We start from the raw sequence: 288,358 nt of genomic DNA on the forward strand, positions 1-288,358 counted from the left end.
CCTTTAAACAGCTTGGACAATTCCAGAAAATGATGTCATGGCTTTAGAAGCTTCTGATAGGCTAATTGATATCATTTGAGTCAATTGGAGGTGACCCCAAGCGTACTTCCAAAGTTGTGGCAATTGTCTTAAGGACAACAAAGTCAAGGTATTGGAGTGTCCATCACAAAGCCCTGACCTCAATCCAACAGAACATTTGTGGGCAGAACTGAAAAAGTGTGTGCGAGCAAAGAGGCCTACAAACCTGATTCAGTTACACCAGCTCTGTCAGGAGGAATGGGCCAAAATTCACCCAACTTATTGTGGAAAGCTTCGCAAAACGTTTGACCCAAGTTAAACCATTTTTAAAGGCAATGCCACCAAATACTAATTGAGGGTATGTAAATGTCTGACCCACTGGGAATGTGATGAAAGAAATAACATTTCACATTCTTAAAGTAAAGTGGTGATTCTAAGTGACCTAAGACAGAGAATTTTTACTTGGATTATATGTGCAGGAGGGAGGGTGTGCAGTATTCTGCTGCAGAAAGGACACTCTAGCTTGCAGACCAGCAGTTCCGTGTAACATCTAGAACACATTTAGAAGACATTTGTATATTTTCTCACTGTGATGTGGCTTCTTCCCAGTACTGTAGATCATAATGGTTCAATGCCCCTTTCTTTTCTCTGACCTTTCTTCCACTCCTTACCCCTCATTGTCTTACCCCCCTCCTCACCCTCTTCTTTCCTGATGCCCTGCCTGGCGTCTGTCTCGCCGTCCTGCAGTAATCCTTCAGACCAGCCATGCTCATCTTCCAAGCCCCCATTGGGCTCCTCGACCACAACATCACGGATCCTGCTGCGGCAGCAGTTGATGCGAGAGCAGCTCCAGGAGCAGGAGCGGCGGGAGCAGCAGAGACGCCAGGCCTCCTCCACCTCACAGTACCCAAAGATCACTGCCGCCCACAATCGCACGCACGGCCAGACACCGGCCATCAATGTCAGCGCTCCTCCCAGCCTGCCCCCCGCATCCCAGCTGCCCATGGAGGTGCTGAAGGTAAGCAATTAGTATCATCCTCACACCTAATGACACAGATGACACACCCACTTCCTGACTGGCTTCTCTGTGATCTGACAACCGTGACAACAATGCCACTCCTCACTCTGACTTCCAGAGCTCTCACTGTCGCCTATAGATGCAGGCATACATCATCAGATGTTTTGTTTGTTGAAGGTACTGTGGGTTTGATGACTCTATATTGGCAACTTGATCATAAGTCTTCTGGACAGTCGATCAAACATGGTTTACTATGATAGGGTGTAAAAACGTGGGGATGAGTGAAGTGAGTTAAAACGCACATGGGGATTATCTTTCCTGAAAGAATTCCTCTGTAATGCATGCTGTGCTTCCAGCCATTTGGACATAGCCATCTTTAATCCTATTTGCTGAGCTAAATTCACATATTTTCATAGCTTTGATTCATTGTTAGTCTGCTCTTGGGGACTCGAGACTGTTGTACATTTTCTGAACTAATGGAGACAGTGTGATAACTACCACAACGCACGTACTATACAATACTTGATGAGAGTATACCCAGCAAAATAAAGATAATTTGGTAAGTGTTTTAGATTGCATTACATTTATTTGTCTTTCTTTAGAAATAGTATTACTAATGTCAAAACGTGCATATTCTAAAAAATAAATGAAAACCGTTCCAGATGTAAATGGAAAGTGTTCTATATTGAAGAACTATCCGAAACTTCATATCTCAAGCAGTTTGCATGACTGGATAGATATTTCTCCTTTGTCTTTTCCTTAACATATTACAATTTTCCTGTTGTTTCCAACATTGTCACTACAATCGTCTTGATTGAGTGATTGGTTATCACTGTACAATATATACCATTTTCATTTCTGAAGTGAAATTTATTTGAGAATAAGAATCATAAAGGATATAGATATGAACACAATGATACAGTACATTATAGCGTGAACTGCCTGACATGGTTTTCTAAAGGCCATACTGCCACCCATTAACAAAACAGTGAGGGAATTATTTTACAATTGTTTTACCAATGTGTTCACACTTTTCTGAGGCAGAACCTCATTCTAAGGAGATCAGGCGAGACGGATTCATGGTGACTGATTTGGCTCTGGATTATCTGTGAACGCTCTGAACATGAAGATTTACTGGAAGCGTTGTAATAATTTAGCAGTAGAAAAAGCCCTAGTCCACGTTGTACTGGAATCCGTGTGATTGTTGTGATTGAAGTTTACTCATGTAGGATTTTGCCATCTGGGAAGTCAACCGTTTCTGTTTGTGAAAGTTAGTTGTATCTGTGCAAGTGTTTCATATCACTGTAACATTTTATCATGTCAATAACACTGGCAGATGATATAGATTATTCATAGAGAATTGATTCTTTGAAAGAAAAATGTGTTACCTTCCTAATGTGTCAAAGCCTTAATCCCATTATGTAAAATAACATTTAATACCGTTTTAAAGTAGTGGATTAGTTCCAATAGTACAAAGAGCAGTGGGGATAGAAGTAGTGCCCCCCTCTTGTCCTCATACTGAAAGTGTGGCATGGGTCCACACTTGCAAGATAATACAACCATTGAAGGCATTGCCCTCCACATACAACATAAACATTGCTTAGCCTATACTCTGTATAATATTTAGCTCTTTGAGAGGTTTAGGATATCCCCCATTAAAGTGTTTGACATGACAAGCTGGAAGATGATTCTGTGATTCTGGGGTCTGAGTTGACGGCATTCTTCATTGACTGAAATTCCACAAATGAAAGGCCTGTTCCTGCCTAGCACTGTGCACTGCAGAGCAAGGTTAACCTGCTTGCATGTCTGTGACTAGATTAGCACCGTCTACACAAAGCTACACAAAATTAGCTTAGGGGTACCAGGTGGAGCAGCTGGACCTTAAAAGGGAAAGCATTAACCTCAGATAGGTTTGTCTAAAGACCGATTTGGGCCCTTAATTAACCAAGTGACCCCTGACCTTCGGAGGAATAAGTACGGGATCAGTTTGGGGATCAGGACAAAGGCAAGCACAGTCTTACCAAACACCCCAATGCTAATTCAGCTAAGAATGCTCGTAATTAGCCCCACTGCTTTCATTCCATGGCATATTTAAGGTTAAAAAAAACACTAGCTTTGAAATTTATGTAGGATCATTTCCTAAAAGGGTTCAACATGATTTCCAGATTTATTGAAAATGAATTAGCATATTAAGAGAGAACAAAGTATTGTGCATAGTGTTCATCTCTGAAAATGACAGAATGTGTTCTTTTAGATCAAAGTTATAGATTTAATGAAACATTATGTATTTATCCATGGATGTCACATACTGTAATTCTCGTATTTACTAGTTTACAGCCGGTCACTTTGGTCCATTTTAAAGCAACAGTTCATTCATCCAATGCAATATTATTAAACCTTTTGAGACAAATTTATAATAGATATCATTTTAAAAAGGAAATGTTGTTAAGAATTATAAAGCTCAGGAAATGATTTAATTTAGGTTTGCTCTCATTGATAAGATTTTCATAAGGTCACCTTCTCTATCTCTTACAACAGGGACTTGCACAGACTATCAGCTTCATAGGGAACCATTGTGTGTTGTACAATCTGGTACACTATTGGATGAGGAAAGACACGTTCCTTGTTTTTCCTTGAACAAATACACACTCGAGGTCAGTGGTTCCCAACCAGGGGTACTATGACTGCTGGGGGTACTAGGCCTTTCCACAGTGGGTACGTGAGAAGACTCATGAGACCATAGGCCTACTGGTAAAATGCACATGAAGGGGCACTTCTGGAGTATTGCGGGCAGAGCAGAATTCAGTTGGTGCCAGTGGCGTGTATTCTTGGATGCCAAGGGAAGCCAGGCTTCCCCCCAAAATTGACCAATAAAAATAATTTCTCTTTCGTCTCTGTGTTTCAGAATTTTTCTTCAATTCGCAAGAGGCTGAATGTACTGTATGTCACAGTAGAAAGCATCAGAGTGAGCGAAACAGCGCCCCGCTGTCTCTCTACGTGTAGGCCATCTATCTGATGTCTGGTCCAAACAAGTATGACATTGTTGCCGCCCCTAGCATTGAAGGGAAGCCATTGAGCATTTGGCCTCCCTTGATAAAAATGTAAAACATTTGTCAATCAGCTAAACTGAGCGAGCTCAACTGTGAATGGTCCTGGCGCACCCAAAAAAAATCACTCACTCCTATCAAATCCCATTGAGTGCATACGTCATTGACAGAAAAACTTGAATTGTTGCATCTCGTTGTGTTGTTGTCCTCCTGTGGCTATGTAGCTAAAACTGTCCCTTTCCTAAATTAGCTATGGATGGAAATAGGGATTTGGACTTGTGGTTTTACTTAATTTTCCATACTGGCCAATGATTATAATGGCGATTCTGTTCCAACCATTAATTCATACATTGTTGTGCCCCCGGCCAGAGAGGATGGAAGTTCAATATATAGCTAGATGTAGAAGGCTAATGTTAACTAGCTAACATTGCCCATAAATGGAAGTTAGGCTAGTGAGCAAGCATTTTAGCCAGGTAGCCTAGGACAGCAAAATATAAAAGTGTGTACTGTATGACAGAGTGATAGATGTTTTGTTAACATGGAAGAGAGGAGGATGGCGTTTCTCTACAAGTAGGGTGAATCAACATGTTTTTCTACTTGCATGAAAGCACACACGCTCACAGACATCAGGACCATGGACAGCCACATCATATTTAGCTTACGTTGATTGGACTAAATCGTTTTTAGTATCTTTAAGTTGTCACTTTATTACACTAAGCATAGGGGATTTGATAATGTTGAAGTATACATGGTGCTGGAAGAGTGGAGACAGCTCCTGTTTTCTTTGTGACTTGCGGTAACTCTGTGGTTCTAAATCAATAGTTGTTTAGTGGTCCAAAAATGTCGGAAACATGAACTTGCTTGACCATGCTATCTGGCATATAACTAACTGTCTGTTACTGTACATGCAATATGCTTTGTGGACTTCACTGGACAGCGGTTGCTCGTCCGGTTTTGTGATGAAACAGGTGTGGTTGAATTTATTCTGCCCCTGTATCTTCTTATTGTCTCGGGTTTGGACACACCTACTCATTCCAGGGTTTAGAACTTTTTTGGTTACTACATGATTCCATATATGTTATTTCATCATTTTGATGTCTTCACTATTATTCTACAATGTAGAAAATAGTAAAATAAAGAAAAAAAATATTTTTAAATGGGGGAGGCTTCTCCCCAATTTCGTGGTATCCAATTGTTAGTAGTTACTATCTTGTCTCATCGCTCCAACTCCCGTACGGGCTCGGGAGAGACGAAGGTCAAAAGCCATGCGTCCTCCGAAACACAACCCAACCAAGCCGCACTGCTCCTGGTTGGTGGTACAGTAACCGAAAAAGGTTGGGAACCACTGCTCTAGGTGATGGTTTTATGGTTTCATATAGAGTTACAACTGCATGCATGGATAATGCTGTGTCACTGTACTCATCCGTAGGAAAGAAAGCATCCTGGACCAGAATTGTTTTAGTACGATGTCTGTTTTTAAAAACTAACATTGGCAAAAAGGGTGTTTGTTTCGATGTTTGATTTGACAGTATGCTTTAGCTAGCTTTTCTTTGGACTCATCAGTTTGTCTATGGTCATGAACAAACATTAAGACCTCATCATAGCTCCCTAAAGGCTCCTCAGTGATGCATGCTCCTCATCACACAAATAGTTGTACAAAGTGACCTTTTTTATTGACTTTTACTGGGGAGGAGCTGCTTGTGGCCTGAGGACTGTATTGATGGCTGCAGCACATGGGCTGCAGAACAGAGCCATGTCTTGTTTTGGTGGATAGATTATTTCCTGTGTCTTTTATTCTATTAATGTCCTGTTAATCAAGTTTGATCTAAGACAAAGTTAGTAGTGTTTATTTCGTGGAAGTTATATTATATGACATCAAATAAGAACCGTAAGGCAAAGACCACAAAGTGTGATTTCAAGTTCAGTTACCGGAGGCTTAATGTTCAATCTGTGTCAAGAGTGAAATCCATTTTTATCACGCCTGCATTCTGCCATTCCGGCCAATACTAATACATGTTTTAGGTAATGTAGAAATAGTGCAGATTTTTGTTACCTGCTTCTTGGTTTACTATTTTTGGGATATCCAGTGTTATAATCTACATTATTATTTCAATGGCAATCAATTTATATGTATGTATGTACAGTGGGGCAAAAAAGTATTTAGTCAGCCACCAATTGTGCAAGTTCTCCCACTTAAAAAGATGAGAGAGGCCTGTAATTTTCATCATAGGTACACTTCAACTATGACAGACAATATTAGAAAAAAAATACAGAAAATCACATTGTAGGATTTTTAATGAATTTATTTGCAAAATATGGTGGAAAATAAGTATTTGGTCACCTACAAACAAGCAAGATTTCTGGCTCTCACAGACATGTAACTTCTTCTTTAAGAGGCTCCTCTGTCCTCCACTCATTACCTGTATTAATGGCACCTGTTTGAACTTGTTATCAGTATAAAAGACACCTGTCCACAACCTCAAACAGTCACACTCCAAACTCCACTATGGCCAAGACCAAAGAGCTATCAAAGGACACCAGAAACAAAATTGTAGACCTGCACCAGGCTGGGAAGACTGAATTTGCAATAGGTAAGCAGCTTGGTTTGAAGAAATCAACTGTGGAAGCAATTATTAGGAAATGGAAGACATACAAGACCACTGATAATCTCCCTCGATCTGGGGCTCAACGCAAGATCTCATACCGTGGGGTCAAAATGATCACAAGAACGGTGAGCAAAAATCCCAGAACCACACGGGGGGACCTAGTGAATGACCTGCAGAGAGCTGGGACCAAAGTAACAAAGCCTACCATCAGTAACACACTACGCCGCCAGGGACTCAAATCCTGCAGTGCCAGACGTGTCCCCCTGCTTAAGCCAGTACATTTCCAGGCCCGTCTGAAGTTAGCTAGAGAGCATTTGGATGATCCAGAAGAAGATTGGGAGAATGTCATATGGTCAGATGAAACCAATATAGAACTTTTTGGTAAAAACTCAACTCGTCATGTTTGGAGGACAAAGAACACCATACCCACTGTGAAGCACGGGGGTGGAAACATCATGCTTTGGGGCTGTTTTTCTGCAAAGGGACCAGGACGACTGATCCGTGTAAAGGAAAGAATGAATGGGGCCATGTATCGTGAGATTTTGAGTGAAAACCTCCTTCCATCAGCATTGAAGATGAAACGTGGATGGGTCTTTCAGCATGACAATGATCCCAAACACACCGCCCGGGCAACGAAGGAGTGGCTTCGTAAGAAGCATTTCAAGGTCCTGGAGTGGCCTAGCCAGTCTCCAGATCTCAACCCCATAGAAAATCTTTGGAGGGAGTTGAAAGTCTGTGTTGCCCAGCAACAGCCCCAAAACATCACTGCTCTAGAGGAGATCTGCATGGAGGAATGGGCCAAAATACCAGCAATAGTGTGTGAAAACCTTGTGAAGACTTACAGAAAACGTTTGACCTCTGTCATTGCCAACAAAGGGTATATAACAAAGTATTGAGATAAACTTTTGTTATTGACCAAATACTTATTTTCCACCATAATTTGCAAATAAATTCATAAAAAATCCTACAATGTGATTTTCTGGATTTTTTTTTCTCATTTTGTCTGTCATAGTTGAAGTGTACCTATGATGAAAACTAAAGGCCTCTCTCATCTTTTTAAGTGGGAGAACTTGCACAATTGGTGGCTGACTAAATACTTTTTTTGCCCCACTGTATATGTGTGTGTGTGTGTGTGTGTGTGTGTGTGTGTGTGTGTGTGTGTGTGTGTGTGTGTGTGTGTGTAAGACAATTATTTATATCAATTGCTGGCCTTGTTCCATTGTCTCAATTGCACCCTGGTAAATAGATGTTGCTATATCAACTCAATGCAATTCATCATGACAAAAGCGGTATTTACACCCCCTCCCCTCCACTGTGGAGATATTCAACATTAGCAGAAGGAATTTGACCAGGTCAAGAAAATACTGAGGGAGATTGGCTTGGAGTATGAATTGGTATTCCCTGGTGGGAACAGATGTAGGACTGCAGTGGGAACGATGTCAGAAAGATTGCCGTATTATGAAGAAACTCTGAAATGTAGAAAATGTATTGTATTCATAGTGTAACTTCATGTCAGATTTGCAATAACATTTGCCTGGTCACTCACTACCTTGTAGAATGATATTACCATGAGATGTAGTAAGTACATGCATGTAGTAGTCATACTAGTACAGTAATAGGAGTGTTGAACCGCATGTGATGAAGTAAAGAGACTCTAAATGACCTTGTTATCAGATTGTTCAGCATGTTGTTATGATCCACGATGATATGTGAGTGGCACTTTCAAAGAGAATCTCAATGCTAGTGAATTGCACAAATTCATTAAAACATTAAAACACACAAGTGCACAAACACATATACATACACACTTGGCATGTAGCCTAGCGGTTTGAGCGTTGGCCCAATAACTGAACAGTCGCTAGTTCGAATCTCCGACAAGTTGAACAATTGGTCGCTGTGCCCTTGAGCAAGGCACTTTACCATAATTGTTCCAGGATCGCCGTTGATATTGTCAGACACTGGCCGTGACCCCAGTCTCCGAGGGTGTCTCAGGGAAAGTTGGGATATGCCAAAAACACATTTCCAATTCTCATGTGTATAATACACACTTGTACATACAGTACCAGTCAAACGTTTGGACACGTCTACGGATTCAAGGGTTTTTCTTTATTTTTACTGTTTTCTAAATTATAGAATAATAGTGATGACATAACAACTATGAAATAACACATGGAATCATGTAGTAACCAAAAAAGTGTTAAACAAATCACCAGTCACATTCTGTTAAAGGTCCCCAAAGCACACACATCCCTGGGTCGCTCCTCTTTTCAGTTCGCTGCAGCTAGCGACTGGAGCTGCAACAGACACTCAAACTGAACAGTTTTATCTTAAAGACTCAATCATGGACACTCTTACTGACAGTTGTGGCTGCTTTGTATGGTGTATTGTTGTCTCTACCTTCTTGACCTTTGTGTTGTTGACTTTGCCCAATAATGTTTGTACCATGTTTTTGTGCTGCTACCATGTTGTAACGGCTGTCGTAGGTGGAAGAAGGAGAGGACCAAGGTGCAGCGTGGTATGTGTCCATATTTATTTAATGAACACAGCAATAACAAAGCGAACGACCGAAACAGTTCTGGCTGGTGTAGACACACAACAGAAAACAACTACCCACAAATAATAGTGGGAACACAGGCTACCATAAGTATGGTTCTCAATCAGAGACAACGATTGACAGCTGCCTCTGATTGGGAACCATACCAGGCCAAAAGCAGAAATACAAAACAGAACAAAAACATAGAATGCCCACCCCAACTCACGCCCTTACCAAATTAAAATAGAGACATAAAAAAGGAACTAAGGTCAGGACGTGACACGTTGTGTTGCTACCATGCTGTGTTGTCATGTTTTGCTGTTATGTTGTTGTATTAGGTCTCTCTTTATGTTGTGTTGTGTCTCTCTTGTTGTGATATGTGTTTTGTCCTATATTTATATTGTATTTATTTGTATATTTCTTTAATCCCAGGCCCCCATCCCTGCAGGAGGCCTTTTGGTAGGCCGTCATTTTAAATAAGAATTTGTTCTTAACAGACTTGCCTAGTTAAATAAAGGTTAAAGAAAAAACAATTTCAAAAGTTGCTGGATGTTGGTGGGAACTGGAACATGCTGTCGTTCACGTCGATCCAGAGCATCCCAAACAGCCTCAACCGGTGACGTCTGTTGAATATGCAGGCCAAGGAAGAACTGGGACATTTTCAGCTTCTAGGAATTGTGTACAGATCCTTGCGACATGGGGCAGAGCATTATCATGTTGAAACATTAGGTGATGGCGGTGGATGAATGGCATGACAATGGGCTCTGATTCTCTGTGCATTCAAATTTCCATGATAAAAAGCTGTTGTGTTCGTTGTCGGTAGCTTATGCCTGCTTATACCATAACCCCACTGCCACCATGGGGCACTCTGTTCACAACGTTGAAATCCGTAAACCACTCGCCCACACGACACCATACATGCTGTCTGCCTTCTGCGCGGTATAGTTTAAACCATAATTCATCCACGAAGAGCACAGTTCTCCAGCGTGCCAGTAGCCATTGAAGGTGAGCATTTGCCCACTGAAGTCGGTTACAACGCTGACCTGTAGTCAGGTCAAGACCCTGGTGAGGACGACAAGCACACAGATGAGCTTCCCTGAGACAGTTTCTGACAATTTGTGCAAAAATTCTTCAGTTGTACAAACCCACAGTTTCATCAGCTGTCCAGATGGCTGGTCTCAGACGATCCCGCAGGTGACGATCCCTTGAATGTATTGAGTGAACTGTCGAAGGATATCCTTTGGTAGCAACTTGATGTTAGAAAGATTGTTACAGATCGCTGTAGGCTCATGTTAAGAAACTGTGACATCTTATCATGTTAGTACAGTTAGTAGCACGTCAGGCTCCTGTGCGTAACGGATGAATGAAGTAGACCTTCCTTTTAGTTTTATTTTCTTACAAATATTTTGTATTTGTTTTTCATTCTGTTTTAATTCATTTTGACAAAAAATGAATATACCATGTAGCCTGTAGTTTCCATGAAACATTTTAGCTCCGTGAACGATTATTTGACCATCCAAAGAGATGACAGAAGAACCGACCAGTAGCCATGCATGGTGTTTAAAAAAGAGATGAGTTATCTGGCCCAGGGCAAGTGTCAGTAGACAGGGTGGCCTGGCTGTAGAAAGATCCTCTTTGTAACACTCCCATTCTGACGTCAAACAAGCAACATAAAGGCATGCATTAATAATTTACATAAAACAACACAAACTTAAAAAGGTTCATTGTATCTTACTCAGATGTGTTAACATGTGTAGCTAATGACTTTTTCTCCACCTTTTATAAGCTGAGCTGAACGTGTTCCTCCCCATACTATCAGTATCGAAGGTGGAGCATCACAGGCACAGTCTCTGGTCCTGCTGCATAGTCAAAGGGAATATAAATATAGACGCTTTTAAGCATCTAATTTGGAGTTGGAATATCAGTTGTGCAATATGTTGGAGATGCTTGAATACCATAATTATCAGGTAGGTGCAATAATATCCTTATTGTAATCTGTCTTTTGGGACAGGTTGTATTATAAGTCCCTTCTGTCCATTTGTGTGGCTTTTAAGTTCTAGGGTTTAAAAGGAACGAGTAGTGTGAAATGTTATTCATGTATTTATAACAAGGGATCTTTTATTAAGCAATAGAGAGGATGCAATGACGCAGATCCAAATTGTACAGCAAAAATATGAATAAAAGTACAAATCTGATCACTATTTTGTTGATCAATAAAGGGATCTTCATACTTTATAACATTTCAACCCATAGTTGACTTCCCCTGGTCAAGTCAACTACAGTATCACTAGTTGAGCTGACATTTTATTTTGTTTTCATATTTTATTCAGTAACCCAGGTCCACTGCCTTTGTCAAAGGAGAAGATACTGTCACTCGACTCCTTTTATTTGAACTGATTGCTCTGCTTCTTTATTCTTTTACTATGCAATGTCTTTATGATCGTTATTATCTCTGTATGGGAAAATGTGTTCAAGACTGTTTATTATTCATCAGTGAGATATAACGCTTGAAGGCTCCTTTATTGACTACACAGCACAACTGAAACATAACCCACGATCATCAACCCACGATCATCAACCCACGATCATCAACCCATCGTATCAGAGTTTAAGGATTCTGACTCTCACACTTACATCTTTTCCTCTCCTCTCTTCACTCTCTCTCCCTCTTCCAGGTGCAAACTCACCTGGAGAACCCCACCAAGTACCACATCCAGCAGGCCCAGCAGCAGCAGGTAAAGCGCTACCTGGGCAAGATTGGCTCCCTGCCCTGCCCTAACCAGCCCGCTGACCACGGGGGCATGCCTCCGGGGCTGGGCAACAGTGCCCCCAACAGCCCCATGGCCTTACTCACCCTCAACATCAACTGCGAGAAAGAGGTAAAGCTTCTTTCTCTCACAGACCTGGCTGCAACATGGCCATAGACACCAAGCTACAATGCATTGTGTGTAAATTCTGTGAGCTTTTCACTCCATGATCTCTGCCAATTTTCCATGAATTCTGCTTCATAGCAATGTGTATTCAACTAATGAATGGTTGTAACACCATAAATGTAGTAACACCATGAATATTAATTGAGAAGTAAATGTGATTGTCTGTTGAGTAGCCCTTTACACTCGTACCTATATATATATATGGACACTGATAAGCACCTAAATTGGAATGGTGTGGCTGTACAGTAACATGCTATAAATGGTTTCAGAGCTCAGGCTCTGCGCTTCACAGGGTTTTGACTGACAGCCGTTCTGAACTTGAGCACAGCACATGACAAGAAGTTGCCACCATCAGTCCCGCTAATTTAAAATGATTTTGTTGTCTGAGTGAGGGAAATGCTGTAAATTACGAGGCGCATGAAAATAAAATAAAATGTCAGCTCAACTAGTGATACTGTAGTTGACTTGACCAGGGGAAGTCAACTATGGGTTGAAATGTTATAAAGTATGAAGATCCCTTTATTGATCAACAAAATAGTGATCAGATTTGTACTTTTATTCATATTTTTGCTGTACAATTTGGATCTGCGTCATTGCATATTATGAAAGATGAGACGGAGGAGTGTCAAAGTTTATGATCACTATGGTTTTTATTTATTTACTATCTTGTCTCATCGCTACAACTCCCGTACAGGCTCAGGAGAGACGAAAGTTGAAAGCCATGCGTCCCCGAAACACAACCCAACCAAGCCGCACTGCTTCTTAACACAGCGCGCATCCAACCCAGTTGCACCAATGTGTCGGAGGAAACACCGTGCACCTGGCGACCTGGTTAGCGCGCACTGCGCCCGGCCCGCCACAGGAGTCGCTGGTGCGCGATGAGACAGGGATATCCCTACCGGCCAGACCCTCCCTAACCCGGACGACGCTAGGCCATATGTGTGTTGCCCCACGGACCTCCCGGACGCGGCCGGCTGCGACAGAGCCTGGGCACGAACCCAGAGTCTCTGGTGGCACAGCTAGCGCCGCGATGCAGTGCACTAGACCACCCAGGAGGCCTCATGATCACTATGTTTGATGTACAATTACAAGATGACAAGGCATGAACAGAATGCGCCTGTTGTATTGTGAAGAAGATTTGCCGTGGACCACTCATCTGAATGCACTCATGACTCCATTCTATTCACACCAAAATTACCATCTGCATCTCTTAATTGCCTTGTTAAAGCCTAACACTGTAAGATCGTATTTGATAATTTAGCTAGTCATGTTGACAATAGAATATGTTTTTAAATTATGCCCACCTGACCCAGATTGCGATTTATAATGGACCGTTTTTGGATCGCGTAAACAACAACAGTAATTGTGTAAAAGTGGGAATGCAGGGCTGTGTTCCAACAAAACAAGTACAAGTGTGCTCACTCTAGTTCCTCAACGGCACAGCTAGGAGAGCTCTAAAAAGCACCTTATAGTTGAAGACTCTTCTTTGAGTCATTGAAATGCATTGAAATTACTTTGAAACAGTGCACACTTTGGAGAGGTGTTTGGCCACTTGGAAACACCAGTTAGACCTCTCACTCAAACACTTGTATTTTTTTTGTCTTATGTTGCACCTACCCCAAATTGTCCAAGAATATTCATAAAATGTTACTGATTTCATCTAGAGAATTTTCAGATTTTGTATTCAACAAATGCGGCGAAAAGTACAGTAAATGTAAAATGCACATTAAACCAACAGTGTAATGTTTGGATTCAGTCTTGTGGTGAACTGTTGTGTCCACACCTTTAGTTTCCTATAACCTCCAAACTGTACCCTTTTAATTGATATCATGTTTATGCATATGCTTTCCATATTTCTTATGTAAGAAACATTTCAATTTAACCCTATCCATACAGGCCAATTCCTACAAGTGTAAAGTGTTAACCGCTAATTAAATGACTGTCTCTGTTAGAAAATGTTTCATCTTGAATTTAACTTAGTTTTTTATTCTAGATGGATGATGTCATTGATGACATAATTAGTCTGGAATCTAGTTATAACGATGATATCCTTGGATTAATGGACCCGCGGCTTCAGATGGCCAATACGGTATGATTGTCTTCATTTACTGTCTGCGTACCTGCTCATAGAAAACCCAGATAGCCTTTTCACAGTAGATGGGTCCACAAAGACAGCAGTGTTTGCTTACAGATCATGGTGTAAAAACGTTTTTTTTAAGGGTTACCTACTCATGTTTAAGCACCACCTGTGCCTGGTTTATTTGACATGCTAATGTTAATCATTTCTATGGTTATCTTGTCTAATCAGATCACTGTCAACACTAACCTCTTGGATCTGTATGGTAACCAGGGCATGCCCCCTCCAGGACTGGCCATCAACTCCTGCCCCGCCATCTTGCCCAACATCAAAAGGGAATACTCAGGTGAGCAAAACCCCATGGCATGAAAAACATTCAGATTCATACATGATGTTACAAATGATTCTACAGGCTCGTTGTGATTGAGAAATATGCTAAAAGGGTCCGAAACTTTTCCGTGCATGTGCTTTGCATTACTATTGTTTTTGATTATTGTAAACTTGGGTATATTGTCATTCAAAACAAGGAGAAATGCATTGAACATTTTATGTGCCAAATAGTTTCCCAATCTCCGGCCATTATGCACATGGACAAGTCAGAATCATTTGGCAAGTTTGACAACTATCAGAGGCCTGAAGGGTATCCCGTAGGTACGTATGCGTATTCATATTTATCTTAGCTAACTCATTTGAGTTAGGTTACACTGGTGCACTTTGCTAAGCCTGTAGTGTGCTCAGCACAGTTTAATTTATTTTCTTCCCGACTAACTAAAATATTTCTGGCATAACTGTTTTGTTGTGTGTCAACATCAATGTTTTGCCATTTGTTTTGATGAATTATTAACGCTAACTGCTCTGTTTCAGAAGCAGAGGTCAGGGCAATGGCAAAGGAAAGACAGAAGAAGGATAACCATAATTTGAGTGAGTTTTGCTAAACTATAATTCTCAGCTATCTAGTAATATGACTTGCCTAGTTAAATAAATAAATACAAATGGAATGTTTAAATGCAATGTGGGTTATATAGATATAATCTGTAATATCACATTCCATAACATTTAATGCTGTGACATTAGCTGTTCATTATAAAATGTATCATGATTCATTGTTTCTAATTTGTTCTCTTCTTGCCCCTATGTCCTGTAGTTGAGAGAAGACGGAGGTTTAACATCAATGACCGGATCAAAGAATTGGGAACCATGATTCCAAAATCAAGTGATCCGTAAGTTGCCTAAATGTTGACGTCGATTTGAAGTCTTTCTGTCAGATATATATCATGGCTCAGACAGTTCATTGACCCTAGGCTAGACCGGATGATAATCATAGATCAGTGCCTCAGTCTATTCCCAGTACATCCATACCCTTGAGAATTGTGTGAGTGAGAACGTTGTCAGTTGACTCCAGAATGCTACCAGTTCAGTCTGATAGAATCTTGCTGGCCTGCCACGCCCCTCTCTGGTCCTCAGGGATATGCGTTGGAACAAAGGCACCATTCTCAAGGCGTCGGTGGATTACATCAGGAAGCTACAGCGGGAGCAACAAGGGGCCAAAGAGCTGGAGAACAGGCAGAAGAAGCTGGAGCACATCAATAGACACCTGATGATGCGGATACAGGTACAGCACTGTAGGCCGTGGCGCACTGGGAGAGATGGAAAACTACTAGCTATGCCTTCAAAAGGTCACATATTGTATTAGCCAATCAAAGCAGGATAGCAAGATTTGTGACCTGTTGCCACAAGAAAAGGTCAACGAGTGAAGAACAAACACCATTGTAAATACAACCCATATTTATGCTTATTTATTTTCCCTATTGTACTTTAACCATTTGCACATCGTTACAACACTGTATATATACATAATATGACATTTGTAATGTCTTTATTCTTTTGGAACTTCTGTGAGTGTAATGTTTACTCTTCATTTTTATTGTTTATTTTACTTTTGTATATCATCTACTTCACTTGCTTTGGCAATGTTAACATATGTGTCCCATGCCAATAAAGCCCCTTGAATTGAATTGTATTGAATTGAATCGAGATGGGCTCTTCTATCCTCTGGATGGTTTTAGTTATGCAGCTGACAGACAGTCCATGTTGATAACACTCTCGCTTTCCTTTTGTTTCTATCTTTCTTTCTTTCTTGATGGGGTTCAGGAGTTGGAGATGCAGGCTCGTGCCCATGGTCTGACCACAGACTCGTCTGCCCTCTGCTCAGCGGAGCTCTCAGCCCGAGGCATCAAGCAGGAGCCAGCCCTGGGAGATTTCCACCAGGATCTGTACCCTGTCGACCCCCAGCACCAACACCACCCAGCCTGCACTCCAGACCAGGTTCAGTCCACCACCTTGGAGCTCAATGATGAAGCCTCTCCCTACACCGAGGGCCACGGGGGAATCTCAGGCGAGCTCCGGATGGAGGACACCTTGTCCCCGGTGGGAGGGGGAGACCCCCTGCTCTCCTCTGTCTCGCCCGGAGCCTCTAAGGACAGCAGCTGCTCAGGCAGCATAAGCATGGAAGAGAACGACCATGGCTGTTAGCACTCACTGCTGCCCACCCACCTGCATCTTTATCTCCATCCCTCCACCTTGTCCTACTTCAGCCAGCTGCTGGTTGGTTTGTTTGTTGGTTGGTTGATGGTTTTCAGGTGTTGACACATATATTTAATTTTTCAGCCCAATATTTATTTTATTTTATGGTATCATTGGGTTCTGAAAGCGTTCAAACTGAATTTAGTTCAGCTTCTCTTATGTATTGATTTTAAATACATTTTTTATTGTTTATTTTAATCGATCATGGTCTGATTTTTATATTACTTTGATGACAATGAGTCAGGGAGCAATATCTGACACGTACCTGTGTATAGTTATCATGGTACTGTATATGACAGGCTTATAAGCAGTTATAAAACCCTGATTGATGAGCTTATTGCTTTTAAATCTTAAACAATGTAATTCCCTCGGAATGAAAGCTAAAAATTGCGGTTAAATATATTTTTGGTGTGATACACACTACTTGCTTTTTAGCAAGTCTGTTCAGAGCAATTTGACAGAAGCGATAATACATTATTTGAATTACTTTTGTGCTTTACCGTCATCTTAGATTGAACTTGAATGTGACAATGCCTTAGTCAGAGGATTTGTAAACATTTCACATATAGTACAGAATGTGGTCAGTCTACCAATGTTGTCAGAAATGCAACAGTGATTTCAATACGAGCAGATTTTGCTTTATGAAGATATTTCTGATAATATGATGGAAATGTATTGCAAGAAATACTCACTAAGGGCTGGATTCAATACGTATCGTGGACGTATCAGGGATGTTAAAATGTAAAGGTAATTTCCAATTGAGCAGACATATGCAGCGTTTAACATGAATATAGTCTCTGCGAACGCGGGAACATTGCTTTTAAATTTCAATCAAGCAGTAACACCACAGACCTTCCGCGATACGGATTGACTTGCTATAACAATCAAGCAGTAACACCACAGACCTTCCGCGATACGGATTGACTTGCTATAACAATCAAGCAGTAACACCACAGACCTTCCGCGATACGGATTGACTTGCTTTAACAATCAAGCAGTAACACCACAGACCTTCCGCGATACAGATTGACTTGCTATAACAATCAAGCAGTAACACCACAGACCTTCCACGATACGGATTGACTTGCTATAACAATCAAGCAGTAACACCACAGACCTTCCGCGATACGGATTGACTTGCTATAACAATCAAGCAGTAACACCACAGACCTTCCGCGATACGGATTGACTTGCTATAACAATCAAGCAGTAACACCACAGACCTTCCGCGATACGGATTGACTTGCTATAACAATCAAGCAGTAACACCACAGACCTTCCGCGATACGGATTGACTTGCTATAACAATCAAGCAGTAACACCACAGACCTTCCGCGATACGGATTGACTTGCTATAACAATCAAGCAGTAACACCACAGACCTTCCGCGATACGGATTGACTTGCTATAACAATCAAGCAGTAACACCACAGACCTTCCGCGATACGGATTGACTTGAGCCCTAAGAAGTGTATCTCCTAGGAAGAAAAATACATTTTGTTTTTAAATGGTCCATTTCCTAAATCATTTTTGTTTTGTTGTACCCTTGTTAGGATTTGCCTGTCCAATATCCATTTTGAGATATTCCAGATCTTTTTTTAAGTAATGTGAATGTTTATATTGCCAAGGAATATAAGGACACTGCTGTGGGATAAAAAAAATGTATTACACACTCAAAACACTGGAATGACATCCATAAATTGAAAAATGGTTTGGTTGGTAACCATTTATTTTTATATGTACTAACAATATTATATTTAGGGTTTTTAAATGCATACAATGTATTGTATGATTGATTGTAGTTAAAACTATAAACTGTACTGTTAATGTATATTTCTACTATTTAACAACTTAGCAAAATACTCAAATATGCCTTTGATAATAACTATCTACTGTACATTACACCGCTGTATAGAGAGCATGGTTACAGTGCATCCTCAAGTCTGTGGAACTATGCAATGATCACAGTTGTAGCTCAGTATTGTGCCTGTTTTGCCCAGAAGACATTAGACACATTAGGCTGGTCATCTATTATGTTGTAATGATTAATAACAAGCGACCAGCAGAATGATTTACATTGAAGTGAAGTGCCTTACAGTTGTTTTTTGAATTTCCCACAGACCTATGAGGACTACTATACACTGGGATGTTGTTGTTGTTTCTGGTGTTTGGTGCTTCATGTATGAAGTGTTGAACTGCAAGGTCCCTAAGGGAAGCAGTAGGAAAGGGCATTTTGTCAGACAGTAGAAGACCATGCTATGGGCCCCCCGTGACCACATGGCCTCTAACACTGGACTGTAAGAATGTCTCTCCAGGCCATCCGTTTTGTTTGGGATGTTTTTGATGCTAGATTTATTTATATTTTTTTTATGTCAGAATTCCACTCAGAGGGCAATAATCAAAATGTAGTTTTACTGAATTATCAGCTTCTTTTTTACGACCTATAATTTTTCTGAATGTAATGTACCTCAGTGTTGACTGCCAAAATGTGTTTCCAAATTCAAAGTCTAAAATATGTAAAGAAAGAATTAACATTTGTTTTTTGACAGGTTAGCTGATGTAGCTTTATGTATGGATGTTTCTTCCTTATTTATAGAACGATAACTTAAGAAGAATGGCAATCAGGCAGAAGGTTAAGCAAAGCACAAAGTAGCCCATGCACTTAAAGGGGCATTCTCTGCAGTAACAATCCACTGCAGAATAGCCCTCATGGTCAAACTGACCCCAGGTCTGTCTGCTGATATCTAGACACAGGCCTGTCATTCACTCACTGCCCTTTGACTGAACCCATGTCAGCATGTCACTGAATGCATAGAACTACCATGTCCGATTAAAAGCAATGGTGACAGTTGATTTGAAGCTTATTATTTGTAAATACACATTTTCATTTTGATCGGGCCCACTACCATGGCAGTTTGGGTATGCCACTAACATTTCAAAGAGCCATGTTTGTTCACACATTGAGCAAACTGTCAGCTCTACTCATTCTATTTATATAGTTCAGATAGACGCCTCTGCTGAGATTGCCACTGTAATCTGATGACGGCTCTGTTGCCAGGAGAGATGGAGGTAATGATGGTCATGAACTGGTTAGGGATGGATCAGTGATGTCACGATCAAGCTCATTCATTGGAACTGAGTGTGAAAACTAGAGACGAATATGAAAGTCAATAAAAATATTGTTACCGGTCTTTCTATGTTTTCTTTCTATTTAAGTATTTCCCTAATTGTCTCTAAACACAAATGATGGGGAAATTACACTGTATACAATGAGGTTAATGATAATACAGTATATAATGTTCAAAGACACACCAATATAATTCATATATACAGTGCTTTCAGAAAATATTCACACCCCTTGACTTTTTCCACATTTTATTGTGTTACAAAGTGGGATTAAAATTGATCGAATTGTAATTTTTGGTCAACGATATACACAAAATACTCTAATGTCAAAGTGGATGTTTTTTTTTACATTTGTAAAAAACATTCATGGGAATAAAACACTAATATACACTGAGTGTAAAAAACATTATGGACACCTTCCTAATATTGCGTTGCACCCCCTTTTGCCTTCAGAACAGCCTCAATTTGTTGGGAAATTGACTCTATAAGTGTCACGAGTCCGACCGAGGGTGTTTCCTTTTCCCGGGCAGGTGGCGCTCGGCGGTCGTCGTCACCGGCCTATTAGCTGCCACTGATTGTTTTTCCTTCCCCTCCTTGTATGTTGAGTGGTAGCACCTGTGAATGTGTAATTAGTTTGTCTTTATTAGACAGCCGGCCCGCCTGGTTGTTGTGCGGGATTATTTCATTGTAAACCTTCGGCTCTGTGGTATAGGCACGTTGTGTCCTATTTGTACATTTTGATTCCCTGTGTTTTGGGAACGTAACGTTTTTGTGAGCACCCTGTGGTGCATTGGTGCGATTAAAGGACGCGCAGCATTGAACTCTCTGTCTCCTGCATTTGACTCCACACCCACGACACCCGGAGCATTACAATAAGGTGTCAGAAGTGCTCCACAGGGATGCTGGCCCATGTTGACGTCAATGCTTCCCACAGTTGTGTCAAGTTGGCTGGATGTCCTTTGGGTGGTCGACCATTCTTGATACACAGTCTTTCAGATGGGACCATCTTTCGGATGGGACGGTAAACGGGAGTCCTAACTCTCTGTGGTCACTAAAGATCCCATGGCACTTATCGTAAGAGTAGGGGTGGTTGGATGTCCTTTGGGTGGTGGACCATTATGGATACACACAGGAAACTGTTGAGCATGAAAAACCCAGCAGTGTTGCAGTTCTTTACACACTTAAACCGGTGCACCAAACCCCTTTCAAAGGTACTTAAATCTTTTGTCTTGCCCATTCACTCTCTGAATGGCACACATATACAATCCATGTCTCAATTGTCTCAAGGCCTAAAAATCCTTCTTTAAGAGCTTTCCACACATGGATTGTGCAACATTTGGCCATTATTCTTTAAAGAAATATTCAAACACTATCAAATTGGTCGTTGATCATTGCTAGACAACCATTTTCAGGGCTTGCCATAGATTTTCAAGAATATTTAAGTCAAAACTGTAACTCGGCAACTCAGGAACATTCACTGTCTTCTTGGTAAGCATCTCCACTGTAGATGTGGCTTTGTGTTTTAGGTTATTGTCCTGCTGAAAGGTGAATTTATCTCCCAGTGTCTTGTAGAAAGCAGACTGAACCAGGTTTTCCTCTAGGAATTTACCTGTGCTTAGCACCATTGCATTTCTTTTTTATCCTGAAAAGCGGGCGGCTTAACGATTACAAGCATACCCATAACATGATGCAGCAACCACTATACTTGAAAATATGGAAAGTAGTACTCAGTAATCTGTTTTGCCTCAAACATAACACTTTGTATTCAGGACATGTTTTGGAATATTTTTTATTCTGTACAGGCTTCCTTTATTTCACTCTGTCAATTAGGTTAGTATTGTGGAGTAAGTACAATGTTGTTGATCCATCCTCAGTTTTCTCCTGTCACAGCCATTAAACTCTGTAACTGTTTTAATGTCACCATTGGCCTCATGGTGGAATCCCTGAGCAGTTTCCTTCCTCTCCGGCAACTGAGTTATGAAGGACGCCTGTATCTTTGTAGTGACTGGGTGTATTGATACACCATCCAACGTGTAATTAATAACTTCACCATGCTCAAGAGGATATTCAGTGTCTGCTTTTTTACCAATAGGTGCCCTTCTGTGTGAAGCATTGGAAAACCTCCCTGGTCTTTGTGGTTGAATCTGTGTTTGAAATTCGCTTTTCGACTGAAGGACCTTTAGATAATTGTATCTGTGTGGTAGAGAGATGAGGTAGTCATTCAAAAATCATGTTAAACACTTATTGCACACAGTGAGTCCATGGAACTTATGTGACCTGTTACGCACATTTTTACTCCTGAACTTATTTAGGCTTGCCATAACAAAAAGGTTGAAAGCTTAGTGACTCAAGACATTTCAGCTTTTCATTTTTTATTAATTTGTAAACATTTCGAAAAACATAATTCCATTTTGACATTATGGGGTATTGTGTGTAGGCCAATTACCAAAGAAATCTCAATTGAATCTATTTTTAAATTCGGCCAGTAACACAACAAAATTAGGAAAAAGTCAACGGATGTGAACACTTTCTGAAGGCACTGTATATTATTAATATTTAAACTTCAAGTAAATGTGTGTTGACTGAAACATATTGAATTTGAAACACAGTATTTCATCTTCACCAGCTCGTCATGGCGTCAGTGTATTCAGTGTGGATATTGTTATCTCCAGATGTCAAGAAGAACCAAGTTCATCACACCAGATCTTGAAAGCCTGGCACAGGATTTCATCACTGATTTCATGGAAGATTTCTGTAGAGATGAGACAGAATCTACAGTATAGTTAATGAGCTTGCTTGTTTAGGTTATTATAAAACACATACTGTATGGAATATCTAGGAATGTTTTGAGACTGACATAAAAAGGCAGCCTGATGGTGTTCCTAAAGGAAAGATGTCCAGACCTGCACATCCCAGTCCTGTGGGAAGAGGCATCCTCAGGGACCCTGCAGAGTGCTTCAGTCGTTCGCTCAGAGACTTCTGCACCAGGGCCAGAGTGCAGTCCTGGTGCCACACAGGCAGCTCCAAACCCACCATGCAGTGGCTGATCCGGGCCTTCTCCTCTCCTGTCAGGAGCCCTTTCTGGTGGGCCACGTACACCATGAAGGACATGTCAATGTTCACCGCCTCCCCGTGGAGCAGCGCAGGCAGCACTTTCTGCAAAGGAGCATAAAAAGGTTCATTCCAACGGTAAAGTTAAACTGTCTGCACATTTGTCGAATTATCTTCACTTGTCAAAAATATATCCGATCATTCACACCTTCCCTGACATCTTTCTCCCCATCCTTTCATATCCCCTCCATACACCTTTTTTATCGTTCACTAGTATCAACTCAGTGATCAAATCTTTACCATTTCTAGCTCAGGGCTGACTAGATGGCCAAAGTCCACCAGTCTGTCCAGGTCATCCTCCCACAGATTGGGAGCCAACTCCTCCAGCATGGTTTCTATGGCAATCCGTGTGGACGAAGAGGCAGCATCTTCCAGGTCACAGCAGCCACTGATCTTGTCATGGGATTGGAAACTGGAGTCCAATAGGTACTTGCCTTTAGTCTCCAGGAGCTCAAACAGACCCCTGTGTTTCATCAGAGCCATCTAGAACATAACGAATGATGGCTGATTTATTATCTCCATACAGAGTTTGGAAGTAAGCCACTATCAATGGGGTGATTTAGGCTTGTAAAAAGTGCTTAACTTTCTTCCTTCATTAGTAATAGTGATTAGTATAGTGTATTAGACATGTAATAGACAGCAAAAAAATACAACCACACCTTGCTGTTAAGACAGCAAACAAATACAACCACACCTTGCTGTTAAACACAGCAAACAAATACAACCACACCTTGCTGTTAAACACAGCAAACAAATACAACCACACCTTGCTGTTAAGACAGCAAACAAATACAACCACACCTTGCTGTTAAGACAGCAAACAAATACAACCACACCTTGCTCTTAAGGGATGTTTGTCCAAAATAACTGTTGTCCAGATATGCCTCAAATGCACAGCAACAGTCTCAGTCCTTTTAGAAAGATGACATGCTCAGTTTGTCATGGGTTAGGGTGCTTTCAGGTATTCAACCCACATGCATACTGTACCCATGCTGCAATGATGAGTACCTTTAACATTTCTGCCATTCCATTAGAAACCTGCCTGCGAGGAACAGTTCGGATGAAGGTCCGGTCTAAAAATGTTGCGACCGGAGGTATGTAACTCCCCAGCTTGTTCTTACCATTGGCAAAGTTGACTCCAGTTTTGGCCCCCACACTGGCATCAATGTAGGAAAGCAGGGTGGTCGGGACACGGATATAGGGGGTTCGCCTCCGGTAGAGAGAAGCAGCTAAGCCCACCACATCCAGACACACCCCGCCTCCAATAGCAATGATGGGCTCAGAGCGCCTGTCTATGCCAAACTTGTGGACCTCCTCCAGAATCCTGGTCACAAGCTCCATGGACTTGTTCTCTTCTGTAGTGGGCAGTGGGAGGATCCTATAAAGAACATTTCTGGCCTCAAAATACCTGGTGACCTGGGAGCCATAGAGCTGATTGACTGTCTCATCAATGATAATGAAGCGTTTGATGGGCTTGGTGTTGCTTCTGAAGGCCTTGAGCTCATCCTGGTCCTCTATATGACCACATAGCAGTGTGTCATTCCCAACATCCAGCAGGTTGTGGCATTGGATCACTCTGTAGGTGAACACAATAGGGCTGACCACTGTCCAGGAGAGGCCATGTTCTGAGGTGCTCTGGAAACTGCATGAGGAGCCAGCAGAAATGGTAAGTGATCACAACAACTGTCATTGTGGCAGGTTTGAATGGCCTGACTATAAATACTGTACATACTAACCCCCACCAGGGAGGCCTGGGAGCTATGTGCACACTATCTTAGTTAGCTACCAACTGGTGCACTCCCTAGCACTAAATGTATTGTTGAACTGACTGAGATTGTTCTAAGAACTTTTTCATGTTCATTCAATAGAAGGGAACTGCTATGGGCAGTAAAATTACACCGAATTATGCTAATCTGTATGCGGGGGTTGTTTGAGAATAATGTGATTTTCAGCCCTAACAATCCATTATTTCGCCACATCAAGCTCTGGAAACGCTTAATTTATGCTGTATTCCTTCTATTCCAGGGCACAGCAGAGGAACTTCATCAGTTCCATTCCATCAATACAAGCAGTGAACATGTGCAATTCACCTTCACCTTTGATGCGAATTAAACACGTTTTCGTGACATTTTGATAAAGAGGGAGTGTGGTGGCTTTAGCACAGACCTATACAGAAAGCCAACGGACAGGAATTCACTGTTACGCGGAGATTGCTTGCACCCTACACCCCTGATAAAGAGCCTCCTTACCAGCTAATACAGTCACATATGCAGGACAACGGAGTTACCCAGAGGAATCGCTGCATGATGCAAGGGACCTTTACAAAATTACCACATTTTTCACAAAGGAAAGTGGGTGCTGTCTGTGAGTGGTGGAAATGAACCTGTTAGCTTAGTCAGTGAAATAGGCTACTTTTGCTCCTATAACATTAGTTACTTAATTAATATCTTCACAGAAAATTGTTTACATTTCACTCCTCTTTTAGCCAACATTTAATCAATGCAGGCAAACTTTTAGCAAGCTATTTATACTAAATCAGTTGTCCCTGCCCCTGCCTGGAGCCAGGCCCAACAGATGCAGCTTCAGGCTCAGCAGCCCGGTCTCCCCATCCCCATACCCCTGAACCAGCCCTGTCTCTCCATCCCCATACCCCTAAACCAGCCCTGTCTCCCCATCCCCATACCCCTAAACCAGCCCTGTCTCCCCGTCCCCATACCCCTAAACCAGCACTGTCTCCCCATCCCCATAACCCTAAACCAGCCCTGTCTCCCCATCCCCATACCCCTAAACCAGCCCTGTCTCCCCATCCCCATACCCCTAAACCAGCCCTGTCTCCCCGTCCCCATACCCCTAAACCAGCCCTGTCTCCCCATCCCCACCCCCCTGAACCAGCCCTGTCACCCCATCCCCATAGCCCTGAACCAGCCCTGTCACCCCATCCCCATAGCCCTGAACCAGCCCTGTCTCCCCATCCCCACCCCCCTGAATCAGCCCTGTCACCACATCCCCATAGCCCTGAACCAGCCCTGTCTCCCTATCCCCACCCCCCTGAACCAGCCCTGTCACCCCATCCCCATACCCCTGAACCAGCCCTACTCCCAACTGAAGAAGGAGGTGAGCAGTATTGTGTTGAATGACATGTCGGTTGGGATAATTACATGTACTGCAATGCAGTGAGGACAGGAATGTGATTCTCCAGTCAGGAAAAATCTCACTTGACACAGAGGCAGCCAATATCAGAGCCTTAAAGGAAGAGATGCAGGCTCTGAAAGATGGAAGTCTCTCCTGTCTGAGGCAACACGGATTGCTACGCAAATAGATGTTGCGCCTCCATTTAGCAAGGAACACAGCCGCCAGAGGAAAAGGAAGAGATTCCATGATGAGACCTCTCAAGAGGTCAGGACAGTGCAGCAATGGTGTTTCAGAACACCTGTTTTTTTACTGCTATGGAGAACATCATATGTGACTTGGACATTAGGTTCCACACCACTGCAAAAATGGTAGAATCATTTTCTGCTGTTCTGAAAGTTGGTCAGATTAGTGAGGACAAAGTCCCTTCTGTGTGCCAACCACTGATCATGAAGTATTCCAGAGACCTAATACCTGAGTTTCATAATGAAGTAAGACACCTGAACACTGTATATGCTGCCACTTTCCCCCCTAACTTGTCCCCTCTTGGTCTCCTGAATGCAATTTGTCAGATGCAGCTGCAAAGCATTTTTGGAGAAGTGTGCATTGCTTTACGTAGATTTTGCACGCTGCCTGTGACTGTTGCTGGTGGCGAGAGAGCTTTCAGTAAGCTAAAACTGATTCAAAAAAAATATTTGATGCCCACTATGTCCCAGGACAAGCTTTGCAGTCTTGCCATACTGTCCATTGAAAGTCAGTTAGCTAGAAAGCTGGACTTTAAAGACTTGATCAGTGACTTTGCTGGTAAGAAGGCTCTTGGTGAGTAAGGCTGAGCAAGGGCCAATGATAACTGTTAAACGGCATGGCTATGGATATTGGATCACGACAAACGATGCCCACAGGCTGAGAACAAGACTGAGAACAGACTGAGAACAATATATATCTCAAGTAATGGCTGGATTGCCATAAACTTTGTTGTGCACAATCAAGACCCCAAGTGGAAGAAACCTATTGATTTGGTGACCCCTTGACCTTTCCTCTAGCGCCACCATCAGGCCTTTTCATTTCCATTTTGTTTTCCATTTTCCACTTTAACAGCTGATTATTTTCTATTTGGTATGTATACTTAGTTAAAAAATCTGCTGCTGATTTTATTATTTTGTTTGTTATATCATTCTATAGATGATAATGTTAATTTATTTTAATTGAGAGGAGTTATATTTATTTTAAGTTAATCATTAATGTTAAGACAATTTTCCATTCAAGATTTTTACCATTTAAATGACATTTAGACTGTAAAAGATGGCCTTTAGCACATTTCTTGTAGAGGGTATCCGTCTTGCATCAAATAGTGAATTCCACTGTATGCAGAATGTTGCATGCACGTCTGCACAGTGTTATATATTCACAGCTCACTGTCAGTAAATATCGGACATTAAATATTGGACTACAAGAGAGTTGCAAGCCTGCAAAGGTGGAGTTATTTAAAGCTTTGAATGGGTCAATAGGGTTCTGTTGGTGGGTGGTTACAGCAATTGCGCAGGGTTGATGTGGTGGTGAGGAGTCTTTTCATGTGGCCCAAAATCCCTGGCGGCGCCCCTGCCCCTGACAAACGAGTTCAATGCCTTCTTCAATATTCCCCACTTCGCAAACAGTTCGACCACATCATTAAAAAACACTGGCACATCTTGATCACTGATCCACAACTGGGAAAGACGTTTAAAGAACCCTCACAAGTAGGTCTTCAGACGCACCCCAAACATCAGCCAACTGGTGGTGAGGTCTGATCTTCCACCGGTGCCACGTAGCACCTTCCAAGACAATGTGCTAGACGGTAATTACATATGTGGTAGATGTAGGCCTACCCAGTGTAACTTTACAGAACAAATGCACCACGTTCAATCATCCTGTCACGGGCAAGGGCATTAAGATTAAGGGCATCATTACGTCTTCCACAAAATATGTGGTATACCTGATCAAGTGTATTGGTGGTCTATGCTATGTAGGAAAAATGAAACAAGCTGTCTAAACAAGGAAAGCAGAACACGTGAGTAATATCAGGACTTTTGACCAGAGAAACCCTGTGGCTGCACATTTCATGGAGGCTCGTGACATCATCAGCTCTCTGAGATACATTAGAACCAATCATGTTAAGACTCAAAGGATGGGGGGAGATACCGATAATCTATTACTGAGAAGAGAACTGCATTTGATTCACAGTTTGACCGCCATGTCTCCTAAAGGTCTGAACCAAAACACTGTTCTAAAATGCAAGCGGTATCATTGACAGAAATGGAAATATTAGTAAGAAAGAGCGGGGCTTTAAAGATACAACAACTATCATGGGTTACTAATATAATTAGGATAATGCCTTTGGCTGCTAGACAATGAAATAAAGTTTAAATAAAACCAATAGAACAGGAGAATGCATATGAGGAAGTCTATAAAATAATTGCCTCCACGTTTCTATGGTTGGATTTTAGCTATAGGCTACTTTGAAGCAAGGTAAGCTTGCCTCATATTATGAATTCAAACGTCCAGGTTTCAAACAATTAAGTAACAGGACACATAGTGATGCTAATTACAGGCCTAAGCGTCTCAAATCAAATCAAATTTTATTTGTCACATACACATAGTTAGCAGATGTTAATGCGAGTGTAGCGAAATGCTTGTGCTTCTAGTTCCGACAATGCAGTAATATCCAACAAGTAATCTAACCTAACAATTTCACAACAATTACCTTATACACACAAGTGTAAAGTCTTCCGGTAGATGGAAAGTCTTTCCTAAAACCTCAATTAAATGTTGACTAGCTACAAAGTAGCCTATGCCTACCTATCAGAATGATATCATGATGATTATTTCCATCAATCCAGTGGCCATTTCTTTTGAAAACTCCATCTCATGTGCTACAGAAACACTGCTAATCAAACAATGGTGCTAGGTGCCTGAATGAAATGTCTTAGATTTTCCCCAGACCTCAAAAGTGGTATCCTGATGTGGTTTAAGCATTGTTATGGACTTACAACATACAATGTTGTTGTTTTTCTGAAAATAACAAAAACCTGGAGAAATAGGGGAAAATACGAAACCTGTGAATTTCTGACTCCGTTTATGTTTCAATAGTACTGTAGTAGGCCTACTATTAGCCTACTACACAGCACAGCTTGGTTTGCCCTGAATGAAAGATCAATATGGGATTTATCATTTTAAATCATTCTGAAACTTACAAAAAAAGATTGCAGTCAAAGTGCAAGATTACTGCAGTACACTGTAGTATAACTGTAGTTGGATTGCAGTATATCTGCAGTATGCTGCAAATACTGCATCCAAAATAACAGTGTTTTTTACTGCAGTAATTTTGCAGTGTAGCTGCAGTTATACAGCAATAATTCTGCAATTACTGCGTCCAAAATACCCCAGTCGACTGCAGTTACTGCACTTTTACTGCAGTTACTGCACTTTTACTGCAGTTACTGCACTTTTACTGCAGTTACTGCAATCTTTTTTTGTATGTCACTGTTTCTCATAGAATTTTTCAGATAGGGCGCCTTTCCTTCGTGGGTGGGCCGTATTCCCATTTCTCCAGGCACCTCTAAAACACTGGATTTGTCCTGCCATCCAGGCCTCCACTTGGTCATTTTGTACATATGTACATATTATATTTTCTGTAACTACTACAGTATATGTACCCATCTCATTGATATCAAATTATTAGAGGTACATGCAGCTTACCGATCACTGTACCTGTACACAGCTCATCTGTAAATAGCACATAAATTGTTTTTGAAATAAGTCTCTGTAATTATATCTACAGCCACCGTGCGTCCTGCATGGGAGGATATTCCAACAGTTTGCAACATAATATATATCTTACTTTTTTGTTGTTGTACTGTTGCTTAGGTTTGAACTACCAATCTGTATGTATATAATCATTCATGTCTATATGTACCTCTGTGATTATGATTGACTATGCGCAAAAGTAAATGTAATTGTTTCCACATCCACCATGGTCATGTGAGTTGAAATGTGTATATTTTGGGATGTGAGCACTCAGTATGTTTGACCTGACGAAGATTGACAGATTCAGGCTGGATATTCGATGGATAGTTTTCCTTACGTCCACCAACAGCAGTTAAGGACCGTCAACATAGTGACAAATACATTTTTTCAAATGTCCATAACTCTTTAAACATTACTCCTAAAACTTTAAAAACTGGTTCTAGCTAACCCGATGGCATAGACATAAAGGTGTATGTACAGACAAAATGACAAACTGTTAAACAGCTTTTTTTTACTGGTGGTCTACTAGTCTACTGTACACCGACGAAATGTCAGCTGTGCCCAAAATAGAAAGATATCCCATGTCTTCCAGTCAACCGAGTCATTTATGAAAAGGACCTCTGACTCACATTGAGGCAACAAATATAAAAAAAAATATTGTGAGATTTAAAATATTCCCTCTTCGAAAATAACATATATGGTTTGAATCAACATGAATCAAAAGTATTAACTCATTTGATTCCTAAGATTTGTAACCAGAAGTATATTCCCTTTTTCTTTGCACTGCCATTCAGCAAGATGATCTGTCATGCTCATGAGATGTGTTATATCTTTCCACAAAAAAAGATACAAAATGTAAATACAAAGTAGAACATACTACTCACATTTTAGCAGCTGATAACCGTCCCTCCTTCTGAGTCTGTCCGCCAGTCTGTCTGTTCCATGCCCCGTTCACTTGCAGCAGGCTGTACTCTGTTTGTTGACTCGTGTCACTATCAGAGTTTTCATGTGATTGCATGACCTGAGAATTTACTGAGTGGGATACAGTTGGTTCTGTCATTTTGGAAGGATATGCAGTGCGTCCCAATTCTCTACCTTTCTCCTGTAGTGTGCACTCGGTCACTCCTCCCCTTGTAACTAGGTGGGTGGGAATGAAACCAAATATAGACATCAATATTGTTGGCTGTTTATGTGACAGGTTTAAGGCTGAAAAATCAATCATGAAGAAGCAGGTGTTTTTAGGCACAATCTGTTTATTTCTGTTCATGGTTACAGAACTGAAGCGTTTCCGGAATGGAGCATTTTGGTGGTTAATATTTAATGGGGCTCAATAGGGGGATCATTATTAAGCACTCTATACCTCAGTTAACACTCTCTTTAGCCACAGTGTCCATCTTTGTAAACATATTCATGTTCCCTCTGAAACTAAGAAATGTGACAACTCTAGTTATTGATATTTTGATAGAACAAACATTGACAAGGTGCATGTTTAGTCCTTTTAGGCCAAAAGGAGTAATTTGATTGAGGGGATCTTTTCATCTGTAGCAGACTTCAGAGATCTCCATGGCGAGTTCCAGTAACTCGGCTCCCTCCTGACAGGAGTTGCAGCAGCTGCAGTCCAGTTCTACACTGCAGTTGCACCAGCCACTGGCCCGCTCCTGCTCCCTGGACGCGTTGAGGTATTTGAACGAGGGGAAACAGCGGCTTACAGCTCTCTCACATGTGTCTGGCACCATGACTACGATGTCATAGAACCGGCAGTAGAGGCAGGCCAGCAGAATGGCAGCACAATCATCTGGGGAAGGGAGAGACATATTAAATCAGTGAAATAGTTGCTACCACACGGCAGGTGGTACCGGATCGTTAAGTCTAGGTCCAAAAGGCTCCTTAACAGCTTCTACCCCCAAGCCATGAGACTGCTGAACAATTAATCAAATGGCCACCCGGACTATTGACATTGACCCCCCCCCCAATTTGTTTTTACACTGCATCTACTCGCTGTTTGTTACCTATGCATAGTCACTTTACCCCTACCTACTTTACTGTGACCAACCTGTACTCCTGCACATTGACTCGTTACCGGTACCCCCCTGTATATAGCCTCGTTATTGTTATGTTATTGTGTTACTTTTTATTTTTTACTTTAGTTTATCTAGTAAACATTTTCTAAATACTTTTTCTTGAACTGCATTGTGGGTTAAGTGCTTGTATGTAAGCATTTCACAGTAAGGTCCTGTTGTATTCGGCGCATGTGACAAATACAATCTGATTTGATGTTACATCACACTAGAGGAAGGCTGCAGATGTAAGTACTAGTAGAGCCCAAATGTTTGTATGACTATACAGATGATACTCCATTATCAACAATGGTTGTTATATTTCGGGCTTTTCAACTTGTCAGACTTGAAATCGTTACGATAATGGAATTACACTCTAGACAAAATTCACCATTGAAGCGTAATTTTCAGAAAGGAGGAGCAACAATACCCCCGGCGTCAGGCTGATGGGATTCGAAGGAGGAGAAGTGATCGCTACTGTTGTTGATGTGCTTGTTGGAACACAGTGAGAAACTGGATCCGCCCCACTCCCGGCCTCCCATGGGATCCTGAGAGCTGAGGTCAGTATCTACCTTGTCTGGGTCTTGCTCAGAGATGGTGCTCAGCCTCCGCACTCCACTCACCACAACCTTGTTGCTGCTCATCACCCCAGAATTTGTGGGCCGAGACATGTCTCCTTTAAATACAGTATAGTACATTATTAAGTAATCTTCATGATTCCCTACAAATATAGCTCCAAAAACCTTAGGTCACTCTGAAATTAGGGGACTCAACCAGGTGAGTAAACATGTTAAGTGAATATATTCGGCTACTGTAGGCCAGTATTGTAGATATGGATATGTAGCTGTAACACCCCGGCATGTGTGCTCATCAGTAGAGATACTTGGTAACATTATCAAAACATTTTTGTTTGTTAATTATTCAACATGCCTCTGAGAGGCGAGACTCACAAAGCAGGGCGTGTATACAGGCTGAAAGTCCCAGTTTAATGAGGGGAAACTATTGATTTTTATCTTTTATTGGGATCCACTTTCCTCCCATGAACATGACCATAAAGAAATGTACAGATAGACCTTTAAATAATACAAGTCTGCAGCAGTCAACGAGTTTTCTTAGCTTTAGCACTCTTGCAATTGGGATATACACTGAGCGTACAAAACATTAGGAACACCTTCCTAATATTGAGTTGCACCCCCTTTTGTCCTCAGAACAGCCTCAATTCGTTGGGGCCATGGACTCTACAAGGTGTCGAAAGCGTTCCACAGGGATGCTGGCCCATGTTGACCCCAATGCTTCCCACAGTTGTATCAAGTTGGCTGGATGTCCTTTGGGTGGTCGACCATTCTTGATACACAGTCTTTCAGATGGGACAGTCTTTCGGATGGGACGGTAAACGGGAGTCCTAACTCTCTGTGGTCACTAAAGATCCCATGGCACTTATCGTAAGAGTAGGGGTGTTAACCCCGGTGTCCTGGCTAAATTCTCAATTTGGCCCTCATACCATCATGGCCACCTAATAATCCGCAGTTTACAATTGGTTCATTCATCCCCCATCCTCTTTCCTGTAACTATTCCCCATGTCGTTGGTGTAAATGAGAATGTGTTCTCAGTCAACTTACCTGGTAAAATAAGGGTTAGAATTAAAAAATAATAATCAAATAAAAATATAAAAACACAGGAAACTGTTGACCGTGAAAAACCCAGCAGCGTTGCAGTTCTTGTCACACTCAAACCGGTGCACCTTGCACCTACTACCATACCCCGTTCAAAGGCACTTAAATATTTTGTCTTGCCCATTCACTCTCTAAATGGCACACATACACAATTCATGTCTCAATTGTCTCAAGGTTTAAAAATCCTTCTTTACCCTCTCCTCCCCTTCATCTACACTGACTGAAGTGGATTAAATAGGGATTATAGCTTTCACCTGGATTCACCTGGTCAATCTATGTCATGTAAAGAACAGGTGTTCCTAATGTTTTATACACTCAGTGTATTCCACTCTATGATACCTGGACACTACCATTACCCAGCAAATGCAAAGATGACCCTCACCAGACAAATAGATATTTAAAACCTCTGCTCTTTTTCTATACACAAGCTCTCACAAATAGGTTAGTCAGCCCGTAAACAAGCACAACTGTTGAAACGACTTACCCTCCAGAAAAGGACTCTGGTCCCTCCTCGCCTTGACATGATCTGGTTCATTGTTAGAGGTCCTTGGTTGTGTGGTCATCTGAAGAGTTGAATAAAATTACCACATGCCAATGCAACCTAATAATGTAACTCATACGCCTAAATAATATTTGCTAATCTTATTCCATTCCTTACATGTATGCATAATAGTGGTAAGATAATACTTATTCAAAATGATCAACTTTACCTGAAACAAACTTCTGGAAGGTCGACAAATTGTTTTATTTCCCTTTGTTCACAAATAGAAAGAACCATCCAATACTTGTAAAGCCTCTGGACCCTCCTGTGTGGATGAAGCGCAGCTTGCATTTCAGCGCTCTGTAAACTTGCAGGACAAGACACACCCCATATTGATCCGGGCCATAGCCAATCAGGCAGCGCAAAAACGTTTGATAGGATGATCTTTGGTCAAGTATAATCATATTTTATCACTCCAACGACCTCAGTCTAGTGAGCCAGATAGCATTACACCATGATAGCCTACATAGATGCCATTATAGGATACCCATCTCGGTGCAGTGTTTACACATACAGGCTGGTTGATGATATGGTCTGAACTGAATGAGGCGAGTACATTCACAGTTATTCAATTATAAAAAATATTCCCGATATATAGCAAAGGGCATGTGTATATAGATTTAGTGTAGGCCTGTCTCACACTTGAATCTTCTCTTTGTAACAGACCGTGCTCAAACACCCTTCAGATTCATTTCTCTGGTTGTATCTGTATTTGTACTTCTCTAGGGTTATTATTGCTTGGATAACCCTATTTACTATTATGTATTGATTTGTCTTTATGCAGTGCAGACTTTACAGAACGCTGAAAGAATTATCACTGAATTACAATAATTCACAATGATAAGGTTTGTTTGTGTCAATTAATCCAGTAAGCGATGGGTTTCCAACTGGCAAATTCATTCATTTATACAGTAGACGCTTCTCCTGACAAACAGAGTTGGCTTCTTCTTCACATTGCCTGTCATCCATTAGATATACACATATTGACCACTGAAGTATGGCCATTACCACACTGTTAAAACAAACTCAGGTCATAACTCAAACCTGCACATAAACACAATGATGAATACTACAAATTGTATATTCACCACACACACTTTAGATACAGCATTTATTACAGACAGCTTTTAGTGCACAAATCTGGCAATGTACAATACAATGGTAAATAAGACCAAAAAGTAATGTTTGGGCCAGTGGGAAGAAAATGAGATTAGGAGGCTACACAAATAATTATATCCCAATAGAGGCTATACATACACTACCACTCAAAAGTTTGGGGCCACTTAGAAATGTCCTGCTTTTTTAAAGAAAAATCACATTTTTTGTCCATTAAAATAACATCAAATTGATCATAAATACAGTGTAGACATTGTCAATGTTGTAAATGACTATTATAGCTGGAAATGGCTGATTTGTAATGGAATATCTACAGAGGCCCATTATCAGCAACCATCACTCCTGTGTTCCAATGGCACGTTGTGTTAATTCAAGTGCATCATTTATCAAGAGGACATGTACATTAGAGTGTCTAGTTTGAGAAACAGACACCTCACAAGTTCTCAACTGGCAGCTTCATTAAATGGTACCCGAATAACACCAGTCTCAAAGTCAACAGTGAAGAGGCGACTCTGGGATGCTTTCCTTTTTATTGACCAGTCTGAGGTGTGGCTTTTTCTTTGCAACTCTGCCTAGAAGGCTAACATCCCGGTGTCGCCTCTTCACTGTTGACATTGAGACTGGTGTTTTGAGGGTACCATTTAATGAAGCTGCCAGTTGAGGACTTGTGAGGTGTCTGTTTGTCAAACTAGACACTCTAATGTACTTGTCCTCTTGCTCAGTTGTGCACTGGGGCATCCCACTCCTCTTTCTATTCTGGTTAGAGCCAGTTTGTGCTGTTCTGTGAAGGGAGTAGTACACAGCGTTGTACAAGATCTTTAGTTTCTTGGCAATTTCTCACATGGAATAGCCTTCATATCTCAGAACAAGAATAGACTGATGAGTTTCAGAAGAAAGTTTTGTTTCTAGCCATTTTGGGCCTGTAATAGAACACACAAATGCTGATGCTCCAGATACTCAACTAGTCTAAAGAAGGCCAGTTTTATTGCTTCTTTACCAGAACAACAGTTTTTAGCTGTGCTAACATAATTGTAAAAAGGGTTTTCTAATGATCAATTAGCCTTTTAAAATGATAAACTTGGATTAGCTAATACAACTTGCCATTGGAACACAGGAGTGATGGTTTCTGATAGTGGGCCTCTGTATGCCTACGTAGATTTTCCATAAAGAATCTGCTGTTTCCAGCCACAATAGTCATTTACAACATTAACAAGGTCTACACTGTATTTCTGATCAATTTGATGTTATTTCAAATGGACGAAAAAAAGTGCTTTTCGTTCAAAAACAAGGACATTTCTAAGTCACCCCAAACTTCTGAACGGTGGTGTAAATCATATTTTTGGCAGTGTAAAAGTAACCAATTATCAATGATGTCATGTCACAAACGGAACACAGGATTACTATCTGCAGGTTGTCTGGTACTCACATAGGTAAAAAATAAACACGTTTGTGGGAGAAAACAAACATTCATCTTCATGAAGTACTGTCCATAAATATTGCCAATGCTCTGGTTATTAAATATACACATTCATGAAAGAGTGAAACAAAAGACATTGAAGAAAGAACATAACTCTGCATCACTGAACCAGCTCTCCATAGGACTTCATCATTGGTTGTACTGCCTCACAATAAGCCAATACGAATACATTATTTGAGGACAAGCGGTGTTACAATAATAGGTTCTGTTGTCTTCAGTGTGAGCTTGGGTGGATAATACCCAGTACAAACGATGCCAGTACAACAGAGCATAAAACATCCTCAATAAATAGTCACTTGATATGAAATAGTCATACCAAGTCATTTGGTATATTTCATAGTTTTCCAATGTGGGAGTGCAGTGGAGATTGACAGTTTGGAATGCTTTTTCATTGCGAAGGCACATGAGCCAGCTGCAGGTTGGGTCTTTCTGGGCTACCGCCATCTTCGTCTTGGTCCACATCTGAGCTGTGCTCATCAGAGCTCTCAGTCTCAGAACAGTCATGGGGCACATTCTCATATGCCTCCTCGTCCATTAGCTCTTCTTTTACGCTGAGAAGAAAAGTCATGATGAGGAAAAAAGATACTTATGGTGACTTCTGAAACTGAGAACCGTTTCTCCTTTACCAGATCTAGTTTTAAAATGGTGATGAAACACTCACAGGGGGTGCATAGGGTACTGCTCTTCACTGCTGTCACTGTAGGATCCATTCCCATACCAGAGAGTTGCATTCATCTCTTCCTGCTGGAACATATAGGGCAGAGAGCTCAGAGAGGGAGCGCCTATGAAAGCTGGGTTGAATGGAGGTATACTACTATCTAGCCATTCAGCCTGAAAAGATACACGCCATAGGTTTATAGCATAATGACACAAATAAAGGTTTAGCACTCAATTAAAGCAATCTGAAGAGTATTGCGTGTACTTACCTTAGGAGTAAGGGAAGCTGAGCTGTGACCATGGCCAGTGTTATCTCTTCTGAAAGATCTGCAGTTACACATAAACACACTTTATTTTATTTAACAAAAACACTGACTGGGAAGTAGAGGAAAAACATCATATCCTCACAGGACATTGTTATATTAATTACGTGGTTTCTACAAGTACAACACCAACAGAAATGCAGGTTTGACATGTTAAGAAACAGAGACATACAGGGAGCTATACTGAAGAGACCGAGCATGTTAAATGTACCCTTCACCAGCAGGCTTCTGGGGCCTTCTCCTCTGGAACTCCATCTCATCAACTGTCCACACAGCTCCTTTTACATTCTCCACTCGCACAAAACACTTGTGGAGGCTGAGGTTGTGTCTCACTGCATTCTGCAGAGTCACGAAGAAGAACATACAGTATTAAAAACACACACAGCTTCAAGGTAAGGACAAGAACATTCTTCCATAAGAGTTGTTCTAATACCATTAAACATTTCTAAAGACTCATGAATATGGCATACAGTGGAGGCTGCTGAGGGGAGGACAGCTCATAATAATGGCTGTCATGGAGTCAATGGAGTGGTATCAACCACATGGAAACCACATCTTTGATGCGTTTGATACCATTTCATTGACCGCATTCCAGCCATTCTTATGAGTCATCCTCCCTTCAGCAGCCTCAACTGATGGCATAGCAACTAAACATAGCACAAGGATATTCTTATACATGTAAATAACCCCATAAATTGGCATAGCCAAATACCTTCCATGTTGCTGCATTGCGTCTGAAATATGCAAACGTTTGTGTGAACCAATTGTAGATTTCATTTAGTGTCAGCTGCTTATAGGGTGATTCAAATATTGCCTAAATTATGCAAACACAAAGAAAGACAATTAGCAAATGATAATCATCACTACATACGGTATTTGAGGAACAAAACAACTGGTATAGCTAACATTTAGTCAGAGGGTAAACCAGGGTGAAATAAAATACACGGATTCCTTACCTGTCTTATTAGGGCTGCATATGTAAATGGTGGTCTAACTTCCGTACTGATGTAGAACTCTTTATTCTGAACAATATCTGTTAAAAGGAATTAGAAACGTTTTTGAATAAAATCAATACTTAAAGCCAAACAAATAGATAAACCATTAAAGGTATAACAGTAGTTCAAAGAATATGTAGCCCACCACCCTCATTAGATTCAGCATCCCACTGCTAACTCACCTTGGTTCATGTTCTTGCTGTACTTGTCTGAGTACCGTCTCCTACCAGGGCTCACAGTGAGCAGGGTGTTGGGAGTGATGATAGAGGAGGTCGGGGGAGGTGTCAGGGGTGTGGAAGGAGCAGTGGCACTTTGAGACAAGCTCATGGGAGGAAGCACCTTGGGAAATGTCACCTGGGAGAAGGCAACGTTGGGCATAAGATCCACCTGAAAAATCAAAAGCAATGATTCATTTAAACTCAGTACAGAGAACACAGCTGTAGGGAATGCAAAATTGAAAGTGATTATTCTACCATTGTGGCTAATACTTGTCTGACTGTTGGTAACCTGATTTGAATTAAATATATGGCCACTAATACTCCACAGACTTACTGTTGGTGTTGCTGGTTTTGACATTTGCTCAGAGGATTTGAGGTGAGACATCATGGCTTGCAGACGCTCTCTGTCTTTTTTCAACTGCATTGGGAAGATATAAAAAAAAGATGTAATGTAAAGTCGATCCTGTACAATGAATGGGCTTGATTTGAGCAAACGTCAACTGTACCTGCAGTTCTAGCTGCTGAACAACCTGCATCTGCACTCGACACTGTGCTGTACTCTTGTCATCCAGTGTATGTTCACCGTTCAGATGTCTGGGAGAAAAACACATTCCCATGACAAGTCAAGATAACATTCAGAATGGGAAAGGGGGATACCTAGTCAGTTGTACAGCTGAATACATTCAACTGAAATGTGTCTTCCACATTTATCCCAACCCCTTTGAATCAGAGAGGTGCGGAGAGCTGCCTTAATCAAAACCACTACAACGCAGTGTTGTTATTACATTAGGAGACTGACTTTAAATTTGTCTCTCTGACAAAATTAATAGAGGAGGAGAAACTCACTTGAGAAAAGCCTGAAAGTCTCCAAAGACCGCCTCACAGCCAGACCATTTGCACATGCCATGTCCATAGAGAGGGTGAGTGTTTTGTGAGTGATCATCCACAGGACCACTGCAGAGAGACACATCTTCAATGTTACCCTTCAGGAAGAGGTTGGTCAGATGATAATTAATAAACACTGTTCTAGAATGGCTAATCACCTGTCTTTCTTCTTTAGGGGCTGTGATTTATGATTCCCATTAGTGGTGGACTGCTGGCTGTGGAGCAGGTTCTTCTGAAAAGTGGCTGGATACTCACCACCAGAGGGCAGGCTTGTACTATACTCACACCCTTTCACTAAACCTCAGAGAAATACACAAGTACATATCATATTAATTCATTCAGCCGAATAAATTAAATATCTTAGCCCAACAACAACAACAACAAGTATAGCAGCAAGCAGCCATGGTGGAAGAGAACAACAACAACAAGCTAAGAATAGATTAAAGGTAGGGGCTTGGTGGTAGACACTTACCCTGAGCTGTAGAGGGGCTCATGGAGGGCAGGACAGACAGGAGACCCTGTCTCTGGAGGCTGAGGAGGTGCTGCTGTTGGACTTGCAAGAACTGCTGCTGGATGACCATGTGCTGGGCTGTTAGCTGCTGTGATGGGGGGGGGGGGGGGGGGGGGTCGATACAGTTACATATCGAGATATAATTTGACGATACGTTGTATCGTTGACAATATTGCAATATTATTTTGCGCTAGTTGGCTGTACCTGCATCAACACTACAGTATTTTCCCCATCTTTTTAAATTGGGAGCCAATTTGTTTTCAGCCCTTTTATTTACATGACTGATCAACACTCGTTCTCATGTCTATCTCTTCCCCTTCTGCAGCACAAATATGGTGAGCAATATGTTTGGACCATGGAATGGTAATTTAATCACAGTATTAAATCGCAAATCACAGTATTGAATCGCAATACATATCGTATCGGCACCCAAGTATCGTGACAATAACGTATCATGAGGTCCCTGGCAATTCCCAGTCCCAAAGAATATACTATAATAATAATAATAATAATAGTAATAATAATAATAATAATAATAATAATAATAATATATGGATTTGATATAGTGCCTTGGAACATTTGGTTGAAGGCAAAATACAGACATTTGACAAAAAAGATGTAGGCCGGCCTACCTCTTGCTCTGACTTCTCAGCATGCTTCTGCTGTAGGAGCTGGGCGTTGAACTGGTCCTGCTGTTTCTGGCAGAGATCCTGTATGTGTTGCTGTAGAAGAAATGTCGAGTTAATGGAAGATCATGAGGAAATACAGCTCTCACTTTCAAGCCATCAGTATCTTACGAGGATCCTCATGGGAACAAAATGAATAGGTGACAATACAGAGAAACAAAACTAAAAAGTGCTGCTGATAATATTACAATTAAAGAATGACACAATAAAGCATCTAAATGCAGATTGAGACAGTGTGGTAGAATGATGTGATTACCTGGTGTAACATGAGTGCTTTCTGCTGCTGGAGCAGGGCCTGGATCTGCTGTGGGTTGAGGACCTGCTGCAGTGTCTGCTGAAGAGTCTCCACCGGAGGTGTCATCATAGACACAGAGACTGGAACCTGCCAACAACACAAGTTGAGCACAGATTAGACCTAGTCTAGCCTGAAAATAACAGACAAATAATGCCAACAACACCATTAAAAAGTGTTTTTGGAAGACCCCCAAAAATATAGAAACAGCCTCCACTAGGCATCCAGCAATTACCTCTCCCTCTCCGCCTTACACTCACAGCTCTGGGGATGTTTACAGTAAACATAAACAGAATAATTAAAGCTGAATCGATATATAAATAATGAATACAAAGCCAGGGATGCAGGGCAAGTTTTGCAAAAACAGAACTCTGCATTGCATTTTAATTTAGGTCTGAACCACAAACAAACAGTTCCCACTAAGACTGGCTCTGTTTTGGATCCAGTAAACAAACTGCTGGAGGATGTCACAGAGGCTCTAGGCTAACAATAACAGTGGATGGATTGCAGTGGAGAACGCCCTTTCCCACACTGACTAAACGTGCACTGGCATAGGTGCTCAGTGTTCACTAAGGTCCTTATAGACCTATACTATATATGAGACCTATGGCTTTACATAACTTAAAGCAGAAGGTAAAATAATTGCATCAGCTGGACTTGAACTTAAACATCTGCATTACAGAAAAAAACCTTAAGGGAACCAGATAGTCGCTGTATATATGGCATGGAAATGGGCCATCTTCTTTTGTGTGCACACCATCAACAAAACAAAAGCCTGCGCCTAACCTAATCCTTGTTTCCATGACGGCAGGGCAGACAAGTCCAAACATCTTTTGTTATTGTCGATGACAAACATCTTTTGTTATTGTTATTGTCGAGGACAGAAACCCACATACCCATGAAGGACAGTATAAACACTGGGCTAGTCTTCATATTGAGGTCTGCATTCTAAGACTACTGTTGCCAAACACAAGATACATGCCTTTCTGAAACCCTGAAAATATGATCATACTTTTCATACAACAGACCCTTATACTTAATCTTTCTCTGAGCTGAGATGTAACAAACCGTAAGTAACCAAAGGCAACAACCAACACACCCAAACCCCAACCTACAATGCACAAATGGAATATAAACTACAACACCAGAGTAGGGAAAATGCTTGAAAGAGGCAATAAAGAGCCAAGGAAATGTTTATATGACTTAAGCAAATAACCTCGGATTACATGGCACAATTACATTATAAATATGTTAGGTCACTGAGTAGTAACACATGCACAATCATTCTGACTAACACAGTCACAATTACTAGCTAGGTCATTAGTTAGCAACATATATATAAGTGACGAACAGTGTTGCATTTTAACATTTAATATAGCCGTTTCCACCAAGCATATTCAACCAATGTACATACCAGTAAACAAAGAAATAAGTATTATCTTTCTAAATGTAGAAATAGGCTAGTTGCTGAAATGACAATCAAGCAGACAAACCTGATCAAGTCCATTTACAGTGGTTGTCTTTGGCAGTCAGAGAGACGCAGGATGGAAAGAGACCGAGAGAAGCAAGCCGTGCACAACGTTAGGCTGTCTGGCAATCTGACAGAGTGCTTGTGTGCATAAACAAAACTAGCCAATAACAAAGATCCTTCCTCCTTCACCAATCACAAAGTGCCTCTGCAGTCTATCTGCACTGCCGTTGGCTCAGAGCTCAGTTTAGCTAGCTTACCCACCATACAAACAAAGAAATATGCTAAATGTGCTAATTTGAGAACACACATCCTTTAGTCTGGAAAGTAAGCATGTGCCACACGTTATAAAATAAGTTTGGTAACCTGGTTTTGCTGCTGGCTGTCAGCCCCGGAACCCTCTGGAGTTGGAGTCTGAGTGCTCAGCCAATCGTCCCTTTCAGCACTGTCCCCATTCTCTGTCTGATTGGCTGGACTGGTGCAGGTTGTCTGCTCTGACCCAGACTCATGCATCTGGACTCACTGACCTGAGAAAAGAACAAGAACACCAGAGCTCTAAAATCAGAAGCTGGATATAGGATGAAAAATGGGCTACTTCATGTAAATTCACAATGTCTCTCCACAACACTGATTTTATGCTACATTTATTTTGAACAATTCCATATGCACATGGTACAATTTCTGATCTCATCCAAGAAACATTCACTAAGGTTGCAGATGAGCAGAGAGACAAGGTTACAAGACAACAGTTTCCCTCTTGCCAAGATAAACCATCTACCCTACCAGAAGGAGTAGGAGATATTTGTTAAGTAGCTGATTGCTACCATGGCTACGGTAAATAAAGGGGCCATGGGTTGGTGTTTATGAGCAAACACGTTGTCCTTCTGGAGCAATTTAACATTAACCAGGAGGTGCGATAAACAGATCTGGCAGGTAGCACAATACTGCATTAAAGGGAGGGCCATGTGTATACAGCTGGGGGAGTGTTCGATACAATAGCAACACAGCAAACATAAACACCAACAGACAATCTGAAGACAAACAAGCTCTTAGAACTGGGAAGATTCAAATGTCCACAACTGCTAAAAACTGAGATAAATTTGCTGAATGTATTTAGGCTCGTCTACATACACTACTACATGACCAGAAGTATGTGGATGATTTCTTTTTGGCCCCCGCTTTGTGCACGGAGGCATTGGCATGCTTAAACAGGAAAGGGACTTCCCCAAACTGTTACCACAAAGTTGGAAGCACGGAATTGTCTATAATTTCATTGTATGCTGTAGCATTATGATATCCCTTCACTGGAACTAAGGGGCCTAACCCGAACTATGAAAAACAGCCTCAGACCATTATTCCTCCCCCACCAAACTTTACAGTTGGCACTATGCATTGGGGCAGGTAGCGTTCTCCTGCCATCCACCAAACCCGGACTCGTCTGTCGGACTGCTAGATGGTGAAGTGCGATTTATCACTTCAGGGAATGCGTTTCCGCTGCTCCAGAGTCCAATTGTGGCGAGCTTTACACTACTCCAGGCGACGCTTGGCATTGCGCATGGTGATCTTAGGTTTGTGTGCAGCTGCTCAGCCATGTAAACCCATTTCATGAAGCTTCCAACAAACAGTTATTGTGCTGACGTGGCTTGACGTGATTATTTTTTACACGCTATGCGCTTCAGCACTTGGCGGTTCCGTTCTGTGAGCTTGTATAGCCTACCACTAGTTGGTTGAGCCGTTGTTGCTCTTAGAGGTTTCCACTTCACAACAACAGGACTTACAGTTGACCGGGGCAGCTCTAGCTGGGCAGAAATTTGACAAACTGACTTGTTGGATAGGTGGCATCCTATGACGGTGCCACATTGAAAGTCACTGAGCTCCTCATAAGGCCATTCTATTGCCAATGTTTGTCTATGGGGATTGCATGGCTGTGTGCTTGGTTTTATACACCCGTCAGCAATGGGTGTGACTGAAATAGCCGATTCCACTAATTTGAAGGGGTGTCCACATACTTTTGTATATATAGTGTACTTCTGAATAAAACTGAAACATAGGCTACCCAACTGTAAGATGCATTATAAACTGTAAGATGCATTATAAACTGGGTGGTTCCAGCCTTGAATGCGGATTGGCTGACAGCCGTGGTCTATCAGACCATATACCCAAGTCTAAGAGCTGTGTCCATCGTGCATAAAAACAGCCCTTAGCCGTGGTATATTGGCCATATATACCACACCCCTCCTGCCTTGATGCTTAATTATACCATGGCATTGTTTAATACTCCATTGCACGGTAGAATTCAAATGACTACAGTTCATTTTTAACGTTTTATTTGAGCTGCTATTGAAAGCAGTATTGGTATCGTTGAATTAGATGTTCATAATAGCAAGCTATGATTTATAGTTTGGTTAGCTAAACTAGCAAATCTGTTTGGCTACCACAGAAACGACTGTAGCTATCTAGTAAACTTGCTAGCTACTTCAGTGGATGTTGAACACATTTCTACTGGCAAATGAACACATTTCTATTGGCAAATGTGTTCAATTGTAGCCATGGTATAAAATGGATAATCAACTGGGCTCTATGCGTTCTCTGAAAAATAATGCAACTCCGTGAAAGGTCAGACCCACTCCGCCAGCGCGTCGTACGTGGATTGGAACACACCTACGTCGTTCATTGTTTTCCATAGAACGGATAGCCCCTCATTGACTATCCCCACGTATTGGATTGTGTATTAATTCGGACTTCTGTACCTATTCTTCTTTTCATTCCACAGCAAGGCTGATTTCTGATTATTTTAGGCAACGGCAGCCATGGGTGTATTTGCGCACAAGTGTTTCATCGTGTTGTGCCCGTCAGCATACCCGATCTGTCGGATCCAGTAAGTTACTGCTAGCACAGCAGACAGCAACACAAACTAGTTTTTTTAGGGTAGACGTGAATCCTCTGAATACCTACTTCAACTTTCAGTACAGACAACATATGCCTAGATACACCAATGAAACAATGCATTTCAACCCTGATTCCTAGATGCAGCCCACCATAGTTCTATAATACAGATTAATGAGAGAAATAAAGAACACTAGCTATAGAAATGTCAAATTATAACAAATCACAAACGAGAATGGGTTCTAGCCAAAATATCCAAACAACTAACCTGCACGTCTTTACAATACACTATCCTTACCTTGGCAGAAAAGTCACAGCGCTGTAGGTGTTCAGCTGAGTTCAACGAGTTCAAGGCAGTAGCGAAAAATGTGTGTGTGTGTAGCCTATGTGCACTGTGCACACATGAACAGGTGCTGTGTTTTAACATGCCTGTTTGCATAAACACAAACACTCGGCAAATAGAACAGGGGCAAACCATATACACAAGGAATATCTACATTCTGTTCATTTTATTGAATGCACATTGCACTGTCTAATGTTCAGCTCTTTTTTTACTTTTTGGGGATCAACATTTTCCCTCGATTTCCTTTGGGAGGCTAAACTTTTTTAATGACAACTATCATTCAGAGTTACAAACAAAAGGCGTTGTGTGACTGCACCAAGGCATTGGCCATTGTTCCCAAACTGGCGGCACGCGGGTGGTTTTATTTTGCAATAAAACATTTATATAACATTTTTTTGGTGTGGAATTTTCATGGTTGGACATAAAATACTGCAAAAACACCAGGAAATCAGCTCCAAGTGATATTCATTTAACAAATCCGTTCAAGTATTCCCACGTTCCCAAGTATTCCCAAGACACGTGGTCGAATACAAATGTAAGCAAGCTTTGAAATGGTTTTACTCAAACATATCTTGCGGTCATTTTTCAGTCTATAAGTTATTTTGAATTATGTTTCTAGTTGATGATCTCTGCATTAGGCTATCTTTACAAAGTGAAATGTATTCACCATTCACTTGCATGCTAAGTTTACCACTCTGGGGAACAATTACGGGACAATGCAAATAGAAACAAGCTAATGTGAAATTCAACAGATGGTATTCAGTTAACATTTGCATAGCTGGCCCACAGTAAGTTTTGATTAATTGCCATTTTCATAAACCATGCAGGTGGATGATGCTAGACTATATCATCTTTTGTTTCCGTGGAAGAGACAAGGATAGTGATTCTCTACCAGGATCCCTTTAAAAAAATGATTGACACAAAGCCAACACACTCCATCTAAACTCTATTATAGATTCGCTTGAGCAGCAGTGTAAGATTAAGCATAGGTTGTGTCAGCCAGGTTGACTGGTCCCTAAATTATCATAATATGCTGTAGGCCTACATCATCTATCCTGAAAAAATACATTGCCACCCTTACGGAAACCATGCAACAAACACACATGCAAAACAGCCTGGGGTGAGTTTCAGCACATTACATACACTGCTCAAAAAAATAAAGGGAACACTAAAATAACACATCCTAGATCTGAATGAATGAAATATTCTTATTAAATACTTTTTTCTTTACATAGTTGAATGTGCTGACAACAAAATCACATAAATTTGATTTCCATTGATAATTTCTATCAACCCATGGAGGTCTGGATTTGGAGTCACACTCAAAATGAACGTGGAAAACCACACTACAGGCTGATCCAACTTTGATGTAATGTCCTTAAAACAAGTCAAAATGAGGCTCAGTAGTGTGTGTGGCCTCCACGTGCCTGTATGACCTCCCTACAATGCCTGGGCGTGGCGGATGATCTCCTGAGGGATCTCCTCCCAGACCTGGACTAAAGCATCCGCCAACTCCTGGACAGTCTGTGGTGCAATGTGGCGTTGGTGGATGGAGCGAAACATGATGTCCCAGATGTGCCCAATCGGATTCAGGTCTGGGGAACGGGCGGTCCATAGCATCAATGCCTTCCTCTTGCAGGAACTGCTGACACACTCCAGCCACATGAGGTCTAGCATTGTCTTGCATTAGGAGGAACCCAGGGCCAACCGCACCAGCATATGGTCTCACAAGGGGTCTGAGGATCCCATCTCGGTACCTAATGGCAGTCAGGCTACCTCTGGCGAGCACATGGAGGGCTGTGCGGCCCACCAAAGAAATGCCACCCCACACCATGACTGACCCACCGCCAAACCGGTTATGCTGGAGGATGTTGCAGGCAGCAGAACGTTCTCCACGGCGTCTCCAGACTGTCACGTCTGTCACGTGCTCAGTGTGAACCTGCTTTCATCTGTGAAGAGCACAGGGCGCCAGTGGCGAATTTGCCAATCTTGGTGTTCTCTGGCAAATGCCAAACGTCCTGCACGGTGTTGGGCTGTAAGCACAACCCCCACCTGTGGACGTCGGGCCCTCATACCACCCTCATGGAGCCTGTTTCTGACCGTTTGAGCAGACACATGCACATTTGTGGCCTGCTGGAGGTCATTTTGCAGGGCTCTGGCAGTGCTCCTCCTGCTCCTCCTTGCACAAAGGCGGAGGTAGCGGTCCTACTGCTGGGTTGTTGCCCTCCTACGGCCTCCTCCACGTCTCCTGATGTACTGGCCTGTCTCCTGGTAGCGCCTCCATGCTCTGGACACTACACTGACAGACACAGCAAACCTTCTTGCCACAGCTCGCATTGATGTGCCATCCTGGATGAGCTGCACTACCTGAGCCACTTGTGTGGGTTGTAGACTCTGTCTCATGCTACCACTAGACTGAAAGAACCACCAGCATTCAAAAGTGACCAAAACATCAGCCAGGAAGCATAGGAACTGAGAAGTGGTCTGTGGTCGCCACCTGCAGAACCACTCCTTTATTGGGGGTGTCTTGCTAATTGCCTATAATTTCCACCTGTTGTCTATTCCATTTGCACAACAGCATGTGAAATGTATTGTCAATCAGTGTTGCTTCCTAAGTGGACAGTTTGATTTCACAGAAGTGTGATTGACTTGGAGTTACATTGTGTTGTTTAAGTGTTCCCTTTATTTTTTTGAGCAGTGTATAATGTTAAAGGGATAGTTCACCCAAATCACATAATGGTTCCCTTACCCTGTGAGCAGTCTATAGACAAAGTATGACAGTATTTATTTAGCCAAGATAGTCCACTCAGTAACAATTGCCACTATTTTCCAGGGAGTCCTGGGTTCCATAGAATCAATAAAAACATATACAGCATACCCATTGGCATACATATAAAATCCCAGCATACATCATATGCAGCAGCATACAAAACCTCACTTGAATTACAGCAATACAGTGGGACAAAAAAGTATTTAGTCAGCCACCAATTGTGCAAGTTCTCCCACTTAAAAAGATGAGAGAGGCCTGTAATTTTCATCATAGGTACACTTCAACTATGACAGACAAAATGAGAAAAAAATCCTGAAAAATCACATTGTAGGATTTTTTATGAATTTATTTGCAAATTATGGTGGAAAATAAGTATTTGGTCAATAACAAAAGTTTATCTCAATACTTTGTTATATACCCTTTGTTGGCAATGACAGAGGTCAAACGTTTTCTGTAAGTCTTCACAAGGTTTTCACACACTGTTGCTGGTATTTTGGCCCATTCCTCCATGCAGATCTCCTCTAGAGTAGTGATGTTTTGGGGCTGTTGCTGGGCAACACGGACTTAACTCCCTCCAAAGATTTTCTATGGGGTTGAGATCTGGAGACTGGCTAGGACCTTGGAATGCTTCTTACGAAGCCACTCCTTCATTGCCCGGGCGGTGTGTTTGGGATCCTTGTCATGCTGAAAGACCCAGCCACGTTTCATCTTCAATGCCCTTGCTGATGGAAGGAGGTTTTCACTCAAAATCTCATGATACATGGCCCCATTCATTCTTTCCTTTACACGGATCAGTCGTCCTGGTCCCTTTGCAGAAAAACAGTCCCAAAGCATGATGTTTCCACCCCCATGCTTCACAGTAGGTGTGGTGTTCTTTGGATGCAAACAGCATTATTTGTCCTCCAAACACGACGAGTTGAGTTTTTACCAAAAAGTTATATTTTGGTTTCATCTGACCATATGACATTCTCCCAATCTTCTTCTGGATCATCCAAATGCTCTCTAGCAAACGTCAGACGGGCCTGGACATGTACTGGCTTAAGCAGGGGGACACGTCTGGCATTGTAGGATGAGTCCCTGGAGGCGTAGTGTGTTACTGATGGTAGGCTTTGTTACTTTGGTCCCAGCTCTCTGCAGGTCATTCACTAGGTCCCCCCGTGTGGTTCTGGGATTTTTGCTCACCGTTCTTGTGATCATTTTGACCCCACGGGGTGAGATCTTGCGTGGAGCCCCAAGATCGAGGGAGATTATCAGTGGTCTTCCATTTCCTAATAATTGTATGTCTTCCATTTCCTAATAATTGCTCCCACAGTTGATTTCTTCAAACCAAGCTGCTTACCTATTGCAGATTCAGTCTTCCCAGCCTGGTGCAGGTCTACAATTTTGTTTCTGGTGTCCTTTGACAGCTCTTTGGTCTTGGCCATAGTGGAGTTTGGAGTGTGACTGTTTGAGGTTGTGGACAGGTGCCTTTTATACTGAAAACAAGTTCAAACAGGTGCCATTAATACAGGTAACGAGTGGAGGACAGAGGAGCCTCTTAAAGAAGTTACAGGTCTGTGAGAGCCAGAAATCTTGCTTGTTTGTAGGTGACCAAATACTTATTTTCCACCATAATTTGCAAATAAATTAATAAAAAAAATTCTATAATGTGCTTTTCTGGAGAAAAAAAATCGAATTTTGTCTGTCATAGTTGAAGTGTACCTACGATGAAAATTACAGGCCTCTCTCATCTTTTTAAGTGGGAGAACTTGCACAATTGGTTGCTGACTAAATACTTTTTTGCCCCACTGTATGTACTGCTCTTTTGAAGGCGGACATGGAAGCTAGCTGTCATGTGAATAAGTCCAGCTTGTTCCTGAGCAATGGGCCAAAGACCTGCAGACTGCCTTGAAAGGCCATGTTTTAAACTGATGGTTGTGCCAGTAGTTGCAGGTCCCATTGGTCATATGCTTTGACTGCTGCTCCAGAGGATGGGTGGAGACTCCCACCTGAATAGGTCTGACATTTCAGGCAGTTTGTACTGTCGCCTTGAAAACTGTCACTAGGGTATTGTAACGGATCCTGACCGTCAGTGGCTCGATTCCAGCTTTTTGCAGAAGAAACTCTGTCTTTATTTGTCCCCTCTGTCCGGTCATGTTGATGATACGCTGTAGCTGGTTAAGACATGTCTTATTGCCCTGATGTAAGGTGGGAAGACATACTGTGGCACATTAGTCCAGGTGAGTTGTTATCATGGTGTGGTAAAATGTCAGGATGATGTCCTTGGAGACGAAGTCCCTTGCCCTTTTTAGAGCGCCAAGCCCAGACTGTAGTTTCCCTGTGACCAGGATGACATGTTCAGTCCAGTGTAGCTGTGGACCCAATTTTAACCCCAGGTACTTTATAGTGTTTACTTGTTCATAAATGTTTTGTCCATCTGTTGTTGTGACACACAGGCAAAAGTATCTCAACTTTTGTGGGTTGCCAAACAGCATTGCCTTGATCTTCTGAGGGTGTAGGTAGAGCTTGTTGTAAGCGAACCAACCTGCTGCCCTCTTGATGTCATTTGACACTGACTCCTCACACTCCCTGGTGGTATTAGCGGAGTAATACAGGACTGTGTCATCTGCATATACACTACTGGTCAAAAGTCTTAGAACACCTACTCATTCAAGGGGTTTTCTTTATTTGTACTATTTTCTACATTGTATAATAAGTGAAGACATCAAACCTATGAAATAACACATATGGAATCATGTAGTAACCAAAAATCAAAATATATTTCATATTTGAGATTCTTCAAATAGCCACCCTTTGCCTTGAAGGCAGCTTTGCACACTCTTGGCATTCTCTCAACCAGCTTAATGAGGAATTATTTTCCAACAGTCTTGAAGGAGTTCCCACATATGCTGAGCACTTGTTGGCCGCTTTTCCTTCACTCTGCCGTCCGACTTATCCCAAACCATCTCAATTTGGTTGAGGTCGGGTGATTGTGGAGGCCAGGTCATCTGATGCAGCACTCCATCACTCTCCGTCTTGGTAAATAGCCCTTACACAGCCTGGAGGTGTGTTGTGTCATTGTCCTATTGAAAAACAAATTATAGTTCCACTATGCCAAAACCAGATGGGATGGCGTATTGCTGCAGAATGCTGTGGTAGCCATGCTGGTTAAGTGTGCCTTGAATTCTAAATAAATCACAGACAGTGTCACCAGAAAAGTACCCCCACACCATAACACCTCCTCCTCCATGCTTTAAGGTAGGAAATAGACATGCTGAGATCATCCGTTCACCCACATCGAGTCTCACAATGACACTGCAGTTGGAATCAGGTCCACTGGTCTAATGTCCATTGCTCATGTTTCTTGGCCCAAGCAAGTCTCTTCTTATTATTCATGTCTTTTAGTAGTGGTTTCTTTGCAGCAATTCAACCATGAAGGCCTGATTCACACAGTCTCCGCTGAATAGTTGATGTTGAGATTAGAGGTCGACCGATTAATCGGAATGGCTGATTAATTAGGGCCGATTTCAAGTTTTCATAACAATCGGTATATTTGGGCGCCAATTTTTTTATACCTTTATTTAACTAGGCAAGTCAGTTAAGAACACATTCTTATTTTCAATGACGGCCTAGGAACGGTGGGTTAACTGCCTTGTTCAGGGGCAGAACAACGGATTTTCACCTTGTCAGCCCGGGGGATCCAATCTTGCAAGCTTCCAGTTAACTAGTCCAACGCAATTAACGACCTGCCTCTCTCTCGTTGCACTCCACAAGGGGACTGCCTGTTACGCGAATGAAGTAAGCCAAGGTAAGTTGCTAGCTAGCATTAAACCTATCTTATAAAAAACAATCAATCATAATCACTAGTTAACTACACATGGTTGATGATATTACTAGATATAATCTAGCGTGTCCTGCGTTGCATATAATCTGACTGAGCATACAAGCATACAAGTATCTGACTGAGCGGTGGTAGGCAGAAGCAGGTGCGTAAACATTCATTCAAACAGCACTTTTGTGCGTTTTGCCAGCAGCTCTTCGTTGTGCGTCAAGCATTGCACTGTTTATGACTTCAAACTCCCGAGATGAGGCTGGTGTAACCGAAGTGAAATGGCTAGCTAGTTAGCGCACACTAATAGCGTTTCAAACGTCACCCGCTCTGAGCCTTCTAGTAGTTGTTCCCCTTGCTCTGAATGGGTAACGCTGCTTCGATGGTGGCTGTTGTCATTGTGTTGCTGGTTCGAGCCCAGGGAGGAGCGAGGAGAGGGACGGAAGCTATACTGTTACACTGGCAATACTAAAGTGCCTATAAGAACATCCAATAGTCAAAGGTTAATGAAATACAAATGGTATAGAGGGAAATAGTCCTATAATTCCTATAATAACTACAACCTAAAACTTCTTACCTGGAAATATTGAAGACTCACGTTAAAAGGAACCACCAGCTTTCATATGTTCTCATGTTCTGAGCAAGGAACTGAAACATTAGCTTTCTTACATAGCACATATTGCACTTTTACTTTCTTCTCAAACACTTTGTTTTTGCATTATTTAAACCAAATTGAACATGTTTCATTATTTACTTGAGGCTAAATTGATTTTATTGATGTATTATATTAAATTAAAATAAGTGTTCATTCAGTATTGTTGTAATTGTCATTATTACAAATTAATAAATAAAAATTGGCCGATTAATAAGTATCTGCTTTTTTGGTCCTCCAATAATTGGTATCGGCGTTGAAAAATCATAATCGGTCAACCTCTAGTTGAGATGTGTCTGTTACTTGAACTCTGAAGCATTTCTGTGGGCTGCAATTTCTGAGGCTGGTAACTCTAATGAACTTATCCTCTGCAGTAGAGGTCCCTCTGGGTCTTCCTTTTCTGTGGCGGTCCTCATGAGAGCCATTTTCATCATAGCACTTGATGGTTTTTGCGACGGCACTTGAAGAAACTTTCAAAGTCCTTGAAATGTACTCTATTGACTGACCTTCGTGACTTAAAGTAATGATGGACTGTCATTTCATTTTGCTTATTTGAGCTGTTCTTGCCATAATATGGACTTAGTCTTTTACCAAATAGGGCTTACTTCTGTATACCCCCCTACCTTGTCACAACACAACTGATTGGCTCAAACACATTAAGAAGGAAAGAAAGTCTACATATTTACTTTTAACAAGGCACACCTGTTAATTGAAATGCATTCCAGGTGACTACCTCACGAAGCTGGTTGAGAGAATTCCAAGAATGTGCAAAGCTGTCAAGGCAAATGATGTCTCTTTGAAGAAGCTGAAATATAAAATCTATTTTGATTTGTTTAACACTTTTTTGGTTACTACATGATTCCAAATGTGTTATTTCATAGTTTTGATGTCTTCTCTATAATTCTACAATGTAAAAAATAGTAAAAAGAAAAACCCTTGAATGAGTAGGTGTTCTAAAACTTTTGATCAGCAGTGTATATGTATACACCATTTCTCCAGCACTGATGGAAGGTTATTTATGTAAATACAGAATAGCAGGGTCCAAGCACACTCCTTTGTGGTACTCCATTCACCACAGGTACCTGGCCTGACTGCATGTTTTGCAGTTTAGTGTACTGACACCCCTGTAAGTATGATGTGAACCACTTGATTGCAATGCTGTCAAAGCCTAGTTTCTCAAGCTTCCTCAGGAGTGTGTGGTGGTGAACAGCGTCAATAGCTTTCTCCAGATCCAAGAAGAGTGCTGCTGTGACCTCCTGGCTGTTACACGCAGACTATGTCCTCTACAACCCTTTGCATGGCTGTAGATGTGCTGTGTATCTTCCTAAAACCGCTTTGATAGCTGTAAATAGGCTGTTGAGTGAGAAATAGTTAGCAACCTGGGTGTGAACCAGCCTTTCCCTGGTACCTGGAAACAGTGCCAGGGAAACTAAACCAAAGCATGGCTTGCTGTCATACCTTGTCCGTAGACTGCTTACAGGGTAAGAAAACCTGTGTATAATTTGGCTGAACTATTCCTTTCATGTTTTTCTGAGTGTACACCTGCCAGATATACACCTGCCCTACTGGAAACTCTGTGCAGAAGTTAGCAATGAATTCAAGATGTGGCATATAAAGCAATGGGCATAGTATGTGTGGGAGCCACATCATTCCAATGCACGGGGCCACATATCCATGAATCAGATTGCCAAACAGAACAGGGACAGTCCATTGGTCTAAAGAAGCTGCATACATATTCTTAGTGTTGTTGAAGTGGGCTCTTTCACAGCGAAAGAACAATAAATACATTGTTTTTGCTTTTTTGCTTTGTTAGTTAGATAGCTATCTACAACAACATACGGACCATCATGATTTACCTTGCTAACTAGTTATTAAAGTTATGCTAACTCCAAATGCTGAAGCTAAAGTTAACCAGCTAGTAACGTTAATGTAGCGAACGGCTAGTTGCAGTCGTAGCTAGGTAAGTTATCGATAGGCTGGACAATAGAACGAGTCAAAATTCACCCAAGGCTGAAAAACGGCAATAGAACGTTGCCTAAGCTGGAACACTAGCACGAGCCCATAGCAAATTAATTGAATCAAACGTTACCAGGGCCTATTTTGACTGGAATTAGTCTTAGAATTCCATTTGGCCTAAATGGCACAAAAAAAACATATCCCTTCTCATATTACCACTACAATTTGTTATTAAACTGAAGAAAAAAATAACTCTTGTAGAAAGTAAACATACGCACCTCGATGGTGTCAACTGCGCTTATGTCTACATTATGAGGAAGTAGGAAACAAATTGCAGCTAAGGACTATTTTTGGTCTAGCGATCGATGACAATGAGATACACTGCCCAGCCTTACATAATTAGAAAGAATAGATTATCCTGATTAGAATGGTGTCCTACTTGAAAGAAACAAAATATACACATTGAGAGATATTTGGCGAAATAGACATACATACCCGTATTTCCCCAAAACAATGGCAGTCAAAGTTCTAAGAACAGTCTTTTATTTAACCAGTTTACCATTTATCTACTACCACTTGCCATTTTGTGTTCGTAATCTAGCAGTTAAGAGCTTTGGGCAGTAACCAAAAGGTGGCTAGTTCGAATCCCCAAACGGACTAGGTGAAAAATCTGTCGATGTACTGTTGAGCAAGGCTTTAACCTTAGTCACTCTGGATAAGAGCATCTGCTACATGAATAAAATTTTAACTAGGCCTCTATGTGAAAGCGTGGCAATAATTTATTAACTTTTCATTATTCACAGATCTACTCCTCTGATGACATGGCAGGCAGGTTGGCAGACAGACTCCTGATGGCAGGCAGCACACTCACAAAAACAAACTACTCAGCAAAGCAAAGGCTCTTGAGAGCTTCCAGATTTAAACTCATAAACTGCGTTTATTTTCAGCAAACTTAACATGTGTAAATATTTGTATGAATGTAACAAGATTCAACAACTGAGACATAAACTGAACAAGTTCCCTGAACAACAGATCCAGATATGCTCAATGGGATTGAGATCCGGGCTCTTCGCTGGCCATGGCAGAACACTGACATTCCTGTCTTGCAAGAAATTACACACAGAACGAGCAGTATGGCTGGTGGCATTGTCATGCTGGAGGGTCATGTCAGGATGAGCCTGCAGGAAGGGTACCACATGAGGGAGGAGGAAGTTATTGCCTGCAATGACAACAAGCTCAGTCCGATGATGCTGTGACACACCGCTCCCGACCATGACGGACCCTCCACCTCCAAATCGATCTCGCTTCAGAGTATAGGCCTTGGTGTAACGCTCATTCATTTGACGATAAACGCGAATCTGACCATCACCCCTGGTGAGACAAAACCGCGACTCGTCAGTGAAGAGCACTTTTGCCAGTCCTGTCTGGTCCAGCAACGGTGGGTTTTTGCCCATAGGCGACATTGTTGCCGGTTATGTCTGGTGAGGACCTGCCTTACAACAGGCCTAAAAGCCCTCAGTCCAGCCTCTCTCAACCTATTGCAGACAGTCTGAGCACTGATGGAGGGATTGAGCATTCCTGGTGTAACTCGGGCAGTTGTTGTTGCCATCCTGTACCTGTCCCGCAGGTGTGATGTTCGGATGTACTGATCCTGTGCATGTGTTGTTACACGTGGTCTGCCACTGTGAGGACGATCAGTTGTTCGTCCTGCCTCCCTGTTGTGCGGTCTTAGGTGTCTCACAGTACGGACATTGCAATTTATTGCCCTGGCCACATCTGCAGTCCTCATGCCTCCTTGCAGCATGCTTAAGGCACGTTCACGCAGATGAGCAGAGACCCTGGGATTCTTTCTTTTGGTGTTTTTCTGAGTCAGTAGAAAGGCCTCTTTAGTGTCCTAAGTTTTCATAACTGTGACCTAATTGCCTACCGTCTGTAAGCTGTTAGTGTCTTAATGACCGTTCCACAGGTGCATGAATTGTTTATGGTTCATTGAACAAGCATGGGAAACAGTGTTTAAACCCTTCACAATGAAGATCTGTGAAGTTATTTGGATTTTTTCTAATTATCTTTGAAAGACAGGGTCCTGAAAAAGGGACGTTTCTTTTTTTTTGCTGAGTTTATCATTTAAAAAAAGCTACTTTTTAGTGTCTGTGTCCAGTGTCTGTGTTTATATGTTAAGAGGGTGTTACTTTCGCAGATAATGTCATCCATCCGTCCCTTTCCACACTACTAACTCAAGAGGAAGGGCTGATAAGGCATTTACAGATTACTGTGAAGTAATATAATGATGATTCATGTTTATTATTACGTGTTTTTATGCTCATGTTTTGAAATTATACTTCATTACTGTAACAATTATCAATAAGCCTGAACGTTAATTCAGTCGCCTCTGGTCGAAAAAAAACGTAATTTCCTAGTACATCTCCCAAAAGCAACACAGGACTAATACAAGATAAATAGCTACCTGTAAAGTAATGAGTGACCATTTTAGAAAATCATGGGACATATAGTCTTTGGTTGCATGCTATTTTATGTCAATTTTGCTGCTATTGTAACAGCATAATTTTAGACCGTCCCCTCGCCCATACCCGGGCGCGAACCAAGGACCCTCTGCACACATCAACAACAGTCACCCACGAAGCATCGTTACCCATCGCTCCACAAAAACCGCGGCCCTTGCAAGGGGAACTACTAGTTCAAGGTCTCAGAGCAAGTGACGTCACCGATTAAACCGCTATTTAGCGCGTACCACCGCTAACCTTGCTAGCCGTTTCACATCCGTTACACTCACCCCCCTTTTGACCTCCTCCTTTTCCCGCAGCAACCAGTGATCCGGGTCAACAGCATCAATGTAACAGTATAATTTTAGACCGTCCCCTCGCCCATACCCGGGCTCTGCACACATCAACAACAGTCAACAACAGTCACCCTTGAAGCATCGTTACCCATCGCTCCACAAAAGCCGCGGCCCTTGCAGAGCAAGGGGAACTACTAGTTCAAGGTCTCAGCGCAAGTGACGTCACCGATTGAAACGCTATTTAGCGCGTACCACCGCTAACTAAGCTAGCCGTTTCGCATCCGTTACACTATAGCCTATAATTGAAGCTTTGTGGTCTTATGCTGTCATCTTTAAATATTTTGCAATTAAAATGTATGAATTCACATAAAGTACATTGGTGAAGCAGATGAGAAATACAGTGTATTTTTCTTATTAATTCCTAAGATCAGTCTCAAACCTGCCCCACCTATCCCAGCCAATTGCTGGACTTTCACATTTAGGTTACTAGGTCACATCCAGTTCAAACCACATTTGAAAAATAAAATGTGGCTTGTTTATCAAGTGTTCTGCCTTGCAATAATAAATATCTGAATAAATAACAATCAAAATTATATTTAGTACTATAATGGTATTTACTAACATAATATAATTACAAAAATAGTTTAAGTGTTCTAGGCTACCCTACCCAAGAACTAGGGTTAAAGCTAAAATAGGTAGGGCTAAATAGGTTATACCTAGGGTTAGGGTTAAGGCTAAAATAGGTTATAGGTTAAACATAGGGTTAGGGCTAAAATAGGTTATACCTAGGGTTTTTAAGGCAACAAAAAAAAACAGTAGTTTGTAGCTCTCTTGCTCCTCCCTGTGGCCTTCTGTGGGTACTACATAACTCCTTCGTGACACTTGATAGGCTCAATCTGAGGTAGCAACTGCATCAGATCTATAAATCAATGAGCTATACCTATCCATTTTGTTTGCAATTCCATGAACCTGCGCAGCATTCGATGCCTATTAACAAACAGATTTCGACGCATATCAAATTACCCAGCAGCCATTTAGAAACAACAAATCGTTAAAAAAAAAGTTATTTCTTAATTAAAAATGTATTCTGGCTGTTTAAATCAGCTACATCTTGAAAAAGAGGCCAGTGACATGCGTTTTGTTTAGGTTTACACCTTTTTCTGAAAGTAATTATGGTTAACCATGACCAGAAAATGTTTTAACGGCTCTGCGCCAGCCATCGTTTAGCACTGCAGGTCACACAACAAAGTGTGCCGAGGCGAACATTGAGTTTGCTCACTAAGTAACCGTAACCTTGTTTAACAATAGAGAAGCAGGCCTTGTGACGTAGAAGAATGGGCTGGGAATAGAACGTTTGGAAGACGAGTTGGTGCCACCGTGCTCAATAGAACTAAAATAAGGCCTGTTTTTTCGCGATTATTTATAAACTACGGAAAGCAGTTGGGACATGTGGTCATTTAAGAAACTGGGCTTCACGGCGGATGCAATGAAGTCGTTTTTAAAAAGCGTTGTTAAAAATGTCATGTGTCTAGCCTATTATCGAACAACATTATAATTAGTTAGCTACTCAAGAGTACTGCACTTGAGAAATAGTGGTTTGTTAGCTGTTAAAATAAACCCCATCGTTGTTATTTAGCTAGACAGTCATTAGCCAGCTAGTTACAGTAGGTATCTAAACAACAATGGGGTTGTTGTTGTTTACCGCTAATGTTGGCTAGCTAGGCTAACGAGATAAACAAATGTAATTATCTATCCAAAAGCAAATTCATGTAATTAGGGTAGCAAGCATACATTTAACTTACCAGGGCATCAATTTGTAGCATGTGCTACTATTTGGCACGACTCGTTGAACAAGATAAGAAGCGATTGACAGACTCAGCAACAAGCTAACGTTTACTCAACTCGGATCAACAGTTCCAGCAGGAGTGGACACTGTCACTAGACAGTGCAGTTGGGCGTTTGTTCATGACGAGACCATGATGACATCACAGTCCCCTGATTAAAAAACAAACAAAACAAAAACAGCACAAGAGACCATAAATACATGTTTTGCATTTTTATTTTTTCATATATCAAAATCAGACAAAAATATTTATTTTACATTTGACTGGTTCAATATGTTGAAAATAAACAACATTCAAGAACGAAACCCGAGGGGAACACAAGGCACCATTCAAAAGACTCAAGTTGAGATCTCATCTTACTAAAACAAATACTTTCATTAAAAACAGCAACAATACCCAGCTATACAGTCTGTAAGATTATTCGTTTCTCTCTAGGAGACTAATCAATCTTGGTGTTTGAACATGGATGACCTGAGTCACAGGGAAGGACATTCATCAACTACAGAGATGGCATCTGATAACAATTACTAGGTTACAAAACATAAATGCTTGGCAGGGAATATGCACTCTCACACCACTGAGGGTTAAGAAAGGGTTTTGGTAAAGAGAAGTACTCATTCAACTCAAAGCACGGTTCATACAGCATACATTTTTATTTATTTTAAGAAGGGTTTCTTTTAAAGTTTGTAGGACTTTAATGAGAATAATATTCATGATATAAATGTAATATTTCTTGATCAAATCCCTTTCATGGAGCTTATAATAAACATGTGCACGCACAACTTAGAAATTAGCCTCAGTGAACTGAAGAAACAGTAATAGAGATCCTGTTAATTATAGTAAAAATGAAAAAGGCTTGTGCATTTCGGAAAAAACAATATTGAGTGTGTTTGTCCATGATCCACCGCTATTACAAAAACACTCTGGGTAAACTACTGCATATATTTTTTCTAGTAACATTTTCTGATTTTGTTTTTGTACAAAAGTTGGTGTCACTTTACAAATCCAACAACAAGTAACATTTAACAGCTTTCTTTCCCCTAACCCCAAAAAACAACAAAAACTACCAAACAAAAAAACATTGAGAATGTGCAACATTTTTGCATAAAACCATATGAATATTACTGTCTTGAGGAAAATACTCTTCATTCATTCTAGAATAAGGTAACAATGTAAATCCCTTACATACTGAACATATATTGTGAGATCTGGAACCCGTGATAACAAATAAAAGGCTCTGGTAAAATTGCACTGTTGAGATCAAATGTGGTAAAAACAAATATGTATACATTATCAACTATTGTCCTCTTCAGTTTTAGCTAAATATCTTTGTATAAAAAACAAACACTAAAGTACATGTCTATCAGTCATCCTAAAATGAAGCCCCAGCTATTATATTTTCTGTCTGCCCAAACTGAAGTAATTGTATAACACATTTACAAAAGACAGTAGAGCTCAGATTAGGGGACAATTCAGTCCATTTCGAAGACCAAAAACAACAAAGTGTAAAATGTGCAAAGCGTGCTAATGTCTTGGGCGACCTCCTTCGAAGGCATGATGCTCCTCATGTGCTAAAATAGAAATAAACACATTCATCTCATGAGTTATCAATAGGCTCACTCATCAGACACATGACAACAGTATGTGAAGAGTAAAGTTGTTTTTGATGGAGTGAATTAGCATGTACTCTAGTCTACTTGTTTTTAGCATGACATGTGAATGTCATACAAGGTAGAAAGTACTCACGCTTATAAAATACTGCCTTAAAAGTTATCTGTGGAAGAAGTTCATAGATCCGTCCTAGGACGTTTGCTTCATTAGCAAACGAGGCAATTCCATTCCAGATTTGGACAACATCTTCTCTGTCTCGTATGCTAACACTAACACCAACCACCTCATCCTCTGAAACACAACCAGAGAATAAAATATTTCAGATAAATACATCAATACCCTTCCATTTTGAGGTACAACTTTACAAGGGACAGAACATTGTATGTTTTTCTTTGTGACAGGAGGTTCATGGCATTTCAGACTTCTTCTGTATGGTTGACTCAAATCAAATTGTATTTGTCACATGTATACTAACAGTGAAATGCCTACTTACAGGTCCTTTTCCAAAAATGCAGAGTTAAAGATACCAATTTGGGGGGGAAATAGAGACAAGGAATATATACACAGTGAATAACGACTAAAATAACATGGCTATATACAGGGAGTACCAGTACCAAGTCGATGTGCAGGGGTAAGAGGTAATTGAGGTAGCTATGTACATAAAGGTAGGGGTAAAGTGACTAGGCAACAGGATAGATAAGACAGTAGCAGCAGCGTATGTGCTGAGTGTGAAAGCGTGTGTGTGAGAGTGTATGACGTCAGTGTGCATGTGTGCGCGTGTCATGTGTGTATGGCACAGGAGGTTGGTGGCACCTTAATTGGGGAGGACGGACTCATGGTAATGGCCAGAGCGGAATTAGTGAAATGGAATCAAATGCATCAGCCACATAGTTTCCATGTGTTTAATGCCATTCCAATCGCTCCATTCCAGACATTATTATGAGCCGTCCTCCCCTCAGCAGCCTCCACTGGTGTGTGGGTGTATGTAGTGTGTGTTGGGGTGTCAGTGTAAGTATGTGTGAATGTGTGGGTAGAGTCCAGTGTGTGTGCACAGAGTCAGTGCAAGAGAGTTGGTGCAAAGAAGGGGGAATGAAAGTAGTCTGTCTGGGTAGACGTCTCGGTAGCCATTTGGTTAGCTGTGGTTTAGCAGTCTTATGGCTTGGGGGTAGAAGCTGTTCAGGGTCCTGTTGGTTCCAGACTTGGTGCACTGGTACCACTTGTCATGCGGTAGCAGACAGCACAGTCTATGGCTTAGGTGGCGTGGCCAGGACCTCTCTACCGCCTGGGGTACAGAGGTCCTATGTGGCAGAAACAACAACAAAAATTGCCTGCAGACGGCTATATCGGTCCGCTAAAACAGGACTAGTAAAGTCCCAGTGCACTACTTTTGTGAAGAAAAAAATTAATATATTTTTTTATTTTCCAGGGGGTGCTGAGGGGGTTAGAGGCGCTGTCGTATCCTCTTGGACCATGTTAATTCCTTAGTGATGTGGACACAGAGAAATGTTAAGCTCTCGACCTGCTCCACTACAGCTCTATTGATGTGGATGGGGGCGTACTCGCTTCTCTGTTTCCTGTAGTCCACGATCAGCTCCTTTGTCTTGCTGACGTTGAGGGAGAGGTTGTTGTCCTGGCACCACACTGCTAGGTCTCGGACCTCCTTCCTATAGGCTGCCTCATTGTCGTTGGTGATCACTGACTAATTCTTCAATGCTGTACAAGCTGACAAAAGACCATGTAGACCAAAACCCACAGTTGGAGTCTGAAAGACACTGCACACGATTCACTCTCTCTTCACACTTACCTGAAGCACAGTAATCAGTGAATTGCTCCCCAATAGTGGCTAACAGTAACTCCTTCCATACAGCAGGCTGGGGAAATGAAAACACATTGAGTATGTTACCAGTACACACATTTACTCAACAAACATAAATATGGTATGAATGATTAAAACATAACATATGACCTTTATTGTACTTACAGTGTTTTCTTTGGGTACTTTCATTTTCCAAACTCCCCCCTTTGCATTACTCTCTTCTTCCCTGAATGTAATGGAAAATGCATAGCAAGACAGAGACTAAATGAAAGGTAATACCATTTACATATATAATTATGCAGGGTAGCCTAGTGGTTAGTGCAGCGGACTTGTAACCGGAAGGTTACAAGTTCAAACCCCCGAGCTGACAAGGTACAAATCTGTCGTTCTGCCCCTGAACAGGCAGTTAACCCACTGTTCCTAGGCCGTCATTGAAAATAAGAATTTGTTCTTAACTGACCCTGCCTGGTTAAATAAAGGTAAAAAAAAAAAATTGACCTATGTGTTTGTATTAATTTGATTATTTAGTCTTACCAGAGTGGTCTTCTCTCTCCTCTCATTAAGTGATAGCTACATCTCAGTGGTAAACTGGAAACTCCAGGTATATTGTTGTACACGCTCCAAAAGCTCTATGAAAAAAATGAGGAAAAAATTATATCTTTACCATGATTATCAAAATCCTAGTGTTGCCTTTATTACGCCATTATTATTGAGAAACATGTGCATTTATCATGATTTATGATGTGGCAATTATCTTAATCCTGTCAACTAACACAGAGAGCTTACTAACACAGAGAGCTTACCTGAACTGTTTGCACAGTGTAGATTTTTTTCAGACCTGATTCACATTCTGCTGCGGTTGTTCCTGGTAAAGATCTGGAGGAAAGATCCAAACAAAACATCAATATCTAATTTAATCTATATAGAACTCTGCATCTGGCATGATCTAGCAGTCCTAAAATAACCTGTTTTGTTTTTGTATCTATAGCAAGCCTTGGTACAGCAGTTCCCCCACTCTGTGAACAGGCTTTACTAGATATCTCAGTGAGCAGAGGTTGTGCTCAAAGCAGCCAGGTCGGAGAAGATCTGGTGTCAACCCCCTTTCCACAGAACTCTAGCCCAGCAGTAAACAAGACTGACTGACCCCTTTAAAGTTGACTGCCTTCTCTCTTGGCCAGAGACGTACACTACATGACCAAAAGTATGTGGTCACCTGCTCATCAAACATCTCATTCCAAAAATCACAGACATTAATATGGAGTTTGTCCCCCCTTTGATGCCTCAACAGCCTCCACTCTTCTGGGAAGGCTTTCCTTTACCACCAGATGCTGGAACATTGCTGCGGGGACTTGCATCCATTGTCATGCTGAAACAGGAAAGGGCTTTACCTAAACTGTTGCCACAAGTTTAAAGCACAAAATCGTATAGAATGTCATTGTATGCTGCAGTGTTAAGATTTCCCTTCACTGGAACTATGGGGCCTATCCCAAACCATGAACAGCCCCAGACCATTATTCCTCCTCCACCAAAATGTACAGTTGGCACTATGCATTCGAGCAGGTAGCGTTCTCTTGGCATCCGCCAAACCCCGAGTCGTCCATCAAACTGCCAAATGGTGAAGTGTTTTCCACTGAAATGGAAACCCATTTCATGAAGCTACCGGTGAACAGTTCTTGTACTGACGTTGCTTCCAGGGGCAGTTTGGAACTCGGTAATAAGTGTTGGACAGGAGCACTCGACGCTCACAATCAATCAAATGTATTTATAAAGCCCCTTTTACATCAGCAGATGTCACAAAGTGCTGTACAGAAACCCAGCCTAAAAGCCCAAACAGCAAGCAATGCAGATGTAGGAGCACGGTGGCTGGAAAAATCTCAAAAGGCAGGAACCTAGGAAGAAACCTAGAGAGGAACCAGGTTCTGAGGGGTGGTCAGTCCTCTTCTGGATGTGCCGGGTGGAGATTATAACAGTACAGTGGCAAGAAAAAGTATGTGAACCCTTTAGAAACACCTGGATTTTTGCATTAATTGGTGATCAAATGTGATCTGATCTTCATCTAAGTCACAACAATAGACAAACATAGTGTGCTTAAACTAATAACACACAAATTATTGTATTTTTCTTGTCTTTATTGAATACATAATTTAAACATTCCCAGTGTAGGTTAGAAAAAGCATGTGAACCCCTAGGCTATTAACTTCTCCAAAAGCTAATTGGAGTCAGGAGTCAGCTAACCTGGAGTCCAATCAATGAGACGAGATTGGAGACGTTGGTTAGAGCCGTCTTGCGCTATGAAAAACACTCACAAACATTTTGTTTAAGAAGAATCCTAGAGAGTCAGCTAAAGACTTACAGAAATCTCTGGAACATGCTAACATCTCTGTTGACGAGTCTATGATATGCAAAACACTAAACAGAATGGTGTTCATGGGAGGACACCACGGAAGAAGCCATTGCTGTCCAAATAAACATTGCTGCACATCTGAAGTTTGCAAAAGTGCACCTGGATGCTCCACAGCGCTACTGGCAAAATATTCTGTGGACAGACGAAACTACAGTTGAGTTGTTTGGAAGGAACACAACACTATGTACTATGTGTGGAGAAGAAAAAGGCACAGCACACCAACATCAAAACTTCATCCCAACTGTAAAGTATGATGGACGGAGCATCATGGTTTGGGCTGCTTTGCTGCCTCAGGGCTGGACAGCTTGCTATCGTTGACGGAAAAATGAATTCCCAAGTTTATCAAGACATTTTGCAGGAGAATGTTAGGCTACGTATGTGTCCGCCAATTGAAGCTCAACAGAAGTTGGGGTGATGCAACAGGACAACAACCCAAAACACAGAAGTAAATCAACAACAGAATGGCTTCAACAGAAGAAAATACACCTTCTGGAGTGGCCCAGTCAGAGTCCTGACCTCAACCCGATTGAGATGTGTAGCATGACCTCAAGAGAGAGGTTCACACCAGACATCAATAATATTGCTGAACTCAAACAGTTTTGCAAAGAGGAATGGTCCATAATTCCTCCTGACCCTTCAGGTCTGATCCGTATTTCCAAAGTGTTCACATACTTTTCTTGCCACTGTATATGGTCAAGATGTTCAAACGTTCATAGATGACCAGCAGGGTCAAATAATAATAATCGCAGTGGTGTAATCACAGTGGTTGTAGAGGGTGCAACAAGTCAGCACCTCAGGAGTAAATGTCAGTTGTCTTTTCATAGCCGAGCATTCAGAGTTCGAGATAACAGGTGCGGTAGAGAGAGAGAGAGAGAGAGAGTAGAAAATAGTAGGTCTGGGACAAGGTAGCACATCCGGTGAAGAGGTAAGGGTTCCTCGTTCGACGATACCCCTGTGTAACAGTATAACTTTAGACCGTCCCCTCGCCCATACCCGGGCGCGAACCAGGGACCCTCTGCACACATCAACAACAGTCACCCACGAAGCATCGTTACCCATCGCTCCACAAAAGCCGCAGCCCTTGCAGAGCAAGGGGGACTACTACTTCAAGGTCTCAGAGCAAGTGACGTCACTGATTGAAACGCTATTTAGCGCGCACCGCTAACTAAGCTAGCCGCTTCACATCCGTTACACCTGGACAGGGCCAATCTGGCAGGATATAACCCCACCCACTTTGCCAAAGCACAGCCCCCACACCACTAAAGGGATATCTGCAGACCACCAACCTACTACACTGAGGCAAGTCTGAGTATAGCCCACAAAATTATCCACCACCACAGGAGCCAGAGGTGGTGCTAACCCAGACAGTGAATTTCAACGTTGCTTGTGTGACGTTCTGTGAGCTTGTGTGGCCTACCACTTCGCAGCTGAGCCGTTGTTGCTCCTAGATGTTTCCACTTTACAATAACAGCACTTACAGTTGACCCAGGCAGCTCTAGCAGAGCAGAAATTTGACAAACTGACCTGTTGGAAAGGTGGCATCGCCACGTTGAAAGTCACTGAGCTCTTCAGTAAGGCCATTCTACTTCCAATGTTTGTCTATGGAGATTGCATGCTAGCGTGCTCGATTTTATACACCTGTCAGCAACAGGTGTGGCTGAAATAGCCAAATCTTCTCATTTGAAGGGGTGTCCACATACTATGCTGTAAAAACATATTTGCCCCCTTTCTAATAATCTCTACTTTTGCATATTTTTTATACTGAATGTTATCAGATCTTCAACCAAAACCTAACATTAGATAAAGGGAACCTGAGTGAACAAATGACACAACAATTACTTACTTATTTAATAAACAAAGTAACACCCAATGCCAATGTAATTACCCCCTTACATTCAATAACTGGTTTTGCCACCTTTAGCTACAATGACTGCAACCAAAAGCTTCCTGTAGTTGTTAATCAGTCTCTCACGTCGCTGTGGAGGAAGTTTGGTCCACTCTTCCATGCAGAACTGCTTTAACTCAGCAACATTTGTGGGTTTTCATGCATGAACTACTCGTTTCAAGTCCTGCCACATCATCTCAATTAGGATTAGGTCTGGACTTTTACTAGGTCATTCTAAAAATGTGTTGCTTTCTAGCCACTTTCATGTGGACTTGATTGTGTGTTTTGGATCATTGACCCAGTTGCGTTTCAGCTTCAGCTCACAGACGGATGGCCTGACATTCTCCTGTAGAAACCTCTGAAACAGGGCAGAATTCATGGTTCCGTCTAAGGCAAGTCAACCAGGTTCTGAGTTACAAAGCATCCCCAAACCATCACACTACCACCAACATGCTTGGCCGTTGGTATGAGGTTCTTACTGTGGAATGCAGAGTTTGTTTTTTGGTTTTCACCAGACATAGTATTGGTAAACACAGGTTCCCTTTATCTAGAATCAGGATTTGGTTGAAGATCTGATAACTTTCAGTATGAAAAATATGGAAAAAAATAGAGAAAATCAGAAAAGGGGCAAATAATTTTTCACAGCACAGTACCAGTCAAAAGTTTGGACACACATACTCATTCTAGGGTTTTTCTTGATTTTTTACTATTGTCTACAGTGTAGAATAATAGTTAAGACATCAAGACTATGAAATAACACATATGGAATCATGTAGTAACCAAAAAAAGTGTTAAATAAACCTAAATATATTTTAGATTCTTCAAAGTAGCCACCCTTTGCCGTGAGGACAGCTTTGCACACTCTTGGCATTCTCTCGACCAGCTTCACGAGGTAGTCACCTGGAATGCATTTCAATTACCGGTGTGCCTTTTTAAAAGTGTATTTCCTTCTTAATACATTTGAGCCAATCGGTTGTGTTGTTACAAGGTAGGGGTGGTATACAGACGATAGCACTATTTGGAAAAAGACCAAGTCCATATTATGGCAAGAACAGCTCAAATAAGCTAAGATAAATGACAGTCCATCATTACTTTAAGACAGGGGTGGGCAACTCCAGTCCTCAAGGGCCTGATTGGTTTCACACTTTTTCTCCATCCCTAGCAAACGCAGCTGATTAATCAAACTGAAGATCATGATTAGGTGATTATTGGAGTCATGCGTGTTAGCTGGAGCAAAACTGTGACACCAATCAGGCCCGCGAGGACTGGAATTAGCCACCGCTGCTTTAAGACATGAAGGTCAGTCAATCACTTCAAAGTTTCTTCAAGTGCAGTCACAAAAAACATCAAGCGCTATGAAACTGGCTCTCATGAGGACCGCCACAGGAAAGGAAGACCCAGAGTTACCTCTGCTGCAGAGGATACGTTCATTAGAGTTACCAGCCTCAGAAATTGCAGCCCAAATAAATACGTCACAGAGTTCAAGTAACAGACACATCTCAACATCAACTGTTTAGAGGAGACTGCGTGAATCAGGCCTTCATGGTCGAATTGCTGCAAAGAAACCACTACTTAGGAACACCAATAATAAGAAGAGACTTGCTTGGGGAAAGAAACACAAGCAATGGACATTAGACCGGTGGAAATCTGTCCCTTGGTCTGAGGAGCCCAAATTTGAGATTTTGGTTCCAACTGCTGTGTCTTTGTGAGATGCAGAGTAGGTGAATGATTGATCTCCCCATGTGTGGTTCCCACCGTGAAGCATGGAGGAGGAGGTGTGATTGTGCTTTGCTGGTGACACTGTCTGTGATTCATTTAGAATTCAAGGCACACTTAACCAGCATGGCTACCACAGCATTCTGCAGTGATACTCCATCCCATCTGGTTTGCCCTTAGTGGGACTATCATTTGTTTTTCAACAGGACAACGATCCAAAACACCTCTAGGCTGTGTAAAGGCTATTTGACCAAGAAGGAGAGTGATGGAGTGCTGCATCAGATGACCTGGCCTCCACAATTGCCCGACCTCAAACCAATTGAGATGGTTTGGGATGTGTTGGACCGCAGAGTGAAGGAAAAGCAGCCAACAAGTGCTCAGCATACAGCATACAGCATACAGCATACATGGGAACTACTTCAAGACTGTTCTCAATCTCATATTGTTTCAAACTTTTTTTGGTTACTACATGATTCCATATGTGTTATTTCATAGTTTTGATGTCTTCACTATTATTCTACAATGTAGAAAATAGTAAAAATATAGAAAAATCCTTGAATGAGTAGGTGTGTCCAAACTTTTGACTGGTACTGTATAGTGTACATTGATATACATCATTTCAATAAGAACACAATGAAAAGAAAGATCTGTATCGGCAAAACCATCGCCACATCCATTATAGTTTTTTATTAAACTGTAAAAAAATAAAATAATTAAAAGCTAGGTCTAAATGAAAACCAAGACAGAGAAAAGGTATCCACATTACAGAGTCAATGGATGGTGGAAGCCTAAACAAAAACAGACTAGCCTATGATTTAACTTCTAGTCTTGAGATTGAAAATAAATAATTTCACCCCTAGGCCTATATTCAGGAAAAACTTTTTTTGTTGTTGAACAAATCAGTGTTGAGGGCCTCAGGCTTTCCCCAACCCAAGGTCTTAACACCAGTTACATAGCAGAGGTAAACAAACTTTGCCCCATATACAAGTACTCACAGTGTTGATAAAAATAGACAAAGTCCAGTTCCAGCAGGTCATGTGTACACTTCCCATAATAGAATAATATTAGCTAAATGTCAGTGAAGCAGTGAGCAGAAGTTTTACAATGAATACAATTGCTGATAGCCTGCCTAAGACTGAGATGTTGAGAACATTTTCTAACCAATGGTACATTGCATAGCACCATATCACGCGAGGAATAAGAAACAGTGATTGCGAAAACACAGGTTATAGTGTAATAATAATATACGTTACTATTGTGGCGTTATACCCATGCACTGTCTGCAACTTGAAAGACTCCTTTGTTTTGGCAAGGCTTCCTAGCTAGCTATTCCAAATGCAGTTGAATTCATACAAACTCATCCCATGAAAACAAAGCATAGAATTAATCACCACCAAGTCCATGAAATGATAAAATGGTGAGCTTACCTATCAAGCCAAAAAGTCCACGGAGAATGTAATGGGAGGGTGCCGTTTCCATCGTTGTTCGTGATGTTCTCCAATTCTCTTTCGTCAATATGGATGTTACGTTCAGCGGAGTTTTGACTAACTGTGTTGTTCAGCTGCAGGGTTGGGACAGCAGGAACGGCCATTTCCTGGGTTGTAAAAATAATCGATTTGATTGTTTTTAAAATATCTCGTTTCACCTTTTGATTAAATAGGTGTAAAGTGCCTACTTTGCTGACTCATTCGTAGCTTCACCGGTCTGGCGCCACAACATCAGTAAAACGACGACGTCTAGCTGTCTGCAGGCCAAACGTTCTTGTCATAAACGGCAGGCGAAATCCACACTAGGAAACAGGACTGCCTTAAATTAGTATTACATGTACCTCAAATTTCCCCTAAAAAATACCAAGACCCCATAAATGAAACAAAGGGCCTCTTAAGTCTCCCTTAATTTTTAAATGCAAAAGGGGACCCATTATACATACCTTAATTTCAATTGTTGGTCAGTACCCTTTATTTTTCAATTTCAGCGCATATGAAGGATATCAATAAACGTATCCTTAATAATACCTTACTACGGAATGTTTGATTAGCTCCCTTGTTTTTGGGGTTTAAGGATAGGTCAAGGGACATACGGAGCATGCCCTTCATTATTCATTGCTTTAGATTGTTTTTGTTGATCCTTACGTGTTCAGATTAGGTGCCGCGCGCGTAGTGGATATTTTTTTCTACAGTCTTCCACCCGTACTGTAGATGGCGGCATGCACCTTAACGATTGTTTGCGGACCGCCGAAGAAGAAGAAGAAGAAGAAGAAGAAGAAGAAGAAGAAGAAGCCCACCACCCCCACGGACATGTGCACTTGAGTGGGTAGCTAGCAAGTGTGTTACCTGGATGTGTTGTTGCTAGCTAAGGAAGCTAGTGGTATTTTTTTTTATTTCACCTCTTCTTCTGTTTCCTGTCGCTGTTGTAAGGGATATCAGTTGCCCTAGGCTAGTTTACGTTACAACCATGGAAATTGACACACTTTTGGAGGCTTTCACGAGTAAGTCAACTTACTTTAGCTGTTTTTCAGGATCTGTAACGTTATTGGAATTGACAAGTTTACTGTAGCCGCATATATTCTAGTTAGCTTGCTATCTCGTTGGATGGATGGAGAACTTGGCTAGTTGTAACTAGCAGTCGAAATTGTTAGCTGACTAACTTAGCTCGCTTAGGCCTATTTTATTTTGATAGCGTAACTACATGTATAATTCAATATTGATGTGTGTGTTGACTTGAAGCTATTTCACCCACTTAGTTACATTTTGTTCCTAGTCTAGTTAACGTTAGCAGGTAGCTTATGTTGACCACAGTTTGCTACCTAGCGTTGTGTTCTAGTTTAGTTAGCTCGTTTATTTGCTACTAGCGTTAACTACTGTAGTTAGTTAGTTAGCGTTACTTAGTGGTGAATGTGATAGTTGCAGCCATGGTGATTCTATGAAATTAGTAGCTATCCTAATTCTATGGTTGCAGCTTGCTAGCTATTTAAAGCCTGTGGTTGCCGTGCAGCTAATTCTTCCTGACGGTGTGCCCTGGACTACAACGCTGTACATACTTTAATAAGTGTTTTCTATTTTCTTATTTCTACGTTCAGACTTTGAGAAGAAAGGGAAGAAGGATACCTGTCCTGCCCTGGATCAACTTTTGTCTCATGTCGCCAAAACGGGAGAAACGATGTGAGTGTCTGAGAAATAAGCCTCAAGTGCCAGTCGATTTTCTATTGAATGGACAATGTGTCAATTCAGTATATAAATGCATAGGCTGGTAAATTACAACTCATGGATAGTCCTATTGCTGTCATGAATTTCTGGATATGCTACCATGTTGGAGGAGACTGAAGTTAACCCAATATTGGACTAAATTAGCCTTATGCTATTCCTTAGTCCAAGGACCTTCCTTACACGTTCTGTTTAAAGGGTGAATTGGCTCTCGAAACCAAAACAGCCAAATACACCATCAAAAAGTGAATAGATTCTCAATTGCGGTACGGTTCTAGAAATATAAATGCCTCTACTTTCATTCCACATCAAAATATATTCATAAATGTGAAATGCAGACATACTGTACACTGTTTTAACACAGTTACAGTCAACACTATATTTAAGTGACAACACGTTTGTGGCATCTCTTCCATTCATACACAGGTGTTCGGAGACTCAGATGGCTAATTAGCACAGATCTTCTGTCCGTTTTCCGTAAACAAGCGATGTAACGTGGAAATATGGCCGTGTGGCAACCCTAACCCTATAAAGGTGTGCAGTAATTTTTACATTTTGTTTAAAAATAAAATTCTCGCTAATATGAAAGATTTGTTCCTTATGTTTCCAAAACCATACCGCAAGCAATACATGTTAACATTTTAGAGCAAACGTCGGGGTTCTTAAAACGTCCCCTTGGAAGAAGATAGGCGCTAAAGGCGTCTATGAATGGGCTAGGCGACCAGCGAGGTATCCCACGAAGCAAGCTAGATCTACTCTGGGTTTTCTAAAGCTAACCAGCTTCAGTTAGCTTCACATTCCAGCCAGGTTTCAAGTTTTATTAGTCGTATGTATGGGATACGCATGGTATGCATCGCCCTACGAAATGTTTCCTTGCAGGTTCTTGCAAGTAAATAAAAAACAAAGTAAATGGCAGTAGAATATAATCATTTTTTTTTTTGCGTAAGTATTATACAGGAATGCACAATTTATGATACAATATTTACATGTGTATTGGGGATGTATAAATTGAGCAGTATAGTAAGTCTGGTAGCAGCAGTTGTGATGTGCACAGAATCAGAGCAGGTGGTCAGTTCAAGTGTTCAGCACTCTGATGGCTTGTAGATACCAACAGGCTCAGAGACAGTATCAGAGCATGAGGTCTGATAGAAACGGTCTGCATGACAGTTAAGGAGAGAACAGCTTGTGTGGGGGGGGGGGTCCTTGATGATGCTGCGTGTCTTCCTCAGGCACCATTTCGAGTGATGTCCTGGATGGATGGCAGCACGGTCCCGGTGATATACTGGAGGGCGTTGCGGTTGTGTACGGAGCAATTCCCTTACCAGGCTGTGATGCAACCGGGCTTCATGCAGAATTTCTTCAGCCGTCTTAGGAAGTAGATACTGTAGCACCCTCTTGACAAGAGTAGTAGTGGTGCTGGTCTATGACAAGTCCTCGGCTTCATCCATACTATGATGGTGGATATTGCTTGTCCGCCTGCTGCTAACTCTAGCAGTCTTGTAACTGCACGTATGTCGTACATGGCTAGTCGAACACCAAACTCTTCATTTTGACAATGATGAAACCTCAATCCATGGGCGAGTCAGGTCCTACATTTTCATGTGTGCCAAAATAAAAATGAACTACCGTAGGTTATCTTGCAAATTCAGCAGGCTGTGGTGTGAAATAGGCTTTTAGAAATGCCATCTTTATTTTGACTCATAGTTAATGCTGTCTTTGGTGTTACATTGCGTGAAGTTTAAAATGCATTCTGTCATTACTGTGATATTTTTTATATACAAACATTTTATTAAAATATTTAGTTAAATCAGTCGTCTTCTTCAAATTAATGGGATGATGATGCAATTTTTGCAAGAGGGAGGGAGTCTGATTTCATTGGCCCTCAACTCGCGGCTCAGTCATTTCATTCAGAGTAAGTGGAATTAGCCTACCCCAGAGAAGGATTTGTTGTGCCATTTGAATGTGCCTGGCTAAAAGGTGAGCCACTTTCATATGACCGGTTAACCCGAGTTGAACTCTGTTGACCAAAGTTACCTCGCTATCTCCTCAAACCTACTTTGTAGGAAACCGCTCCGGTGTCGGACCAAGAGAGGATAACTTTTTGGTCTCTCCTCTTCCAGGATTTCATGGTCGCAGTTCAAAAGTTATTTCCTGTTTAAACTTGAGAAAGTAATGGATGACTTCAGAACCTTGTCGCCAGACCAGCGAGATCCATCCAATCCTAATGTGGAGTACATTCCTTTTGAGGAGATGAAGGAAAGGATTCTCAAAATTGTAGATGGGTACAACGGGTGAGTGTCCTCCAGTGTCCAGTCCTGAAACATTTAATAAAAGTCTCCCTTTAATGCCTGTTTTACCAGTATGCCTTTGTGTAGCCTTGTGTACAGCCTCATGAGGAAAGTATACCTTTTCACTATCTTTTCCAGTATTCCGTTCACCATCCAGCGTCTGTGTGAGTTACTTACTGACCCTAAGAGGAACTACACTGGAACAGACAAGTTCCTCAGGGGAGTGGAGAAGGTAAGTATTATCACTGTTTCTGAGATTGTTTATCATAATGGGTTTTTGAAATATGAGGTGTGATCTTTAGCCAAAATGGGAGTTTCTATTTGACAAATTCAGGTACATCCTTCCCAGTTTTTGTTCAGTTTGCTTCTGTTTTAATAAACTTTTTGCAACTGAATCGGCGCAATAAATACGCCCCCAGGGTACCTACCCTATTAAGGATACCTACAGTACCAGTCAAAAGTTTGGACAACTATTCATTCAAAGGTTTTTCTTTATTTTAACTTTTCTACATTGTAGAATAATCGTGAAGACATCAAAACTATGAAATAACACATATGTAATCATGTAGTAACCAAAAAAGTGTTAAACAATATTTTAGATTCTTCAAAGTAGCCACCCTTTGCCTTGACAGCTTTGCACACTCTTGGCATTCTCTCAACCAGCTTCTTTTATGAATGCTTTTCAAACAGTCTTGGATTTCCCACATATGCTGAGCACTTTGCTGCTTTTCCTTTGCTCTGCGGTCCAACTCATCCCAAACCATCTCATTTGGGTTGAAGTTGGGTGATTGTGGAGGTCAGGTCATCTGATGCAACCCTCCATCACTCTCCTTCTTGGTCAAATAGCCCTTACACAGCCTGGAGGTGTGTTGGATTGTTGTCCTATTCAAAAACAAATGATAGTCTCAGTAAGAGCAAACCAGATGGGATGGCTTATCACTGCAGAATGCTGTGGTAGCCATGCTGGTTAAGTGTCTTGAATTCTAAATAAATCAGTGTCACCAGCAAAGCACCATCATGCCACCTCCATGCTTCACAGTGGGAACCACACATGCAGAGATCATCCGTTCACCTATTCTGCGTCTCACAAAGACACAGAGGTTGGAACCAAAAATTTCACATTTGGACGCATCAGACCAAAGGACATATTTCGACCAGTCTAATGTCCATTGCTCATTTTAGTAGTGGTTTCTTTGCAGTAATTTGACCAATAAGGCCTGATTCATGCAGTCTCCTCTGAACAGTTGATGTTGATGTGTCTTACTTGAACTCTGAAGTATTTATCTGGGCTGCAATTTCTGAGGCTGGTAACTCTAATGAACTTATCCTCTGCAGAAGAGGTACCTCTGGGTCTTCCTTTCCTGTGACGGTCCTCATGAGAGCCAGTTTCATCATAGCACTTGATGGTTTTTGCGACTGCGAAGTTCTTGTAATTTTCCATATTGACTAACCTTCATGTCTTAACGTAATGGACTGTCGTTTTCTCTTTGCTTATTTGAGCTGTTCTTGCCATAATATGGACTTAGCCCTATTTGATAAAATACCATCTTTTGTATACCACCCCTACCTTGTCACAACACAACGGATTGGCTCAAAAGCATTAAGAAGGAAAGAAATTCCATACATTTCCTTTTTAAGAAGGCACACCTGTTAATTGAAATGCATTCCTGGTGACTACCTCATGAAGCTGGTTGAGAATGCCAAGAGTGTGCAAAGGGTGGCTACTTTGATGAATCTCAAATATAAAACATTTTGATTTGTTGAACTATTTTTTTTTTGTTGTTGGAGTTACTCCATGATTCCATATGTGTTTGTAGTTTTGATGTCTTCACTATTATTCTATAAAAATAAAGAAACTCTTGAATGAGTAGGCCTGTCAACTTTTGACTGGTATTGTATGTCACAGAGACATGTCCTTGTGTCAATTTGAATGAATAATGCATTCTCGCATGGCTTATTTTTAACAAGTTTATAATTGCTTGTGTTTGTATACAATATACATGCTTGGAGTTTGATGGTATTGTTTATATTTTGCAGAATGTGATGGTGGTCAGCTCTGTATATCCTACCTCAGAGTAAGTATTATATCATGTTTCTCAACCTACCACTTTTTATAGCAAAACATACTTTAAAGTTGGGATCAACTTCAAAGCTGTGTATCAAATCATTTTGGGTAGGCTTAACAGTCATCTGGATTTGCTGACTCACTCTGCCTCTTTCAAAGGAAAAATGGGGCAACCAGTGTAAACAAAATGAATGGAGTGATGTTCCCTGGCAATAATACCTCTATTTATTCAGAAAGGTGAGCGCTACCTACTTGTCAATGGTTGATGTTCAGTTACGCAATTTATCTACATTTATAACATAAAATGGGTGGGGAACCCCAATAAAACCTAGCAGTCTTTCGTTCTAAGCATCCCTGAACATAAGGGGAGAAGTTTTAGTAATTTACTCATACCAAATATTCTGGGTGGCAGTGTAGTTAACAAGGAGATTTATTACACTGAACAAAAATATAAACGCAACGTGCACCGATTTGACAAATATTTGATTGAAATGCATTCATTAGACCCTAATCTATGGACTTCATATGACTGGGAATACAGATATACATCTGTTCGTCACAGATACCTTTAAAAAAAAGGTAGGGGCGTGGATCAGAAAACCAGTCAGTATCTGGTGTGATCACCATTTGCCTCATGCAGCGCGACACATCTCCTTCGCATAGAGTTGATCAGGCTGTTCATTGTGGCCTGTGGAATGTTGTCTTTCTCCTCTTCAGTAGCTGTGCGAAGTTGCTGGATATTGGCGGGAACTGGAACACGCTGTCGATCCAGAGCATCCCAAACATGCTCAATGGGTGACATGTCTGGTGAGTATGCAGGCCATGGAAGAACTGGGACATTTTCAGCTTCCAGGAATTGTGTACAAATCCTAGTGACATGGGGCTGTGCGTTATCATGCTGAAACATGAGGTGATCGTGGCAGTGGGCCTCAGGATCTCTTCACGGTATCTCAGTGCATTCAAATTGCCATCGGTAAAATGCAATTGTGTTCATTGTCCGTAGCTTATGCCTGCCCATACCATAACCCCACCACCACGGGGCACTCTGTTCACAAAGTTAACATCAGCAAACCGCTCGCCCACACGACGCCATCTGCCCGGTACAGTTGAAACCGGGATTCATCCGTGAAGAGCACACTTCTCCAGCCTGCCATTGGCCATCGAAGGTGAGCATTTTTCCACTGAAGTCGGTTACGACACTGAACTGCAGTCAGGCATCAGACCCTGATGAGGATGACAAGCACGCAGATGAGCTTCCCTGACTCTGTTCCTGACAGTTTATGCAGAAATTCTTTGGTTGTCCAAACCCACAGTTTCAACTGCTGTCTGGGTGGCTGGTCTCACACGATCCTGCAGGTTAAGAAGCTTGATGTGGAGGTCCTGGGCTGGTGTTGTTACACGTGGTCTGCCTCCAAATTCTCTAAAATTACATTGGAAGCGGCTTATGGTAGACAAATGAACATTCAATTCTCTGGCAACAGCTCTGGCGGACATTCATACAGTCAGCATGCCAATTGCACTCTACCTCAACTTGAAACATATGTGGCGTTGTGTTGCACATTTGGCCTTTTGTTGTCCCCAGCACAAGGTGCACCTGTGTAATTATCATACTGTTTAATCAGCTTAATATGCCACACCTATCATGTGGATGGATTATCTTGGCAAAGGAGAAATGCTCACTAACAGGGATGTAAACACATTTGTGCACAACACTTTTCAGAAAAGCTTTCTGTGCGTATGGAAAATTACTGGCTACTTTTTTTATTTCAGCACATAGGACCAACACTTTTTACATGTTACGTTTATATTTTTGTTCAGTATAATTTGATTCAATTGCAACAATATGATTGAATGAAAGCGTATTGGATTTTGCATATAGAGATGATTTCTTCTCTCCTTATGGTAGGAATATAAATGGACCAGGCACCCCAAGGCCACTGAACAGACAAAAGCTATTGCTATCCACCTCTCTTGCTACAAACGGTCTTCCTGACAGCACAGACGATAAGGAGCCACTCACAGAACAAGAGGAGAATGTTGTCAGGTAACTAGCATTGTGTGAAGACAGGTGACTGTCAGCCAAAATATAACGCTATAAATGTTAAGACTTAGCAACTAGTTCTGATGTTTTGACACTTTCTTTAGTGATTCCTCTGTATCGGAAAGTAATACCACAAAAAGCAGTCTGATGAAGACCAAGCATCCAGAAGAGGATGCGACGGAGGCAGAGAGCCATGAAGTGAAAAGGCTGAAGTTTGACAAAGACATGGATGAAGATGAGGAGGTAGACACGGAGATGTCCTGTCCTGAACCTGCCCAAAGCTCATCAGACAAGCCAGAATCGTCAACAGACATTGTTGAGGAAGAAAAAGACAAGTCTGCTGATATGCTCACCACAAACGATCATGGTACCTTTTTTTTTTAACAATGGGGCATTTTCAAACAACACTATATGTCTGTATTAACACAGGCAGCCCAATTCTGATCTTCTTTCCACTAATTAGTATATTGACCAATCACATATTTTCACATCAGATTTTTCAGCGCTGGTCTGATTTGGTCAAAAGACAAAATTATTGGGGAAAAAATATCAGAATTGGGCTGCCAGTCTAAACACAGCCTAAGCTTGTGAAAGGGAAAATTTGACATGGGTCCAAGAATAACATTGTTAAACTGGATGAATTGATTTATGGAAGGATGTAATGGCGTTCTTGCCTTCTGTCCCCCAGAACCTTCTAGCACTCAGACAGAAGAGCCCTTTGAGGAAGAGACAGCGGAGACATCAGAGAAAGAGGCTGAGTCTGGCCCTACCAACAGTCTAAAAAGTGACAGCACCATGGACCAGTCAGAGGGGCAGCTTGCTCAGTCAGGGAAGGATCTACGTTTAGAGGAACAGGGGGAAGGGGATTGCAGTGAGTCAGTCAGTAGCAGCAATGGGGAGGGAGCACCCAGTGAAGAGCCTGTCCCATCTTCCTCTCCCAGAAGTAAAGTTGAGTCGTCGGCAGAAGGCGCTGATGCAGAAAACAGTTTAGAAAGCCCAGAGACCGCAGATGAGCCCATGGAACAGGACTAACCTGAGGGCCACCCAACATTATTTTACACTGTATGATACTGTAACACACCCAGGAGATCTCTGTACCAATGTGGATCTGTAGTCTCCCAGAACAGGGGGGCTTTTTGTGAGGCCTCGAGTCTCCTCACGCCTTATGACCCACCCACCTCCTGACGGCCAGTCTGATTTTAAAAACGTAATTTAAGTTTCCCTCCAGCTAGGTTTTTTTCAAGCCTGTGGCATTCATTTACACATGAAATGCCTTTATCACTGTTATCTGCTATTTTAGACACCAATTCCAAAGCTGCTTGGTTAACATTGTGATGTAGAAGGATCTGTCATTATTCAGTGTTTGTGATCTTCATCTGTGGTGAATGTTCCATGTTTGCCGGCCCAGTTAGGTTCTCTGGATCTGTGGGGTGCCTTGGATTTTCCCTGGGTAAAGTGACCGTTTACAGCTGTTTTGTTTTTAGTGTGGTAGTTTTTTGCACTTTGAAATGTAAAGTATAGAAAACTGGCCATGACATCTGTAGCATAAAAGCACTGGGAGCCCTGCTAGTTTGCTAGTCTTGCAAAGTAAACATACAGAAACCATGGATTGCAACCAATCCTCCTCATGTACTATGATTGAACAATAGAGATATAGCTGTGAACCAAATGCTTTAAACTGTCCAGTGAAAATTTCACTTTGAAAAGCTAATATGTTAACTTGTCCTGTTCTTGTATTTGTGGCAAAAGCAGAAATTAAGAGAAACACTTCAAAAACTCAACCTCAAACAGACTGTTACAGAAATGCTTGCCATTTCCGTTTTGGCTGAGATGGAATTTTTCTGTCAGATTTGAAGTGAAGGTCCAGAACTTTTGTATCATTTGTTTTGAAAGTAGTGTTAATGAGCTGAACTTGATCCCTGCTTTTTGTGTACTCTCATCCATTTCGTATGATATGCTACATCCTGCTTTTAATTTTTGTATTCATATGATATGTTACTAATCCAAATCGTACAATATGTTACTCATTTGTTGTGCTTAAGATTCTGGACTGCATCTTTAATCAAAAGATGTAGAAACATGGCATTTTAATTATCACAATCTTTTATTTGAATGGCATCTCTTAAACTTCAGACATCCATATCAACTAAATTCAACTTTAAATCTCAGCACAAAATGATCGCTACTGCTGTCACATGGAATAACAAGAAGCTTGTTTTGATTTGATTTGGAGTGTTTACTGGCTGCTATATCTTGTTTCTGCAACTGTCCTTTTTATATATTAGGATTTTAACATTTCTGTAAAGAAGATTTTGTAGATTGTAATACATGTTCACTGCCTTTGTAGATTGGTCTTTCAACACCGTATTCATATGAAGCAATAAATGCTAACATTAAGTGTGAGGTATGCTTAATTTGTATCAAGGAAGTTATACCTTTTGCCAACTATGGATACATATTTTGAATACATCGCATCCTTATTTGTACATTTTCAGAAAAATCATTTAATCTTATGACGGTATCTCCAAATGGCCTTGACACTCATGCATAGTAGGCTAATGACACTTATCCCTGTCCCTATGAAACAGTCAGCACATTACATGAGCCAAGAAGAGCTCGGCTGGGGTAGGTGTTCTGTCAACACATTGTTCTATTATAGGAAACAAGGACAGTCAGTCCTACAGGGGGTTTTCTACCTCACCTTCCTACATCTATAATTTTGATAGTTTCTTATCCCATTACTCATCTATACAAAAATGCAACAAAGGGTATTTGGAGACAGTCAACTGGTGAATTATGTTAGGCCTAGTACTGGGCCATGGAATGCGATGTACTTGTGAGCTAATTTTGGCTCGAGCAGAGCTGATGTGTACACAGGTTATCAAGGAAGGTCCTATAAATAGCATCGCCTAATTAGAGGGATTACCAAATGCCTGCCCTCTGACTAATCGGATTTGCAAACAAAAAGGAGGATCGCATGTAGGGGACATTGTAACTAACCTTTGGGTAGACCTAGGGCTCGTTTGAGTGGTAAAGCTGAAGCAACCGACTAGAAAAAAGTGAGTGAAGTCAGAGGTGCATATGTGACAGCCGAAAGTCTGGCACTGTGGTTTTATAAAAGCAAGGCTCAGATCAACACGGCAGTGTTGTCATTGTTTATAAAAGTTTCTTTGTCGAAATAAACATGTCTCCAACCTCACACACAAACTGAAATTAAATGAGAACAATCAATTAGTGAGAGCGTCTCAAACATCACATTAATTTGTCCTCTCTAGCCTATACATGAATGGAAGCAAAGTTGGTTGCTGTTTGAGTCACTTTGTTGGTCACATTCATGTAGGACGGAACTAACAAAGATTCAATAACAACCCAAATGAAACAGGTGCTGTTCTAGTAAGCCGTTATGAAAGACACTCATGGTGTTGTCCACTGAAAGTTGACTAGCAACAACTGGGCCCTAAAAGACACCCACTAAATTTGCCCAAGAGGCAAACAAAATAAACTTTAAAATTTTTTTTTTTTTTAACCATAACATTTTTAAATTTCTTTGTATACAATCTACATTAACAATCTAAATGGACCAAAAAGAGACAATAGAAAAAACTGTCAATGGCAATGTGAGAAAATTATGGTAACTAGTCTGGCCCTAATTCAAGTTAATTGATTTTTTCCCCAGACCCCCCTCCACACACACACACAGGCTGTGCTGGCTCACAGAAAGAGTGGGTCATCGTCATTTTGGTCAAGGCTCTTTATGGCAGGTTCAGCAACTGAGGCAGCTGACTTAAATGAGTAAGCAGCTGATGTACCAAAAAGCTGCAAAACATCAGGCAGCTGGTGCTAATAGCAAGCCTCACCAGACAGCTTCAGTCCATATCGAATGTAAAGGTTGGAGTTAAGGGTCTGCAAGGACATCTGATTTCTAAGTTAGCTTTTTACCACACTCATCTGGCTGAATACTCTCTCGACTTCAGCCTTCGAGTGTGGCAAGGACAACACAGACACAGCAGCCATGGCAAGTTCTTGAAACGGGTTGATATCAGCTGCATCCCTGAACCCAAATCTCACTCCAGAAGCCCAGTGTGCTTTTTGTCTCATTCCATTTACTAAGATGGATGGCACGCCATTGCTGGACAATCTTGTCTATCTCTGCAGGGGAGTAGCCAAGGAGCTTGGCTATTTTTTAGATTTATCCAGGGTACTTATTGTGCTTTAGTTTCCTTCACATTGAAAACTGACAAGTGGGGCCTCCTGGGTGGCGCAGTGGTTAAGGGCGCTGTACTGCAGCGCCAGCTGTGCTACCAGAGACTCTGGGTTCGCGCCCAGGCCTGTGGCGGGCCGGGCGCAGTGCGCGCTAACCAAGGTTGCCAGGTGCACGATGTTTCCTCCGACACATTGGTGCGGCTGGCTTCCGGGTTGGATATGCGCTGGCCCCATGAAATTGGGGAGAAAAAGGGGTATAATAAAAATAAATGTAAAAAGAAAAAAAGAACAATGCTTCGATGTTGTCCGGCAGTCTCACCCTCAACTCATTAGTGAGGGAGATGGTGAAGGCTACACACCGCTTTCGGACATTATTTTCATCCTCAGGCACCCCACGGACCTCTCGGTGGACTCAAAGGGACAGCTGACCTCAACCAAGCTGAAGTAGCTTGCCTCACCCAGCACTGACTTCAAAAAAGTCAGATACAATATGTTTTGAGGATCACTGTACCAGGAGTATAAAACCTCAGCCATGTAGCAGTTTTCACTGGACTTGGAGACTGCAAAATGCAGTCTCCCACTGGTCCAAAATGCGTGAAACTGCGTTTTCAATGTGGAGCCAACATGTGGCACACACCTTGGTGTAAAGGTTTCTCCCCACAGTCTCACATATGGCCTTGTAGGCCTCCCTGCGCTTTGGAGACACTGAAAACCAGTTATAAGTCTCTCGTACCGAGTACTCCACACCACGGGGGATGGTGTCATTGGAAGCATGACTTACAGCAAGCTGCAGAGTGGCACACACAGCGAATAAGAACCAGATATTTGAGGCCATACTCCTCCTCTAGCACTTTATGGACCCCATTGTTAATCCCAGTCATAACAGAGGCATTGTCAGTCCCTATCCCCAGGAGTTTCTCTGTTTTAATACAACACTTCTCAAGGAAAGCCACAACAGCACGGGCTATAGATTTGGCATATCCTCCCTCCAACTCAACAAGCCCCAGAAATGTTGATACAATTGTCTGCCTGGTGTCACTAAAGTACCTTATCACAACCCCCAGGTACTTAGAAACACATCTGTGGACTCATCGAGGAGGAGGCTGAAACGCTGGTCACCCACATCTGTGGACTCATCGAGGAGGAGGCTGAAACGCTGGTCACCCACATCTGTGGACTCATCGAGGAGGAGGCTGAAACGCTGGTCACCCACATCTGCGACCAACTTTTTCAGAAAGTATGGTGCTAGAACACCATTAATTATTTCTGTGCATTTTGAAGTGGGTAGTAGCAGTGGAGTGAGAAAGCAGCTCAACATGCTTCTCCAATGTGATCACATGCCAGCTTGGAACAGTGTTCAGCGATAGCTAATGCCATGGTGGCCTCAGCCTTTTTTGCAGAGTAATTTTTTTAACCATAAATGGCAGCTTGTTTTGGGTGGAACTGTTATAAGGCTTTGCCTTTTGAGTATGTTTTTGAGTTGTCGTGTTTTTTTTACATCACTAAGTTTGGCGGAGAAATCAGCCTTACAATACAGGCAGTATGCCCATGTATCATCAATAATGGCTTCAACCAGCCTTTGAATTCAGGGTTTGATTCCCACTCCTTTCTGTATTTTTGAGTGTACAGTTTAGACTGAGACATGATGAGCTAGCTAGCTAGATGTTTAGCTTATGTCACAGAGAGGCACACACACAGTGGACATGGTGTAAGTAAGTGACTAAGGCTGTGTGAGTCAAATGAAGTGATTTATTTTTGTGCAGTGATTTATTTTAGACAAAGAACATTTTACATTTACATCCCGCCCTGAATGTAAGCCAGGGCGGGATCAGCCAGCGGCGGCTTCCCGCATGTGTGATTAATTTGCAGTCTGGTCGCAGACGGGTGAACATCTCCTGCTCTGACTGCAGCTGGGAGGAACTGCTGCGCAAGGACTGGGCCGCCTGTGAGCGCTTTGGGACAGGGTGGGGCCCACGGCAACACCCGCTGCTCGTTAAGAATTTCACGTCAGAGTCTCCAAAAGTCTCCAATAACACCAGAAAAAGTTGCTAGATTTTTTGAAAATGTGTCGCTAGAGGGGTCTGAATACTCACTAAATATAGTGACAAAGTCACTAATTTGGCAACATTCATACAGTCCACATGTAGGCGCAAATCGATACATTTTTGTCCCCTTAATGTGCTCTAGCACTACACAGCTGATTCAAATAACAAACTCATCAAGTTTTTATTATTTTAGTCAGCTTTGTAGTCAGGGTTGGAGAGTAACGGATTACACAAAAACGGTAACTGTAATACGTTACAAGGAAAAACAATGTAATCAGATTACAGATACTTTTGCAAAACTACATGATTACTTCGAGGATTACTTTTAAATTCAGAAAGGAGGATTGCACATTTTGTTTTGGGACACTTCTCTGTTTTCTAAATTCATTCAAATAAGCATTGACAAAAAGGCGCAAATTTGAATTTGTTCGAACTGAGAGAGTCTGACCAGAAGTCAGAGACCACTATGATGACACACCAAATGGGTTTGATGGATCCCGAGAAAAAAAGCAGGAATAGGCTTTTGTAGGCTAACCGTCTTTCAATGGTATGGCTGCTGTCGGCATCCCAAAATTATCCAATTTGAATAAACACTTGACTGCAGTGGTGTAGTCTACGGAGATACAGATATTACTTATTGTTATCTACATAGCACATTGATGTGATTCACACTGCTGTTCTCTCATTTAGCTATTTACGCCTTACGGATTGTGGTTGTTGTGGATGGCTGTTCACAAATCTAAATGTGTATTTGAACCCAATAATGTTTGAATGAAACTAGTTTGAGCTGCCTATCAATCATTGGTATTGAAACCAGTGGACAGCCAAGTGAACAATGTGCTCTTGTAACAGCTGCACAGTGCAGATCCCAGCCTATGGAATAAAAGAGGGGCTTTTATTGCTCAATTTAATTCATGCTGATACATTTTTTGAATCCATAGGCTTAATGGACACATGTTCAAAGTCGCACACTTTTGATAGACTTAAAGGGGCAATCTGTAGTTGCTACATCAATTTTTGGATATATACTGTATATCCATCCATTGATACTTGAAGAATATAATTTATAAATGCCTCATGAGCTTAGTTCAACTGTCACACTCCATGAGAACCCAAAATATAAGCAGGTTTTCCTCCAATGTTTGTAAACATTGTAAATGTAAACAACCACTGTATAGCCTCATAACATGGTTAAAACAATAATGTTGATATCATGGATGGTCAGTCCTTGCATCCATAGCTCTGTCTATTAATCTGAGAGTGGTTACATTTCTCCAGGCCCATCCCTCAGGCAGGGCAACCGTTTTACTATTGTTTCATCTGTGGATTTGCCCTTTAAACAGCTGCACATTATCAATATATTAAAATGTCACCAACAAAAAGTTGAATAATCGGCCTATAGCAAATGCAGCATGTGGCATTCATTTTTCACGTGTAAATAGTACTTTTCAGTAATGCTCAAAGCATGCCATTCCATGAGCGGAGCGTTTATTTGTCAACTCTAATCAATGAGCCCAATCAGTCCTGCATGACAACAAAATCATAAACAACAGTGTAGGGCTGGCTAATACTGTAAGTCCTTTTGGGGTTATGCTCAGGTAAAACAATTTTGCTGGTCTATACTTCCATATTTCCAAGTCCTATTCTTGAAGATCAAGGGGTATAACATGACTGAGATTCTGATAGACTTTGTTTTGTAATGTAAAGATATAATTTAATTGTATTATTATATGTCGTAGGAAGCGAAGAGTTAGAAGAAGCCTACATAACCAAACCATAAAGTAAAATGTAACATCCATATATGGCCAGCTATGTAAACTTTAACATTGATTTATCCTGCAATAGATCTGGTTCAATTGGTAACATACATGCTTGTCTTATTTTAATGCTTCGTAAGGGGAAAGTAATCAAAGTAACTGCATGTTATCAGATTGCGTTACTGAGTTTGGTTTATCCAAAAGTTATGTTACGGATTACAATTTTGGACAGGTAACTGTAACAGATTACATTTAGAAAGTAACCTACCAACCCTGTGTTTAGTGCTAGGGCAAAAAAACTAAACGTGCATCCAGGGGGGGCCCCAGGACCGACTTTGGGAAACCTTGACCTACTTGACAAAAGTGATCTGCTTAATGATGCTCATGGACTTCACATTTCACCAGGGAATTTACTGGGTCTTGCCTGTATATAACTCAATGTACAGGTAACTGCCAAAACAAAGAAACACTTGAGTAAATTATAGATACAAAGTATAATGAAAGCAGGTGCTTCCACACGTGTGGTTCCTGAGTTAATTAAGTAATTAACATCTCATCATGCTTAGGGGCATGTGTAAAATTTCCCAGTTGTCCATTATTTTGGCTACCCTGGCTAGAATAGGGAAGGGAAAGAGGATATGTAATCAGTTGCACAACTGAAAGCATTCAACTGAAATGTGTCGACTGCATTTAACCCAATCCCTCTGAATTATGGGCCAGTTTCCTGGACCCAGATTTAACCTTGCCATGGAGGGAGAAAAATCTCAATTGATAGTTTCCATTGAAAGTGCCTCTTAGTCCAGGACTATACTTAATCTGGGTCTGGGAAACTGGTCCTTTTCCTTTTCTTTAGGTTGATCAATTTCCTCATGTCACACTGTTACTCTGATGTCAAGTCAACGGCTCTTCCTTTTAGGTTAATAGTAGTCTACATTACCAGTTCAGTTAGCAGTTTGAAATATCTTTATTCCTATTATTTTGTTCAGCACCTGTCTGTTGCAGTAGTTCTAGCTGCTCACTTGCCTTGGACTGGCAGGATTTCCCATACTGACCCTTGAGCAATATTTAGGAGATGGACAAAGGCAAATCTTCTCATGATCTCACTATGAACTAATTGATCCAGACAGTGGGTATGTATTCCTAATCCCTTGTGTCATGTGATCCACAACAGTCCTTGCCCAGTCTCTACCCTCAGTGCAGCATTGGCAGACCAGGGGTAATACTAACTCACTGTTTCTGTTGCACTATTTTTGTTTATGTATGGAAACATAGCCTTTTTCTTTAGTAATAGTACAGACACAGTGGATGGATTCAAACGGTGCAGTTGTGATGGTAATGGAGACATAGTTGGAAGAATTTTTGTTGTTGTTGTGGAGCGTCCAAAGAGTAGAGCTACACCACTGACTGACAGACAACTTTAAATCATGAGTGACAACCACTTCAACTAAGGAGTCCAATAAAAAATGAGACGACACCTTCAACTAAAGAGGCTCTTCAAAGTATTTGACTACTATTTCCGTGATGGGTCAGCGACTGAGTGAGGAGAGTGACTCAGACCAGGAAATTGATGTTGCAGAGCTGCAGGAGTGGTATAAGAAGTTTGTGGTGGAGTGCCCAAGTGGAACACTCTATATGCACGAGTTCAAGAGCTTCTTCGGCGTTACTAATAACAAGGAGGCAGCGGATTATATTGAGAATATGTTCCGCGCCTTCGACAAGAACGGAGTGAGTAGCATACAGATTACAGTAATCTGATGGGGGGGCCTTTGAGGGCCACAGTGTCCACATGTTGTCTTTCAAGTGATAACTGTTGAACACCTTTTCTCTTCATTTCAGTATTTATTGATGAGTATCATTTCAATCTGTTATGATCCCCCCCCCCCCTTTGCAGGACAACACAATTGATTTTCTAGAGTATGTTGCAGCCCTTAACCTGGTCTTGAGGGGCAAGTTGGAACATAAACTGAAGTGGACTTTTAAAATGTACGACAAAGATGGAAGTGGCTGCATTGACAAGACAGAGCTGCTGGAGATTGTAGAGGTAACAACCAACATTTTCCAGTCGTCGAAAGATTAGTGTATGATTAAATAAAATAGAGTATTTCTATAGACATGTACAGTATACATATGGGATATAATTCCAAAATGTTATCTTCTCTCAGTCCATCTACCGACTAAAGAAAGCCTGTCATGGAGAACTGGATTCAGAGTGTAACCTCCTGTCCCCAGATCAAGTGGTTGACAGAATATTCGAACTGGTGGATGAAAACGGAGATGGTGAGGATGTTTTCTTTACCCCCTTACTGTTCTCTGACAGTTTGATCTGTGCTTTTAATAATTTAATGATTTAGCAGGTTCTCACTGTGATTTCCATACTGTTATGACTGTGTGTAACACACAGACATATACAGTAAATGCCATTTAGCAGGATCGTCTATCCAAAGTGACTTAGTCATTAATGGGTGTAACACATTCCAGAGTATTTAGAAAATTGGACCATGGGTGAGTAATGTTTTTCCTTCGGTGTGTGTGTTTTGGTTTCACTAGTTAATGGGTAATGCTAACTATCTCTCCTCCGTCAGGGGAGCTGTCTCTGGATGAGTTCATTGACGGGGCCAGGAGAGACAAGTGGGTGATGAAGATGCTGCAAATGGACGTCAACCCTGGGGACTGGATCAATGAACGGAGACGTAAGAGCTCTGGAGTGAGCTCTGAAGCTGGACCTCTGCAATAAGTTTCTGGACTACTTTCAATCAAAAGTTGAATCCATCTACCAGCAGCTTCAGCTGTCCTGTGCCGGCAGACACTACCACCATGCCCACGTAGACTGTGGACTCTTGTCCAGAGGAGGAAATCACTGCTCTAATAACTCTCCTTCTCTCCCCATAAATAGCAAACACACCATTCTCTTTTTAAATCCCTAATGTGTACATATCAATGTGTTTCTGTTTGCCCTGATGGTTGTGTGTGTTCCACTATTCATGATTGCATTTTGTACGTGCAGGCTACAGTGAAAGGGACCAGTTTTCTCCATCTCATTATGATTGAAAGACATCATGCAGAGGCAGATCGTAGAGTTTATTTTGCAATTATGTTTTGCTGGTAAACAAAAAAGCATCCATCCGATTTGGGGGCTTATACTTGATGAGGTTTTAATAGAGCTGACAATATAGTACACCGGTAGCAGTCTTATTACATTTCTGGCACCATTTTTGCATTTTTAGAACTTTAGGGCACCACCTCTCTTTTTGTGTGTGTTGAACTTGAAATCCATATTCATTGAACAGTAAATGTGTATGAAGTTGCATAATAAACACCTAGCTCAATATTGAACTAAAAGAAGTGTAACGTTACTCCTTAGTCCAAGGACCTTCCTTACATGTTCTGTTTAAAGGGCGAATTGGCTCTGGAAGCCAAAACAGCCAAATGCACCATCTAAAAGTTAATCGATTCTCAATTGCGGTACGGTTCTAGAAACCCTCTACTTTCATATCACATTAAAATAATTAAACAAATGCAAAATACACATGCACTTACTGTAAAGTGTTTTAACACAGTTACAGCCAACAATATTTCAGTGACAACACGTTTGTGGGCTCCCCACATAGGTGTTTGGAGATGCAGACAGCTAATTGGCACAGGTAGTCCACACCGTCTTCTATCGGTTTTCCATAAACAAGCACTGTAACATGGAAATATGGCTGTATGGGAACCCTAACCCTATAATTAAAGGTGTGTATCAATTTAACTTTTAAATGATTTTTTCTCGCTAATATGAAAGATATGGTCCTTATGCTTCCAAAACCATACCACAAGTGATGCGTGTTAATGTTCAGACCGAGTCTTGCGGCTATTAACAAAACTTCCCCATACTGAAGACGCCTTCATCCAACGACTTATGTGTAGGCCTAATGTAATGTAACGGAGTGATGATCAAGGGCTAATTATAAACTGGGTGATTCGAGCTTTGAATGCTGATTGGCTGACAGCTGTGGTATATCATACCATAAACCATTGTTATGACAAAACATTTATTTTACTTCTCTAATTACATTTGTAACCAGTTTATAATAGCAATAAGGTAACCTTCGGGGGTTTGCAGTGTTTGGAAAATATACCACAGCTAAGGGCTGTATCCAGGCACTCTGCATTGCGCATAAGAACAGCCCTTAGCCATGGTACATTGGCCATATACCACAATCCTCGGGCATTACTGATTAAATAAACACCTATGTTGACCTATTGTATGGTATGTAAGCCTATTATATAGCCCAGGCCCCTGACTAAATGCACTATTCATTTAATGCCTCTTTCAAAAAATAAGAATTTGTTCTTAACTGACTTGCCTAGTTAAAATAAAATAAATATTGATGGTGGAGGTACTGGAGCACGAGCATAATGGACCTCTAGCTCCTCCTACCTTTGATATGAAATGATTGGATTGGTTTAAGCAGTTTCGCCTTGGATATGCTGGGACGAATTCCCATCTGTGACACAAAGAGGAAGTCGATTGCTAGCTGATAATGTCCACATCTTGGTTCAATTGAAAGAGAAACTGAACGACTTTGACGCTAGCTCAGTAAGTTGCTAAATTAAGAAAAATACATCAAAGCTAGCCTTATGCAACAGTCAGCCAAATGTGCTTGTTGTAGTGCTAGCTAATACTGCAGGTTCAAATTGTCAAATGTACTTTAATTTAAACAACAATTGCCTATCCCTCCCTCTACCTGGTTGATTACAGTTTACCTGTCGTATAATGTCAACTGTATCTGAAGAGCCAGTGAGCTCTATTGACAAATATAAGGTAAGTGGCCATCATAAAAAAAAACAAATTAGCCAGAATAGATTTCGAGCCTACGCTTTCTTACAGCGGAACTGGGTCTGACCGGCTTCTTGTTTAGATTGAAACCACAGAGCCAGCGCGAGAAATGGCTCGGAAAATGTACCTCAATCCAGGAATGAGAAATGCATTGTACTCTGAATTGGCCTATTATCCCAACTGTTACACCAAGAAGATTGAACGACTTCTAGTGTTTTAGAAGTCGTTCAATCTTATTTGTATAGCAGTTGGGACAATTCGGAGTCAACACATTTGTCATCCCTGGAGTGAGGTATGTTTTCCTATCGTGCTGGCTCCGCGTTGTCGTCTAAACAGGAAGCCTGTCAGTGCAGCTGTAAGCAAGCGTATGGTCGGAATCTGGCTAGAAACCCCCATATTTAGCTGGTTCCGCCATATTGAATGGCATTTAAACAATGCCCATATTACTACTTACCTGGAGCAAATGTAAAGGACCGAGGTTAGAAAACTCTTTGGTATAGCTATCTATGTACTTGATGTCTGGTCCTGTGGTGTAATGCTACCCTCTCTTGGCCAGAATGCAGAAGGCGGCTGGAGGCTGCGTCATGTGAAGGGGGACCTGTTCTCCTGTCGTGAAGATGAGGTCCTGGCCCATTGTATCAGCGAGGACTGTCGCATGGGGGCTGGCATCGCTGTCAAATTCAAGAAACAATTTAGTGGAGTAGATGAGCTGAAGAAACAGAGTGAGTCCTGTGTATTCATGTTTGTTATTATGCACTCTACATGCTATGGAAGTCTTTTGTGATGTGCCATTTTCACTTCAAAGTTCGCACTACAGATAGAAGGCATAGTATATATCATAAGCCAATGTCATTGATCAAGATCACTGTCTACTGTTTTTTTCTTCAGAGAAGGTGCCAGGGCAATGTGCTGTACTGAAAAGAAACAAGCGTTTTGTGTACTACCTGGTAAGATGCTTAGCGCTATATACCAACCAACTGAAACATATAAAGCCTTTTTATTTTGTCATCTTTTGTGGTGTCTCTCTCTTACAGATTACAAAAGAAAAATACAGCCACAAACCTACCTATGACAACCTACGGCAGAGCCTCGAGGACATGAAGTCTCATTGCTTACAAAATGGAGTAACTGGAATATCAATGCCTCGGTTTGTATAAATACATTCTACACAAAAAAATCACCATTATGTTGACATTTAATTAATTTGCATATTGTTGGTATGCTGACTCAACTTCCATTTTTCCTATCCTTCTATTCTCCAGCATCGGCTGTGGCCTTGATCGACTGAGTTGGGATAAAGTGGAGGAGATGCTTAAGCAGGTATTCCAGCCCACAGATATAAGTATCACTGTGTATACTCTCCCTGTAAAACCCACAGGGAAACCAAGTTTCCATTGATGTTTTCTGTAAACCAAAGTAAATCATGTTTCAGGGATATTTGTTATGGTTATATTCTCTATCATCTTTTGTCATAGGCTCCAAGCCTGTGTTTTTCAACGGGTTTTGTGTGAAATAAAACTCGGACCATATTGTGTTGATTGACACAGCGTGTATTTTTAATTGCCAAGTTTACTCAGCATACGGATATGCACCTGCGCAAAGTTTGCTGAAATGTTTACTTTCAAAAGTTAATAAATTAAATCACAAAATGTAGCACTTTACTTTAAGAATCATATCCTTTACCGCCTAATCTTTATTTTACCCCTGTGTGTGATGGTTCTCTGATATTGCAAGTGCCTATTTTCATGTTAATTATGATCCTTTAGTAGAGCTATTCTCCACCAGATGGGGGCACCAATTATAGTTTTCTCCACATGGCTTCTGTGGTGTGATCTATACAGATTTTTCATATGATGTAAATACCCTGTAATGTACAAGTATCTTACATGAGCATGACTTCTGAAAACTATATTGTTATTTTACAGTAATAAAATCAATGTGTTGCATACATTTAGCTGAACCTGTGGTTCTTATCATTTGTATATATGTTTAGATTGACTGTCCAGTGTAAATGGTGTTACGTCATCTATCGATCACGTTCACCTTATGACTAAATGTATCAATATCACCCGTCATACCATACAGGAGGACAGATGATCTGAACAAATACATGTAGTCATTCCTAATACCCATCTCTTCATCTACTGACCAGGGCTGTGCATCAGGCTTTGCTCATGAGTCACAAGCTTGAAGCTGCGGACTCTGAACGCTACCTTATAATGTGATTCTAATGCTATGACCATCACAAAAGACATAGCGGGTTGCAGCTGCAGCAGATATGGCCACGGTATTGTATGATGTAATGTTGATCTTGAGTGTACTGTACTGTAAAAGCAGCTGAAAGACGATGCCGGCGCCAGATGTAAGGGAGGGTGGGGGAAGGGTATAGGGAATCTGACACCACAAAGTCAAACTCACAGAACCATTTTATGTTTAAGCCCTCTAGTACATCAAGCCCTCCTCTACAACATGAAACTTGAGTCGAATGCACACACAACCAGCCATCCTTTCGCTGGATTGCCTGTAGTTACATTACTTGAAAGGAATAGCATATTTTGCCATTTACAATGACTATAAACCAAAATATGTTTATAACGCGAGCGTACAATATTTAGCTAGACCGTGTACAGTCTGACAGGTCTTCTAGTGAAAAGACAGAGCAGTAGTCTGCTGCCTGGCTTTGCCCCCACCTACTCCCCATGCCTTCTGGGGCACCTTCAATAATTCATGAGGGAAATGCATTTGTCACTGGGTACACTGCGGCTACCTTGATTCCTCTATTCCTGGCTGGATGTCTTTCGGGCATCACTGCATTTGACCCCCTCCTCCTCCCATCCCCCTAACACAGTGATTAGACTGTACTCTGCATCGAGCCCTGGGAAGTCTCCCTTTTATCTGGCCTGAACATCACTGTACTGCATAGGTCCATCACACACTGCAGAAATGCAGTGGTCGTCTTTGCTTGTGTCTCAAAAATCCTAACCATGGAAATACACTGAATCCTAGCTCGGCTTGCCTGTGTTTGTCCTATAGCAGCTCACTGATTTGCTACTTTCCTTAGTTCTCCCTCCTAACACTCACTCTGTTTCTCTCATGTCCATCTTCCCTTCCCTTCTTTTTTACGCTCTGTGTATGAATCTGTAGAGCTCGGCACTCTTGTCCACTTTAGAGAAAAGAAGAGCTTGGGGGAGGGGTCCTGATGCACCGTGAAACTGCCCCCTCCCAATTAAAGCACATCGCTTATGTTATTGAAGAGCAGCTCAGCCAATGAGGTGGCGATACAGGCTGATACAGCATTAAAAAAAAACAGCAGAATGAGTGAAGAAAAAACTGCTGTGTGTGTGTAGTTTTTATCCCTCCCCGGAGCTGATTTGTATTAATTTACTGTAGTAATCCATTAGGGTGTGTGTGGATGAAAGGCAAGAGTCCACGGTATTCTAGAACTATGCACTAGTCCATTATTCTAACACTGGAAATAAGAGAAAGTCATTCTTGAAGGAATATTCATTCTCTTTTTTTCTATCTATCTCAGTGCCCTGAAGCTGCTAGAGACATTTGCCCTGAGGAGGAAGAGACCCAGCACACAAGGTAAACTGCTTTTCACATCTGCTGGTGGGATGCTTTTGAAGTTCTTTTTTTTCCTGATATAATTATAATGCCATATTGGAGCTAATTAATTGATCATTCATTTAGAGATTTTTTTATTTTTAAATGTTTACATAATTGAGACTTGACAGGGAAGGAGAGAGAAGGCTTGAGCGGGACTCTGATGCTCCAAGCCAAGTTACTCTCCGTGCACACGGTTGTCAAGTGCAGCAGTATCCCATTTCAGTCCATAGATAGTGGAGCTTCCCCAGACCCCAGCATCTTGCTGACATGGGGCAGGGGGACTTAACATAACCATGCAGTTTTTGTGAATTCAGAGCAAACTTGAAGTTTCCTGGGACGAGGCATTAAAAAAAAGTTTAAAAAAAACAAACATTTTTGAAGTTTGACGTTGATGGTTCAAATGAGAGGTCAGGTGGACAGGTGCATCATTTCACGGTGAAACAAATGTACTGCATAATGATAATCCCAAAAGGGGACGATGTGCGCACTCGTATGTGTGGACTCTCATTTTGTGTGCAGCTGTATGTGAATAAGGATATAATGTAATATGATGCATGCATTTGGGTTGCTTAGATAACACATGCATTAGGAATGGTGTGTAGAGATTGATCTGTCTTAATTAGAAATGGTGTGTAGAGAACTTGATAGTTCACTAGGGCTCAGTCTGTGCCTGCAGCCCCAGTGAACTATCTCACAGAGAGGGTATGCAGGGCTGGAGGAATCTCCTTCCATGGAAAGAGGAGAGTTTTTCTCTCACCCCTCAGTGGTCACACAGTAGGAACCGCAGAGGAAAGTGAAGGCTAAGGGCATTTTAAAGATTTTATGAAGGGCTACTGGACAGATAACGCAATCTAACAGACAGATGGGGTATTTTCAATATAAAAATATATTTTCTTGCGACTTATATGAGGTGTATTTACACTTTTCTATTTTGCTCATCGTGATGTCATTTGATGTGATTATGACCTTGACATTTTTCTGTTTGACTAATCTACAGCGGCCAGCAGTAGGCGCTGTTTCTTTCATCTGTAGCCTATCTAAAAGATTTGCGACGTGAATAAGATAGTACTGTAAAAGATGATCTTTTAATGATTTTCTGTTTATTTTTAGGGGCAGTTCTGCTCTCCACAGTTGTAGGCTATTTACTCAATCTGGAAACCAGGTTCAGTATTCGTTTGGGAGAGTAGTGTGAAGAATCTGTGTTTGTAAAGGATTTACAGACCATGTCCTCTTTCTGTCATTGCAAAGGATACTCCCACTCAGTAGGCAGAACAGGAGGAAAGCTAGGGAGGGTTGGGGACCCATCCTCTCCTGACCAGAGCTGCTGACCCCTAGAGCCTTGCTCTGTCGTAGTCTGACCCAATCTCCCAGAGACACGATAGCAGCTTTGTGAGCATATCCACTATACCGTGGCAGTTGTGGACCAGAAAGGGAGAAGCACACTTTATTGTTCATGTCTCTCTGCCTTTTGTCTCTGAGAGACTGCGAAGCTATTTTAGTGTGTCCCATCCTCAATATTTCAAACCAAACTTTTGTTTTACACTACACCACACACACCGTAGCACTGCCATCTAGTACCATAGTGATAGACCATGTGTAGTACTTCCCCAATTCTGTGAGCGACTTCAGCAACTATCACATCCGTTCCTGTGCTTGCAAGTGGCCACAAGGAATCACACATTAAAACACAGTCAGAACAATCATATTCAAATGGAAACCATGCTGATCCTGGAGTAGGCCTACCACTGCGTAGCCTAGACTCAGTGAGTTTAACATACATTTTTCAAAAATGACCAAACTATTCATAATAGGCTTAGATTTTGCATTCTGGAAAATGAGTAATTTATGAACTAATGTATATTTTTCAGATGAGGTAAATGATTATGCCAACAACACTTTAATGACCATTGACATTTATGGAATTATGGAAGACTGTTCCTCTTCACATTATCCTGGGGATGAGGTTGAGAGACTCCCAGCAGGGTAGAGACGTCACGCCGAGGAAGACACTGAGATAGCACTGCTGAGAAAACCCAGCTGCTAATAGCAACGCTGCAGTGACACCCCTCACTGTGTCCAAGTATTAGCTGCTGTCCTCTATAAGACTGAAATTGTGAGAAGTTGAGAACCACTGAAGTCTGAAGGAGCCCAAAAAGTACTTATCTTGAATTAGCATAGCGGGATTTGAAACGGTGGATATCTCGCTGTTGGCTAAAATCATTTGAGTATTGTAATCAGGATAGAACAGCTAGTGGAAGGACTGGAATCAGTGTGGTCTTCAGTCAGAGGACGAATCACAGCAGCTGAAGGATGGAACCTGACTGTTGAATGAAATAGTATGGCACTTTACTATCCAATCACTCCTATGAAAGAGACATATCATGAATAAGGTCATGAAATATCAGACATGTCCTGTGATATACAATGCATTCGATTCGGAAAGTATTCAGACCCCTTGACTTTTTCCACATTTTGTTACGTTACAGCCTTTTTCTGAAATTGATGGGGGAAAAAACAATTTCATCCATCTTCACACAATACCCCATAATGACAAAGCAAAAACAGATTTTTAGAAATGTTTGCTCATCTATGAAAAAATTAAAACAGAAATATCACATTTACATAAGTATTCAGACCCTTTACTCAGTACTTTGTTGAAGCACCTTTTGGCAGTGATTACAGCCTTGAGTCTTCTTATGTATGACGCTACAAGCTTGGCACACCTGTATTTGGGGAGTGTCTCCCATTCTTCTCTGCAGATCCTCTCAAGCTCTGTCAGGTTGGATGGGGAATGGCACCTGCACAGCTTTTTTCAGGTCTCTCTAGAAATGTTCGTTCGGGTTCAAGTCCGTGCTCTGGCTGGGTCACTCAAGGACATTCAGAGACTTGTCCCGAAGCCACCCCTGCGTTGTCTTCCCCAGAGCTGTGCCTCGACACAATCCTGTCTCGGAGCTCTACGGACAATTCTTTCGACCTCATGGCTTAGTTTTTGCTCTGACATGCACTGTCTACTGTGGGACCTTATATAGACATATCATGTCCAATCAATTGAATTTACCATAGATGGACTCTAATCACGTTGTAGAAACATCTCAAAGATGATCAATGGAAACAGGATGCATCTGAGCTGAATTTCGAGTCTCATTGCAAAGGGTCTGAATACTAATGTAATGTTGTGTTTCTGTTTTTTATTTTTAATGCATTTCCAAAAATGTCTAAAGCTGTTTTCGCTTCCGTCATTATGAGGTATTGTGTGTTGATTGATGACAGATTTTTTTTTTTGAATCCATTTTAGAATAAGGCTGTAGCGTAACAAAATGTGGAAAAAGGGAAGGGGTCTGAATACTTTCCGAATGCACTGTAACAAATGAGATTTTAATGTTTTTGTTACCATCAGGTCATTGAAGGGAATGAGAAATAAGTCTCATTTAAAACATTTGAATTCCATTGTTTTGAATTGAGACATTATGTGTTCATTCTTTTAGAAGCTTTGGACTTTTGGGTTAATAGATCATTAGGTTCACCTCTGCAGGTATACAATCCATTGTACCCATTGAGTGAATAGCACCTCAGGAAGAGGCAGATCAGCAGAAGTGTCAGGAGTCATGTCATTGCTCATCCTCTCTGTGTGACACTCCCTGTCCCAGATTATGTGACACGTGGTGTTTAGTGCGCCCCTGTTACTGATGGCGAAGGCGATATAGCGGAGCCAACACTGCTGTCACCCTGACACCACAGTTAGCATAGTGCTTAGCTCCGCATGTCAGCCAATTCTGCACTGTGAGCATTCCACCAAACCAAACTACATTACATTAAAACAACTACAGAAAGGAACTGAATGGACTGAAATGGAGCCAGAGCTTTATAATGAGAAAATATAAGGCTTTGAATGGATAAAATGATATGCAGAAGGGCACAATGAATATTCACAGAAGTTATCCAGCCCTTATGTATTGCTACCACTGAGAAAGAATACAGGAGACAGTAGAGGAAAATTGAGGACATATCAAATGATTAAGGTGAACATTCTCTCCTTGATGAAGTGTCACCCTGAAAAATACAGTTGCGTGCGGGAGGAGAGGAGAGAACAGTACAGTTGTGCATTGCTAGCAACCAAGACCAGGGCACCTCATCACACACCCCGGGGAAATGTGTGCTCAAAGTGAGCACGAGAATAGGATAGAAAGTGAGTGATGGAGGAAAGACAGAAATAGAGGGGATTATTAGGATGAAAAGAAAAAAGATGGGAGAGGAAGGGGACGTGAAAGGAAAGTGAAAAGAGATGGAGAATAAGGGAGACAGATGATGAGAGGAAAGAGCGGAGCGGAAGTATGAGGGAGAGAGAGAGCGAGTGGGTGTGCGGTACAAAGCTTGGAGCACTGCAGCACATTGCAGTGCCCAGCCCCCGCTGTGTTCTTGCCATCCGGTTCCATGCACTGAAAAGACCCCTGCAGCAGAGCGACATAGAGGGCTGCCTGCCTGCCTGCTGACGAACAGCACAACAACCAAAAAAGCAGGAACACAATTGTTCTTTCCACTTGACCTGATATGTCTTTCTGTTATGCTGATTCTGGGGTACTTGAAGTGTGCTATAGAATGTTCAGAGCAAAGAGTTGAATGGACAATACAGGGCAATTAATCTCATGTTAAGGCTTTCCTGGATTATATAAACCTATAAATACTGCATATTCAATTCTGCCCAATTTGACCTGGTATATTCAGTCATGGGATTGTAATTTATTTCACTGTACAAGCATACTGTAACCATATCAGACCACGCCAAATGTGGCCAATAACCCCAGTACCGCTGTATGGCACATAATCTTTCTCCCACCTCTATGTTTCTCCCATTAGGAGCATTTGCACACATCACATGCTTTTGTCCCTGGGTAGGCTAGCCTAATGCCCTGGCAAATAAAGCCAGCTCCCTTATGGGACATGTTGAAATTACAACAATGGAAAGGCAAACACATGACCAGAAATCATTTGTGTTAGTCTCATATCAGTCTGATGCGTTGTTGATGTGCTTTGTTCAGTTGGCTTTTTAGTTCTGTTTACACCGAGCCCAGTGGTCAACTTTCCAGTCTAGACACTAATGCATTTTGAATCAAACAAGTTAAGCCTAACTATGGGATGGCTTGTCCAGAAAACTACTAGACACACGGTTGAGATACAGGACAGTGCTAATCTAGGAAATTGAAGATCCAAGTTATTTCTGCTTCCTCAAACAGTTATGTTTCCATCCCACTGTCTGCCTTTGGGGCTGAGGCATGAGAGGCTTATCTGCTGTATTTGATCTTAGTTACTATCATGTTGATCTAATGCTGAAGTAGCTGACTGACTGTGGATTTGGTGTTGTTTAGAGTTATTAGTTCCCCTGAGGGGTTTGATGTTCAATCAGTGTTCCTCTATTTGAAGCGGGCTTGAGTCTGCTATGCCCAGCTGGGTGAGTGTTTGGACTCTGAAGTTTGTTTCTCCACAGCACACCATGCTAAACTTCTCATTTCAGCCGATTGTTTACCTGTTACCTCAGATTCACACTGAGTGTACAAATCATTAGGAACACCTTCCTAATATTGAGTTGCACCCCCTTTTGGCCTCAGAACAGACTCAATTCGTCATGGCATGGACACTGCAAGGTGTCAAAAGTGTTCCACAGGGATACTGGCCCATGTTGGCTCCAATGCTTCCCACAGTTGTGTCAAGTTGGCTGGTGTCCTTTGGGTGGTGGACCATACTTGATACACACGGGAAACTGTTGAGCATGAAAATCCAGCCGTGTTGCAGTTCTTGACACACTCAAACCGGTGCGCCTGGCACCTACTACCATACCCCGTTCAAAGGCACTTAAATCTTTTGTCTTGCCCGTTCACCGTCTGAATGGCACACATTCACAATCCACGTCTCAATTGTCTCAAGGCTTAAAAATCCTTCTTTAACCTGTCTCCTCCCCTTCATCTACACTGTTTGAAGTGTATTTAACAAGTAACATCAATAAGGGATCATAGCTTTCACCTGGTCAGTCTATGTCATGGAAAGAGAAGGTGTTCCTAATATTTTGTACACTCAGTGTTCATTGCGAAGAGCAAACAAGCAGGGCTGAACACATCCTAGGTTGGACATTTGTTTCTGGAAAAGTCTACCCTGTGCTGGAAATGAATGATTTAACTTGGTGAAGTAGTGTAGTTTGTATAACACTGGTTTCATCCCCTGTATATCAAAGGCCTTTCTTTTAATAGAGTGAACTCTCCCCAGTCAGTCCACAAATACATTGGACAGCAAAGAATTAGAATAGAGGCTTCTCTTGGTCCAATTATGTTTGGGCTAACCATGTGTGTAATTGCTGCTTTTCTAATCTTTGTGTATTTAGAGCAGGGATGCACAAATTTGATGGGGGTGGCTCTGAACTCATCATGGGGGGGGGCGCAGTGGCTCGCGGGTCTGCGTACCCACATCCATACATATAGTCAGAGCCCTTTTGGGGCCCTAACCAACATTTTGTAAATGTTTAGACGTTGTAAATTGATCCGCCATCCTACAAAAGGGCTGCATGCCGCTAGTTGCCAATCCATGGTTTTTAGAGCATCCGCTACAATAAATTCACATGTCTATGACAACACATAACATTAATATGATAAATGCCATGATGCCAGTATCAGAAATGTTCTTATAGCCTGACAAATGAGTGATCGAGATAGCATCAATCTTAGCACGAGTCTTACATGGCATGTCTTGCTACCCGCACAATGGCGCTTAGAGCAAGCACTGTGATGTGTGTGTTGTGTGTCATCAGTGAGTGTGTGTTGGCATTCTTGCACCGAAGAATGTCCCAGCCTTGGTCACGACGCAAGGAAAAATTCAAGAAAGAAAAAAGAGATAGCGAGATAGAGACAGAGAGAATGAGAGTGTGTGTGATAAAGCAAGAGAGTGACAGAGTGTGAGATAGAAAGGGAGAGAGGAGAGGATGTAGTATAATGTAGTTGCGGTGTGTAGGGGAGAATGGGGGTGGGGGTGAGCCAGCAAGCTGCAGCCGGGACTCAGAGTGCTGCATTGAGCTGCATAATTAATCCAGAGGGGGAGGAGAAAGGGGAGGAGCAAAAGGCGGATCTCCGGTATGAAGAATATAATGAGGGGTAGAGAGAGTAATGCTGCTGGAACGGAGCCAGCCTATTCTTGTGTGAAATCTCTGTTCAGAAGGCATGCTGAGCTCTGGACATATTTTCATGCAAAAGCAAACAGGGCACAGGACCCAATGTGTTTCTATTTCTATCAGACATATTCAGTCAGAGAGACGCAAAACTGCTTGGAGTAGGGAGCAGGGCCAGTGAGTAAAGGTAAGAGGGGGTGCATATTCAGAGGAAGCACCCTCAGCTGTTTGGTCCAGCTCTGCTCTGCTCTGTTATTCTCTGTGTTCCTGTCCCATCTGTTCTCTTGGCCCCTATTATCCAATCACCTTCCACTATACTGCGTATCAGAACAGACTACTTTTCTTTGCAGGGCCCTCTTTCTCTGACTCAGTCTGTTCATAATCAGCCGATTTGCTGTAAAATGCTTTCTTATTATTTGACCCATTTGGTGATAACATACAGATCCAACGGGGGCATGATACTATGGGTGTTTCACTGATGTGTTGGGACCTTCGTCGAGGCTAATCCTCCCCTTTTAAAGTGTTGTTCTTGAGATGGTGACAGGGACCTTGAGTGTTATGTAAGTATACGCGAGACCCTTTTTATGAAGCCTCCTTCCCTTCCTCTCTCTGTGAGGAGTGTGCAATAAAAGCTTCCAAAGCCTCCTCTCCTCAGTTTTATTTATAACCACTGTTTCCCTGCAGAGGAGACTTTCTGCCAGATCAGTCATGCATTCCACACTGCAGTTTCACACAAGCAATGTGAGCGGCGCGTGTGTATGCGTGTGGGTGCGTTTATGTGTGAGAGTAAGAGTGTGCGTGCCTGTGGGGGCATGTGTGTCTGTGCGTGTGTGTGGCAGGTCTTGGCCAAGAAGATGGTGGTGTGTTTTTGGAGTTTACAGTAGGTCACTACCCCTGTCAGAGCTGGCTCCCCACTGTGACTCTGCTGTCACTGGTGATTGTATAATCTGGCCCGTTTCTTCACCCATGTCATACCACCTGGGAGCACCTCTGTCACCTCACCTACCCATCACTGTGGTTCCCCCCCATCTCATCCATTCTAATGCACTGTAACTTGCTAAATCCTCAGTGAGTCTTCACCGCTCTGAGATACTGTATGTGGCTGCGCAGGTGTAGTGTCTCTATAAAACTATAGTTTAATACACTCTGAAATCCAATTGATGTATTTGTTGACTGTTTCCTGTGATTTTGTTGCTCCTTCAAAAAACACAATCAAAGAGCACTTTCATGTCTGTCCAGTTTTCTAATCACAGGTAACATTGTGATAGAAAATGCTAAGTAAGAACTGTCATAGTTTCCTTTAAGATCTGGCTGACAATGTCTGTTTGTAGGTTGAGGTAAAAAAAAAAATCATGGGAGCTGAGGAAGAACACAAAGGCATTTGAAATGCACCCTGTGTCGGCCCTGAATCTCCCAAAGCACAGCTGGGGAGCTTGTAATGTTTGCAATCTCATTCCCGTCTCCTGAGAGCCACCAGATCAGACTTAAATTACAACACAAATTACCCTGTATACCCACTGCAGCAGTGCAAAGCTGATATCAAGCACAGAGGTGTGGTCCCTCCGGAAAGGTAAGTGTATATCTCAAATCCATGCTCATGACTTTCCTTCATACCTAATGACCAAAATCCTCTCTCCTGCACCTTATGGGTGATTTGTAGGCTGCTACAGTATGGGAGCTTTAAGGCATCCATCCGCATGCTTCTCATCCATGCTCAGTTTGTGCATATATTATGACATTTTGTGAAGTTTTGGTCTTCCGAAAGGCTATTCGTGTACGCAAATTTTTTGCTCGAGACATGCCGAAGTCTACACCCCTTCATTGGTCCACAGTATTGATTCTTCAATTAAGTGTTTGTTGTCATTCAAAGATAGACAACTCATTTTCATGCACATTTTTTCACTTGGGAAATACCACACCAAACATCTTAGTTAATATCAAATTGTGCGACTAAGATCTCCTCTTATGACAGATTTCTTGAGTAATCTTAGATTAATTCAGACTATTTTGAGGGTGTATGCTGGCTACAGCGTCTCAAGATGGAGAAACAGTACTATTGCTGCATTTTCTCGTCTTTCAAGTGAATGTCTTTTAAGGGACTATGCGAGCACACTAGGCCCCCAGCCGAACCAAAGCACGCGGAAGGCTTTAGGGTGATGGGATCATAAAGTTGTCATGCTTCTGGTTTCCCATTCATGTTCTGCATGGATGTTTCTTCAAAAGGGCATTTAACATACATTCTGATTTTAAGCTCTCTCCATATACACGCTCCAAGCAAGTGTTACACCATTAAACATAAACAGTGTTTATTTACATCTTCTGTCCACCAAAATCAAAAAAACGAAGAGACATATTCTGGCTCAGTTTTAATTCCACTCCCAGGGGCCTTTCTTTACAGTGCTAAAACTGACCATCTGACATTAAGAATGCGGGAGTGATGTTTTTGCCAGTTCAGAGAAGCTACTAGACCTAACTAATTCAATATCTTCTCAGAAATATTGTTACTACACTGTATTGACCAAATGATGTTATCACCTCACATTAAAAACCATCCCCTTTATATTATATATTTCTATTTAGCTAGCTCTAGTACTGTGGTTTACCTATTTGATTGGCCAAACAGATGCTAAAGAAACACAGATTCCAGTGCTGGGAGAAAGATGCCAGAGAGAGTGGAATTGGTCCTTTAATGGCTCTGAGTGGTTGCTCAACGACAAGGTTGTTTCAATTCATTGAGTTTTGGAGGCCAGTGAGCAGAGGAAGGACACGGCATACAGAGCAGATCCTGTAGGCGCCATCAGTGCTGCTTCCTGCCTGTCACATTCCCCTTGGTTTTTAGAACTCACAGAGAGAGACACATAATAATAACAGGATGGAAAACTCCATCAGAACACAATGATAAATTATATTTTTGTCGTGCATACAGAAAAGAATGGAAATGTATTTTAATGGAATGGCTTTTCTTGTATTGTGGCATATTCATTTTCAAGAATTGTATGATATTTTGCTGAGGTAAAACAACCAACACATTTTCCATTGACGTCACCAAACAAACATTTCCATTTAATAACATTAATTTGTGTTTGAACAGATTTGATGAGTATGAACCTGGATGGACATAGTTAATTAGAGGATACTACTGATGCTGTAATGTGTACGAGCTGCCTTACATACAATATACAGTGCCTTCAGAAAGTATTCATATCCCTTGAATTTTTCCAAATGTTGTTGTGTTATAGACTGAATTTAAAACGGATCAAATTGATGTTGTGTTACTGGCCAGCACACAAAACCCCACAAGAAATGTATAAAAAATGAAAAGCTTAAATATCTTATGTCAAGATGTCACTCGTAGCACGCGCTCCAGCAGGTATATCTCACTGGTCACCCCCAAAGCCAATTCCTCCTTTGGTCGTCTTTCCTTCCAGTTCTCTGCTGCCCATGACTGGAACGAATTGCAAAAATCTCTGAAGCTGGAGACTCACATCTCCCTCACTAGCTTTAAGCACCAGCTGTCAGAGCAGCTTACAGATCACTGCACCTGTACATAGCCCATCTGTAAACAGCCCATCTGTCTACCTACCTCATCCCCATACTGGTATTTATTTATTTATTTTGCTCCTTTGCACCCCAGTATCTCTACCTGCACATTCATCTTCTGCCGATCTACAATTCCAGTGTTTAATTGCTATATTTTAATTACTTCGCCACCATGGCCTATTTATTTCCTTAACTAACCTCATTTGCACTCACTGTATATAGACTTTTTGTTTTCTTTTGTTCTACTGTATTATTGACTGTATGTTTTGTTTATTCCATGTGTAACTCTGTGTTGTTGTATGTGTCGAATTGCTACACTTTATCTTGGCCAGGTCGCAGTTGCAAATGAGAACTTGTTCTCAACTAGCCTCCCTGGTAAATAAAGGTGAAATAAAAAATATATATATAAAAAGAAAAGGATTCAACCCCTTTGTTATGGCAAGCCTTAATAAGTTAATGTGTAAAGATATGCTTAACATTAGTTGCATGGACTCACTCTGTGTGCAGATCTAGTGTTTAACATGATTTTTGAATGACTGCCTCATCTCTGTACTCTACACATACAATTATCTGTAAGGTCCCTCAGTCGAGGAGTGGATTTCAAACACAGATTCAACCACAAAGACCAAGGAGATTTTCAAATGTCTCGTAAAGAAGGGTACGTATTGGTAAATGGGTAAAAAAAAAAAGCACACATTGAATATCCCTTTGAGCATGGTGAAGTTATAAATGACACTTTGGATGGTGTATCAATACACCCAGTCACAACAAGGATACAGGCCTCCTTCCTAACTCCGTTGCCGGCAAGGAAGGAAGCCGCTCAGGGATTTTACCATAAGGCCAATGGTAACTTTAAAACAGTTACGAAGTTTAATGGCTGTGATAGGAGAAAACTGAAGATGGATCAACAACATTGTAGTTACTCCACAATACTAACCTAATTGATAGAGTGAAAAGAAGGCAGCCTGTATATAATACAAATATTCCAAAGCATGCATCCTGTAAGCAAAAAGGCACTAAAGTAATATAGGAAAACATTTGTCCTGAATACAGTGTTATGTTTGGGGCAAATCCAATACAACACTTATTGTACTTATTGTACAACACATATTTTCAAGCATGGTGGTGGCTACATCAAATCAAATGTTATTGGTCACTAACACATATTTAGCAGATGTTATTGGTCACTAACACATATTTAGCAGATGTTATTGGTCACATACACATATTTAGCAGATGTTATTGGTCACTAACACATATTTAGCAGATGTTATTGGTCACTAACACATATTTAGCAGATGTTATTGGTCACTAACACATATTTAGCAGATGTTATTGCGGCTGTAGCGAAATGCTTGTGTTCCTAGCTCCAACTGCAGTAATATTTAACAATTCACAACAATACACACAAATCTAAAAGTAAAATAATGGAATTAAGAAATATATAAATATTAGGACAGGCAATGTCGAAGTGGCATTGACTAAAATACAGTAAAATAGAATACAGTATATACATATGTATGACATGAGTAAAGCATCATGTTATGTGTATGCTTGTAATCGTTAAAGACTGGGGAGTTTTTCAGAATAAGGCAAAATCCTAGAGGGAAACCTGGTTCAGTCTGCTTTCCACCAAACACTGGGAGATTAATTCACCTTTAAGCAAGAAAATAACTTAAAACACAACCCCAAATCTACAATGGAGTTGCTTACCAAGAGTACCGTGAATGTTTGTGAGTGGCCGAGTTAAAGTTTTGACTTAAATCTGCTTGAAAATCTATGGAACTTGAAGAATTTATAAAATTATAATGGGCAAATACAGTACAATCCAGATGTGGAAAGCTCTTAAACCGTGTTCATATTGGCAGTTTGAAGTGACTCAAATCCTATTTATTTGCATATCTGTTATTCTTCCCGCAGTCTGAACAGCCAAAAATCACATGGAATCGGATATTTCAAGCCACCTTACCCTAAGGATTTTGAACATTCAAAGCAACTGAGAAACATCCCTGGCAGGCATTGTTGTCACCTTAGCTTGCTACACAACTTCTGAGTGATATGAAGCAGCATCATCACCAAAAAAAAACGTAGGAACAAAGTTTTGCCCACGCTGCAGGCTGCTATATCGGTCCGCTAATACAGACTATTAAAGACCCAATGCACTACCTTAGTGTGAAAAAAATATATAATCCAGGGTTTTTCTTTAATTTGACTATTTTCTACATTGTAGAATAATAGTGAAGACATCAAAACTATGAAATAACATATGGATCATGTAGTAACCAAAAAAAAGTGTTAGACAAATCAAAATATATTTTATATTTGAGATTCCTCAAAGTAGCCTTTACCTTGATGGCAGCTTTTTTGAAAAACCCTGGAATGAGTAGGTGTGTCAACTTTTGACTGGTACTGTATATATTTGTATTCTGTTTTGTCAGGGGGTGCTGCAGCACCCTCAGCACCCCTACGTCCCGCAGCTGTGGAGTGTTGAGAGAAACAATAAGAATACTGTGACACAACAAAATGTGCAATAAGTCCAGGGGTATGAATTCTTTCTGAAGGTCACATTCAACCTTGATGTAGAGTTCCCCATTAAAAGTGTTTGAGTGGCAGGTCACGTAAGATTGTTTAGATTAGAAGAGAGAGGTGTTGTGTGACCTTCCCCTCTCTGGCCATTGTGCAGATGCCACCCCTAAAGAAATACGACTATTGAATGAGATACGGGGGTGAAGTTCATTTATACTCCTAGGACAACTTGAATTGTGTGTCCCACCATATTGTTAAGAAGGCAGGCCTATTACTCTGCAAGCAAGGCAATCAATTGGGTGATTCTGTCATATTGTGGGACTCTCAAGTCCCAAATGGAATAAATCAGTTTTTGTTCAGTTAGCTAACCTTGGACTGCTCAATAAAAGTACAGTATAAAAGAGAATATAATAGAATATAGTTATTTATGACATGGTTTTGTGACATGGTTTTTGTGTGTCCTGCTCCATGGGCTTTTCAATTAAATTCCAAGCAGCTTGCAGAGGCGTTTAGATTTCTCCAATCCTGACAACAAATTGGTCAGGCTCTAAGGCTCCCAGCCCATCTCTTCCAATACATCAAATCCTATCATATTTAACATACAATATTGGCTTAAATTAATCACACTCTCCTCATTCTTATAATCTTTAAACAAATTTGTGAAGAGCTTTCTGAACACATAAACCAGTTGTAAGTTTGTGCTGACCAATTGTCCTTCTTATGGTCACTGTAATCATAGTTGTCAATGCCTGGTACATATATTGAATACGATGATGGATAATGCTTTGGTATAATTTACTTTACTTTGTGTCAAGTTGTTTATTGAGCCCGAGTGTTGTGTTTATTGCAGCATGTCTCTGAGTCCTTCGCAGTTTAGAGTAGTTGTGTAGTGTAATTTCTGACTTCTGCTCAGAATGTAAAAATAGATGTGTTAAATAGAGTGAGGGAACAAAAGAGGAGACCGCTCTGTCGTGTTGTACTATCCAATTTGTACCAAGCATCATTTTAAGACCTGCAGCGATTCATACAAGGTATATAACAATCTCTGACCGTGTTCCATCGCCTTGTTCTTATCATGAACAAACACATTCACTCATAGCCGCGGGAAGTAGGGGTGCTGAGGGTGCTGCGGCACCACAAACATCTTCCCACGGACATGCATTCACCTGCCCGCTGAGGAGAAAATAGAGCACATTGCATCGCAGGCTTAAGTTATTATATCATTGATAGCTAGCTCTCAAAGCAACCATATCCCATTGCCAACAAAAGTATATTAGCATTTATACTGAAAATGTGGTCCGAGTACAATTATCCATTTACACTACTAAAAAGCATAACACACCAGGTAGACTCAAGAACCACAGTCTGTTGATCCACCTGTACATTGTCCAAACGATGTTGCTGCATGAGAATGAGGGAAGAGAGGAAGGCCTATAGTGTCAAAAGGTGGATCGCTCAAAGAAAAGTTGAAGAGCTTGGCCCGACAATCTTTGCCACTGTTCTTGAAGTTCCCGAACAGCAACCCTGACTGACTGTCATAAACGGTCCATCAACAGGCTGCAAGGCTGTCATTTGCTGAGGAAAAGGGTATTAGTAGCTCCTTGCTCCATTCTTACATATCCCTAACAAGGTCTTTCAAGTCAGGTTTGATCTTTCCTTCTCATCCATCTGGTTTGTGACGGAAACCCTTATAGACATGATGGTGGACAGTTAAGAGAGCAAGGTAAATTATTCATTTGGGCTGTCTCACTCCTTTACGAAATGATGACAATTCAAGCTGTGGGCTGTTTTGTACTCCATATCCGTATGATATTGCTGTGCATGACACTGTGCTGTAGACTGTGTGTGTGATAGAACTGATGTAACTGTTGGGGTAGGAAGGCACCCTTGTGATTCTTACGAGGCTGAATTGCTTTTAAGGTAGCGGGCAACAACTCTTCTCCCACGTAAGTGATGTCCCGCTTTCTTCACATCACACTTTTGATTTGTCATCTGCTTAGATCGCTGAGCAGTGAGCGTTACATTGCTTTATATGGTTCTATAAAGCAGGAATAGCCAGTGAGATGAATATTCTGCACCAAGGCAACAACAGGGTGTCAAATTGTGGAGAGAGTCCTGAATTGACATGGTTAACATTAAGAACAACTCATTGGTGTGTATCATATTAATATTCCTGTTATAACGAGAAGGAGCTAGGACTCATTTGATTGGTGTCTACTTTGATTGCATTTCCCTATGAAATCGTATAGCCATGAATAGTTCAATTCCTCTCTGCCACTTTCTGCCATTTAAAAATGCAGCGCTGCTTTAATTTCTTATCAAGGCGGCTGGAAATAGTATGACACAAAGCAAGCAGGAGGACAGAGGACAGGAGATAGAGACTCATTTGATTAGGCAATGAAGCCTCTCTCACCTCCCCATTGGCCTTTTGGAAAAGCTGGTTGTTTCTATCCCACAGTGTTCAGTCTAGTTAACTCAGATTTATACAGTGGCTGTTTGGTGCTTCAAGCCCAGAATCCACCTTTTCATTACTGGCCAGCTGCCACTAATCCACTGGGGTCTGAGACAATATTTTTGTGATTTAGCTGTATGCATGTGTTTGTTATTGCCTGTGTATCTGTTTCTCTCTCTCTGTGTGTGTGTGTGTGTGTGATGCCAATTTTTTTCTTCTGCCACGCTTAAAACAAGCATCCATTCGGCGGCTCATACACCTACATTAATATTTTGTACACATTTCACTGTATGCAATATGCATTTCTGTTCTAGATATTGACTTTCAGTTTCACCTCATGGATGTCAAGTCCCTGAAGAATAGGACAGTAAAGCTGCATAGCAGCACAATTGCACAGGGCCGACAGAATGTATTCACACCCCTTCACATTTTGATGTTACGGCCTGAATTTATAATGGCTTCAATTGAGATTAATTCATCCCTGACCTACACATAATATCCCATTATGTCAAAGTGAATTATGTTTTTAGACATTTTTACAAATTCATAGAAAATGAAAAGCTAATGGATCAACAACATTGTAATTACTCCACAATACTAACCTAAATGACAGAGTGAAAAGAAGGCAGCCTGTACCAAGTAAACATTTTCAAAAAATGCATCCTGTTTGCAACAAGGCACAAAAGTAGTAATGGCAAAAATAATTTGGCAAAGCAATTCACTTTTTGTCCTGAATACAAAATGTTATATTTGGGGCAAATCCAATACAACGCATTACTGAGTACCACTCTCTATATTTTCAAGCTGCATGTCTCAGTCATGTTATGGGCAGGGGCACAACCTTTGTTTTAGAAGTAGGGGGGTCAGTCGGATATCCAGTCGGATAAACACTCCAAACAGCCTACCCGACCGCTCGGAGGCATCCGCATGGTCCTAAAGCACACCGGAGCATTGTTTTGTATCACATTCCAATAATAAAACGGGGGAAGAAAAAAAAGCTATTCCAGAATGTGGGTGGGGACATGTGAAAGTTGCACCCCTGGTTATGGGTATGCTTGTAATCTTTAAGGACTGGGGAGATAAAAAGAAAAAAAGTTGCTAAGCACATGCAAAATCCTAGAGGAAAAAATGGTTCAGTCTGCTTTCCACCAGACACTGGGAGATAAATGCACCTTTCAGCGGGACAATAAGCTAATACACAAGGCCAAATATACACTGTAGTGGCCGAGTTACACTTTTGACTCAAATCTGCTTGAAAATGTATGGCGAGACCTGAAAATGGTTGTCAACCAATTTGACAGAGCTTCAAGAATTGCAAATATGAGTCTAACATGTATTGACTCAGGGTGTTGAATATTTATCTAAACAAGATATATTGGGTGTTTTATTTTTTCATTAATACTTTACAAATGTTAGAGTTTTTCTTCTACTTTGACACTACAGCGTATTTTGTGTAGATCTTCAACAAACAAAAAAGACAATTAAATCCACAAAATGTGGAAAAAAATCAAGGGGTGTGAAGTCATTGTATGTCCAGGGGAATTGACATTTTCTCCTTATCTATTCTGTGTGCTGCTGCCCTAGTATTACTGTAGGTCTACATGTATTCTAATGCAGCAGCAGAAAGGTCATGAAATGCCATCAACAGAGTGTTGTATACCAATGATTAGATCAGTTGTTAGATCAGTCATTCTCCTGCCCAAGTGAATGACAATAGACAGCATTGAGTATGACAGTCTCAATTGCACATCATCAACAACACAATGAAAGCTGTCCCTGACTGTGTTCTTTTGACATATTTGGCATTTCAGGACATATTAATGCTCACTAACTGAGCCTTCTTCAAGCCCTACCAGTTAACAATGGTTAAAAGTTGATGCCTACTAAGCCTGTGAACATTAACTTCATTCACAAGGCAGAGGTCAATTGATATTTTGAATTATGAATTCTGACTATGTTCTTCTTAATGTTTGAAATAACTATTGAATCCAGCCAACCTTCCAGTGGCAAATCATGAATAAAATTGGTTGCGCTTTGAAAACAGTAAATTCATCATAGTTATCAATAATTTAAAACCCTCGAGGGCGCATAGTTTCAGTCAGTATTCAGTCGGAGTCTGAGCAGTCGCTCTTATCTAAATACATTAGAATGATTTCAACTCATGGGAATTAGGTAATTGCAGACCTTTGACTAAGGATGTTTTAACCAAAGCAAAGGGCTGAAACCCCCATCCTTGTATGCGTGAACATTCAGTTCTACTTAGGATCTCACCAAATCATTTTGATTTTAACCTGGGTAGACAGGGGTGGTCGGCAATGTGTTGCTTTCCTTTTTTTTACCCTTTGCAGACAATGAAGTATGACCTGATATTATTCTTACATTTTTTCATAAATAACATCCTGAACTTAATCCTGTGTTTGTCTGCCCTTAGGCAGAGCTTAACAGGATCCCAGCATTACGGGCCTTGAGGTAAACTAATATTTAAGTCTTAACGCAGGACATTTTGTTCCTTCAGTCACTAAAATGGAGGCTGGAAGCTAAGCTCTGGATAAGAACTCAGTAACCCTACAGGAAAGATACAGGATTTGTGGACCAAGGAAACTCACCTTTGCCTGTTTATTAAGCCTGAATATGTTATGAGTTTTGAGGCAGGTGGGTCTTGAATAACTGCCAAGATGAATGTTTCCTCTGGGTGGCTCGTTGACCATATTTCTACATGAGTTGAAATTAGATTTTTTTTACAAACTTCATATACTGTGCACCAATGAAGTATGTACCACGCTGCTCGGGAACACTACCCAGTGCCTTAAAGTCTCAGGAGGGCAATATCACGGCATGATGCTAAATAACCTTCTCTGTGATCTTAAGATTTGTGATAGCTCCCTATACTAATACATAGGCGTTTAGCTCAGTGGGCTAGTGGCCCTTAGGTGTGCAAACACCCAGAATTGGTCACCCATGCCCATATGGATACACATTCACACCTCCAACCAACAGGTCTGAAAGAACTGAATGGCACATTACTCATTTTGACATCCTGTCAGGATAGACCCTTGCTTTTCCGACACAAGTAGTTTTTGAGGTACAGTGCTCCTCTCTGCTTTCTGATTCACAATGGGTATAAACAGTGTATCTGTGATCAATGTTTCTTCAGTGCTGCTGTGCCCACAGCGACCGTTAGCTTTGACAGGTAGCAGATGGTATGCTGTACACAGATTTACCACAGCATAGCCTTGGGTGCTGTATTTTTGCAAGAATCTCACAATAGGTTTTCCTCCTGAATAATTAATAACATACTGCCAGTTGTATTTTCTGTGTGGGCTTGGCCTGCTCGTCAAAGCAGAGGAGAGGTTTTTTGCACATATTCTGAGATGTTTCCAGACCCCCCCCCCCATCCTTATGATTTGATCATTGTGGTTCATGGTTAGCTCTGTTAACGTGTTGACATGGTGTTTTTGACAGTAAAAGGGAGCAGAGAAACATTGGATGAATGGTGCACTCCTCTCTCCTGAGATGCATGTATGTTGATTGAGTCAACGCTCTATCCTTTGCACTTAACCCTAATTGTTCCAGGTTCGCCGTTGATATTGTCTGACCCTGACCGTGACCCCAGTCTTTGATGGTGTCTCAGGAAGAGTTGGGATATGCAAAAAAACACATTTCCAATTCACACATGCGTATTAATACACACCTGTACATATAATAGGACTAATTATTACAAAATTATTAAGTAATACAGAGAGTTTTTTTAATGTTGTAATTACATGATAGAAACTGCCCAATAACAACAAAATGTGTCACACAGAAGGCAACCATTTTGGACAATGAGAGAGAACAAGGACTTGATCTATCCATCTAGGAGTTAACCATTTTGGACAATGAGAGAGGACAAGGACTTGATCTCTCCATCTAGGAGTTAACCATTTTCAAGGGTGTTTCTGAAAGGGTCATCCAATCTGTGTACCGTAAAGTTAACAGCAGTTCGCTGCTGGAAACTGATAACTCCGCAATTACCACAAGGCTCCTAACTGGGCATCGATTGGTCTTGTTTTCTCCCCCCCTGCCCTCAGCCCATCGATTGTTGATGCAGCACCAAGATTACAAGACTGGGTGAGGCCCAGCGGTAATACCCCTATGTCTGGCTGCAGGAACATCTTTGACCTGTGTGTGTACTGTGTGTGTGTGTGTGTGTGTGTGAGAGAGAGAGAGAGAGAGAAAAAGAAAAGGAAGAATGCCCGAAGTGTACCTACCAGTGTGTGACAGAAGAATGACTGCAAATGTATAGCTGTTTTCAAGTAGAATAAAATAGACTTCTCATTTCTACAGTAACCAGCTGTGCCATATGAAGTGTTGTCAATTACGATTACATTTTCAGTTATGTGTTTGAGTAATTGAACCGAGACAATACACACACCTTATTCTCCTCCAACCATCACCAAGGGAGTTTTGTCACATAACCTATTATTGAACCTAGACAGCGTGGAGCCTGGTGTCTGACGAGATCTCAGAGGGGTATTCATCCATGCCAGACCACTGAGTTCTACGAGCTCTACTGAGGTAATGGTAGAATGTGGAACTTATGACCAGCCCCTGATCACCAGCCACTGCTACTATATAGGTGTCATAAATATACTATGTTATGTCCTTTATGGAAGCATTCAGTTGATCTCAATGTCATTGATACTGTTTAAACTGTTCATGGACATTGCAATACAGTGAAAATAAAAATAACCAGATGCTGATGCCGTTTTGATTCTAATCACTCCTAAGATTCTGATTTAAAATGACAATCAGGAAACAATTTTATAATGTCAGGAAAGGCCCTTGAAAGATAACAATGACAGTTGTAATGTTAATTATAAGTGAGTGTGTTAAAGTACTTGTCTTTGCCTTTCCTCTAGTCTTCCCTGTGCTGGTATGCTTGGAAGGTCAGTGCTTAATTTGGTTTGTAATGAGATTAATTGAAAATGACTCCCTTCTACTTTACAATTGATCTCACAGTTAATTATCACTATGCTCTCAGGTCAAAGCATTCACATCACAGAAGGAGACACTGAGCCCTAGAAGACACCATCGAAAACACGTATAAGTCCTGCTAATGGTAACAGCTACTTGGAACAAATACCTTGAAAAAAACAATACCTTCTCTATGTACTGGCACTTCAGGATAAGTGCTTATTGTAATCTCTCAAGTGCTTAGAAAAGTCATTTGTCCAAGAGTCAAACGTTTTTCTAACGCTAGAAGGAGTCATACGTTTTTTAGTACTTTGTGCCCACATCAGGTGTCAGCATAATAGGCTCCAAATGAGACGCCATTACTGTGGGCTGATATAAACACAAGTGACCTTGGGAGAACCCTGCTGAGTCACTGGCTGCAGTCCTCCTCCAAGCTGCATATTCATTGGTTGTGTCCGAATACCAAAACTAGCTTATGTACTTAAACATTTAGCAGGTACTGTCTAGTAAAAAGTATGCAGTATGCCACAGCCGCAACGCAGTAGTGGCTCCTGATTGGCTGATTAGGTGGGGCTCAGCTGAGTGCTGATGGATTTTTCCAAATTCAACAGATATGCATCCATTAACCAGCCTGATAATAGCTCATTTTCAATTTGATTAATTTCTCTAAACTCTGAATAGAATATGAACGGAGGTATACAGTGCATTCGGAAAGTATTCATACCCCTTCCCTTTGTCCACATTTTGGTACATTACAGCCTTATTCTAAAATGGATTAAATAAAATGTTTTTCCTCATCAATCTACACACAATAGCCCATAATGACAAAGCGAAAACAGGTTTTTAGAAATGTTTGCAATTAAAAAAAAACTGAAATACCTTATTTACATTCTGTAAGAATTCAGACCCGTTGCTATGAGACTCGAAATTGAGTTCAATTCAGACCCTTTGCTATGAGACTCGAAATTGAGTTCAATTCAGACCCTTTGCTATGAGACTCGAAATTACTCAGGTGCATCCTGTTTCCATTGATCATCCTTAAGATGTTTCTACAACTTGGAGTCCATCTGGGATAAATTCAATTGATTGGACATGATTTGAAAAGACCTGTCTATATAAGGTCCCACAGTTGACCGTGCATGTCTGCGCAAAAACCAAGCCATGAGGTTGAAGGAATTACCTGTAGAGCTCCGAGACAGAATTGTGTCACGGTACAGATCTGGGGAAGGGTACCCAAACATTTCTGCAGCATTGAAGGTCGTCCCCAAGAACACAGTGTCCTCTACCATTCAGTTTGGAACCACCAAGACTCTTCTTAGAGCTGGCTGCCCAGCCAAACTGAGCAATCAGAGTGAAGGACCTTGGTCAAGGAGGTGACTAAGATCCCGATGGCCACTCTGACAGAACTCCAGAGTACCTCTATGGAGATGGGAGAACCTTCCATAAGGATAACCATTTGCAAAAAAATTATACAAACCTGTTTTAGATTTGGCATTATGGGGTATTGTGTGTAGATTGATGAGTAAAACATTTTATTTAATCCATTTTAGAATAAGGCTGTAACCTAACAAAATGTGAAAAGGGTATTTTTTCTTGCCTAATGCGCTGTATATAAATGTAATCAAATTGCTTAGTACACACACCGAAACTTTTCAAATGTTCAAATCAAAAGACTTGCACAGAAAAACGTGGACAGTCGGGTCCATCGCAAATTCAGAACCGCTGGGCAGCAACACAGCTTAGTAAACTATAGCACTGATCAGAACGAGATCAGCATGAGTGCTAAGGCTTGATCCAAAATGTAATAATTGATTAGGTAGCCTAGCCTACAAAAATAAAACAATCTGTTCAAATCAAAAGGCCTGATTAACATGACATCAATAACGCAGCCACATCCCGAGTCCCTGGTAACAACACATTCATTAATCAAAAGATGGTTTAGTATTTAGTTTAAAAGCTCTGATGATGACAAAAAAAAACACTTTTCAGTGAGAAAACAAAAATCCACGAAAAAATACTTGTTTTCAAAGATGTAGCCTACGATGCAATACTCGTGATAATTTAAAGGAGAACAAAAACTACTCCGCCTACATTTGAGGGGCGGCAGGGTAGCCTAGTGGTTAGAGCGTTGGACTAGTAACCGGAAGGTTGCGAGTTCAAACCCCCGAGCTGACAAGGTACAAATCTGTCGTTCTGCCCCTGAACAGGCAGTTAACCCACTGTTCCTAGGCCGTCATTGAAAATAAGAATTTGTTCTTAACTGACTTGCCTAGTAAAATAAAGGTTAAAAAAAAAAAAAAAAAAAAACACCGCAGAAGTTCCGGGCATCTTCCCAATTAAGTAGTCTTGATTTGTTTTTGGCTATTTGAAAAGAACTAGGGCTACCACTCCCAGCCCACCTATTCAACTGCATTGTGATGAAGAGCCAAAATGTGTATACATCCTGGCATTTAAACCATACTCGATTATTTAAATGTTGCATACTATTAAACATATTTTCGTGTACTGAGAATGTGTCATACGTGATTGCGTTGTTTCCCGCTATTCGTTGATTTCGGTAGCGCACCCACATATCTTGTAATTGATCAACTGTTGTCAAAGCCGAAGTGAGTATGATATCCGGGGATTAAAAGTATACTAGATTTTCGAAATGTCGCATACTCAAACGGCCTACTATTTAGGACGCAAGTATGGGTATTCGGACATAACCACTGTCTCAACCCTTACTTTGCTATTCAAGGATTCTAAGTAAATTGCCTGGTTTGTTTTGTCTGAGGACTGTAGTCCGTTTTACATGCCAGACATGTCTTAATTGCAAAATCTTTATGTCACCCTCCCCCTTTAGGTTGCGTGACTAGACGGTTTTCTGAGGTCGATCTGGTTTTCAGACAAAGGGAAGCAGAGTTTTATTTTTGACCGCTGGCACCGGTTTCCTAGATTTGGTTCACAGAGAGTGTGAATGTGAATGATACCCGTGAGCAGACACAGACAGCTTGTCTATCTCATGACCTACACTAACTCACTGACCACTCAATAACAGGGTCAGGCAGAAACTGAACCCCCTAGTGTCCAGAGTGGTAATGCCAGGATACAGACCAGCAGGCTCTTGAAGGTGGGTTTCATTCCACATCATGCTCTGGATATAGAAGGACTTGGTACTTGTAATGGGGTTTATATTGCTGGCAAAGTAGGTGAGCTGTTCATAGAGTACAAAATGACTCAAACTTACTTGACAGTTCTGGAACTTTTTAAGTCCCCTTGTCAGTTGCTTTCGGTGCTTTTAGGTTGCCTCTATGACTTCATAGCATTTGAGTCTGGATGGCTTCAGTCCCTCTTGTTATAGACATACTGTAGCTTTAAAAAAAAAACAAGCAGATTGATCTATTAATCATCATGAAGAACAAGACATTCTCTATATTTGCATGATTTTTTTCATCATCATCATCATCATTTGTTTTTATATTGACTACAGATTTGGAGTGTTCTGGTACATTAGTTGGCAGCCACCACAGAGGGGAGTAATTAATCTTAAACAGTGTGCTCATTTATCCCAGTCTGCAGCTGACTGTTTGTTTCTCTGGCACTGGGTGATGGATGGCCTTATTTCTGTACATAAGCACAGCCTTCCTTTTCTCCCACTGAAGAAGCCAGGTAGCTAGACTAGAGGGAGGCCTGCAGGCTGCCACCGCTGCCCTCCATCCACCAAAGATTTATGGCCTGCTGCTTGGTGAAAAATTGCATTTTGTTCAAAGAAGTGAAATGTGATAATCGGTTTTATACAAGTGTTGAACTTGAACAAAAAGTTATGTATAAATAAAACAAAACAAAGGGGTTTCAGATGATGCAGGCGTCATATGTTTTAGGGTTTGAAGTAGAAGCCATTTTAAATCACTGAACCTCTGTTTTAGAGCACACGGTTCTTGATTCCCTGTCATGGAGCTGTGGTCTCTGCGTTCTTACTGATAAACTGGGAGGGTTGACAGTTTAGAAGGACGGGAGAGAATAAACTTAGCTCAAGGTCAAGAGATTCTCCTAGTTTCTGATGATTCATCACACACAGAGATGAACACTGTGTGAGAAAAAGAGAATAGTTTATTAATTGCTCTTTATAAAACACATTAAATATCCAATCTTTAATCATTACACTTCATGAATATTTTCACATGCATCGTTAACTTCGTAATAGGCTAGCTCTGAATCATTTCACAGTTGAAATAAACTCAGTTGAGGAGTTTGTAAGCCCATGATAGGAGTCAAGCTATACGGTCGGTATGCTCACTGAATTGGGCTGCAGTAAGCAGTCAGTGTATCTGATTTGATTGACTGTGCGGTATTCCCCCTCCTCGCTGTACTGTTCTGTACTGCCTATATCAGCAGTGTAAAGGTTGGAGCCAGAGTGTCATTATGTAGGGTTGTTTCTGCTGACGGTGAAAGACACCCACTGTCAGCAATCTGTCATGTATTGTAGCCTAGCCTACACAACAACCATCATCCCCTCACCTCCCTCCCACTCTGGGTAACTCTATGGATCAAAACAGCAGCTCGCAGAAACCTCTGTCTAGTACAGTAAGTGTCCATTTAAATCCTGATTAGATAAGAAGGAAAATACACTATATATGCAAAAGTATGTGGACACCCTTCAAATTAGTGGATTTGGCTATTTCAGTCATGCCTGTTGCTGACAGGTGTATAACATCGAGCACACAGCCATGCAATCTCCATAGACAAACATTGTCAGTAGAATGGCCTTAATGAAGAGCTCAGTGACTTTCAACGTGACCCCGTCATAGGATGCCAGCTTTCCAACAAGTCAGTTCATCAAATTTCTGCCCTGCTAGAGCTGCCCCAGTCAACTGTAAGTGCTGTTATTGTGAAGTGGAAATGTCTAGGAGCAACAACGGCTCAGCCACATAGTGGTAGGCCACACAAGCTCACAGAATGGGACCGACCAAGTGCTGAAGCGTGTAATGTGTAAAAATCGTCAGTCCTCGGTTGCAACACTCACTACCTAGTTCCAAACACTCTAGAGTGATGAATCATCGCTTCTTCATCTGGCAGTCCGACAGATGACTGTGGGTTTGGTGGATGCCAGGAGAACGCTACCTGCCCCAAAGCATAGTGCCAACTGTAAAGTTTGCGGGAGGAGGAATGATATGTGGCTGTTTATCATGGTTCAGGCTAGGCCCCTTAGTTCCAGTGAAGGGAAGTCTTAATGCTACATTATACAAAGACATTCTCGATAATTCTGTGCTTCTAACTTTGTGGCAACAGTTTGGCGAAGTCCCTTTCCTGTTTCAGCATGACAATGCCCCTGTGCACATGCACAAAGCGAGGTCCATACAGAAATGTTTTGTCAAGATTGGTGTGGAAGAACTTGACAGGACTGCACAGAGCCCTGGCCTCAACCCCATTGAACACTTTTGGGATGAATTGTAACGTCGACTGCGAGCCAGGCCTAATCCCCCAACACCGGTGCCCGATCTCACTAATGCTCTTGTGACTAAATGGAAGCAAGTCCCCGCAGCAATGTTCCAACATCTAGTGGAAAGCCTTCCCGATAAGTGGAGGCTGTTGTAGCAGCAAAGGGAGGACCAACTCCGTATTAATGCCAATGATTTTGGAATGAGATGTTCGATGGGCAATTTGTTCATGTAGTGTATGTACGCCTAGGTGCGGATTTGCAAAGGTCATTTTGAATATTAGGATAAACCAATGAAAAAACTCTGGTGGAACAAATACACACTGTTGACTACTGCAGCCACAAAATTATGAAAATGCACTGTTGGAGTTGATTGACAAGTATACATAATCCTTTATATCCTATTTTTATTCAGACCACATATTTTTCTACTCTACCACACTTTATTTATACTGTACCATAATGCCAACTGGGAAGACTGATATGGAATAATGTAAAAGGAGAGAAAGCTTAACCAGCCACACACAGTCAACATCATTTTTTATTTATCCCTCTCTCGTCCCTCCTTATTTGCTCTCTCAACCCCTTCTTTCTTTGTTTACAACTCTTTTGTCAGCTGTTATCTAAGCGGCTGACTCTCTCTTCGCAACACTGAAAGCTTCAATTCCCTGGCCTATCTGCTGTCTTACTAATAATTTTCCTGGAGAAGACTGCTCTATAAAATGGGCCTGCATCTGCACGTTGGGGTGTCATGCTGCGGTCTTCTACAGGATTTAAACCTGGGAAAACACTTAACCTCTGTGAATGAACCTAGCCTGGCCTAAATGGCTTTTATTTTATATGCAGGGGGGACCCTAAGATAGTATTGAATAATTATCTGAAGCATTCAAATTATAGGAATTGCCTGTGTGCAAAACTGAAGCACAGTGCTGAGTCTGTGCAAGGCTTCCAGTTCTACACTCAGTGGTCAGTTTATTAAGTACACCACCCTGTTCACATGAATGGATTGCTCCTACAGACAGTGAGTCACATGGCTGTGGCTTGCTGTATAAAGCAGGCAGACAGGCATCGAGTCATCCAGTTACTGTTTGATTGAATGTTAGAACATGCAATGCGTGTGACCTAAGCAACTTTGAGCATGGTATGATTGTCGGTGCCAGGCGAGATGGATCTAGTATCTCAGAAACAACCGCCCTCCTGGGCTTTTCAGACATGACCGTTTCTAGAGTTTACCGATAATGGTGCGACAAACAAAAAACATCCAGTCAGAGGCAGTCCTGTGGGCAAAAACAGCTAGTTGATGAGAGAGGTCGAAGGACAATGGCAAGAATCGTGCAAGCTAACAGGCAGGCGACAAACAGACAAATAATGATGCAGTACAACAGTGGTGTGCAGTACGGCAACTCGGACCACACAACTCGTCAATCCTTGTCATGGATGGGCTATTGCAGTAGACGACCACACTGGGTTCCCCTCCTATCAGCTAAAAACAAGAAGAAGTGGCTCTACTGGGCACGCGATCACCAACACTGAACAATTGAGAAGTGGAAAAACATTGCCTGGTCCGACGAATCCCGGTACCTGTTGTGTCATGCTGATGGCAGAGTCACGATTTGATGTAAGCAGTATGAGTCCATGGACCCGTCCTGCCTGGTGTCAACGTTACAGGCTGGTAGAGGTGGTGTACTGGTGTGGGGAATGTTTTCCTGGTACACGTTAGGTCTCTTGATACCAATTGAGCAACAAATGTTTCCGGCACCTTGTAGAATTCATTTCCCGGAGAATTCAGGCTGGTCTGGAGGCAAAGGGGATTCCGACCCGGTACTAGATGGGAGTACCTAATAAACTAGCTACTGAGTGTATATGTGTAGGCATGTTACTGAAATGTGTTCACATCTCCATGTTAAACCCCTGCATTGCAGCAGGCAGCCACAGCCCTTTCTTCAACTACAACCATCCACATCACAATAGAGGGATTACATTTGGGCCAGATCTCTCCAGTGTACAACGCTCCACTACACACAAACTCTCTCTCACATATACACATATGCACACACACACACATCTCCCCATGTTCAAAGCTCCAGAGAGCTTGGGGGCAGCTGAGAGCCTTAAAAATCTCTTCTAAGCCACCACTGCCCCGTGTGAATTCACCCTCCTGGTTTGTGTGGAAACAGTGTAGTTGTGGAGAGTCACGTGTCTGTGAGGGGGAGAGAGAGGGAGAGAGGGTTAGTTAGGAGGAACAGGGGGGATGTTGAGGGGCTCAGCGATGCAAGGGGCTGTCTCTGCTGCTGCACAATAATCTTGTTAAAGAATAGAAAGGCTCTGTATACTTTGATGGTGAGCGACATTTTCAGCTGTTTTGCTTGTATGTTCCCCCTCTCTGACACAGTGTTCAGTCAGGGAGAAACGGTATTGGAGTGATAAGTGATTACACAGTAGGCTGCTGATTCAGAACACAGATGTGGTGATGTTATGTATGACTTATTACAGCTCCATGTAATAATCACAGTGCAGCCGTCACCGTTGCCACACAGCAAATAAATTAGAATGGAAGTCTATTTCCCTTGCCTCGACTAACCTTTAAGTAAAAGGAAACGGCAATCGTGTTCGACGATGGAATTCTATATGGTGAGATATGATTCATACAGTTCCCTGGCATAACTGGATTAGTATTGAACATACAGTGCCTTGCGAAAGTATTCGGCCCCCTTGAACTTTGCAACCTTTTGCCACATTTCAGGCTTCAAACATAAAGATATAAAACTGTATTTTTTTGTGAAGAATCAACAACAAGTGGGACATAATCATGAAGTGGAACGACATTTATTGGATATTGGATATTGGATATTTCAAACTTTTTTAACAAATCAAAAACTGAAAAATTGGGCGTGCAAAATTATTCAGCCCCTTTACTTTCAGTGCAGAAAACTCTCTCCAGAAGTTCAGTGAGGATCTCTGAATGATCCAATGTTGACCTAAATGACTAATGATGATAAATACAATCCACCTGTGTGTAATCAAGTCTCTGTATAAATGCACCTGCACTGTGATAGTCTCAGAGGTCCGTTAAAAGCGCAGAGAGCATCATGAAGAACAAGGAACACACCAGGCAGGTCCGAGATACTGTTGTGAAGAAGTTTAAAGGCGGATTTGGATACAAAAAGATTTCCCAAGCTTTAAACATCCCAAGGAGCACTGTGCAAGCGATAATATTGAAATGGAAGGAGTATCAGACCACTGCAAATCTACCAAGACCTGGCCGTCCCTCTAAACTTTCAGCTCATACAAGGAGAAGACTGATCAGAGATGCAGCCAAGAGGCCCATGATCACTCTGGATGAACTGCAGAGATCTACAGCTGAGGGTGGGAGACTCTGTCCATAGGACAACAATCATTCGTATATTGCACAAATCTGGCCTTTATGGAAGAGTGGCAAGAAGAAAGCCATTTCTTAAAGATATCCATAAAAAGTGTTGTTTAAAGTTTGCCACAAGCCACCTGGGAGACACACCAAACATGTGGAAGAAGGTGCTCTGGTCAGATGAAACCAAAATTGAACTTTTTGGCAACAATGCAAAACGTTATGTTTGGCGTAAAAGCAACACAGCTGAACACACCATCCCCACTGTCAAACATGGTGGTGGCAGCATCATGGTTTGGGCCTGCTTTTCTTCAGCAGGGACAGGGAAGATGGTTAAAATTGATGGGAAGATGGATGGAGCCAAATACAGGACCATTCTGGAAGAAAACCTGATGGAGTCTGCAAAAGACCTGAGACTGGGACGGAGATTTGTCTTCCAACAAGACAATGATCCAAAACATAAAGCAAAATCTACAATGGAATGGTTCAAAAATAAACATATCCAGGTGTTAGAATGGCCAAGTCAAAGTCCAGACCTGAATCCAATCGAGAATCTGTGGAAAGAACTGAAAACTGCTGTTCACAAATGCTCTCCATCCAACCTCACTGAGCTCGAGCTGTTTTGCAAGGAGGAATGGGAAAAAATTTCAGTCTCTCGATGTGCAAAACTGATAGAGACATACCCCAAGCGACTTACAGCTGTAATCGCAGCAAAAGGTGGCGCTACAAAGTATTAACTTAAGGGGGGCTGAATAATTTTGCACGCCCAATTTTTCAGTTTTTGATTTGTTAAAAAAGTTTGAAATATCCAATAAATGTCGTTCCACTTCATGATTGTGTCCCACTTGTTGTTGATTCTTCACAAAAAAAATACAGTTTTATATCTTTATGTTTGAAGCCTGAAATGTGGCAAAAGGTCGCAAAGTTCAAGGGGGCCGAATACTTTCGCAAGGCACTGTAACTCCATTTGACATTAAGACAACTATGTTGGCCAACTCTAAAGATCAAAGAGAAGTATTACTCCTATTTTGACAGTTCATCAAAAGTAAATCTTTCTTCATTTCTGGCTTGGGCCCTGGGAGTCCACCTCTAAATGGTGGTTAAACCCTCCGGAGGCATCCAGCAACCAAAGCAAAGTGAAATTGTCCCGTTTACCAATAGCCAATTAAAGACAATCTCAGGCTCAGGCCCATCGTTGCTTGTTTTTCTCTGGTTTACTGTCTTCCCCAGAGGCTACAAATAGGAGGGACCGATCCAATTATCCTCAGTGGGAAAGAATGAGAAAGCAATCCCCTTTGAAGTGATTGTCTCACAGATCTGCCACATTAGGATTGATTTTGCCAAGATCTGTTGTGGACCAACAACTACCGTAATGTCATCAAGGTGATAGTAGCTGCAAGCAGTCGTGGTAACATTGACCAATGGGTAATATTGTAATGTTTTTATGAGAGAGAGAGAGAGAGAGAGAGAGAGAGAGAGAGAGAGAGAATAAATCAGCTCCACACATCTTCTCTCGATACTTTGCTCTGCTGCAGCCCATCTTTTCTGTGAAATAATGATTGTTGCCTTTTAGCTAGAGGTCTGAGTATGGTCTGGCCTGAGCAGTGAGCTAATGGTAGGAAATGTTCTTCACCTCTCTGTCACTCAGCACCTGCAGCTAGCCATAAACACCTCAGAGCTCAGACAGTTTCACAAGCGGCTGCGGCACCACCATGGGCCTGGTGTAGAAGGAGGACTGTGTGGCTCAGTCATAACTCACTGTACTGGAACCTGGAGTCCTGAGCAGTCGTCTACGACCCATAAACTCTCTCTGTCAGCAGCAGCACACTGTAGACTGGGGCTGGGCTAGTTGCTTCACTCATACATTTGTGACATCATATTCTGAAAGGTTTTTGTATGTGACTACTGGCCATCTTGTTCTTGATACTTGATACTCTCGCTGCAGTGTCCATGTATGCGGGTGACTCAACACTATACACGTCAGCTACTACAGCGACTGAAATGACTGCAACACTCAACAAAGAGCTGCAGTTAGTTTCAGAGTGGGTGGCAAGGAATAAGTTAGCCCTACATATTTCTAAAACTAAAAGCATTGTATTTGGAACAAACACTCACTAAACCTCAACTAATAAATAATGTGTTGAGATGACTAAATTGCTTGGAGTAACCCTGGATTGTAAACTGTCATGGTCAAAACATATTGATGCAGTAGTAGCTAAGATGGGGAGAAGTCTGTCTATAATAAAGCGATGCTCTGCCTTCTTAACACTATTAACAAGGCAGGTCCAACAGGCCCTAGTTTTGTCGCACCTTGACTACTGTTCAGTCGTCTGGTCAGGTGCCACAAAAAAGGCCTTAGGAAATTGCAATTGGCTCAGAACAGGGCAGCACGGCTGGCCTTTGGATGTACACAGAGAGCTAATATTAATAATATGAATGTCAATCTCTCCTGGCTGAAAGTGGAGGAGAGATTGACTTCATCACTACTGTTATTTATGAAAGGTATTGACATGTTGAATGCACCGAGCTGCCTGTCTAAACTACTGGCACACAGCTCGGACACCCATGCATACCCCACAAGACATGCCACAAGAAGTCTCTTCACAGTCCCCAAGTCCAGAGCAGACTATGGGAGGCACACAGTACTACATAGAGCCATGACTACATGGAACTCTATTCCACATTAAGTAACTGATGCAAGCAGTAAAATTAGATTTTTAAAAATACTCCTTTTTGGACAGTGGGGACTGTGAAGCAACACAAACATAGGCACAGACACATGCATACACACACACACAACACAACACAACACAACACAACACAACACACAATAAAATCCGCACTATACATACATATGGATTTAGTACTGTAGATATTTGTTAGTGGTGGAGGAGGGGACTGAGGGCACATAGTGTGTTGTGAAATGTGTGAATGTATTGTAATGTTTTTAAAATTGGATGAACTGCCTTAATTTTGCTGGACCCCAGGAAGAGTAGCTGCTGCTTTGACAGCAGCTAATGGGGATCCAGAATAAATACAAATACAGGAAGAGAGACAATGGAGTGATGACTAAGCAAATATTTAACATAATTCTTTTCTCAAGACTGCACAGAATTAGACTGAATAAGATGTCCCTTTGGATGGCTTTATGATGCACCTAGGGCAATTAAATCCTACGAATCATGAAATGAATTGTTAAGCGAAATAGTGGAGGAAAATAGACCTTGAATGAAAGACTCTCCAAGGTCTTTAAAATGCTGATGTGGCTGATTGACTATTCATTCAGACAGATCTTCTGATGGCTGAAAATGTACACAAAGGGACAATGTTATGCCACACATATCCTGTGTACAATAGATGTTTCTTTCACTGCATCCTGACGGATTTTACATAATTCTGACACTTTTCCCTTTTCAATGTATGGAACCCACTTACATTAATAACAAAGTGGGTTAGCTTGTGCTTCTTAGGAACTAATCAATCATTCCAAGTGTTCCTGGAATCTTGCATCGACAGTTCCCACAAGTCATAAGAAATACAGTGCCTTGCGAAAGTATTCGGCCCCCTTGAACTTTGCGACCTTTTGCCACATTTCAGGCTTCAAACATAAAGATATAAAACTGTATTTTTTTGTGAAGAATCAACAACAAGTGGGACACAATCATGAAGTGGAACGACATTTATTGGATATTTCAAACTTTTTTAACAAATCAAAAACTGAAAAATTGGGCGTGCAAAATTATTCAGCCCCTTTACTTTCAGTGCAGCAAACTCTCTCCAGAAGTTCAGTGAGGATCTCTGAATGATCCAATGTTGACCTAAATGACTAATGATGATAAATACAATCCACCTGTGTGTAATCAAGTCTCCGTATAAATGCACCTGCACTGTGATAGTCTCAGAGGTCCGTTAAAAGCGCAGAGAGCATCATGAAGAACAAGGAACACACCAGGCAGGTCCGAGATACTGTTGTGAAGAAGTTTAAAGCCGGATTTGGATACAAAAAGATTTCCCAAGCTTTAAACATCCCAAGGAGCACTGTGCAAGCGATAATATTGAAATGGAAGGAGTATCAGACCACTGCAAATCTACCAAGACCTGGCCGTCCCTCTAAACTTTCAGCTCATACAAGGAGAAGACTGATCAGAGATGCAGCCAAGGGGCCCATGATCACTCTGGATGAACTGCAGAGATCTACAGCTGAGGTGGGAGACTCTGTCCATAGGACAACAATCAGTCGTATATTGCACAAATCTGGACTTTATGGAAGAGTGGCAAGAAGAAAGCCATTTCTTAAAGATATCCATAAAAAGTGTCGTTTAAAGTTTGCCACAAGCCACCTGGGAGACACACCAAACATGTGGAAGAAGGTGCTCTGGTCAGATGAAACCAAAATTGAACTTTTTGGCAACAATGCAAAACGTTATGTTTGGCGTAAAAGTAACACAGCTGAACACACCATCCCCACTGTCAAACATGGTGGTGGCAGCATCATGGTTTGGGCCTGCTTTTCTTCAGCAGGGACAGGGAAGATGGTTAAAATTGATGGGAAGATGGATGGAGCCAAATACAAGACCATTCTGGAAGAAAACCTGATGGAGTCTGCAAAAGACCTGAGACTGGGACGGAGATTTGTCTTCCAACAAGACAATGATCCAAAACATAAAGCAAAATCTACAATGGAATGGTTCAAAAATAAACATATCCAGGTGTTAGAATGGCCAAGTCAAAGTCCAGACCTGAATCCAATTGAGAATCTGTGGAAAGAACTGAAAACTGCTGTTCACAAATGCTCTCCATCCAACCTCACTGAGCTCGAGCTGTTTTGCAAGGAGGAATGGGAAAAAATTTCAGTCTCTCGATGTGCAAAACTGATAGAGACATACCCCAAGCGACTTACAGCTGTAATCGCAGAAAAAGGTGGCGCTACAAAGTATTAACTTAAGGGGGCTGAATAATTTTGCACGCCCAATTTTTCAGTTTTTGATTTGTTAAAAAAGTTTGAAATATCCAATAAATGTCATTCCACTTCATGATTGTGTCCCACTTGTTGTTGATTCTTCACAAAAAAATACAGTTTTATATCTTTATGTTTGAAGCCTGAAATGTGGCAAAAGGTCGCAAAGTTCAAGGGGGCCGAATACTTTCGCAAGGCACTGTATGTGTCTGTGTGAATAGCTCTGGGTTTTTGGGTTTATAATTAAACCCAGGCCCAGAGAACATGCCCATTCAGGTTTACACTCAATGCCAAATATCTGTCCCCTTCTGGCTCTGGAGGGTTGTAGGAGAACCCATTATTAAATGTCAGAGCTCTGTCCAAAACCCTGAGAGCTGGAGAGGCTTTGTTGGGAATCTTCCCCACTTGCCTGTTGTCTCAACTAGATTAGTGGATTAATGGAACAATCACTTACTGTAGCTCTATCCAAAAACCACACAGAGACGTTGAGCATACGTTCAGTACATGCAGTTGAAATAATGTGTGTGCATATGAGTGTGACTGTGCATGCTTGCTTCCGTACATACTTGCTTCAGTGCATTTATTAGTGCGAGTACGTCATCAGCCCACTAAAATATTTATGCACGACTAATGTAGTTAATTATACAGTGGACAGAAAAGTGTCTCTCACCAGTTGGGATCGTGAAGGGCATAGTAACCTGAATAACATTTGAGTGTTTCTTATTAGAAAATGGGTGTTTATTGTTAGAAAAGTCCAGGTAGACCCTCTCTGTTTCAGTCAGCTTTCTTCTGTGTGGTGCCTAATGAAAATGACCCTGTGCCCTCCATTTGGTGTGTAGGCTTCTGTTCTGGGCCAGGCTGGGTTGTATTGGGCTGTTGTTGCTCAGTCTGTGACAAATGATCTGTGGGGGTGGGGAGGTGGGAGGAATAGCCATAATAGGGCTATCTTGGTCCTAACCTGCCAATCACAAGCCTCCTCAGCGATACCACCAGGAAATAATTCTGCATTACATTAATTCAATAAATGCAGAGCTGTAATAAGAGGAATGAGAAGCTTCCAGCAACAGCAAGCACTCATTATTCTGCCTCTTTGTACCAGAGTGGCCTCCAAGCATACATCAGCATGCCCTATGTGGGACTGAGACAACTGTCAGAACCTCTTACCGAGCGTACAAGTTGATTTAGGTTGCTTAACAGTTCCAGAGGGTATGCAGTCCAAATATGGGGGAGCAATATGTGAAATACACATATTTTTAGGTAACCCTTTGCACTCAGTTGCTACTGTGAGTTGCTACTCAGTTGCACAGTTGCTACTGTGTAGTTATACTGCCATTACTAAAGTAACACCATTTTATTAATTGCTATGGTAATTGCTTTGTGATAAACAGTTGGGCAGTTTTGGGGGAATCTCCATCATATTGTGACAGTAGAATGTGGTGAGGGGGATTGTAATCATCTGATTCAGATATGGACCATACTGAGCAGATAGACACACTGAATGTCCTGCCACTTAGCCTGTCACACACCCAGATACTTCAGAGAGTGTTTCATATTTTACCCAGTACCAGAATGGAGCTGTCCAGGGCTGAAACAGACATTTGATGCTTCAATGAGATTTCACTCTACTCTACTCTTCACACTACTTTAATACAGGGGTAGGCAACTAGATTCAGCCACGGGACGATTTTTGTCGGAGCAGATGGTGGGGGGGGAGCGGAACATAGTCTAAAAAGAGATTTGTATTGGAATTTGTAAATATTTTCATATCTTGATTACATTGAGACATGATCACATATATTATTTTATTTTGTTTGTGGGAATACTTGGGAACAGATTTCCTAAATTAAACAACATTTTTGCTGGATTTCTGGTGATTTTACGATCAATTATTATAATTTTGTCTACTAAAAACTTTGAAGGGCCCAAAAAAATCCTTGCAGTCAGGTTTTGGTCCGCCGGCCGCTTGTTGTTGACCTCTGCTATAATTTAACTGTGTCATTATTTTCATGTTTCATTTCTAGATCTGCTTGAATAAGACAACACTCTCATTGTGATCGTGTGGCTACCTATCAAGATTTGGCTGTGAGTATCTGGCTAAGAGGGCAGAATATTGGCATAAAAAGTGTATTTGCAAAGCTGTAAATCTTTAATAAGGGCATATCTGGTGGACTGAACTCACCAGAAGGGTTGCTTAGTGGGAGAGAGAAGAGAGAGTAAAAGAGAGAGGGGATATAGAAGGAGCAAGAGACGGAAACTATTTATTGAGTGCAGTCCTTCCTCAAGATGTAGCCGTCACTTCTATCGCTTTAATTGGTCCTGGCCTCTTTAACCAGAGACAGTTCACTGCACAAACATCGTTACATGCTGCCTTCCCCTCTACTCAAACCTCCCTCAGAAAGATCATCATCTCTGTTAATTTCAGGAAGCCTCCACTAGTTTCTAGTCTTTAGTCTCTGCTGTAGGCTACACTGTGGGCATTGACCAGTCTTTGACTGGCCACAGTGTGCCAACTGCCAATGTCACCTGACATAGCATTCTGATCAAGTCGGGGCAAACCACTGAACTGACTGAACCAGTCGATGTAATTTATTAATTAATTACTTATCTTTACTAGAGAATGACTGATCAATTGGTCTTGACATAGAGTATTAATCAGTTAAACAGTTTCCTACACTGTGACAATGCAAATTATGATGTTCCCCTTTAGGAGCAACCAAATACATTGCATTCGGAAAGTATTCAGACCACTTGACTTTTTCCACATTTGTTACGTTGCAGCCTTACTCTAAAATCAATCTACATACAATACCCCATAATGACAAAGCAAAAACAGGTTTTTAGAAATTTTTGCAAATCAAAAATACAAAAATGAAATGTCATTTTTTAAATTATTTTTTATTAGGATCCCCATTAGCTAACGTCATAACGCTAGCTAATCTTCCTGGGGTCCAACACCAATTAACCAGACATTACAAACAACCACAATCAAGACTTCACAAACGTTCAACAAATAGACAATACAGATAATTAAAATACCTGAGAGGAAGCACATTTAACATTCAGTTGATGCTTTCCATTTGCTGTCCAGTCATATGGTCTATCACATTAGATGCTCTTTTATTTTTTTTATTGAAGGTGGATTTACATTTTACCTGAAAAGTATGGATTGGTAAAAAGTTCCATTCAGCTATAGGTCTATATAAGACTGTAGATTTAAGGCGATTTGTCCTTGGCTTGAGTTGTTTTAGCTGCCCTGAATTTGCCTGTCTGGTTTGGTGGGTATGCGTGTTGCTAGTATGTACTAATTGGACTGAGAAACACTGTTTTAAAACAAATATATAACATTCCTAAAGAAAATCAGAAGACTAGATAGTAATTTGTTTTTAACGTGAAGCAATGAAAGATTCTGATGCATTTTAATAATATTCATTCGGTTAGAGCAATGAAGAGATATTCTGGCAGCCCTGTTTTGAGCCATTTGGAGCTTTTTCATATCTTTCTTTGCTGCAGATGACCATATAACCAGACAGTACTCTAACAGTGCTAGATGTTACATACTCTGAACAGCAAGAAAATTCCCTTACCCATCTTAATAACAATATTACCTATGACACCCAGTAGTTGTGTTTTTTTCACTTGTTCTACATGTATTCTAGTCATTCCCTTAAATTCCCTTACCCATCTTAATAACAATATTATCTATGACACCTATTAGTTTAGTTTTTTTCACTTGCTCTACATGTATTCTATTCATCGACAAATGAAATTGGGGGTCATCAGCAGGCATATATCTTGAACCAAATACAATACATTTACTTTTAGATCACCAATTCATCACCAATTTCATATCAACCCACTCAGACACCATTCTTAGTTCACTGCTCAGTACATCTGTTAGCTCCGATTCTGATGCTGCACTATACATTGTTGAGTCATCAGCATACATGACCACTCTTGCATGTTCATTACTGAAGGTAAATTATTAGTAAAGATAGAGTAGAGCAGTGGGCCTAGGAGGCTTCCTTGAGGACCACCACAATGTATATCTTTACTATTTGAAAAGCTACCATTAAAGAACACTTTTTGCCTTCTCCTGGATAGATAGCTTTCCATCCAGGATAGAGCTGCATCATTAAAACCATAGCACAGGCAGCAAGCTTATAGGATGACAATTATGACCAGTGAATGCAGATTTATTATCCTTTTTGTATCCAGATGTTTTATCCTTAGGTAGTGGAATAACCTTTGACTCTTTCTAGATTTCTGGGCACACTCCATACATCAAGCACTTATTAAAAATATGAGCGATTGGTGTAGATACAGTATTTGGCTAGCTGTAACTCTAAGCAATTTGGCATCTAGATTATCTGTTCCAGGCGACTTGTTATCCGAAAGAGACAACAGCATTCTTGCTACCTCTTCCCTTTCTACTTGATGAAATTTGAACCTGTCACGGTCGTCGTTGGAAATATATGGGACCAACGTGCAGCGTGATCTGGGTTCCACATCTTTATTTGTGAAACGTACAAAAACAATAAACAGCAAACGAAACGTGCAGCAAATGCAGTGCTCACAGGCAACTACACAGAAACAAGATCCCACAAAACACAGTGGGGAAATGGCTGCCTAAATATGATCCCCAATCAGAGGCAACGATAAACAGCTGCCTCTGATTGGGAACCATACCAGGCCAACATAGAAATAAATGCACTAGATCACCCACCCCAGTAACACCCCGACCTAACCAAAATAGAGAATAAAACGGCTCTCTATCCTCAGGGCGTGACAGAACCTGCATTGCCTCTCCTTCATGATACAATATTTTATAAGGGTATATGACATGGAGCCATCAGTTCGAATCATAGCATTCCTCAACTTGTCCACTTTTGCCTGTAAAATATTCATTAAAGTAGTTTGCGATATCGTGTGGTTTTGTAATAAATATACCCTCTGATTCAACAAAAGAGGCAGACATGTTTGAATTCCTACCCATAATAGTGTTCAACGTTCTCCACAGCTTTTTCCCATCACCCTTTACTTCATCAATGTTGTGCTGATAGAAACCCTTCTTTCCTTTGTTTAGCTTGGTCACAAGATTTCTTAATTTACTATAGCTTTGCTTATCAAACAAAGTACCCGATTTATCTGCTACTTTTTTGGCATCATAATGTTAAATCATTAAATGTCTCAGCTTATCATCAGTCCATGGGGCACCATTTGACCTCACAGTGCATTTTCTTAAAGGGGCGTGCTTATCAGCTATACTCAGAAATCATTTCATAAACAAACTTAGTGACATTTCAGGATCATCCTTACTACACACTTCTAACCGTTGCGCATTCTTAATCCCATCAACAAATGAGTCCTGATTGAACTCTCTGTAGGACCTGCGGTAGGTTACCTTAAGGCCAGCCTTTGGTATTTTAGTTTTCCTAGTGAGTGAGTCCTGATTGAACCCTCTGTAGGACCTGCGGTAGGTTACCTTAAGGCCAGCCTTTGGTATTTTAGTTTTCCTAGTGAGTGAGTCCTGATTGAACCCTCTGTAGGACCTGCGGTAGGTTACCTTAAGGCCAGCCTTTGGTATTTTAGTTTTCCTAGTGAGTGAGTCCTGATTGAACCCCCTGTAGGACCTTGGGTAGATTACCTTAGGGCCAGCCTTTGGTATTTTAGTTTTCCTAGTGAGTGAGTCCTGATTGAACCCCCTGTAGGACCTTGGGTAGATTACCTTAGGGCCAGCCTTTGGTATTTTAGTTTTCCTAGTGAGTGAGTCCTGATTGAACCCTCTGTAGGACCTGCGGTAGATTACCTTAGGGCCAGCCTTTGGTATTTTAGTTTTCCTAGTGAGTGAGTCCTGATTGAACACTCTGTAGGACCTTGGGTAGATTATCTTAGGGCCAGCCTTTGGTATTTTAGTTTTCCTAGTGAGTGAGTCCTGATTGAACCCTCTCTAGGACCTGCGGTAGATTACCTTAGGGCCAGCCTTTGGTATTTTAGTTTTCCTAGTGAGTGCAACCAAGTTATGATCCCTGTAACCTAGTGCCACTGATACAGCTTTAGAACAATGTTCAGCCATGTTAGTGAAAATGCGATCGATACAAGTTGATGATGTAATACCAGACCTATTAGTGAACGTTCTGGTTGGTAATGTCATAACTTGGGTTAGGTTACATACATTGGCAACATAAATAACTTTCTTTGTCTTTGGACAGTTTGTATTCAAAAAATCAATATTCATATCTCCCCAAAAATATATTTCCCTATTTTCATTCAACATTTTGCAAATTGCAGCACCTTTGGCAGTGAAGTCTTCTTGGGTGTGACGCTACAAGCTTGGCACACCTGTATTTGGGAAGTTTCTCCCATTCTTCTCTGCAGATCCTCTCAAGCTCTGTCAAGTTGGTCTCCCCAGAGATGTTCGATTTGGGTTCAAGTCCGGGCTCTGGCTGGGCCACTCATTCAGAGACTTGTCCTGAAGCCACTCCTGCGTTGTCTTGGCTGTGTGCTGGGGTCGTCGGTTTGAAGGTGAACCTTCGCCCCGGTCTGAGGTCCAACAAAATGTGAAAAGTTTTGTCTGAATAGGGATCTGAATACTTTCCGAATTCACTGTCTTTCCCCTGTGATAAGGAAGGCTATTCTGAAAATATAGTTAATCTACACTTAAGCTACCCTTAAGAAAAATATAGTTTATTAACTAAAGTTACTTTGAAAATGTAGTTCACTACATCCAAACTACTTTGTGAAAGATTATCATATCTAAATCTGATATGAGGAGGGGGTGCATGGAGGGGGTGTTGTGGGATTATTTTAGATAATCTTTGAAGAGGAAGTGTTTCAGATGTTTTCAGAAGAAGGAGGGCCAAGAGACCAGAGGTGGCAGAACGGAGTACTCGGTTGGGGTATAGGGTTTGAGCAGAGCCTGAACGTATGGAGCGGCAGTTCTTCTTGCTGCTCGTTAGGCAAGTACCATGGCCTTGTAGTGGATGCGAACTTCGACTGGACGCCAGTGGAGTGTGTGGAGGAGTGGGGAGACATGGGAGAAATTGGAAAGGTTGAACACCAGGCAGGCTGCAGCGTTCTGGATAAATCGCAGGGGTGTGATGACACAAGCGAGAATCCCAGCCAACAGTGAGTTGCGGTAGTCCAGACGGGAGATGACAAGTGCCTGCATTAGGACCTGCGCCGCTTCCTTTGTGAGGTAGGGTAGTACTCTACAGATGTTGCAGAGCATGAACCTGCAGGAGCGAGTCACTGCTTTGATGTTTGCAGAGAACGACAAGGTGTTGTCCAGGGTCACGGCAAGGTTCTTTGCAATCTGGGAGAGGGACACTGTGGTAAGCACAATATAATTCACATCAGTTCCTATCTCACGGGCATAGCAGTAGTGTTATTATGTCACTTCATCAACAGAGCAGGTTTTTATATGGTAGTGTCTAAAGTTACCTCATCATAGTAGGTATTTATAGTATATATTATTTTATCTCGTTAGCATAGCAGGTATTTATATAGGAGTGTTCATGTTACCCCAGAAACATAGCAGGTATTTATATAGGAGTGTTCATGTTACCCCAGAAACATAGCAGGTATTTATATAGGAGTGTTCATGTTACCCCAGAAACATAGCAGGTATTTAAATAGGAGTGTTCATGTTACCCCAGAAACATAGCAGGTATTTATATAGGAGTGTTCATGTTACCCCAGAAACATAGCAGGTATTTATATAGGAGTGTTCATGTTACCCCAGAAACATAGCAGGTATTTAAATAGGAGTGTTCATGTTACCCCAGAAACATAGCAGGTATTTATATAGGAGTGTTCATGTTACCCCAGAAACATAGCAGGTATTTATATAGGAGTGTTCATGTTACCCCAGAAACATAGCAGGTATTTATATAGGAGTGTTCATGTTACCCCAGAAACATAGCAGGTATTTATATAGGAGTGTTCATGTTACCCCAGAAACATAGCAGGTATTTAAATAGGAGTGTTCATGTTACCCCAGAAACATAGCAGGTATTTATATAGGAGTGTTCATGTTACCCCAGAAGCGCAGAGTATCTTGAGGGGTACTTACTTGTAATTAATGTTTACTTATATAGTACATTACCCATCCTGACAACCTGCCCCTCATTTAATGGCTTCCCGATGTTCCATCCAAGTGGGAGGATAAACTGACTAGTACACCACAGAGTACATGGTATATCTGCATTAATGTAATTAGACTCCAGAGACCTTTATTGCAGAGTTGTGTCAGTGTCACGTGGTTTGTGCCTCTGTAATTACATACTGCAATTACTACCAGTTGCATGTAGTTATTACAGGTTAACTATGAATTATTGCAATTATTACAATACTTGTTATAATTACATATGTAATTAGACTGTAATAAGGACCCCTTAAAAGGAAGTGTTACCAAAACCCTGTATGTGCATTGAATATGTATTAGGTAATGTATAATATCTGTAATGTTATTGATTTTCTATTGCTATGGCTCGAGCCAGGCATGTACCATCACCAATCAATCAGATCGTGTTCTCTCTCGGTCTCTGTCTCTGTCTCTCTCCACTGCACAAGGATTCTGTCCATTCAGCACCCCACAAAGTGAATTAGCACTAGTATGCACAGGAATAATGTAACAGTGGCATTTTGGAAATAACAGTGCTTCATGTCATTTTTTTAAATCTCAGTCGGGCTTTAAACTTACTCTTGAAAGTTGTAATAGTAGAATGCACAAGGTGCAATTTTGAAATTAAGTAGTGCATCATCAGCTCCTTTTGTCATGTTAGTCATGCTCCCCAATGCTCCCGGGGGCTCCCAAGTGGTGCAGCAGTCTAAGGTACTGCATCTCAGTGTAAGAAGTGTCATTACAGTCCCTGGTTCGAATCCATCCTGAATCGCATCCCGCTGTGATTGGGAATCCCATAGGGCAGCGCACAATTGGCCCAGCGTCGTCCGGGTTTGACCGGGGTTGGCCATCATTGTAAATAAGAAAATGTTCTTAACTGACTTGCCTAGTTAAATAAAGGTTAAATAAAACATGTAAATTCCGGATGGTAGGCCCCAAATGAAAATGTTTCTGAACCCCTGCTCTAGGTGAAAGTGTTCCCTTCCGTCTCATCATGCCAGATTCAAAGTGGGCCAACCACAGCTGAAAGGCACCTTGTTTTGTTTGGAAGATGGGTATACAGCAGAGAGAGAGAGAATTTCCAAAAAAAAGAGAGAAAGGGTAACGTGATAATACATCATTCAAAAATCATGTTAAACACTATTTTTGCACACTGTCATGACTTGCCCTGTTGGTTGAGGATTATAGGTACCATATTCCCCCCCCCCCCCCCCCCCCCCCCACAATTATGTCGGATCAATTTTGTTTTGGGATCCCATGAAGGACAGTATAACAACATAACTGTATCTCTGAATGTGTATATTTCCCAGTGATGAGATTCACATCCAAATGTTGGGGAACTGATAGGATTAAATATGAAACTATTTGTGAGAAGATGTAATGTGATGTTAGCCTTCTAAATGAGAGAATTGTTTTTCATATGAAGTCTTAACCAAGTCAGTGGCCACACCCATGTGAGCACAGACATTATGTCGGCGTCTCAGACTGCATAAAATCCACTTCTGACAAAATGTACATTAGACCAAGCAGGGGAACGGTGTTGAACCGGATGTCACGAATGGTTAGACTCCACCAGACCAGCTTCGTGCAGCGCCAGCTATACATGTTGAAATGGTGAAGGAAACTACAAGACTACACATTCACAGTCTACAGCTTTATATGTAAAATAGTCTAGGAAACTCGACCGAAGACGAGAAAAGAACAATTTCCTCTCACCACTATAGATACCTCTAAAGTATATATTCTAACGAAATGAGCCCGAGAACCACCAGGTGGTACTTTGAAAAGATCCATTCGAAAGAACATTTCCCTTTCCAACGACCATTGGTACGTCTGGATGATCTGTTCAAACAGACACAACCAGAGACTTTCTGTCAAATTACTCCCCAGACGGACCACCGATTTCAACAGAGAGACAACAATGACATACAATCGTAAATATATACATTGCGATTATTTTCGAATGAGCGGCCGTTCATGTGCAAAGTATTAGCATTTCCATGAGCATAGTTATCAGCGTGTATGTTAGTGAAGGCCTTTGTCTTTTCACCTGCTCTTTCTTACATGCCCCTCCCTTTTCATTTTGTGTAACAAGCCGTCATATCGGTTTAGTCCACTAGGGACTTTTCATTGCAGTATATAGTAATCAATGAGTAACCTATTCTGTTTGTGTTTATGTAATTCTGTGTGATTATTTAGTTAGTTAGTAAATAAATAATTAAGCCAATTTGAATATCACTGACTATCACTTTATCATTGATGCTAGGGTTCGTGCAAATATCCAAGGATTTTGCGATGTTCAGAATGAGACTGATAGATGGTAAAAAACAGTTAATTTATGACTGATTGATGACTGAAATGTAAGAGATATTTATATCTTTAGGAGTTAATTCGTAAAACGCTAACTCGTTAAATAAACTTTTTGCGTGGTGCCCCAAGTTTGCTGATGAGTTAATTGTTACATGAGTAATTTAATCATCATATAATTAAACATAGCTAATCGATTTGATAAAACAATCGTCATCACATTAATGATAGCCAAAGATACGACAACACAGTGAGTCCATGCAACTTATTATGTGACTTGTTAAGCTAGATGTGCACTATTTAGGATTGCCATAACAAAGGGGTTGAATACTTATTGACTCAAGACATTTCAGCTTTTCACTTGTAATTAATTTGTAAAAATGTCTAAAAACATAATTCCACTTTGAAATTATGGGGCCAGTGACACAAAATCTGAATTTGATCCATTTAATATTCAGGATGTAACACAACACAATGTGGAAAAAGTCGTGGGCTGTGAATACTTTCTGAAGGCACTGTATATGTTTAAGATTAAATACTGCGATTTTATTGCAATTTGATGTTCCAAACATATTGCTCAATATATGTCTGTTGCAAAGAGATGAGAGAGCATGAAAATGTTCGTTTTGATCAGTCATATTCTATCACTCTTTAAAAGTAAGATGGAGAACAAGCTATAGGATGAAAAATAACAGCGTTTTGGGGCACGTACAGCTGACTAGCGCCAGCAAAAAATACATGGATTTAAAGTATTGCGATATGTAACTGTAAAAAATGTTTTCCCTCCCATCACTAGTATTTTCTAATCTGTTCCATTTCAGTCATTCCAGTACATCAGGAGCACATGTGCACATCATTTGAAACATCTAGGTGCACGCAAAGAAATGTGGGAGCAAAATAAAACATATTTGAGAAATTAAAGCTAGAATTTGAACATTTTTCTAGGTGTACTTGTGCTCCTAAATATAAATTCCAGATTGCACAGCAACATATTTAGGCGCATATGTGAGTAAAATGGTCACACTGTAGAGCCCTGTACATGGAAAATCACTGTGACAGACTCAGTGAATTGACTCATAATTATTGGATCATTTCCAAGCCCGGCCTAGTAACCATCTATTAAGCATGGAATTGAAATGACTATTGTCAGGTCTTGCAGGAGCAGAGAACAAATTACACTTGCTCTTGTTTCTCCAGGCCTGAGTTGTGAAATTGAGAAAGGCCATCCCTCTCTGTTTCGTTCCCACTGATTGAGGCCTTATTGATTTCATTTTGGAGTGCTCATCGGTGGCCACTTAGGAGGCAGCTTCCCTTATGGGAAGATGATAATTTTCCGTGGCACACTATAAAAAGCCCAGAGGGCTCTGAATTGTCTGGCTCAGCAAAGGTCCTACCGTACAGAGGCGCCATCATATACTATTTTAAAAAATTGTGCAAAAGAGGACAAATACATGGACTGTGCCAGTACTAAGACAACCCAAATGAAGGTCTGAAACAGTAAGCTAAGGAAAGAAATCCATGAGAAAGCTAGAGTGTGTTTGCAATGTTTTGGACTACCTCTATCTTTAGTGTCCTGTTGGTTTTGATGCACCTATGAAATTACTACTGCTGTTGTGATTGTTATGACTACATCAACCAGTACTGCTACAGTAATACATACATGATATTGTAGGGCTACTGCTGCTGCCACAGTGATTGCTGTAATCCATCTTTGCTTTTGTCACAGCAGTTTGGAAAAGGTGTGGCAAGGAAAGGTTTAGTCAGCGAGACCCACTGCTGATTCACAGCTTCTGTCAATCTCTTTATAGCTACTTGTGAGATGCCAGCTGGATTTGAGCCCTTACAGAAAATATGAACTACAGTTAAGTTAACATTATTCCATGCATCCATGACAGTAACATTTCTGCTGCAAAGACTTGAGTGAGTGAGTGAGTGAGTGAGCGTGTGTGTGTGTGTGTGTGTGTGTGTGTGTGTGTGTGTGTGTGTGTGTGTGTGTGTGTGTGTGTGTGTGTGTGTGTGTGTGTGTGTGTGTGTGTGTGTGTGTGTGTGTGTGTGTGTGTGTGTGTGCGCGTGTGTGCGCGTGTGCGTGCGTGTGACAGTGGACCAACATTAGTCATGTACTGTTGCTGTAGCGTAAACATGCCATACTCCCAGCTTCAAAGAGCCTAGTGAGCATCTGAAAGAGAATCTCTCTGCAGTCACTCATTCAGTGTCAAACTGCCTCTTCTGGCTGCAGTGTGTGTGCCACAGAATGCTTTCTCTATTCTTCCTCTGTTCTCTCACTCTACCTTACATCCATTTTTACAGACTCTTACTCTCCCCATTGGCTCTTTTTTTACCCCCATCCTGTTCTCATGTTGTCTTTTTCCTCCTTTTCCTTTCCTGACAGCTAAACTCTGTATCGTTCCCCGAGCTGCTAGACTCTGTAGAATTCCCAGAGGTCTTGGGTGGGGTTTGTTTCAAATGCCGCTAGGTTCTTGATGTGGGTTTGACAGTATTGCATATTGATTCTCTCGGGTTGCCCTTCAGTGTTGGAGCAGGGCGGCAGAGAGGAGTGCTGCATACAGCACAGGGTGAGCAGCATCTCAAATCAGAAGGCTGAGTGAGTGAGAGAGAGAGAGAGAGAGAGCGCTGGAGTGGAGGGAGGGGGTGGAAGATGCGTGGGAGAGGAGAGAGGGAAAAGGAGGGGGGATTCACTCAGTGGGGGAAGCAAAGAAAAAGCACAGAGAGGAGGGAGAGAGGAGGGAGAAGAGAAATAGAGATGAGAGAGAGGAGGAGGGGATTGAGAGAAGGAAGGGTGGGGGTTGTGAGAGAGAGAGAATGTGTGTGTGTGTGTGTGTGTACGTTCATGTGTGTGTGTGTACAGGAGAGTGAGTACTGCTGCAGCAGGAACAGTGAGAGGAAGACTGCAGTTTCTTGGGCTGATGGGCGAGCGATCGAGGGACGTTATTAAGGCACTGTTACATTAACCCTTAAGTGCCTCTCTGGTGAATGGGTTGGCCCATCCATTGTGGATAATAGGATCAAGGAGATTGCTCTGGTAAGGTGTATTCTAACCTTTCTTCCCTGCCCTTCTTTATGGGGGAATATTGAAGAATATGCAATGGAAAGGAGTGATATTTGTGAAGTGAAACTAAATGCCGCTGTCCGGTGCTGAAACTGTACTGTAGGGAAACTCAGTTGGTGCTGGAGGTTGCACTGTGACTCGATGGATCTGATCTCTGCTTGCATTACACAGTTGGAGAATATTGGTGAAGGGATGTGTATTCTTTGCTTTGCATGTTCTTTTCTAGTGCATACTGTATACGCCTTTATGACAAGCTCGATCTTACATCTTGTGACATTTGTAGATTCTAAAAGATTGTGAAATTATGTCATTTACAAACCTCTTAGCACCTTGTTTTATCTCAGTTTGTACTGTGACCAATTGCAGTTCTGGCTTGAGATATTTTAAATATATATTTTTTAATATGTTATATTTTGCTTTAGGGACTTTGAATGAACACTATGGTTGTGAATATACAGTAAGTCACTCTCATTGGCCATGGATCATTTAGCCTGGGTGGTTCTGTGTGTAGTGTAGTGGAGTAGCTACCTATTTTCCTGGAACATTTCCAGGAGGCAGCCCTGCTGACAGCTGCTTTGTTTATCCCACCAGCGTCTATTAACACTTCACCCTGTCCTGCACTGTCAGGAACCAGAACGTGGTGCAGCTACAAACACACAGCACCCCGCCTAACAAACACCAGTCTATTGCACTGTCTGTACCTGTTCTATCCTAGGACAGGAGCCTAGGGTGGACCATGCACTCACATAGACTGTGTGTAGGCTAAGACAGGACAGAGGAGGAGCAGATAAGACAGAGGCTGACAGATATGCTGAGCAGTATGGAGAGAGGAGACCGAAGAGAGGCCATGGGGGTTTTATGAAGTGCTGTAGGATGCTTCTTTTTTTTTACTATGTGTAATGTGGGATGTGTAGCCAGCGCAGGCCGGCAGGCAGAGCTGTGAGGGGACAGTTCCAAGGACAAAGCCCTGGCTATCTGGGGCTGGTCACTTCACACCTCGACAGTGCTGCTGACTCGCATTGTTTGGCTCGGCTCTGCAGCAGCCTGCCCATACATAGTCAGGACAGTAAACTGATGGAGTTCTGCATCAGACCGAAGGATATGGATTATTTCATACAGATTTTTCATATGAAAATATCACAAAGTGCCTTTGAATCAGGATACATGTATTTGTTGGTAGTTTTATATGTTATTGAGATGAGAGCCACAAATATTCATTGTTGTTACATGGTCATTTGAATCAAGCGTGTAAGTATTTCCGCCATTCCATCGGAAGTGGAAGTGAAGCGTCTTACGTACTGTAGATTACAGTCTCTGCCCTCCACCAGGCTCTGTGTCCTGAGGTGACTTCCTGAAATGCAAACCAACCAACCACATTGATCCTGTCCCTGGAGACAGAGTCTCAGTCTCTGCTGTTGTACCACTCACACTCAGCTAATCAATTTCAGGGGTCGGAGTGGTCACATGACTATCACAGTATGACACCACAATGCAAAGGGTGCCTAAGAATAGTTGAAAATTACTAACTACACAATAATTTATCTAGTGTGTTTTTACGTTCAACTTGTACTTGCAATACATCTCATATGAAAACAAAAAGGCACCCTCATGGCCTGAAATCCATCATTGACTGAAATCGATAGCACCGGTAGAACAACACCCTTCGCTTTCTGATTGCGGCAAATAATTGCTTTAAAATGATCTAGATTGTGGACTGTTGGAAGATAACGTTCTTCAGCCTCCAACACGTTTATATCTCAGCCTGACGAATCCCTTGGTGGCTTTTCAAGTCCACCAGCTTTGGTTTTTGTCAGCCTCCACCATGAATTGACAGCTGGTGTCCCACTAAAATACACTTAGAATAGAGCCTCATTTGAACTACTCTGTGTGTCCTGTCCTCCTTTCCCACAGTGTACATACAGTGTCCACCGGAGTGTCCATTTTGCTCTCATCTCAAGAGCTCCTGCAGCTGTTTTGTAAAGAAACAGCCCAGTACTGGAAGTGACAGCTTTCAGATACTTGTCGCTTCCCTAATAATTTCCTGGGTGTAATCAATCATGATTTTTGTATTCATTCGTGAGTGATTGCCTATTTTGCATGTGGGTTAATGTGTGTAATTCTTGAGTTGTAATGCATACTTCCTCATTCTTCATGATTCCTGTGCTTTACCCAGCACAGTCTTAAAGGCAAATGTAGTTTGCTCATTAGGTATGGACTTGTTTGTTACGAGAAACGAGGGATAATACTATTTCTCCATTCACCACGGCTCTAATATACGAACGACTAGCAACAGCAAGCAGATCATGGGAACGTTATATCTTTTAGTTGATACGAGACTAAAGGATGTTTTTCAAAGGCTGAACCCAGAGCATGTATTTTTTATTTGTTCTCTACTTAACAATCTCTCAAGGTCCAAATTCCGTTTGCAGATTGCAGAGCTACCAGCTATCAGAGGTCAAATGAATGCATATGATTAGTATTTGTGACTCTTTCATCTGATACGTCAACCCAACAATAACAACATGTGTGAATACTCAGCTGTCCACCTTTTCATGCCAGCCAGGTGAAGGTGAGAGAGTGACAGAGGTGGTCTGGCCTCGTGATGTTGTGCTGCCTGCCAGGCAGATGGGTCAGAGAGAGGCAGAGTGGACGGTCCAGGCCCTGTCATCAATCCCAACCTTCTGCCAACCGCCATGCTGCTGACAAGGCATTTTCAACACTCTTTAATCTGCAGAGGAGAAAGATAAGCAGCATGCCGCTTTTAGATCTGCAGATAGCTTTGGGTTGTTGTTGTTGTCCGGAAGTTACTTGGGCTAGATAATAAGTCGTATATTTACAGAGTAGAAGGGGCCTGAATCTCTCTGCCAATGACAACGAGGGTTAGAGATTTCCAATTATTCTCTTGATTAATAATGTGTTATCATTATGTTTGGACAACATGGTTATTATTCCAGGTCTCTCAAACATGGTCTCATCAGATTTCCTTTATAAAACGTGACTCGGAATGTCATCCAGTAACTGACACAGAAACCTTGGGTTATCGTTGCAGGAGCATCCATTGTGTTTGCCCTCCATTTTGAAACAAGAGGCTGTTGGGATCCCAATAGATGTCGTCCTATCTGCATTGCTGCAGAAGCCCGGCTCTTTCTCTGTTTTCACTACAGCTTCACATGCAGATTGGCTCACTATCTCTGTGGCAGTATGATTAATCGGCCTATCTGGGGACAGGCTGGGGAATGGGGTTGGGGGAGGGGAAGAGGAAGACATGGGACTGTAAATGATCCCAGCCCAGGCCTCATACGGCATTCAAACAGCAACCCTGACCCTGAGTATTCTGAACGACCCCTCAGATAGTAGCTGAGTCACAATCAGCTGTAGGTAGGAGTTAGCTACCATTGTTTTATCCACGCCAGACAGTTTGTAAATCCTTCCTGTGGGACTGTCAGGACACAATGTTAAATGTTAGAGAAAGCTTTTCTTTGGTTCAGTTCAAACAGATCATCCACGAGGCTTTTCTTTTACTTGGAAGTGGTTTTGTGACAATTGAAGTTGAAGTGACATGAGGGAAAGAAATTATACAAGCTATCGACCGTGAAAAGACTTGGATTGCACTGTATTGCAGGTGGATTGAACTTTAGCCGGACTGCCAGGTGTCCACAATACATTTCACAGCAGGGTTTTGTGTTCATGCGTGCGTGTTTGTTTGTGTGTGTGTGTGACTCCATGTCCCTGTACATGTCCTCTCCTAAGGGACTGCTCAAGCAGAGCTGATGACAAAGTAGTGGTGATCAATGGCTGTATGAATGTGCAAATGTCACCCTCCCTGGTTATATGGCATTAAGCTGGAGAGATCCCTGTCTGTACAGGAATGGGAGAATTGGGCATGGGGAAGAATGTTCTTACCTACTGTAGGCATTGGTGTGGAAACCTGATAAGCTGAACCCTTTCCAGACCTGGTGCATTACTGAATGTCTTCTTGCTATCAAATATTTGTCTAATGCCCAGAGATTAGATTCCTCATTTTATATCTTTCAGAGTAAAGATCACAACCCAATGGCATGCTGTATTCCTGATCCTAAACTAATGTACTAATGTGTTCTTTGAGACGGGTTAACACTAGTAGACAAGCATGCCTTTGGGTTTGATGAGACAGGGCTAGGGCTGCAATGAGTCAGCTGGATACTGCCGCTCAATGCCTATTCATTTAATTGCAAGCTTTAATTAAAATAAATGACAGTTCCCTAATTGCAGACTAATACACTACTAGACTATTGGGGGCATTCAGTGTGGCACAAGCCCAGAAGGCTCCAGGTCAGAGTCAAACTGCAGGACACCATCTCTACATTGTCTTTAGCCCTTTGAATGTGGGCACTCCATTTTGTAAGATTTGACCATAGTCTCTTGACATTTTGTAAGATTTGACCATAGTCTCTTGACATTCTCTGAAAGCACCCCGAAGCAGTGCATACATGCTTTGCGACTAGTTCCAAACGTATCTGACTCTGTCCTCGTTATAGACTGAGCTAAGAGCTCCATAAACCTGCTGTGAGAATGACTGTTGTTTGATACATAATGGTTGTTGGCTGTGTTAGTAGAAAAGCTTCTGTCTAAAGTACACAGCTTTATTTAGATCACATTCCCCTAACATTTTGATTATTGGAGACAGAGAAATTGCCGCTGCAGATAATGTGTAGGAGGTTGCAGCGAAAAATACTGTCAAAGAAAATGGGGCAAACGCTCCAAACATTGAGCTAGCTATGTGAGAGGATTGCCTGTGTCTCTCTCTGACAGATAACATTTCAAATACCACCTTTAGTCATCATCCACCAAATACAGTGGACATTAATTAAACATAGTGATTTGTGACATATTCAGCAGCCAGCTGTCTTTGAAAGAAACCCAGATAAGTACCAAAGTGTTTTCCACTGTCTCTTGTACTTATTATACTGTATATTCAGTCCGAAAATATCCGTAATGACTGCACTCATGAGACATTTGTGGCAATCTCAACAACCAAATATTTGAAATAACTTAGTTTCAGAGCCAGTCAGTCAGTCCAGATCAGCCTCTTCATCTCTTTCTCCATCAGATGATACATAAGCAGAGGCAGCAGCCATTCTAGTAGTTTCACAGTAATCCTATTAAAACTTGTGCTCAAACTAGGCCATTAAGGCTCTGGGAGCCCCCGGTCCATTTCAGCAGGGGTAAATTGCCTTGCCAAGGGAAGTAAAGAGTTTAGGAAACAAATCTGCACATAATATCTAATTGAAATGGCACCAGAAGCCTTTTACGCTCAACTTCTCTCAGAGTCAGTTAAGATGCGTGGAAACTCACGTTGGCCTATTGGCTAGCATTCTAATGCAAAAAAAGAAAATCACGAAACGAATCACCTGAGGTAGGCCTATAAGCCTAGTAAGTATAAGAGTTGTTCTATAGGAGGAGGGGCTTAATATGTTTAGAGTGAAGGCTTGGGTACTCAGTCAAATAAAGAAAAAACACAATAGGCTATATCCAAAAAAGGTGTTCTGTTCAACCTTACGTCTGTCTGTCTGTCTGTCTGTCTGTCTGTCTGGCTCCTAATTGAAGTTATGTCCCTCTGTTCTTATAGGACTGGGATGATCAGCTCAAATAGACTCAGGGGAGGGCATCGTCAGGACTCCAGGAGTGAATCAACGTGACTACAGACAATATTTATTCTATTTCCATTAGCGTAACCAAGACGCTGATGTTCGTTTATGATGTCGCCGTGCCGTGTCATGTCTTGAAGCAATTCTTTTTTTATTCATTTCTTTGTCAACTTATTGCAATTAATTTGTGCCAAGAGTTGCTCTGTGCAATTTGGATGGATATAATTGCTCTGTGTTAAAATGGAAAGGACAAATATGTACACCTCTCTAGAAAATACACAAATCTAAGGCCTATAAAGGACTATCTGAGTAAAAAGGCTGTCTTTACTGTCTTCACTGCTCAGTACAATTTCCATGTAGCAGTAAGATGTCATTCAAATGAATGTATAGAATGCAGGCTGGATCATCTGCAGGTCATACGCACCACCCATACAGTCCCAGATGACAGCCTGCTGTGCTGCGGGGGGCTAATACTTCCCATTGGGGTCATACATTAGATCACCTTGTATCTCACAGAGCCCCCATCAATGCTGTCAAACCTACCCTAACAGTCAACCATCACAACGGCTGACCTTAGCTGAGCTAACAGTCCTTGTGAATATAACAGCCTTTTCACAATGACCACCGTCCAATACTTAATTTACCGCCCGGCTGCTCCTGTGACAGGTTAAAGGAAATATTCATAGCCTGTTATACATTAAAAAGTATAAGTAAGTTCATAGTATGTGAGGATCTTAAAACATCTAAGGTTAAAAAGAGGCATTCAGTATTAGTTGATAGAGATTGATAACATTCATATAATTGTGTTAAAGTTAAAATCCGTCAAGCGTACAAAGGGTACGAATTGTGAGAGTAATGTGTAAACGTTATATTGATTATTTTATTTTGTGGTGCCTGTTAATCTGTGATCTACGAAATGCTCTTAATCTATGAGCCGGAGATCGATTGCTCTGGTCTCCACCCATATTCCTGGGGAAATCGCAGTCTTTTCTCATTGAACTAAAAGTTCAATTGAGAATACAACACCGGCCTCCCGGGTGGCGCATTGGTTAAGGGCGCTGTACTGCAGCGCCAGCTGTGCCATCAGAGTCCCTGGGTTCGCGCCCAGGCTCTGTCGTAACCGGCCGCGACCGGGAGGTCCGTGGGGCGACGCACAATTGGCCTAGCGTCGTCCGGGTTAGGGAGGGATTGGTCGGTAGGGATCTCCTTGTCTCATCGCCCACCAGCGACTCCTGTGGCGGGCCGGGCGCAGTGCGCGCTAGCCAAGGTTGCCAGGTGCACGGTGTAGCCTCCGACACATTGGTGCGGCTGGCTTCCGGGTTGGATGCGCGCTGTGTTAAGAAGCAGTATGGCTGGTTGGGTTGTGTATCGGAGGACGCATGACATTCAACCTTCGTCTCTCCCGAGCCCGTACGGGAGTTGTAGCAATGAGACAACATAGTAGCTACTACAACAATTGGATACCACGAAATTGGGGAGAAAAAGGGGTAATAAAAAATAAAAAAAGACAATACAACACAAAAAATTTTATAACTCGCTAACATGTCAAGAGTGTTTAAGGTGTGTCTTAGTAACGTCTTGAGGAAGTTGTCGTTTGAAGAGAGTAATATTAGCCCTGCTCGGTTGTAGCGAAGAATAGCAGAGTAGCAGAGTAGCTGCCATTTTATGTCGATTGTGAATGAACATGTGCGTTGTTAATAAGATATTTTGCTGTGTATAATGTTTTTTCTGTTTTGTAATGTGTTACTTTTGTAAAATGATTGAACTGAAAATTGAATTGAGAATACAACACCGTATCACTCTCGTGATTATTTCTCCCCTGTTTTCATGGGCGTAACACTCCCAGCATCCCAGCAACATTGCCCCCCAGCCACAGCCCACATGCTCGTATGACCAATTTTCCCTTTACATGAAGTGACCATTTTGAGCTGAATATACAGAGGAATATCAACCAGCTTTGCCATGGTTTAGAATTATGTATTTTCCTTCCAAGTAGAGTAAAGGGGAGTGTAATCAAAATGTTAGCTCACTTCCGGACACAGGCAGGGCACTAGCAAACAGCTGTGCAGGAGTGGGATGGAGGTGAGGTTGTCAGGGACCAGGGGAAAACAGAGGACTTGTCCATCCGTCTGGCTGTACGAGTGTGTTAATTAATCATAGTCAGGGAACTTGTTGTGTAATGTAGCAGCTGCACTACTACTGCTCAGTGCTTAGTGCTCTCTGTCCTCAGATTATTTTCTGCCAGGACTGACCAGCGTGCTAATCAGCCCTCTGAGAAACAGAGACACTCTGATGCATATAGATGGAGCTACTAGCAGCCCAGGCAGGAAACTCCCTTCAGCATGGATGATGTTGTCACACTGCCAGAAATAATGTTAATCCCATTCACTTCCTCCTATACCTCATCAACATACTGTACATGTATGTTTTTAAGTGTATGTCTTAAGTATGTCACATCATCCACAGACGGCAAAGTAGGATCTCTGTAGCTATATGATACACTATGTTTTGGTTTGTTCTATGCCCTTTCTTGACTGTGGTAGGATAATTAGCTAAGCGCCTTGCCCATGGGTACCTTTGAAGGGTTCAGAGGGATCAGTTTGGATTTCTTTGCCATTGACCTGTCTGGCCCATAATTACATTTCACTTTTGTTTAAGCTGGGTAATATGTTAGCTAAGAGAACACCAGAACACACAAGGGAAACACAATGTGGTGTGTTTGCATGCGTGTATGTGTGCGTGTGTGAGAGAAAGATAGGTAGATAGATATAGAGAGAACTTTCCATACTGAGGTGTCCATACTGAGGTGTGACTAGAATGTGCTTTATTATTATTTATGACCTATAAATACTAAAACAAAGTAGTGCAGCAATTAGATAGTAATTACTGTAATGCCTTCTCTCTACCATAGCAAGATACACCCCCATTACTAATGTACATGGTAATGACAATTGAACAGAGTGCCTCTTTATTGAAGTTTTCTGCCTAAGCTAGCTTTGCCATCATTCGTCAGTGAAACAGAGTAAATATTGAACTTAGGATTATACAACGCTCCAACATTGAGTCTACCCAAACATTGTTGATTTGAAAAAGCCACGTTCCTCTCTGCTTACCAACAGTAATTCCCCTCGCATCCACATCTCAGCTGGTAGTTCGCAAAAATACTGCAAACCACAAATGAGCTGTATAATTTCCTACCTTTTGTGGTGTGATTATTTGAAGTCAACAACGGTTTCTGAGAGCTGCTCTTTATTCCAGTCTGTTTATACGCAGATGAAGAATACAGGCTAAGAGCCCTTGATTGGCATCCAATTCTGAGGCAGTGTGCTTAGTGATGAGGGACATATCACACCAGGAGCCATGTTGCTCAGGGATGTGGAGGACAGCCATTTTGTTTGAAGTTATGAGGAGAAGTAGAGGAGTCACTAACTAACCGTGAGAAACACACTGAGAGATGGAGCTCTACAGATAAAGCTGTTTCTTGTCACAGATCTGTAGCTAGTTGTTTAGTTAGTACATTTTTCATTTAAAGCAGTGGAAGTAAGTATTTGCCAATGTTTTGTTCGTCTGATATGCTGCCTCTAAGGACACGTCTAGATGGAGTAAGTGTTACTTTAGAATTGTGACGGCAAGGTTTAGAAAAGCTCTGTCCAGACCAGTTGTATAGTCAAACAAAATGATTCATGGGAGACTGCATTTCATGTAGTATTTAGACAGCATATTCATGATAAGATATTGACCAGACTATTGTACACATATAGTTAGGGCATTAAGGCAGAAGAAAGACGTTCTATATATTGATGTTTGTTTGGCTGTTTATTTGGCTTGTGTTGTAAAGGAGGTATTTCTCATTGAATTTAAAGCCTCCTTCAAAGGGAAAACACCATATATAATGAATTCACCAGCAGTAAGTGGTAAGAGCTGATCATAAAGCAGGGATAATGACTGCCATGAAGCATTGGACTAACCCTGGTCCTCTGAGCCCTCCCGCGGCCTGCCACCTTTCGACAGGAGAAGACATAAAACGCTTCACCGCACCATCTCTCCCAATGTTAATTCAGTTCTGCATAGCCTAGTCTGCCCTGAGGGTCAAACAGAAGGATAAATCTACCCGCCTTAGAGCCTGGCTGGCTGGTGATTATCACTGGGTTGTTGCTCACACAACCCAAACACCCAACACTAAGTCTTCACAGCCAAGAGTTGGACTATGATGACTGTTGTTGGCTATGTGTGACACATACCTCATGTTTAACAAATGTCTGCCCCCTGATACAGCCCATCAAACCTTTGGCATGTTTTGTAACAGACATGCCCCACAGCCAATCAGACGCAGCGTGCTATTTGTAAGAATTTGATTGGGTGGGTTTGCCTTACACAGGTGGAGGATCCACACTGTGATTCCCCCAGTGGCTGGATGTCAGCAATTACTATCAATTCTGGGCAGAGCAAGTACAGACAGGTCGCCTCCCCTAACACCCCTGGCTTACAGGCTGGCTGAACATTCAAAGTCTTTGATGTTATTTCACATTTACATTTTAGTCATTTATAGCAGACGCTCTTATCCAGAGCGACTTGCAGTTATTAATCTTAAAATGGCTAAGTGAGAATCACATATCACAGTCGTAGTAAGTACATTCAAGACTGAAATGTATAATCCTGTGTTGCTCAGTTGGTGGAGCATGGCGCTTGCTATGCCGGGGTTGTGGGTTAGATTCCCATGGGGGACCATTATGGAAAGTATGAAAATGTATGCACTCAGAGTAAATTGCTCTGGATTAGAGTGTCTGCTAAATGACTAAAATGTCCTATTTACGATACTCTGTGACCTATCTACTGTATTTCAACAAAATAGAATGTGTTTAAATGGAAGAGCAATGAAATCCAGAGTCTTGAGGCAGAGCATTTAAGATGAGCAAGATGGTGGAGAAAGAGGAGAAACTATTAGGCGAGATGTCAGGGAAAACACTGTTTACATGGGGTGTGACACAGATAGCATGATGGTACACTATAGCTCCTGTCTGTAGACTGAAAATCTTCCCCACAATGCAAGTTATTTCTCCAAACATTATTTTTTTTAAACCCACTGTAGTGTTTGAATAGAATCCTAACTGACTATTACTGTAATTGCGTGGGTGAATTTCCCTCCTCACTAACATTTTCTTTTCAAATGAAATTTTGCGGAAATGTGTTTTTAATACAACTACGGCTTATGATTCACTTCAAAAATGATTTGTTATCCCCTCATGGTCTTCTTTCGCTTAGCCAATTTAGTAGTTGCAGTCTTTCCACAAGCCATTTGTCTTCTGCAACATCAACTTGCAATACGTCGCAAACATACGTAATTCTAGTGTCATACCACATTCCTAACTAGTTCTAGTCCCTCGGAATAATATACAGATGATCCTTTCTGTTGTCAACTTCATTCAAGTGTTCACCTACAGCGATTGAGACAGACAGTATCTTCATCAGTGGAGCGGAGGATTGGCGATTGAGAAATTAGAAATCCTTTTTGTTTGCCAATATCGCCATTGCTTTAATGGAATCAGATAGAGAAGTCTCCTTTCATTAGGTTTGTCATCCTTCACAGCCCCTCTCTGAATCTGATTACAGCTCAATCACTCATCACTTGACACAATTCTGCTCACACTCCGCTGCTGTTTTGTCGCAGTTTGACTCTTAGCCCCGATAACAGCTTTGTGACTAAATAACTGTTTTGACCACGCACAGAGCCAGCATCAGAGAATCAAAGCTGTCTTTTGCTGGCTCTGGCACTTAACTTCACACTATTCACACTACTACACTGATTTGGCTCAGGCATTTGTGATGCAAAATGCAAAGATAGATACAATGTGCTGCTAAAAGGAGCCTGTGTAGTATTACAAATGATGCACCTGAATAGCAACAGCCTTGCTCCAAGATTGTCCAGAATGTTAAGGACCTGTGTGTGGCCTTTATGACTCGGTGTTAACAGCCCTCTTTCTCTATTCATAGGGACTGTGTTTGGTCTAGCTGTCTAGGATGAAGTGGAACCTGTTCAAGAAAAAGCCTGAAGCCATGGTTGGACCTGAGCCCACCGGGGCTGCTGTCTTAACTGTGGCCCCTGGCCCCGTGGCCTCCACCGCAGCTGACAACTCCACAGAGGCTGTCAAGAACGGCGACTTCGACGACATCAAGAATAAGTTCCTCAATGAGATCGACAAGATCCCATGTGAGTGCCTGTCTGGTGAGAGGCTGGGCTGGACGTTGCACAGCAACTAACACTCAGACCTGTCCAGATGAGATTTCATGACTTGTATTGATAATACTCTAAAAACAATGGCTTTGGAATTAGATCTGTTCTTCCCCTGAAGCCATTGACGTGCCCATTATGCCATTATTCAGTATCGATCAGGTGGTGTTGTTCCTAATGGCATTCTCTAAAAATCGAATTTGCACCAAATGTAATTGTTAACTAAGCAAGGGCCTCTATACTATGACTTTGGCCTCTCATATCAATCAGCAGGGGGAAATCATTGGTTGGTCAAATGTCAAACCGTTCTCTTTCTTTGTTATGTGTTTGTGTGTGTCTGTGTGTGTTGTGTTTGTGTGTGTCTGCGTTTGGGTGTGTATAACAGTGCCGTCATGGGCCATCATCGCCATCGCTGTGGTAGCTGCTACCCTGATTCTCACCTGCTGCTTCTGCATCGTTAAGAAGTGCTGTTGCAAGAAGAAGAAGAACAAGAAGGGCAAGAAAGGGAAGGGTGAAATGGGAATGAAGAACATGAAAGAAGGAGAGGTATGTTCAAACCTGGGGGTGTATTGTCATGAAGGAGGACCCTGCATTTCACACAAACTAACTTTGGCCTACATTGCCTTAAAGCTATAATGACAAGAAAGCTGCAAAGCTTTAAAGATTGTGGATGCTTAACCAGAGGAATATGTACCAAATAATGCATCCCCCAAAAATTATTTTTGGGATGATGGATCATTCCGACTTGGAAATAATAAATGTATAGTTATAAAACATAAGAAATAAGATGTCAACAAACACTCAACAAAAAGTTGCTCTTTCAGTAGAATATTTGTCAATAGCAGCATAGAGCACCTATTGTCCCCTAATTAATAACCACATCACTTAGTGGATGGCATGGTGAAAATTGAGCCATGTCTAGACATTTACAATTTATAGCAATTTAAATATATTGTAGATAATTTAACCCATCATTGAACTGTCAACATCTCGAGAAAACATTCGCCCTTCCTTCTTCATTTCTTGTTGTTAAATATTGTGTATTTGTCAGAAATGTTTAGTCCTGCTTTCTCTTGTGCATTGGGACCTGGATAAAAAATGACACAGCTGAGCACTTTTGCATGGGGCAATTATACTATTGTGGATGGAATATAAAGTGTACCAATTACATGTAGCACAAAACTGCCACGGCAAAATTATAATTCTAAATAGTCCATAGTGGTAATGTGGGGCTAAATGTCTAGTGTGCCATAGATCATTTTATGAAGTACATTATGAGTCAATTTAACATTCAACAACAACAACAGAAATATCCAAGCACTGATGGAATTCATTAAAACACAGTGCCCCTTTAGAGCTTGGAGGGGAGTATGATTATGTTAATGTCTACAGTTACTGTCTCAGGTGGGTTCTAGAACTGTGTCATTTTCCCTTGGCCCTATAGTGTAGTTGTTGACTCTGCCTCTGCTCTAATTTCCCTCTCTGGTGTCTGCTGTGAGTTCAATATTTTCCTTTCTCTCTGCTCTCCTCTTCCTCCTTCCTGCTTTGTGTCTTATGTGTGCTCCGTGTATCTTGACTGTGGTGGACTTCTCTGCCTACGGTAGGTCTGACGGCACGCGGCGCCCCTCTCTGGCCACTCTGTGTAAGCGCAGACCAGAGCAGGGGGAAAGGTGGTGGTGGGCTGGGCTTGTGGAAGGGGATTGGCAATGATGACAGTGGGTGCTATGGCTTTCTAAGTCTTGCAAGCTTACTGTAGGTGCTGTGGGTGCTTGAGGGTCTAGCTATGGGAGCGATTAAGCTGCTTCGCAAGTCCACTGATTTGATATGTTGCCACACCGACTGCCATGATGATGTCTTGAGTATCTATGGAGAGGTTGCAATTTGGGTAAAATATATATTTTTAAACGATATGACCTCTGAAGTGGAAATGTTTGAAATGGTTTTGAAATGAACGTGAAACTCATCCTATGGTTGATGAATGATGACGAGTGCACTGAGGCAACCCAGTAGAGATCACTAACATGCATGTGCAAAGGGTGAGGTTGGCTATTTGTCAAATTATGGGTGAAACTTTACCTCATTGAGATCATTAAACATGTTTGCACAATCGTGTTATCTAATCAAGCACATTATTGTGCATAGTAATCATCACAGAAGTCTTTTACAGTAACTATAATACAAGTCTTTTCCATGCTCTGCTTTGAGTGTGAAATTCATATGTCATTTCTACAACCTAAATTCAGCTGTGCAAATATGCTCAGAGATCAAGGTGAGATAAAGTGGTTTGTATCTCTTGACAAAGACCAACTCAAGCCCTTTCAGAAGGTACCATTGAATGGCCACAACTTGACTTGAGAGTAATTATCCTGGATGACCCATGATGCTGCTGACCCATTAGGTTTTAGTCAACGTGTCCCTTCCTCCCTGGAGCAGTGGTGTTAGTGGAAAAGAATGGTGGGCCAGAAAGTTTGACCACTGGTTAAAACGTGAGCCGCATTTGACTTCTCGTTAGACAGCATGATTCAAATGTACAACCCAGAGGTAAGTACAGTACACCAATTGACCGCATAGATATGGATTTCATAACTCCACGAATGCGCTCACGAACCAAAAGTCATCATAGTTATGACAATGGGGGCATACTTTCGGACATACCGTTCGGTATCCTTAAATCCCACTGCATGTATGGTATGATTTAGACTGGAACTCTCCAAAATAGCATGACTTCCTATGGCTGTGCAATTTTCACGTACACAGTTTTTCAGGATTGCGAGGCATGCAATCTTGACTACCAAGATTATTAGTGTTGTTGATACAATCCCTACATGTACATCAGAAGGCTATAAGAGACTGGGAAGAACTGAGTCATTTCATCTACATTTTTCTCTCTATACGGACTACTGTATTCTCCTGCATTGTGTGGCCTGGCATGCTCGAATGCAAAGCATTTACCACAACAAATTTACAGAATGCCACTATAAAGAGATGGAGTGTGTGTGTATGTGTGCATGCGTGTGTTTATAGAGGGAGTGTATGTGGGCTTGTGTGCTTACGTATGCTTGTTGTTGGTTAAAAGTATGCTCAGTTAATGTGAGGTATATACAGTATGTAAGGCTGTGTATGCAAGGGTGAATACAGTGTCTGTGTGAATGTGTTAGTAATTGGGTGGGTGTTTGTGTCTGTGAATGTGTGTTGTGTGTGGATGGCTGTCTGTGTTTTAGAATACAACGTAGAATGAGCTGCAGACTGCCCCGGTTCCTCTTCCAGGGTAAGCTCTGCGGTGAATAGCATGGCCCTACTAATTTACATATTGAGTAGTTTATGTGTCATGCACAATATTTAAAAATGAATATTCAAAAAGGCATGCAAAAAATCCCTTAAATGGGTCAGTAATTCTACCATTAAAAAAAAATGTATTTCACCTTTATTTAACCAGGTAGGCTAGTTGAGAACAAGTTCTCATTTACCATAGTGTCATGGTTAGCCATTTTGTTAATTGTATGATCATATGAACTGACAATGGGATTTGTAAATGTTACCAATAACTATAGATACTGTACAATACATCTGTAACAAGCATTGTGTATTAGCAGAAGTTATTAGCTCGTATCTGCTGTAGACAAGTGTTGCTTGTCAGTGGAGGTGTAATCACTGCAGGACATGTTGTGGTATATTTGACTCTTATTACTCTATTGTAGAGTGTTGCAATGGGATAGATTCTCAACGTTTCAGAAGCATGAGTAGTTACAGCGATCACAATCTCAGATCTGATCCAATCTATAGTACATGTCTGCCTCAAGGATGCTTTTATAAGATCTATAGGGTGCACAGCATTTGTCCTGCCTGGGGCTACCCCTGTTGCAAACTCTGACTACATATTGACTGATTTACTTCACATTTTCTTATTTTTTACATTCAGTATATCCCTCTATTTCTCTCTTCTGTCAATGACTATACAGTAAATAATGAACAATGAATATAGAGTGCAAAAGCAAATGGTGTCACCCAAGGAATAGTGAAATCAAGTCATGTTGCAACTAAGGTCATGTATGAAAAGATGTGCACACTGCACTGGTAACATCTGGGTAAACAAGTGGGGGGGAAGTGGCAGGTAGATGGCTGCTGTGACTAACCAGACTGCTGAAGAAGAACCTATAGGTGCTTTTTACTCTCTCTGTTCAAATGTCTGACGCCCCCTCCGGCCCCCTTGTCATTCTAGAAACAGGACGATGATGATTATGATGAAGATGACGCTGAGACTGGTATGACTGGAGATGAGAAAGAGGAAGAGGTGAAGGAGAAAGAAAAGCTCGGGAAGCTTCAGTACTCCATAGATTACGACTTCCAGGACAACAAGGTGGGTGTTTTGACTTGAACAGGTGGCTTTCTTACGACCCATTAGCTTAAATAGACTATTTTACTGTGTTGGGAAAAAGTCCAAAAATAAGCTTCAGTGCGCAAACGGCCTAAGCCTTTAGTCCAAGTTAGTTTTCAAAGCAATTGATTTATGCCATTTGGTGAGTGTTTTTTAGCCTCCAAAAAAATGCAGCTTTGAATGAATATGTCTTGGTTGGGCAAAAGCCAAGGACAGCAGTAAATGTGACATTTCTGACACTAAAGGATTGATTCAACCCATCATTCTACAGTTATCCTTTCAGGATAAAATCAGTCAAACTTTTACCAAGACTCCATTCCTTGTTTGTGTTATATAAGCAACGTATGAATGGATTTCCTTGACCTGTTACGCAGCGTTTGCTCCGTCCTCTTACTCTTCTGTGGAGAATCTTCTTTGTTCACTGAGACCTTGAGGACCGCACAACAGACTAAAGCATCGTAACGTGTTATACAAGCATAAAGCAAAGGCTTTCTTTCATCTGTTCAAATAAATATCTGTTCCAAGAACAGAAGGTCGTCTCCGGAACTGTGAGCTGACACTTTCTGGGTACATAGTGCATTGAGGCAGATTGACTGACCCCTTTGACCCTTGACCCCTGACCCACAGCTCACAGTGGGCCTCCTCCAAGCAGCTGATCTCCTCTCCATGGACAGCGGTGGCACATCGGACCCCTATGTCAAGGTCTACGTCCTCCCAGACAAGAAGAAGCATTTTACCACCAAAGTGCACAAGAAGACACTGAATCCAACCTTCAATGAGACCTTCATCTTCAAGGTAGGCTACTGTACTTTGATCTCTCTCCTATACCGTATATCAGAATTCTAAAGATAAATCTAATAGTCCTAAACTATGGTGGATGACCAGACCATAACTCCTGCCAGACAGCCAGTTTCCCAAAGCCTGATGCATCAGCTATGCTTTCTCTCTCATTCGATTCATCTGCTTGACTGATGTTTCAGATAACACCTCATAATTATGTCAGCAGCATATCACCCTGCATACCACTGCTGGCTTGCTTTGAAGCTAAGCAGGGTTGGTCCTGGTCAGTTCCTGGATGGGAGACCAGAAGCTGCCGGAAGTGGTGTTGGAGGGCCAGTAGGAGGCACTCTTTCCTCTGGTCTAAAAAAATATCTCAATACCCCAGGGCAGTGATTGGGGACACTGCCCTGTGTAGGGTGCCGTCTTTCAGATGGGACGTTAAACGGGTGTCCTGACTCTCTGAGGTCATTAAAGATCCCATGGCACTTATCGTAAGAGTAGGGGTGTTAACCCCGGTGTCCTGGCTAAATTCCCAATCTGGCCCTCAAACCATCACGGTCACCTAATAATCCCCAGTTTACAATTGGTTTATTCATCCCCCTCCTCTCCCCTGTAACTCTTCCCCAGGTCGTTGCAGCAAATGAGAACGTGTTCTCATTCAACTTACCTGGTAAAATAACGGATAAATAAAATAATGGAGATTTCCCAATCCACTGCAGACTCCCTGCATCTGATACCAGCTAGCCTCCACAAGAGTCAGCGCCTTGCATGTGTAGATGCTCAGATGCTTTTACACACACCTATTCTTTATAAGAGTAGTCCTCCTTTAAAACAATCTCTATTTTTCCCTCGTGTTTGTTTCATTAAATTAGGGTAGAAATATATCCCTATCGTATAAAACTATCATAAAAATGCCATATATCTGGTAATATCTGAAGTTCAAAGACATTATTAGATGATTTATGAACCATGACTTACAAGCTATTCTTCAGATATTGTGTAACCACTGTCTAATGTGTACGGTGTATATATATGACTCTAATTTCAGCAACCAGGAATAGCCTCAAGCGTCCCAATGTTAGAATCTAATTAAAGCTACAGTCTGTTCCCAGGTGCTTTCATTAATGTTAGTGGGTGTGTGTGTGTGTGTGCGCGCATCTGTGTGCATATGATGGAGATCAGATGTATAGACTATTCATTAAACTCAATTCTGGCTAGAGAATGTGACTGGAAGAGCTTGGCCAGTGATAAAGCAGAACTTTTGAAGCCTATGAGCTGAGCTGATCTGAGCAGGGGATAGGATGGGATTGAGCTGAGCTGATCTGAGCAGGGGATAGGATGGGATTGAGCTGAGCTGATCTGAGCAGGGGATAGGATGGTATTGAGCTGAGCTGAGCTGATGTGAGCAGGGGATAGGATGGGATTGAGCTGAGCCAATCTGATCTGAGCAGGGGATAGGATGGGATTGTGCTGAGCTGATCTGAGCAGGGGATAGGATGGGATTGTGCTGAGCTGATCTGAGCAGGGGATAGGATGGGATTGAGCTGAGCTGATCTGAGCAGAGGATAGGATGGGATTGTGCTGAGCTGATCTGAGCAGGGGATAGGATGGGATTGAGCTGAGCTGATCTGATCTGAGCAGGGGATAGGATGGGATTGAGCTGAGCTGATCTGAGCAGGGGATAGGATGGGATTGAGCTGAGCTGATCTGATCTGAGCAGGGGATAGGATGGGATTGTGCTGAGCTGATCTGAGCAGGGGATAGGATGGGATTGTGCTGAGCTGATCTGAGCAGGGGATAGGATGGGATTGAGCTGAGCTGATCTGAGCAGGGGATAGGATGGGATTGTGCTGAGCTGATCTGAGCAGGGGATAGGATGGGATTGAGCTGAGCTGATCTGATCTGAGCAGGGGATAGGATGGGATTGAGCTGTGCTGATCTGAGCAGGGGATAGGATGGGATTGAGCTGAGCTGATCTGATCTGAGCAGGGGATAGGATGGGATTGTGCTGAGCTGATCTGAGCAGGGGATAGGATGGGATTGTGCTGAGCTGATCTGATCAGGGGATAGGATGGGATTGTGCTGAGCTGATCTGAGCAGGGGATAGGATGGGATTGAGTTGAGCTGATCTGATCTGAGCAGGGGATAGGATGGGATTGAGCTGATCTGAGCAGGGGATAGGATGGGATTGAGCTGAGCTGATCTGAGCAGGGGATAGGATGGGATTGCGATCCAGTTAAAGGAGAACGCCACCTCCCTTCCTCCCGTTTGACTGCTGACAGGCTGTACTGTTTTGTTCTGCTGAGTGAGCAGCACACAATTCAGGCTGGCTCTCGCCCTCTGTTCCTTTTATCCCACTAATCATTCCCATACGCCCATCACTTCTCTGGGGGCAGAGAGAGCATCAGCTCTCATTGCAGGGAAATACAGTCCAGACCCATTATAGAGATGACCAAAGAGGTCCAAGATACTCTGCCCTCATTTATGCACTTCCATATTGTGAGATTCTTTGGATGCTACATACAGCTATTTGTGCATGTCTGGCTCTTATCATTCAAGGTCAAAGTATGTAGAACAGGTTAAAAACAAATCTGAAATGGCATTGGCAAACCTGTTCTCAAAGACTCGTTAACACTCTCCTCAGCTAAGCAAAGGTGTTCTTGCTTCAGAGGGTAACATCTATAAAAGATGGTGCTAGTAATGTTGATGTTTTTCAGATTCCATTCCAAGAGATGGGTGGCAAGACTTTGGTCATGCAGGTCTTTGACTTTGACCGCTTCTCTAAGCACGACGTCATCGGGGAGGTGAAACTACCCTTGCACAAACTGGACCTGGCCCAGCCACTGGAGGAGTGGAGGGACCTGGACAGTGCAGAGAAAGAAGAGGTAAATGTGGAGTACTATCTCCCCACTTTCACTCAGTCCTTTGAAATATCATGTTCTGAATATCAGTTCAGAACGATTTTTATCCTCATGGTGTGAATGGTTCCCTTATATAGGTGTTTCTTATGGGTAAGGACATGCATACAATGAACATTGAGGATGAATGTTATTACATTGAATACGTTGTGTTCTCCTCTTCACCCTCTTCTCCCATCCCACACGCAGCAAGAGAAGCTGGGAGATATCTGCATCTCTCTGCGCTACGTGCCCACTGCCGGGAAACTCACCATCTGCATCCTGGAGGCCAAGAACCTCAAGAAGATGGACGTGGGAGGACTGTCAGGTGAAATATGGAAAGATAATCACTGTGAACAAAACACTGGAAACAGATGCACTGTTGAGTTTAAGCTGTCCCTACCTCCCATATCCTGTTTCCATGTGTTCCCCTTGGTCAAGGACAAGGACATTGTGCTGTAAGCACCAGTATTCTACCTCCATTCACATAGTATGAAACCCAAATCTGTATTCCCATTAGAGAGCTAATAAAAAAAGAATACAGCTATTTTCAGTGTTTCTTTGTGCATTATAATGTGGTAGAGGCTAAATACCAGTCAAACCTTGCTGCTGTAGACTACATTGCAAGCAGCCAATCTCCGGGGCGATTCAGTCTGTGCTCACGTGCTGACTCTGCAGTACCCACCACTCTCCTTTCAGTAGCTCCACTCCCTTCAGCTAAACTGCACTGCAACCATCTGCTGGCGGTTTACTGCATTGCAGCCATGTGTGTCTGTGATCAGGCTTGTTTTAATACCTGGCTGTGTGTATCGCTGGCTCTGTGTGCAGATCCCTATGTGAAGATCAACTTGATGCAGAACGGCAAGCGTCTGAAGAAGAAGAAGACCACGGTGAAGAAGAACACTCTGAATCCATACTACAACGAGTCCTTCAGCTTTGAGATCCCTATTGAGCAGATGCAGGTAGAGTGTACAGCTGGGAACAAAGCACACACAGACATACAGACAGACAGACAGACAGACAGACAGACAGACAGACAGACAGACAGACAGACAGACAGACAGACAGACAGACAGACAGACAGACAGACAGTTAGTTAGTTAGTTAGTTAGTTTATGCAGACTTCCTCTTAATTACACAGAATGGTCAATGGCAAATACATCTCAACTGATCCCTTCAAATGTGCCCGCGAGGAAAGGCACTTAGCTAATTATCCTACCACAGTCAAGTAAGGGCATAGATCAAACCAACATATACTATATCACAAAGCTGTGGATGATGTGACATACTTAAGACATACACTTAAAAACATACATGTACAGTATGCTGATGAGGTGTAGGAGGAAGTGGATGTGATTAACATGCACTGGCAGTGCAACAACATCATCCATGCTGAAGGGAGTTTCCTGCCTGGGCTGCTAGTAGCTCCATCTATATGCATCAGAGCGTCTCTGTTTCTCAGAGGGCTGATTAGCACGCCGTGCTAAAACCAGAATTAAATCACACCCCCTTGTGTATCATTGCTTTAATACCTGTGGAATTGGATGATACACCCTAAATGACAGTAATGTGTACAGCTGGGTGGGAACAAAGTGCCCAGAGGCACCATGGAATTAGATGATGCAATTGTATTCTGTAAGATCATTATAAATGCCAATACTGTAACACCTTTCTTTTTCTCATTCCCTAGAAAATCCAAGCTGTGGTCACAGTGCTGGATTATGACAAGATTGGTAAAAACGACGCCATCGGAAAGATCTGGGTGGGCAGCAAGGCGACGGGCACCCAGCTGAAGCACTGGTCCGACATGCTGGCCAACCCTCGCCGCCCCATCGCTCAGTGGCATCCACTGCAGCCCGAGGAGGAGATTGATGCTTCGCTGGCAGCCCTGAACGCCAAGAAGTAAACCTCCTCTACCCCAAACACCCATACCCAAACCTACCTATCCACCTCACCCCTGGTCATACACATCTCCCAATACTACATTCCAAACCAACACACCAACCGATTCTACACCCTTCACCGCAAAATATACATAAATATACATATCCTAATTGACGTGATGAAAACATTCTAGGATAGAAAAGCGTTGTATTCCCCCTCAGCTGTGCCATTCCACAAGGAGATGTTACGAGACAGATTACTCATTTGATTGCATTGGAAACATACATTTGTATTGGGGTTGCAGTTAGTAACATGTTATCATGAAGATAGAAGCCTAGCGTGTGAAAACAGGAGTCCGATGTGATGTGGGATGAGGAAAGTACAACCATGTATTCACTCTTTCTGTACCTTTTCAACCCCCTCCCCTTAGAGAAAACGTTTGCTTCAATACTGCTTAATACTTAAAATGCTTTATACTGCCATGTAATAGAGGAAAAACACAAGCAGGTTCATTCCTTGGGTGTATTGTTGCACCATGCTCCACACCTGCCAGTTACTTACTGACTAGATTACATTAGTTTGAACTACATTCCTAGAGTTGGGTAAAGCGTAGGGATAGCCAATATCCAGATACCCCACACTGTTAACACACTGCCTTTTTGATCATTAGCTCATCTGCTCACCCATATTCTCAGGTACACTGAGAGAAAACTGAAACGTCATGCCTTTCTTTCTAAACGGGTTGTCATTCAAAATGCTCCGCAACATGATTTGAAAACCTCTGTCTGGTGCTGGATTGGTTTCTTGTTCAATGATCTGAGACTAGTCTAAGTATATCACTGAAATTAACCAGGGGATAGTCTCTCTAGAGTGTCTCTCGATAACACAGTTTGTGGCTGTCAATCACCAGAGTTGAGATGTGAAACGTGTTTAGGATAAAGGGACTATGAGCCACTGTAAGGGTCTAGCTTGGGCTATGCTGGGAAAGCATGCGAGAGAGAGAGAGAATATCTATATCAAAGGACTGAATGGGACCCTGGTTGACACAATGTTGTTTGTCAGGTGTCTATTCTACTGCCTGCAATCTACCACCTTCTCCTCCAATGCCTCTAGTATATATAATCTATCTCCCTGTTCAGTGCTACTGCCATTAGTCATGGATTCACAACAAGGATTTCACTTCTTCAAAGGAATCCCTGTATCCGTCTTACAGTCATAAAGGAGACAAGCCTTCTAAGAAATGAAATAAGCAATTCTCAACTACCAGGGACGCCTTCCAATTAGCTGTGTTGTTTTTTACTCACCCTCTTATTTTCAACTTCAAACACTTTTATTCCTCAAGCACTTTAAATCCAAATGTTCTGTTCTGCTTATCCTACTCTCCAAAAACCAGAGCTTTAACAATTTATTTTATGATGAATAATTCCTGGTAAAAGAAAAAAAAAAAAAAAACAAGAGCAAGAGAGGGAATTTGAGCGAATCATTGTTTTTGTTTGTTTGGTTTGATCATATGTAACCTTGCCTGTCTTGTGACTATACTTTGATTGTTCTGAGAACATTTTCTCTTAAGTTTGATTGAAAGGATAAGGTCTGGAAGGGGGTACTGTTGTGTGTATGTTATACACAGATGGCCAAACTGCTGAGTCCAATTGCACTATACTGGATATCACTCTGTTATGTGGTTATAGACGTTGTTCTTTGATCTATGTTGTTTTTGTGACGAGATGTTGTGAGTTTGAGTTGGTTGTGGAGTGTACAGCCACACAAGTCAGGTCTCATATTAGAAAGTCTGCTGATTGGGAAAGAGACACGTTTTAGTCAAATGCTGCTCCTCGGATCCCTCACTTGAATGAGTGATTTTTACACTTTGACTTTTCTCTTGGGATAAATTTGATTATAAAAGTGGTCATATGACTGAATGAAATGTACAATTTGCTTACCCTCTTAAACATGTAAAAGTCCAAGCAAATATATAATTAGATAAGAGCCACCCTGGTCATTTGATGGAACATGAATTGTTCCTGTGCACCATCTTGTTCAAAAAAACTAAATGGTAGGAACAACGACTTGATTGTGTTAAAGAACAAGCAAAGCAATTTAATGTTTTAACAGTTTGATAACTTTTATACTGTACGTTTTTGGGAATTACAGTAGTGATTGTTGGTTAATTTATTACTTTTCTCTATTGGACAACCATTTCTTCATGTATATGTCCAGTAGGGGTCAGATTAGTTATGTTTTACATTTAGTTTCTTCTCTATGTTCAAAAAGCAACACTAAAGAAAAGACAACATGCAAGTAATCAAACAACCCATCGGTGTGTAGTTTCCTATATACATAGTTCATGCATGTTTCTACAAAATACTGTACATAAGAGCATGTTTTAGAGATAAAGCAATTATATCTTGTGTACGTATGTGGGTGTCATTTGTCATTTTAATACTGTAACAATGGGGGAAAACGATGCACAGTATATTTTCGAAATGAATCAAATGTGTATTATTTTCCATGAATGGGTTATTGGAGAGAATGTCATAATATATTAGAAATACGATCCTGTCCACGCCTGAACTTTTGAGCAAGTGCGCTGTGAAGTACTGTGTGTGAGTTCATGTAGGATGAAAACGTAGCTGCATGCTCGCTATCTAACTCCTTGTGCTATTTCATTTGGACTAATCATCATTTATTTCATATGTATTTATTCATACAATGTTTTATTTTGTGATTATTTAAGTTTATTGTTGTTTTCTTTACAAATATCAAACATTTAGGGGTCTCACAGTTCAAGAAATACATATATCCCAAAGTGGAACTCTCCAATGATCAGTGCCAATGCTGAAATGAGACAGAACTGAATCCACACATCTCCACACTGTGGACAAAAAGCCCCCTATTGTACATTTGTTGGTTTTGTTTCACTTTGCGTTGGTTTAATGACCTGATACCCTTTTGCAATTCTGGATATTTGACAGTGTTTATTAAAGGAATATGTGTATGTGTATACCGATAGTTGAATTAGATCAAAACTAAAGCCATAAGACTCAAGCACCTAGCTCTTTAGAGCTCTGCTGAGTAACTAGAGTTAGAGAAGTGTTTTTGATGACACATCTATATATTCCTAGTTCAGTGTTTCTCTTCTACATTACCTTCAGAACTCTGTACTCATCTAGATTCCAGAAGGCAAAATACTGAGCAGTTGTGAGTTTAGTAGAGTGGATGTGATTTTGTTTTCTACTATGAAGTTGTTGAAGCTGTCTTTATTTTCTAAATGTAGTAGCAGATTTTTTTCCTGTGATGTCATTTGTATATGCCTTGTTTTGATAGTAGGAATCATGGGTCATGGTCTTCTTATGTCAAAAGATGCTATCGGAAATATTCAAAAGGCGGCATGCAGAACATTTACATGATCCAACTGTGTGTCAGGCTGGTCTGTCGGTGATCCTTGGGCGGAGTGCAATTCATTTAGGACCCTGACTGCGGTCTATGGACCCCTCTATAGGAACTATGCTGTCACGGAACAGCTGAGTTTTCATCTCCAGTGGCTTTACAGACATGACTTATACATATGATATATTGTGATCAACGATATGCCAAACAATCTATATCTAACTTGTAACAATGCCAAGCCTCAGTATCATTTTTTTGATCAACATCTGGTGCGTTCATGGTAAACGGTAAAGTTAAGATAAATAATCTACAGCATATTCTTAGCCACTTTGATGGAAACTAGCTGTGTCAAGTCGACATTTCGTCTAATGGCAACACTATTTAAATAATAACAGTGTTGTCTGATGTAATAGCAGGATCATTGATGTTGCTTCTTCACTCAATGTTACAATCGAACCTGTTGGACTGTGACCGTTCGTGCCGATCCAGTTGAAGATGTCAGTGTCTTTCTAAAATACTGCCAGTATATCCATCTATATTTACAATTCTATGAAAATCCTCATCAGTAATCTGTTTGAATCTATTTCAGAGCCAAAATAATTCCACTGATGCGGATGCAGATTAGACGATAAGATAACTTTCATTAAAGGTTAATATACAGCACATTTGTGTCAAAAAGATTGTTTCAATGCGTTTTACACTGCCACGGTCATCGCAATCAAGACCACCAGCTGGACAGTTAGGTCTATGGAGGAAAGAGACTGAGAACTGTGTGTTTGTCTGTATTTATGTATGTGTGTTATAGCAGAGGTTCTCAAACTTTTTGGAGCCGGTGACCCCTTTTATGATAGCAAATTCATCAGGGACCCCCTCATAACTTGAGTGAGATAAAAAAAATATATAAATATATATATATAGCATACAGGGAGTTTTACTATTACTTCGGAAGTGCATGGCCAGACTAAGGACATTTTAAAGGCCCACCTCTTGGCATCTGAGAAAATGTTGCCGTTTTCAAGCTAATATCCTGCAATTCTACACAATTTTGCAATGATGCAGAGAGAAAATGTTTTAAAGTTGGAAGTTTTTTTTGTTGTTTCCCTAACACCACACAGATGATTCAAATGATTAAAACGTGATGATTATTTGAATCAGCTGTGGAGTACTATGGCAAAAACCAAAAGGTGCACCCCTTGGTGTCCTGAGGACTGAGTTTGGGAAACCCTATCTAAATTGAAACAATAACAAAGAACTCTTGTTTTGGTAAAAAGCTGAGTGATGGGCCTGGAGAAATGTAACAACTCTTAAATGCATAGACAGAGCTATGGACTACAAGGACTGACCACCCACACAATCAAAATGATAGTTTTAACAATATGTTGAGGCTATGCAGTGTTTGTTTACGTTTACGTTGTTTACAAACATTGGAGTAAAACAAGCTTATATTTTGGGTTCTGATAGGGTACAGTTGAACTAAGCTCATGAGGCATTTATAAGTTATATTAAGGTATTCCATACCAAAAATGGATGTAGCATCTAAGGATTCTCGCTTTAAATTACAAAGCATTTACATGTGGGGGAGGTACAATCATTTTTCAGAAGAAAAATGGATAATTGGTGGAGCACTGTGGATACCATCATCCCTGTGAGCCTCCCAGGCCCATGTTGCCCAGGGTTAAGAACATAGATTCTAGATGAATAATATGACATTGTATTACACCCTCTAAACTTATTCCACAGATTCATTGAACCTGAAATATGATTTGAGATATGACCATGGACCCCACTTTGAGAACCCCTGTGTCATAGGAACAAAAAGCAGTGCAAAAACACAGTACTACTGCAACTTACTATACCTAAACATATATATCAGCATGCCCAGAATACATAAACCATGCCTAATTGTACATTTGTGGTGATGAAAATAATTAACAAACAGGTTTTTATTTACAATGGTTAATAGAGTTTAAAATGATTGCTATTATACGATTACAGATTTTCTGATAGCCTAAATTGATAAACTGTATCTACCTTATGCACAACTGCTTCAGAAACTAACTGTAGGCTATATCTCAGCAGGGGAGAAACAACGGATTGAGAGCATGATGATTCACACACTACATACCACAGTTATTTTGTACTACTGGCTGCTTTGTTTCTATTAAATGACATTTAAGTACATTATAAAAAGGGGTCAATGGGACTTAAAGAGAAACTCTCCAAACTAGAGTCCATCATATTCTCCAACTTCCATGTCCGCAATGTGTTAGGGGGTGTCATTGGGCATAGGTCACTCACCACCTAACAATGTGTTCTCCTGTCTCTGTTTGTGTAGCTCGCTTTGTACTGTAATAATCACTAGGTTAGTGTTGTGTTTCTTTGTGTGATATTAAGAATGCGAAACTGCAGTAGGGCCAATTGAAGAGACAATTATTGAACTTTTCCACCATGAAGTCACTGTTTTGTCTTACCATTAATGTGCTGTTGTTGTGGAACTGGGCTCGCGGAGGTCTTTGGATCCAGAATTCTAATGACAGATTTTCAGAGGAACGTCGTCCTTCACGTTTACAACATGGATATATATACAGTACTGCCAAAATGCGCAGAATAGTACCAACTCCTTGAACTTTTCCTTCACTCCTCATTCTCCATACTAGGATTGTATTCCGAAAGACTGTTTTCCTTTGTTCTCTCTTCATCCTCTTTTTAAGCCCCAGAGGACCATGAGATTGTGCGTCCTCAGGCTGTGTTTCTCTGTGTCTTAGTGTTGTGGTGCGTGTGTTCATGTCAGTACTTGTGCCTACTGTGGATCGCATGCTTTAGCCCTTGACTGGACACAAAACGTTGCTCAAATACAAACTCCCTACAGCCCGTCAGCGGATGAGCATCGAGGATCCTTGTAAAGTTATCGAGGGAACCAAATAACTCAATACAGATCTATCATAAGTGTTACCAGCTCTGTACGAAACAAATAGGAAATAAAGGCCTTTTAATTAGCTTGGATTCATGTGTTGTCTGTGCATCACGACTTGACTTTGTTCTTTACAAGGGGATTTCAACTTCAGCATCAGAGGGCTGGATTATGAGCTACCCATTAATTTCGCAAGATATCTGGAATTTATGGCACATTGGTAGTGAGAACTCAGATGATTTATTATTTAACCATCTATAGTTTATTAAGCAAGCGATCAAACCACAGCTGTGTGTACAAGTAGAATGTCAGTATTTCGGTCTCGTATAACATACACGGTAAAGTTATTTCAACATAAAATACTGTCTTTAAATATACGTACAGTTCATTAGACTGATAGCTGTATTGGTCTTTAAGGAAAGGCACATAAAGAAGGCCCTTGTATGTTGTTCCCTGTGCATTACAAATCATGTACATGTTTCACTAGAAATAAAAAGAGGCTGTCCATCTTCCAACATAAGTTACTATGTGGGCTCCAACGGTACGGTTTAATAGGACACATTAATACTATATCGGTACAAATATAGTTGAGTATAGGTTCAAAGATTCTAAACCAAAAAATGCATAAATAAATTATTAAAATATCTTAACAAATGTGACATCTCAGAGACTATAGTAGACCACACTGATGAGCAGCTCAGAGAAAAGGGTCTGTGACGGAAATTGAACTACAAACCAGAAAGATTAATCATAAACAAGTCACAACATCTCACATCAGAAGCATTCATGGCAATGTGTAATGTTATCACTGCAATGAAAGATTATTGAAAGTAATTCCTATGAGTGCTTTTTCAGTAGTTTGAGAAAAATAAAGTTGTTTTTGCAGTGCACAATGAAGCACAAAATAAATACAGTATGTTTGTGATGTACAGGTAAAATATGTGGATGTGATATTGTTTAGATTGCTGGCCTGGAGCTTCGCAGTTTACTGTACCCCAGACCAACATTCTCTTTGTGCGGACGCTGTGTGCTCTTCACACCTTTGACCTACTGGTATGAAGTGGGCCTAAGAGCATAGAGGTCAAGGGTCGAGGCAGGGGTCATCCGGATTTGGAAGGTTCCTCACCATGCCTCTGAGAACAGCTGGCAGGTAGGTGTCACTAAGCACCATGGTTCAGTGTCAGGGTGGGAGGGTACCGAATGCTAATGATAGTGACATGTTGCAAGCATCGGGGAAGTGTCTGACTTTTTACAGGGGGCACCACCCTTTTACTTGGACAACTTGCTGATGACACGAATCAGAGCCCCGTTCTCGTCCTTCAGTCTTTGGTTGTCTGATTTGAGCTCTGTCAAGACCTACAGGAACAGAGAGAGCAGCATTAGATTGTCATGGTAGCTTGTTCTCTGTAGGGAACAGCGGTGACACATACTGTAGACAGAAATATGTGGAAGGGACACTGCCTTGTCTATGTTCCTTCTGCTGAGGGACATTGACAGAAATGATATAAACATTGTTTATCATTTTTAGGCGAATTAGGAATGATATTCAATATTTAAATCACCAAGAACTCATTGCTAAATGATTGAACTCTACAGTCACGACATGCAAAGGGTGGACAAAAGACTAGCTTCCAGCAATGAGAGCATGCTGATACAGTATGATAGGGACATTATTTGGGAGTATGGTTCTATTTGCAAACTGCGAACCGAAAGGGAGAGAGATGCAAGGCGATCAACTTCCTCAATCTAGGTCATCTCCCACAGCATGAGTAATGATTAAAAATAGCCACAATCTTTGTCAAAATCTCCCCCATCCCCCACAGACAGTGCAGTGAACAATAACATTTTGTGCTTGCATGAAAAAGCCAACACAGACGATGATGCACTCATCTCTTCACCCCTGTCTAGTCCAGTTACCACAATCAAATAGCAACATATTGTTATGTATTATATTTGATGATGCATACTGCCAATGCCCCTGGAGAACAAGGACTGTTTGTCCTGTTCTGTCTCCGTCAAAGCTGTATGTAGCACACACGCACACGCACACACACACACACACACACTAATGTGCACATGTTTTTTGGGCCAGTGGAAAAGGGTTTAGTGAGTTAATGGATGCCAATGAGATTACACATTCCATTGCCACATGATTGAGACAAAATGTACTAGTTCAAAATGTCAAATTCCCTGTCAGCCACTACATTGGACACTGTAGCAAGAGGCAAACAATGAAATGTTAATCCCTACACAAGGTCCCATTGGTGACTTCGGCACTCGGCCATGCAGCAGTCTCTCAAGCACCATCCAGACTGTTTCTGGGTTCGTTCAAGCTGTTGATTAAGTGACTCACTTGACTATACTGTAATAATAACCACTGGAGAAACGTTAGGCTGCAACTACTACTGTCCTGGTCTCTACACAGCCTAGTAATTCGCCTATGCAGCTATGTAGCTCAAAATAGATTTAAAGGCAGCGGTCACAAGATTATTTAGGGAGAGGGGTTTTACTCTCACATGAGTGAGAGAGGCCAAAGGTGGAGGAGTGAGAGGTGGGCGGAACCTGCCTGAGAAGAGTACAGCAGCACAGCAGCAGAGAGGGGAGGAGGTGCAGCAGGAGGAGAATCAGGAGGAGGAAGGCAGAGGAGGATGTGTGGCTGAGGAAGAGGGGGGTAGAGAGGTGGAGGCTTGGGGGACAGGGCGGGTTAGAGGTCCTCTGTCTCAGGCAGGGAGGCCATCTGGGAAAGGTGGGTGAGGACACGCAGCATGGCCCTGTTCTCAGCCAAGAGACGCTCATTGCCGCTCCGCAGTGCCAGAACAGGGAGGGCCTATACACACAGGAAGATGGAGAGACAGAAAGACAGAGCAGGGGGGCAGGCCAGTGCACGGGAGGAGACCGAGATATAAACACACACAGTCACGCACAGAGGCAGACGTACACACTGAGGAGCTCCTCAACGACATTCACACAAATAGATACTGTAAAAGGAAACAAGAAAAATCTAGGCAAAAGAAAAGCTAAGCACAGCAAGGAGCTATCCTAAGTTCTGCTCTCCACAAACCTGGGCAGTTTTAAAAAGGCAGTGGCTGGGGAGATGCTGTATGGATTACATAGCTTGTCAGTCATGCTGGGGTGAGAAGTGGGCAGGGGACTTTCAATATAACATTACATTTCAGCATAAGTAAGAGAGCCCAATAAGTTATAGGAAAATGGAAAATATTAATTTCCCTGGCAAGACTGAGGTAAACATCAGGTCTGGGGATTGACGCCGTTCCTAAGGGAAACCACAGGCACGCAAGGAGGCAGCACACACAGAGACAGAGGAAAGTCGAGCCCCATGTGGCTCAGAGAGTGGCCTCAGAGGCTTCCCCTCAGCAACCCAGAGAGGAGAAGAAAGTCAGGTAGAACGGGAAGAAGTTAAGATTAGCCTGAAGGGAAGGGAAAAGCTGGGGGAAAAGGAAGAGAGAAGCCCAGTGAGGCTAGAGAGAAAGAGAGAAGACTAGGGAGAAAGAGATTGAGGAGATCCAGCTGCTAACACCCCAGGGCACTTTGGAGGAAACATTTGAAGTCTGCCTTTACTCGGACTGAAAAATTCATGGATATGTCAGAATGTTCCTCTGTGCTGTCTCGGTAAGCCTTTCACAACACACTGTTCTGAAGGACCACCATTGAAAAGTTTATCTTGGAGTGGAGAGAGAGAGTAGAGAGGAGAGAGCCAGAGGGGTGAGATTGAGAGAGAATGCATAGTTATCCATCATGATGTTTTAACGCTCTTGATCTCTTTGATATCTACCAGAGCTGACTTCACTAAGCCCTGTAGATAAATTCCCAAATGTTGCCAGAGCTGAAGTTTCAGAGGCTGACAGGAATAATCCTAGCCCTTTATTCAAAAGAAGAAAACCAAAGATCAGTGAGCCATAGGGAGTAACCAGAATTTCCACACATTGGACAGACACTGTGGCACAGGGAAAAGTATAGAAACACACCAGAATATGTGAATAGGGGAAAGCATGTCAGTATAATGTTGCATGTGCATATCTCTATCCCAGTGAGCAAAACTGGTTGCAATGACATCCAAGCAACCTGGTTTCTTGTTGTAATGACATTACAGCCAGCCTGCTGGGATATGACTTTACATACGTATCTGGTGTATGTACTCTAACGTGTGCAATGTGTATGTTTGTGTGCACAGACATGTGTTCATGCCCAGGTCTCTAAAGAGGTGAGGTGACAGGCAGGTGTCAATCACTTCTCGGTGGCGACCAGACCACTCACCGTCCCCCCTCCCTGGCCCTGAGCCAGCCTGCCTCATGCTTGGGGCTCAGGGCTGGTACCCACAGCGGAAATTTCTCACTGGGGCAGCTTCCTGCTGAGGCAACATGGGGTCACAACATGGGGTCAAACATTCTGTTCCCGTCTTCCGTCTCACATCTCTGTGTCACATGCTGAGTAGTCATCATAACCTTTGGATATTGCTAGAAGTGGTTCCAACTTACATTAGGTTCACGTCTACTCAGTCCTGAATGATATCCTGCTGCTGTTTTGCTCTCCCCCTTGCTCTTTGAAATGCTAAATATGTGTAGCCTATAACAGACAGCAGGCTGTGCTGCTGGGTGTGTGACTGTAGCAGCGTGGAGTTTCTCACTCCCTTTCCTGAGCCCTGACCTTGGCAGGGAATACTCAGAATGATGCTGGATAATGAGCCTGAAATTTGGCCTACTCCCTCAACCTCACCTGTTTTCCTATAATTACCAAGCAGAGCCTTGTGCTGACCTCCGCCCTTCCTGTTACAGTGAAGGCCTTACCTTGAGCTCCTCCTCCATGTCTGTTACCCTCTTCTCCAGAGCCTGTTTTTCCTGAGAAGGGTAAATGTTAGAACAGGTCATTCGGGTCAGAATCAAAATGGATGTTAAAAGTAGAAATCTTAAGTTGAGTTATTTTTCAATTCTCACACATGATAATGAGCCCATAGTGGAATGAACATACAGAAACCAACACACAGTAATATGACATGGAAGAGATCAGAAGAAAAGAGATTATAAGGGCACAAGGTGAGACCCAAATGCAGACACAGGAGGCAGATGGAGGAGCTCCGATATTTATTACACCAAAAGAGGTAGGCAAAAGACAGGTCGGGGACAGGCGACAGTTCATAAACCAGGTCAGAGTCCAAACAGTACCAGGGGATAGGCAGGCTCGAGGTCAGGACAGGCAGGGGTTCAGTGAACAGGTTCGAGTCCAAACAGTACCAGGGGACAGGCAGGCTCGAGGTCAGAACAGGCAGATTCGGCGCCAGGACAGGCAAGGGTCAAAACCAGGAGGGCTAGGAAAAAACAGAGACTGGGAAGAATAGGAGCTAGGAGAAACGCTTGTTGACTTGGCAAAACAAGACGACCTGGCACAGAGAGACAGGAAACGCAGGGATAAATACACCAGGGACTAATGGGGAAAACAGGAGACACCTGGAGGTGGGTGGAGACAATCACCAAGACAGGTGAAACAGATCAGGGCATGACAGTACCCCCCCCCCCTCTAGGGACGCCACCTGGTGTCCTACATGGGCGCATACCTGGCTGACCGGGATTTCGGCGGTGAAAGTCGGCAATGAGGGCCGGGTCCAGGATGTCTCTAGCGGGAACCCAGCACCTCTCCTCTGGGCCATAACCCTCCCAGTCAACCAGGTACTGTAAACCCCTGCCACATGGTCGAACACCAAGGAGACGTTGAACCGTGTATGCTGGATGGCCATCGATGACACGGTGGGAGGGATGGGCCTGGAGACAGAAGATAAAGGGCTGTGAGGCACGTGCTTAATCCTAAACACATGGAAAGTTGGGTGAGTACGCGGTAAAACAAGATGGACAGCAGTGGAACTAAGGACCCTAGAGATGGGAAAAGGACCCCATGAAACGGGGCAGGTCCCGAGTGGAAAGCCATACCCTCTGCGGTAGTGGGGAGCTGGAGGCTGGCGGTGGTCCGCTTATCGACGATACCTGGAGTGGGTCTTGAGAAGTGCCGCACGAGCTCTTCTCCAGGTACATCGACAGCAGTGGACAAACATCTGGTCCGAGGGTACGTTAACCTCCTGCTCTTGTTCTGGTAAGATTGAAGGTTGATAGCACTCAAAAGGGGAGAGTCCCGTGGCTGCATAAGGAAGGGTTTTCCGGGCATAATCCACCCAGACCAGTTGTTGGCTTCAGGTAGTGCGGTTGGTTGAGACCAGGCATCTTAGGGTGGTTTCTAGGTCCTGGTTAGCTCGCTCCGACTGGCCATTGGATTGGGGATGGAATCTGGAGGACAGGCTGGCCGATGACCCAATAAGGGTGCAGAACGCCTTCCAGAACTGAGACAAGAACTAAGGACCCCGGTTGGAGACCATGTCCACCGGAAGTCCATGGATCCAGAAGACGTGCTGCACCATAAGCTGTGCCGGGATGGAATGGGCAGCCTTGGAGAACCGGTCTAATACCGTCAGAATGACAGTGTTACCATCAGATGGAGGGAGCCCAGTGACAAAGTCCAGAGAGATATAGGACCAGGGACAATGAGGGACAGGTAGTGGCTGAAGGAGGCCAGAAGGAGCTTACCGTGGAGTCTTGTTCTGAGCACACTGTGCACGTGGCGACGAAGGCAGAGATGTCAGGAACCATTGTGGGCCACCAGAAACATTGTCGAACAAAAGCTAGGGTACAACGGGAACCTGGATGACAGGTCAGCCTGGAGGAATGAGCCCATTCCAGGATCATATTGAGTTAGGGACAAACAACCGGTTAGCCGGGCCCCATTTAGGTCCAGGCTGGAAATGTTGTGCCTTGCGGACCAAGGTTACAATACCCCAATCAAGTGAAGCCGCAATGCATGAGGTAGGGAGAATGGTTTCGGAGACCGGGGGTGTGGCAGAGGAACTGTATTGGCGGGAGAGGGTGTCAGGCTTCACATTTTTGGAACCTGGGCGGTAGGAAATGGTGAAGTTGAATCTGGTGCACAATAAAGCCCACCAGGCCTGCCTGGAGTTAAGGCGCTTGGCTGTACGGAGATATTCAAAATGTTTATGGTCGGTCCAAACCAAGAATGGCTGTTCTGCTCCTTCCAGCAAGTGTCTCCACTCTTCCAGCTCCATCTTGACCGGCAGAAGTTCTCGGTTGCCTAGGTCGTAGTTCCTCTCTGCAGAATTGAGACGATGGAACAAGAAGGCATAGGGATGGAGCTTCTGGTCCTGGGCAGATTGCTGGTGCAGGATGGCCCCCACTCCAATATCAGAAGCGTCAACCTCTACCACAAATTGACGGGATAGATCCGGATGGACGAGGATGGGTGCTGTGGTGAACCGATGCCTCAGGTCCACAAGGTCTCTGTCAACCGCTGGAGACCATGTGAACGGTACTTTGGGAGAGGTGAGTGCAGAGAGGGGTGCTGCCAGGGTGCTGTAGCCCCGAATGAAATGGCTGTAGCGAACCCCAGGAAACGTAACTGCACCCTGGACGTAGGTTGAGGCCACTACCACTGCTTCACTTTTTCAGGATTCATTTGGACATTTCCATCAGTGATGGCATATCCCAGAAAGGAGATTGCAGAGCGGTGGAACTCACACTTCTCGGCTTTCACCAACAATTGGTTCTCCAGGAGGCGCTGAAGGACTTGTCTGACATGAAGAACGTGTTCTTGGGCAGACCGGGAAAAAAACAGGATGTCGTCAAGGTAGATGAACACGAAACGGTTTAGCAAGTCCTGGAGCACATCGTTTACCAGAGCTTGGAAGACAGCGGGGACGTTGATGAGTCCAAACATGACCTGGTACTCATAATGTCCACTGGCTGTGTTAAATGCTGTCTTCCACTCATCTCCTTAGAGTATCCAAACCAGGTGGTAGGCATTCCGAAGGTCCAGTTTGGAAAAAATGTTGGTCACCTGGAGAGGTTCAAAGGCCGAGGAGAGGAGTGGTAGGGGGGTAACAATTCTTGATCGTTATATCATTCAGACCCCAGTAGTTAATGCATGGACGCAGGTTCTTGTCCTTTTCCACAAAGACAAACCCCGCGCCGGCAGGACATGCAGACAGACGCATGCCTCCAGTACCTAGAGAATCCTCAATGTACTCTTCCATGGGCTTGGTCTCTGGGCCGGATAGAGAATATAGACGACCACAAGGTGGTGTGGTGCCTGGGAGGAGATCAATGGCACAATCATAGGATGGTACGGGGGAAGAGAAGTAGCCCATGCCTTACTGAAGACCTCCAGGAGGTCATGGTACTCAGTGGGGATGGCAGAGACATCCGTGGATTTGCTTACGTCCTGAGGGAGACGTCTCAAGGACGTCTGTGCCGCTTTTAGGCAATGAGAATGACAAAACGGGCTCCAACCCAGGATGGAGCTCGTGGTCCAGTCAATAACAAGACTGTGTTTCTGGAGCCAAGAAAATCCCAAACCATAGGAAGAGAGGAAAAAAAGATGAGGAGGAACTGAATGGTCTCACTTTGGTTTCCTGATACCCGTATATGAACGGGCACAGTGCTACGGGTGACTCTTCCAATAGAGCAGCCGTCCAGTGCCCTTGCATCCATGGGGACAGAGAGAAGTTGAGTGGGAATACTTAATTCAGAAACCATGGTAGCATCCATAAAACTTTCATCAGCCCCAGAGTCAATGAGCACCCGGAGAGACAGACTGGTTTCCCCACAGCAGAATCACAAAAAAGGTGGACTGGTGATGGAAGTTAGGGGACTCCCAGTCTGGCTCACCAGAGTACTTGTACCCACTAAAAAGGGTTTCTTAGCCGGGCAAGTGGCTATATAATGTCCCGCCCCTCCACTGCACAGACAACAGTTAGAATGCAAACTACGTGAGCGTTCCCCAACCGATAACCTAGCTCTTCCCAGTTGCATGGGCTCAGGAGAATCCAACTCACCCGTTGCCAATGATTCTCTGGGAACTTCGGGTGTTTTCAGCTCTTCTCAGATATACCAACTTCGGGGATTTCCGGATTCCGGAGGGGTACCAGCATCAGCAGACGAATGAGTGTTCTCGAGACCCAACCTCCTCTCACACCGGCGTTCTCGTAGGCGCCCATCAATCCTGATTGCCAGGGCGATGAGGAAATTGAGGTCCCGTGGTATTTCCCAAGCTGCGAGCTTGTCCTTTATCCCCTCTGACAGTCCGTGGAGGAAGGTGTCAAACAGAGCCTCCGGATTCCAGGAACTCTCGGCAGCCAATGTGCAAAAATCTACTGCGTAGTCTGCCACGCTACAGGAGTTCTGATGAACCTGTAGTAGTTTGAGCCGCCTCTCTCTCGGGCACGGGAGAATCGAAAACCTTCTTCACTTCTGCCATGAATTCCTCCAAACTATGGCACACAGCGGATTGCTGCTCCTACACAGCAAATCCACTAGTAGTAGAAAAACAAATCAAATCCACTAGTAGTAGAAAGGTTACTGGGTGGTTAGGAGGTTTCAGAGGTGGCGGGCTGCCTAGGAGCTAACTCACTGATTTGCTCCATAATAGCCTTTGAACCCTTGGTTGTGGCGTTCGGTCAGGGAACGAAGCCCTTCTAAAAGGTCCAGCAGTAGCTCCTCATGCCTCTCAATGGTGGCTCCCTGCAGGGAATGTTCGACGGAAATGTTCCAAGTCTGCTGGGTCTGTCATGGCCAGTTTGTACTATAAGGGCACAAAGTGAGACCCAAATGCAGACACAGGAGGCAGATGGTGGAGCTCCTATATTTATTACACCAAAAGAGGTAGGAAAAAGACAGGTCGGGGACAGGAGAGAGTTCCTCTACCAGAGTCCAAACAGAGTCCAAACAGTACCAGGGGATAGGCAAGCTTGATGTCAGGACAGGCAGAGTGGTCAGGCCGGCGGATTCAGACTCAGGACAGGCAAGGGTCAAAACCAGGAGGGCTAGGAAAAAACAGAGACTGGGAAAAATAGGAGCTAGGAGAAACGTTGGTTGACTTGGCAAAACAAGACGAACTGGCACAGAGAGACAGGAAACACAGGGATAAATACACCGGGGACTAATGGGGAAAACAGGGGACACCTGGAGGTGGGTGGAGACAATCACTAAGACAGGTGAAACAGATCAGGGCGTGGCAGGGAAGAAAAAAAAGAGGAGAGTGAAATAAAATGTTGACGTCAAGCTGTCAGGGTTGAAAGAGAATTGGAGTGGTGAAATCAAGTAGATGAGGCAGATGGCTTTGTGAAAAAAAAAGAAAAAGAAGCCCTCAAGATTTTAGAACAAGTGATAAATACCCTTTTTTCTGATTCAAGTACAGTGGATCTTTCAGAGATTCTGTCCTGTTTCTGTAAGACAGAGTGGCACTGTTATCACAAAGTGAAAAAATAATGCAGTGGGTTGATTTAAAATGGGATAAAACTGAATTTTATATACAGTATGTTTGACAACTTTGTGGGGGGTACACTGGTTCATTCTCTAATCATCTTGCGGTTGCTTTGAACAATGTATTGCTAACATGCAATATGCATGTTGTTGAGACGTGTGAACTAGACTGAACTTAATTAAGATAGTCTACAGATGGCTATACAGGACAGTGTCAATGTTGTGTGCAGTATTACTGTACCTGGTTGACTTTGTCCAGCTGGGAGCGGATCTTGGTCAGCTCGTGTTTGCTGTCATCCAGCCGGGACTTGAGCTTGTCATTCTCTGCCAAGGCGTCTTCATACATCTGAAAGAGGACAAACCAAAGGGTTAATGCTTATGCCACTTGGAGACACCTTATCATATGTAAACATTTGTCCTATGATAGTCCAGCTCTGCACCAGGTGAATCAAAACTGTCATCAAGGCAAAAGGTGGACATCTTGAAGAATCTCAACTATAAAATATATTTGGATTTGTTTTAAACTTTTTTTTTTTGGTTACTACATGACTACACTCTATGTGTTAGTTCATAGTTTTGATGTCTACAATGTAGAAAAATAGTAACTACAGTATTTAGAAAAACCCTTGAATGAGTAGGTGTCTCCAAACTTTTGACTGGTACTGTATGTTTTTTTGTTTGTTTACCAGTTAGTCTAAGATAAAAAAAAAATTGAAAAAAAAATTCTGCTTCCCTTCTGGGTCCGACAGTACGCCTACCTTCTTGTAGTCCCTGGGGCTGGTGTCATCCTCCTGCTTGTTCAATGCTGCCAGTCTGGTCTCCCTCCGTGTGTAGGAGCTGGTTCTGCCCAGGGGTTCAGCCTTGCTGTCCCCACCACCAGAGTCCAACCTGGGAGGAACACAGCTGACATTGCAACAGTGTTGAAACACTGACATACATTGTTGTTGAAACATTGACATAGATAAATATATTTGGAGTGCTGTATGTACAGTACCAGTCAAAAGTGTGGACACAGCTACTCATTCAAAAGGTCTTTCTTTATTTTTACTGTTTTCTACATTGTAGAATAATAAGGAAGACATCAAAACTATGGAATCATGTAGTAACCAAAAAAGTGTTAAATAAATCAAAATATATTTGAGATTTGAGATTCTTCAAAAAAACCAACCTTTGCCTTGATGACAGCTTTGCACACTATTGGCATTCTCTCAACCAGATTCATGAGGTAGTCACATGGAATGCGTTTCAATTAACAGGTGTGCCTTGTTAAAATATTTTTTCTTTCTTAATGCATTTGAGCCAATCAGTTGTGTTGTGACAAGGTAGGGTTGGTATACAGAAGACAGTACTCTTTGGTAAAAGACCAAGTCCATATTATGGCAGGAACAGCACAAATAAGCAAAGAGAAACAACAGTCCATCACTACTTTAAGATATGAAGGTCAGTCAATACAGAACATTTCAAGAACTTTAAAATATTTCTTAAAGTGCAGTCAAAAAAAACAAGCGCTATGATGAAACTGGCTCTCATGAGGACCGCCACAGGAAATAAAGACCCAGAGTTACCTCTGCTGCAGAGGACAAGTACATTAGAGTTACCGGCCTCAGAAATTTCAGCACATATAAATGCTTCACAGAGTTCAAGTAACAGACACATCTCAACATCAACAGTTCAGAGGAGACTGCATGAATCAGGCCTTCATGGTCAAATTGCTGCAAAGAAACCACTACTAAAGGACGCCAATAATACAAAGAGACTTGCTTGGGCCAAGAAACAGGAGTAATGTACATTAGACCTTTGCAGATCTGTCCTTCGGTCTGATGAGTCCAAATTTGAGATTTTTGGTTCAAAACCCTGTGTCTTTGTGACATGCAGAGAAGGAGAATGGAAGATCTCTGCATGTGTGGTTCCCACCGTGTAGCATAGAGGAGGTGGTGTGATGATGCTTTGCTGGTGACATTGTTGCTGATTTATTTAGAATTCAAGGCACACTAAACCAGCATGGCTAACACAGCATTCTGCAGCAATAAGCCATCCCATCTGATTTGTGCTTAGTAGGACTATCATTTGTTTTCGAACAGGGCAATGACCCAACACACCTCCAGGCTGTGTAAGGGCTATTTGACCAAGAAGGAGAATTATGGAGTGCTGCATCAGATGACCTGGCCTCCACAATCACCCAACCCAATTGAGATGGTTTGGGATGAGTTGGACCACATAGTGAAGGTTAAGCAGCCAACAAGTGCTCAGCATATGTGGGAACTCCTGAAAAGCATTCCAGGTGAAGCTGGTTGAGAGGATGCCAAGAGTGTGCAAAGCTGTCATCAAGGCAAAGGGTGGCTACTTTGAAGAATCTAAAATCTAAAATCTATTTTGATTTGATTAACACTTTTTTGGTTACTACATGATTCCATATGTGTTATTTCATAGTTTTGATGTCTTCACTATTATTCAACAATGTAGAAAATAGTAAAAATAAGGAAAAACCCTTGAAGGAGTAGACATGTCCAAACTTTTGACTGGTTCTGTATATCTCATGAGCTAAAAAACAAAAATAGATCTCAAATTTAGAAGAACGCAAGAGAAGGAATATCTAAATCTGTACTTACCTTGATGCCCTGTCATGCTGAAAATGAACAGAGAAAAGTGAAGTCAGAAACGTAATCACAAACAGCTTTTACTGTATGAAATCAATCTGAGACATTTCCATTGTATGAAGTATCAACCAGAGACTAAAATATTTTCCATTAGGACACCATGCAAAGAAAAAGAGAACCTTTGTAACATCCAAGCCACATTGTGTTCAGATGCCTTGTGTCCCAAAGGACAGGGATTGCATAGGCCTACACAAGTGATCTGCTTGTGATATATCATTCACGGGACCCTGCATGCTCTTCTCTCCTTCTCTGGCACATCCTTCTCTAGTAAGCCCTGTTAATCTTTAAGTGAGTGTTTGCCATCATGTCTCTAAAGGTCCCAGTTTACTGGGTGACAGACTCCAAGTGATGACCTCAGGGTATCCGCCATATCATAATGTCTGTGTCTCAAATAGCACCCTATTCCCTATTTAGTGCACTGCTTTTAACCAGAGCCCTATGGGGGTGTAGGGAATAGGATACCATTTGGGACACATTCTGGCTTGGCGTGATCTGGTCCTGACTATATGACTGCATGGCTGCCCAGGCCTGACCGGAGGTGTTTACTGCCTTTCAGTTGGGTAAATTGTGTACAGATATTAGCCATTTACTTGAATAAAGTGTAAAGTCTAGAATATGTCCGGTCCAACATGTTTATCTTCAGTTTCCATCTGTGCTCTCTGTTCTTAGTGTGGAAGGCATCAAATATGATTGTCTGCACTCAGTAATGACTAGGCCTATCAACACAATGTTCAAATGTTATTGCAGATGCAGTGAAATGCTTATGTTTCTAGTTCCTATCAATCAATACAGTAAATGTCAAACAACACCTAATACATATACAGTATATATTTTTATATACAGTTGAAGTCGGAAGTTTACATACAATTATGTTGGAATCATTGAATCTCGTTTCTCAACCACTCCACAAATGTATGGTTAACCAACTATAGTTTTGGCAAGTCGGTTAGGACATCTACTTTGTGCATGACACAAGTCATTTTCCCAACAATTGTTTACAGACAGATTATTTCACTTATAATTCACTGTATCACAATTCCAGTGGGTCAGACGTTTACATACACTAAGTTGATTGTGCCTTTAAACAGCTAGTAAAATTCCAGAAAAGTACATCATGGCTTAAGAAGCTTCTGATAGGCTAATTGACATCATTTGAGTCAATTGGAGGTGTACCTGTGGATGTATTTCAAGGCCTACCTTCAAACTCAGTGCCTCTTTGCTTGACATCATGGGAAAATAAAAAGAAATCAGCCAAGACCTCAGAAAACAATTGTAGACCTCCACAAGTCTGGATCATCCTTTGGGGCAATTTCCAAACGCCTGAAGGTACCACGTTCATCTGTACAAACAATAGTACGCAAGTATAAACACCATGGAACCATGCAGCCGTCAAACCGCTCAGGAAGGAGACGCATTCTGTCTCCTATAGATGAACTTACTTTGGTGTGAAAAGTGCAAATCAATCCCAGAACAACAGCAAAGGACCTTGTGAAGATGCTGGAGGAAACAGGTACAAGATAATCTATATTCACAGTAAAACGAGTCCTATATCGACATAACCTGAATGTCTGCCCACCAAGGAAGAAGTCACTGCTCCAAAACCGCCACAAAACCACCAGACTACGGTTTGCAACTGCACATGGGGACAAAGATCGTACTTTTTGGAGAAATGTCCTCTGGTCTGATGAAACAAAAATAGAACTGTTTGGCCATAATGACCATCGTTATGTTTGGAGGAAAAAGGGGGAGGCTTGCAAGCCGAAGAACACCATCCCAACCGTAAAGCACGGGGGTGGCAGTATCATGTTGTGGGGGTGCTTTGCTGCAGGAGGGACTGGTGCACTTCACAAAATAGATGGCATCATGGGACAGGAAAATGATTTGGATATATTGAAGCAACATCTCAAGACATCGGTCAGGAAGTAAAATCTTGGTCACAAATGGACAATGACCCCAAGCATACTTCCAAAGTTGTGACAAAATGGCTCATCAACAACAAAGTCAAGGTATTGGAGTGGCCATCACAAAGCCCTGACCTCAATCCTATAGAAAATGTGTGAGCATAACTGAAAAAGCGTGTGCGAGCACGGAGGCCTACAAACCTGACTCAGTTACACCAGCCCTGTCAGGCGGAATGGGCCAAAATTCACACAACTTATTGTGGGAAGCTTGTGGAAGGCTACCCGAAACGTTTGACTCAAGTAAAAAAATAAAAGGCAATGCTACCAAATACTAATTGAGTGTATGTAAACATCTGACCCACTGGGAATGTGATGATAGAAATCAAATCTGAAATAAATCATTCTCTCTACTATAATCCTGACATTTCACGTTCTTAAAATAAAGTGGATTTTTACTAGGATTAAATGTCAGAAATTGTGAAAAACTGAATTTAAATGTATTTGGCTAAGGTGTATGTAAACTTCCGACTTCAACTGTACATAAATAGTATGTCAAAATGTTTAAAGTGACCAGTGTTCATGACTATGTACATAGGGCAGCAGTCCTTAAGGTGCAGGGTAGAGTACCTGATTTTAGCCGGCTAGTGACAGTGACTAAGGGGCAGAGTAGGGTAGGGTGCTGGACTGAGAGTCAGTAGACATGACCCATGGTTGCTGATCCTTGATAAGTGCACATTATGACATGACACGATACAGAGAACATTTTGAAATTGTGAAAAAGAGAGAGCGATAAAAAGAGGGAGAGACAGGACAGAGTGTGATATCCTTGTGATGTCTGGACAGATCTCATGTTCTCTTGCATTCTTTGAAATTTGGAGCTGTTCTCCTGCCTGGGAAAGAGAGCCCTTTAAACACTTACAAAGAGATCAGCTTATTCCCTGGATCTATACTTTGTGGAACCACTCTGGATGACACTCTGGTCTGTCAGTGTTGGGGAAGCTACTCTGAAAATATAGTTTACCAAGCTACCAATTACTTCACACTGGAAGAAGTTGAGCTATAAAGCTACAGAGAAATATAGTTTAGAAAGCTAAAGCTACATTGAAAAAGTAGTTGATTACATTAAAACTAACTGGTGAAAATGTATCATATCTAAATCTTAAACCTTGTTTTATAAGTGCATTGCAGTTCACCATTCAAATACTGCAGATTCCTTTTGTATGGATAGCTGCATGTGATAATGCACTGTTGTTTAGTTTAGTTTATCAGGATCCCCATTAGCTATTGCACATGCACCAGATACTCTTCCTGGGGTCCACAGAAAAACAGAATACATTACAAAACAGTTATAGACAAGAACAAAATAAGACATTACATACTAAATTAAATAAGAGTTATGTATTGTCGAGACAACAACAATACTATTAACACAATATTCATTTATACATATTAATATAAATTTACACAGTACAGTTAATGAGATGTCTCTGTTGTACAATATGTTTTTTTTTAAAGCTACAGTTTGCTGTGAGTCTATGCAGGACAAACCCAAGAGCAGAAGCAGACCTAAGTGCCTGGTCTTTATTTGGAGGCTCATACACTGTAACATCCACATGGAGGGGAGGTCAATTCAAGGCGCATCATGCGAGAGAGTCCTCTCCTCTGTGAATGTTTATACAGCACTGCCAAAGCTGCCTGGCCTTATGTGGTCATGTCTTCGACTCCATCCAGCCTCATCTCCATCCAGGGACAGAGGGATCCCAGTGACATCTGATGAAGAAGGGCCAAGGATGAGAGGGCCTGGATGACTGCTCTGATGAACTGTACAGGATAAAACACTAACACTGGGTGATCTCATGTCTTTGACAATCTATCTACAGTTTCACAGACAGGCAGCTCACTTGAGTCTCACTTGAGGCTACAATTAGTATCCAAACAGACATACTTTCTCACATTTGATGTACTTTGATGTACTTAAGAGTGCTAATTTGTACTGAACTAATAGTAAAGGAATTTGGGCTTTGAGCAACACGTCTCCATAAATATTCTTACACTGTGAATAATGGCACTAGTCATTTCCAGGTACCTCCTGGAGCTGGCTTGGAGATAGCAGGGGTACCCAAACCAGTACCACAGTTTGGGAACCACCAATCTAGGTCATGCAGAAACATCCATTGTGACATTTCTAAATCTCCTTCTATTTTAGCTCTAATAGCCTTAGAGTGAGCGGGCCAGAGGCTCGGGGATCAGACATGTGGGAGCTATTTCACAGATTAATGAATTACAGAGATGAATTTCCCCAATGTTTTTTTCCCAGAGCTAATCAAAAATTCTTGCCAAGTTAATTTATTTCTAATTCTTTTACAATGTGTATGCATCCTGAAACATTGTAAATGAACATAGTCAAACAGTGATGTGGGCTTTGATCTCACCTAAAAACATCTGGGTTCCTCAGCATTGGGCCAAAACGCTGCAAGACTTTGTAGTGGGGCTGAGCAGCTATGGAGATGGGCAGTAGGAGTGCCTCAGGATGCAGTTTAGGGATGCAACCTACACTGTGTTCCGAGTTATCTAGCAGAACCTTATAGAATAACAAAGAGATATATGATGGGACCCTGATGGCACTGCGCCTGGTCATGGCACTGCGCACAGTCCTCGCTCTCTATTTATAGAAAAAGAATCAGAATCGGCATGGGACTGGGACTGGATAAGTCATGTAAGGCCTAACAGATGCCTGGGGAGTCATTCCAACAGGTTAGAAATAACAACACAACCTTAGATTGATGAACTGCACTGTGCGTTCAAACACACAGCCAATAGGTTTACAACTCGTCACGACCAACCAGCACACAGAGGGTCTGCTGCTGTACAGTACACATGCTGGGGGTTGACTGGGCTGCTGTGGAGGGTCACTCCTTTAGTACACTCCCTACAGTCCCTTCAGAACGTATTCACATGCCTGGACTTTTTCCACATTTTGTATTGTTACAAAGTGGGATTTAATAAACACTGATATATATATATATTTTTTTTAACAATACAAAACTTACACATACAAACGACAGCATACAAACACACACAAACATCAATGACATCACTCTACCCAGACCCACCTACTCACACCCCCATCTCCAGCGCCCGCATCACTCTCTGCCACATGGCCTCAAACTGCACCATTTTGTTTCTCTCACTGCACCCTCATATGCCATGTCTTTTAATATGCAGACTGATTAAAAGTAAATGTATGCTGTAATTCTTCTCACAGACAACTTTCTAACTCTGCCCATAGCTTTTGGACTTTAAAGCATTCCCCGAAGGCATAGATTATTGAGTCATTGTTAGTTTTACACTTAAGACATGACTGTGCTGTACAATTTGTGAATGTTGTCCCTTGTATAATAAATTCTAGTTATTAGTTTATACTGGAATAATCATACATTTTAGTAAACTGTAATTTCATTAGTTAAATTCCTAATTCCAATATAATTTCATCTGAAATCTTGGTTCCAATAGTTCATATTTTTTCCTTAGAGATTGTCCATTGGATAGGCTCTCTGCAAGGTTTTGTATATCTTACCTATCATATGAACATCCTTTTCTGACTCAAATAGGATTCCCTCAAGATTGCTCAGATGTCCAAAAGATTTCAAATCAACATTTTGTGATATGAAACTTTGAAGTTGCATGTATTTAAAAATATCTACATTGGTCAGTCCAAAATGGCTTTTAAATTCTGTACTGGAAATAATTGTATGTCCTATTACCCTCATAATATATGGTTTCTATGCCTTTAGTCTTCCATGCATGCTTAACATTTATTTGATTGTAATTTTTTGTCAACGATCTAAACAAAATACTAATGTCAAAGTGGATGAACATTTTAAGATTTTATTTTTAGTTAATGGAAAATAAAACACTAATAACACTAAACACTAAAACACTAACACTAAAGCACGGATTATATAAGTATTCAATACATGTTAGAATCACTTTTGACAGCAATTGCGGCTCTGAGTCTTTCTGGTTAAGGCTCTAAGAGCCTTGGACACCTGGATTGAACAATATTTGCCCATTATTCTTAAAAAATGTCTTCAAGCTCTGTCAAATTGGTTGTTAGACAGACATTTTCAACTCTTGCCATATATTTTCAAGATGATTTAAGTGAAAGCTGTAACAATGCCACTCAAGAACATTCAATGTCATGTTGGTAAGCAACTCCAGCGTATATTTGACCTTGTGTTTTAGGTAATTGTCTGGCTGAAAGGTGAATTTGTCTTCCAGTGTCTGTTGGAAAGCAGAGTGAACCAAGTTTTCCTCTACGATTTTGCCTGTGCTTATGAGGAGTTGTACTCAGTGATGTGTTGTGTTTGCAACAAACATAAGGTGTTGTACTTCTACCATGCGTCTGCATCTGCATTGCTTGCTGTTTGGGGTTGTAGGCTGGGTTTCTGAATAGCATTTTGTGACATCAGCTGATGTTAAAAGGGCTTTATAAATACATTTGATTGATTGAAATGTGATTGTATTCAGGACATAAAGTTTATTTCTTTGCCACATTGTTTGCAGTACTTTAGAGCCTTATTGCAAAAAGTATGCATGTTTTGAATATTCAATTTTGTATTTTTCTCTGTCATTTATGTTAGTATTGTGAGGTAATTACAATGTTTCTGATCCATCCTCAATTATCTCCTATCATTGCCATTAAACTCCGCAACTGTTTTAAAGTCACCATTGGCCTCATGGTGAAATCCCTGAGCGGTTTCCTTCCTCTCCAGCAACTGAGTTAGGAAGGGTGTCTGTATATTTGTAGTGACTGGGTTTTTGATAGACCATTCGAAGTGTAATTAATAACTGCACCATGTTCAAATGGATATTCAATGTCAGCTTTAAAAAAAATCCATCTACCAATAGGTGCCCTTTTTTGCAAACAACTGGAAAACTTCCCTGGTCTTTGTGGTTGACTATGTGCTTGAAATCCACCACTCGACTGAGGTACCTTACAGTATGTGTGGGGTACAGAGAAGGGGAAGTCATTTAAAAATCATGTTAAAAACTATTAGTGCACACAGAGTCCATGCATCTTATTATGTTACTTGTTAAGGACATTTTTACTCCTGAACTTATTCAAGCTTGCCATAACAAAATGGTTGAATTCTTATTGATCCAAGACATTTCTATTTTAATTTTTTACATTTATGTAAACATTTCTTAAAACATAATTCGACTTGGACAAAATCCGGATATTGTGTGGAGATCAGTGACACAAAATCTAAATGTAATCATTTTCAAATTCAGGCTGTAACACAACAAAATGTGGAACAGTCAAGGTGTGTGAATACTTTCTGAAGGAAATGTATATAAACACTCCACAGTTACCATCACTCCCTCCTACACACTATCTATGCTTTATAATCAGCTCCCGCCCTGTCCCAGCCCTGAAGCAAAGCCTATCAGAGCGAGGCTGTGCTTAATGTTATTGCTCTGCAAAGTGTTTAATTTCTTGAAAGACCGCCTTAATGGTCAGCCCCCTCCTCTCTCTTCTTCTCACCTCTTATCCCCGAGGCTGGCTGCCTGGACTCTTGCCCGTTCACCCGCCTGGAAAATATGAGTGAGTTCCACCCTACCGGAATGACCATAGGCTACTGTACTATACACATAACCATAAAAGCCTATGCTGCTTTTCCAGCTATTCACTGCAGATCTCGCATGTTTCTGGACATAATTTAGGAAATGACTGATAAGAGTAAACAACTAAAGTACCTCCCCATTTTGGCTTATTATTCTCGCTTGGAAGACTTTTCCTCGTCTAAGTACTGAGAGGCGTCAGGACTTCTGGCCAAATTTCCGCTCTTGTCCAAAGTTTGACATTAAGCATTTCCTCTGAGGAGGCAGACGTGTTTGCTTGTTTACAGTCAAGGCCTGTAGCTTAATGTCTGCTGCTTTGCTGCACACAACAAAACATCTCCCTTGGCAGAGAGAAATGCACCATGTTTACACCATAAACAATGAGGAGAGTTCTAAACATATCACACCATGCCACTTCCAGTCACTTTTTTACGTGCACTTTTGTCTCCCAGGAAAATATTGCAAATATGTCTTCATTCTGTGCTGACATCATGGAAACTTCATGCCTGAGCTCCAGAGCTTTGGAATTCTCCTGATAGTATTGGGAGACCGTGACACTGTCAGTACTGAGGTAGTGGAGGGCCATGATACTCTACTGTCAGTACTGTGGTAGTGGAGGGCCATGATACTCTACTGTTAGTACTGAGGTAGTGAAGGGCCATGGTACTCTACTGTCAGTACTGTGGTAGTGGAAGGCCATGATACTCTACTGTCAGTACTGTGGTAGTGGAGGGCCATGATACTCTACTGTCAGTACTGAGGTAGTGAAGGGCCATGGTACTCTACTGTCAGTACTGTGGTAGTGGAAGGCCATGATACTCTACTGTCAGTACTGTGGTAGTGGAAGGCCATGATACTCTACTGTCAGTACTGTGGTAGTGGAGGGCCATGATACTCTACTGTCAGTACTGAGGTAGTGAAGGACCACGGTACTGTCCTGTCAGGACTGTGGTAGTGGAGGGCCATGATACTATACTGTCAGTACTGTGGTAGTGGAGGGCCATGATACTCTACTGTCAGTACTGTGGTAGTGGAAGGCCATGATACTCTACTGTCAGTACTGTGGTAGTGGAGGATAATGACACTCTACTGTCAGTACTGTGGTAGTGGAGGGCCATGATACAATACTGTCAGTACTGAGGTAGTGGAGGGCCATGGTACTCTACTGTCAGTACTGTAGTAGTGGAAGGCCATGACACTCTACTGTCAGTACTGTGGTAGTGGAGGGCCATGATACAATACTGTCAGTACTGTGGTAGTGTAGGGCCATGATACTCTGTCAGTACTATGGTAGTGGATGGCCATTATACTCTACTGTCAGTACTGTGGTAGTTGGGGCCATGATACTATACTGTCAGTACTGTGGTAGTGGAGGGCCATGATACTATACTGTCAGTACTGTGGTAGTGGAGGGCCATGATACTATACTGTCAGTACTGTGGTAGTGGAGGACCATGGTACTGTCCTGTCAGTACTGTGGTAGTGGAGGGCCATGATACTATACTGTCAGTACTGTGGTAGTGGAGGGCCATGATACTATACTGTCAGTACTGTGATAGTGGAGGGCCATGATACTATACTGTCAGTACTGTGGTAGTGGAGGGCCATGATACTATACTGTCAGTACTGTGGTAGTGGGGGCCATGATACTATACTGTCAGTACTGTGGTAGTGGAGGGCCATGATACTATACTGTCAGTACTGTGGTAGTGGAGGGCCATGATACTATACTGTCAGTACTGTGGTGGTGGAGGGCCATGATACTATACTGTCAGTACTGTGGTAGTGGAGGGCCATGATACTATACTGTCAGTACTGTGGTAGTGGAGGGCCATGATACTATACTGTCAGTACTGTGGTAGTGGAGGGCCATGATACTATACTGTCAGTACTGTGGAAGTGGAGGGCCATGATACTATACTGTCAGTACTGTGGTAGTGGAGGGCCATGATACTATACTGTCAGTACTGTGGAAGTGGAGGGCCATGATACTATACTGTCAGTACTGTGGTAGTGGAGGGCCATGATACTATACTGTCAGTACTGTGGTAGTGGAGGGCCATGATACTATACTGTCAGTACTGTGGAAGTGGAGGGCCATGATACTATACTGTCAGTACTGTGGTAGTGGAGGGCCATGATACTAAACTGTCAGTACTGTGGAAGTGGAGGACCATGATACTATACTGTCAGTACTGTGGTAGTGGAGGGCCATGATACTATACTGTCAGTACTGTGGTAGTGGAGGGCCATGATACTATACTGTCAGTACTGTGGTAGTGGAGGGCCATGACACTATACTGTCAGTACTGTGGTAGTGGAGGGCCATGACACTATACTGTCAGTACTGTGGTAGTGGAGGGCCATGACACTATACTGTCAGTACTGTGGTAGTGGAGGGCCATTACACTATACTGTCAGTACTGTGGTAGTGGAGGGCCATGACACTATACTGTCAGTACTGTGGTAGTGGAGGGCCATGACACTATACTGTCAGTACTGTGGTAGTGGAGGGCCATGACACTATACTGTCAGTACTGTGGTAGTGGAGGGCCATGACACTATACTGTCAGTACTGTGGTAGTGGAGGGCCATGACACTATACTGTCAGTACTGTGGTAGTGGAGGGCCATGACACTATACTGTCAGTACTGTGGTAGTGGAGGGCCATGATACTATACTGTCAGTACTGTGGTAGTGGAGGGTCATTACACTATACTGTCAGTACTGTGGTAGTGGAGGGCCATGACACTATACTGTCAGTACTGTGGTAGTGGAGGGCCATGACACTATACTGTCAGTACTGTGGTAGTGGAGGGCCATGACACTATACTGTCAGTACTGTGGTAGTGGAGGGCCATGACACTATACTGTCAGTACTGTGGTAGTGGAGGGCCATGACACTATACTGTCAGTACTGTGGTAGTGGAGGGCCATGACACTATACTGTCAGTACTGTGGTAGTGGAGGGCCATGATACTATACTGTCAGTACTGTGGTAGTGGAGGGCCATGATACTATACTGTCAGTACTGTGGTAGTGGAGGGCCATTACACTATACTGTCAGTACTGTGGTAGTGGAGGGCCATGATAGTTAAACCCCTGTCTCCATTACTTCCATCTGAAAACCGACTTTTATGCTTGACATCTTTTCGTCTTGTGCTTTTTTATTATTTAAATGAACACATTCCGCTGTGGCTCTGTGCTACCAAGGCAGAGGCAATACCAAGAGATAATCAGGTAATAAATAACACATCAATAAACGTCAATCATATCAGTTAATAAGACACTGTGAAAAACAACAGGAAATCACAAATGGAATGTTTCAATACCTAAATATTTTCCAGACTTTGCTGCCAGGTACCCCGTGCTTCTGAAGCAGATTCTCCCCAGTCCCACCTCTCTCTTTCAAGGGTTGTGCAACTGTCAGGTGGTTGGCACAGTGACATGTCTGGTCATGTGTTAAGGAGCCTCCAGAGCACAGAACTAAATACATCTAATCTACAGAGAAGCCTTTTCTCTCTCTATGAGCAGCAGATCAAATGAGTCTGGATGATATATCAGATACTAACACCCACGTAATGTCAGGTGTTTTTTTTAGGCTTATAACGTAGAGTGATATTGGATCAGCACACTAGAGGTGACAATTACAGTAAGAGCTGGGAGTAAACCGGCCACAACATAATCATCATTTAAGAGCCTTTGATAGCCAAGGCGCCCGCCCGCACACACGCACACACACACACGATTAGGGACTATCAGTGATATTTAAATAGAATTCGTAGGAATTCAAACTAGTAGAGAACACTCGTTTCTACAGTTCAAATAAGATTCAAGCTGAAACAGTGGCTACAGAAACTACTCTGAGGATCCGACAAGAGAGGTAACAGTTGGTGTCTTACTCTGAAGTTCTTGGCCGTGGGAGAGGGTGAGGAGGGTGGTGAGTCTGACAGAGACTTCCTAGTCCTGGACAGCTCCTTGGTGCGTGGGTACATAGATGACATCTCCACACTCTACCCAGAACACAGACGCAGGTCCGGTCAAGCCTCGACAGTACCGTCCACAGACAGAGGCTTCCAGTCCAGAACAGAGGAACAGATCCACAGACTGTGGCTGCTGCTGCGCTTAGCCTCACCGGGATCCTAAGCAACAGGTGTATGCGTGTATGAGGAGTCCCGATCCACAGTCCAGAGGGCTGGAGAGAGAGAGCGCTGCTAACTCTGGAATTATTTCTGCTGATATGAACTCACCCTCTCTTCCTCCCCAAAGTGTAGACAGAAAAACAATCATTAGACAAGAATGAAAACAACCAAAATAAAGTTATCCTCTTAACTCGTACAACTACAAACACACGCACCCCTGTTTTACTCAAGAGGTCGACTAATCAACTTAGTTGAGGATCGTTAGACCACAGCGTTAGCACTCAGAGACCCTGTTGTACATCAAAGTCCTCGCACCCAAAGACAAACCCAACCACAGTGAACAGTTTGTTCCAGATGATCTCGCTTCCCATGTTTCTCTAAATATTCACTCTCTCCATCTCCCTCCCTCTCCCTCTCCCAACTCTCCAGTCCCAACTGACTCCCTCACCCTTCACTCACTCCCCTCTCTCCCTGCTCACTCCAGCTCTGGCAGTACTCTCTGGCAGGCTGCCAGAGGCTCTGTTGTGTACAGGCTCTGGGCAAAAACTGTCCATTGATGTGGATGAGGATAAGGAAAGGGGGGAGTAGACAGACAGAAGTAGGGGGGAGTCGAGATCAACAGTGACCGGTCAAGTAACCCTGTCCTCCCATGACGCTTCAGGGAGAAGTGATGTTAGTACGAGTGTTGATATTTGGACATTTGGCCACTGCGTCCGAGCCCTCTCTGTTTTTCACAATCTGTTTCTTGGTACTTGCCATGCTGCTGTAACAACCATGACAGTGAGCTGAGCTCATGGGCTAATTGTACACTTGATTTCTTCCTGTGTTGTCGGTTAGCACACACAGAGGCAACAATTACTCAATCTGTGGCAACTGCATGGGGTTCTAGAAGACAGAAATATGAATACGTCGCTGCGGGATTTCTCTATCTTACACAACCCCCCAAACCCCTGTTCCCCCATCCCCCAATCCTTCCTCTCAGTCTGCACACACAGGCCATAGTCTCACTGTTACCTTCCTTTTATAGAGTTTTGCAGCGATGTGGCTGTTCCTGAACTCTTTTATCTTCCTCATTCATCTACTGAAAAGAGAGAGAGAGAGTGAATGAGAGAGAGAGAGAGAGAGAGAGAGAGAGAGAGAGAGAGAGAGAGAGAGAGAGAGAGAGTGAATGAGAGAGAGAGAGAGAGAGAAAGAGAGAGAGAGAGAGAAAGAGAGAGAGAGAGAGAGAGAGAGAGAGAGAGAGAGAAAGAGAGAGAGAGAGAGAGAGTGAATGAGAGAGAATGAATTCTGGCCTGGCGGTCTAGTTTTGAGCCCTGGCCTGGTGCCCCCTTCCCAACATCTGAGTCATACTGAGGACTGAGGTCCGTCTCTTTGCACAGGGCAAATACAGCCATTCAACTGTAGCAAGGCAACGAGACAGAATCAGATAAAGTAAATCTGCTAACTGAGATCTGAGCACATTTTCAAAGTTTGATCTTTTTCTTTTTAAAGTCTGAACTTTGACGACTGTCTAATGCACATTGGTTTTGCACATTAGACCTGTGTGATTTAAAACCTGGAGTTTTTGACTTGTGCCATGTCATCTCAATGATACATTATCTGTGCTTCATGGCCCATAGATAAGAACCATAGAAGTTTCACATATATCAAATATGAGAATCCAATCTGTCCATATGAATTGTTCCAGTTCATATTCTAACCAGCCTGCCTCAATGGCCATCTATGTGCTGGAGAGTCTGTTTGTATCCCAAATGGAACCCTATTCCCTACAACATGCACTACTTTTGGCCAGAGCACTATGGGCCTTGGTCATAAATAGTGCACTATATAGGGAATAGGGTGCTGGACAGTCTGCATTTCTACACAGGAAGTCCAATAGCTTCTCTGTGGCAGTGAACTGCACTGGTTCTGGCTGTGGAGATAGGCCTGCTGAGACCTATATAAAGAGTTGATTTCAGCTGGAGTTCCCCACACTGGATCTGGGGCTTAGGTTGAGTAGACTGACTCTTTCCTTCATGACCTTCCATATGGAACATTCTCATACATCACTTGGCTATGGTCTCCTCCTCTCCTTTCCTCTCTCCCCCTCCGACTCAGAATAACTCTGGTCCTTAAACACTTACTTTGAAGTAATCAGGTTAATGTCATCATATGTTACTCTGGCAGATGTACAATAAATACTACATAAATACTAAATACTTTTCAAGGAGTGGATAGTAGCTGCTTGACTAGTTTAAAGGGAAAATTCACAATTTTCCAACTTCATATTCATCATTACCAGCACCACCCCAACATCAACATATGTGAAAGTGGCGCTTTTCTATGTTTTGTAGTAAAAAAGATAGAAGATCAGTGTTTCCAATGACATCATCAGTATGCATCATGTGATTTTAAACAGTTATGAGTGGGCATTGCCTACTAATTGGTTGATGATGTCATTGGAAACACGTATCCTCCTCTATATTTTTCCCTGCAAAACATAGAAATGCGCTATTTTCAAATATGTTGATGTTGGGTGTGTTGCTGGAGATGATGAATATGAAGTCGATTTTTTTTTAAATGTCCCTTTAAGTGTTACTGGCAGAGACAGATCCCTGGTGTGGGGTCATTCTACAAGTCTAAGAGAGGCCAAAACCCAAACAGTCACGGGGAGACAGACACACACATAATAACACATACAGATACATTCAGACAGTCAGACTCTCTCTCCATCTGTTTTCTTGCCTTCGCTGGTCTGTCAAGATCTTTAGCATCTTTACGGGGGGATGAGCTGTACCTTGGCCTAAGTCACAGCTTAGAGATGATGAGTTCTGAGAACCTCAGAGTTTACAGATACTCTGGAGTTCTAATACTACTCTCAACCCTCCTAAGCCAACCTGCTCTCTGCAACAACAGAACTGCTGAATCTCTGTAGCACACACAGCTAAGCTCCTTGCCGTGATGGGCTATACAGAACTAGCTCTCCTTACACTGAGAGTAGGCCTATCAAACACTCCTGTGTTTATCTCTGAATAATGGAATAAGACATATTAATGAAGTTGGGAAATGAGGAAAGTAGAGGGAACAGGAAGCTCTCTGATAACATAATCTCTGCGTCAGGAGCTGAAGAAAGTAGAACTTATGCCTAGGAGCAAAGTCTTTCTCTCTGGGTTTTTTCTCTCTCTTTCTCTCGTTCCATCAGCCTCCACGTTAATTATCCCATTTCAGAGTAGTGAAAGAATGGAGAGGACTCCAGCTGAGATCTACTGCACCTGTCTCTGGCCTGGGTTCTGCTAAGATCATTATAGACATAGAGGCAAGCAGAGTTCATTGTTGGTAATGTGGCCTGTGGTCACCTTTCCATCCTTTCCAGATAAAACCTTGCTGTCTGGTTAAGGGGCCAATTATCACAGTCAGATTTAGGCCTGGGTTTAAAAGCTGAGGAAAGCTCATGTTACGGACTGTCCATGTCTGGGATTCCACCATGGGACAGTGAAATAGAGACAGTGAGCTCAAAAAGCAATCACTACCCCTCTCACACTACAGTACACCATCTCCAAGTTAATCTACATTCTTCTCTGGGACTCCCCTCCACTGCACCGGCATCCCCCAAATCGCCTTAGCCTACTCCCTCTCTCTCTTTCCCCCCTGTTAGTATCTATTTCTGGGAATCTCCATTTCACTGTAGGGGAGAGTGGGGTAAGTTGAGGATTGTTTTACATTCAGTATTACTCCATCAAGGGAAATATAGTATTATTTCTAACAAAGATATTTACATATATTTCAGGATGTTGTGTATCCCTGGAAATAATCCGAATTCATGTATACATTCCAGTTTTTAAAACATACCGTAGCTTGTCCAAAAAGGTGGTCTCTTGGCACAGATGAGCCTCAGGACAGGGTAAGTTAAGCCACCTACAGATTTCTGTACTGAATTAAACGTTACCACTACCTTTTTAAAACCATGCCTATCTTCATTTTCCAAACCCAATTCAACACAATGCAAAAGCTTTTTTGCCTTTCAATAAGTACTTATTTTAACACACCTAACAAACACAGTGTACTTTTTGAACACTTTTAACATAGGCCAGGTTGTTACCTCACATCCCAGCCATAATGCCTTGCATTACGCCTGGGACGAAAACACAGCCCATACAAGGATGCACTTTCACGCTAGGTTTAGGACCTCATATTGAAGCTTCTAGAGACCCCAACTGATTTCTAGAACAATCTTAAAAGTATCTGCTTTGGTTTAGATGCAAGCATCATGAAACCTCTAACACAGGGATGGGCAACTTCGATGTAGGTGGGGGCCACCAAAAATCTGAACTCATCATGAGTGGCTTGCGTGTCTGCGTACCCACATCCATACCCACATAAGCCTTTTATGGGGCCCCAAGTGAGATTTTATTGCGAGCAAAACATTTTAGTGTGCCCCCATCTTGACACCAGAGAGAACGTTTTTAGAGTTTTAGAGTTAATTTCCTGCAATTCTACACATTTTGCCATCGGGGCAGAGAGAAGATTTGTGCAGATGTCTAACCTACAGGTAGAAGGAAAACACCATTAGAGAAAGAGAGAGAGAGAGAGAGAGAGAGAGAGAGAGCGAGCGAGAGAGAGAACAGTATGATTCTGGCTGCAGAATTCAAGGCTAAGACGCAGGAGAGAAGCTCTCCGTTTTGCCCAATATGGTATGGAATGTCAAGATACCTGGAGCATGTGATGTGGTTGAAGGAAAGGGAAGGAGAGGGTCGCAGTTGTAAATGAGAACCTGTCCTCAACTGGCCTACCTGGTTAAATAAAGGTGAAATAAAAAAAAAATGGGGTGTGTGGGTGCTGCCCCCTGCCCTGGACTCTCTCCCAGTGTGACACAACAGCTCTATCACAAACATTCAAACTACACTAACATTGCAGTACAGCTCCTCTGGCAATACATAACACTTTCACGGCCTGTGTATGCGACACTACTGATCAGATGTGAATCAATACTTTGTATCAAAGAAAAGCAAGCACATGTAAACACACACGCACACACATACAGTGCCTTCGGAAAATATTCAGACCCCTTGACTTTTTCCACATTTTGTTGGGTTACAGCCTTTTCCAAAATGAATGTTGTTGTTTTTTCATTAATCTACACACAATACCCATAATGACAAAGCAAATATTACATTTACATAAGTATTCAGACCCTTTACTCAGCACTTTGTTGAAGCATATTTGACAGCGATTACAACCTAGAGTCTTCTTGGGTATGACGCTACAAGCTTGGCACACCTGTATTTGGGAAGTTTCTCCCTTTCTTCTCTGCAGATCCTCTCAAGCTCTGTCAGGTTGGATGGGGAGCGTCGTTGCGCAGCTATTTTCAGGTCTCTCCAGAGATGTTCGATCAGGTTTAAGTCCGGGCTCTGGATGGGCCAATATAGGACATTCAGAGACTTGTCCCGAAGCCACTCCTGCATTGTCTTGGCTGTGTGCTTAGGGTCGTTGTCCTGTTGGAAGGTGAACCTTCACTCCAGTCTGAGGTCCTGAGAGCCCTGGAGCAGGTTTTCATCAAGGATTTCTCTGTACTTTTCTTTTAATATTTGCTTCAATCCTGACTAGTCTCCCAGTCCCACAACCCCACAGCATGATGTTGCCACCACCATACTTCACCGTAGGGATGGTGCCAGGTTTCCTCCAGACATGATGCTTGGCATTCAGGCCAAATAATCTTGGTTTCATCCGACCAGAAAATCTTGAAGAGAAGCGGGCTGTCATGTGCCTTTTACTGAGGAATGGCTTCCGTCTGGACACTCTACCATAAAGGCCTGATTGGTGGAGTGCAGCAGAGATGGTTGTCTTCTGGAAGGTTCTCCCATCTCCACAGAGGAACTCTAGAGCTCTGTCAGAGTGACCATTGGGTTCTTGGTCACCTCACTGACCAAAGCCCTTCTCCCCTGATTGCTCAGTTTGGTGGTTCTAAACTTCTTCCATTTAAGAATGATGGAGGCCATTGTGTTCTTGGGGATCTTCAATGCAGCAGAAATGTTTTGGTACCCTTCCCCAGATCTGTGCCTTGACACAATCCTGTCTCGGACATTTCCTTCGATCTCATGACTTGATTTTTGCTCTGACATGCACTGTCAACTGTGGGACCTTATATAGACAGGTGTGTGCCTTTCCAAATCATGTCCAATACATTTTATTATCTGGAGTGATGAATCACGCATCATCATCTGGCAGTCTGACGAAAAAACCTGGGTTTGGTGGATGCCAGGAGAACGAAACCTGCCCGAATGCATACCGCCAACTATAAAGTTTGATGGAAGAAGAATAATGGTTTGTGGCTGCTTTTCATGGTTCGGGCTAGGCCCTTTTGTTCCAGTGAAGGGAAATCTTAACGCTACCGCATACAATGACATTCTAGACGATTCTGTGCTTCCAACTTTTTGGCAATAGTTTGGGGAAGGCCCTTTCCTGTTTCATCATGACAATGCCCCCGTGCACAAAGCGAGGTCCATACAGAAATGGCTTCTCAACATTGATGTGGAAGAACTTGACTGGACAGGGCCCTGACCTCAACCCCATCGAAGGCCTTTGGGATGAATTGGGACGCAGACTGCGAGCCATGCCTAATCGCCCAACATCAGTGCCCAACCTCACTAATGCTCTTGTGGATGAATGGAAGCAAGTCCCCGCAGCAATGTTCCAACATCTAGTAAAAAGCCTTCCTAGAAGAGTGCAGGCCGTTCTAGCAGCAAAAGGGGGATCAACTCCCTTTTAATGCCCATGATTTTGGAATGAGATGTTTGACGAACAGGTGTCCACATACTTTTGGTCCCGTGTGGCTCAATTGGCAGAGGATGACACTTGCAATGCCATGGTTGTGGGTTCGATTCCCACAGGGGACCAGTACGAACAAATATGAAAATTTCAACGTGGCATTCAACGTCACTACTTTAAGTCGCTCTGAAATTAGAGAGTCTGCTAAATGACTAGAATGAATGAAGGAATGTCAATGTAGTGTATTTCAAGAGTCATAGAAATCTCCTGCTATTACTCTGACAATATAGTCAGTGAAGTGTGTAATAGAATATAATACAACTCCCCATTGCAAATGCAACTAATGTTGCTCAACAAATGGCCCATCATCTGGGAGGAGAATGGCACTGTACTGAAATAATACTTTCTTTTGTCACCACCTAGTGGTAGCTGAAAATGTCACAGATGGAGTTTATATTTTTTGTTGTTCATTTCTGAAAAATGTCAAATCTATGAGATCATAGCTTTAACGTTGGTAGTGAATTTGATCAAACCCACATACCTTAAAAGTCTGGTAGGTTTCATCTGCCTCTTGGTCACAGAAGCAAAGATGTTTCTCTCTTGTGGCGAGGCCACGTTTGGAGGGATCCTCAACGGGGTTCTGGTTTTCATCTTTCCATTCAACTTCTACAGTATTCACATGATAAGAGACAATCACTAAACAGTTACTGCGCCTAACCATGCCAAGTTATTTATCCTATAGAGTTCTTACAGTAAAAAATATCAACAAAACAAATGAAAACCGATGGACTGACTGAGACAGTCTTACATAATCATAGGACGAAGGGTGTCAGGTGTAACAATTTATTCCTATGGTACATACTGTACATCACATGACAAGGATATATCGATACAGTAACATTTCTGTAGCAAAGCAACTTCCTTAAAACGTGCTTGAGTAAAATACAAACATCTGGATTCAGTCGTTTCTGTCTGACTGTGTACAATGTGTGGTTGCTGACCTTTGGAGAATGTGCGGTTGGCCAGGCTGGAGGAGAAAGGCCGGGGATAGAGCCCACTGGCAGAGGGAGACATGAGCCCTGGTCCTGCAGTGGAATACTCTGCCTCCATGGTCTCTAGCCTTGATATATGATTTCCAAGCTTAAAATGGTAAAAACAGTGCTTCAATACTTGGCTCATCTGAACCTTAAACGACACAGCTACTATAGTACAAGATGACCTCTCACAAAATGCCATTCATAGATTATCTATAAACAATAACCAATGACAATAATAAGATCCTGAGGTGAAAGGTCAATGCTAAATGACTCAAGTTTTATCCCCACCTCGTCTAGCTCCCTGCTCCATGTAGGACTGTGATCCTCTGTCTCCACATACTGGGCCAGGCTGGACCTGGCCTCTCCTCTGTCCTCAGTAGACCCTCTCCCCGGCAGACAGGACCTGTCAGTCAGTCTGCTACATCCATCCTCTGTCTGTCTGTCTCTGTCCAGAGGAGACAGACTGTAGGTCCTCTGAGCCTCCTTCAGTTCAGACAGGGTCACACCCTGACGAAGATGCAGACAGTACATCCTAAGATCAACACGATACTATAGATCAGTGGTTCCCAAACATTTTATGGTCCCGTACACCTTCAAACATTCAACCTCCAGCTGCGTACCCCCTCTAGCATCATGGTCAGCACACTATCAAATGTTGTTTTTTGCCATCATTGTAAGCCTGCCACACACACAATATACAATACATTTATTAAACATAAGAATGAGTGTGAGTTTTGTCACAACCCGGCTCGTGGGAAGTGACAAAGAGCTCTTATAGCACCAGGGCACAAATAATAATATCATAATAATCAATAATTTTGCTCTTTATTTAGCCATCTTACATATAAAACCTTATTTGTTCATCAAAAATAGTGACTAACTCATCACAGGTTAATGAGAAGAATAACTCTGCAATGTTGGGTTGTATTGGAGAATGCCTCAGTCTTAAATCATTTTCCATACGCAGTCTGTGCCTGTATTTAGTTTTCATGGTAGCGAGGGCTGAGAATCCACTCTCACATAGGTACGTGGTTGCAAAGGGCATCAGTGTCTTAATAGCGAGATATGGCAAGGCAAGAAACTGAGCACAGCCCCATCCAGAAATCTGGCAGTGGCTTCTGATTAATTCAAATTTTCACAGATCCGCCTGTTGCAATTTCGATGAGGCTCTCTTGTTCAGATATCGGTAAGTGGACTGGAGGCAGGGCATGAAAGGGATAACGAATCCAGTTGTTTGAGTCGTCCGTTTAGGGAAAGTACATGCGTAATTGCGCAACCAGCTCACTCAGGTGCTTCGCTATATCACATTTGACATTGTCCGTAAGCTTGAGTTAATTTGCACACAAAAAAATAATACAATGATGGAAAGACCCATGTGTTGTCCTTGTTAATGCAGACATAAAAGAGCTATAACTTCTTAATCATAGCCTCAATTTTGTCCCTCACATTGAATATAGTTGCGGAGAGTCCCTGTAATCCCAGATAGGCCAGTCGTGTGAGAAACTCATCATCATGCAAGTGGTCAGACAAGTGAAAATTATGGTCAGTAAAAAAAACTTTAAGCTCTTTTCTCAATTAAATTTTTTTTGTCAAAACTTTGCCCCTTGATAACCTGCGCACTTCTGTATGTTGTAAAAGCGTTACATGGTCGCTGCCCATATCAATGCATAATGCAGAAAATGTTCAGGGGCCCATTTTCACTGTCGTGTCCAAAACATCTTTCAAGCTGTCAGGCATTCCCTTGGCAGCAAGAGCCTCTCGGTGGATGCTGCAGTGTACCCAAGTGGCGTTGGGATCAACTTCTTGCACGCACGTTACCACTCCACTATGTCTCCCTGCGATGGCTTTTGCCCCATCAGTACAGACACCAAAGTCCATTTGATGTCACAAAGCTGTCCAGCACTTTAAAAACATCCTCTCATGTTGTCCTGGTTTCCAGTGGTTTGCTGAAGAGGATCTCTTCCTTAATTGATCCCCTATAAACGTAACGGACATATAACAGGAGCTGTGCCAAGCCCGCCACATCTGTTGACTCATCCATCTGTAACACATAATTCACTGGCTTATATGCGAAGCAGTAATTGTTTCAAAACATCTCCTGCCATGTCACTGATGCGTTGTGAAACAGTGTTGTTTGATGAAGGCATTGTCTGTATAGTTTTTTGGTCTTTTCCCCCAGCATTGCCCCAGCCATATCTGCGGCAGCTGGAAGAATTAAGTCCTCCACAACAGTATGGGGCTTGCCTGTCCTAGCTCACTATATGGTATCTGTTGCTTTTATACATTTCTTACTACTCGAAAGTCGTCTTTATTCACGCTCAAAAAACTCTTGTGGCTAATTTTTCAAATGGTCATGTTTCGTTTCTAAAGGTCTGCGAAAGAGTGAAGGTTTCCTGCGAGAGAGTAACGGTTAATGTGATTGGATGTTAATTATTTGTCTAGGCTACCTGTATTTCACATTGTTGTTCTTTTGCTGAACACTAGATGGTTTAATTAGATTTTTTGGCAGTGAAACGAGGCTACTCAGCTGAGAAACAAACCTCACTCAAATGTTTACACATGGAATAAACAAACATACAGTCAGTAATAAAATAGAAAAAGTATATATACAATGTGTGCAAATGAGGTAGGATAAGGGAGGTAAGGCAATAAATAGGCCATAGTGGTGAAATAATTACAACATAGCAATTAAACACAGGAGTGATAGATGTGCAGAAGATGAGTGTGCAAGTGGAGATACTGGGGTGCAACAAAGGAGCAACAAAAAAATATATAATAACAGTGTGGGGATGAGGTAGTTGGATGGGCTATTTACAGATGGGCGATGTACAGGTGGAGTGATCTGTGAGCTGCTCTGACAGCTGGTGCTTAAAGTTAGTGAGGGAGATATGAGTCTCCAGCTTCAGTGATTTGTGCAGTTCGTTCCGATCATTGGCTGCAGAGAACGGGAAGGAAAGGTGGCCAAAGGTGGAATTAGCTTTGGGGGTGACCAGTGAAATATACCTGCTGGAGCGCGTGCTACGGGTGGGTGCTGCTATAGTGACCAGTGAGTGGAGATAAGGCATGGCTTTACCTAGCATAGGCTTATAGATGACCTTAGGCCAGTGGGTTTGGCGATGGATATGAAGTGAGGGCCAATCAACGAGAGCATACAGGTCGCAGTGGTGGGTAGTATATGGGGCTTTGGTGACAAAACGGATGGCACTGTGATAGACTACATCCAATTTGCTGAGTAGAGTGTTGGAAGCTATTTTGTAAATGACATCGCCGAAGTCGAGGATATGTTTGGCAGCATGAGTGAAGGATGCTTTGTTGCGAAATAGGGAGTCGATTCTAGATTTAATTGTGGATTGGAGATGCTTAATGTGAGTCTGGAAGGATAGTTTATAGTCTAACCAGACACCTAGGTATTTGTCCACATATTCTAAGTCAGAACCGTCCAGGGTAGTGATGCTGGACGGGCGGGCAGGTGTGAGCAGCAATCGGTTGAAGAGCATGCATTTAGTTTTACTTGCATTTAAGAGCAGTTGGAGTCTGCGGAAGGAGGGTTGTATGGCATTGAAGCTTGTCTAGAGGTTAGTTAACACAGTGTCCAAAGAAGGGCCAGAAGTATACAGAATGGTGTCGTCTGCGTAGAAGTGGATCAGAGAATCACCAGCAGCAAGAGCGGCATCATTGATGTATACAGAGGAGAGAGTCGGCCTCAGGATTGAACTTTGTGGCACCCCCATAGAGACTGCCAGAAGTCCGGACAAAATGTATAGCCCTGTTGAAAATATAAATATACTGTTTGAAAATGTGAAGAAAAAATATGGTTTTATTTGGTGTACCCCCAACGGCATTTCGAGGACCCCAGTTTGGAAATACCTGCTATAGATAAATAGTACAATAAAACCACATGAGGAGTAAAGCATATCTTGGGGTTGGGTTCCCTGACACAGACTAAGCCTTGTCTTGTATTCCTAATGGGGGATTTCCATTGACCATGCATTTTCACTCCAGGGCTAGACTTAATCTGTGTCTGGGAAATTGGCCCTTGGGATGTACCTGTGTGGATCTGCGGGTTTGCCTGGCCTGGCGAGACCTGGCCTTCCTCTGAGACTCTGCCTCCTCATCTCTCACCGGGGTTAGATATGACCTGCAGGGTTGGAAACAGGACAGCTGCACTTTGGAGGACATAGCTGCCATGCCCTATAAATAGTTTCAATGAACTCTGGACACACTGTCACGCAGTACACTAGCACAGCACGAGGTAACAACGTATCAGGGTGAGTTGACATTAGGCTCAAATTATCATCACAACCTTTAAGAAGAAATAAGAGGGTAGCAGTGCAATCAAACACATCCATAATCTTCATGGGAAGTGATCACTCTGAAAGGTACTACCAAAACAGATATTCAGAGCAGGTTACATGTAATTGCGTCCTCATTATGTTGAAGTGGCTCTTCATTCCATCGCTCAACAACTTAAACATCTTAGTTATTCATGTCATGATATACTTAATGAAAGACCACAGAACGCAAATCACAAAAGAACAATGGACTACACAAAGTACACAATAAGTTCACAATAATAACCAAAGGACTGAATCCCCTCCTCAATGCTTGGCGCTATAATCAATAGTACAATTCTCTTAGGACTGTGTGGTATTCCTTTCATGATTATGTTTCATGTCTCAGTAGCCAATCAATGAACCCTGAGTGACAGCCACGTAAGCAGGCATTGGGCTCCAAAGACAGAGAGAGGAAAAGTCGAGTAAGCAGCATTCAGGGTAATGGCTAATGTTGTTCCCACTAGTACCGGCTACAGGCTGCTCTCCCTCCCTCCCTTTTACTGTACTGAGTATTGCTTGATCAGCCTCTGCTCTGCCAGGGAGGCACCCTCCACACCCTCCATCCTGAGAGAAAGCCTAAGTAGGATGTCTTTCAGGACCTCAGTCTACTGCATTATTTAACACTGATTAAAGGGCTGTGGATGGTTACATTACCAGCAGCTGGGATTCTGTAGCAACATTACAGTCATATTTCTACACAGTAGCAGATTCACAATCATAAAAATACTTTAGGCAAAAGTCATATAGGAGATAACATACTTTTGCATACGTTTCAAAAACACTTGACTTAAGCATGTCAAATTTGAGACCAAATATTTATATAGGATGCATTTGGGGTTGGGGTTGTAATTTAAACATGCTGGTGGAAGGTATTTTAGTTCCAATGCACCAGCATCTACTATTCCATTTATAATGACCGTATTATTGAACCTGACCAACAAAATGTAATGACCCTAAATGGGGTATGTGAAGAAACATTTATTTCCTTCCATTGAGTGTACTAAATATGTACAGAACTTTAGCTATACACTCTCACTCCTGGGTTGTGCGCTAACACACACAACCCAGGGGTACCAACTCCCCACACAGTTCATTACAAATTCCAGGGAAGGGAATACCTTCCAATACCAAACACCAGTGAGGGGGCCACACCACCATCTCGGATCAAAGTAAAAGAAGTAGCTAGCTTTTTCATTCTGCATGTAAAAACACAGGGAAGTCATGCAGATAAGGGGATAGGATAAGGGTCGGGGTGAGTTCCATACCTGGGCAGACAGGCTTGCATGGTCCCAGGCTAGCTGAAGGTCAGAGACTGAGGCCGGTGGAGAGAGACTGCAGTGGGAGAGGCCGGATAGGATCCTGGGAGAGGGAGAGGGAGGAGTGATAACAGGGAAGGGGAGAGAAGGAAAAGGAGAGAGAGACTGTTTCCTCTCCATCAGCTAGGCAAGGCGAGGCACAGCGCAGTCAATACACAGACTCATACAGTAGGCGGGCCGCGAGGCAATCTGAGCCAATTGTGTCTCCAAGAGCCTGATGCAAGAGCTGCAGTTTACACACTACACAAGCGTGCGAGGGGATTGGCCTGAGCAAGCTGCTGCAACGATTCGCTAAACTTGATCACATTACGAGGGTGCAAGATGATTTGTAGATCAGTGATTCAGTGCAGATACACAAAATGGTTGTAGTCTTCACAAATTTAGAAATAATTGTATAACGATACTAATCCATTGTGCATTGTTACAAAGCAATGTCATGTTTGTGTTGTATTTTAGTTTGTTTTACATTGCATCTGATATTGATTCTATTTTGTCTTATGAATTGCACACTGAGTATACAAAACATTAGGAACACCTGCTCTTTCCATGATAGACTGAGCTGGTGAAAGATATGATCCCTTATTGATATCACTTGTTAAATCCACTTCAATCAGTGTAGATGACAGGTTAAAGACACATTTTTAAGCTTTGAGACAATTAACACATGGATTGTAAATGTGTGCCATTCAGAGGGTGAATGGGCAAGACAAAAGATTTAAGTGCCTTTGAACAGGGTATGGTAGTAGGTGCAAGGCGCACCGGATTGAATGTGTCAGGAACAACAACGCTGCTGGGTTTTTCACACTCAACAGCTTCCGGTGTGCATCAAGAATGGTCCACCATCCAAAGGACATCCAGTTTACTTGACACAACCGTGTCAAGCATTGGAGTCAACATGGGTCAGCATCCCTATAGAATGCTTTCGACACCTTGTATAGTCCCATTTCACAACTAATTGAGACTGTTCTGAGGGCAAAGGGGTTGCAACTCAATATTAGGAGGGTGTTCCTAATGTTTTGTGCACTCAGTGTATTTGCAGGGCTCCCTTGTGAAAGAGACCCTGGTCTAAATGGTGATTCCTGTTCAAATAAAGGTAAAGTAAAATAAAACTTCCTGTGACCTTATCCTTTACCATGTAAGAATGTAATAATACACTGAACAAAAATATAAATGCAACACGTAAAGTGTTGGTCCCATGTTTCTTGAGCTGAAATAAAAGATCCTTCTCACAAAATTTGTTTACACCGTTAGTGAGAATTTCTCATGCACCTCACATGTGTAGTATACCAATAATCTGATTAAACAGTGTGACCATTACACAGGTGCACCTTGTGCTGGGGACAATAAAAGGCCACCAAAATGTGAAGTTGTGTCACATAACACAATGCCACAAATGTTGAGGGAGCATGCAATTGGCATGCTGACTGCAGGAATGTCCACCAAAGCTGTTGTCAGAGAATTTAATGTTCAGCGCTCTACCGTAAGGCACCTTCAACATCGTTTTAGAGAATTAGGCAGTTCATCCAACCGGCCTCACAACCACAGACCACATGTAACAACGCAACCATAGGACCCCTACATCCAGCTTCTTCACCTGCAGGATTGTCTGAGACCAGCCACCTGGTCAGCTGATGAAACTGTGGGTTTCTGCACAAACTGTCAGAAACCGTCTCAGGGAGCGTGTTCGTCATCCTCACCAGGGTCTTGACCTGACTTTAGTTTGGCGTCGTAACAGACTTCAGTTGGCAAACGCTCACCTTTGATGGCCAGTGGCACACTGGAGAAGTGTGCTCTTCACAGATGAATCCCAGTTTCAAATGTACCGGGCAGATGGCAGACAACGTACAGTTGAAGTCGGAAGTTTGCATACCCTTACGAGTCATTAAAACTCGTTTTTCAACCACTCCACAAATTTCTTGTTAATAACAAACTATAGTTTTGGCAAGTCGGTTAGGACATCTACTTTGTGCATGATACAAGTCATTTTTCCAACAATTGTTGACAGATTATTTCACTTATAATTCACTGTATCAAAATTCCAGTGGGTCAGAAGTTTACATACACTAAGTTGCTTGTGCTTTTAAACAGCTTGGAAAATTCCAGAAAATGTCTTGGCTTAAGAAGCTTCTGATAGGCTAATTGACACTATTTGAGTCAATTGGAGGTGTACCTGTGGATGTATTTCAAGGCTTACCTTCAAACTCAGTGCCTCTGCTTGACATCATGGGAAAATCCAAAGAAAATCAGCCAACACCCCTGCTTTGCTGCAGGAGGGACTGGTGCACTTCACAAAATAAATGGCATCATGAAGCAGGAAAATTATGTGGATATATTGAAGCACCATCTCAAGACATCAGTCAGGAAGTCAAAGCTTGGTTGCAAATGGGTCTTGCAAATGGACAATGACCCCAAGCATACTTCCAAAGTTGTGGCAAAATGGCTTAAGGACAACAAAGTCAAGGAATTGGAGTGGCCATCACAAAGCCCTGACCATGATCCTATAGAACATTTGTAGGCAGAGCTGAAAAAGCGTGTGCAAGCATGGAGGCCTACAAACTTGACTCAGTTACACCAGCTCTGTCAGGAGGAATGCGTCATAATTCACCAAACTTATTGTGGGAAGCTTGTGGCAGGCTACCAGAAACATTTGACCCAATTTTAAAAATGTAAAGGCAATGCTACCAAATGCTAATTGAGTGTATGTACACTTCTGACCCACTGGGAATGTGATGAAAGAAATAAAAGCTGAAATAAATAATTCTCTACTATTATTCTGACATTTCACATTCTTAAAATAAAGTGGTGATCCTAACTGACCTAAGACAGGGACTTTTTACTACATTGCGAAGGCAATGTGTCACACTGCGTGAAGCAGATGGTGATCACACCAGATATTGACTGGTTTTCTGATCCACACTCCTATTCTTTTTTTTTAAGGTAGCTGTGACCAACAGATGCATTTCTGCATTCCCAGTCATGTGAAATCCATAGATTAGGGCCTAATTCATTGATTTCCTTATAGGAACTGTAACTCAGTAAATCTTAGGAATTGTTGCATTTATATTTTTGTTCAGTGTACATCATAAATTGTTGGGTGTGAACAAGTTTGGCAATATTTCGGATTAATTGAATAATTTCCAGGTATTCAGTAGTATTTCAACTCAGTTTAACAGGTATAATAGTAAACCATAGTGGCTGTACCAAACCAGAGTTCAAGTCATTATTCTTAACCAGAGGAAAGATTCCACACAAAAATGCACAAAGGCGTGTGCTACCACACACACACACACACACGTCTTCGTATTTTTCAGCATTTCATCATGAGTCATTCCTCACATGGCATGCACGGACATGTGGAATAAAATGATTATAGACACTCACCCTTCAACAATATATCTATGCTGCAGTTTAGCACTAAGTGGGACTACTTCACAGCAGTACATCATTAGAAAATGTAAAAATGGCAACACATTAGTTTGACCTTGGTGAAGGTGACTCAGAAGCAGTACAGGGCAAATAAGTGTGTCACTGTGACCACATTTTTTACTCCCTGTAGGGACACAAAGACACCATATTAATCCATGAACAGAAACGAAGGCATTTTCTGCAGCTGTAAAATGACGAGGCCGTAACAAAGATGTTCACTTCAGTTCATATGAGCTACTATTCAATCAATAGTAGAAAAAAAATGAACGAGGAGACTGAACTTGGTGTAAAAAAAAATCCAGAGGATAGCCCAGGGTTTATTTTATAAAAGATACATCAGAGATCTGAGATGAACGGTACGTTGTGAGAGAAGAACCCAATGCCTAGGCAGTAACAGCGCTCTTTGTGTACAGACAAACAGTTTAAAGAAAAAAGTCAATAAAAACAACTAGACTAACAATCTTCAGTAAAACTGAACATAAATGTTAGCATTTCACAGATATGGCCCTTGCTACCCCCATGCTATTCCTTTAGTAGGCTGTTATTTGTTTACACAGGAATTAGGACTCTTGTTCTGTATATCTTATTCTAATTAAAATCCCAACAAGACATTTCAGACAATGACAAAAAAAGAAAGCCAATTTCATATCAACAAGATGGGCATATTTTATGGCTTTGTTTGATGGTGTGAGTGAATTAGTGTTTTCCTATTGGCTGTTTAGTTAGTCCTCCTTGTCACTTTGTTTCAACTGAGCTTGCAGAAAAAGTGACATTTTGGTGTACGTAAAATAGTCTATAGAAAGAGCTGTGTTAAAATACATTAAGGCTTTGAGGTTGGTATTGGCAGGTGAGTCCTGAATATTATTAACCATCGCCTGACCAGTTAGCCCTCTCATACACACGTTCATTGATGTAACAATACTGATTCTAGATAATTGTGTGAATCCTATTGACCTGATTTTCCCCCTTGGTGAGAAAAAGTTCATGTTTATTGCACCTCAACATCGGCAATGCCTTCCCATTTGTCATGATGCAGACTGAACGTGTCCATTATCCTCTCGGAGTTTGGTGGCTGTAGAAGACTTTCCTTGCTGCTTACATTCACACTGTAAAATATAATACCATTAGTTATCAGAGAGATCAATGGTAATGTTTTTTACTAAAGGCCCTGGAGCTGACCAAGCAAATCAGAAAAACAACATTTCATACACTATTGCCCACAATAACCTTTAGTGAGGAACACTGCTCAACCAATGAGAGACGATATTGGCGTCGGTAACACATTGGGTTGCTCTTATATCTGTGTAATTACACTGTAATTAGACTAGTAACATTGCATTAACACATTAATGTTCCTCACTTGAAACAATTGCAGGCCAAAAGAGGAAACAGAGTAATTGTAAAATCTTTGAAATAAAGATGGATACACTCCTTACATAAAATCGGGCTGACGAAGAAATTTGAGTTTGAAATACATTTTAAGACAGACTTACATTCCTCCTCAGGAGAGGCCTCATCCTCTTCTGTTTTTTCGTCTTCTTCCCCCCCTTGCTCCTCCTCTGCTTCAGAATCCTCCTGGTCTACATTCTCTTCTGCCAACCACTCTTCCGGTCCTGCCTCTGCCAAGTCCTCCTGCTCCTCGACCATCTCCTCCTCTGCAGGAGCAGTCTGTTCCTCTGTGAGAGCAGAGTCCTCCTGTTCAGCAGGCTCCCCATCCAAGTGAGCTGCCTCCTCCTCAGCAGCTTGCTCCTCTTCCGCAGTAGTAGACTCTTCCACCTCCTCAGCAACAGTATCAGCAGCCTCTTCCACCTCCTCAGCAGCAGCCAGAGCAGTCTCCTCCGCCACCTCCTCCTCCTCCACCTCCTCAGCAGCAGCCAGAGCAGTCTCCTCCGCCACCTCCTCCTCCTCCTCTTCCACCTCCTCAGCAGCAACCAGAGCAGTCTCCTCCGCCACCTCCTCCTCTTCCACCTCCTCAGCAGCAGCCAGAGCAGTCTCCTCCGCCACCTCCTCTGAGGGCTCATCTGTTTGAAACCCTCCTTCCAGCTGGAACAGACAGAATTATAGTGAGTTAGTACTTAGGGGAACTACAGGGCCTATGGTGACTTTGTAATCACATTGGTGTAATGTATTTGGCCTACATTGCAGTATATGAATGGGAATACAAGATTTACCCCAAACTCAGAGAATCCACAGCAGGCAATTAGCCCCTACATACTAATGGTTTAGTAGCAATCTCATAAAAGTTCCCCATGGACACATGCTGGGTAAAAATAGTTGCGAGAATGTATATGCTCCTCTGTACAAAATAGTGCAACATTTTTTGCCGTTACGAACACCAATGTTGAGATGAGAAAATATATATATATTTTTTTAAATGAATAACCTGTGACCGGTCCTGATGTACCTGTACATCCGACTATTCATTAAAAGAAGAAAATACTATTAGTAAGTCTCAGTAAGTACTATTAGTTAGTAAATTAGTAAGTACTATTAGAAAAATGTAGGTGGCTATATTTGAGGGTGACCCAGTCCACTACCAATCTGATATTCTAAACCCTGTGTGAGACTTCTTGTAGGCGTTACCTGGGCGACCTGTTTCTGCACAGCCTCCAGCTGAGCGAGGAGCTCAGAGTGCAGACTGTGGGCCGCTGAGTTCTGCTCCTGCAGACTCTGTTCTACCGTAACCAGCTGCTCCTCCACACTGGCCTGCTGGGCCCTCTGAGACTGCCCCGTCTCCATCAGCTCCCTGAAACACAGGTATGCACACACAGTGAGACGCACAGTGAAACCAACCAATACAGAAATATAAACCAATATACTTAAAGTTGCAGAAAGTTCCCCCAAAGAACCCAGGTATCCTCCTGCTTCTGGGATAATTCTTTCAAAAAAAAAGTGAACTTTGGGAAGGTTTCAGGAATTGACCAACCCCAAATACACTACATACTTGACACTTGCGATCTCCACTGTACTGGCCTCAAGTTGAGCCTGGTTGGCAGCCAGCTGTTCCTTGAGCCCTAGGAGCTCTGATGTCTGGTCCTCCAATGTGGCGCTCAGTGTGCCCACCAGCCCTTCCCTCTCCTCCAGCTTGGACTCAGCCTCCGCCAGGCTCCCTGTCAGGCCCTCGACGCTCTGGGCCATCTCCGTGCTCACCCTTGCCAGGCCCTCCACCTGCAGCCGGACAGCCTCAAACTCTTCGCTCTTCCCCTTCAGCATTACCTGCAGCTGGGTCAGCTGATCCGCGGACACTGTGGCCTGCTGCATCTCTGCCAGCCGGGCCTTCATCTCTGTGTGTAGGGAGAGGACCTGGGTGGGCAGGTCTGAGGTCTTCAGTTGCTCAGCTATGGCCAGGGCCATGCCTACCTGCTTCTGGGCCAGTTCGTATGACTCTTCCAGGGTGTTGAGGCGATGCTCAAAGCCGTCGGTACTGAGCAGCTGCAAGGAAATAAAACTAGATTTAGATCTAAATAACATCTTGAAAGCACCTGCCCAGACACTGGTCTCCAAACAAAGGGCAGCTTCTTTTATGATGAATAGACAATGATGGCAAGCCATCATACTTTCTTATGGCTGCACAATGTACTGTAAGTGAGCAGTCAGAAACAGACACTATTTATAAAGTATTTTACTACTCATGCTATTCATCCTTGGGAGGAAACTATCTATTGGTGAAAACAGTTCCAGTAAGTGGGTGTAAAGAAATGAGAACATATTCACCAGGTACTGCAATTGCTGTAGGATAATCCTATGATTTAAGTAGGACAATTTAATTCTGTCAACAGTTTAATGAATCCACATCCTGACCCCATCAGTGTTGAAGTCCCTCTGTGTGAAGACTAACCTTATAAATGACGGTGAAAGTTTGGAGATCTTCTTGACCCTAACCAGTCAGGCTTCATGATGGGTCACTCAACCGAGACAGCTCCTCTATGTCACGGAGGCCCTCTGTAATATATCCTCACATGGTCTATCCTATCATTGCTTTGAGGATGACACTCAACTACTTTTCTCCTTCCCCCCCTTCTAACACCCATGTGGCAGCATGCATCTCTGCGTGCCTGGCAGATATCTCAATTTGGATGCCGGCCCACCACCTCAAACTCAACAAGACAGAGCTGCTCTTCCTCCAGGGGAAGGCCTGCTTGCTGAAGGCACTTGTCATCTCCCATCGGGACTACTGCAACTCACTGTTGGCTGAGCTCCCCGATTGTGCCATCAAACCCCTGCAACTTATCCAGAATGGAAGGTTGAAAACCAGGCAGGCTGCAGCAAAGTTCTCCCATGTTAACCCACACACTCCACTGACTTCCAGTTGAACATCGCATCCACTACAAGACCATGGTGCTTGCCTACGGAGCAGCAAGAGGAACTGCCCCTCCCTACCTTCAGGCTATGATCAAACCCTACACCCCAACCCGAGCACTCCATTCTGCCACCTCTGGTGGTTCCTTGGCCCTCCCAGCTCCCCCTCAGCCCAGTCCAAGCTCTTCTCTGTCCTGGCACCCCAATGGTGGAACCAGCTTCCCCCTGAAGCTGGGGGAGTCAGCAGTCCCATCCCATCTTCTGAAACCATACCTCTTCAAAGAGTTTCATTATATGCAGTTGAAGTTGGAAGTTTACATTCACTTAGGTTGGGGTCATTAAAACTAATTTTTCAACCACTCCACAAATTTCTTGTTAACAAATTATAGTTTTGGCAAGTCGGTTAGGACATCTAATTTGCGCATGACACAAGTCATTTTTCCAACAATTGTTTACAGACAGATTATTTCACTGTATCAGAATACCAGTGGGTCAGAAGTTAACATACACTAAGTTGACTGTGCCTTTAAACAGCACAGATTCCAAAAAATGATGTCAAGGCTTTAGAAGCTATTTGGCTAATTGACATCATTTGAGTCAATAGGATGTGTACCTGTGGATGTATTTCAAGGCCTTACATTCAAACTCAGTGCCTCTTTGCTTGACATCATGAAAAAATCAAAAGAAATCACCCTAGACCTCAGAAAAAAATTTTTAGACCTCCACAAGTTTGGTTCATCCTTTGGCACAATATCCAAATGCCTGAAGGTACCACGTTCATCTGTACAAACAATAGTACGCAAGTATAAACACCATGGGACCACGCAGCCATCATACCGCTCAGGAAGGAGACATATTCAGTCTCCTAGAGATGAACGTACTTTGGTGCGAAAAGTGCAAATCAATCCCAGAACAACAGCAAAGGACCTTGTGAATATACTAGAGGAAATAGGTCAAAAGTATCTATATCCATAGTAAAACGAGTCCTATATCGACATAACCTGAAAGGCTGTTCACAGCAAGGAAGAAGCCACTGCTCCAAAACCGGCATAAAAAAGCCAGACGACAGTTTGCAACTGCACATGTGGACAATGATCGTACTTTCTGGAGAAATGTCCTCTGGTATGAAGAAACAAAAAGCCAAAGACAACCATCACAACCGTGAAGCACGGGGGTGGCAGCATCATGTTGTGGGGGTGCTTTGCTGCAGGAGGGACTGGTGCACTTCACAAAATAGATGGCATATTAAAAATAAAAACTATGTGGACATATTGAAGCAACGTCTCAAGACATCATTCAGGAAGTTAAAGCTTGGTCGCAAATGGGTCTTCCAAATGGACAATGACCCCAAGCATACTTCCAAAGTTGTGGCAAAATGGCTTGAGGACAACAAAGTCAAGGTATTGGAGTGGCCATCACAAAGCCCTGACCTCAATCTTATAGAAAATTTGTGGACAGAACTGAAAAAGCACGTGTGAACAAGGAGGCCTACAAACCTGACTCAGTTACACCAGCTCTGTCAGGAGGAATGGGCCAACCCTAAACATTTGACCCAAGTTAAACAATTTAAAGACAATGCTACCAAATACTAATTGACTGTATGTAAACTTCTGACCCACTGGGAATGTGATGAAAGAAATAAAAGCTGAAATAAAAATCATTCTCTCTACTATTATTCTGACATTTCACATTCTTAAAATAAAGTGGTGATCCTAACTGACCTAGAACAGGGAGTTTTTACTAGGATTAAATGTTAGGAATTGTGCAAAACTGAGTTTAAATGCATTTGGCTAAGGTGTATGTAAACTTCCGCCTTCAACTGTATGTATATATGTATATATATTAGTACCAGTCAAAAGTTGGCACCTACTCATTGCAGGGTTTTTCTTCATTTTTACTATTTTCTACATTGTAGAAATATAGTGAAGCTATCAAAACTATGAAATAACACATATGGAATCATGTAATTACCAAAAACGTGTTAAAAAAATCTAAATATATTTAATATTTGAGATTCTTCAAAGTAGCCACCCTTTCTTTGCCTTGATGACAGCTGTATTGCTTGTTGGCAAACTCCAAGCGGGCTGTCATGTGCCTTATACTGAGGAGTGGCTTCTGCCTGCCACTCTACCGTAAAGGCCTGATTGGTGGAGTGCTGCAGAGATGTTTGTCCTTCTGGAAGGTTCTCCCATCTGCACAGAGGAACTCCAGAGCTCTGTCAGAGTGACCATTGGGGTCTTGGTCACATCCCTGACCAAATACCTTCTCCCCAATTTCTCAGTTTGGCCATGCAGCCAGCTATAAGAAGAGCCTCGGTGATTTCAAACTTCTTCCAGAATGATGGAGGCCACCATGTTCTTAGGGACCTTCAATGCTACAGAAATGTTTTGGTACCCTTCCCCAGGTCTGTGCCTCAACTCAATCCTGTATCGGAGCTCTACGGACAATTCCTTCGACCACATGGCTTAGTTTTTGCTCTGACATGCACTGTCAACTGACGGAACTTATATAGACAGATGTGTGACTTTCCAAATCATGTCCAATAAATGTAATTTACCACAGGTGGACTCCAATCAAGTGGTAGAAACATTTCAAGGATGATCAATGGAAACAGGATGCATCTGAGCTCAGTTTTGAGTCTCATAGCAAAGGGTCTGAATACTTATGTAAATAAGGTATTTCTGTTTAAAAATATATTTACACATTTGAAAAAAATCTGTTTTTGCTTTGTCATTATGGGGTAGTGTGTAGATTGTGGAAAAAAAGTCAAGGGGTCAGACTACTTCCTGAATGCACTGTACGTACGATTAAAGACCAGCTGGGGAAGCTGGCAAACTAGGAGAACTTGTTACAGGGACTCACAACTATGGTCAATATAGAGCGTTGTAGCAGGCTATTTTTATTCCCATGTAGACAACTGGATTTTTTTTAAAGCAACTGCACAGTGCACACTGAAATCAGCACCATGACTGTGTCAAGAGCATGGTTACAAGCAGGGTCAATTGCTGTAAAAATGAATTGGAAGTGGAATATTTGTCAAGTGTGTTAATTTCAAAATGTTTGTGAATCTAATTTTAATATGCCTATATTGTAGGGACATTCAGTGGCAGACCCTAACAAACTATTAGGAGTTCATGTTCCCAAATTGTAGGTCATATGCCATTACAAACACCAACAGCTGCGTGACGCCCACCTTGACGGGGGTTAGAAACAGAATGAATTCGACTCACATCAGTTCAATGTCTATGCAGTATGACATTTGATACGATTTCACAACTATCATAAATTTCTAGGGAAGGCCTATAAATACCGCCTGCTAGAGTTTTCCATTTAATTAAAATGTGAAGCTCACATTTGGGGGCCTTAGGGCTCTGTCTATCCATAGGAAAATGGTAAATATATATGTCACAGAATAAATAAATGTGCAGAATAAATGAGGAAGGTCAGAACAGTATTTCAATGGGTCAACACAGGATTTGACCACAAATGACTTTGTACAAAATGTTCCTTTGGTATTTTTGTTGACGCATGGAAACAGCCTTTGACGTGCCTATTATGTTTGCCCATGTTGTTATTACGCATGGTTAACTAGGCTAATTACCTTTTCATTTGTCTGTATAATTTCTTCCTGGAAGGACTGAAGCTTCACCATCTTCATCTGCATGCCCATGAGGTTGTCTGCTAAGTAGGTTATACTTTGGTGTTGCTGAAAACAGAACCATGCAGCCGTTGCACCTCCGACCACAATCAGAACGAATAAAATGAACAAAAGCGTATACTGGTTTCCACCTCGCGCCTCCGGTTCCGAAGATTCATGATTAAAATTGTTAAAGTCTTCGTGATTGTGTTTGTTCTTTTTCCCTCGGTGCTTTGCTGTCATTTTAACACAGTAGCGTAGTAGTTAATATAAAGGCCAGAGATGGTGTAAGACCGGTTTTCGAAATATGTTTGCTCTGGTGCTGCGGTGACTTTTCCAGAAGCGTCGGTCTTTTATTCCTTAATTGATATTACACAATGCAATTTGGTCCTCATTCAAAACCGCTCAACAAAGTATCGAAAAAAGCAAGTTCTCGGTGAAGTGGTGGGTTGGGCTGCAGATGATAAAAAATAGAGGCGTGTATGTGGTACCCATAGACATAGATAGACATCGCATTATTATATCTGTCCAACTATGGCGTCTGTGAGCGCAAAGGTAGCGCAGTTGAGTCCATCTCCATTGTAAAGTAATACATTTTCTTCCACTACATATTTGAGTTGGCAAATAAATTCAAATGGTGCACACTGCCGCCTAGAGAGTGTGTTGTTTGAACAGGTATAAAGCCAAGGTTGGTGATTTACTGCCACCTGCAGTTATGGAATGTTTCCTCACAATTATAATAGATTGGCTGATCCCTCCTGGTGACCTCGGTGGAATTATGTGAACCTTCTTTAAAACTATAGGAGGTCCCACCCAGTTGACTGCTTCAAAATTGTGAATGTCCTCAATGGCGCTACCCCATGCTAAAATGAATTTCTGGCACTAGAGTCCTCCTACCCATCTCTATGATGGTACCCGCTCCAGGAAGAGAAGCATGAGTGAGTGGGCGTTCCCTGTACCATGTGTGCAGCTCTAATGCCTCGTTCACGTTGTCGGAAACTCAGGACATCCGAGTTAAAATTCATGTAAATTATTTATAAAAATAACTATAATTTGGGGGGTTATATTATTTGTTCGGTTACACACAAGTGTGTCATGGCAATGTGTTTCTTGCATTTCCCAACTCCCCCTAAGACACCTGCAGGGTCTACGCAGGTATGTGCCATATACCCACTTACTTTTCAGTGGGCTTTGGGTATACTCACTTCATAATACCCACCATACGCAGGGCCGGTGCCAGAACGAATCAGTTGAATGGGCATTTGATAGGGGGGTGGTATATGGCCAATATACCACGGCTAAGGACTGTTCTTAGCACAACGCAACGTGGAGTGCCAGGAAACAGCCCTTGGCCGTGGTATGTTGGCCATATAACACAACCCCCCAAGGTGCCTTTATTGCTCTTATAAACGTGATACCAACTTAATTAGAGCAGTACAAATACATGTTTTGTCATACACACGGGTGTCAGCCAATCAGCATTCAGGGCTCGAACCACCCAGTTAATAATAACGTTTTTGTTTCTCAAAATTGTCACGTGGTTAATCATAAAAATCTTAATTCAAATGATAAGAGCACCATATGGACACATTGATACATTGGCGGGTAAATACATTAGCGCATGGAACTCAGATATAGCCTAGGCCCTTGTTAGGCGATAGACCAATGCCGCAGTAGGCCTATAACTTCCATTGTCAACTAAGTGAACATATAGGCTAAAGCATACAAATAAAAACAGTAGAAAATATCCTGATTAATGCGATTGAAAGAAGACGAATTTCCTGTCTCCCTTCCTTTTTATCTGTCTTGACTTGAGCTATTGCTAGTGAAGTGCAACATTGTTTCAACTCAGCAGGCTGGCTTGCTCAGGCACGCGTGCTCCATCAACGTTACCAGAACAGAGAAACAACACACATGGTCATTGCTCATATGGAGCATTCCAAACAACAACAAAAAAAAGACTGAAAAAAATGGACTAAACTCCTATATCATGATTATGAAAGGAACCAAAACGTGTTTCTCACAAGTGTAGCAGGTTGTGAATTATGTAAACACTTCCACTCCAAGAGTGAGAAGGGTAAATTAATGTACATACATTAACATAAATGAATGTAACCAAATGATGGGGATTAACGGTACATTTACTATGCCTACTGGTTATAATGGGGAATTGATGCAAATAAAATATCAAAGAGCAAACAATTTACACAATGAAACAATGAACAGAGCACATTCTGGAGAGCTGAGTGCAGGCATTCTGTAGAGAGACGCATATCTTCGCCACACACCCCATCCCTTCTTCTTGTGTCAACATTTTAAATGAAACTAAATACATTTTTCACACATTTTAGATGCTTTTCACTGACATCCGCAATTTAATAATCAGCTCGATTTATTGCCTCGCACGCAGCCCCAATAGTTGGCTTCCCAAACAGACATAATCCTATGTCGTTGGGATTTGAAACAATCCACGTCAAAACCCTTTAAATAAAATCACTCAAAATACTTTACCAGAGAGTTTGGATCGTTAGCTTATTTTAGAGAGGGGTAATTATATAATTTGGCAAAACATCAATTTACTTAAAGGGAAGCCACTAACCGAACAGTGCACTGTGCATCCGCCAACTTTCCTTTCGATTTCGCAAGTGGCTGAAACCATAATGAGGTGCTCATGTCGCCGCCCTGACAATGGGAGTCGTTGTCCCAAATTCGGAAATGCAGGCAACAAGCGTAGGTCTGAATATTATGTCCATAGAAACGCATTGGGCTTATTCAGGACATATTTTGTCGAGAGTGAGCTCACCTCTTCCTCTCTGCTGAAACAGCGCTCATCTGTCTAAAATGTGTAGCCCATGTATCTGATGCTGTCTGGACAGAATGCCGTATTGACGTGCCACATTCCTCCACACACATGGTTTACACATACGGAGACAGAGGGCCGCTGTTTCGCTCACTCTGATGCTTTATCTGAGATGATACATCTGTCGACGCACATCTCGGTAAAATATTGCAATATGCACATGGAGGTAGGCCTACATGTGACTGCTCCAAAATGCAATTTGCAGGAAAACACTGTTCTAAAATGCTCATGTGAGGTTTCTTGGATGGAGATTAAATGTAATTTAGAAATTTAGAAAGAGGGGAGATCTAAAGATGCAATAACTATCATGAGTTGCTAATATGACTACGATAATGCCTTTAGCTGCTAGACAATGAAATAAAGTTGAAAGAAAACCAAAAGGTAAGACATGCCTCATAATAAGTAAAACGTCCAGGTTTCAAACAATTAAGGAACAGGGAAAATATAGATATGCTAATGTAGGCCTAACTGTATTGGAACGGTAGATGGAAAGGTTTTCCCAACTGGTAGATGGAAAGGTTTTCCTAACTAGCTACAAAGTAGCCTATGCCTACTTGGCAGAATGATATCCTGATTATTTGCATCAATCCAGTGGCCATTTGTTTTGCAAATGCCATCTCATGTGTTACAGAAACACCGCTAACCAAACAGTGCACCTAGAGCGTAGGGTAACAAAAAAAAATCTACATTTCTTCAATTTTTCTCAGACCTCAAAAGTGGTCTCCTGATGTGGTTTAAGCATTGTTGTGGACTTAGAACACCCAATTGTGTTTTTTTTCTATAAAAGTGTGACATTGAGAGTGAAAAATCAGAAACCTGTGAATTTCTGACTCATTTATCTGTTTCAATAGTAGGCCTACTATTAGCCTACTTGCACAGTACAGCTTGGGTTGGCCTGACTGTGAAAGATCATTATGGGATTCGTCATTTTAGGTCATTCAAAGTGTATGTCACTGTTTCTTATAGAATTTTTCACACAGGGCGCCTTTCCTATGCCGGGTGGGCCATTTGGGATATTTTGGGCAAAATTAGAGTGTACTCACTTCTCCAGGAGCAATTAAGGTTAAGTGCCTTTGCTCGAGGGCACAGGGACAGATGTTTGACCTTGTCGGCTCCAGTATTCAAACCAGCGACCTTTCGGTTTCTGGCCCAATGCTTTAACCTTGAGGCTACCTGCAGCCCCCTTAATTATGGAGAGCTTCCTATTGGTTGATTCTGGTAACCCTGAAGTGGGAAACTCGGGATCCGACTCTTCCGCCTAGGTTAGCAAGTCAGAAATGTCAGAGTTTCCGTCATGACTTGAACGTGACATTACCTAATAGAAAGCCCATACGTGCCCCATTAAATGTATATACTTTTCTATGTATGCCTCAGGCAACGCCAAGCCACATAGAGTCTATGCACCCAGCAAGCACATAACATTCTGAGAACCGTATGTTTCTTAGAGCGTGGTTGTCTTATGGTTATATTGCATAAAACCTTCCCACAACTTTCTGGGAATGGTGCAGGACAGTTGCTTTGGAACATTCTCAGCACATTTAAGGAACTTAACATTTTGTTGTAATTTTCTTGGTATTTCATTACTTTAACAGAACATTTACTAAAAGTTCAAACATAGTTGCATTTAATAAAAATGTTGGTAATGTTGTAGGAACATTCTCCAACTGGTTTGACATTGGGAATGTTCTCAAATAGTTCAGAGAAAGTTAAGAAACAGCAGTGAATTTCAATACTTCAGCATAACGTTTGGCTGCAATTTTACAGGCTTCTAACCAACTGTGCTATTTTTGTTTGTTTTTTGGCATTGTTTATAACTAATGTTGTACATAATGTCGCTGATACCATCTCTTATGCCAGAAAAGAGCTTCTGGACATCAGAACAGGGATTACTCACCTCGCACTGAGGTACATTTTTCCTTTAATGAGTCTGATGCGATGGATATACTGCTTTGTCGAGACAAGGCTCAAATCCCTGTCATCCATGTGAAGAAAAGATGGAGAAAATGGGGGAGGGCGGGGTGCCTTGTAAGAATTATCCCGACGAGTAGGTAAACCACCACTACCCTCCGTATTATTGGCCAACGTAGCCTCCCAAGTGGTCTAAGGCACTGCATCGCAGTTGCTAGCTGTGCCACTAGAGATCCTGGTTCAAGTCCAGGCTCTGTTGCAGCCAGCTGTGACCGGGAGACCCATGGGGCAGTGCACAATTGGCCCAGTGTCGTCCGGTTAGGGGAGGATTTGGCCGGCAGGGATGTCCTTGTCCCATCACGCTCTAGTGACTCCTGTGGTGGGCTGAGCACATGCATGCTGACACAGTCCCCAATGTTTCCTTTGACACATTGGTGTGGCTGGCTTCCAGGTTAAGCAGGCATTGTGTCAAGAAGCAGTGCAGCTTGGTTGCGTTGTGTTTCGGAGGACGCATGGCTCTCGACCTTCACCTCTCCCAAGTCTGTAAAGGAGTTGCAGCGATGAGAGAAGACTACCTACCAATTGAGGAGAAAAAGGGGTAAAAGTAAAATAAATGTATAATTGGCCTATGTGCAATAATTTGAAAACAAACTGGATGATCTACAGGACTGTAAAATCTTTGTTTTACCGAGACGTGGCTAAACGACAAGGTGACTGGCTTCTCCCTGGATCAGCAGGACAGAGCAGCTACGTCTGGTAATACGAGAGGGTGTGTCTATTTTTCAATAACTGCTGGTGCGCGATGTCTAATATTAAAGAAGTCTTGAGGTATTGCTCGCCTGAGGTAGAATACCTCATGATAAGCTGTAGACCACACTATCTACCAAAAGAGTTCTCCATATTATTCGTAACCGTCTATTTACCACCACAGACCGATGCTGGCACTAAGACAGCAACTCAACGAGCTGTGTAAGGCCGTAAGCAAACAAGAAAGTGCTCCTCCATAAGCGGCGCTCCTATTGGCCGGGGACTTTAATGCAGGCAAACTTAAAACAGTTTTACCTCATTTCTACCAGCATGTCACAACTCTAGACCACCTTTACTCCACACAGAGATGCATACAAAGCTCTCCCTCCATTTGTCAAATCTGACCATAATTATATCCTCCGCATTCCTGCTTACAAGCAAAACTAAAGCAGGAAGCACCAGTGACTCGCTCAACACGGAAGCGGTCAGATGCTTCAGATGCTACGCTACGCTACAGGACTGTTTTGCTAGCACAGACTTGAATATGTTCTGGATTCATCCAATGGCATGGAGGATAGAGGTCGATCGATTAATCGGAATGGCCGACTAATTAGGGACGATTTCAAGTTTTCATAACAATCGGAAATTGTTATTTTTGGACACCAATTTTTTACACCTTTATTTAATCTTTATTTAACTAGGCAAGTCAGTTAAGAACACATTCTTATTTTCAATGACGGCCTAGGAACGGTGGGTTAACTGCCTCGTTCAGGGGCAGAATGACAGATTTTCACCTTGTCAGCTTCGAGGGATACAATCTTGCAACCTTACAGTTAACTTGTCCAACGCTATAACCACCTACCTCTCGTTGCACTCCACAAGGAGCCTGCCTGTTACGCGAATGCAGTAAGCCAAGGTAAGTTGATAGCTAGCATTAAACTTATCTTATAAAAAACAATCAATCAATTATAATCACTAGTTAACTACACATGGTTGATTTCATATGTTCTCATGTTCTGAGCAAGGAACTTAAACGTTAGCTTTCTTACATGGTACATATTGCACTTTTACTTTCTTCTCCAACACTTTGTTTTTGCATTATTTAAACCAAATTTAACATGTTTCATTATTTATTTAAGGCTAAATTGATAATGTTGATGTATTATATTAAGTTAAAATAAGTGTTCATTCAGTATTGTTGTAAGTGTCATTATTACAAATAAATTAAAATTGGCCGATTAATCGGTATCGGCTTTTTTGGTCCTCCAATAATCGATATCGGTATTGAAAAATTATAAATTGGTTGACTTCTAATGGAGGAGTATACCACCTCAGTCACCAGCTTCATCAACAGGTGCATCGACGTTGTCGTCCCCACAGTGACCGTACATACATATCCCAACCAGAAGCCATGGATTACAGGCAACATCCACACCGGGCTAAAGGCTAGAGCTGCTGCTATCAAGGAGCAGGACACTAATCCTGGTTTATAAGAAATCCTGTTATGCCCTCAGATGAACAATCAAACAGGCAAAGCGTCAATACAGGACTAAGATTGAATCCTACTACACCAGCTCGGACGCTCGTTGGATGAGGCAAGGCTTGATAACTATTATGGACTACAAAGGGAAATCCAGCCGCAAGCTGCCCAGTGATGCAAGCCTACTAGACAAGCTAAATGCCTTAAAACCTGTTGATCCTACTTGAGACGCAGGCGTCTCAAGTAGGCACCTGGAAATGCAAATGTGCTACGCTAAATGCTAAATGTACTCGTTAAAACTCAAACGTTCATCAAAACACACATACAGGGTATTGAATTAAAGCTACACTCGTTGTGAATCTAGCCAACAAGTCAGATTTTTAAAATGCTTTTCGGCGAAAGCATGAGAAGCTATTATCTGATAGCATGCAACACCCCAATATACCTGAAGGGGACGTAAACAAAAGAATTAGCGTAGCCGGCGCTACACAAAAACGCAGAAATAAAATATAAAACATTCATTACCTTTGATGATATTCTTTGTTGGCACTCCTATATGTTCCATAAACATCACAATTGGGTCTTTTTCCCGATTAAATCCGTCCATGTATGCCCAAAATATCCATTTGTATAGCCTGTCTGGTTCAGGAAAAAAGCTCTCTTCCAACACGCAACGTAATTTTTGAAAATTATATAAGTTGCCTATATTCTTTGTTAAAACACTTCAACCTACTTTTGTAACCCAACTTTAGGTATTTGTAAACGTTAATAAGCGATCAAATTGATCACTGGGCGATCTGTATTCAATAGCAGCTACTCAAGAAAACAATGTCCATTTTTCTCTCTTCCAAAATCGATTGCTGTAGGCTGGATGGAATGAAGGCTCTATTTGTCATGACACAAACGATTTTTGTCAATGAAAATGACGTTTTTGGCTACATCGTGTGGAAGCTGTAGGAATTGCATCCTTGGCCCTATTAATTTAGGTGCCCTTTAAACAATACATGCAAGTGGCGCATGGATATATTTTTCAGTTTTCAGTGACCAGTTTTTCTTGCGCTTTTCGATGAAACACACGCTCTGTTATAGTCACAGCCATGATTTAACCAGTTTTAGAAACTTCAGAGTGTTTTCTATCCACACATACTAATCATATGCATATACTATATTCCTGGCATGAGTAGCAGGACGCTGAAATGTTGCGCGATTTTTAACAGAATGTTCGAAAAAGGAGAGGGTAGACTTAACAGGTTATTAATTAAGCTCATGTCGAGGCAAGCAACACTGAAGCATGCATGAGAGCACCAGCTGTTCTGGACAACTGTGATCACGCTCTCCATGGCTAATGTGAGCAAGACCTTTAAACAGGTCAACATTCACAAAGCCCCAGGGCCAGATGGATTACCAGGATGTGTACTCAAAGCATGCACAGACCAACTGGAAAGTGTCTTCACTAACATTTTCAACCTCTCCCTGACCAAGTGTATAATACCTACAGTTGAAGTCGGAAGTTTACATACACCTTAGCCAAATACATTTAAACTCAGGTTTGCACAATTCCTGACATTTCATCCAAGTAAAAATTCCCTGTCTTAGGTCTGTTAGGATCACCATTTTATTTTAAGAACGTGAAATGTCATAATTATCGTAGAGAGAATTATTTATTTCAGCTTTTATTTCTTTCATCACATTCCCAGTGGGTCAGAAGTTTACATATACTCAATTAGTATATGGCAGCATTGCCTTGAAATTGTTTAACTTGGGTCAAATGTTTTGGCTTTTTCCCACAATAAGTTGGGTGAATTTAGGTCCATTCCTCCTGACAGAGCTGGTGTAACTGAGTCAGGTTTGCTGGCCTCCTTGCTGGCACGCACTTTTTGAGTTCTGCCCACAAATTTTCTATAGGATTGAGGTTAGGGCTTTGTGATGGCCACTCCAATACCTTGACTTAGCCATTTTGCCACAACTTTGGAAGTATGCTTGGGGTCATTGTCCATTTGCAAGACCCATTTGCAACCAAGCTATAACTTCCTGACTGATGTCTTGAGATGTTGCTTCAATATATCCACATAATTTTCCTGCCTCATGATGCCATCTATTTTGTGAAGTGCACCAGTCCCTCCTGCAGCAAAACACCCCCACAACATGCCTGCAGCAAAGCATCCCCACAACATGATGCTGCCATCCCCGTACTTCACAGTTGGGATGGTGTACGTCAGCTTGCAAGCACCCCCCTTTTTTCCTCCAAACATAACAATGGTCATTATCTCCAAACAGTTCTATTTTTGTTTCATCAGACCAGAGGACATTTCTCCAAAAAGTACAATTTTTGTCCCCATGTTCAATGGCAAACTGTAGTCTGGCTTTACGGCGGTTTTGGAGCAGTGGCTTCTTTGTTGTTGAGCGGCCATTCAGGTTATGTCGATATAGGACTATTTGTACTGTGGATATAGATAATTTTGTACCTGTTTCCTCCAGCATCTTCACAAGGTCCATTGCTGTTGTTCTGGGATTGATTTGCACTTTTCGCACCAAAGTACGTTCATCTCTAGGAGACAGAATGTGTCTCCTTCCTGAGCGGTATGACGGCTGCATGGTCCCATGGTGTTTATACTTGCGTACTATTGTTTGTACAGATGAACGTGGTACCTTCAGGCATTTGGTAATTGGTCCCAAGGATTAACCAGAATTTTGGAGGTCTACAATTTTTTTTCTGAGGTCTTGGCTGATTTCTTTTGATTTTCCCATGACGTCAAGCAAAGAGGCACTGAGTTTGAAGGCAGGCCTTGAAATACATCTACAGGTTCACCTCCAGTTGACTTACATGATGTCAGTTAGCCTATCGAAGCTTCTAAAGCCATGACATAATTTTCTGGAATTTTCTAAGCTGTTTAGAGGCACAGACAACTTAGTGTATGTAAACTTCATACTTCAACTGTTGTTTCAAATAGACCACCACAGTCCCTGTGCCTAAGAAAGTGAAGGTAACCTGCCTAAATGATAACCACCATGTAGAACTCAGGTCGGTAGCCATGAAGCACTTTGAAAGGCTGGTCATGGCTGACATCAACTTAGAAGAAAAATAAACGCACAACTATTAAGGCAAGGTGCTGGCTAGCGGAGTAGAAAACTTGAAAATAAAGAGAGCCGCACACTAGGAGCTCAGATGCAATTGTTTTAAATTACCAACGTTTCGACAGCCAAGCTGTCTTCATCAGGGTATAAAGAAGACAGCTTGGCTGTCAAAACGTTGGTAATTCAATTTTTGCATCTGAGCTCCTAGAGTGTGCGGCTCTCTTTTATTTTCATGGCTCACATCAACACCATCATGCTGGACACCCTCGCATACCGGCCCAACAGATACACAGATGATGCAATCTCAATCACACTCTACACTTCCCTTTCCCACCTGGACAAAAGGAACACATATGTGAGAATGCTGTTCGTTGACTACGGCTCAGCGTTCAACACCGTAGTACCCACAAAGCTCATCACTAAGCTAAGGACCCTGGGACTGAACACCTCCCTTTGCAATTGGAGCCTGGACTTCCTGATGGGCCGCCCCCAGGTGGTATGGGTAGGTAACAACACATCTGCCACGCTGATTCTCACACTGGGTCCCCTCAGGGGTGTGTGCATAGTCCCCTCCTTAGTCCCGTCCTGCGTGGCCAAGCATGACTCCAATATCCTCATTACATTTGCTTACAACACACCAGTGGTAGGCCTGATCACCGACCACGTAAAACAGCCTATAGGGAGGAGGTCAGAGTCCTGGCAGTGTGGTGCCAGGAAAACAACATCTCCCTCAATGTGTGCAAGACAAAGGAGTGGATCATGGACTATTGGAAAAGGAGGCCCAAACGGGCCCCCATTAACATAAACGGGGCAGAAGTGGAGCGGGTCGAGAGTTTGAAGTTCCTTGGTGTCCACATCACCAACAAACTATCATGGTCCAAACACACCAAGACAGTTGTGAAGATGGCACGACATTACCGTTTCCCCCTCAGGAGACTGAAAAGATTCGGTTTGGGTCCCCGGATCCTCAAAAGGTTCTACAGCTGCACAATCAATTGTATGGTATGGAAATTTCCCAGGGTAATGTGTACGTCCCAGTATGTCACTGGGGCCAAGTTTCCTGACATCCAGGACCTATATACCAGGCATTGTCAGAGGAATGCCCCAAAAAATGGTCAAAGACACCAGTCACCCAGGTCATAGACTGTTCTCTCTGCTACCACGTGGCAAGCAGTACCAGAGCACCAATTCTAGGACCAAAAGGATCCTTAACAGCTTCTACCTGTGATGTGGTGAGGTTGGATCCAGGCACAGAGAAGAGACCAGAAGAGGAATCAGTGGTTAAGGATGAACATAATACTTTACCGAGAAACAAAGGATCATAGTAACACTGGGAAAACAACCAACACTTAGTCTCGAAAACTCATTCAGGAGACATCTGCACAAGACAAACAATTCAAGCTTCTACAAAGGAAACCAGAATACACACCTCTTTTAGCAGGGAAATCAAAATGAGTAATATTACACAGCTGAGTATCATTAATGTCTCTTGGATGGTCTCTGCAGCCCTCTGGTGACAGGGTGGAACCATGACACTACCTCCAAGCCATAAGCCTGCTGAACAATTAATCAAATGGCCATTTGGATTATTTACATTTACACGCCCCCCCCCCCCTGTTTTTACACTGATAGTACTTGATGTGTATTACCTATGCATCACTTTACAAATTACCTCGACTAACCTGTACCCCTGCACAATGACTCAGTACCGGTACTTCCTGTATATAGCTGTCACGACTCCGACCGAAGGACACTCCCCTTCCCGTTCGGGTGGCGCTCGGCGGTCGTCGTCGCCGGCCTACTAGCTGCTACTGATTATTTCCTCCCCCTCCTTATGTGTTGATTGTGTGCACCTGTTTTGAGTTAGGTAGTAGGCTTTATTAGTCAGCCGGCCCGCAGGGTTCCTTGTGCGGGATTAATTATTGTGATCGTCTGTTTGGTGTACTTGTGTGCACGTCTATTGGGTTTTGTGGTTTCCCATTTTGTGGGTTTTTCCCTGGACAGTTTAAGTCCCCCTGTTTGGGGCATTTGTTTGTTCAGTACGCCCTGTGTTTTTGTGAGGGTTGGCTTATGTTCAGCGTTTATTCAGTGCATTAAAATAGCACTCCCCTGAACTCTCTGCTTCCTGCGCCTGACTCCTCACCCACTTCACTCAGACCGTTACAATAGCCTCGTTATTGTTATGTAATTTTCTTGTGTTACTTTTTGATTTGATTATTTTTTTACTTTAGTTTATTTTGTTAATATTTTCTTAACTCCATTTCTTGAACTGCATTGTTGGTTATGGGCTTGTAAGTAAGCATTCCATGGTAAGGTCTACACATGTTGTATTCAGCTCAAATAAAATTGGAATCGATTTGATCATGGTTTTATTTAAGTCATGTTCTCAAATTATTCGAAGAATGTTAAGAAAACATTGTTTTTCTGTGAGAATTTCATTACTTCAGCATAATGTTTCCTACAGGTTTCCTCATGGTTCTATTTAAATTCATGTTTTCAAATTGTTCAGAGTACGTTAAGAAAACCTTCCATAAAAACCACAAGAAAACTTTTGTAACATTTAGAGAACGTTTTAAGTAACATGTATACAGGGCAGCAGCCTCTAATGAGCTAATATTTCAGTCTCTCGGGCTCAGCTTTGATGCACCTGTACTGACCTCGCCTTCTGGATGATAGTGGGGTGAACAGGCAGTGGCTCGGGTGGTTGTTGTCCTTGATGATCTTTTTGGCCTTTCTGTGAAATCGGGTGCTGTAGGGGTCTTCGAGGGTAGGTAGATTGCACCCAGTGATGCGTTGTGCAGACTGCACCACCCTCTGGAGAGCCCTGCCTTTGTGGGCGGTGCAGTTGCCATACCAGGCGGTAATAAAAGTTTGTGAAGGTTTTAGGTGCCAAACCAAATTTCTTCAGCCTCCTGAGGTTGAAGAGGCGCTGTTGCGCCTTCTTCACCACACTGTCTGTGTGGGTGGACCATTTCATTTTGTAAGTGATGTGTACGTCGAGGAACTAGCAGTGTTATTAAAATCACAACCACAACTTCCAAGGAACCAAATAGCCAGCTGTGTAGTGACTGTGTAGGCCAATTATTAGTAAGTATGTAGCCTAAAATATGAAGGGGCTCTATAAACACTTTCACAACAACTGTGGACAGCATAGCTCAGTTATTGTCTGTAGTCATATTTAGTATTTCATGGGACCTACAGTTGTCACACCCTGATCTGTTTCACCTGTCTTTGTGCTTGTCTCCACCTCCCTCCAGGTGTAGCCCATCTTCCCCATTATCCCCTGTGTATTTATATCTGTGTTCTCTGTTTGTCTGTTGCCAGTTTGTTTTGTTCATGAAACCTACCAGCATTTGTTCCCCTGCTCCTGTCTGTCTCCCAGGTTGGGTCAATGCCATCTCAATTTATGTCCTTTTAGGTTGTGGAGTATCCACATCAAACACAATTATCAAAAACGATAACTCTTGGATTTGTACTTACTATCCCCAACAACCGCAGTGCATGTCTTACAAGCAGTACAGCCATGCATTTTTGGAAATAACTTATAACTTACCATATAACAAACTTTACATTTTCCACCTTGATACATAATAATGTCTCTACATGCTGAAGCACTGTAAAAACATAATGTTTCTCATTCTGTGAGCGAGAGAGAGAAACAATATAACTCTATTTCATGCAACATTCAATGACATTACATTCAATTATATTCCGACTCACACCAAGGTACTACATACATTTGTCAGAGTAGGTCAGTTGAGTTCTCATCTCTGACTGAGTTTGGTGGAGCACTCGGCCCTCCCCTGGGCACTTTCTATTTGGATGGTGTACTCGCCCGAGTCTTTGGGGGTCCCGCAGACTATCAGCAAGGAGCAGACACCACAGATGGTGATTAAGTATTTGGTGTTTGGCTGATGTTGTTGCGGTACCAGGTGACGCGAGGCTTGGGATTTCCCTTTATGGCACATATAGCATTCGTAACCTTTGGGAGCTGTGTGCTGTCTCAGTGGCAGAAGGAACGATTGAGCAGTCCGCAAATCACAGGTCTTGTAGGCTGGCATGTTCACCACAAATGTTCCTAGAGAAGAGGCAGGGCAGAGAGGTCAAACGCTCATCTCACATGTCATGTAATGCATACGTTAAAATGGCAGCATTTTATAAAGGGTTAATAGATTGTTTGTAATAAATAGATACATAAATACATATAATATAAATACATATAATAATAAATATAATAATAACAAACAGGTATAACACATTAGTACTTAATGTTGAGCTTAATGACTTAGCTGTTATTGATTATACTGTTATTATTGCCAGTCTATCCATATGAGCTGATTATATGACTTGGCAATTGATCTCTTTACTTGGCTAGTAATAGCGTTCTTCCTCTTACTTCCCCAGGTGGACGACTAAGATGGGGCCGACATGCCCGTGTCCTTCTTAGCGTAGACACGGAAGTGGTGAACTTGTTGTTGAAGAGCCTGTCGGGCCACTGTGCTCCATGAGCCTTTGATGGAGTCTCGTTTAGACACAGAGTAGTGGAGGTGATCGTCACACATCTCATCAGGTGATGGTTCCCAGATAACTGTCATAGTGCCTGGGACGTTCTCCTCAAGTTCTACTGGTCCTGGGGGCTTGGGATCATCTAGTGCCAGAGTCAGAGACATGAGAGTCAGGAGGATGTAACTAACACTTTGGGAGGAAATTCTCTCATTATGTGAGAATTGTTGCATCAATCATAGCCGATGTTCATTGTGATTGCTGATATTTAAAATACTTTATTTGTGAGTGCTGACACTTGCCATTTTTTTCATCTTGTGCAAGTTCCAAATAGCCTCGCAAGCCGTTTGATCTCGCAAGCTTACATTTAGCAAACCATTAACGTAGGAGATCAGGTATCTTGTGAGGCTAAGTTCCAATCCCTTCTCAGTCTGAAATAGACTGGGAGAGCTTCATTGTATGTTACTGTACCTGTAACCCTAACCCCCACGCTGAAGGTTTCCTGGTCCACTAGGTTTTTGACCCCTATGGTGTAGATCCCTGAATCAGAGCACTCAGATGAAGTGATCAGTAGCGGAGATGACGATTCAGAGTTAGAGATACTGACCCGCTTCAGCACAGGAACATCATCCTTCAGCCACGTGACTTCTGGCGTGACTTCTCACTGAGTTTCTTCAGCATTACACGGAAGTCTTTTGACACCAAACTCAGCATAGCTGCATTCATAGTCCTTCCAGTCTGCACTCACTTTTAGTTCTTAGGAAACTTTGCAGTATTTAGTTTTTGTATGTATTATTTCTTATATTGTTAGCCCAGAAAATGTTATTTGTTATTACATACAGCCGGGAAGAACTATTGGATATCAGAGCGACGGTAACTCACCAGCACTACCAGCATTATGACCAGGAATGCGACTTTTCTGAAGCGGATCCTTTGTTCGCACCTCCCAAGGCAATTGAACTGATTCTAGAAGCCCCAAACCCAAAACAATGCCGGCGAAGGAGAGGTACTCGGAGCACACCACCCACCACTTCCAAGTATATTACTCCCTAATGTTCAGTTCCTGGATAATAAAGTTGACGAGCTCAAGGGCAAGGGTTTCTTTCCAGAGAGACATCAGGGATTGTAACATACTCTGTTTAATGGAAACATGGCTACTGTTGGAGTCGGTCCAGTCATCTGGATTCTCAGTTCATTGTGCTGACAGGAATAAACATCTCTCCGGGAAGAAGGGCGTGGGGTGTATGTTTTATGATTAATGACTCATGGTGTAATTATGATAACATATAGGAACTGAAGTCTTTTTGTTCACCTGACCTAGAATACCTGACAATCAAATGCTGACCGTATTATCTCCCAAGATAATTATCTTCTGTTATAGTTACGGCCTTGTATAACCCCCCCTCAAGCCGATATCACGACGGCCCACAAGGAACTTCACTGGACTTTATGCAAACTGGAAACCATTGTCAAGACTTTCCTGGGAGGGACAAAATATAAGGTTACGGTGGATTAGCTCTACAGATATCTCTCTCTCCCACAGAGGGAAGAGAGATGATTGTAGGGGATAAATGACACCAAGTTTGGTTGTCTGGTATGTCTTTTTGCCTTAGGGAGAGTCTACTGCCCAAAACTACAATGTCAAATAAATGGACTCTTGGACAATATATTTCATCATCCGAATTGGTGGGAATAATGATGGATGGAATATGAAAATGTATGTCTATTTTATGATGCTATTAAGAGTTAAATTTAGATGTTATAATGAAAACATTGTAACTTGAAGAGTTTTCATAATGTGTATATGTTTACATACTTCATGTTGTGTACACAATATCCAGATTAAAGATAATGTTTTTGTGATGTTAATACTGTGATTTTAGTTGTCTAAACGAGACCATACTAAATTCTAATACCTTGCCTCGTAACTAGCTATGCCAAGGGAACCCCGGGAGTGTGTCATAAAGACGGAAATGCCCTTTTTTACTCGAGGGTAAGAAGCATGCGAATTAAGAATGAACATACCAGACTATGATGACCAGTGCTGCAGACTCCAAATGCAACAAGGTTGAAGAAGACAAAGAAAACCTCTTAAAAAGGATCAGACCCTTTTTTTCAAATCTAACTGCCTGTAGCTCAGGACCTGAAGCAAGGATATGCATATTCTTGATACCATTTGGAAGGAAACACTGAAGTTTGTGGAAATGTGAAACTAATGTAGAATAATATAACACATTAGATCTGGCAAAAGATAATACAAAGAAAAAAAACTGTTCTTTATATTTTCTTTGTATCATCATCTTTGAAATGCAAGAGAAAGGCCATAATGTATTATTCCAACCCAGCTGACAGTTTGATTTTGGCCTCTAGATGGTAGCAGTGTATGGGAAAAGTTTTAGACTGATCCAATGAACCATTGCATTTCGGTTCAAAATGTTGTATCAAGGCTGCCCAAATGTGCCTAATTTGTTTATTAATGTTCAAAACTGTGCACTCTCCTCAAACAATAGAATGGTATTCTTTCACTGTAATATCTACTGTAAATTGGACAGTGCAGTTAGATTAACACTAATTTAAGCTTTTTGCCAGTATCACAAATGTCTATGTCCTGGGAAATGTTCTTGTTACTTACAACCTCATGCTAATCACATTAGCTCAACTATCCCGTGGACGAGACACAGATCCCGAAGAAGTGCCACATAAAAAGACAGCAACCTTCCCACTAGCCACTAGAAAAGGAGTGGGCTGGACATGCTGAGAGATGAGTTCGGATTGGTCTGCCAAATAGAAGGCTTTTGTCTATTTGAGCTGGTCAGTCTGTGTTGGTAATCATGTCGAACGTGGCTTTTTTGTTTATGTAGCTGCATTTGTGTTGCTCTCCACTTTCTGGAGGGATCGAGTTTTGAAATCAGTGGAATTAGAGTATGATAACTAAAGAGATGGGAAAACACCTGTTTCCAGATTATGTCTTCAAACTAAGGGCATTTGTGGCATGGATCCGTGACAGGGAGACACGTCCATCATGCATGAGATAGTCTAGTTAGCTAAATTTTCAGATATTACACGTTTCTAATTTTGACAGAAAGTGGTTTCATTTCAAGCTAAAGTGTACTGTTAGCTAGCGTTAGCTGGCTGGCTCGTTAGCTAATGTGACATGATGTGTGTGATCTTACATGTTGTTTACCTAGGTACATTAGCTAGCTACATGTCCCGTTGAATATGGCCGGTGTCAGTAAATGTCAGCAAAAAGGCATAATGAAATTGTTGCAAACAGAGCTGGTTAGGCTGTTTTCATGTTATCCAGAGGTAACTAAATCATCGGCCATAGCGTTGTGTGCCCACTGAATGCAAGGAGATGGGTGGTGCTAAAGCTTAAGAGGGTGTAAACGATGCTGAATGTGTGTAGACAAAGAACAGCTCTTTCACCGAAACACTTAAACGCCATTTTCTCAAAAGTGAGTCTAGAAAGTTTATCAACTTTCAAAGCAGAATTACTTTCCCATTGTTCCTCAAATGCAGTGTATGATAAACCATTTTGTAGCCCTGAGTCTCTACTTTTATCCAATTTAAAAAACAGAAATTCAAATTGACCAAATCCAGGTGATGAGTCACATTATCATACAGTATGTGCTAATATGCATCTACTGATAAAACGCATTTGGATAAAAACATATTTTTTACGTTCAAACTGCTTTCCCGTGAAGTCGTGACTTGCAACATACGCTTAGTTTCCTGAATCGGGTCACATATGCTAGAATATGCTAAAATTACTTTGTTTCTTGGGTGGGACATCTGTTTTTGGGAAATGCTGGGTTATCGCATAGCCTCTCGCAAATGTTCCTTTCTTAGGATACTTAGAGGCAAAGTCATTACTATCCGTTGGGTGATTGGTTGAGGCTTCTTGGGTGCGTGAAGTCACTCCAAACCCTTATGCCACATTCACATCATGTCGGAAACTCGGAACGTCCGAGTTAAAATTAACATAGGTTATTTGCTTAGAGCTTCCTATTGGTTGATTCTGATACTTTCCAAGTCGGAAACCCGGGTATCATTTTTCTACAATGTGTAATCAAGTCGGAAATTTCAGAGTTTCCGACATGATGTGAACGTGGCATTATCAAAACACAAAACATGGCTGACAGTTTTCTTGCCTTGGATTTGAAACCAGAAGTAACCACCAAATTCAATGACAGTTAACTTTAAAAAAAAAATATATATAATCTAACATTCCCGTGCTCCAATAACATTGTCGCCGAATAGGGCTTGCTAGCTAGCTACAGTGTTGAGTCACCTCAGCAGTTTTCTTGTAAAACAGCTCAGCTGGCTAGCAAAATGCTCAGTTGTGATGCTAGCTAGCTAACATATTAGCTAGACTGCGTCTAGACTTGGGAGCTCATGGGGGCTTCAAGAAACAGAGGATTAGATGATTTCATCATAGACAAAAACAACTGGCTACTAGAACTGATCCGATGGACATGGGGTAATGACATTTGGTATGTAAGCCTTATGTATATGTCCTTAGAAGCTTTGTGAATATAAAGTCACTGCAGCCTTAGATGGTGCGTTCAGACCAGTTGGTAGCACTATAGATGTCATTGGTACCAGTGGCACCATAGTATACTAGAGCAATAACTAAGTGGACTTTGTCTCATGCAAATGAATGTTAGATTTTAATTATGTAGACAAACAATATGAAATATCCTGATTAGTGTAGCTGTATAATCACATATTTTTTGCCCTATTATGTGGTCTGAATATAGTGAAAATTTGATATTTTATTCTGTAAATTTAGAAAGCGGAAGGCTTGCCGCTTGCATATCAGCGATTTACAGCTGTCAGATTGGAGTATTTTGGAATGCTAATGTTGAGTGTACCAACTGAGGGTAAAATCAACAAGGTAATTTTTTCATTGATTGCACATAAAGGAAGAAAGCTCCTACATGATAGTGCTTGATTTGTTATCCAACTGATCTTGTGTCCTTTCTATAATCCTGTGAACCCCATTCATTGCTGTTCACAGCTATAAAGATGGCTTTTTATAAATAATGTTTCAATGTTACATTTAACTGCTGACAATACTGTTATCTTGGCAATTTCTTTCTAGTTGATGTCAGAGGTCAGCATGTTGGAGAATTCGGAGCTCAGGGATGATAAATGAGTTTCCCACTAGTAATTACGAGTTTGAGTGGCGTTCAAGCGGGTGTTTCCTAGTCGTATGTGGTTAATACCACCTTCCCACTTGGTTATGAAGGCAGAATTAAGCCAGGCCTCAATAATGCCAGATAATTGCCATGTAGCAACACGTCCTCTGTTTGCCTACAACAGAAATTACAGAGTTTGCATTTCTTGTCCCCCAAAATGAATTTCGAGAGGGACGATGGATATATCTCCATCCATTCATCAGTTAATCACTCAATATCTTAAGCACCACTGGCCCAATTTTGACGAAACATGAGTCTTGCCATAAAGGTCAAGCATTTCTAAAATTACACTGATTGTCCCAAGAGGGGTGCTATAGTAATCAATTGAAATTCTGAACATTAAACAAGCGTATCTCCAGTCCTGTTTGAGCTACAGTCATAGCTCAAACAACATTTATTTCAGCCCCTAAGCAACACGTTTCCCATAAGGACCTATGAGCTACATCTAATTGATTTTCTGAAAATTATACTTTTTGTTCCTCACTAAACTTTGAACAAGCATATCTCCTGCCCCATTTGAGCTCCAGTCATGTAATTGTGTACATACATGCATCTCCTCATCAGAAACAAGTTTCCCATAAGGACCTTGATTTAGCCAATTTGACATTACCCAACACAAAGGATGGACGAACACAAGGACGAATGCAGTTCTGGTTGACATGCTCCCTTCCTGAGCACAAAAAAATAAAACATTTCAACTCTTAAATTATGAGGAATCAAAGGTAAGTTCTAACCATTACTTATCATAGAAATCGCGGAGGCCCAATCAAAAGCACCTGTTTGAGACAGACAGGTAGAATGGTGAATGAGTTGAGCACCTCACCTCCTTATTTTCACCTTTATTTAACCACGTAGGCTAGTTGAGAACAAGTTCTCATTTACAACTGCGACCTGGCCAAGATAAAGCGAAGCAGTTTGACACATACAACAACACTGTCACACTGTTCGTAATAATGATGGTCAGACCAAGGCGCAGCGTACGTAGAGTTCCACATCATTTTAATGATTAAAGTGAAACTTAAGCAAATACAAAACAAATAAATAATAAACTAACCTTGACGACAATGCAGTGCTAACAGGCAACTAAACATAAACAATATCCCATAACCCACAGGTGGAAAAAATGCTACTTAAGTATGATCCCCAATTAGAGACAACGATAACCAGCTGCCTCTAATTGGGCATCATACAAATCACCAACATAGAAAATCAAACATAGAACCCCAAATAGAAAATATAAATTAGAACAACCCCCCAGTCACACCCTGACCTACTCTACCATAGAAAATACAGGCTTTCTATGGTCAGGACATGACAAACAGAATTGCACATGGAATAAACAAACATATAATCAATAACACAGAAGAAAAATCTATATACAGTGTGTGCAAAGGATAAGAGAGGTAAGGCAATAAATAGGCCATGGTGGCGAAGTAATTACAATATAGCAATTAAACACTGGAATGGTGGAATGTGCAGAAGATGAATGTGCAAGTAGAGATACTGGGGTGCAACGGAGCAAGATAAATAAATAAATACAGTATGGGGAGGAGGTAGATTGGATGGGCTATTTACAGATGAGCTATGTACAGGTGCAGTGATCTGTGAGCTGTTCTGACAGCTGGTGCTTAAAGCTAGTGAGGGAGGTAAGAGTCTCCAGCTTTAGTGATTTTTGCAGTTCATTCCAGTCATTGGCAGCAGAGAACTGGAAATAGAGGCGGCCGAAGGAAGAATTGGCTTTGGGGGTGACCAGTGCGATATACCTGCTGGAGCGCGTGCTACAGGTGGGTGCTGCTATGGTGACCAGTGAGCTGAGATAAGGTGGGGCTTTACCTAGCAGAGACTTATAGATGACCTGGAGCCAGTGGGTTTGGCGACGAGTATGAAGCAAGGCCAACGAGAGAGAACAGGTCGCAATGGTGGGTGGTACAGTATATGGGGCTTTGGTGACAAAACGGATGACACTGGTAGACTGCATCCAAATGGTTGAGAAGAGTGTTGGAGGCTATTTTGTAAATGACATCGCCGAAGTCGAGGATCGGAAGGATGTTCAGTTTTACGAGGGTATGTTTGGCAGCATGAGTGAAGGATGCTTTGTTGCGAAATAGGATGTTTAATGTGAGTCTGGAAGGAGAGGTTACAGTCTAACCAGACACCTAGGTATTTGTAGTTGTTCACATATTCTAAGTCAGAACCGTCCAGAGTAGTGATGCTGGACGGGTGGGCAGGTGCGGGCAGCGATCGGTTGAAGAGCATGCATTTAGTTTTACTTGCATTTAAGAGCAGTTGGAGGCCACGGAAGGAGAGTTGTATTGCATTGAAGCTCATCTGGAGGTTAGTTAACACAGTGTCCAAAGAATGGCCAGAGGTATGCAGAATGGTGTCGTCTGCGTAGAGGTGGATCAAAGAGTCACCAGCAGCAAGAGCAACATCATTGATGTATTCAGAGAAGAGTGTCAGCCCGAGAATTGAACCCTGTGGCACACCCATAGAGACTGCCAGAGGTCCGGACAACAGGCCCTCCGATTTGACATACTGAACTCTATCAGAGAAGTAGTTGGTGAACCAGGTGAGGGAATTATTTGAGAAACCAAGGCTGTTCAGTCTGCCGATGAGAATGCTGTGATTGACAGAGTCGAAAGCCTTAGCCAGGTCGATGAATACGGCTGCACAATAATGTCTCTTATCGATAGCGGTTATGATATCGTTTAGGACCCTGAGCGTGGCTGAGGTGCACCCATGACCAGCTCTGAAACCAGATTGCATAGTGGAGAAGGTACGTTGGGATTCGAAATGGTCGGTAATCTGTTTGTTAACTTGGCTTTCGAAGACCTTAGAAAGGCATGGTAGAATAGATATAGTTCTGAAGCAGATTGGGTCTAGAGTGTCTCCCCCTTTGAAGAGGGGGATGACCGCGGCAGCTTTCCAATCTATGTGAATCTCAGACGATAAGAAAGAGAGGTTAAACAGGCTAGTAATAGGGGCTGCAACAATTTCGGCAGAAAATTTTAGGAGAGTCCAGATTGTCTAGCCCGGCTGATTTGTAGGGGTCCAGATTTTGCAGCTCTTTCGGAACATCAGCTATCTGGATTTGGGCAAAGGAGAAGTGGGGGAGGTTTGGGCAAGTTGCTGTGGGGAGCGCAGGGCTGTTGACCGGGGTAGGGGTAGCCAGGTGGAAAGCATGGCCAGCCGTTGAAAAAAAAAAAAAAAAGTGCTCTTATTCTCCATGGACTTTACAGTGTCCCAGAACATTTTGGAGTTTGTGTTTCTGCTTGAGAAAGCTAGCCTTTGCTTTCCTAACTTCCTGTGTATATTTGTCCCTAACTTTCCTGAAAAGTTGCATATCACGGGGGCTGTTCGATGCTAATGCAGAACGCCACAGGATGTTTTTGTGCTGGTCAAGGGCAGTCAGGTCTGGAGAGATCTGTTCCTGGTTCTACATTTTTTGAAAGGGGCATGCTTATTTAAGATGGTGAGGAAAGCACTTTTAAAGAATAGCCAGGCATCCTCTACTGATGGGATGAGGTCAATATCTTTCCAGGATACCCTGGCCAGGTCGATTAGAAAGGCCTGCTCGCAGAAGTGTTTTAGGGAGCGTTTGACAGTGATGAGGGGTGGTCGTTTGACCGCAGACCCATTACGGATGCAGGCAATGAGGCAGTGACCGCTGAGATCTTGATTGAAAACAGCAGAGGTGTATTTGGAGGGCAAGTTGGTTAGGATGATATGAGGATGCCCGTGTTTACGGATTTGGGGTTGTACCTGGTGGGTTCATTGATCATTTATGTGAGATTGAGGGCATCAAGCTTAGATTGTAGGATGGCTGGGGTGTTAAGCATGTCACAGTTTAGGTCACCTAGCAGGACGAGCTCTGAAGATAGATGGGGGAAATCAATTCACATATGGTGTCCAGGGCACAGCTGGGGGCAGAAGGTGGTCTATAGCAAGCGGCAACAGTGAGAGACATGTTTCTGGAAAGATGGATTTTTAAAAGTAGAAGTTCGAATTGTTTGGGTACAGACCTGGATAGTAAGCCTGCAGAGTTCTGTCTATCTCTGCAGTAGATTGCAACACCGCCCCCTTTGGCAGTTCTATCTTGTCGGAAAATCTTATAGTTAGGGATTGAAATGTCAGGGTTTTTGGTGGACTTCCTAAGCCAGGATTCAGACACGGCTAGGACATTCGGGTTGGCAGAGTGTGCTAAAGCAGTGAATAAAACAAACTTAGGGAGGAGGCTTCTAATGTTAACATGCATGAAACCAAGGCTTTTACGGTTACAGATATCAACAAATGAGAGCACCTGGGGAGTAGGAGTGGAGCTAGGCACTGCAGGGCCTGGATTAACCTCTACAATCACCAGAGGAACAGAGGAGGAGTAGGATGAAGGTACGACTAAAGGCTAACAGGACTGGTCATTTAGTGCGTTCAGAGCAGAGAGTAAAAGGAGCAGGTTTCTGGGCGTGAGAGAATAGATTCAAGGCATAATGTACAGACAGAGGTATGGTAGGATGTGAGTACATTGGAGGTAAACCTAGGCATTGAGTATTGATGAAAGAGATATTGTCTCTAGAGATGTTTAAACCAGGTGATATCACAGCATATGTGGGAGGTGGAACTAAATGGTAGGTTAAGGCATATTATTTTCAGAAGATGTACAAAGCCTTAGCCAATTCAGTCAGAGCTCTCAATGTGACCTCTTTATTGTTGGCTTATCAGGTTGAGCTACTGGAAGAGGTGGGGAAGCAACTGGACTTCGGCCACCCTAGATCCAGATGCTTGGGAGGAGATTTGTGTGGTTACAGATCTAAACCTCTGCCTCCCGTAGTGCCATTCAAGGCTGTGGTCGTACCATGAGCCTAGCAGTGATGGGAGAAAGGGCACTTTGGCTGAGCTTATCCAGCTTAAAATACAAAGAAAAGGTGGACCTCATGGAAGCCCCAGTGACACCCAAGGAGATGTTGGGGCCCCCTGAATCATCATGTGACAGAAGTGTGACATGCACAAGAAAGAAGGTGAAGCCTTCAACTTCTGCTTGCCCCTCAGACCAGAGCACCGTGGCAGCCCGTTGATTCCTGCATCTCACCCCAGCCTCACAGCTGGGACGGGGCAACATGCTGGCCTTGAGGTCCCTCGCGACGGAGCAGTTTGACAAGACTCCGGCTAGATCTCTGAACCAGGCCAAACCTGTAAGTAAGCAGTCCTACAGTAGGCTGCAGCAGGGTTCCGCCCTTATAACCCTCCTGGGGGAGGTAAGCTAAGGAGGATAGAGCACAAAGCCTACGCCTCCCTACCCACTCTCCTCGGGTTTAACTCTTGCCACTCCTTCCCCTCTCCTCGTTTCGCAGCAGTGGGAAGGCAAGGCTGCATTAGGACAAAACCCCTATTCTCTGTGCAGCAGCTCTCTTAGTGACAGTGCTCACATGAGAAAATAGAGGAGACGCACATTTTGTTCCACCCGAGTGCCTCCCTCCCTCAGGCTCTCCCTCCAGTGTTTTAGCCAGGGGCAGAAGTCTGCATGTGAGCCCTCCTTCCGGTCTCAAGACACACTGTGGCCCTTTTCCCCTTGCCTATGGACCTTTTTTTTGCCTCTAACTGTTATTGCACGAGCAGGGCTTGTTTTTTCATCAATAACTAGGGTACTGGCAGAGTTAGTTTATCACTAAATTAATCACAAACATTTTGAAGCTGAGACATTTGCGCATGCTCTGCTGAGTAGTAGTCTGACTAAGATCATACCATGGTGTCAAAAGTGCTTCAACACAGTCAAATATAAGGCAGGCAGTGGTGTAAAGTACAGTGCTTAATAAAATAAAAAAACTTTAAAGTACTACTTAAGTCGTTTTTAGGGTATCTGTACTTTACATTTTGACAACTTTTACTTTACTACATTCTTAAAGAAATTAATGTAATTTTTTACTATATTTTCCCTGACACACACAAAAATACTAATTATATTTTGAATGCTTAGCAGGACAGAAAAATTGTCAAATTCACACACTTATTAGACAGCAAGGCAGGGCTCTCCATATGTGATGCATCAAAACAAGTATTTGAAAGAGAACTTGAGGTTACTTTGGTGAGATGTACGACCGCATTTCCCTGCCTGCAAGAGTGTAAGGAAGAGAAGCATGCTTGAGAATGACCAGAGGGCGGGAGAGTGGCTTCTTATAAGGAGGTGAGGGGGTGTACCTCATTGGTCCTTCTGAGAGTATTGTTGATCCTGGCCAATCACTATATTTGATACACTCATAACATCAGCGAATCGGAGTATACGATTATCTAATGATCAACGTTACCGGATGACATCATAAGCAAACATATACGCTGAGTGAACGAAACATTAAGAACACCTGCTCTTCACATGAGATAGACTGGCCAGGTGAATCCAGGTGAAAGCTATGATCCCTTATTGATGTCACTTGTTAAATCCACTTCAATCCGTGTAAATAAAGGGGAGGAGACAGGTTAAAGGAGGATTTCTAAGCCTTGAGACAATTGATACATGGATTGTGTATGTGTGCCATTCACAGGGTGAATAGGCAATACAAGAGATATAAGATTTGTACAACTCAATGTTAGGAAGGTGTTCTTAATGTTTAGTACACTCAGTTTAAATGAAATTATTAATGTGCTTTTCACAATCAATGGTTTTGGACTGACAACTCCATGACTCCAAATACTCCTCCTTTGTTGTTGTTGTAGGTTTCTTACGCTTATGCTGTGTTCATAACCAAGTGGGAAGGTGGTAATTACCAGTTGGATGCATTCATGTCCTTTGAACTTGTTGAGAAACACTGTTTGGCTAATGGCCATCAAGCTGCATCAACTGAAAGTACATATGTCATGCATGTAAACAAATGATGTTCAAAAACCATAGTTTTTAATAAAAAATGTTTGACTGTTACATTTAACTGCCGCCAATGCTGTTATCGAGGTCATTTCCTTAGTAGGTCACATCAGAGGTCAGCATGTGGGAGAAGTCGGAGCTCAGGGATGATAGATGGGTCTCCCTCCACGAGTTGGAGGGGTGTTCAAGTGGATTTTTCCAAGTCGTATGTGGTAAATACCACCTTTCCATTTGGTTAGAAAATCAGCATTGTCATAGATAGATGAATGAAAAGACCTACCTAAGTTTTCCAGCTGCTCCAAGGCCTTCTTCTTGAATCCAACTAATGAGAGATGTTAAGGATTAGCACCAAAATACAAAGACTCAACTCTTCATGCAAAATTATATGAAGTGTAAGAAAACAAATAATACCAGGCAGGCATTCTCACACTCTATTACATTCAATGCCGCAGTGCAAATAGCCTTGCCATATTCATTTGTAGAATAGCATTTGTAAGTGTCTACCTCCTCTCCAGACACTCTGGGAATCTGGTGAAATAAATAAACTATAAAAGGACAACTGACTGGATTCATGGGTTATACGCATGCTATTGCACAAGGTTAGATTCACCTCTAAAGTGTATTCACCAGTAGCTTCTACATATTTGTTTTTCTGTGTTGAAATTTCTCTGTCTGACATATCCCCCTTGGCTCTTCCCCACGTCACTACCAGTTTGGGATCCCCACACACATGGGCTTTGAAAATGACTCATTTACCTGTAGGATGTGCAAAAACATGGATTCATGATAAAATACCTCAATCCCAATGTGAATTACACTCGAAAAGCTATTGCACATAGACCAATACTGAGAGGGCATAGGTCTGATACAGATCTCCTAAAACATCCAAGGGGCTCACCCTCTTGAATGGTTAGAGTGATGGGAAATCCTCTTTTTATTTATTTAACTAGGCAAGTCAGTTAAGAACAAATTATTTTTTTACAATGACAGCTTAACCCAGATGACGCTGGGCCATATGTGCACTGCCGTATAGGAATCCCAATCATGGCCAGTGGTGATACAGCCTGGAATTGAACCAGGTTCTATAGTGACACCTCTAGCACTGAGATGCTGTGCCTTAGACCACTTGGCCACTCAGGAGCCCCTCTATAAACTGCGCGATCATGACCCCAGGAACCTTGGACCTCTTGATGCCAGCAGGAGAAAAGATGAGACGCAAAAAGAAAATAAGTCAGATAAAGCCCCAACAAATGTGATACATAAACATAGATCCAGCCAATGTATCAATATACAGAGTGCACAAAACATTAGGAACACCTACTCATTCCATTACCAGGTGAGTCCATGTGAGTCCATGTGAAAGCTATGATCCCTTGAGAAATCCACTTCAATCCGTGTAGATGCATCATTCACCCAGGTTTCGTCAAAATCGGGCCAGTGATGTGTCAGCTATCGCATGAAATTAAAGTACTAACAGATGGAGGGAGATCCACAGTCCCTCCCCAATTTCATCGTGAGGGAAATGTATTAAATAATGGTACATTTATTAAGTTACAAGTCATTAGTAGAGGCATCCTGTTATCTTAGCAAGCAGTAGACCTGGGTCTAGGCTACAGAAGCTAGTTACAAATGCTTTTAGCAGAAACCCTTATCCAGAGCAACTTACAGTAGTGAGCATGTATTTTTTCCTGCTTTTTCATGCTTGTCCCCCATGGGAATCAAACTCACAACCCTGGCTTGGCAAGCGCAATGCTCTACCAATTGAGCCACACAGGACCACATACTATGCACCTGCTGCATATCTGTCCCTGAAATGAAGCGGTTCTGTATTTTGTATGACAAATATATTCCTACCAGCAGATGTCAGTCATGGCATGCTTTGCCCCAAGTGGGGTACTGGAAATGGTTTCAAAATCTTTACTGTGCACATCACAGGACAATAATAATCCAAAGTGCACTGTGCAGCCTGTAACACTTTATTTATTATTCTTGTCCTTGAATCTGAATAGCATTTTACATTATCACACAGGAGAATGGCCTGTAGTTTTAGGAAGTGTTGTGTCTTGATAAGAGCAATTGTGTATATATATTTAAAAAAATGCAATCCAGAAGAATGTGAAGTATGCATGCACATTCTTCTGGAATGCATTTTTTCATACACACACACACACACACACACACACACACACAATAGAGATACAATACCGCTGTTTTTTTTCATCCAAAATAGCTTGAACATTTTGATTGTTTGTGTTTTTCATATTCAGATCTGCCTTAAAGGCAGCAAGACCTAAACTGATTTGATTGGTTGTCCAGAATATTTTCTAACCTCAGGACACACAATCAAAATGTACCTCATTTTACCTCATTGTGTGGAATTTGAAAAACAATGTACTGGTGAGTGAAAAAGCAAAACTTGTGTTTGATCACTGTCCTACCTTTAAAAAATACAAATAAAAAATCTACTTCATGTTCAGCCTGTGAAGGGCCTGGGCATGCAAAGACAAAGTGATGACATGGAAGCAGATGGGACAAGAGACGTTCCTCCTGGTAAGTACTTGGGGAAAGGGAGAGGAGAAGCACCTTTCTGGCAAAGACATGGCTGAGACCTATTACAGAGACATTAGGACACATAAAGACAGGATAGATTCCAACATGGAGACAGCCATACAATAATATGGTAACATTTGACTTAAAGTCTCAAATTCTGAATATACAGAGAGTATTATAAACCTTATAAAACAACACCATAAAGGATAATAACAGTTTGTTTAAAGTGTGAACAACTCAATAGATGGGGTGAAAGACAAATACAGGTACAAAGGCATTTATTCACATTGAGAATGTTTTATACATTGTTAAAGACATACCCTTTATGGACTAACATAATGAAGAGGACCAAGTTAGTAGAGAAATACAAGTTCATTAATTTCTTTCAATCTCAGACAATTTATTGTTGTGGAGATGTTCTTTCTCTTCTGTGTGACATGGTACTAGACCCTAGAGCTGTCCATTTAGTCGTCCTCCCCATCCTCAGGGCCATTCCAAGGTTCTTGTGTTGATGGTCACCTCTGATTGGCTATATTTCAGAGAGCTGCCATTGTGTATAAAAGAGACAGCTCTCCTCTTGAGACTCCGGCTCATCTGCATAGTTCAATATTCAATGAGAATAATGAATGTTCAGTGTTTTAGGTCTTGCAGTAATCTCTTCTGAAACGGCTGATCACTTGAAACAAGATGTTCTTGTTTTGATGACAAAAACGTGTTGTAGTCGATTCCTTGTGTTTTGGTTTGTCTAGGGGTTGTTCATCTCATAATAGACTGATCAGGCACCTTGGTACATCCATAGAGCCTGAGGATCACAAGTTGGCAGGAGCTCTGATATTGCCATTCTGTGGTCCTCAGTAGTAACTTCTTACTCATTACCACAAAGCAAAAATATTTGTGTAATCAGTTCCTTTAATGTAATTTCACAAGATACTACTAGTCTATCACACAAGGGCCCACTAGCCACACTGCATTAAGAAATAACCAAAGTACAATTTTTTCTTACATTGGGTTCTTATCTACACAAGGACAGCCTTTTCGCAATATGAAAAAAGTTAAACATATTTTCCTGTGTACGATGGGGAAATAATTGGCATGATTAAAGCATTTTTTGTAACCCAGCTATTAGCAAATGTTGTTTTACTTAGCCAGTATACTTAGCAATGTTCAAAGCAGGCTTTCTGGCAATATACAGTATGCTGCCATATACTGTAGGCTCCTGCAATACCACAGTGAACCACAAGGGCTTCACGTCTTCATTCTCTCTGGCAATCATTGGGGGCCTTGTGAAGATAAAGCTTGATGTTTGATGTCTTCGGGAGAATCTCAATTGCATACGCTTTGCGTCTTCTCTCCCTGCCTCATCAAAACCTATTGGAGGAGAAGGTCAGAGGGGTGGGACCTCTAGCTTTCTCATCCAACAATTTGAGAAAATGACAAGGAGAGAGGACACAAGGAGAGAGGACGCAAGGAGTATGCAATTGAGATGTTCTCACAGTCTGTTCTGTGCCTGAATTAGGAAGGACAGAAAGGAATACACATGTATACAGTACCTCCTTGGCCAGTGACCATCTGGTCTGTGACCTAGGAATTCTTCAACATCTTGGAAGACGTGTGCGATCCAAAAGCTCAGTCAGTCAGGGGGATCTCTGCAAGTGAAAAGATCATGTAAACATCAGTTGATTGATTAGTTAGGACTTTTGATATTTTGAATTATCATTGTCTTTTATTTTATCTATTGAATCTAGTGAAGCTGTTTCTAAAGGTAGCCACTAAATGTGGATTGTGAAGGATGAAGGTTGTGTGAGAACGTCAGGCTCATGCCCTTCTCCTGTGTGACTAATTGTGACCACTGCTCGTAACAGTGACAATGACACATACTCAGGGTGCACAGTGTACTGTACTGTAGACTATATTGAATCTAAGAGATGAAAACGTCCTTGTTGTTTGCTGACATTTCATAATTTATGGGATGCATATGATTGTGTATGATTGCTGTGTTTCTCATGGTCTGGTAAAGAAACAGCATTACAGTGCATTGCCTTTCATATTTACTTTGGTGGTGTGCTCATTTAAGAACCGTCAGAAAACAATTTAATTACATGGGATTCAAAAGATTGCACTTCATTTAACAGCCAAGACTAACCTTGTGCATGTGATAGTTTTATTAGGTATGTGCCCTATGACCATGCTGTCACTGACATTGTGCAAATGAAATGGAGGGGTTATACTTGAATTAGGTAAGCAGATAGAAATAACAAGGTCAACAAGGCTTTTTGATATAAGTATACAAACACATATCTAGATGGCTTTAAATCCCCATTTATTAAATTCACTTAGGTTGTATTTACACAGGCAGCTCAATTCTCATCTTTTGTCCAATTATGGGCAAAATATCTGATAGGTCAAAAATTTGAAGACAAAGGTCATCGCATAAGGGTCTTGGCATTGTTCCAAATACTATTTCAACTATTCCAGGCTTGTTTTGAAGCATTATTCCATCTGTATGATACAAATCCATAATCAAGCCAATCCCTAAAAATGACCCTAAAATCCCATTGAATCTCATTAGCATTGTATGCAAATTCTATTATTGCATTCTAAAAAACAGGCTCTCCCACCATCTAGAACTGTCTGGTCAGATTTTTGATGAACAGGAGGACTTTGTTTATCTATCTATATATGCTTTGGCTTTCCTAGGAACAGAAGTCCTTCTGTTCATTTCAGAAAGAAGTGCACACAACTTTTGTTTTGGTACAACCACATTATTCTACACTGGGCTCTATAAATACCTTGGTTTCACTCTGGATGAACACATGACCTTTGAAGATGGCATTAGATCACTGGCAGATTCTGCAGGTAGAGCCTTCGGGTCAGTGTTAAACAAAAGAAAAATAGGTACTGCAAGGATCTTAGTTACTGTGCTTATTCTCAGTTGTATAAATCTTGTGCGTGTCCAGTGATGGACTATGGTGCTGGATCCAAAGTGCGTACTAATTGTAACAATGTTTGAAAACAGAGCAATCCGCTGCTTTCTTGTTTTTTGTTTTTTTTGTTGAATTTTACCCCTTTTTCACCCCAATTTCGTGGTATCCAATTGTTGTAGTAGCTACTATCTTGTCTCATCAAACTCTGGTACGGGCTCGGGAGAGACGAAGGTTGAAAGTCATGCGTCCTCCGATACACAACCCAACCAAGCCGCACTGCTTCTTAACACAGCGCGCATCCAACCCGGAAGCCAGCCGCACCAATGCGTTGGAGGAAACACCGTGCACCTGGCCACCTTGGTTAGCGCACACTGCGCCCAGCCCGCCACAGGAGTCGCTGGTGCGCGATGAGACAAGGACACCCCTACCGACCAAGCCCGCTGTGCGTCGCCCCACGGACCTCCCGATCGCGGACGGTTACGACAGAGCCTGGGCTCGAACCCAGGGACTCTGATGGCACAGCCCTTAACCACTGCGCCACTCGGGAGGCCAATCCGCTGCTTTCTTGGTGTTCACAAACTGACTCCAAACTTGGCCACCTGTGGAGTTATGGGTTGGGAACCATGTGTGGTTGGGAAAAAGGGGACATGGTAAGTATGGAACAGACTGATAAATATAAATCACAAAAAAAGTGTTAGTTATGAGTAAGATCTCAGTCTATCAATTGTTAACTTTTTTTTGTGAACCTGATTTGCAGTATATACAGCACTAGTCAAAAGTTTGGACTCACCTACTCAGTCAAGGGTTTTTCTTTCCCAAGAGTGTGCAAAGCTGTCATCAAGGCAAACGGTGGTAACTTTGAAGAATTGTATATTTTTGGTTACTACATGATTCCATGTGTGTTATTTCATAGTTTTGATGTCTTCAATATTATTCTACAATGTAGAAAAGAGTAAAAATTAAGAAAAACCCTGGAATGAGTAGGTATGCGTCACGGATCCCCCCCAGTACTACTGCTCATTCTGTGTACCAGTTCCGGAGGTCTACGTCACATGCTTTCTAGGCTTCACTGAACGGGACTCATCATCATCAACCCCGGACTGTCTTGTCTGATTACACACACCTGGTTCCCATTTCCCCTGATTAGTATATTATATATATGCCCTCTGTTCCCATGTCCGTTGGCCGTGTGAGTACCTATGCGTTGGTGCAGCTGTTATGCTGCGTGCGTTATAGATTGTGTATTACGGGTATCGTGTTGTTCATCAAGGTTTACCCTCGCTCTTTTCTTTGGGTATAGCCCAGTGTTTTGTATACGTGTTTGTTTTGGGTGTATTAAAAACCCCTATTGTGTATTCCTGCGCCTGTCTCCAAATCCTTTACACCAGCGTGACAGTGTGTCTGAACTCTTGACTGGTACTGTATGTATATAGGAAAAAATTACCATGTGGTATTAACCAAATCAAGGACAAGCGTTTTCTGATCCACAAGGAGAACTGGGAAGTTGTTTGGTTTAAACCTACATTTAGAATGTACACTCAAAGAGATCTACATCCCTAAACCATATGTCCGCCTGAATCTAACAAATAAACAAAGTTCTGATCAGGCACAACTCAACTCCAGCACCGTTCATCTGGCTATAGAGAGGGGTAGATTTAACAGAGGAGATCCTTTGCCTACTGTGTGATCTTGGGGAAATTGAAGGGGACAAAAATGCAATTTCAGAATGTGGGGGGCACAGGGGCGCAAATCAGACCTGCTAAACAAAATGGCAAACTCTGAAAATGTGAAATTCATACGAGCTACAGTTTCAATTAAATTGTTAATTCTACAGGGAAAGAGTCCAAAAGAGATTTGAGAGTTTATCACATCTTGGCAGTCATAGCACCATACTAAATAAACAGTGTATGACTGGAATGAACGTCAGGATGCCAAGCATTCCCTTCCTGTTATGTTGCTCTCTGTCTCATGATTGAACTGATTTTATTATGACAAATACTGACTGTGCACACATCTCATGCTATAGTTAGCTGTGACCATGCTGGTAACCTACTGGCAGACCTGGGTTCAATTACTATTTGAAATAATTTTAAATACTGTATGTACTATGTGCTTAATTGAGCTTGTCTATTGCAATGTAACCAATAGAATAGTCTAAAAAGTGCAAACACCACCCACCAGGCAGGCTAAAGCAAACACTATTTAAAACAATGTTACCTTACGGGATGGCAGCCTAACAGATAAGAACAAAAGGTTGCTGGTTCGAATCCCCCAGCAGACAAGGTGGAAAAGTCTGCTGTTCTGTCCTTGAGCAAGGCAGTTACCCCCAACAACAACTGCTCCCCGGGCGCTGATGACGTGGATTTTGATTAAGGCAGCCCCCCGCTCCTCTGATTCAGAGGGGTTGGGTTAAATGTAGAAGACACATTCGGTTGAACACACCACAGTGAAAGGCTGATACATTTTTTTTTTAAATAGCCTACCCAAACTTTAACCCACATCTCATTAATAACATTACATTTTAAAGTACTTTGTGTGCAGCAGGAAATATTGCGTTATAACAAATTGGCGACAGGAATCAAGTCTTCACAGAGATACTGCGCTCGGTCCGATTGATGGGGGAAAATACAGTATGGTCTAGTGTAGAACAGTTAATGATAATGTTAATAATAATGATAATGTCACAATGGCATAATTCAAAACTACAAATAGACAAAGTCTCAATCTTACATCCCTCAGGGTTTGTTTAAAAAAAAAAAAGCAGTATACCTTTAAACTCTGCAGGTTCATTTCAGGTATGCCTGACATTGTGATCGGAATTATGGTCCCTGGAAATTAAATTTCAGGGTTGACCCTCCTCTGTATGAACTTGCAATGGTAAGTTAAATGTAGCTTACCTTCCTGTGGCCTTTCTACAGCTCACATACTATTAGTTCCACTCAGACTGTATTTGATGGCTTGGGTATTTCCTCGCTGCCTTCAATGTTTTGCTTGGTAGTAAATATTTGGGGAAATGGGTTTGATTTCTCTGCCAGCCTGCTAGTAACCAGACACGGTGACTGATCAAGAGGAGGCTCTCCCTGTATTTAGGCAGACTGTTCCTCAAAGAGGGAGGGTGGTCTGGGAATGGGGGGCTTGGTTTTGCTTGGCTATATGCTGAAATAGGTTGTGGAGTGAGAAGGAGTCAGTGGTACCAACAGATAGAAAAACTCATCGCTGACTTCACCACATAATGACAGGTGACAGTCCAGCCATCTTTCCTGAAACGTGATTGGTGTGGTGGTCTCCATTTAAAACTGTAGCCATTAGGTTGGTATTTTAATCCTGTCATACATACATTGTCCATAGCAATCAGAGAGTAGATTTCTTATTCACTAGCTCCCTTAATTCTGTACAGGAAATGGGATAATTTTAAATGCAGTATAAGTACATTAAATTAACAGAATTAGTTTGCAATGCTTGTATGCCTCTATTGAAGTAGTACTACTGCTAAAAATCATTTCAAAGAAAATGTTCGTTATTTCATGAAGGTGAAAAGACAGACACCATATGCTTCCCATATGGCTGGACAAACACCATGCAGGTTTGTATTGAACTTACATGGCTGACCTGTCATAGCTCCAATGCTCATCAGCTGTGATGACTTGAGGTTAAGGAGTCATTTGTTCCTTTCATCATGCTTAACGTATTATGTAACATGTGTTGCATAATCAATGGTACCTTATTTTTATTGTGGCATATACTGTTCTCTTCCTGGTAATGCTCCAAGACTTGTTATCGGGGGAACTCTTAGGAGTTTACCTAGCAGGGTCTTGTAGATGACCTGGAGCCAGTGGGTTTGGCGACTAGTATGAAGCGAGGGCCAGCCAACGAGAGCTTACAGGTCGCAGTGGTGGGTAGTATATGGGGCTTTGGTGACAAAACGGATGGCACTGTGATAGACTGCATCCAATTTATTGAATAGGGTATTGGAGGCTATTTTGTAAATTACATCGCTGAAGTCGAGGATCGGTAGGATGGTCAGTTTTACAAGGGTATGTTTGGCAGCATGAGTGAAGGATGCTTTGTTGCGAAATAGGAAGCCAATTATTGATTTAACTTTGAATTGGAGAGGTTTGATGTGAGCCTGGAAGGAGAGTTTAGTCTAACGAGACACCTAGGTATTTGTAGTTGTCCACATATTCTAAGTCAGTCATGTCTGACAGATTGTAGGAACAACTGCAAAAACATTTCCAATAGCAGAGTGCAATGCCTGTTTTTACTCTGGCCTTTCCATGGTAAGTTGTGTGTTTCCGATATCTCAATATCTTAATCCCTCACACAGAGCGACTTCTGTAATCACTGCTGCTTTGACAGTCTGGTCATGATCCAAAGGTATGACGTCACAAAGGTATCATGACACAAGGCGAGACCCAGATGCAGACACAGGAGGCAGATGGTTGGAGTCTTACCCTATTGGATTAATAAATATTGTAAGGCAAGAGAATAGTCGTGGACAGGCAAAAGGACTACGGGAAGAAGAAAAAAAACACGCTGGTGACAAAGGCAGAGATGACAGGGACCATTGTGGGGCTCCAGAAACACTGTCGAAGGCAGGCTAGTGTACAACGGGTCCCTGGATGACAGGTCAGCCTGGACCCGGGACCGGACTGTGTTAGGGACACAACTTTTGGAGCCAGGAAAATCCCAAAACAACCGGAACATGGGGAGATGCAATGAGGAAGAACTGTGGTCTCACGGTGGTTACCAGAACCCCTAATTGAATGGGCACAGTACTATGGGTGACTTCCTCGATAGAGTGGCAGTCCAGTGCCCTAGCATCCATGGGGACAGAGAGGCTGAGAGGGAATACCAAGCTCCGAAGCAATAGTGGCATCTATAAAACTCTCATCAGCCCCAGAGTCAATGAGCACTCAGACTTAGATTGGTCTCCCCACAGCACAAGCACAAAAAAAATGGTGTGTAGGTGATTGGAATTAGGGAACTGCTAGTATGATTCACCATAGTATTGGTACCCACAAGGAAGAAGGGTTTCCTAATATGGCATGTAGCAATAAAATAACAGTAGTGAGGCTATATACAGGGGTACCGGTACAGAGTCAATGTGCGGGGGCACAGGTTATTCGAGATAATATGAACAAGTCAGAAGTTTACATACACCTTAGCCAAATACATTTAAACTCAGATTCACAATTCCTGACATTTAATCCAAGTAAAAATTCCCTGTCTTAGGTCAGTTAGGATCACCACATTATTTTAAGAACGTGAAATGTCAGAATAATAGTAGAGAGAATGATTTATTTCAGCTTTTATTTCCTTCATCACATTCCCAGTGGGTCAGAAGTTTACATACAGTCAATTAGTATTTGGTAGAATTGCCTTTAAATTGTTTAACTTGGGTCAAACATTTTGGGAAGCTTCCTACAATAAGTTGGGTGAATTTTGACGCATTCCTCCTGACAGAGCTGGTGTGACAGGTTAGGTTAGTAGGCCTGCTCGCATACACTTTTTCAGTTCTGCCCACACATTTTCTATGGTATTGAGGTCAGGGCTTAGTGATGGCCACTCCAATACCTTGACTTTCTTGTCGATAAGCCATTTTGTCACAACTTTGGAAGTATGCTTGGGGTCATTGTCTATTTGGAAGACCCACTTGCGACCAAGTTTTAACTTCCTGACTGCGATCTTGAGATGTTGCTTCAATACATCCACAATTTTCCTGCCTCATGATGACATCTACTTTGTGAAGTGCTGTCACAAGTGCTGTGATGCTGTCACCGCCGTGCTTCACGGTTGGGATGGTATTCTTCTGCTTGCAAGCATCCCCCTTTTTCCTCCAAACATAAATGGTTATGGCCAAACAGTTCTATTTTTGTTTCACCAGACCAGAGGGCATTTCTCTAAAAGTACAATCTTTGTGCCCATGTGCAGTTGCAAACTGTAGTCTAGCTTTTTTTATGGCAGTTTTGGAGCAGTGGCTTCTTCCTTGCTGTCGATGTAGGACTAGTTTTACTGTGGATAGATACTTTGTACCTGTTTCCTCCAGCATCTTCACAAGGTACTTTGCTGTTCTGGGATTGATTTGCACTTTTCACACCAAAGACTGTTCATCTTTAGGAGACAGAATGAGTCTCCTTCCTGAGCGGTTTGACGGTTGCATGGTCCCATGGTGTGTATACTTGTGTACTATTGTTTGTACAGATGAACGTGGTGCCTTCAGGCATTTGGAAATTGCTCCCAAGGATGAACCAGACTTGCGGAGGTCTACAATTTTTTTTCTGAGGTCTTGGTTGATTTCTTTTGATTTTCCCATGATATCAAGCAAAGAGGCACTGAGTTTGAAGGTAGGCCTTGAAATACATCCACAGGTACACAGCTTCTAAAGCCATGACATCATTTTCTGGAATTTTCCAATCTGTTTAAAGGCACAGTCAACTTAGTGTATGTAAACTTCTGACCCACTGGAATTGTGACAGTGAATTATAAGTGAAATAATCTGTTTGTAAACAATTGTTGGAAAAATGACTTGTGTCTTGCACAAAACAGATGTCCTAACCAACTCGCCAAAACTATAGTTGTTAAAAATAGGTCTGAGGGCCTCCCGGGGGGCCTCCCGGGTGGCACAGTGGTTAAGGGCGCTGTACTGCAGCGCCAGCAGACTGGGTTCTCGCCCAGGCTGTTGTAACCGGGAGGTCCGTGGGGCGATGCACAATTGGGCTAGCGTCGTCCAGGTTAGGCCGGTAGAGATATCCTTCTCATCGCACACCAGCGACTCCTGTGGCGGGCCGGGCACAGTGCGTGCTAACCAAGTTTGCTAGGTGCACAGTGTTTCCTCCTGTGGTGTGGCTGGCTTCCGGGTTGGATGCGCGCTGTGTTAAGAAGCAGTGCGGCTTGGTTGGGTTGTGTATCAGAAGACGCCAGACATGGAAGACGTGGTTTTGAGCTGACCGGGAATAGATGAGGATGTCGTCGAAGTAGACAAACAAATCGGTTCAACATGCCTCGGAGCACATCATTGACCGGGGCCTGGAACTTTGCGGGAGCATTGGTCAGTCCAATTCCCTTCCAAATCCAACTTGAGTCCCCCTGAAGAGACTCGAAAGCTGAGGAGATGAGTGGTCTCCCGGTAATGTTTTTTTAACTGTAATATCATTGAGACATACAGATGCAAGGTCTTGTCCTTCTCCAGAAAGAAGAACCCTGCACCGGTGGGGGAGGAAGAGGCACGATTCCTACCCTAAACTGTCTGGGGGCGGCCCGTCAGAAAGTCCAGGACACAGTTGCACAGGGTGAGGTCGAGACCCAGGGTCTCGAGCTTAATGACGAGCTTGGAGGGTACTATGGTGTTAATTAAATGCCGAGCTGTAATCGATGAACAGCATTCTTACAGGTATTCCTCTTGTAAAGATGGGTTAGGGCAGTATGCAGTGTGATTGTGATTGCATCGTTTGTGGACCTATTGTGTCGGTAAGCAAATTGGAGTGGGCCTAGGGTGTCAGGTAGGGTAGAGGTGATATGATCTTTGACTAGTCTCTCCAAACAATTCATGATGACGGAAGTGAGTGCTACAGGGCGATGGTAACTGAGTCAAATTACTTTAGCTTTCTTGGGAACATGAACAATGGTGGCCCTCTTGAAGCATGTGGGAACAGCAGACTGAGATAGGGATTGATTGAATATGCCCGTAAACACACCAGCCAGCTGGTCTGCGCATGCTCTGAGGACACGCATGCTCTGAGTCTAGGGATGCCGTCTGGGTTAACACGTTAAAATATTTTACTCACATTGGCCACGGTAAAGGAGAGCCTGCAGGTTTTGGTAGTGGGCCGTGCAGTGTAGTGGGCCGTGCATCGTGCACTCACCGATGCACTTGCTAATAAACTTGGTGCTAGCTCACCAAATCAGCGTATACATCAATGTTGTCTGAGGCGATCTGGAACAAATCCCAGTCCACGTGATTGAAGCATTCTTGTAGCATGGAATCCGATTTGTCAGACCAGCGTTGATCAGACCTGAGCATGGGCGTTTCCTGTTTTAGTGTCCATCTATAGGCTGGGAGCAACAAAATGGAGTCGTGGTCAGAATTTCCGAAAGGAGGGCGAGGGAGTGCTTTGTATGCATCGCGGAAGTTAGAGTAGAAATGATCCAGAATGCTGCCAGCCCGGGTAGCACATTCGATATGCTGATAACATTTAGGGAGCCTTGTTTTCAGATTAGCTTTGTTAAAATCCCCAGCTATAATAAATGCAGCCTCAGGATATACTGTTTCCAGTTTATATAGAGCCCAATGAAGTTCTTTCAGGGCCTGCTTGGGGGGGGGGGGGGGGGGGGGGGGGTATACACAGCTGTGATTATAATCAAAGAGAATTCTCTTGGTAGATAATGCGGTCGGCATTTGATTGTAAGGAATTCTAGGTCAGGTGAACAAAAGGACTTGAGTTCCTGTATGTTATGATCAAAGCACGACTCGTTAATCATACACCCAGCCCTTCTTACTAGAGAGATGTTTGTTTCTGTCAGTGCGATGCGTGAAGAAACCGGGTGGCTGTACCGACTCTGACATATCGAGTGAGCCATGTTTCCATGAAACAGAGAATATTACAATCTGATGTCTCTCTGGAAGGCAACCTTTGCTTTCATCTACCTTGTTGTCAAGAGACTGGACATTGGCGAGTAGTATACTCGGGAGCGGTGAGCGATGTGCCCATCTATGGAGCCTGACCAGAAGACCGCGCCCTCTGCCCCTTCTGCGGCGCCGTTGTTTTGGGTCCCCTACTGGGATCCTAACCTGAACCATAAAAAACAGCCTCAGACGGTAGGTAGCATTTTCCTGGCATCCGCCAAACCCAGATTTGTCCATCGGACTGCCAGATGGTGAAGCGTGAGTCATCACTCCAGAGAATGTGTTTCACTGCTCCAGAGTCCAATGGCAGCAAGCTTAATACTACTCCAGCTGATGCTTGGCATTGCGTATGGTGATTTTATGCTTGTGTGTGGTTGCTCGGCTATGGAAACCCATTTCATGAAGCTCGCGACAAACAGTTCATGTGCTGACGTTTTTTCCAGAGGCAGTTTGGAACTCAGTGAGTTTTGCAAATGAGGACAGACAATTTATGCGCTTCAGCAACAGGAAATCCAGTTCTGTGAGCTTGTGTGGCCTACCACTTCACGGCTGAGTCGTTGTTGCTCCTAGACATTTCCACTTCACAATAACAGCCCTTACAGCTCTAGCAGGGCAGAAATTTGATTAACTGACTTGTTGGAAAGGTGGCATCCTAGGACAGTGCCACGTAGAAAGTCACTGACCTTCATTTTACTGCCAATGTTTGTCTATCGAGATTACATGGCTGCGTGCTCAATTTTATACACCTGTTAGCTACGGGTGTGGCTGAAATAACACTTAAAATAGTGGATTTGGCTATCTAAATACAATTGGGTTGTCCACATACTTTTTTTCAGTTTATACATACCGGTATGCAAAAAACATTTCATGACTGCCAATACTGCAATTCTAAATGGTAAATCAATGAAGTGAAAGCTACGTACAGTCACCCTACTGATTCATCCTAGAAATGTCTCTACAAAATTGTAGGCTGCTATTGCTGTAAGGATGAGACAATTAGTCAAAGAAAACACTGCCCTACATATTTAGACAGTGAAGAAATGTTTTCAAAATAAACTCTATACTCCTGCGTTCTGGATTTCAGATCAAATGTTTCATATGAAGTGACAGTTCAGAATGTCACCTTTAATTTCAGGGTATTTCATACTGTTTAGAAATGAAATCACGTATCTAGTTTCCCCATTTGAAGGGGCCTTTTTTTCTTAAGTAGTTGGACAAATTCACTTAGTGTATAAAAGTAGTCAAAAGTGTATTATTATACATAGTGTCTGATGGTCTGCATGGACCTCCATTGGCCTAGGCCTACATAGCGTGGGGTTTAATGAGTCAAATTAAGTATTTCCCCTGTGGAAGAACAATCATATGGGATGTACAGTACAGTGCATTTGGAAAGTATTCAGACCCCTTCACCTTTCCCACATTTTGTTATGTTACAGCATTTTTATAAACTGGATTCAAATACTTTTGCTCCTCATCAATCTACACAGAATACCCCATAACGACAAAGCAAAAACAAGTTTAGAAATGTTTGCAAATGTATTAAAAATAAGAAAGAGAAATACCTTCTTTACATAAGTATTCAGACTATGCTATGAGACCCGAAATTGAGCTCAGGTGCATCCTGTTTCCATGGATCATCCTTGAGCCGTTTCTACAATATGATCGGAGTCCACCTGTGGGAAATTCAATTGATTGGACATGATTTGGAAAGGCACACATACCTGTCTATATAAGGTCCCACAGTTGACTGTGCATGTCAGATCAAAAACAAAGCCAGAGGTCGAAGGAATTGTCTCGGAGCGCTACAGACAGGATTGTCTCAAGGCATACATCTGTGGAAGTGTACCAAAACATTTCTGCAGCATTGAAGGTCTGCAAGAACACAGTGGCCTCCATCATTCTTAAACGAAAGGCGTTTGGAACCACCAAGACTCTTCCTAGAGCTGGACCCCCAGCCAAACTGAGCAATCAGAGAGCTCCAGAGTTTGTCTGTGGAGATGGGAGAACCTTCCAGAAGGACAACCATTTCTGTAGCACTCCACCAATCAGGCCTTTATGATATAGTATCCAATCGGGAGCCACTACTCAGTAAAAGGCACAACAGCCCACTTGGAGTTTACCATAAACACACCTGAAGGACTCGACCATTCGAAACCATGGTCTGATGAAACCAAGATGGAACTCTTTGGCCTGAATGCCAAGTGTCACGTCTGGAGGAAACCTGGCACCATCCATCAATTACTGTGAAGCATGGTGGTGGCAGCATCATGTTGTGGGGATGTTTTTCAGAAACTCCACAAATACAAGTGTGCCTAGCGTGTAGCGTAATACCAAAGAAGAGTCGAGGCTGGTATCACTGCCAAAGGTGCTTCAACAAAGTACTTAGTAAAGGGTCTGAACACTTATGTAAATGTGATTTAAAAAATGTATTAAAAAAAAGGTTATGGCTTTGTCATTATGGGATATTGTGTGTTGATTGGGGGGGATACATGTAATCCATTTTAGAATAAGGTAACAAAATGTAGAAAAAGTGAAGGGGTTGAATATTTTCTGAATGCACTGTATGCTACCAAATAAGGCCAAATCTACTCCCATGTGGGTAATTGATAGACAATGTTTTGACCCTCAGGTCTTCATTAGGTCTCATTCTGTACTGTAGGGGGAAACCAGGACCAAAGTAACTCTTATTACTCAGAGATCGATAGAAACACCACATGACAAACAGTACATGTCCTCTACACAGGGTTTTAGAAGTGGGAAGGACATAAATCAATATTGTGCTGCACCTTTAACCAATAGCCTAACAAATTAACAACTCTTACAAAGTAAAAAGACATTTGATTGTCTTTAATTAAGACATTCTATATAAAATGTCAGCCAGACTGTCCAGCCAGCCCGCATGCCCATCCCCCACCAGTCCAGTCAATAACTCAACTCTCCCCAACACAACTTCCTTCCCATGTTGTTTTTTTATGTCTCAAGGAAATGTTTGGAAAAGAAAAGTTCAAACAAAACACACATTCACCGTTTTACTTGCACGGGCCCCCCTTCCTGTCCCTAGGGGTTCACCCCCCTGCATCGTCCTAATCCAACACACCCCACTCAGCTTTAGAATCTTAGTGAAACATTCATTATTGGTTCAGGTGTGTTAGGCCAGAGTGTCAACCAACAGTACGGCAGACCCCAGGGCCAGGACTGAGCAGCCCAGCAGCTAGGTATTGTCTAAGTCGCTATCTCCCCTGGCGTGGGCATGATTTCAATACAGACTCCTTTTGTCTTACTGTATATCATATAAAGGCATCCATACCTTATGAAAGTTGCACAGTATACCCTTAATCTTATAATAAATCAAATCTAATGATACATAATTTTACATTTCTGCCAATCATTGTAACATTGTGGGAGGATAACCAAACGTACTATTAAATGACGGTGCACAATTGGCCCAGCGTCATCCGGGTTTGGCCGGTGTAGGCAGTCATTGTAAATAATAATTTGTTCTTAACTGACTTGCCTAGTTAAATAGGCAATGCATTTCTTAGCCGCTATAAATGCTAGGTTAGACCGTTTTATCTGATAACAGTCTCCAGTACATTTCAAGACAAACAAAAACAGGGAGAATGGAGAATCTGTAGACATGTTGAGACAAATGAACATGATCTTTGACAGCACTCAGCCAGCCTTCACAAGACCACTACATATGCAAATATGTCCCCTTTTGTGTTTTACACCTCCATCTGAATAATTACATTTGTGTGCATAATATTCAGTTTCACTGGCATATAGTACGTTCTATGTACGGTCTTCAACTACGGTAATGTATGTCTGAGATTACATGAACATTCTAACATATCTGTATGCATTCCTCAACATCAATAGCATCTCCCAGGTCTTCCTCACATTTTTATTTGACGTGTTTTGTGTTTCGTCAGTGAAAGCCTCTATCAACCCTTGATACAGTTTGGAAATCAACTTGAGGTTTGTCAGACTGCCTTAAAATAGTTGTGATCTTTGAAGCTTCTTGCATGTCCAGTATTTGCTGCACAGAGAAGGTAAATGGTACATCATCCAGGCTGTATCACAACCGGTCGTGATTGAGAGTCCCACAGCGAGGCACACAATTGGCCCAGCGTTGTCTGGGTTTGGCAGGTGTGGGCCGTCATTGAAAATAAGAATTTGTTCTTAACTGACTTGTCTAGTTAAATAAAGGTTACATTTAAAATTAAAAGTGTTGTATCTGCATAAATTCACCACAGCTCCGCCACAGACTGATCTTCCCTGGCTGCCCGACTCTGATGAGACCCATGTTCCCATCTGATCCTGCTCAGATGAGGCATGAGAAATAATTACATTGGTGTACATTTATACATCATATTATCCAAGAATAAAATCAAATGAGACAATAATTGAAATGACCATTATTCACAGATCCCAGACTGTAGTCTACCCATCAACTCAAGATAGAATTTTGTATCCATTCATTGATTGTTATAATATACTGCAAAATTCACCTGCTCTGTAGACTGGTTCTCTGGCTGTCTGACCCTGTAGGGACACCTGTCACCATCTGATCCAGCTATGATGAGCATAGTGTTGTGTACTGACTGTGCAGAATGACAGTGAAGCCTGTAGAACTATTTATACTGTGTCAGTGTGAATATTAGGGAATTAGCTTGAGAAACTGACAGATCCATAACATTGCTATACTGACTAATAAAAACTCACGTTGTGCTTAAAAAAAAGTCAGAATATCAGTCTTCAATCATTTGGTCGCTGGTTTCATTTGGGTTGTTATCGTGTGAACACTATAAATAATTAAATTGAATATGGATTGCACTTACCTGCGGTATAGTATGATTGATAAGTATGATTGATATTCATGTGTGCATGGTTATTATTGGCATTGAGCATGACCTTTCTCCTTTGATGAGGTCGTCACCCAGATTCAGATCTGTACAATGCAACTCTACCACATGTTTAGTGGGCTGTATCATTTTGCTGTTTCTGTACACCTTTTATTTCTTAGGTTGAAAGTAAAGGAAAGTAATATTTAAATGCGTGTGGGCATTCCTTGTCAAGTTACTACACAGGTCTATTGTGATTGGGACAAAAATAATAGCTGAAGTTTGTGAGCTAGGTAGCTAGCTAACATTAACCAACTTTAGGCCAGCTCTGCTAGCTAATGGTACATCAAATGTACTTATGTTGAAATGGGAGAAAACAAATGCTACAAAACATTTCCATACACACAACAGCTGTTAAATTCTGCTACCTGATAGAGCCAGAGGCTAGTTAGAGCTGAACTGGCTGTCGTAGCTCCTAGCTAGCTAACTAGCTGCTACTAGTTCATTCCCTTCAGCAGAGAGGGGATTAAACATTAGTTAACATAACATCAGGTACACTAGTAGCTCAGCACTGGGAGTATTTATTTTTCTGTCAAACAGAAGTTACCTTGCCAGCTAGATCAGTCAACCCAAGAGTAAATGGTTCCTGCTTGCTTTTACAGCTCAGAGAAAAAGCGCAACACAGACAGCAGCTGCTTTTGTTCATCTCTCCGGTGCTGGTCCAATACGCCAGACTTTCAGAAGCTTTGCCTTCACACAGCCTATCTGAACGCTCTGTGGTGTCTGTGCGGTCCTAAATCCAGCTGGCTGTAAATGAAAAACAGCCTACCCGTCCGCTCCGAGGCGTCCGCATAGTCCTAAAGCACGCGTGTTGCATGACAGTGCAATAAAACTGGTGGGGACAAAAATGCAATTTCAGAATGTGGGGGGGTCATGTCCCCCTCATCCCCAGTGAAAGTTGCACCCCTGCCTCTATCATTAGCAACTGTAATTTAATTTCTAGGGTGAATTAGTTTAAATATACCAAAAACAGAACTACCTCAACCTTACTTTTGTACCTGCCAGCGGGGCGGGAGTAAAACAAAACAGATTATTTGTCACACGTTGAATACAACAGATGTAGACCTTACTGTGAAACGCTTACTTACAAGCCCTTAACCAACAATGCATTTAAAAAATTGAGTTAAGAAAATATACTAAAGTAAAAACTAAAACAAAAAGTAACACAAAAAAATAACAATAACGAGACTATAAAGAGGGGGTACCAGCACCGAGTCAATGTGCAGGGGTAAAGGCTAGTCAAGGTAATTTGTACATGTAGGTAGGGGGAGTGTCAATGTTAATAGTCCGGGTGGCCATTTGATTAATTGTTCAGCAGTCTTATGGCTTGGGGGTAGAAGCTGTTAAGGAGCCTTTTGGACCTAAACGGTAAATCACAAATCTTCTGATATTTTGATCTGACCTATGGCCTCAGATCCCGTTCAGTCTCTACAATACGTCAAATGGCACACAGGGAACACTGCTGTAGTAGAGGTCTTCCTCAAACGTCATATCATTATAGTCTGGGCCCCTCACTGAGGTGATTAAACTCCTTGTCAACAGCTTCTCTTTTGTATCCTGGTGACAGTATGTTAACTCCATGGTAACTTGACGCAGTTGCCATGGTAGTGGTAGGCTACATCAAGCTATTCCCCATGATCAAAACCAGGAAAGTGGGCTTCTTTTCTCATGGCTTCCACAAGGTGGTGGTATGACACTGATTCTGCAGCCATTTGAAATAAGACCCAATGACTTTGGTTGGGAAACCAAAATCTCAATCTGCACTAATTTCCTTTCCAGCAATACACTAATTTGACCAGAATGGTGTTGAAAAACAAAAACGCTCACTTTTAATAAGGAATTTGCATGATTTCAGAGCTTCCTTTAGAATGATATGCTACATGTTCTTCATGTAATGTCCTTGTTGGATGTTGTATAACTAATGTGAATACTTTTTGCTTGTCGCCAACAAACAGCGCCTGTTACTGAAGGTTTTCATGACTTAATGATCAGGTAATCTATGAGTTGTAACACACTGCCAGGACACACTACAGAAATTATTTAAAGACTGGTAATCAATATCTCTAAATGGAAAAATCTAAGTCCTATTGGTCCCTCAGATGTCCCTACAATGCGCTTTACACTTGAACATACAGGACATGAAATGAATGGTGAGAATTTCACATTTCTGCTGCCCAGTGACGCGAGCCTACCAGACGAGGTAAATGTCTTATGCTCGCTTTGAGGCAAGGAAAATTGAAGCATGCATGAGAGCACAAACTGTTCCGGATGACAGTGTGAGCAAGACCTTTAAACTGGTCAACATTCACAAGGCCGTGGGGCCAGACAGATTACTAGCACGAGTACTCAGAATGCGCGGACCAACTGGCAAGTGTCTACACTGACATTTTCAGCCTCTCCCTGACAGAGTCTGTAATACCTACTTGTTTCAAGCAGACCGAAGTCACTGTGCCCAAGAAAGCGAAGGGAATCTTCCTAAATGACTACCACCCTGCAGCTCTCACGTCGGTAGCCAATAAGTGCTTTGAAAGGCTGGTCATGGCTCACATCAACACCATCATCCCGGAAACCCTAAACCCACTCCAATTTGCATTCCACCCCAAGAGAACCACAGATGACACAATCTCAATAGCACTCCACATTGCCCTTTCCTACCTGGACAAAAGGAACACCAATGTGAGAACGCTGTTTATTGACTACAGCTCAGCGTTCAACACCATAGTGCCCACAAAGCTTATCACTAAGCTAAGGACCCTTGGACTGAACACCTCCCTCTGCAACTGGATCCTGGATTTCCTGACGGACCAATCCCTGTTCACCTATGACTGCATGGCCAAGCACGACTCCAACACTATCATTAAGTTTGCTGACGACACAGTGGTAGGCCTGATCACCGACAACAATGAGACAGCCGATAGGGAGGAGGTCCAGGACAATAACCTCTCCCTCAACGTGAGCAAGACAAAAGAGCTGATCATGAACTACAGGTAAAGGGCCGAACATGCCCCCATTCACATCGATGGGGCTGTAGTGGAGCTGGTCGAGAGTTGCGAGTTCCTTGGTGTCCACATCACCAACAAACTATCATGGTCCAAACACAACAAGACAGGCATGAAGAGGGTATGACAACACCTTTCCCCTCAGGAGACTGAAAAGATTTGGCATGGGTCCCCCAGATTCTCAAAAAGTTCTACAGCTGCGCCATCGAGAGCATCCTGACAGGTTGCATCACTGCCTAGTATGGCAACTGCTCGGCATCCGACCGTAAGGCTCTACAGAGGGTAGAGTGCCCAGTACATCACTGGGGCCATGCTTCCTGCCATCCAGGACCTACAGTATATACTAGGTGGTATCAGTGGAAGGCCGAAAAAATGTCAGACTCCAGTCACCCAAGTCATAGACTGTTCTCTCTGCTACCGCACGAGAAGTTGTACCAGAGCACCAAGTCTAGGTCCAAAAGGCTCCTTAACAGCTTCTACCTCTAAGCCATAAGACTGCTGAACAATTAATCAAATGGCCACCCAGACTATTTACATAGACACCCCCTACCCTACTTCTTTGTTTTTACACTGCTGCTACTCACTGTTTATTATCTATGCATAGTCAATTTACCCCTACCTACATGCACAAATTCTCTCAACTAACCTGTATCCCCGGACATTGACTCGGTACCCCCTGTATATAGCCTCGTTATTGTTATTTTATTGTGGTGCTTTTGATTGAATTTTTACTTTAGTTTATTTAGTACATTTTTTCTTAACTGTATTTCTGGAACTGTATTGTTGGTTAAGGGCTTGTAAAGTAAGTATTTCATGGTAAGGTCTACCTACACCTGTTGTAGTCGGAGCATGTGACAAAACATTTTATTTCTCCGTTTTGTGGCATCATTGAATAGCTGCAAAATGGCAAGATTTATAAAAAAAAAAATAATTCAATTGGAGAGCATGTAAACACAAAACACCAAGGTAGTCTTTGTGTTTGTAAAGCTGAAGAAAATAATTCCATTGAATTTCAGCAGTGTATTGCACTTTTCCTTTCCAATATTTCCATTCAGTGGTTCTTTCATTTGCGGGCTGTGAGTGGGGTACTTCACGATGAGATGGCAAGGCTATCTCGTTGAAAGTAAATGAAAAAGCTTCTTTGGAAAGATGTGTGCCTGTCATCCGTTGATTGACACCAAGCAACTGCAACAAGAAGCAAAAGCTTAAAACCATCTGACCTATTATCCCACATGCTTTCATTGCTGATGAATCATATGCGACGCTATCATACACTGCCTTACCATCTCTGATGCTACACTATCATACACTGCCTTACCATCTCTGATGCTACACTATCATACACTGCCTTACCATCTCTGATGCTACACTATCATACACTGCCTTACCATCTGATGCTACACTATCACACACTGCCTTACCATCTGATGCTACACTATCACACACTGCCTTACCATCTCTGATGCTACACTATCATACACTGCCTTACCATCTCTGATGCTACACTATCATACACTGCCTTACCATCTGATGCTACACTATCACACACTGCCTTACCATCTCTGATGCTACACTATCATACACTGCCTTACCATCTCTGATGCTACACTATCATACACTGCCTTACCATCTCTGATGCTACACCATCATACACTGCCTTACCATCTCTGATGCTACACTATCATACACTGCCTTACCATCTCTGATGCTAAACTATAATACACTGCCTTACCATCTCTGATGCTACACTATCATACACTGCCTTACCATCTCTGATGCTACACTATCATACACTGCCTTACCATCTCTGATGCTACACCATCATACACTGCCTTACCATCTCTGATGCTACACTATCATACACTGCCTTACCATCTCTGATGCTAAACTATAATACACTGCCTTACCATCTCTGATGCTAAACTATAATACACTGCCTTACCATCTCTGATGCTACACTATCATACACTGCCTTACCATCTCTGATGCTACACTATCATACACTGCCTTACCATCTCTGATGCTCTCGTCGGTGCATGGCCTGTAAAACAATCCCTTGGCCCACTTATATACACATACCACTCTGATCTCTTATCTTCAGAACAGCTGTTACCTTGAGGAGAATTTGGATGACATTCTCCAGAAGTTATTTCTATGAAACGTTCAAATGACTAGTTGTCATCTGAAGGGGAGTTGATTGTTTTGTAAGGTATTTGTCTGTGAGGCAGGCCATTAACACATTCTGGTACATTCCTAAACTTTGTTCTTGTTTCTATCAGACCCAGATGCAGACAGTTCGAAATAACAAAAGTTTATTTACAAAACAGGGGGCAGGCAAACAACGGGTCAAGGGCAGGCAGAGGTCAGTAATCCAGGGCAGAGTCCGTAAGGTACAGAACGGCAGGCAGGCTCAGTTTCAGGGCTGGCAGGGGTCAGTAATCCAAGGCACTGTCATGAGGTACAGAACTTCAGGCAGGGTCAGGGCAGGCAGAATGGTCAAAAACCGGGAGAACTAGAAAACAGGAGCTGATGAGAAACATGAGTCCGGGGAAAAACCGCTGGTAGGCTTGACGAGACAAGACGAACTGGCAACAGACAAACAGAAAACACAGGTATAAATGCACAGGGGATAATGAGGGAAATGGGCAACACCTGGAGGGGTTGGAGACAAGCACAAGACAGGAGAAACAGATCAAGGTGTGACAGTTTCAGCCAAGGACATGGTGGACGTGTACAGTCTCTAAGGAAAATGGCTGCCATTGGCTGAGATCCCCAATATCACTCAGGAGAACCACCGCATCAGACAGGACAACTGTGTGGCTCACTGGTAAGAGTTCCCCTCTGTGTAACATCATGCCTCAGACTCTGAGGCACTCTTTCTCTAGTTACATATTACGATCAACAAATCTCAACATGAATATCTCTTGGCCTTTTCGCCCTGACCCAGCTGCGTGGCCTCCTATACACTCCCCCCCCCCCCTAAGGGTTTATTGTCATGCCTGCTGATCCTCTGTTGTCTGTCTGTCTGTTGTCTGCAATGTGATGTCTGAGGCCTCTGCACTGCATTACTCCTACGCAAAATTGATCCTCAGCAATCAAATGCCTCAGCAAGCAAATCAGGCCTAATGGTAATCACCTTTCTGAATGTGAGTGGGTTGTCCTGTTTGTCAGACAAGAGAACAAAGTTGATGTCTATATTAACCTTTTCTTCTGCTTACCCCTCTGCAGCTGTGTCCACTTAACGCCCTCAGCTTGATTAATGTTTTTTAAATAGCCCTCTGACGATTATTGGGGTTCACACTTGTGTTTGCATTCATTCATTTTGGGAGATACCGTTACATCCATGCAGTGACCAGCATGATAACGATGAGGCAAGACCCACTTTCATAATGAGTCTAACATAAGGTGTTCATTTCATATCACATTTTAATTACTGGTGTGGCACTATCAATAAATCATGATAATTCTGCATTGATTCCCATGGTTGTCATGGTAATTAATATGCTGGTAGTGTTGGCATTCGTACTCTACAATGGTTTGGCCTGTGATATTCTCAATGCTATTCTCTGTCAAGAGTATACACTCTTAGAAAAAAGGGTTCCAAAAAGGTTCTTCAGCTGCCCCATAGGAGAACCCTTTTTGGTTCCAGGTAGAAACCTTTTGGGTTTCAGGTAGAACCCTTTTGGATTCCATGTAGAACCCATGTAGAACCCTCTGTGGAAAGAGTTCTATATAGAACCCAACAGGAACCAAAAAGGGTTCTTCAAAGGGTTATCCTATGGGGACAGCTGAATAACCCTTTAAGGTTCTAGACAGACCCTTTTTTGTGTAAGAGTTTAGGTTGTATTGTATGGGTTGAAGGCTGATGACTGAAAAGCGAATCAACTCTATTGGCAAGAGCCACTGTGTTCATGAACATGATCCTGCAGATAGCAGCCAGAGCGGTAGCTTACTACTGATAATCCACTCAGAAGTATACGGACAGACCTAGCTGGGTTGTTCAAGGGCAGTCTGTATGGCTTGAGTCCCGAGAACAATCTATACTTTGCCACTTTCCTTGTCAGTCTGTCTTTAGGGGGAGGAACTTAAAATAAGCACAGGGAGCAGTGTCATTTTGTATAACAAAAATCACCTAATAGATGCAACTCTGAAGCAAATAGAAGTGTTTGAACATTCAATTAGGAGGATGTGAATGCCTTGGTGTTGAAAGGGGAGTTACAATGTGAATGTTGGTGTGTACTATAGTTGACATTAAATAAATTATGAAAGTTGGAATGCTTCCATATATTCACTGAAGCTGATTTGCATGGCGCCGTAGAGAGATATGCTGAAGCCAGTCCCTCTGTTGGACACAACCAAGTTTATAGAGATAATACTCAGTGATGAGGCCCACCATGTCCATACAGTACTGCACTCATTTACTGTCCTACCAATTAATGTAGCTTATAATCTCAGACGTCGGTTTAAAATATGACCCAACTGCATCAATGATAAAATTGTTATCCTGCCAGATACAGTGTACTGTAGGGCACAGTGACCGCCAGTGATGCATGATGCGTGGGACCAGTACAGGTGGCACCGGGCTGATGACACGCACCTCAGGGCGAGTGCGGGGAGGAGGCATAGGACTTACTGGACTGTGGAGGCACACTGGAGGTCTGGAGCATAGAGCTTGCACAACGCGTCCTGGCTGGATGCTTACTTTGGCACAGGACGCACTGGGCTGTGAAGGCGCACTGGTGATACAGTGCGTAGCCTGGACCGAGGAGACATACTGGAGACCAGGAGCGCTGAGCTGGCACAACCTGTCCTGGCTGGATGCTCCCTTTCGCACGGCAAGTGCGAGGAGCTGGCATAGAACGCACTGGGCTGTGAATGTGCACTGGAAGGTTCTCCCATCTCCACAGAGGAACTCTGGAGCACTGTCAGAGTACCGAGGCCCCTCTCGTCTGATTGCTCAGTTTGGCCGGGTGGCCAGCTCCAGGAAGAGTCTTGGTGGTTTCCAAACGTCTTCCATTTAAGAATGATGGAGGCCACTGTGTTCTTGGGAACCTTCAATGCTGCAGACATTTTTTGGTACCCTTCGACAGATCTGTGCCTCGACACAATCCTGTCTCTGAGCTCTACAGACAATTCCGTCAACCTCATGGCTTGGTTTTTACTTTGACATGCATTGTCAACTGTGGGACCTTATATAGACAGGTGCCTTTCTAAATCATGTACTATCAATTTAATTTATCCCAGGTGGACTCCAATCAAGTTGTAGAAACATCTCAAGGATGATCAATTGAAACAGGATGCACCTGAGCTTAATTTCGAGTCTTATAGCAAATGGTCTGAATACTTATGTAAATAAGTATTTCTGTTTTTATTTTTAATTTATTTGCAATAATTTCTAAAATCCTGTTTTCGCTTTGTCATTATGGGCTATTGGCTGTAAATTGTTGAAGAACAGTTTTATTTAATCCATTTTAAAATAAGCCTGAATCGTAACAACATGTGGAAAAAGTCAAGGAGTTTGAATACTTTCCGAATGCAGTGTATATATTATATGGAAGAGTATTAAGGCCAAGCGAAGATAAAAAATAAATGAACAGCGATGGGTGGTGGTACTTGAATAATTGTTTTTGCGTGGATAGTATATACTTAAAAAATGGACACTTTATTCACCACAAAATTTATTTTGGACTTTATTCTCAAAATAATGCTTTATTTTTTTTTACGAACTATCGTGCAACAAAAAAATGAATCCTAGTACTACCACCCGTTGATATGTATTGTTTCTCTTCACTTGGCCCTAATACTCTTCTGTAATATTAAAACGTTATGATGGTTATTTTATTTTCATGACGGTCATCCATAATCGTCAGTTACACAACTATATCAATTATCGTGCCAGCTCTACTGCCAATTCCTATAGTCATTGTCACACCATACGAGTTGGCAAGATGACTCAATCAGATATGGGACCAGTCTACTCAAGTCAGGCCAGCAGCAAGTAGCAATTAGAAGAGACTGAAGAACATTGTAATTGGGTGCCTATCAGTCTTTGAACTTTGCTGCTTGCTACTGCGAATGCTGCAGAAGATAAACTTAATAGAGATGTCAGAAAAAGCCAGTAAAATGTTAAGGCTGCACTAAAGTTAAATGTATTAGATTTATGAGTTTAATTTTGCAGACAAGTTCAGCAGAACTGGACAGAACTGAAAGAGACATCTTTCTCACAATGAAATAGTAAAATGTGGTGTAAATATTCAATGGTCCTTCACACTTCAAATAGAGTACAGAAAATAACTGAATGGTAGATTTACAAGGATCAAATAAAATCATTGTCTTTGGTGTCTGGTGTTTGCATGGATGGCACTGTAATCTAAAATGCAATAATGCATTAGTGCAGGAGATGAAAGCCCTACAACACATTCTTTCTACATGCACCAAACCATGTGCTCTCCACACATGAAATGGACTGGTGAAGGTCATATAATCGTAATGAAGGTGATTGCAAATGGATTTTACCAATCAATTCCCTCACCTATCACCAAGGAGAGACAGACTTTATCCCACCCCTACATTACGCTATTTTTCTTTTTCGTCCTCCATTGTCTCCCCCTGTTTTTTGATCAGGCATGTAATTGAACTCACTAATGAATTCAAGAGATTCCACAAGCCTGCTCAATTCTCCTATCGATTCCTCTCATTTACAGGCCTAATGCAGGATTGACTGAAACAAATAATTCTTAACCAAAGCAGGCTAACGGGACATGAGGATATCTCTGAGGTCTATCTGGTATCCTCATTTTCCTCCTCTTCTCTCACAGAAAGGTAGCTAGCTGCGTGAAGGATATGCCCCAGTAGGTCTGGTTTAAAGATAACATACAGTACTCTCGTGACAGATGTTTATTTTGAAACTTAATGATGTGACCCAAGAGCAGTGTATTAAACACTGTGACTGGCAAAGCATGTTATTACAGTGTTGTTATCAGAACAATTACTGTGTAGTAACACAGGAATTAGAGTTACCAAATTTTATTCTAAAAATGCAAGAAGAATATAAATAGAATAACATTAACATCCTTTTTGTGATTAATGCTTTCAAATGTGTAAGTCAGAACAGGCTTAGATCCAATCTACAATCTGTTGCACCTCCTGGCTCATGGCCTGACAGGTAAACATATTATCACCCAGAATCAGACAGTCTCCTGCACTGTTTCACCTTCTTTCCCCTGCTCACCTGTGCCTTTTGTCAGGCTGCTCACTGCTTACAGCGACTGGGACGATCCAACACTTTCCAATCACGCGGTCACCCTCAATCATCTCCCACTGACAGCTTTAAGTAGCCATAAATAAGCGCCGGCCCGAGCTCCTCGTTTGTCATTTGCGACCCGGGCCGCTGTAGATCTGCCCTTTTAGAGACCATAGCTCTGCTTATACAGCCGCTGTCCCCAGCATGCAATGCTGCATGGGGAAGGATGGCAACGAATAACTCTAGGATAATAATGGGGCCAGTAATGATGGAAGAGCTCCACTTGTAAAAATGTATTTTTTTTTAAAGATTTAATTTTATTAAACAACTGAAATGCCATTAGTATCACCACAGAATTCACTCCATGGGAGACCCATAGAGGGACGTTTGGGCAAGCAGAGAAAAAAAGTGATTACATTTCAACTACTACCTATATTCCCGGCTCCCAATCCTATCCATTGTGGAGAATAGGATTTCTTTATTATTATTGCATGGGTTCCTGGTATCTAGAACAGGTGTGCGTGTTAGATCATGTGCAGTCCCTCGGCTTCTGTATGTCAATATTCAAATAAATTCTTAGACATACTATTATTTCCATAACCTTGTCAGGTTACCAATATGTAACTAACTGCACATTGACCACATAAAATGCAATTCAAAATGGGGGTTATTTTGCTTCAATTGTCTGTTATAGTTGAAATTAGATTATAGGAGAGGAGAGTAGGGAGAAGCTCAAGGATTGCTTTGACGTCACAGACTGGGAGGTGTTTTTTGACTGGTGCAGGGATCCCCACGAGTTGACAGACAGTATTCCATCATACATCCAGTTATTTGAGGATTCTGTCATTAACACAAAAACTGTCAGAATATTTCCCATCCATAAACCCTGGGTGTCCAAGGACTTGAAAATGTACCTTAATGAAAGGAAGTGTGCGTTCCTGAAAGGAGATACTGATGCTGTAAAGGAGAAATAAAATTAATTCCGGTCAAAAATATGGAAAGCAAAAAAGGACTTCAAGGATAAAGTGGAGCAGAGGTTCTGTACAGAAAATCCAATACAAACATGGGAAAAAGGCTTAATGCAATGATGGGAGGAGAAAGGAAAAGAGAGAACAATAATATGGCATACTGTTCATCCTTTGTTAATGACCTAAACTGTTTTATGGAAGATTTGACACCATTGATTTTAAAGATGAATGTACGAATGTAAAACAAATCCTCTCCTGTCCAGATAACGGAGAATGAGGTGGCCTCATGCTCGTCAAATATCAAACCGTACTGAAGGTCTGCGCCGACCAGCTCAAGGGACTTCTCACATGACTGTTTTAACTTCTGCTGAGTACCTGTACAGTGCCCTCCTGGAAGGTGTCCAGCATTGTATCGGTGCCTAAGAAGTCAGGGGCCATATCGCCAAAGAACTTTCGACCTGTGGCCCTCACGCCCCTTTCGGCCAAATGCATGGAAAGGGTTGTTAGTAAGCACCTTACCCTTTCCATAGCAGATCAACTGGACCCGTTACAGTTTGCCTATAAGGCACAGAGGGGGACTGAGGATGCTACCCTGACCTTGGTGAACATGGTGGCTAGTCACCTTCAACATGCAAAATCAACATGTTATTTATAGATTTTAGTTCAGCTTTCAATACAATGCAAATACACATACAGCTGAAATGACTACTGGACCTGAATGTCAACAGAGCCCTTTCAAGCATGGTGCTGGTCAAGTGCCCTCCCCATCAATGTGGAAAAGACAAATGAGCTGATCATCAATGGTAACAGCTTACCAATGTCCCAACCACTCTCTCTGAACGACCAACCAGTGGAGGTGGATGAGTGTTTTAAATACCTAGGGACACAAATTGATAACAAGCTGAGTTTTACAGAGAATGCAGACTGTATTTTTTAAAGCAAGCCAACGCCTGTTCTTAATCAGGAAATGAAAGGGGTTTGGGGTCAGCCAGCATGTTCTGGAGATGTGTACAGCAGCTTGGTGGAGAGCATCCTCATGTTCAATATGACAGTCTGACAGTACGGTAATCTGAGCGTGAGGTAAACACAGCCAGCAAAGTAATTGGTCGACCACAGGCATTCTGAGCATTCTGTTCCACAAGTCAACCATAAAGAAGGCACTGGCTGTCATTGGTGACCCCTCCCACCCTCTACACCACATATGTCAGAGTCAAGGCCCGCGAGAAGGTTTTTTACGGCCCCTGGGATGATCTTGATTTATTATTAGAACCGGCCCGCAGCAAGCCGGCAGCCCGCAGATCTTTTACACGCACCAATACTACATTTCCCACAATGCAAAGGTGACGCACCGAGCAGTAGGCTGCTTCATTTCAATATTTATTGGCACAGCAGTCGTCAGCATCACAGTAAAATTAACTTTCAGATACCCATCAAAAATGGCAAAACGGAAGGTGGATACTGAGAACCGGGGGTTTCAAACAAGGTGGGAGTCGGAGTATATGTTCACGAAGGTAGCTGGAAAACCTGTGTGTCTTCTGTGTGGAGAAAGTGTGGCGGTACTGAAAGAGTATAATCTGAGACGACATTATGAAACGAAACACGCGGACACACACGCGGACGCAACTGTCAAGGCCAGTTTTATTTTGGCAGAAGAGATCGCTAAATCAGCCCGGCCATTTACGGAGGGGGATTTCATCAAAAACTGCATGATTAAAGTTTGTGACGAAGTTTGCCCAGAAAAAAGGCAACTCTTTTTAAATGTGAGTCTGAGCAGAAACACCATTGCCGAGAGAGTAGACCAGTTGTCCATCAATCTAAAAGAGCAGCTTGTGAAAAAGGGAAAAGATTTTATTGCATATTCCTTGGCTGTGGATGAGAGCACCGACATTTCTGACATTGCCCAGTTGTCAATTTTCATCCGCGGAGTGGACTCCAACCTAAGCGTGACAGAGGAGTTTTTGGCTTTACGTCCTATGCATGGCACAACTACGGGGCATGATTTGTATGAAGAGGTGTCAAGATGTGTAAATGAGATGGAGCTGCCTTGGGAAAAACTCGTGGGTTTGACAACCGACGGAGCACCTGCGATGTGTGGACACAGGAGCGGACTGGTGGCGAAGATACGGGAAAAGATGCAAGAGGAAAACGCGACAGGTGAGCTGACAGCTTATCATTGTATCATACACCAGGAAGCGTTGTGCGGTAAAGCCTTGAAAATGGAGCATGTAATGAGCATCATCACGCGCACAGTTAACTTTATCAGAGCCAAAGGTTTGAATCACCGCCAGTTCAAGGCATTTCTGACGGAGTTAGAAACGGAGCATGGTGATTTGCCTTATCACACAGAGGTGCGATGGCTAAGCCAGGGAAAGGTGCTTCAAAGATGTTTCGAGCTTCGTGAGGAGATTTGTCTGTTCTTGGACAGCAAAGGGAAAGACACAACACAACTCCGAGACGAAATGTTTCTGTGTGAAATGGCTTTTCTGTGTGACATTACGAGTCATCTGAATGCAATAAACTTGCAGCTGCAGGGTCGGGATCGTGTCATCTCTGATATGTACAGTACAGTGAAGGCATTTAAAACCAAACTGACTCTGTGGGAGACGCAGATGCGGAAAGAAAATTTGAGCCACTTTCCCAGCTGCCAGACCATGAAAGAGAAGCTCTCTACCAGTGCGTTCCCGAGCACACAGTTGGCTGATAAAATAGGTATGCTTGCCGCTGACTTTCGACGCCGATTTGCTGACTTTGAAGCACAAAAAAGCAGGTTGGAACTGCTCGGTAACCCATTTGCTGTTGACGTGGAAAGCTCACCACCAAACCTCCAAATGGAGTTGATTGACCTCCAATGCAATGATGCACTGAGGGCAAAATATGCGGCAGTGGGTGCTGCGGAGTTCGCCCGTTTCCTCCCCGGCACAATGCCCCAGCTGCGCATCCAGGCTGCTCAAACGTTGTCTATGTTTGGCAGCACATACCTGTGTGAACAACTGTTTTCTTTGATGAACCTGAACAAAACATCACACAGAAGTCGACTTACTGCTGAACACCTCCACTCAATTCTGAGGATTTCTTCAGCTCAGAGCCTTACCCCGAACATTGATGAACTTGTGGAAAAGATGGGACACCACCAAGTATCACCCTCAACCTCAAACAAGTGAACATTACTGTGCAATCACATATTTAGAGTTTTTACTCAGTTCAAGTTTAAAAGTTAAAATTTAATATTTGTTTTCACTGCATGTTACTTCTCCTTAAACAAAGTGTTGTTTTTGATTAATAGATTTTTGCACTTTATTTTTTTGTATTTCAATCCAATTATATTTTAAAAATATTTCAGTTGAGTGGATGATAGAAAATTGCTATTATTGTTTTTTCTTTGAAGTAAATTTAGCCCACTTTTGCTAAAATAGAAAATATAGTCTACTGATGGTGCCTTGAATACCGGTTTCTTTCATTTAATGTTCATGTTATGGGGATATTTATATAAAGGAAATTTGTCTTTTGTGTCTGTTGAAAATTAAAGATTACTGACAGAGCCATAAGAAAATATTGCTTTATTTATCTGATCATATTGTAATATATTTGTTAGGTTTTCAGTAGGTTCAATTAGGTTCACTAGACTATATGCGTCATTTAAATTTTTTTCAATGAACATTCGAACAGTCCGGCCCTCGTCTTGTAGCTGATTTTTTTATTTGGCCCTCCGTCCATTTGACTTTGACACCCCTGCTCTACACCCTCAGTTTGAGAGGCTTCCCTCTGGCCTTCAGAATGCCCATGGACAAGAAGAACGTGTTCAAACATTCATTCTTTCCTTGTACTGTTGGACCACTAAATGCAAAGTAAATTGAAGCGGTATATGTACTTATGTATCTAGTGCAGTTGAGACAGTGATCGGTTGTGAGTGAATGTATTAATGTCCTCTATGTTGTTAGTGTATGCAACATGATGGACTGACTGGTTTAAATGTGTATGATGTGAGAATGTATGTGTCTGTGATTAATTTAATGAAGGTGATGCCTAAGAAAAATGTCCATCCTGGATGAACAATTACGTTTTGATCTATTATATAAAATCTGAAAAAACCCTCCGTAAGGCATCCTATTTATGTATAATACTTGAGCAAATAGTAGGCAATTCATGGAATCCCCCACTTTTGCCTCCATTGCATTCTCCCATTCCCTGGCAGACTTACCATTAGGCAGAAGAGTCAGGCCTCACATCATCAAGGGGTCTCATGAGCTGGGCATAAATCTTCTTTATTTGTACAAAAAACGAAACAAAAAAATATGAACTGACATGGATTTAAACTAATATACAGTACCAGTCAAAAGTTGACACACCTACTCATTCCAGGGTTTTTCTTTATTTTTACTATTTTCTACATTGTAGAATAATAGTGAAGACATCAAAATGATTAAATTACACATATGAAATCATGTAGTAACCAAAAAACAAATCAAAATATATTTTACATGTTAGATTATTCTAAGTAGCCACCCTTTGCATCGATGACAGCTTTGCCAGCTTCATGAGGAATGCTTTTCCAACAGTCTTGAAGGAGTTCCCACATATGCTGAGCACTTGTTGGCTGCTTTTCCTTCACTCTGAGGTCCAACTCATCCCAAATCATCTCAATTGAGTTGAGGTCGTGTGATTGTGGAGGCCAGGTCATCTGATACAGCACTCCATCACTCTCCTTCTTGGTCAAATAGCCCTTACACAGCCTGGATCCTGTCCATTGCTTTCAAAGTCCATTACTTTCAAAGCTCTTGAATTTTTCCGCATTGACTGACCTTCATGTCTTAAAGTAATGATGGATTGTCATTTTTCTTTTCTTGTTTGAGCTCTTCTTGCCATAATGTGGACTTGGTCTTTTACCAAATAGGGATATCTTCTGTATACCACCCCTACCTTATCACAACACAACTGATTGGCTCAAACGCATTAAGAAGGAAATCAATACCACAAATTAACTTTTAAAAAGACACACCTGTTCATTGAAATGCATTCCAGGTAACTACCTCATGAAGCTGGTTGAGAGAATGCCAAGAGTGTGTAAAGAAGTCATCAAGGCAAAGGGTGGCTACTTTGAAGAATCTAAAAATATAAAATATTTGGATTTGTTTAACACTTTTTTGGTTACTACATGATTCTATACGTGTTATTTCATAGTTTTGATGTCTTCAATATTATTCTACAATGTAGAATATAGTACAAATAAAGACAAACCTTTGAATGAGTAGGTGTGTCCGAAATTTGACTGGTACTGTAAATCCTTCCAATGTTGTTAAATAGCACTTGATGTGGAAGAGACATAGTTTATATTGTAAACTATTGATAACATAGCTGTGCATTTTCCACATTTCTCAGACCGCATCATACTGTGAAATGTCTGTTGTTTGTGCATGTGCCTGGGGCCTTCAAATCACGAAGCATGCAGCTGCTCCCACTTACCTGAGTCCCATTCAAGCTTTCACAATAACATCTCCCCAAGAGTGCTCTAACTGCTTGTTTGGATGGCTGGTGGTTGCAATTCAACCTACTCTCTTCTTTCTATATATTATCTTTTCTTTGCTCCACCATGTTCATGGTTGAGAATGCTCATTAATCTAGATGGTATGCGAGGAGGACAGGTATCATTCAGCAACGGCATCAGGTAGAAGACAATCTAAACCTATGGCTGTGGTATCAAATAGTTCATTGTTTATCACCGTCCTCACCCCACAGGTCCTAATCGTGCCTGGAGAGAAACGTAAAATGGGAATTCTATCGACGGTTGCAAATGTGACCTTGTTAACCGTCCCAGATAAGGCAGAGGGGCAAAGATGGAGGATGATTGATTCAAGCCAGACTTTAAAATGGTTAGAAACACACATTAGTTACCATGTTAGTAAAGTGGAAGCCTTGTTTTCCACAGCCGGTCAAGATGGAATCCTAGCACCTTACAGGGACTTATTGTAGAATGTCTCATCCAGATTGTCTCGATGGTAGCCATTAATGCTAGACACTGGAGATAATTGTTGGTGTCATTGAGTTGTACTGTATGTAAGACAATGATTAGGCAATGTGTTTGTGACAAGGTAATAGAAGCGGCAAAGAGGTCAATGGAACACAGTACATAGATGATAGAATAAGGATGTCGGATTGGCGCACATTCAGAAAATCTGATCTAGCAGAGTGGATAATCGTCAAATTTGTCATAATTGATGTATTATGACAGGCCCACAATGTGGCAACTAAAGTCCGATTTGGATATATTTGGCTGTTTTTGCTGCATAACATTTAGAAGTTGTCCCTTCTCAAGTTTAGAAGTGACTGCTAAATGCGAACTCACGTTCATATAAGCTGGTAGCAGAGTTAGCATACAGAAATCAGTGGTGGTAGTCAAAGTCGTTTTATTAACTGTAATGCAGCTAAATGGTGATGATGACATGAATATGTATTGGGGTTGACATCCCATAGGTGTCATGCCCATAAGGGGCACAGGGGCACGTGCCCCCTCAGATTTTCCTGTTAAATCTTTTAAAAAGAATAAGAAGAATTGTATTCCATCAAATGTATCTGTAATACTACTAGCCACCTAGCAATTTTATGAAGGTGGCTGTAGCTAGCCTAGATATAGTTGAAGTCGGAAGTTTACATACACCTTAGCCAAATACATTTAAACTCAGTTTTTCACAATTCCTGACATTTAATCAGAGTAAAACGTCCCTGTCTTAGGTCAGTTAGGATCACCACTTTATTTTAAGAACGTAAAATGTCAGAATAATAGTAGAGAAAATTATTTACAGTGCCTTGCGAAAGTATTCGGCCCCCTTGAACTTTGCGACCTTTTGCCACATTTCAGGCTTCAAACATAAAGATATAAAACTGTATTTTTTTGTGAAGAATCAACAACAAGTGGGACACAATCATGAAGTGGAACGACATTTATTGGATATTTCAAACTTTTTTAACAAATCAAAAACGGAAAAATTGGGCGTGCAAAATTATTCAGCCCCCTTAAGTTAATACTTTGTAGCGCCACCTTTTGCTGCGATTACAGCTGTAAGTTGCTTGGGGTATGTCTCTATCAGTTTTGCACATCGAGAGACTGAAATGTTTTCCCATTCCTCCTTGCAAAACAGCTCGAGCTCAGTGAGGTTGGATGGAGAGCATTTGTGAACAGCAGTTTTCAGTTCTTTCCACAGATTCTCGATTGGATTCAGGTCTGGACTTTGACTTGGCCATTCTAACACCTGGATATGTTTATTTTTGAACCATTCCATTGTAGATTTTGCTTTATGTTTTGGATCATTGTCTTGTTGGAAGACAAATCTCCATCCCAGTCTCAGGTCTTTTGCAGACTCCATCAGGTTTTATTCCAGAATGGTCCTGTATTTGGCTCCATCCATCTTCCCATCAATTTTAACCATCTTCCCTGTCGATACCCCCGGACAGGGCCAAATAGGCAGGATATAACCCCACCCACTTTGCCAAAGCACAGCCCCCACACCACTAGAGGGACATCTTCAACCACCAACTTACCATCCTGAGACAAGGCCGAGTATAGCCCACAAAGATCTCCCCCATGGCACAACCCAAGGGGAGGCATCAACCCGGACAGGAAGATCACGTCAGTGATTCTACCCACTCAAGTGACGCACCACACCTAGGGACGGCATGGAAGAGCGCCAGTAAGCCAGTGACTCAGCCCCTGTAATAGGATCAGAGGCAGAGAATCCCAGTGAAGAGAGGGGAACCGGCCAGGCAGAGACAGCAATGGCGGTTCGTTGCTCCAGTGCCCTTCCGTTCATCTTCACACTCCTGGGCCAGACTACACTCAATCATAGGACCTACTGAAGAGATGAGTCTTCAATAAAGACTTAAAGGTTGAGACCGAGTCTGCGTCTCTCACATGGACAGGCAGACCATTCCATAAAAATGGAGCTCTATTGGAGAAAGCCCTGCCTCCAGCTTTTTGCTTAGAAATTCTAGGGACAGTAAGGAGGCCTGCAGTAAAATCTTGAAATCAGCCCTTGCCTTAACAGGAAGCCAGTGTAGGGAGGCTAGCACTGGAGTAATATGATCAAATGATTTGGTTCTAGTCAAGATTCTAGCACCCGTGTTTAGCACTAACTGAAGTTTATTTAGTGGTTAACCTATTTAGTAGTCTAACCTAGAAGTGACAAAAGCATGGATTAATTTTTGTCACAGAGGGAGCCGAGGTAGGCCTAAAACAATTATGTTGCCATTACAACCCTATCAAACACTGTTTGAGACGTCTGATTTTCAGTGAATTAGGGTTATTGTAACACATTAGCAACTCAGCCCAGCAAACAATCTACCAACGAAAGATTCTAATTGATTCATCATAGGAATGAGCATTGCATGGAAGGTATACAAAAAATCTGAAATGTATGAAAAGGTATTCAATGCAGAGTAAAGACGACACAATATATACAATGGTGATTGCATTAAGCCCGGTCAATTAAATGGAAAACAAACTGGTATTTCACTTGGTTATAGAGTTGGTTTCCCATTAGTGTGAGTGGCAGATACTACAGTAAATCAGAGAGTGTTTGTGTGGCAGCAGTTGTCTGTGACACTATGATTGTGATTTATAACAGGGTCACGGGTACACGAGTTTTCCTCTCCACACCTAATGGATGACATTTCTCCAGACTGCCACCGAGGATCACTGGGAGAGGAGGTTAAATTAATTCTGATTGCACTCTGGCTGACAAATGCACAGATGGTGGTGGGGCGAGGCGGGCCTGGCTCTTCAAACTAAATGGACAGAAATTATATGCCACTGGTGCTCACTGTCACTGAGAGCACTCCAACAGCAGAGGAATGTGGGTTTGTGGCCTCCCATGCAGTCACTTAGAGTGGGAACCCACTTCTACAATACATTTACTTCTCCTGTTACTTCTGATGTTGGTGGGTTTATAATGCAGGCCTATTTTCAATGGCAACAAAATATTTTCAATGGAGATAAACCAGAGCAACAATTATACTATGCCTCATAGACTGAAAGGAAATGTATGGAGAGAATAAGTTAAATTTATAAAGCTATTAATGGAAATTGCCCCCGGAATTCCCAACGTGGCATATAGGTAGCTTTTCTGACAGCGTCTCTAGCCTCTGTGCCACACAACATTCGGTCTTATATATTTACTTTCATACCATGATATTTCTGCAAGTAATCTTAGAGATTAAAATGGATGTTGAGTCGTTCATTATGTTAATTATAGAAATTCAATTACAGAATGATAGTGATCACGATGGTGAAGATTACACCTCAGACAACCCTGCTGTTAGCTATTTTATAAAGCAAAAGCGAGCTCACTTAAGCCGTGACAGGTGTCGACATTACAAGCCTAGAGCACAGAGCCAGAGTCACTGAGAATAAACATATTAATCGCCAGATGAATCATTGATTGAGTGAGGATTGGTAATTATCTGCTTAGATTATTAATGATGGCATCTGCCAATGCATGGCCATTCAGTTATGGCTATTGTCTCTGGGCCTGCTCTAATTTTCTATCTACTATCCAAATGATTCCCCAGAGCTTTCCTCCTCAGCAATTAGTGGATCCTACTCAGCACCCTTTCAAATGAGATCAGAACGTTAAACGAATTGGAAGTGCTTTTAGGGGACATCATTGTCCTTGAGAGTGTCTCAGTTTGGTAGGGATCGTACAGATCAGATACTGGATATAGAGTGAAACCTTTTCTTCATCATTGTTTTTATTGGTGTTGCAGGGCATGAATTTAGCAGCAGTCCACCAACCCAATGCAGGTAAAAATCTCAGGCTGTTTGTAAATCTGTTGACCTCAGATGCCACTTTGGAGGCTAACAGTTTAAATTGAGTCTTGTCATGGTATCAGGTGTAGACCGCAGTAAACATGGTGAAGTTTAGTATTTTGACATGTCCAGCTGTGCGGTGCCCATTGAAGCCTCCCTCCCAGACGAGCTTAACACATTCTATGTTCGCTTCGAGGCAGACATTACCAAGCCAATCCAGACTCTCACTGCTCCAGACGACCAGTTGCTATCGCTCTCCGGGACTGTTGCGAGGAAAACTCTCAAAAGAGTGAGAATACTCACAAAGCCGCCGGCCCAGATGGCATCCCTGTCTGCGTCCTCAAAGTATGTTCTGACCAGCTGGCGGGCATCTTCGCAGACATCTTCAACCTGTCCAAGGCTGTAGTCCCTACCTGCTTTAAGAGGACTACCATCATCCCAACGCCGAAGAAAAACAAGGTGACATGCCCAAATGACTATCGTCCGTCACGCTCACCTCTGTCATCATCAAGTGCTTAGAGAGGCTGGCCATGGCCCACATCAAGGCCAGCATGCCAATACCTACGTGAGAATGCTGTTCATTCATCATACAGTTAAGCATTCAACACTATTGTTCATCCCAAGCTCGACACCAAGCTCAGAGCCCTGGGTCTGGACACCACCTTCTCCAAATGGATCCTGGACTTCCTGACAGGCAGACCACAAACTGTGAGGATTAGCAGCAACACCCCCTCCACACTGACTTTTAACACAGGGGCCCTCCTTGGGTATGTCCTCAGCCTTCTGATGTACTCCCTGTTCACCCAGGGCCGTGTGGCTTTGCACGATACCAACTCCCGCATCAAGTTTGCTGAAAATACAATGGTTGTAGGCCTGCTAACCAACAAAAATGAGCCTACAGTAGGGAGGAGGTAAGTGAACTGGCATTATGGTGTCATGACAACAACCTCTCC

General features: G+C 42.1%; 12 protein-coding genes across 47 annotated transcripts in view; 5 read left to right on the forward strand and 7 right to left on the reverse strand.

Annotated features, from left to right (window-relative positions):
• Window positions 1-20,006, forward strand: part of LOC110492164 (microphthalmia-associated transcription factor) — a 49,795-nt gene extending 29,789 nt beyond the window's left edge. Inside the window, exons 2-10 of one of the 3 annotated variants that reach the window (XM_021566224.2) lie at window positions 766-1,036; window positions 11,898-12,101; window positions 14,149-14,244; window positions 14,506-14,578; window positions 14,794-14,883; window positions 15,097-15,153; window positions 15,377-15,452; window positions 15,697-15,844; window positions 16,384-20,006. In XM_021566224.2, coding sequence (XP_021421899.1) covers window positions 766-1,036; window positions 11,898-12,101; window positions 14,149-14,244; window positions 14,506-14,578; window positions 14,794-14,883; window positions 15,097-15,153; window positions 15,377-15,452; window positions 15,697-15,844; window positions 16,384-16,764 — 1,396 coding nt within the window. In that variant the 3' untranslated portion in view covers window positions 16,765-20,006. Of the gene's footprint in view, window positions 1-765; window positions 1,037-11,897; window positions 12,102-14,148; window positions 14,245-14,463; window positions 14,579-14,793; window positions 14,884-15,096; window positions 15,154-15,376; window positions 15,453-15,696; window positions 15,845-16,383 lie in introns of all 3 variants that reach the window. The other 2 variants (XM_021566222.2, XM_021566221.2) reach the window with 2 other exon arrangements.
• A 1,993-nt stretch (window positions 20,007-21,999) lies between these two features.
• On the reverse strand, window positions 22,000-31,097 carry LOC110492165 (2-epi-5-epi-valiolone synthase). Of its 2 annotated transcripts, none has more exons than XM_021566225.2 (5): window positions 30,849-31,097; window positions 24,061-24,694; window positions 23,293-23,535; window positions 22,845-23,097; window positions 22,000-22,713 (listed from the first exon to the last, which is right to left on the reverse strand). In XM_021566225.2, the coding sequence occupies exons 1-5, from the start codon at window positions 31,022-31,024 to the stop codon at window positions 22,604-22,606; spliced, it is 1,416 nt and encodes a 471-aa protein (XP_021421900.2). In that variant the 5' UTR covers window positions 31,025-31,097; the 3' UTR covers window positions 22,000-22,603. The 2 variants fall into 2 exon arrangements, with proteins under 2 accessions (XP_021421900.2, XP_021421901.2); XM_021566226.2 differs by having other exon boundaries at window positions 22,001-22,693.
• A 114-nt stretch (window positions 31,098-31,211) lies between these two features.
• LOC110492167 (myoD family inhibitor domain-containing protein 2-like) lies at window positions 31,212-35,873 on the reverse strand. The gene is made up of 4 exons (XM_036947111.1): window positions 34,405-35,873; window positions 34,179-34,257; window positions 32,452-32,697; window positions 31,212-31,759 (listed from the first exon to the last, which is right to left on the reverse strand). Exons 2-4 carry the CDS (start codon window positions 34,255-34,257, stop codon window positions 31,500-31,502), a joined length of 585 nt encoding a protein of 194 aa, XP_036803006.1. The 5' UTR covers window positions 34,405-35,873; the 3' UTR covers window positions 31,212-31,499.
• A 673-nt stretch (window positions 35,874-36,546) lies between these two features.
• LOC110492168 (forkhead box protein P1-B) lies at window positions 36,547-60,025 on the reverse strand. 10 transcript variants are annotated; one of them, XM_021566233.2, is made up of 16 exons: window positions 59,878-60,025; window positions 43,230-43,390; window positions 41,360-41,485; window positions 41,050-41,139; window positions 40,379-40,502; window positions 40,065-40,200; window positions 39,868-39,975; window positions 39,528-39,615; window positions 39,356-39,439; window positions 38,986-39,190; window positions 38,765-38,841; window positions 38,521-38,622; window positions 38,020-38,147; window positions 37,755-37,812; window positions 37,490-37,659; window positions 36,547-37,379 (listed from the first exon to the last, which is right to left on the reverse strand). In XM_021566233.2, exons 2-16 carry the CDS (start codon window positions 43,374-43,376, stop codon window positions 37,217-37,219), a joined length of 1,806 nt encoding a protein of 601 aa, XP_021421908.2. In that variant the 5' UTR covers window positions 43,377-43,390; window positions 59,878-60,025; the 3' UTR covers window positions 36,547-37,216. The 10 variants fall into 10 exon arrangements, with proteins under 10 accessions (XP_021421908.2, XP_021421905.2, XP_021421902.2 ...); XM_021566230.2 differs by having other exon boundaries at window positions 40,065-40,206; XM_021566227.2 differs by having other exon boundaries at window positions 40,065-40,206; window positions 40,379-40,505.
• A 91-nt stretch (window positions 60,026-60,116) lies between these two features.
• LOC110492170 (eukaryotic translation initiation factor 4E type 3) lies at window positions 60,117-71,540 on the reverse strand. Of its 3 annotated transcripts, none has more exons than XR_002468966.2 (9): window positions 71,282-71,539; window positions 70,779-71,140; window positions 64,150-64,222; window positions 63,881-63,975; window positions 63,512-63,572; window positions 63,335-63,401; window positions 61,666-61,821; window positions 61,387-61,490; window positions 60,117-61,327 (listed from the first exon to the last, which is right to left on the reverse strand). XR_002468966.2 is itself a non-coding variant. In XM_021566238.2 (9 exons), the coding sequence occupies exons 3-9, from the start codon at window positions 70,940-70,942 to the stop codon at window positions 61,444-61,446; spliced, it is 663 nt and encodes a 220-aa protein (XP_021421913.1). In that variant the 5' UTR covers window positions 70,943-70,945; window positions 71,027-71,140; window positions 71,282-71,540; the 3' UTR covers window positions 60,117-61,443. The 3 variants fall into 3 exon arrangements, 2 of the variants coding, with proteins under 2 accessions (XP_021421913.1, XP_036803008.1); XM_021566238.2 differs by having other exon boundaries at window positions 60,117-61,490; window positions 70,779-70,945; window positions 71,027-71,140; window positions 71,282-71,540; XM_036947113.1 differs by having other exon boundaries at window positions 60,117-61,490; window positions 70,779-70,945; window positions 71,027-71,153; window positions 71,282-71,538.
• An 81-nt stretch (window positions 71,541-71,621) lies between these two features.
• On the forward strand, window positions 71,622-81,351 carry LOC110492169 (serine/threonine-protein phosphatase 4 regulatory subunit 2-A). Its single transcript, XM_021566237.2, has 9 exons — window positions 71,622-71,839; window positions 72,431-72,512; window positions 74,675-74,845; window positions 74,981-75,074; window positions 76,880-76,917; window positions 77,067-77,144; window positions 78,814-78,951; window positions 79,053-79,315; window positions 79,637-81,351. The coding sequence occupies exons 1-9, from the start codon at window positions 71,806-71,808 to the stop codon at window positions 79,978-79,980; spliced, it is 1,242 nt and encodes a 413-aa protein (XP_021421912.1). The 5' UTR covers window positions 71,622-71,805; the 3' UTR covers window positions 79,981-81,351.
• A 6,824-nt stretch (window positions 81,352-88,175) lies between these two features.
• Window positions 88,176-90,435, forward strand: LOC110491084 (guanylyl cyclase-activating protein 2). The gene is made up of 4 exons (XM_036945856.1): window positions 88,176-88,678; window positions 88,845-88,994; window positions 89,116-89,230; window positions 89,536-90,435. Exons 1-4 carry the CDS (start codon window positions 88,475-88,477, stop codon window positions 89,685-89,687), a joined length of 621 nt encoding a protein of 206 aa, XP_036801751.1. The 5' UTR covers window positions 88,176-88,474; the 3' UTR covers window positions 89,688-90,435.
• A 923-nt stretch (window positions 90,436-91,358) lies between these two features.
• Window positions 91,359-93,726, forward strand: oard1 (O-acyl-ADP-ribose deacylase 1). Of its 3 annotated transcripts, XM_021566240.2 has the most exons (6): window positions 91,372-91,532; window positions 91,695-91,757; window positions 92,329-92,494; window positions 92,661-92,719; window positions 92,807-92,919; window positions 93,035-93,726. In XM_021566240.2, the coding sequence occupies exons 2-6, from the start codon at window positions 91,710-91,712 to the stop codon at window positions 93,168-93,170; spliced, it is 522 nt and encodes a 173-aa protein (XP_021421915.1). In that variant the 5' UTR covers window positions 91,372-91,532; window positions 91,695-91,709; the 3' UTR covers window positions 93,171-93,726. The 3 variants fall into 3 exon arrangements, with proteins under 3 accessions (XP_036803009.1, XP_021421915.1, XP_036803010.1); XM_036947114.1 differs by having other exon boundaries at window positions 91,359-91,532; window positions 92,661-92,919; XM_036947115.1 differs by lacking the exons at window positions 91,372-91,532; window positions 91,695-91,757 and having other exon boundaries at window positions 92,293-92,494; window positions 92,661-92,919.
• Window positions 93,727-95,143: 1,417 nt separating this feature from the next.
• On the forward strand, window positions 95,144-171,413 carry LOC110492174 (synaptotagmin-2). Of its 5 annotated transcripts, none has more exons than XM_021566254.2 (10): window positions 95,144-95,204; window positions 95,305-95,360; window positions 154,857-155,073; window positions 155,480-155,640; window positions 159,314-159,451; window positions 160,097-160,264; window positions 162,967-163,134; window positions 163,357-163,474; window positions 163,975-164,108; window positions 164,837-171,413. In XM_021566254.2, the coding sequence occupies exons 3-10, from the start codon at window positions 154,884-154,886 to the stop codon at window positions 165,050-165,052; spliced, it is 1,293 nt and encodes a 430-aa protein (XP_021421929.1). In that variant the 5' UTR covers window positions 95,144-95,204; window positions 95,305-95,360; window positions 154,857-154,883; the 3' UTR covers window positions 165,053-171,413. The 5 variants fall into 5 exon arrangements, with proteins under 5 accessions (XP_021421929.1, XP_021421928.1, XP_036803022.1 ...); XM_036947127.1 differs by adding an exon at window positions 131,764-131,824 and having other exon boundaries at window positions 95,167-95,360; XM_021566253.2 differs by having other exon boundaries at window positions 95,156-95,360.
• A 136-nt stretch (window positions 171,414-171,549) lies between these two features.
• LOC110492173 (protein phosphatase 1 regulatory subunit 12B) lies at window positions 171,550-209,587 on the reverse strand. 15 transcript variants are annotated; one of them, XM_036947119.1, is made up of 13 exons: window positions 209,365-209,584; window positions 207,813-207,903; window positions 204,054-204,272; window positions 203,730-203,868; window positions 203,270-203,394; window positions 184,269-184,285; window positions 182,418-182,562; window positions 181,901-182,005; window positions 181,572-181,622; window positions 176,898-177,102; window positions 176,134-176,184; window positions 175,604-175,694; window positions 171,550-172,684 (listed from the first exon to the last, which is right to left on the reverse strand). In XM_036947119.1, the coding sequence occupies exons 1-13, from the start codon at window positions 209,382-209,384 to the stop codon at window positions 172,678-172,680; spliced, it is 1,266 nt and encodes a 421-aa protein (XP_036803014.1). In that variant the 5' UTR covers window positions 209,385-209,584; the 3' UTR covers window positions 171,550-172,677. The 15 variants fall into 15 exon arrangements, with proteins under 15 accessions (XP_036803014.1, XP_036803011.1, XP_036803012.1 ...); XM_036947116.1 differs by having other exon boundaries at window positions 171,550-172,688; window positions 175,603-175,697; XM_036947117.1 differs by having other exon boundaries at window positions 171,550-172,688; window positions 175,603-175,697; window positions 182,418-182,547; window positions 209,365-209,583.
• A 3,534-nt stretch (window positions 209,588-213,121) lies between these two features.
• LOC110492176 (neurofilament medium polypeptide) lies at window positions 213,122-221,256 on the reverse strand. Of its 2 annotated transcripts, XM_036947129.1 has the most exons (6): window positions 220,742-221,256; window positions 215,786-216,273; window positions 215,425-215,587; window positions 215,225-215,245; window positions 214,335-214,884; window positions 213,122-213,947 (listed from the first exon to the last, which is right to left on the reverse strand). In XM_036947129.1, the coding sequence occupies exons 1-6, from the start codon at window positions 221,018-221,020 to the stop codon at window positions 213,943-213,945; spliced, it is 1,506 nt and encodes a 501-aa protein (XP_036803024.1). In that variant the 5' UTR covers window positions 221,021-221,256; the 3' UTR covers window positions 213,122-213,942. The 2 variants fall into 2 exon arrangements, with proteins under 2 accessions (XP_036803024.1, XP_036803025.1); XM_036947130.1 differs by lacking the exon at window positions 215,225-215,245 and having other exon boundaries at window positions 220,742-221,254.
• A 14,003-nt stretch (window positions 221,257-235,259) lies between these two features.
• Window positions 235,260-236,247, reverse strand: LOC110491085 (immunoglobulin-like and fibronectin type III domain-containing protein 1). The gene is made up of 3 exons (XM_036945781.1): window positions 236,242-236,247; window positions 235,822-235,960; window positions 235,260-235,495 (listed from the first exon to the last, which is right to left on the reverse strand). Exons 1-3 carry the CDS (start codon window positions 236,245-236,247, stop codon window positions 235,260-235,262), a joined length of 381 nt encoding a protein of 126 aa, XP_036801676.1.
• Between the last annotated feature and the right edge of the window lie 52,111 nt (window positions 236,248-288,358).

The sequence above is a fragment of the Oncorhynchus mykiss genome, chromosome 16 (genome assembly GCF_013265735.2).
Source record: "Oncorhynchus mykiss isolate Arlee chromosome 16, USDA_OmykA_1.1, whole genome shotgun sequence".
Classification (NCBI taxonomy): domain Eukaryota; kingdom Metazoa; phylum Chordata; class Actinopteri; order Salmoniformes; family Salmonidae; genus Oncorhynchus; species Oncorhynchus mykiss.

What these genes read in the sequence shown, in the direction of transcription:
- LOC110492167 (XM_036947111.1), bottom strand. Translation starts at nt 34,257, where the DNA reads ATGACCACACAACCAAGGACCTCTAACAATGAACCAGATCATGTCAAG. An exon ending in CCAGAGTCCTTTTCTGGAGG is followed by an intron (nt 32,698 to 34,178) that starts GTAAGTCGTTTC and finishes CTGTATTTAAAG; the next exon opens with GAGACATGTCTCGGCCCACA. An exon ending in CCATCAGCCTGACGCCGGGG is followed by an intron (nt 31,760 to 32,451) that starts GTATTGTTGCTC and finishes TCCCTTCCCCAG; the next exon opens with ATGATTGTGCTGCCATTCTG.
- LOC110491084 (XM_036945856.1), top strand. Translation starts at nt 88,475, where the DNA reads ATGGGTCAGCGACTGAGTGAGGAGAGTGACTCAGACCAGGAAATTGAT. An exon ending in GCGCCTTCGACAAGAACGGA is followed by an intron (nt 88,679 to 88,844) that starts GTGAGTAGCATA and finishes CCCCCTTTGCAG; the next exon opens with GACAACACAATTGATTTTCT. An exon ending in GGTGGATGAAAACGGAGATG is followed by an intron (nt 89,231 to 89,535) that starts GTGAGGATGTTT and finishes CTCCTCCGTCAG; the next exon opens with GGGAGCTGTCTCTGGATGAG.
- LOC110491085 (XM_036945781.1), bottom strand. An exon ending in CGTGGGGGTTAGGGTTACAG is followed by an intron (nt 235,496 to 235,821) that starts GTACAGTAACAT and finishes CTCTGGCACTAG; the next exon opens with ATGATCCCAAGCCCCCAGGA.
- LOC110492170 (XM_021566238.2), bottom strand. Translation starts at nt 70,942, where the DNA reads ATGGCCGTTCCTGCTGTCCCAACCCTGCAGCTGAACAACACAGTTAGT. An exon ending in ACACTGTGCAAACAGTTCAG is followed by an intron (nt 63,976 to 64,149) that starts GTAAGCTCTCTG and finishes TTTTTTTCATAG; the next exon opens with AGCTTTTGGAGCGTGTACAA. An exon ending in AAGTACCCAAAGAAAACACT is followed by an intron (nt 63,402 to 63,511) that starts GTAAGTACAATA and finishes TCATTTCCCCAG; the next exon opens with CCTGCTGTATGGAAGGAGTT.
- LOC110492169 (XM_021566237.2), top strand. Translation starts at nt 71,806, where the DNA reads ATGGAAATTGACACACTTTTGGAGGCTTTCACGA. An exon ending in TCTGTATATCCTACCTCAGA is followed by an intron (nt 76,918 to 77,066) that starts GTAAGTATTATA and finishes CCTCTTTCAAAG; the next exon opens with GAAAAATGGGGCAACCAGTG. An exon ending in CAAGAGGAGAATGTTGTCAG is followed by an intron (nt 78,952 to 79,052) that starts GTAACTAGCATT and finishes CACTTTCTTTAG; the next exon opens with TGATTCCTCTGTATCGGAAA.
- LOC110492176 (XM_036947129.1), bottom strand. Translation starts at nt 221,020, where the DNA reads ATGACAGCAAAGCACCGAGGGAAAAAGAACAAACACAATCACGAAGAC. An exon ending in TGCAGAAACAGGTCGCCCAG is followed by an intron (nt 215,246 to 215,424) that starts GTAACGCCTACA and finishes TCGGATGTACAG; the next exon opens with GTACATCAGGACCGGTCACA. An exon ending in TACATCAGGACCGGTCACAG is followed by an intron (nt 214,885 to 215,224) that starts GTTATTCATTTA and finishes TGTCTGTTCCAG; the next exon opens with CTGGAAGGAGGGTTTCAAAC.
- LOC110492168 (XM_021566227.2), bottom strand. Translation starts at nt 43,376, where the DNA reads ATGCATGAGTCTGGGTCAGAGCAGACAACCTGCACCAGTCCAGCCAAT. An exon ending in CAAAACCAGCAACACCAACA is followed by an intron (nt 39,191 to 39,355) that starts GTAAGTCTGTGG and finishes TTGATTTTTCAG; the next exon opens with GTGGATCTTATGCCCAACGT. An exon ending in CAGTACCCTATGCACCCCCT is followed by an intron (nt 37,380 to 37,489) that starts GTGAGTGTTTCA and finishes TTTTCTTCTCAG; the next exon opens with CGTAAAAGAAGAGCTAATGG.
- LOC110492174 (XM_021566254.2), top strand. Translation starts at nt 154,884, where the DNA reads ATGAAGTGGAACCTGTTCAAGAAAAAGCCTGAAGCCATGGTTGGACCT. An exon ending in ACAGTGCAGAGAAAGAAGAG is followed by an intron (nt 163,135 to 163,356) that starts GTAAATGTGGAG and finishes TCCCACACGCAG; the next exon opens with CAAGAGAAGCTGGGAGATAT. An exon ending in TCCCTATTGAGCAGATGCAG is followed by an intron (nt 164,109 to 164,836) that starts GTAGAGTGTACA and finishes CTCATTCCCTAG; the next exon opens with AAAATCCAAGCTGTGGTCAC.
- LOC110492173 (XM_036947116.1), bottom strand. Translation starts at nt 209,384, where the DNA reads ATGCAAGCCTGTCTGCCCAG. An exon ending in ATGCAAGCCTGTCTGCCCAG is followed by an intron (nt 207,904 to 209,364) that starts GTATGGAACTCA and finishes CCAACCCTGCAG; the next exon opens with GTCATATCTAACCCCGGTGA. An exon ending in ACATGGAGGAGGAGCTCAAG is followed by an intron (nt 175,698 to 176,133) that starts GTAAGGCCTTCA and finishes ATGTTGCCTCAG; the next exon opens with CAGGAAGCTGCCCCAGTGAG.
- oard1 (XM_036947114.1), top strand. Translation starts at nt 91,710, where the DNA reads ATGTCAACTGTATCTGAAGAGCCAGTGAGCTCTATTGACAAATATAAG. An exon ending in GCTCTATTGACAAATATAAG is followed by an intron (nt 91,758 to 92,328) that starts GTAAGTGGCCAT and finishes TCTCTTGGCCAG; the next exon opens with AATGCAGAAGGCGGCTGGAG. An exon ending in ACTGGAATATCAATGCCTCG is followed by an intron (nt 92,920 to 93,034) that starts GTTTGTATAAAT and finishes TCTATTCTCCAG; the next exon opens with CATCGGCTGTGGCCTTGATC.
- LOC110492165 (XM_021566225.2), bottom strand. Translation starts at nt 31,024, where the DNA reads ATGACAGAACCAACTGTATCCCACTCAGTAAATTCTCAGGTCATGCAA. An exon ending in CGGTTATCAGCTGCTAAAAT is followed by an intron (nt 24,695 to 30,848) that starts GTGAGTAGTATG and finishes CTCCTCATGCAG; the next exon opens with TTTCCAGAGCACCTCAGAAC. An exon ending in GAATGGCAGAAATGTTAAAG is followed by an intron (nt 23,536 to 24,060) that starts GTACTCATCATT and finishes GTTATGTTCTAG; the next exon opens with ATGGCTCTGATGAAACACAG.